This window comes from Maylandia zebra, linkage group LG20 (assembly GCF_041146795.1).
Source record: "Maylandia zebra isolate NMK-2024a linkage group LG20, Mzebra_GT3a, whole genome shotgun sequence".
NCBI lineage: Eukaryota > Metazoa > Chordata > Actinopteri > Cichliformes > Cichlidae > Maylandia > Maylandia zebra.
This window is the reverse complement of record NC_135186.1, coordinates 29,853,113-30,069,236: the sequence shown is the minus strand read 5'-3', so window position 1 is coordinate 30,069,236 and position 216,124 is coordinate 29,853,113. Positions and strand designations below refer to the sequence as shown.

At 39.5% G+C, this 216,124-nt stretch overlaps 15 protein-coding genes and 1 long non-coding RNA gene across 32 annotated transcripts; 8 read left to right on the top strand and 8 right to left on the bottom strand.

Moving 5' to 3' along the window:
- Nucleotides 1-22,328: 22,328 nt before the first annotated feature.
- csrnp2 (cysteine-serine-rich nuclear protein 2) lies at nucleotides 22,329-31,357 on the bottom strand. The gene is made up of 5 exons (XM_004560408.6): nucleotides 30,536-31,357; nucleotides 28,860-29,033; nucleotides 28,482-28,744; nucleotides 27,315-27,605; nucleotides 22,329-25,442 (listed from the first exon to the last, which is right to left on the bottom strand). The coding sequence occupies exons 2-5, from the start codon at nucleotides 29,017-29,019 to the stop codon at nucleotides 24,501-24,503; spliced, it is 1,656 nt and encodes a 551-aa protein (XP_004560465.1). The 5' UTR covers nucleotides 29,020-29,033; nucleotides 30,536-31,357; the 3' UTR covers nucleotides 22,329-24,500.
- Nucleotides 31,358-32,660: 1,303 nt separating this feature from the next.
- Nucleotides 32,661-45,860, bottom strand: tfcp2 (transcription factor CP2). Of its 2 annotated transcripts, none has more exons than XM_004560410.6 (16): nucleotides 45,484-45,860; nucleotides 44,980-45,176; nucleotides 43,886-44,037; nucleotides 43,665-43,741; nucleotides 42,875-42,980; nucleotides 42,514-42,620; nucleotides 42,086-42,238; nucleotides 41,838-41,948; nucleotides 41,239-41,327; nucleotides 41,037-41,085; nucleotides 39,437-39,530; nucleotides 39,066-39,156; nucleotides 38,833-38,945; nucleotides 37,941-38,083; nucleotides 32,962-33,013; nucleotides 32,661-32,818 (listed from the first exon to the last, which is right to left on the bottom strand). In XM_004560410.6, the coding sequence occupies exons 2-16, from the start codon at nucleotides 45,099-45,101 to the stop codon at nucleotides 32,781-32,783; spliced, it is 1,497 nt and encodes a 498-aa protein (XP_004560467.1). In that variant the 5' UTR covers nucleotides 45,102-45,176; nucleotides 45,484-45,860; the 3' UTR covers nucleotides 32,661-32,780. The 2 variants fall into 2 exon arrangements, with proteins under 2 accessions (XP_004560467.1, XP_004560468.1); XM_004560411.6 differs by having other exon boundaries at nucleotides 38,839-38,945; nucleotides 45,484-45,859.
- Nucleotides 45,861-48,122: 2,262 nt separating this feature from the next.
- pou6f1 (POU class 6 homeobox 1) lies at nucleotides 48,123-60,450 on the bottom strand. Of its 5 annotated transcripts, none has more exons than XM_076878333.1 (12): nucleotides 60,073-60,450; nucleotides 59,312-59,404; nucleotides 58,718-58,797; nucleotides 58,188-58,380; nucleotides 57,894-58,030; nucleotides 57,114-57,339; nucleotides 55,434-55,693; nucleotides 55,219-55,347; nucleotides 54,267-54,500; nucleotides 53,990-54,125; nucleotides 53,738-53,906; nucleotides 48,123-50,643 (listed from the first exon to the last, which is right to left on the bottom strand). In XM_076878333.1, exons 4-12 carry the CDS (start codon nucleotides 58,369-58,371, stop codon nucleotides 50,298-50,300), a joined length of 1,821 nt encoding a protein of 606 aa, XP_076734448.1. In that variant the 5' UTR covers nucleotides 58,372-58,380; nucleotides 58,718-58,797; nucleotides 59,312-59,404; nucleotides 60,073-60,450; the 3' UTR covers nucleotides 48,123-50,297. The 5 variants fall into 5 exon arrangements, with proteins under 5 accessions (XP_076734448.1, XP_076734445.1, XP_004560469.1 ...); XM_076878330.1 differs by lacking the exon at nucleotides 60,073-60,450 and adding an exon at nucleotides 59,703-59,909 and having other exon boundaries at nucleotides 58,718-58,762; XM_004560412.5 differs by having other exon boundaries at nucleotides 58,718-59,404.
- Nucleotides 60,451-62,394: 1,944 nt separating this feature from the next.
- Nucleotides 62,395-67,437, top strand: dazap2 (DAZ associated protein 2). Its single transcript, XM_004560415.6, has 4 exons — nucleotides 62,395-62,551; nucleotides 64,037-64,155; nucleotides 64,255-64,503; nucleotides 64,605-67,437. The coding sequence occupies exons 1-4, from the start codon at nucleotides 62,539-62,541 to the stop codon at nucleotides 64,731-64,733; spliced, it is 510 nt and encodes a 169-aa protein (XP_004560472.1). The 5' UTR covers nucleotides 62,395-62,538; the 3' UTR covers nucleotides 64,734-67,437.
- Nucleotides 67,438-68,745: 1,308 nt separating this feature from the next.
- On the bottom strand, nucleotides 68,746-73,475 carry LOC101483398 (uncharacterized). Its single transcript, XM_004560416.2, has 6 exons — nucleotides 73,205-73,475; nucleotides 72,803-72,837; nucleotides 71,784-71,843; nucleotides 71,577-71,636; nucleotides 69,674-69,721; nucleotides 68,746-69,571 (listed from the first exon to the last, which is right to left on the bottom strand). The coding sequence occupies exons 2-6, from the start codon at nucleotides 72,807-72,809 to the stop codon at nucleotides 69,399-69,401; spliced, it is 348 nt and encodes a 115-aa protein (XP_004560473.1). The 5' UTR covers nucleotides 72,810-72,837; nucleotides 73,205-73,475; the 3' UTR covers nucleotides 68,746-69,398.
- Nucleotides 73,476-75,047: 1,572 nt separating this feature from the next.
- On the bottom strand, nucleotides 75,048-81,945 carry bin2a (bridging integrator 2a). 4 transcript variants are annotated; one of them, XM_012921580.2, is made up of 13 exons: nucleotides 81,566-81,945; nucleotides 78,508-78,615; nucleotides 78,319-78,399; nucleotides 78,069-78,123; nucleotides 77,887-77,981; nucleotides 77,635-77,730; nucleotides 77,362-77,469; nucleotides 77,186-77,271; nucleotides 76,976-77,051; nucleotides 76,815-76,897; nucleotides 75,878-76,466; nucleotides 75,736-75,783; nucleotides 75,048-75,599 (listed from the first exon to the last, which is right to left on the bottom strand). In XM_012921580.2, the coding sequence occupies exons 2-13, from the start codon at nucleotides 78,589-78,591 to the stop codon at nucleotides 75,579-75,581; spliced, it is 1,422 nt and encodes a 473-aa protein (XP_012777034.2). In that variant the 5' UTR covers nucleotides 78,592-78,615; nucleotides 81,566-81,945; the 3' UTR covers nucleotides 75,048-75,578. The 4 variants fall into 4 exon arrangements, with proteins under 4 accessions (XP_012777034.2, XP_012777035.2, XP_076734085.1 ...); XM_012921581.2 differs by having other exon boundaries at nucleotides 81,617-81,945; XM_076877970.1 differs by having other exon boundaries at nucleotides 75,708-75,783; nucleotides 81,617-81,944.
- Nucleotides 80,475-83,245, top strand: si:ch211-210c8.6 (uncharacterized). The gene is made up of 5 exons (XM_004560417.6): nucleotides 80,475-80,736; nucleotides 81,834-81,939; nucleotides 82,187-82,293; nucleotides 82,516-82,688; nucleotides 82,775-83,245. The coding sequence occupies exons 1-5, from the start codon at nucleotides 80,580-80,582 to the stop codon at nucleotides 83,051-83,053; spliced, it is 822 nt and encodes a 273-aa protein (XP_004560474.2). The 5' UTR covers nucleotides 80,475-80,579; the 3' UTR covers nucleotides 83,054-83,245.
- An 887-nt stretch (nucleotides 83,246-84,132) lies between these two features.
- Nucleotides 84,133-94,532, bottom strand: racgap1 (Rac GTPase activating protein 1). Of its 2 annotated transcripts, none has more exons than XM_024806551.2 (17): nucleotides 94,097-94,532; nucleotides 93,681-93,788; nucleotides 93,372-93,574; nucleotides 93,111-93,253; nucleotides 92,800-92,869; nucleotides 91,714-91,767; nucleotides 91,543-91,620; nucleotides 91,235-91,352; nucleotides 90,742-90,884; nucleotides 90,023-90,187; nucleotides 89,817-89,912; nucleotides 88,606-88,804; nucleotides 88,151-88,256; nucleotides 86,720-86,852; nucleotides 85,537-85,672; nucleotides 85,325-85,424; nucleotides 84,133-85,065 (listed from the first exon to the last, which is right to left on the bottom strand). In XM_024806551.2, exons 2-17 carry the CDS (start codon nucleotides 93,763-93,765, stop codon nucleotides 84,990-84,992), a joined length of 1,905 nt encoding a protein of 634 aa, XP_024662319.2. In that variant the 5' UTR covers nucleotides 93,766-93,788; nucleotides 94,097-94,532; the 3' UTR covers nucleotides 84,133-84,989. The 2 variants fall into 2 exon arrangements, with proteins under 2 accessions (XP_024662319.2, XP_024662318.2); XM_024806550.2 differs by having other exon boundaries at nucleotides 84,134-85,065; nucleotides 94,105-94,530.
- Nucleotides 94,352-121,012, top strand: LOC101484534 (inactive dipeptidyl peptidase 10). Of its 3 annotated transcripts, XM_004560421.3 has the most exons (26): nucleotides 94,352-94,376; nucleotides 95,644-95,914; nucleotides 101,341-101,455; nucleotides 102,787-102,882; nucleotides 103,062-103,156; nucleotides 104,690-104,761; nucleotides 108,647-108,699; nucleotides 109,293-109,374; nucleotides 109,837-109,957; nucleotides 110,037-110,191; nucleotides 110,478-110,575; nucleotides 110,743-110,866; nucleotides 113,172-113,213; nucleotides 113,294-113,398; nucleotides 114,020-114,111; nucleotides 114,913-114,960; nucleotides 116,936-117,054; nucleotides 117,147-117,194; nucleotides 117,495-117,593; nucleotides 117,868-117,934; nucleotides 118,071-118,265; nucleotides 118,365-118,419; nucleotides 118,514-118,613; nucleotides 118,722-118,780; nucleotides 119,520-119,592; nucleotides 119,691-121,012. In XM_004560421.3, the coding sequence occupies exons 2-26, from the start codon at nucleotides 95,663-95,665 to the stop codon at nucleotides 119,906-119,908; spliced, it is 2,583 nt and encodes an 860-aa protein (XP_004560478.2). In that variant the 5' UTR covers nucleotides 94,352-94,376; nucleotides 95,644-95,662; the 3' UTR covers nucleotides 119,909-121,012. The 3 variants fall into 3 exon arrangements, 2 of the variants coding, with proteins under 2 accessions (XP_004560478.2, XP_076734084.1); XM_076877969.1 differs by lacking the exon at nucleotides 94,352-94,376 and having other exon boundaries at nucleotides 95,094-95,914; XR_013094700.1 differs by lacking the exons at nucleotides 94,352-94,376; nucleotides 119,691-121,012 and having other exon boundaries at nucleotides 95,088-95,914; nucleotides 118,715-118,780; nucleotides 119,520-119,571.
- Nucleotides 121,013-124,139: 3,127 nt separating this feature from the next.
- Nucleotides 124,140-140,872, top strand: cs (citrate synthase). The gene is made up of 11 exons (XM_014407415.4): nucleotides 124,140-124,310; nucleotides 128,185-128,235; nucleotides 128,507-128,614; nucleotides 129,322-129,387; nucleotides 131,161-131,292; nucleotides 133,125-133,313; nucleotides 133,486-133,685; nucleotides 136,589-136,718; nucleotides 137,483-137,584; nucleotides 138,551-138,760; nucleotides 138,858-140,872. Exons 1-11 carry the CDS (start codon nucleotides 124,260-124,262, stop codon nucleotides 139,026-139,028), a joined length of 1,410 nt encoding a protein of 469 aa, XP_014262901.1. The 5' UTR covers nucleotides 124,140-124,259; the 3' UTR covers nucleotides 139,029-140,872.
- Nucleotides 140,873-143,851: 2,979 nt separating this feature from the next.
- On the bottom strand, nucleotides 143,852-150,443 carry coq10a (coenzyme Q10A). 6 transcript variants are annotated; one of them, XM_004560424.4, is made up of 6 exons: nucleotides 150,287-150,443; nucleotides 149,850-150,101; nucleotides 148,162-148,311; nucleotides 147,888-148,080; nucleotides 147,620-147,721; nucleotides 143,852-146,790 (listed from the first exon to the last, which is right to left on the bottom strand). In XM_004560424.4, the coding sequence occupies exons 2-6, from the start codon at nucleotides 149,984-149,986 to the stop codon at nucleotides 146,623-146,625; spliced, it is 750 nt and encodes a 249-aa protein (XP_004560481.3). In that variant the 5' UTR covers nucleotides 149,987-150,101; nucleotides 150,287-150,443; the 3' UTR covers nucleotides 143,852-146,622. The 6 variants fall into 6 exon arrangements, with proteins under 6 accessions (XP_004560481.3, XP_023008023.3, XP_023008022.3 ...); XM_023152255.3 differs by having other exon boundaries at nucleotides 149,850-150,098; XM_023152254.3 differs by having other exon boundaries at nucleotides 143,852-146,375; nucleotides 146,612-146,790; nucleotides 149,850-150,441.
- A 1,479-nt stretch (nucleotides 150,444-151,922) lies between these two features.
- Nucleotides 151,923-173,145, top strand: ankrd52a (ankyrin repeat domain 52a). The gene is made up of 28 exons (XM_004560422.4): nucleotides 151,923-152,111; nucleotides 152,724-152,807; nucleotides 152,898-152,976; nucleotides 153,174-153,244; nucleotides 153,450-153,650; nucleotides 153,731-153,818; nucleotides 153,947-154,089; nucleotides 154,255-154,467; nucleotides 154,956-155,034; nucleotides 155,153-155,267; nucleotides 155,444-155,526; nucleotides 155,638-155,755; nucleotides 155,888-155,956; nucleotides 156,073-156,213; nucleotides 157,356-157,418; nucleotides 157,553-157,664; nucleotides 158,455-158,526; nucleotides 158,624-158,825; nucleotides 158,947-159,034; nucleotides 159,179-159,296; nucleotides 160,004-160,223; nucleotides 160,329-160,416; nucleotides 160,495-160,578; nucleotides 161,079-161,224; nucleotides 161,366-161,448; nucleotides 161,612-161,694; nucleotides 162,072-162,163; nucleotides 163,160-173,145. Exons 1-28 carry the CDS (start codon nucleotides 152,085-152,087, stop codon nucleotides 163,429-163,431), a joined length of 3,234 nt encoding a protein of 1,077 aa, XP_004560479.1. The 5' UTR covers nucleotides 151,923-152,084; the 3' UTR covers nucleotides 163,432-173,145.
- A 3,532-nt stretch (nucleotides 173,146-176,677) lies between these two features.
- Nucleotides 176,678-181,543, top strand: rnf41 (ring finger protein 41). Its single transcript, XM_004560428.3, has 7 exons — nucleotides 176,678-176,819; nucleotides 177,622-177,704; nucleotides 178,831-178,939; nucleotides 179,035-179,306; nucleotides 179,409-179,544; nucleotides 179,871-179,974; nucleotides 180,072-181,543. Exons 3-7 carry the CDS (start codon nucleotides 178,850-178,852, stop codon nucleotides 180,424-180,426), a joined length of 957 nt encoding a protein of 318 aa, XP_004560485.1. The 5' UTR covers nucleotides 176,678-176,819; nucleotides 177,622-177,704; nucleotides 178,831-178,849; the 3' UTR covers nucleotides 180,427-181,543.
- A 1,156-nt stretch (nucleotides 181,544-182,699) lies between these two features.
- LOC106675782 (uncharacterized) lies at nucleotides 182,700-185,234 on the bottom strand. The gene is made up of 3 exons (XR_013094726.1): nucleotides 185,014-185,234; nucleotides 184,280-184,597; nucleotides 182,700-184,029 (listed from the first exon to the last, which is right to left on the bottom strand). It is a non-coding gene; the product is annotated as an uncharacterized LOC106675782 (long non-coding RNA).
- Nucleotides 185,235-186,332: 1,098 nt separating this feature from the next.
- On the top strand, nucleotides 186,333-204,230 carry dgkaa (diacylglycerol kinase, alpha a). Its single transcript, XM_004560429.6, has 24 exons — nucleotides 186,333-186,596; nucleotides 193,195-193,298; nucleotides 193,636-193,712; nucleotides 194,910-195,039; nucleotides 195,222-195,296; nucleotides 195,377-195,426; nucleotides 195,516-195,590; nucleotides 195,886-196,002; nucleotides 197,551-197,668; nucleotides 197,840-197,928; nucleotides 198,043-198,162; nucleotides 198,375-198,473; nucleotides 198,714-198,800; nucleotides 198,940-199,013; nucleotides 199,107-199,181; nucleotides 199,312-199,397; nucleotides 199,486-199,575; nucleotides 199,748-199,908; nucleotides 200,000-200,064; nucleotides 200,449-200,539; nucleotides 200,666-200,852; nucleotides 202,877-202,994; nucleotides 203,172-203,232; nucleotides 203,332-204,230. The coding sequence occupies exons 2-24, from the start codon at nucleotides 193,223-193,225 to the stop codon at nucleotides 203,404-203,406; spliced, it is 2,196 nt and encodes a 731-aa protein (XP_004560486.1). The 5' UTR covers nucleotides 186,333-186,596; nucleotides 193,195-193,222; the 3' UTR covers nucleotides 203,407-204,230.
- A 1,184-nt stretch (nucleotides 204,231-205,414) lies between these two features.
- tamalin (trafficking regulator and scaffold protein tamalin) lies at nucleotides 205,415-215,438 on the top strand. Its single transcript, XM_004560430.5, has 8 exons — nucleotides 205,415-205,763; nucleotides 207,626-207,678; nucleotides 208,975-209,029; nucleotides 210,892-210,994; nucleotides 212,059-212,152; nucleotides 213,207-213,273; nucleotides 214,060-214,126; nucleotides 214,604-215,438. The coding sequence occupies exons 1-8, from the start codon at nucleotides 205,569-205,571 to the stop codon at nucleotides 215,077-215,079; spliced, it is 1,110 nt and encodes a 369-aa protein (XP_004560487.1). The 5' UTR covers nucleotides 205,415-205,568; the 3' UTR covers nucleotides 215,080-215,438.
- The last annotated feature ends 686 nt before the right edge of the window (nucleotides 215,439-216,124 follow it).

Sequence of the window (216,124 nt, the reverse complement as noted above, 5' to 3'; positions counted from 1 at the left end):
CATGGGTAAGTTCTGTTTCTCGGTTGGTTTACACAGTGCAACAAGGTCGAGGTCTCCCCCCAAAGGCAAAGAAAGAACAGACATCGTTTTCAATTAATGATTAAGTTAAAATAAATCCAAAGAAATTTCTGATGAAAGGTTAGTCTAATAGCATCAGAAAACTCACTTTTTATTCTCCTTAAATAAATCACATTTGTTCTGGTTATTTTCACTCCTTGGTATTCAATGACCCCCTGCAAAGACTATGTGACCCTCCAGGTGGGCTCATCCCCCAGTTTGAAAACCACTGTCTTAAGCTAAGGGTGTGGTGGCCCCAGCTTAGATATAAGACTGTTACTAATAAATAACAGTTATTTCTTTTGTTCTCCCTTTTAAAGTGGATCTGCAATAGAGCAGTGCACTTCAACTGTAAAAAATATATTCACAGTGAATAAAATCATTTAAGCTTTGTTAAATAGAGGGAGCTCTGTGAAGAGTGCTTTGGGATGCAAAGACTAAACTTTACATTTAAAGATGAAAAATGTTGGAGTGTGAAGTGAGAAAGAATCAGGCTTCCCAGACCTCCTAAGCAGTTTGTGTCTACCAGCTTAACACTACATTAGTTTCTAATACCACAAACACTCAAATCCCCAACCGAAATTAGGTTGTACTGTAGGTGTACTGTGGCAAAGAAGACAGTTTTGTAAAATACTCGAAGTTTCAAAATAAAGGTAATCTCCAGCTCTAATTCAGCAAACAGTCATTACCAGCTATTAATCTTTGTTCCAGAAGACACCGACCTCCATCCCACCTCCTGATCTCATTTCTCTTTGTGTCACCAACTGTGAGATGATACTGATAGGCTCCACGGGGCTGGAGAGACACCCTGACGGTAACTGTTTTGCTTTTAAGTCACAGAGTAAACACCATTTTACCACCGGGAAACAGACAGTAAATAAAGGCCACAACAGATAACTCAGTAGTTCAAACCCAGACAGGTCACGAGTGACAATGATTAAGAAGTTTAACTTCTGTTTGTTTCTTGTGTTTTTAACATTTAGTGGAATTTTGCTCAGAATAAAAAGTTTTTCTAATCAAGAAAAATGATGCCAATGATGGAGAATGTGGTTTTTGAATAGAGGGCTATATTATTGTGTAAAACCTAACAAAGACTTTGAGAGGAATAGGACACTGAAATTAGATTCTTCAGCTAATGTAAATGGTAAGCCTAAAAGCTGTCTGTCTGTTTCTCCTAAGCAGGAGAAACACAATGACACACATCTTACAGGCAGGAAATTCCTCTAGTGTAAAAGCCTGCCTGGTTTTCCTGTTTCACTGGGTTCATACTGTTCACTCTGTTACACTTCACTCGCAAACACACCTTGAATATATGCGCAGTCAGTTCCTATCAGCTTTGCTTTCCCATCTGCACTCTGTAACATTCCCCATGTTTATAATAGAAGGGTGGTGAGTGTTGCTGATATCTCCCGCTAGTATGAGACACTTCATACTGGATGACAGATTTGTCATGATGGGGTGGAAGTCCTGAGCCGGCCCGTGTTGCTGAGAAGCCCGTCTATTGTTTTCAACACAAGCTCTTAGCAACACAGTGGCTGAATCATATGATTGTTTCAGATGTTGAAATCTTTCCGGAGGCTCCTTACAAGGGAAAGTTTACCCACCCTGGTGCATTATGGTTTCCTCTTATGAGCTTTTACTGTCAATACAAACAAATTGAGACAACTTGTGTGGGTAGTAAGATAACTCAAACAGTGTCCGTTGTTTTGTTGCCTTTTTTAAAAGAGTCATAAAATGGCTGAAAATGAGCAATTTTGGTTTTTATGTGCATCTGCAAATCAGTTTAAGGAAGCAGGGTACTAAAGCGGGGAAACGACCCCACTATCAACTCCACCAGCCTTGTTCTACGATCCATAACACACACACACAAAGCCTCTCTAACCTGCCTGCATTTACAGCTCACTGCGCTTCATGGAGTGTTTAGTCTCTGTGGTCCCTCAATTGACATGTTTGCCTAAATACACAACTTTTTAAGAGGCTGCATAAAATACTTGACATCCTTTAGAGAAAGGTCACTGATTCAGAGTGTCCAGGCTGATAAAGTGAGACAAAATGCCAGCACCTGGCTATGGAGCATTGAACAAGACTGGCAAGAGAGTGAAAACGCACTTTAATACTGGTATCAGCAGTGAAGCTTAATAGTGCTTAAATACTTCAAGCTGGACTCAGGAAGCAACATTTATATGTTATTACATTAAAAAGAAGAAGACACTGACTGTTGAGGTCTCAAAACTGCAGAATTTGAATTAAAACAAAATATTGAACAAAAAAAATGTGTGCACTGCCCTTTGGACAATTTTGCATTCACGTTCAGGGTGTCATGTTTTGTTTGGATGGTCTATTTGTCTCACAGAGTAATGATATGCCCCCTGACCCCCTTCTGTGTTTTGCTATTGGGGCAGGCGCACTACAGGGCTGCCGCCAGGCCCCTGTGCGAAGGAATGCGACTGTTAAAATGTGTGGATCTGGGGGTACAGCAGGAGAGGGCACTGAATCAGTGTGAGCACTGAGAGAGCCTCAGGGTATTGTTTAACACACACACACACACACACACACACACACACACACACACACACACACACACACACACACACACACACACATAACCATTCACACATTCCCTCCGATTTGCTTCCCACACCCACTCCCTCGGCTAAATATGTTTGATAGAGCTCATATGGAAACAGACGCACCGGCTTTGCGGGAACAAAAACAAACTGCACTAGAGTAAAAATCTATCTATCTCTCTCTCTATCTCTCTCTATCTCTCTCTCTCTATATATATATATATATATATATATATATATATATATATATATATATATATATATATATATATATATATACATATATATATATATAGAGCTACGGTTTCTTCTTTTACTCACAGACAAAGAAAAAATATGCTCATTTTTTATAGCCTCATGTTACTGTTGCAATATCAGGAAAATTAAGAGCACCCACTGCCAGTTTAAGCGCGTGCATAATCGTGCTTTCAGATACTTCATTAATAGAGACATCAGAACTCTTATGCATGACACTCTAATGCAGTGACATTCAGCACTTCTTCAACTTAGTGAAGACATGTATTTTATTTCACTGATGGAAAAATTCTAAATACAACTCATGAAAATAATGAAGTTCACATCGTTTTGCTTTTAATTTGACAGATGAAGAATACACCAAGGGTGATCTTTACATTTACTATCATCATCTACACCAATATAAGGGGCAAAATATGTTCATAGTTTCCTGAATGTTTCTGGTTAATGCTTTCAGGTTGGTGCTTCCTTCCTGAAGTGTAAGCTCACATTTATCACTCTCTTTACACAGAACCATGCAGTGCAGAATCATTAAAACAACCTCCTCTGTGCTTATAGCATTTTAACTGTTGTCTTTTTGATTCATAGCAACTAATTTACAGCTCAGCAGCTCTGTGAGGCTTCACATAGACACAGCAGTGCTTGTTTAAAATTTTGGCTCAGCAGATATAAGGCTGATTAATGATTTTTTTTTCAAAGGCTACTGTGTATATACCCAAGTGCAATGTTCACTTGATTTCTTCACGAATAAAATACCCTACTAAATATGTTTTAAAATACTAAAATGGAAGCATATATGATAAGTTTATGTTTTTTGTTGATATGTGGTCATAAATCAAATTATTGGACAAGGAAAAACGGGTCTTAAATCATGAGTGATAAGAAAGTTTTCACAGGTTTCTACGCAATCCTGTGAAAAACGCACCTCTATAATAACCACCTCTATAAAAGCTGAAGTTTTGGCAGTTTGCTGGTCTGGAGCATTCAGGTTTGTGTTAACAAAAAGCCACAGTCTTCCCAACAAATTCACCCCGACGCCAGACTGCAACTCCTGTGAAATTGCAAAAAGGAGCTCCACTCAGACTAAACAGGCTTCAGTTTGCATGATAAATGTTCAAGTTCATTACAGTACAATTAGAATAGGATTGAACAAGCATGGGTTTTTTTGAAGAGGTTACCAGGAGAAAGCCTTTTCTCCCTAAAACGAACATGGCAGCACACCTAAGACTCGCAAAGCTGCATCTGAACAAGCCACAAGAATTCTAAGAATTCTGGAACAATCCTTTTGGATGGACAAGAGCAAAGTGCAGATTGTGGCCATAAAGCAGCACCGCATTTGACAAAACAAACGCCCACAAACACCTCATTCCAACTGTCAAGCATGGTGGTGAAGGGGTGATGATTCAGGCTTGTTTTGCAGCCACAAGATTGAATAAGTTGAATAAGTCTTACAAAAAATAATTACCGTTATTATTGTTGCTAAAGGTTCTTCTGAAACTTAAGTAATCACCAAACTAGTAAGAAATACTTATTTCACGGTGACACAGGAGGAAAACCTAGGGGATGATTCACATCCGTCATGTGGATAACATGAATTTCTGCTTTGAGATACTTTAGAATAGATTAGCTTTTACTCCAATATGGCCAACATTACAGTTTTGCCACTTGCCAGGGTAAAATGCCATTAATTCTACCCTATCTGTCATCTCTGTCAACTTCCTGATGTATTGTGTGTTATTTCCTGTGCAGACTTTGCTTACTGGGGCTGATGAACAACACAGTAGGTCGTAAACTATGTGGCGGCCTCAAAAGAATGTACCATATTTCAGTCGTGTCACCCTTTGGAAACCTTAAGAAGACACTACTCGGTATGGTGACTAACAAATGCCCATTAAAAATGTAGTATCCCTTGACTCCCCTTAATCTGTGCGGCTCCTCCTTATAAGTCAATGTTGATGTCAATGCTGTGCAGACCACCGAGGTGTCATGAATGCTTGTGCAGCCTTATATAGAAGCCCTCTGAGGTTTATGATCAGTGCATTATTAGTATCAGCTGGTCTGAACCAACATGAAGAGGGTATGCTGTCAGCTTGCTAATGTACAAGTCAGAGCAAGGTTATGTGCAGTGTGTCTGAAGCTCTTTAGTAATAGCTCTTACCCTTATAGGAGTAAAGGAGGCACAGGACGAGAGGTAATGGGAAACCCAATCAGCTTTTGGTGCTTCTATTGATGAGGAATTCAATGAAATATTTGGTGGAGGGGATACAAACAAACCAACCCGTGCACACAAGCAAACAGAGTAGAGTAGAGTGGAAATGAAGTGTCCTCTCTAATGAAAGGATTCAGGGTTTGTAGTAATATTATGGTTCAACTGCAGGTTTTTCCTCCAGTTGAAATCTGACTCGTCGCCAAAGTTTATGTGTTATCATTTAAACATCTCCACCTGTTCTCTGAGTTTATTTCTTCAGTGATATGATAAGCCTTTAAATAAATAAGCAGGTGTTGTAAGCAGCAGATCACCGCATTGTGAGTCAATTCAAATTCAAACAATAGCACGTATCAAAGAGCAGGAAAAACCACACAGGCAGGTATTTTATTGCTGCTGCATCCCGCTCTGGTACATTTCCATGGAAAATCTTTTTTTTTTTACAAAGGCCTGCGCTTTTAAGACCATCACTGAGACTTGATACTGAATCTGCCACAGCTTGTATGATGGGTCTTTAAAGAATCCATAATTCAAACAGCGTGCTCTGGAGTGAAAAAACAGAAAAATAACTTTTTCATTTTGCCTTTTGTTTTGCTTAGAAAATACAGGTTTATCCGTTGCATGAAGCCTGGTTCTATGTATTAGCATAATTTGTGTAAATCTTAATGATTGTTACATCCTGGCACATTTTATCAGGGAGTTTGTGTTGCATTATTAGGAGAGTGCCAGGTCGCCAGCACAGTCAAGCATTGAAGTCAAACAATTCCCAGTCTTCCTGCATTTGTCTTAAGGAATGTTGCTTGTTCGTGCCGCTAATGAATCTCCTTCACCTCAGGGGAACGGAGACTCACTTCACAGCTTACTTAACGTCACATGTTGTTTATGCAATTGTGTTGATGTCTTCATTCCTGTTACTGAATCTGAGACCGCAATGAATTCTGTCACTATAAAAGCACCCATTTTACTTTCATTTGGAATTTATGTAAAACCCTTGTTATTACATTAATTGCTTTATGGCTAAAATGCATTTTCCTGGCCACACATAACTGTGGCCTGACCAGTAATGGAATATAACGCAGCTCCGGGCTTTTAGAGAAAGACCACCTACTCTCTGCTACAGCTGTAGCTTCTGCCCTGTGGGGAAAATGACAAAACATACATTTTTAACAACAGAGCTTCAACTCTTATTTCACTTTAAATAAATTCTTTATAGTGGAACACCCAGGTAGAAAACAATTGGAAAACATTATCTTGCCATTTGCCAACCTCTCGTAAAAGTTCTCATAAAACAGGAGACGGAAGGCTTGCATCAGACAGCTGAACAAACCATTTTGTTTTATTAATTTTTTAACACTTTAACGGATTTTTTTTAACACAGCAAAACTGCAAAACTTTTTTTTTCATGACATCTAACAGGGATAAGTTGTACACCTATTGATAGCTGTTAATGTTATTTTTGGAAATACTTGGACATCCTTGTTAAGGAGTATGAGCTTTAAGGTCTCCTCTAAATGAAACAAACAATGTTCTGTAAATAGTCTTTCTCTAGTTATTGTGGTTATGGGTTCTCCAACATTTTTCCAGAGAAACATGACAAACTAAGTACAGCTGTTTTTAATAGAGCCTGATTTGAAGGGTCACGCCCATTTTTGATGAGGTAACTAGAATAAAAAGCTAATGTCTAAATATCTGTCATGATGCTCATTTATGAAATAAAACAATAATGAAAACATAAGTTGAGGTTATGTCTCCTCTACAGTTTCATTTCAGTTCATATCATTGTCCAATGAAAAATTCACTGAAAGATGACTTTTCCATTTCCAGCATCCTTCAGGAAGTCACAGCATTGTTCTAAATGCTGATTCATGTTGAACAACCTGGAGACCAAATGTCTCACTCTAAGGAGAGACTGACCATTCATGGTAATATCGAACTCACGCAAATTCTACTGAGCATAAACACCAACACCTTGTGTTTGTATAAAATGCTGATTCATTCTCTGTAATGAATTCCCTTGGGAGAGACTGTGCCGTCAATGTCTTGTGACTCAAACTCTCTTCCAAGTACAATTCTAAATAAGGCAGCAGACTTCTGTGTACCATTCATCACACAGTACTAGTACTCAGTGTTTAAGCTTATGACCTGATTTGAGTACAAGCTAAACTAAAGTGGAGCCTCTGTTCTTAGTTGCCCGATGTCTCACACATGACCAGCAGAGGAGGGTAAAAAGTCTGGTGGTCTTGATAAAACTTCTGATTCACAAAACTATGATGATGAATCACCTAATCTGAGGTCTCAGTGTCCTAAATTACCCAACTATCCCACCGTTTTCCCCTCTTTTTCCATTTCAGACAAAGTGATTTAAAAAAAACAGTATTACACCATTCTTAGTTTTTAACATTTTCTCAGCACTTGCTTATCTTCTAAAATATTTCTGGCAGCGTTTCAGTAAACTGTCAGTGAGTTCAAAGTTGATGCTGGGTGGTTATCTGTGTGTGCGCGCATGTGGTTGCAGTTAGGTGCTTTATCCATTAAGCCAAATCAATAAGATGTCAAGCGGGAGATAATTTTCTCAAAAGTGCAGCTGGCTCTGTTTTAAAGAATTATCTCAGTAAAGTGTTTTGCTGACTTTCCTCTTATCAGTCAGTAGTACTCATCTTGCGAAAGAATGGAGAAATCCCAGAAACAAATAAGGATTTAATGCTTGCATAGCTCAGCCTGACTACACGGGGCGTGTAATGGTTAAAGTTTGTTATCTCCCCAGATCTTGGGAAGTTTTGCCTACATCCCACCTTCTCCTCCTTTTTCTTCGTCGCTCTTGCTGCGCTTCCCTCTGGAGTTTTGCGGTGAAAGCCTCACTCGTCATGCACCATGTGCCTGGCTTTTATTAGGGATTTGGCACAGATCACTGTGCACATTTTGCCTAGGTAAAGGAGCTGTTATGAGGACAAAAAACTCTCTTTTACAAGAAATCCCTCTGTCTGCCTCTGTCATTTTGACTGATGCAATTATAGTGTAAAGAATGTATCAAAGCACAGCTACCCCCCACTGTCCCACCCCTGTAAGAAGGAGAAGACAACCCGGAACATTTGAGTCTTGCAGCAAAGTTGTGTGTATTAACATGTTGGTTTCCATGAGTAACAAGAAGAGCTGGATTCTCTGAGGAGCTGCTGTCATGGGCGCGTCCAGCTTTTCTGGACAGATCCACCTCCGTTCATCAGGACCTGGCAGAACCACAGTCACTAAGGAGTTGGTTTACTTTTGGAAGAAATAACTTGTTGACTATGTAATACCCCATATGAATGATAATGACCTCCGGCTGGGTGGAAGGACGGAGTAACAAGAAAGAAAAGCACTGATACGATGGGAGGATCACAGGAAATGTTGCATTGAGTGGTGAAAATAAATATCATCAGGATTCAGAATTAATTAGACGGATAAAGACCACTATAAATTGCATATATTAACTATAAACTAATTACTATAAACTGCATATATTTCACACTAGTGCTGACCATTTATAAAGTATTCCAGTTAGTTTTCTTTTTGCACTATGAACAACCTTTAACCAAGGCAACACACTGTTAACCAGTCTGGTCATGCAAATATTACAATTGACTGGTTTGGAAAAATATATTTTAGTTGCATCCAAACTGCTCTGACATCCGAGAATTAACTCCTGGAACTAAATTCAAAACCCCAGAAACAAAAAGTTGTAAAATCTGTAATCTGGTGATTTCTTCCATGAAAATGTTTTCACAAAGAACCTAGGGTTTTGAATCATTACATGCAGAATGGGTCTCTCGCCCACTTTAAGACACACTTTGAAAATGAGAAAGCAATCATTTAAAAGGCTAAAAAAAAGTACAAAAACTTCATATATATACTGTTGGTATGGAGCAAATAAACAGTCCACGTTCATAATGTTAGGAGGCATCGAAGAAAACAATTTACATTCAACAGATTTTGAAATATTCTGACATTTAGTCAGCTAGTCCAAAAATGTAAAGTCCTGATTCATTTAATCTGATTGCAGCTTTCATTAAACGTCTCTTTACTACTCCGTCTTTTTCCCCAAAATCCATTCCCTGGCTCATTAATTGTTTTTTCCGTTAACAGTCTTAAACCTAACCCATAATGAGACTACTTTCTATTACTTGTGAAACTAATATGGTTCAGAGTGTTATTTAGCCAGGAATGCAGCCCAAAAGCATATTTTTGAGCCAAAATAATTCTAAGAATTAAATATGAATCAAGTCAGCTTGTCAACAAGTTTTTTTTATGTCTTTTCCATGTGGGAATTTCTACTCATTTTTGGAATAAGACATCCATAAAGAGTTTCCGTTTTCCTTACACCACTCCTGACAGCAGTGATCAGTTTGCTTGCAAGCTAAAACAGAGCCAGTGCTTGTCTTAGGAAGCTCAGACTGGACTTTACCCTGCCTATACAATATGTTTCTGTGCTTGCTGCTAATTGCTTCCATGTCTCTCAGTTGTGGTGCAGGCCATGTAGATGATGTTAGTATGAGGTGCAGAGGGGAGTTTTTGGATAAAGACAACAGAGACCAGCTGGGTGGAGTCATTTACTGGCTGTGGGGAGCTCATTCTCTCAGCTGAGTTGCCTGCTCACTGATGACACAGTTACTGAGACTTCTATGTGTGCGCTGTATGAGTAAGGCTTTCCTTTGCTCGTAATGTGCTATTTCCACAGCAGTCATGTCAGGCGAACCTCCTGCAGCCAATTAAAACCACCACACGCCTAGCAAAAGAGAAATGAGATAAATTCAGAGCATGCAATCTATTGGAGCCTTTTAACTGTAAAAGATGAGATATTTTCATACAAAACACATTGGAAACTATTCATAAATCATTATGTTCTGAGTTAAAGAAATCTCTTTCATCCAAGGCGCTGATGGAAAACTACAGAAACTTCTAAAGATGTGATTTTTTTTTTCACTTCTCAACACATGTCAATCTAATGAAACTTCAGACCAACAGTCAATGCCAGATATTTTCTGGCAAACACTGCAATTCTATGCCCACACTATTTCCAGGTGTTTGGAGGGTCCACAACCCTATAGCAATGGAAGAGGCTGCACTCCACAAGTACCATCTGGTTCCTCTGGTCTCAGTCTTCCAGCTGCTCGCATCCCTCTGAAGATCTCAGTGAGCAGAAAACTGAGGTGATATCAGGACAAACATCTGTATATTTATATAGCAGCAAAAATGAATATGAAATGATTCACAGGCAGCAGCCTCTTTCTCACCCCACATCACAGAGGAACTGAAGGCAAGTCTAGCTGTACTCGTGAGAACAGCAGCTGATTGTTCTCCAGCCCTGGGATCCAAATCTTTATTCATCATAGTGGAATTATCTGAGGGTGGCCCACTCTTTTTTTTTTCTTCATCTTTACCGCAAAAGTTTCACATTTACATCATCTGTTAATGAAACAATTGCATGTATTGTAAAGGGCTTTCAGGCAAAAAGAGTCCTTACAAATGAAGAAGTATTGCTGTAAAAAATGAAGAATTGAATCTGTATCTTTAGTCGGTGACTCAACCATGCAAAGATCAAGTTCGGGAGACATCTGTTCTGTGGGGAGACTGCTGAGTCGGACATCGGTGATGCAACGCAAACAAGCTGTGGTTTTACACGGAGTTACATGCTGTAACTATTTCCTGAAAAGAGATTGTAATTTTGAGGGGTTTGGTTATGACTGCTAGACTGCAGCTTTTCTTCCATTCCAGTTGTCTTTAAAACATACTTGGCAAAGTCTTTAGTCATGGAAAATGTTAGAGAAAAGATCAAGTGATCTGACAGAAAGGCATTCCCACATAAGATACACATTGGTGCCAAAAAGCATCTACAATGCCTTAGTGGGAAAACAGCGAGAACTTATCACCAGTATGTGTGCACAGGTTACTTAAAAGAATAGTCACATTTTAAGAAAAACACAGATGTTTGCTATCTAACCTTGAATTGATAAGATAGATGCACTTTAATGTTTAGATGTGCTGGTAGGCAGCCTGTGTCAACTTTATTCAGGGCCAAGCTCGAGGTTTCCAAACATTATTCTAAACTTGTTGGCTGGAGATTTCCTGCAGACATCCTACAGGCATGAAAGTCATACTGATTATTTTATTTGACTCAGAAAGGGGATTGAATATGTATTTTTGAAAGTGCTGTTGCTTTGTAGGTGGTTATAAGCACATGTAAAAACTGAAAAGCAATGTGTTGTCATTGTGGTTTATAGATAAACAACAAAACCTGTCAGTGTGTGGAACAGCTGTGGGAAATGTCAGTTTGAGGTTTTCACACATCTTGTTAAGGAAACATTTTGAAGAAGTTGTAAATATAGCAGTTTCTATTGACATGTTGCTACACTGAACAAAGGATTAAGACCTATTCGTGCCCCACAGTTCATTATTTTTGCTTAAAGCTATTTAAAACATTTCCCATTATCTGAAGACATCAAGAGAAAATGCTGCAGTAAAAAAGAGCTCTTTCTTTAGAATTAGATACTTAAATGTAACTCACTACACTGAAATTTACATAAAGTGAGATAAAAATGCAGTGAAGCTTATCTCCTGCTGCAAAGTCACAGATTGAATGATGGGACTTTTATACAGGTTTCTTTATATACATATACAGTAGCTAAGGAAGTGAAGGATCAAGAAATACCCAAATGACATTTATTTAAAGTACAAATGCAACAATCTGGTGAAAGACTTAGCTTTCACAAAAAGAGTTAGACAATAGAAAACAGCTAGCCCAGCTTTGCCCATATAAAGAGAATAAAATCTAGGCCATTACTAGCAGCTCTAAAGCTCTACATTAGCTCAGCATGATAACTTGTGTTAATTATTTACCTTTAAGAATGCTTTCCCCCCTAATTTGTGCAAATCTGAACTAACCAATAGTCTCAGCTTCCTTAATAGCTGCAGATAAGCATTAAAAGTCTTTGACCCAACCATCCATAAGTTTGTGCATGATTTCTTTCATCAGATGTGGAACCTTTCTTCTTAGTGTGACTTTTTCCACTCATATCCAGTAGACTTTCTGACTCTGCAGCTCCATTTTCCCGCAACCTCCCCCACATGCATATGCATGCATGCTGGGATAAAGCAACAGGTACCCTTATTAGCACAGCTTGGGGCTATAACATGCCTCCTTCATTAACATGGGCACACCCTGCTCTAACAGTGAGTTAAAGCCAAGCGTTAACTCCAAGGGCTTCCACATTATCATATCACTTTTATCACACATCTCCACCCATGTCCTTCCCCCATCCGCCCCACCCTGTGCAGCCCCCACAATTCTTTTATCATTCTCTTAAATGTAGTCCTGTTCATTCAATTTATTTAGGAGCTACTTATTCTAAACCAACAATGATAATTCTCTGATCTTTTTCCCATAATCAACCACAACAGAAGAAAGAAGAAGAAGAAGAAGAACAGGCCTTCAGGTGATTTGACAAAGAGTGTGTTGATTCACCTGCCAGCTGCTGGTGAGGGGGTCTCCCTGCTCAGAAAGGGAGATAGTGATTAGTAAAAAGCTGAGAGACGACCTCCTCTCCCCGGGTGAGTGCTCACACTCTGCAGGAGCCTAATGAAGGGGCCTGAAGGCAAAGAAAGCCCCACAGGGTCAGAGGCTGATGTCAATGAGAAACTACCCTACCCTCTAATTCGGTGACACCCAACACAGAGTGTAGGAGCCCAGAGATTTGTGTGTGTATCTGTCCAGGGGGGTGTCGAGTGGGTGTGTGGGTTTGTGTGAATTTGATTTAGCTGAAGTGCCTCTTAAAAGGTTCACCGTAAATACACAATGCTGTGTTTGCTTGGAGTCAGAAATGTCAGAAATGGACTCCAGGACTGGAGTCACTTTTGGATCCTCTTCATCAGTTCATTCTTTTTACCATGCCAGTGCCAGCACGAGCAGCAGGTCACGTGAGACTTTCCCACTTTAAAAGGGTACTCTGAAGCCTTTAAAGAGGGAAGCACTTCAGTAGTGGAAAAACAGGGGGGAAATTTTGTTGGCTAGGGATATAAAATATTGGGTTTACCCATCACTCACTGGGATGGAAGCCATGGCGCCTGCTCAGAAAAGAGTCAGCATACAGTACAATGAGTGTATCCGCTCACATACAGTAGCCAAAACATCCAAGAGAAGTCGGTGCCCACAATGCACATTTCGCTTTGTTTCATTGTGCCAGGAAGACGTACATTGATTGCATCTATTTATATGTATTTGTTCTGTCAGCAGTTACTCTCAGTGCCTTAGTTTTGACCAGAAGGAAAAGTGGTGGCCTGTGGGAAAAGGCACTAGAGAGTGAAGTGAAGCGGATCAGGACATATTCATTAACCATGTCGCTGCTCTCCAGTTCATGTTACTATGCCTAGGATTTATAGCAGCTAGAGCTCCTTGTGTCTTTCCATACATCTTGTTCTCTCCTCCCTGGAGTTTAATCTCAGGGAAAGGCGTTTTGGGTTTCTACTGAAATATTTTATCAGCTCCCAGGATGCTGTCTGACATGGGAGTAGAGTAAATCTGTACCAAGATCACAGAAGCATCCTCTGATGTTTTTTTAGGAACGCCTCATCAGTCTCTGTTAACTCTTACAAACCCAGACAGATGAAGATCCCAGTTAATCTGATTTCTTTGTGATTCCCTTCAGGGGGACTGGTGGGAAAGCCATCACATCTCATGGAAGTGCTGAACCATAACATTTTCTCCGGGAGCAGCTGGGAGTGTGTGGTCATTAAAGAGAGAAGCAGGAGATCAAATTGACATTCAGCACTATTGTGACCTTCTTAGACTACCCTCTTGATGGTGCATCATCTTCTATCTTTGCACAGCTTTGCACAGCTCAGATGACGCAGCATGCTTGCACTGAAGTCTTTTGAATCTGAATCGTAGGTTAAATGCATTTTTTCTGCCTGTCCTGCTTCTCAGTGATTTATATGGAACATGAACTTGAATGAACATGAACTAAAAATAATCCAAAAGGAAGGTAGGACAGAGTAAACAAAACTCACTCCACATTCCAGAGCATTAGCCAGCTTAACCTCATGTTCATTTGGTTGAACTGATCTGTTATCTGTTACTGATTGCCAACATTTAAAATTTGACAGCAGTTCGCAGATGCAGAGCGGGTCTTTAAAGAGTCAAACTTTGAATGACCTCGCATTACTTTATTTAGCCCACAAGTCAAAGGGATGTCACTCAGTGTCCAGTGGAGCAGCTCTCTGATACTTCCATTCTTTCTAAGCAGCTCCCCTTTCCACTAAACCCCCCAAGATGGGCTATAAATAATCATCTGAAGTCACCCCTGATGTGTAATTAATTTCCAGGAGAAGGCCTGCAGTGGTGGAGCACTGCAGTGTTATGACAAGCCTTTCCATCAAGCCCATCACCTGTTGGACTCATACTACACTTGTTTTCCCAGCTGTAACTTGAGACCAAGTCTCTATTCCCAGCACACTCTGGGACACCAGTAAGACAGGAGGTTTATTTAAAACCAAAAAAGTACATATTTTTATATTTAGGAATGTTTTTTTTCTTTGTCCCAATTTCTTTAAAGCAGTAACAATGCAACAAAAAAGCAAGTGGTGTTCACAATTAATATCATACTAACAATCTAAAAGGTCTCTCAGTCCTGTCACTGTCGTGACAAGTCTGTGCATGTGTATTGCCAAGGACCTGAATAATTTTGGATTTATACTTCTGTATTAAATCTACACCATAGGTGTGTTGTAATTCCAAACCTTTCTGTAATTCTACGCCATAACTGATGCTGTAACCTAGACCAACCTGGAAAAGTAACTCCACATTGCATCGATGTAGCCGGTAATAACTTTAATCAGCATATCTATTTCTTTTTACTCCTATGGGCAACCTCCAGAGCTTAAAAATGAGTCTACGGATCAGAAAATGATTTGATCTCCTGTGGATTGTTTCCACTGCAAACATCTTTGAGTGTGTTTTTAATAACTTATCCAACTGGATAACCGAGTTGGGGGCGTTGTCGCACTGACTGACATGAATCCTGACAGACAGCTGAAGTTACTCTGTTAGGCCTCATCCACTATTTTGAGTCATTAAACTGGACCTGTGTCTAGACTTTTGGTGCCTTTGGGAGAATTTTAATGGATTAGCTTACTAATATATGGCTTGTTGTGTGACACAGACCATCAAAAAACTTTGTGCTTCAGTTTTGGTATTTTAAAAGTCCTTTACTTATTACTTACTAGTAATGTGTGTCTGTATGATGCACTCACATAAATTGGGAATTCAGCATCCTAACAAAGCTAAAAGTGTTAGCTGGGAAATGAGTATTCCACCCTTTCATGCATAAAGGTAATTACTGGTCCCAAAAAGCAAAATGATGTCTGGAAAAATGCTAAGTTTGAAGCATTAAATGCGGAGTCCAAAACCAGTGGGCGGATTCATGGTGGTTATGTCAATCTTTTTATGCTTTCTATGTCTCCAACTCATTCTGTGTCTGGTTTTTTTTTTTGTCAGCTAGAAAGCATAAAATGCATTGCTGATTTTCAAGTTAGATGAGCAATGTTTCCCCCAGAATGACTGCTGCCCGCTCCACCCTGTATCCATCCATCCAACTATCCATCTTCTACTTATCCAGGTGTGGGTCATGGGGGCAGCAGTCTAAGTAAAGACACCCAGACCTGCCGATCCTCAGCCACTTCCTCCAGCTCTTGACCATGACAGACAATCCTGACAGAGTCCAACACCAACCAAGAACAAATCTGACTTGCTGCACTGCAGACCAAGCTCTGGCAGGATCTGTACATGGATTAGATAGTTCACAAAAATAGACCAAAGCTCCTTTTTGTGGAATGCTGTTGAAGCTATGCTGCAAACACTGTATGTTTGAGTATGCCAGGCCTGTCCAGCACTCTCTGCCCACCACCTAATCCAACTCACCTCCAGGTGGTGATTAGTTTGCAGTTCTGCTCTTCTCATCATGTGACTGTCCAGAATGTACAACCACTGTCGCACATAGTCTGGCCCTTCACCTAGAACAAAATTGCCTTGAAAGAAGGGGTAAATTGCCCTCAGCAACATAGATCCTAGAATCACTGAGGTACAAAAATGCCTCCACTGTGATAAGGTGTTGAGTCATGGATAGGATTTTCTGTGTGATGGGGCATAAATATACACAGACATGTTTATTTGGCTGTCTTTATGAGGACAAGCTACCCAAGTCTTTAAAGCCTTTTAAGTTTAACCAACAAAACTAAGGGCCAAATCGTTATCCTAAACAATTTTAACCCGTAAAAACCAAGACTTAAAAAAACTGTTAAATACATGCATTCAGTGAGTGATTCCCTAAATCTATCCTTTTGTCATATAGGAACTTAATGAATGCCTCCAGTGATGCATTTAGGAAACACTTGTAAATTGTAGCATGTGTTGCACGTTACTCAAACAGGCACTGCATTAGTTGAATATAGCCCCTAACAGAATCCCTCCAATAAGTGTGTTGGGGGGAGAAAAAAACAAAAAACAATCATATAAAACATAATATTTCTTATCAGTTTCAAACTCAACTGCACCTGCAACCCCCTTAATGCAATATGTTTCCTGCAACCCTGCAGATTATTCCACATTGGAAATCACCCTCAGTCCTACCAACATCACTGCCCTAAACACACACACACATACACACACACACACACACACACTCCACACTGCACATACATAGCTCAGCACACACAGTATGGAAAGTCATCACTGCCCTAAACACACACACACACACACACACACACACTCCACACTGCACATACATAGCTCAGCACACACAGTATGGAAAGTCTTACCCGCAGAGGCAGCAAGGCAGCGCATTGTTTTTACAGGTAGGCCAATGAACCCCTTTGTTACAGGAAATGAGGTCATTCGATTAAAGCATCAGTGTACAATACCACTACTGAAAACTGAGCTGCTATAAAAGTCAGCACAGCCTGGCCCCTGCTGAGGATGACTATCATTGCTAGGTTTTTTATGAGAATGGGAGAAACACAAAAAATATGAAGTTGGGGCATGGTTTTAATTAAGCTAAGTGACTTGGCCGCTGTAATGGGGGTTAGACATTTGCCACAAGTGGGGACTTTTACATGATTCACTTAATTGTCCATTAGGGAATAGGGCACATGGACAGGAAGTGACTCTGTATCCTTTCCCAGATTTCTGAAAGCACAGTTATCTCCTGTTCCCACCACCTCTGTGAAACTAGGACCACCCCAGCAGATTGTGTCAAGTCCAGTCAGTTTTATTTGTTACGCCAGTAGCAAATGTAAAGGTTCAAAGGGCTTCATGTGCATAAAAATAACATACTAAAAACAGGGAAAGTCGTGTATTAAAAGAGAAAAAAGGGTAAAACAACAAATATAAAATCAGACAAAACAGAGAGAAAGAGAAGAAGAAGTTATGAATAACACTGAAATAACAGGAAGACATAAAGAAGACATGTATGTACCGAGATTACTACATGTGGCTTAATCTACCAGTTAGTACAGCTGTACAGTGCAACTAGAATCAGTTGTCATTATTAAGTAAGTACTTTAAGATTAAAGAAGTTTGGACACATATCAGCAGCAATCAACAGATGAACAGAGCCACAACAGTACTGATAGAAAATGCATGCTTAGAAAAGCGTAACTTTTTTTTTCATGCACAACACGGCATCATTTTGGGCCTCTCGTGTGTTACATTACATTTAACTCTCAGAGCGAAGCTGTAATTTTCTTTTTTTTTAAAAAAAGATTTTTCCAACATGACAAACTATTTATAACAAAAAGGACGCCTGGCTTTGTGACACATTCATATTTGCGACGTTTCATGCAATCCATCAAATTAGTGCTGATATATTTCAACGTGAAACAGCGTTATGGGCCGACTGACACTCCCATCCCCAGAGCCGCGGTGTAGATGTGGCTAAAATGTGGTTTGATGGGTCAGAACCTTATTTTAACGACATATTATCACACACAAAGACGATGTCATCATTCACCAGACATTCCCTGAAACTTGCGTTTCTCTCATTACCATCAACCACTGCGACCATTCAGCTGCCTCTCGAGACTTGAAATAAACATGAAGAGAAGTCTCAGCAAGCAAAGACACTAACCACCAAAATTGAGCACCACTTTTACCGACCAATTAACAACAGGCAATTTAAAGGCCCCTTTTTTGTTTACACAAATTGAACGCATCCTGACAGCTGCAAAGGTCAAGCCAAGAGATTCCTCTTCCTCCAGATGCCTCTGATATGAAGTCACCTCTTATTCCTCATTGGGTAAAATAGAAAACATTCAAATGAGGTTATCCATACTGGCTTTTGTTAAGAGACTTTGTAAGCATATAGATATTTATTCCACCTCGAGGGAAGCTGGGCATGCCACCAGGTGCTTAGCTAATGGGATGGTTTTTATTATAAGACTGAAAGGAAGGAAGAACATGGAACATTTAAGAAAAAACAAAGGGAAACATGCACAAGACTGAAACTACATGCTGCTATTTTTTTAACTTACTTCCACAATTTGTGGTGTTTTAGGGCTGTTGTTAGGGAAGTTGGATAGCTATGACGAACATGTCCTTGGGGACCAGCAGTCAGTGCAAGACAAACCATATTTCACACAGCTGTGTGTCCACAGCTGTTTTTCTGGTTCTGGTGAGAGTCGTTTGGCTTTCGTCGACTTGCATTGTTTTGTTTTTATCTGCTAGTTCTGTCAGTGCCATCCCATACCCAGCTTTGGGCTGCTGTGTTTTTTTTTCCAGTACGACAAAGTCAATTACCAGAAATTATTAAAACACAATCTTTTTACAAAAAGAACAACAGAATTATAAAGTAATGTATACATTTTTATTTTTGTTATTTCTAACTGCATGTCAACTGCCTTGCTAAATTTAAAAGGTGACAATACAAATGTATCATTTATTATCTTTCATTTATTGTTGTGTTGGCATCGTATCAGAAAAACAGGATTACTCTCTGGTTCCTGCAAAAGTAACATATCAGCTATCAGTACCTTTCAGCAGTACCTTTAAGTTTAAAAAAAAATAAGGTGTTTAAAAATTGAAGTTGTTGCTATATGTCCCAGGAGTTTTCAGATTCCTTGCTTTTGGGGGGATTTTGTTACCTTTAGGCAAACTTACGTTTAATAAGAGCTTAACAAAATATATAAATATATGTATAATGGTAAGTATAGAGACTGGAGTTTCTAACACATCAGCATAAAATGCGCGACAAGTTCGGGAAGATGGGGCAGCACGGTGGAACGGTGGTTAGCACTGTTGCCACACAGGAAGAAGAAGAAGGTCCTGAGTTCAATTCCACCATCAGGCCAGGGTCTTTCTGTGTGGAGTTTGCATGTTCTCCCCGTGTTTGCGTGGGTTCTCTCCGGGCGCTCCGGCTTCCTCCCACTGTCCAAAGACATGCACTTAGTGGGGATAGGTTAATTGGTTAATCCAAATTGCCAATAGGTGTGAATGTGAGTGCAAATGGTTGTCTGGCTCTGTGTGTTGGCCCTGCGACAGATTGGCGACCTGTCCAGGGTGTACCCCGCCTCTCGCCCTATGACATAAGCGGACGCGAATGGATGGAACTTCAGGAAGATATATTGTATTTTCACCAGTGGGCAAAGAGGGAAAGTTTGAGCAGCCACAGTATTGTTTTTACCTTCACTGCCCCCATTGTTTCCTTCTTCCTGCATTCAGAAGGTTATTGCGATCTTCTCTCCCGAGTGCACAGAATGAACTTTGCACAAGAGGGTCTGGATTTCCCTCTTCAGTTCAGCCAGCATGTGACGAGCGGGGCAGACTAGTGAAAATAACATGAGCCAGTTTTATGAATAGTTCCATTTAAAACGGACCGGTTTCGGTGAAGGACTAATGATGCCATAGCGCTGGCGTCACAGACGGGGGGTGGGGGGTACAGAGAGCATTCTTTCCAGGCGCTGGAGCAGCACTTTCAGACTGGGAGGCTGGAGTGAGATGGTGTGGCAATTTTCCATGTCACATACATCACTCATAACACCCAGCTGCTCTTCATGGATCTGTCCAGTCACAACAGTAAAATTAAAGCCTAGATAAAGCTGGCGATTTAGCACATATGTCAACACGCTCTGAGATGACTGTGGGAGTGATTCTCTCTGATTACAATGTTTTTTTTAACTGTTTTCTTTACGTCTTTCCACAGGCTCATGATGGACTCCATCATCATCCTGAAAGCTATCAGTTCTTCCGGCCACTGGAGAAGTTCAACAATGCAAAGCCAGAGGCCGGAAAGGCTAAACAGATGATGTATAGCTCTCAGAGCCATGGACCACTGCCACAATTGTTCCCGATGTAATATGCTTGTTGTTTTAGTCTCAATCCTGGATTCTACACATAAAAACACAAGCACACAGTGACAAGCACAAAAAGAGGGGAATTTATTTCAGATAAATTGAGCATACCACTGATTCTAGCAGACCTCAGCAAATCACTTCATATCAGTTCCAGCCCACATTAAATAAAGGCTCAGCAGGTTCTCTTTTATGCATCCAGCTATTCAAGTTGCCTGCTCACAGTTGTGGCCAAAATAATGAAAAAGAAATACAAATATTAACAGTAACTTTGTAAATCTGTCCATTTTCTGAACTGATTATTCATTCCAGGGTCACAGGGGCACCAGGCATAGGGTAAAACCGAGGTTTAACCCTGGACATGCTGCCAGTCTATTTCAGGGCCAACACACAGACAGACAAGCATTCTCGCTCACATTCACAGCAATAGCTGATTTAGAATCACGATTTAATTTAGCACTACTTATAATTACTTCATAAGTAATTATAAGTAATATCTTGCTGCAGACGTGCACATTTAATTACAGGCTATGTTTTAAAGTTTTATCACTATGGTCACATAATGTTAGTCTTGGAAGTTAGGGTTATTTTCATAGACTGGACACACCTCTTGTAGACCTGCTGTTTTCACAAGCTGAGGAGTAAACTCAACTTGAAAATGAAGTTCATGTCTAAAAATGGAGCTGTTTGATATATAATTACATTATAGCAATCTTTGAAAGACTCACACAGTCACTGTATGATTTCTGTCTGCACCAGAGTTACCAGTGACTGGCTTGCAGAGCTGTTTGCCAGATAGTGAATGTAAGTGCAGTGGCATCCTGGATCCCAGAGCAAAGACCTCAGAGCTGTACACTTGCTTACACTTGTATCCGTTAGAAGAGCTTATTATATTAGCAGCCAATGGAAAACAGAGGCGATAGCTTATCTAGCTCACATTTTCCTGCAACTAAAGATAGGAAAGGGCAAATATTTTTTGTTCCACAATTGGCTGGAACATCCACTGAACTGTAAATGTAAGAAAACGTCAAGAGGCATAGGCAGGGCAATGCTGAAATGGTCAGTTTGAATACTTAAACCCGTATCAATGACATTTAAAATAAAAAATAACAATAATAATGATTGTAAAAGAGGAAACCCGTTAACCTAGCTGGCATACTTATACATATATGTTTATATATCTGTTAAGTCGTTTAAAACTACAATTCGGAGCCATAGTTAACATGTGGCACCTTAGATTTCTTAACGGTAACTGCAGAGAATGGAAGCCGTATCACAGATACTGTACTGATTTTATGCCGCCATCTAGCGGTGACACATCATATTGCACCGTGGACACCCATAAGTCGTAACACTTAACTAAATGAGAAGAAAGGCTTTTCGTTTTCCACTTCTACTTCATTTTCAATAATACATATTACGACATATTACCTGCTATTTTCACGCATTCTTCAGTCATTTTTTTTTAAATATAACAATGGTAAAGGCAAAAAATTTAAAATAGGCACTAATAATGAAATCACTCAATTTTGCATTGCAAAACAATGAATGAACTGTGTTTCATTGAACCGTAGATTGTTTCAGTGCAAACTATTAAGAAAAATGTGATATACTTAGTTGTGTATTTCTGTTTTTACAGTCATGTCTGTGTTTTATGTGCATGCAACAAAAATTAAGTATTTAAAAAAATAAGTAAAAATGTATTTTTGTGAACTAAATTGATACATAATTGCGTGCTGATAATATCAAACCTTTCATTGTGTAATATTTTTATACTAATCGATTCTACATAATCTGTCTGAATTACTGCGATTACAAATACTCAGGAATGATAGGAGACTTATTATTCTTTATTAAAAAACACACAGAAACATTGATCCTTTTTGCAATGAGTAATTTATTGTTTTTACTTTTGTATAAAATCTTTTGTGTCCACTTTAGGCAACAGTTAGCATGAGAGTAGTTCTCACAGCTGTTAGATGAAGTCTAAACTTATCAGTCTTCTCAACAATCACACACCCCATTCACGCAGAGAAAACACAATCACATAGTGTACTGGAGTTAATTCAGTGCAGTGGTCCCAAACCTAAGTTTATTAGTAGAAAGCCGAGGACAAAAGCTCAACAATAGGCAGCTTGTAATCATCATCACTTCAAAGATGGTACTATATCAAGGCAAGTCACGCAAACACAAAGAGCCACAATAAATCTGCAGCCTCACAATAACTAGAGGAGACTGCTTTGTTAGAATCTGATGGATGAAAGCATCATTTAATTAGGTTTGAAACCACTGCTTTGGTGCAACTTGTAAGCAGATTTAGATTAAGACAATTTCAAAACAAAAAAGGCAAAGAAACACATCAGACATCTGATACACGGCAGCACATCCTGTGTTTGGCAAGCAGTTACACAAAGCAACAGCTGTAATTATAGGCAACAAAACAAAGGACTGATTTTGTGTAAGAAGAGTCGGCACGCTTACGCAGATCAGTACTAATCAGACCGAGATTAGAAAAAAAGACACTGAAAGAGCAGAAATGCGGTACGATTGCATTTACATAATCATGAGACACCTCATTCCATAATCACCACATTAATGATTTTTGCAGTGCAGTAGCTATTGCATTCCTACGAGAGGCTCTCTGGTACTTCTTACATCAATCAAGTGGAGAAACATTGTTTCTCGTGGTAATGGGGAGGAGATCCTGTAAACTGTAAATCTGTAACATCAGCACCTGTCATGAATGAAATGCGTGTCCTTGCCAGCACCTCCCAATCTCTAATACAGTACATACCCTCCTCCCTCACTCAGACGTACAAATGTAAAGTAGATGTACACACACTCGCACACATACAGACGGAACATAAAACACGCAGATTCAGGTCGATGTCAATCTGATCCATAAATTACTAGCATCACATTGTTTCATATAATAACTACTTCCAACAGCACAGGCCTCAGTTTGACTTTGACTCTTACTGCTGTTTTCTTCTTGGGAAATTTGACTTGATTCAAAATCCTCGCTTTCTTATAGAACATCAATTAAAAAAAGACTAGGAAGCGCTATTCTGGCAACTCATCATAACATGACATTATAATGTAGCAGTATGAAAAGAAATTACATTTCCTTTCATTCCCAAAGAAAACGAACTGCAACGACTTCAACTTCAAAACCAATAGTATAGTATCCACAAATGACACATTACTCGAAGAAATAATGTCATAGGCATTGCAACTACAAGTAAACTTTTTTTTTTTGTTTGACAAATCGACTGCATTTGTACGAGCAGTCCGAAGTGAGTAACAACTACAGCCAGTGCTAATTTCTGCTCTTTTTTAAAATTATTTTTCCTCCTCCTCTCAATGCGACAGAGCCACGACGTTTGCTGCCCTCATTTCGCAATGTGCATACAGATCAAAGAAACTTCATCTCTGTCCTGCACATTGCAAATGCATATACAGTACACAAAAACAAGTATTTCCAGGATTATTAGGTCTATTTTCAGGGGAAGGTTGGATCGGAGGCCTTCATTTGGCTTGATTACAGTGTGAGATTGCTGTAATGGAAAGTGAGCCGGTAAAGTATCAAAATACACCAGCTTCCTGCGCGCTGAAAAAACAATTTGTGTTTAGTGTTGACACCTTTATACATCACAAAACAAAAGGCTTATGTCAGCATTCACACACTGTATTTTCTGTTTGCTGCGCTGGAAATGAACAAAACACTACTCGCTGTACTCCTAATCGACTCCTACGCACAAGTGTTTCCGTGTTTTTTTCCATTAAGGCCGCATTCATCACCCCCAACAGAATTACCTACAATGTTGTCTTTGAACTGCATCCATATTACTTCTGGGGAGTGATCTGTATGTGCTTTCAGCATCTCTCCTCCTTTGTGTAACACTCAAGCTCATTCTTCACATATTTTATTGACACTCACTATAGGAGACCTGTAGTTATTTATGATAATAGCAGTAATACATGTAAAATGTGTAATTTACTCATCTTAGATGAAGCTATTGTGCAAATTATCTGCAGAGACGCTAGTACTAAACTTCAGGAGGCAGTGGATCTACTTCTTTCTTCATGCACGACTGCTCTTGGCACTGTTCTTCTGGGATCTTCTGCTGAGGACTCGCAGGCCTCTCCTCCACTGCTGCCAGGCATTCCTCTGAGCACAGAATAACATCGGTCAAAGGCTTGTCTTCATGCTTATCTTCCTTCAGCTCCTCTCCTCCTTCTTGTTTCCTTTCCGCAAACTCATCTTCTCTTGCATCTTGTTCCCTCACCAAAGGCTCCTCCTGTTCAGCTTCCTCTGTTCTGGGCAGCGTCTCAAAGGCTCCAGGCTCTATGGGACTGAGTTGATAGTAGAGCAGGGAAGAGGAGTCTTTGAGGAGGTCAGAGGGGCTCTCCTCCTGGTTGTCAGTGATGCACAAGACCGTAGCCCCTGTAGGGAAAGGCCCCTGCAGGAGGACCTGCTCAACACCTGGAACTTCTGCCTGCTCAGGCAGCTCCCCTCCCAAGGCACTGGGTAGGAGGCAAAGAGGCTGCTCTGTGAGCCCATCAGCACTCAGCTCTGGCTGCACTGCTTCCCCTTCAGCCTCCTCCCTCTCCCTCCTCTCCTGCTCCTCTGCGCTCTGCAGGTGCAGCACAGCTGTCTCGTTCTCCCTCTCCAGTATATCCTGCTCCGCCAGAAGATCCTGAACCTCCACGACCGACTGCACTTCGCTCTCCTCCAGCTCAGAGTCCAGGCCAGCGACTGAAGAAAGGTCCGGTGAAGTGGGACACGTGGAGGAGGGGGAAGACAGCGGGTCTGATTCAGCATACTGGTCTCCCATTCCTTGTATGAGCATCCTCCTCTTCTCCACGTCCAGCTTCATGATGGTGTGCAGGTAGTGAGTTCTGACACGTAGAGGGTTGAATTCAATACGACCTGCTACGTTGCCGCAGCCATCCCTAGAGCAGCCACACGGGAAAGACATTCGATCCACCTGAAGAATAAGGCAGAGGTAGTTTACTCTCATTTCATCTTGAAAGTAAAATGCTTAAATACTGATTAAATTTACATAAGTTATGAAAGTGTTTACGGTTGTTCAGGAGATCTAGGAAAATCTAGGAAATCATGGCAATCAAGAGATAATCTGGTTACTGTGCAACAAGTCAGGCTGAGACAGAGATGTACTTCCTCCTAACAGGTAAAAATATAAGCAAATGAGACAAAAGATTCAGGTTATTATTTATACACCAGGTGTATAAATAAATGATAACACAATGTCTGATTTACTGCTTCATTCCGATGTTTTATGAATTCTGATTTCACTGCACTGATCAATAAAAGCGTGCAGCCGGTTCTGGATCAGATAACAGCATTGTAATAGTGAGGAAAGAGATAACAGAGCAAGCAGAATAAAGCATCTGCCTCTATAAAACACATCAAGTGAGTAAATTCTCAAAACTTTAACAAAGTTGCTCAACACAGCTTGCCTATGCATTCACACTGTTTAACTTGCTGCTTAAAAATGACCAAAGAATAAAGATATTCTTATTAGAATCACTGAACTGGTTTATTTAGCTGACATATATCTGCTCCCCAATTAAACGGGACCTTCCTTTCCCCGTGTTCCATCTAACCACCAGATTTCATGAAAAGTGCTAGAAACTGGCTTTGTATTTTGTTTTTTGGTTGTTTTTTTCATGATCGTGCTAAAAAGAAGAGAAGATTTAAGAAAAAACCCCAGCTCTGATCACATCTCTTCGCCTCAGCACTCGCCTTAGCCGAGAAAAGAGAGAGAAAAAAACCCCACATAAAATCAGATGAATAGGCTTTTTTCATAGCAGACATTTTAAGCTATCGTAGGGAGAGCACCAGTGTTATTAATAATATTAACAATGGCTCTGTTATACTCAAGAGCCCCAGAACGCCATGACAATGTGACAGCGAGCCGGCACGCAGCCTTCCACGAAACCAGCACACTTAAACAGAAGCAACAAAACAGGAGTCAGTCATCATTCGTTTCTATTATTTATTTACTAATGCGCTTCCCTCCCCCTGTGAAATGTCAAAACACCTACAAGTGAGTGAAAAACAAATTGAAAGGAAAGGAGGTTGAAGTCATCTGACGCCCTGTCTTTGGCTTTTTTGTGGGGAAGTGTGCGCTGCAGGCTAACAAGTTGTCACAATCTTCTCTTCTGCTACTGCGCTACATGTTTTTTCTCTGACAGACATAGGCTGAAGTCTGCCGGCAGAGAAACAGGATGACAGGAACTAGCGTGGCCATAAATGAGGGGAGACACTGTTACGGAACAACCAAATATTTTGTATTTATTGTTATTTATTTTATCTTAGGGGAGAAACACTGAAAACCAGCATAAACTGTTTTAGTCAATTGTTGGGCATCTACATGCATCAGTGCTACTGAACTCTCCTGAGGGGATGAACACCATTCTTCAAAAAGATATTCCCTCATTTGGGGTCATAATGATGATGATGGTGGTGATGCTCTGCAACACATCTGACCAAAATGTCCCACAGGTCTTCAGCTGGGTTGAGATCTGTAGGCTGTAATGGCAACAGCGTGTAATTGAACTCAAAGGGGGCCATTGTAATCATGGAGGAGACCACTTCTCTCAGGATAGAAATGTTTCAGGATCACTCAGAGCAACTTTGGCTTGATTTGCAGTGAAACTTCCCTCTTAGCGTACAAGCAGCAAAATGTCACTCACAGTTTAATTCAAGAGTTCAATTCAAATAAAAGACAATTCAAATACTGCAAATGTGTTTTTGAAGTTTTTAGTCTCAGCAAACTGCAAAGAAGCTCTCCTCTTTCTGCAAATGCACCCAACTCGCTTTCAACAGCTCTTACCTGGCACTTAATACCAGCCTGGCTGCAGCCACAATGGCGAGGGTCACAGTACAAACGGCAGTCGCAGCCGCATTCCTCCCGAGAGAGGCGGATAGCTCGGAGCTCAGCTTTCTCACGCGCATCGATGCGGGTGATGCCGGAGGCTCGCAGGAGGGCTCGACGCCGTTTGGTGGGCAGCGGCTGAAGGAAGAAACAGTCGTCCACTTCCACGCCGTCCACGTCCTCATCCGACACATCGTCCAGAGTCAGCAGCTCCGCCTGAGCGCACTCCACCGTGCCGTTCCTTGTCAGCTGTGGACGACAGCGTGGAACTGTGAGCTGAGGTGAAAAAGGAACTGATTGCCTATTTTAAGCTCAAGTGGTAGATAAGTATCCTGAAGAGTGATACTTCAAAAACAATTATATTTGCAGCTGATTTAGCATTTTGAACAAAGGGTTTTCAAACGGAGAATGGTGAAGGAAGTACTGCGATCTTTATTTAAGAAAAGGCCTCAAAAAACTAAAACTCCTGCATAAATTAAAGGACACAAACCCAGATATGATTTAATGAAAATAAGCTATCATGAGAAAATTAGTAACTACTTGCTGTATTACATTGGTTAAGTGTTACATACACATTAGCTTGTATGTAAGCGTCATTTTACAGCTGGTCCAAACTGAACTCCTTTTAAATACTTTCTATTTTGGTAGTTTGGTTCACTGGTTCCCAGCCTGGAGGCCGGAGCCCTCCAATGGGTCACAAGATAAATCTGAGGGGATTATGACTTGATTTGTGGGGGAGGAAAGAAGAAAAAACTAAGTTTCACTAAATAAACACATATGCATCTTTTGTATCGCTCTTTAATCTGTGTGAATTTGTTTGAAACATCAGTGGCCTCAAACAGTTATTGAAGTAAAATTGTTTCAGGAGTTTAATGGGGGTAATTAGTCTTCAGCAGGACACCTAGCAACTCACAGGCATGGGAACTGTGGAAAGGGGCCCCAGCTCGACTGTTTTTGTACAGGGTCACAAAGCAGAAAGTTTTGTAAAGTCTTGAAGGACAGAGCGGAAGTACATGTACTGAGTCACTACTGCAAGTGGAGACATGCAAAGTGCCCACAGCTGGAAGATACTACTGTGCCTTGAATTTTGACCCTCTTGGGGCACGACTGATACATCTAATCTACCTTCATCTTGCGGGCATTCAGCTTCTCCTGGCGCAGGTGCTGTTGCAAAGTGTGCCGGTGACTGGTTTCCTGTTCGCGTGCAAACTCCCCCAGTGTGTAGTGTCTGATGGAGGAGTGGTGACGGGCCATACCCAGGGAGCTGCCCCCTTGGCTGGGCACGCTGGTGAAGCCCTGCCGCCGGGGGAAGTAATACACCGTCACCAAATCAAAACGTACACGTTTCCCCCCTGGTGACGGCTTGTGCTGCCTGAGGATAGAGGTGGCTAAAGCGGGGAAAAAGGGAGAAAGATTTTCAATACAGTCTTACACACCAAATACTAAATACTTGCGTTGATTAACTGTTCAGTTTCTTTCGACTTCCTTTAATGAGATTCTTACGGGTAAATGCAGTGCTAGAGGGAGGGTTGAGGCTATCACAGCTGTCAGCACTGTCACTGCTGGAGATGTCATCGTCAGAGTCCTTAGGTGTAGAGAATGGAGAGCTGTTGTCCACCTCTTCATATCTTCGTTTGAGGCTGAGGGACGAACCTGCCTCCATGGAAACTTAAGTATCTGGGGGCACAGAGGAGCACAAAAAAACATACCCGGCACCAGTAAATGTGTTTCAAAAGATGTGAACACATGACACATTGTGATTTACTACCACAGAAACAAAATGCTCGTGTTGTCACTTAGAGAATGAGCTAATTTTTTTATCAAACTGTTCCTGTGTAAGGTCAGCCCTTGACAACACAAACAGAACAAAAAGGTGACATCTGCTCGCTCCTGCCTCCTTTCATCTGTATTCCAGCTCCATCATTTCGTCTGTGTGGCTCCCATCTCACATGAAATCCGACTTTGAAATTATCAAGTCTGAAAATGTAACCATGGCAACTAGGCAAGCACAGTTTATGCAAGCAGCCTTGAAGCAAATAATGTCTGTGGCTTCACAATCTGTTTTTACCCCTAAAGAAAATCTGCTATAAACTGAGTGTAGGGGGAGGGATGGATATGGGTGAATTTGAAGGAGGGAGCTGATCACTTGCATCTGTAGGAGAGGTCAAACAAGGTGAATGAAAGCAGCTAAATACATGTCTGATGTTACACTGTGTTATGTCCTGTGCATTACACAGGCATCTGCATTCACACAGATACATTCCAAATAATTATACATCAATATTAACACCGATGATTATGTCCCATAGAGACACTATATCCATCTACCTTAAACCTACCATATTACTACCATACATCCTATAGTGTGAACCAGCTACTTCTCAAGGTAATTCATATTTTACTATGCAGCATGCTACTGCCTGCAACATATTGTAATGTCATACCAAATGGAGCAACTCCCATTCTGTAGTTTTTCATTCAGTTTTTTTTAAGTGCTTGCAGGAGAATGTTCAAACTGACACGTACATTTATAGCATAATTTATGTAATAACTACACAATTAAATTTGTCCTTCAGCTAAAAAGAGAAAAGGGATGTGCTGATACCAAAAAGCTGCTCAAATGCAGTCTAAGTGATCTTTCCTGGAACTACTTCTGAGGGGGGGAAAGTCCAAAATTATCTAATCTATGTCCTAATAATAATTATGACCATTAAAGACTAATACCTTGACCTAATTTCAACAAAATTACCCACCTTGACGGGCTGTAAGGGACAGGGCCTAACCTGTAAAGATGCAGCTGTGGTTATGACACCAAATGTGTGCCCTTTTTTAAAAACCAGAGTAACACATCTGACATTAAATGTTTATTTCAGCTTAGGAATTTAAGGCTTTTCTTTCAGGACTTAAGTTTGCCTTTGACATGTTACAGGATGTTTACCGACAGGTGTGACTTCACGGTATATTACCCGTCAGGGACACGCAGTTTAGAGGAGCTATTTGTTTAAATGTGGACATACAGACTGACTGTGTTGGGGGAGGTTAGATATTGCCAGTCTGACAAGGCAAGGCTCTCTATCTGTCTCTCTCTCTTTCCATTTCACACACACAGAGAGAGAAAAAGAGCCACACAGAGACACAATGGCAAACCGCCCGGTTAATGAAACACTAAACCCACTTACCTGGGGCAGAAACAGGGACCCTTATTCCAACCAACTCGTAGGTCGTTTCTGTTTCCAATAGGAGCTGCACATCAATCTTTCAACGCCCTATGAGACGCTCTTTTATGCCAAAACCGAGATCCCTGAACGAGTATCCAGACTGCAACCGTGGAGCCGAAGTAATCTGGATGAAAGCTTGCGTGATTGTCAATTTGCAACACTTATATTTGGCTATTTCAGGCTACTTAGGCTTCATGCTCATTGTTCTGCACACTGAAAGATGACGAAGAAAACGGGAGCTGTGCAAGACCGGCGGGTTTTATTTAAATGATGCATTCCTATCTATTTAAAGGACAGACGATAGGAAGAAGGGGCGTCATAGGGTTAGCTGCGCTTTATTCTCCAACATTTTTCGGTGCAGCATGAATAATGTAAGACCCTCAGTGTCTTGTCTTCCTGATGTAAGCCTTTAAATGGGTGTAATGGAGAAATCCGCTGACATCTGTGTTCGTTTATCCTTTTCTTCTCGCCGGGGCGGGTTCAGTCGTCTGGGCTTACTTCGCCGTCTTCTCGCAATAACGGTGCGCTCTGCTCTTTATCGTTTGGTGTCAAAATCTTGCAGGTTTTCTAGCGAGAAGACGCCTTTCTCCCCGCTTCGCCCCGGCCCCGTTTGTTACAATGTAACAATGGAGGTAGAAATTCTTCCCTGTAGCTGTATATATACTTATTGTGACATCACGGGCATGTCCTGCGCCGGGGTATGCTGGGAAATGAAGTATCTATTCAGTTTTTTTCCTGTTTCTTTGTTCATATTGTGCAGAAGCAGATGTGCAAAGCACGAAACCGTAGTGCGCTAAATTAACCTGCATTTAAGCTTAATTTGGTTAACAGTATATGACATGCTAAAGTCTAGTCAAATGTAAGTGACTAGGCATCCACATCTGTACACCAAAGGGACAGATGTGGAGCCTGTGCTAGATAGTGCCAATAAAATATCATGTCTCCTTTTTTAGGAAAGCTTCAAAACATTTAGTTTAACACTATTTCATATTTTTAAAGAAAGACAGCAAATAGCAGCCAGTACATGGTTAAGTTTTAATAATGCCAATGAGATGAGGGGCAAATACGGCTATCGAGCCATCAATTCCATTTACAAAATACTCAACATAAACCATATTATTCACATTAAGCTCTGTCCTGCCGCAAAACTTATTTATTAGCATTTGTAACATCCAAAAAAAGGAAGCAGAGTAGATGTCAGTACGTAAAAAATAATTTTTTTAAATGTCAAAAAAAAACATGATTCATTATTTTTAAATTATTTTAAAACAATGATCTATTTCAAAATTATGATGGAAATGACCAAAAAACAAACAATAAAACGCCGGTGTGCTAAACAAGCTCATAGATACAGGAAGCAGATGGAGACAATTTGCTGGTGTTACCACGGAGATCACTAACATAGACAGTGCTTATCATCTTTTAAGACGATTAAGTAACAATCACATGTGCCAGTAAGCATTCTAAACAAACTGTGACAATCTAACAGTGTTTAGTAGCCTTTTTTTCCACAGAAGTAACAGGCAGACATTGTTAGCTTTCAAAGGAACCTCGGATATTTGGAAGGGCAGCTGGATTCTAACGGTTTCCCTTAATTGTCCAGTTGTTAATTTTAATACCTGTTGTACTATGATTCAACTGAGTGGTTGTGTTTCTTGCAGACTGGCTTGGATTCGATAAGGCAACCGCGCATGAAGAGGAGGACTCATGCTGAATTGCAGGCTGAAAGTCAAGTACTGTCATCTTAACAGTCATCATTTCTTTTGTTTTTTTTAAAGAGAGAACAAACGGCTGAACTCGAAGCAAAGAGTCTTGGCACGCCAGATGGTCAGGTAACAAACAACAGCAGATGTAGTGCCATTAACCTCCTCCTTGAGATGTAACCAACAGAGGGAAATGCAACCATTTAAGTGAGCAAACGGCAGGGTAAGACTTCACTGTGGAATCAGAGTCACTCCCTCAAAAGTCAGACGATAAGGTAAAGTTAAAAGAGGGGCAACTGCTTCAGTCGCATCTTCCTCCTAGCTGCCTCACAAGGTTTTTGTTTTGGGGTTGTTGTTTGTTTGTTTTTTTTGGGGGGGGGGGGGGGGGGGGGTGCATCTCCATAAAGGAACAGCAAAAAGTACAAAGCTCTAGAGCTCTAGAGGGGCTGACTGAACCAGGACTAAACAAGAGAGAAGGACTCGACAACTCTCCTGCCTGGGATTCACTTTAAGATTATATGGTAGCCGTCACTTGTGTCATCTGAAAAAGAAAGGAATAGGAATCAAAATAAAAATAAAAAATATCAGGGAAACATACTAAGATAAACTTGCAGCAAGACTATAACGCTAAATACCGTTACACTACCACTACCACACTATCATTTTTTGCTGCCATAGTCATACCTTTCATTGTGTCCAAAACAAAACAAACTTCATCTTGGAAATTCTGAATCATCTGTTGAGAGGAGAGGAAATGATTATGCAGGTGGAAAAACAACAATATCGTTTGCAGGAAAAAGTCATAGTCTAAAAATGAATTGGGCAACTTTTAGCTTTTATAACGACACATATTTACTGTGGTATCATTTCGATCGGGTTAAGTAATGCAACATTTAGTTTTGTCCTGAGTTGGATTCATTTTTTTAACTTGTATGGATGATGAGAGAGTCGGACCGCTGTGTGAAGTCTTCCCCAGCATATCCCAAAGATTCTCACTCGGGTTAAGATGTGGATGAGTGTGAAAATGATGTGTCACGCTGCCTGAACCACTCTTTCACAATTTGAGCCTCATGAATACTGGCATTGTCATCTCAGAATATGCTGTACTATCAGAGAGATGAAAAAACAAAATCTGCTGATGAAAACAAATTTAGTCATTCAATAGATTCAGGTAGTCAGCTGACTCTGGACCTAAATCCCAAATCCACAAGCTTGTAATGTAGGCACTAGTCTTGATCGGTGCATCACTTCATCCACATGTCTTCCTACCAGGTTCATTGGCATTGAGTACTACACCATCTGAGAAACTATGACATAACAGTCTTTTCTAATTCTGTTTTACTAGTATTAAGCACAGGCGTATAGACGAGTTTGTCCTTAAAAGAGGCTCGTGCACCTCTCAAATGGCCGCATGGTATCAGCTGCAGCTGAGATCATCATCTCAAAAACAAGAGCAAGCCTCACTCCAGATCATGTCCACTGCAATCATGAATTCATGAACCGAATCATCTGTAAACTTGGGAAACTGTTTTTTTGGACTGGAAAACAAACTTTTTAATTTAATTCGAAGCTTTATTTGAACATATAGACTGAAGCCAATTTTAGTTTAGTTTAGTGGAGATAAGAGTTATAATCATTGGCTAATTGACTAATTAAAGAAATTGGCAGATTAGTCAACTACCAAAATAATCTTTAGTTGCAGCCCTACTAATTAGCATTACTACTGAGTAGTTATTTTAAGGCTACACAGCTGTTCAGTTATAACTCCTTGAGTTCTCTTTGCATTGTGGGAAAATGCTTTTACTTTCACTATTAAAACATAGCTGTCTATTCCACTGCTGTTTTTCCCCCCATTGATCTTCAAACATTCAGGATTTATTCCAACCACACTTCTTTCTCCAAGATGGTGGTTCACCACTATCCTTCCAGTTTTTAACAAAGCGTTGCACAGGTTTTAACCCACTTTTAGTAGTTTAAGCAGTATCCTTGGTTGTTTTCTTTGTTTGCCAATAACGTGATCCAACATTTCCTAACAAATTTCCATAATAACAGGATGTCTTCTAACATGGGGTAAATAACCCCATGTTGAAACTCACAAATGACTGTCGTTTGAGCCAGGCAGCATTAAAAAACAAAAAACAAAAAACTGTATAAAAGTATGAGAACAAAAACTTTAAAGAAGTTAACAAGTCGTGTTATTATCTTCTGGTTCTTTTCTACTTTTTTAAAAACATTTGCCTGTCCTGTTGATATCGATCCACTAGAGCTGGGCGATATGAGATTTTTTCATATCACGATATGTTTTTTTCATTTCAGGCGATAACGATATCTATCACGATATAAGCCAAATAACTATATTTGTAAGATTTAAATGTGCCGTTGCTCACAAGTAAAATGTGAAATAATCAGCAGCTTGTTTTTATTTAAATATTTATTTCCCATAATAAGTTCAACAGGGTAGATGTACTTAAGGAACATGAGACTTTTTCAGATAAATAAAGGCAAATATTGCAAACTACACAAAAGGCAGCCGCTAAAGCGTTTAAGTTTCAAAACAGAACAAACAAAAACAGACTAAATTGTCAATTCCACTTAGAAACAAAATATTAATTCTAAAAATAAATCTTAGTTTGTTTTACAGAAGAACAGACAAAACTAACTTTTGTCAGTATCAAATAAACTGAGAACTAAAAGGAAATTCTCAATCTCTCCTTGTAGTATAGCTGAGCTTTTCAAACAGTTTTAACAGTTACTTTAGTCTGACAACAGCCGAATGACGAATTAGCGCTTCCAGTCAGAGACTGAGGCTACGTCCACACGTACACGGGTATTTTTGAAAACGGAGATTTTCCGTTTTCGTTTTAAAAAATAATCCCGTACACACATAAAGGCAGAAATGAAGGAAAACGCTGCTATGAACATGCCAAAGCAGCAGGTGGCGCTAGATTCCTAACCGTGCAGAAATGCTGGCCAATCAGAAGTCTAGAAGCCTCGGTGGGAAAAAGTAAACAAAGCTGGGGCATAGAAGCAGACCCGAGTCGTATGTGTGGAGGGACAGTAACTGTGTGTATATGTAAGCATTTAAACACTGCAGAGTAGAATTAACAGTAACAGTATTGTAGAAATTCATTTCACCGAAACAATAACGTGGCGCACAGTGTGACGCATGCACCAGTTTATTGTATTTCCAGACTTGTTTTCGGCACAATTTACAGTGCACGCTACTCTGTTTTTTGTCAGACTTGAAATAGCCGAAATACCTTCACACTACGGAACTTCTATGGCTCTTCCGTTCGACAATCTCTCCAGCATTGGAACCGTCATCTGTTTTCTCTTCGGTCACGCTCGGTAGATTTTTCTAGTCGGCACACTCATTTCCTCCATTACGCGCTGGCTCCATTACCCAGGGCAGCTGTGGCTACAACCGTAGCTTGCCTCCACCAGTGTATGAATGTGAGAGTGAATGAATAGTGGCATTGTAAAGCGCTTTGGGTGCCTTGAAAAGCGCTATATAAATCCAATCCATTATTATTATTATTATTATTATTACCCACTGCCTGCTTCCCAAACAAACACACGTGCGGCTTGGCACTTGTGCTGTACGTAACAAGTCACGCGACGTGACGCTGCGGCTGTGATTGGTTCGGCTCTGCGCTACTTAGTTTGGATTGGCTGACCTTTTTTTTTTATTTTTATTTTATTTTAAGAGGACAAGAGCGGCGAAGTCTATCGCGATAGCTTAATTTCTCTATCGAGTAAAAGTTATATCGCGATACATATCGTTATCGTTCTATCGCCCAGCTCTACGATCCACTAATTAAGGCAGACTAAATGTGATTTGTTGCTCTCCTAATGGTGTGTGCATATATATTTTCATGCAGGAAAACTCCTGCATCCTCCTGTTCCTCTCTCCTGTGAATATAGGTACATTTTAGGGCTGAACGATTATGGAAAATAATCTAATTGCGATTTTTTTGCCCCAATATTGCGATTGCGATGCGATATGCGATTATTTTTTAAGGTCTTTGTCTTCTGTATTATTAAACAAAGACAAGCAATACATCATATAGTATGGCCAATACTATATTACATTAATTTTAAACTGTTCTTTCCTGGAAGACAGACCTCTGTTATGATGACATGAGGTGATGCATGAATTGATGACTGACATTTTTATTTAACTTCTTAACTTCTATACCACAACAGTATATTTGAACATACACAATAGTTTATTTTTAGCTTACAAACATCTGAGCATAAAGTGGTGACAAGGAACCCTGGTGTAAACATTAAAATGAAAGTCAGTACAATGTGCAGATTGCAGAAATATACATAAAAAAAATCAGTGGCTTTACCACACTCAGTTTTTCGACATCTGTGAACTACTAGACTGTCATTCAATTAAAAAATAATATTAAATAAATAAAACTAATAAATAAAAAATACACACATCTTACTGATCTCTGCAGTCAGTAACATTACACATAAAGTGCAAACATAATAGCAATTGTATAAACACACACACAAACACGCCTTTAAAATTTAAAGGCGTGAAATTGGACGGTCTAGCCTTCTGATTAGCGTCACCGCTGTCTCGATGGAGTTTAATAAACTCGGCCGTCTGCTTCTTGCTATCTAAAATATAACCAGACACTGGTGTAAATTCTCGACTGTCTCATACTTCTGTTTAATAAGTTTTCTGTTTGACGTTTAGTCAGCTGTGTGAAAACCAAGGAGGAACCCACCCGGGGGATTAATAAAGTTTTATTTTATCTAATCTAATAACTTTAATCTCAGCCAAACCGATTTACTCACGAACAAACAAAACACGGAAAAAAGCCCAACAATAACATTTTTAGGTTGTCTAAGTGACTTATATATTACGTTTAACCCGAGCAGCGAAACTCCGCGGTGATCTGAAAATGATGTGCCGGGAGTTGTGCCGTTCTCGGCCGCATCAGTAACCCTCGAGCTCCCGGCTAGCTGTCGAGCTGGTGGGTAGCAGACGCCTCTGAAAACGTCGAAGCACTTTTGCAAATATGGGATATCTTGATAAACCGAGCAGATATTTGATGTTTACACAACTACTTTCTCGCCTGAAAATATGTTAAAAGTTTATTTTGTGACCCAGAAAGATTAGTATGAGTAATTTTAAAACTTAGTAGCGGCCGCCATTGCTGGAAACTGGAGTTTGGCTGGGCCGCGCTATGAATTCTGGGATATGGTAGTAATTTGGACAGCCTTCGGCGCGTCGCTGTGACGTAATCGGTCTACAAATGCGGCCTCAGGAGGATGCAGCCCATGAATTTGGACATGTCCAGAGTATAATCGCAGCCTTTGCGGTTAGAAAATTGCACTTGATCATGTCGCGATATTATCGCAAATGCGATATATCTTTCAGCCCTAGTACATTTACATAGCTCCACTATTCTGTCTGTGCAACTGCACTATTAGCAATTAACATCAGAGTTAGCTACATGGATCCAGTGCAACATTTAATTTTACCAAATCAATCCACCCAACCCACCCCAGGCGCAAGATCTACCAGTTTTCCTGGGGAAACCCTGTGCTTGAATTCATATATAATAACAGCAAGTCTCTACTGATTCAAAAAGTGCAAATCTTCAACTCACAGTAAGATCATAAGAGGGGGATTGCCTTACCTCATCACTAACCAGCACATGGATGCCAGTAGGGCCTTGTTTAAAGATCTGATTGATCTGCCTAGGTGAGATGCTGAACAGATGAGCAATTTTCTCTGTCAGTTCTGTAACCGTGAGTTCCTCCAGGTAAATGGCGTGATATACTGCAGAGAGAGAAACAGAAAGGTTAACACAAGCTAAACAACAAAGGACGCTCACTAGATATTAGGCATACTCAATTATAGCGAAACTAAATCATAATTGTTGCTTAGCCTTCAGAAGAATAATAGTGCGGGGCTATTTCCTGGCTGGGCACCTGTGAATGGTTTAGATCCTTAATATTAGGCTACAGTCACTACAGTAGACTAGAATAACACTGGACAGACATGACCAAAAGTTTTGTCACCACGTGCAATCAACTTGTTATCAGCCTGCTTATGGAAATGGTCATTTTGAACAGACAGACCAGGTTTGAGATCACTGTGTTAGCATTCTGTCTGCATTTAAAATTTAGACAACAATTTTTTGCACATCCTTGCCAATCTTTAGAGACTCTCCAGTTAGTATGAGTCCGACAAAGATGGTTTGGAAGAAGGCCTCCTCCCACCTGGCAACATTTCCATTTGCCTTGAATTAAAGTGGTCAACAGTTGGTTGTGACAACTACTTGCAACAGTCCCAGACATAAAAAATTTTTTTAATGCAATCACTCGCCAACCACCAGTTTTTCCTGTTTACAAGGAGGTTGCAATCCTAGCTTTACTCTAGTGTGACTGAGGCCCCTCAAAATAAAAATTAAAAAAAGAGAATAAGAAAAACTTTATTAACCCCAAAGGGAAATTCATTAGATTAAAAAAAACGTTTGGACGTCAACAAAGATAATGATTAAATTAACATAAATTAAATGAACATACACTGACCAAAGAAAGCGCTGGCAGCAGCATCTCCATTTTCATGTTTCGGATGCTGTTCCCGTGCCTGCTGAGATTCCTGGCAAACATAGATGGTGAGTCTTGGACGTACCACCCTGAATTCAAAGAGAGAAACAACTAAAATGCAGATGCCTAAAAACATTCATACTCTTTTTTTTTTATAAGTTAGGTAAATTATATATCCTAAGAAGGTAGGAAAATTTAATATAACCCACCGTCCCTTAAGTGCATTGAAGAGTCTTATACCATCAGCTGGCCCACAGATCTGAATAACATCCTCCCTGGTCAGCTTCAACAGGTCTACCCCTGGTACACAAAAGCAGATCCTATTCTCAGTCTCTACAAACACACGGTTGCTTTTACATAATTCGTTTTTAAATCAACGAATTATGATTCAAATTTGTCTTGTCATCTTTTACCTGATTTTAATTCTCATGTCTCCTTCAGTAAAGCACTCTGAATAACCTCTGGATATAACAAGGTGCTACTTAAATAAATGAGTACATTTCCAGAAAATATCTTTCTAGTTTCACATTAAAGTGCAGCCTTTTATCTTATGATATGGCCAAAGAGGTAACCATATTACCTGAGAAGTTAGTGAAGAGTCGACAGAAAGGGGAGAAGCGGTTTCTATGAAGCCACTGTTGTGCATCCTGTGGTGTTGCTGTTGGTAACAAATTCTGAAAAAGAAAAAAGAATTCATCAAAATACTCTGACATAAGCAACCGTGTCAGAGACCGTGTCCAGAGATGGGCAGTAACGCGTTACTTGTAACGCGTTACTGTAATCTGATTACTTTTTTCAAGTAACGAGTAAAGTAAGGGATTACTATTGCAAAATCGGTAATTAGATTACCGTTACTTTCCCGTAGGAACGCTGCGTTACTGCGTTACTAAAACCGTGATTTTTTTTGCGAGAATGTCTCATGACAGTGACGTAAGCAAGTGCGACGTTGGTGACAGCAGCTGTGTGCAGATCAACAATGGATAATATATCGAGTGCGGGAGAGAGTATGAGCGTGCAGCGTTTAAAGTGTGGAAGTACTGACCTTACTTTGAGTTTGATTCCATAAAAAGTGACAAAAACATTAGCGTCCATCGTGCGTGGGAAGAAAACTTCTTTTTACAGCGAAAAAAACCCCTAAACTTCCGAGCAAGCACCGAGTAGCTACGACGTGATGGGAAATTCACAGAGACACTCGCGCGGATTCTTCAACTGACCGCAGCACACCTGCACCAGGGTAACCCTCCGCCTACCCTGCTCCTGCTTTACAGGTGAAAATAGAGCAAAAGGACCGCTGAGTCTTTGACTTTATTTATTTTCTGCTGTGTTTTACTTGCATCTGTTTGAAAGAGTGAGTGAAAACACAAAAAATATTTTATTTTATGTGCTGGAATGTGTAGAAAATAGGTTTAAATGTTAAACTAATTTATTCAAGTCAGAGAATGTTGCATATAATTAAATGTTTTGCTTGATGCATAAAGTTAAAAGATTAAAACTGATAAAACAAGTTTTAAAAAGAGACTTTTCCATTTGATTACATTTTGTATGATGGATTATGTAGAAAAAGTAGAATTGGGCTGAAAGATCTATCACTTTATCACCTCTTCAGGTTGTAAATTGTGTTTTTAAAAAGTAACTAAGTAACTAAGTAACTAAGTAATTAATTACTTTTGAAAATAAGTAATCAGTAAAGTAACGGGATTACTTTTTTGGGGGAGTAATCAGTAATTAGTTACTGATTACTTTTTTCAAGTAACTTGACCAACACTGACCGTGTCACCATGGTTACCCCATCAAGTCAATTTGTAAAACATAAAAAATATTAAAATTGTAAACACACATCAATGAAGATTATCAAGAGCTGCTGGATTTTACCTTAAAAGGCAGGATTTTAGAGACAGGTAAAACTCATTTCAAAAACTATTTAGATATAAGCACGATGAGCTACATCATATCTGAATCTGACATATATATGACTCAAATCAGATATATATCAAATGCTTTCTAGTTACACACTGAGTCATATTTTATACTTGCTAATGAATCTCATCCCAGGCAGAAGTTTAACACCCAGATGTCAGCTTTGCATTTGAGCTTATTAAAATGCAGTTGCTTGGTGTGGCGGGAGGTAAGCAGCCGGTAAAATAAATCCAAATAAATCCACAAACTAAAAATGAACTTACATCTGCCACCTGAACAACAGGCTCAGGCTGGTGGTTTGGTGACCCGTTTCTACAAAGGATGAAAAATTTATCAGTTAGAAAGAAGCAATAACAACAAACTCCACATTAAGAAAAACGTAGACCTCATGTGTTGCCCTTACTAAACAAATAAGGCCACTACATGGATTTCATAGTGATTTTTAAAGTAATCCAGGCAGCATACCCTTCAGCCACTGGAAAGCTGTTGTGGGTGCTATTGAAGCCAGGAGATGGGGAGTTGTTGACATATGTGACCTCAGGCCAGGGAGAGCACTATAAAAGACCCAACATTTGTGTTACTGTAGCGTCTACATACATCACCAGTATTTTTGCTGCCAGTAGATTTGATCTTAGGTTTCAATTAAACTGAATTTGAGCCAAACTCCTTAAGTGCTTAGGAAAATGGATTTAAAAGATGGATGATTCCACATCCTTTGTGTCTCGCTGTGTCTGCGTCTCTTCCGCAAGTGTCAAATCACCTGTTATTTCCTAGTAAATACTTTTTAAAATCTGAGGTTAAAATGACAAGCTCATTAGTCACTTCAAGAAAAAAAACAAACTAAGAGTTATTTCTTTTGATAACCGATTTATCACAAAAACATTCTCTGGTTATGCTTAGAAAAAATGTTTTGTTACTTTTTTTAAAATAAGTACATAATATAGTTTGACAGTAGGCTAACATCAGCAGTCTAGTTAATTAGATTAAGTTAAAATTCATTTTGATTTCCTTTAAACTACTTTTATCCAAGCAGTGATTACTGCTTTGAGCTCTTATATGCTTACCTCTGTCAGGATTGTGGTTTCATAGGAAGGCTGGTACTTTTCCTTTTCCTGTGGCGCCCTCTTCTCCATCTTCTCCCTGTCTGTCTTCTGCTTTCTGTCTGCACCTTTAGGCTAGAACACGTCAAGTGGAGGAAATAAAGATGGTGAATATGGACAGTACTACCACAGGGACCAAATACAACATTTGCACTGGGGTGCATTATAGATTTTATTTCAGATTTTCTCTTTTTCCATGTCATTCCTCTGACCTTGAAGACTTTGACCTGACAGGAGGCAGAGTGAAGATGTTCTGTGTACTCTCCATTCTCGTTCTCCTTAAACGTGTCAATCTGGATGCGGAAAGGCACGCCCTTTTCTCCGCCATGCTTCCGCATGGTGAATTCTGTGCTAATGCAGTGAACCTAAAAAGGAAAGGAATATGAAAACAAAATCTACACAAGACTGATGACCTAACTGTAATATCAACAAATCATGCCAAAAGTGTAACATTAGTAAGTGCAGACTGACATTCAGTTTACTTGTGCAATAAATGAGTAAACCAAATGTAAATAGGCTCATCTCCGTCACGCCAAAGCACTCTAAACTGCCTCATATCACTATTGTTCATTTTAATTTAATAATACAGAGAATAAGAATTAATGACACAATCATTACTATGTGTTGCCCATCAAGCTACCTGGATAAAAACTGAGGTTCGTTTTGATGGGTCCCAAAGGAACTCCACCGTGTTAAGCTGAGTGGGGTTAGCCCTGGGGTCAATTATCCCCACTGACATCGGGATATCTGCAATGGATCAAAGCAAAACAAGCAGTTATCAAAGATGCTTTTGATATACACCATCTTCTCGTTATTGCAACCATGAGTATGAATTTCCGGTTTTGGTTAACAGTTGGTATCCTGAATTTACTTTCTGCAAAAACTATTTCATTGTTAGCACACATACAGGGCTACACAGCAACCACCTTGCAAAGCACAAATTCAGTATAATAAATACCTGATCTTATTGTTAGCTTTTTAAAAATATTTTTAATGCTCACCCAGGTCGAGAATGCGATCCCCTGGCCTGTTCCAGCGCCAGCCTTCCAGCTGCTGGTGCTCTGTGTATTGAAGTCGTCGGTCATGAAACACCACACGAATTATGCTCTGAAATTCAGAGAAAGTAATTTTTACTGAAGGATTAAAGAGAACATACACTATCGTTACCCTGGTACCCCAGCACAAGGGCTTAGTTCAGCCTTGCAATAAAGCGATGTGATTAGCTTGCCTAACTACTACACAATATAAGATTCTAAGCAATTTACAAAAGGCTGGTGTGAAGGAGATTCATCCAGATGTGGTCTTTGTCCCAAAACCTTTCCCTAGTGGCCATTTCATTCCCCATAAACACTTCAGCAATAAACAATAAAACAGATCTTAGCTGTTAGACTGTTTTTAATCTCTAGGTATAGTTTTAATGCTAAGAAAATGTCTTTGAGACTTTTGAGACTACAGACAACTGGCTGAGAAGTTGGCTGAGACACACACAATCTGTATTTTACACCACTGAAGAGATGCTTCTGACACACTGAAGAAACCTTCAAAGTAAAAGTTGATTAAAATTCATATTACACTGAATATAAGAAATGTAATCACACAAAAATGAATCATCCATTAATTTCATCTAACCCTGGAGTTACTTATTCCATTCTACTCGCAGCCCCCTGGGATTTTGTGAAGCATGGCTGGATGCAAGATGAGCCATTGGCTGGAGCTTTTCCAATAATATTTATACAGGTTTACACTAGCAGCTGCTGGATTATGCAAATATATTTTTAAAGATTTTCTTACCTTCACCATTTTGCCAGTGATTTCTGGAAGTTCCCCAATTTTCCGATTGTCAAGCATTCTAATTTCATAGGATTGCCCTGCAATGACAAGTCCACATAAAAAATAAATATATATGTAGGCAGCTGAATTTTCTCTCAGCAGCTTTTGACTTTGAACTCTTAGATATCATTAAATTTGCACAAAGTTGAAAAGTACACAGCAGCTGGGATCCTGATGCTGACCTTGGTTGAGGTAGGTGAGTGTTTCATCATGCAGTTTAACGGCTGGCGAGGTAGGTGCACACAGAACATACTGAAAGGGTAGGATCTTGTTGTCACTGTCCGGTGGGAGGTTGGACTCCTCCTGTTTGAAAATGGGAAGGGCAAGTACATCGCTGCAGAGACAAAAGAAAAACAAACTCGGTAAGCCGCCAAATTCTTATCACTTCATTATGCAATACAGAACATCTTTTATTCAAACAGGGCTTCTTTCAAAGGTTTTACAGAAAACCAGTCTAAACACTTATACTTACTGATTCGATACGACCTTCAGCCTCATGATACAAAAGGTCTCCCTGTCATTACTAGACAACACTTAAAACTGGCTGGAGAATTATGGTGTTCTCTAGCTTCACAGCTCAGTAACTACAATGGAGGCAACACTACCAAATACCAAGGTATCCAGTCTACATGTCACTGTTCCTCTCCACACAAGAATTTCTGAAACAAGCCACCACTTTCAACAGTTTTAATGAGCCAGAAAAGCATACAAAAACAGATGGGGGTTGGTGCAAAGTACTTCAATCAGCAAAAAATATTTTCTTTAAACTTTTAGATGAGCTACAGCAAATGAAAAAGCACAGAAGTGTCTGCAGATAATTACACTAATGAATTCAGGATATGCTACAGAGTGATAAGATAGATCAAATGCCCCAGGGAACTATTTTCTTCAAAGACTATTAGACTCCAGCTAATATTCTCCAAGTAGTGTTTTGGCTTTTCACTTTATCTGCACATGGCATTTAATTCGCACGTCTGCCAGCATGAAGAGATTTTGCCACTCAAACTGCCCACGTAGCAGTCAGAAAATGGGAAACACTGCACATAATGGATGCACCTAATCACTCATCTTTAAATTACGCAAAATGTCCAAATGAATTTGACATGAGCAGCTGTCTGAAGACAAACTACAAGATAGCTTACATCTTTAAAAAAATAAAGAAACCAAAACACTGTTCAACACTGTTTAATCTAATAAATTACCATATGGCCCATTATAAATGTAGCACTGGCTGCATTCAGTAAAAGGCCTTACCCGTCCAAAACTCATACTGTACCTCATACTGTACGCCCCCGCACCGAGTTCCTGGCCAATGCCGGACAGACTGGCATCAAAGTCCTGGACCAGTCCGGACTCAATCACTTCATCCGTGAGAGGCAGTTTCAGAGCCCACGCCATGGTGACGGTGTGGAGATTTTAACGGAGTGCAGTTCCGGTTGAAACTCGAGGCAAACGTTATCAGTTTCTCACAGCCTTTCAAGATTTAGAAGAGAAAGTAAAAAAAAGCGTGAGTGTGGCTCTGATGTTTAAAAAACAGTGGATATTTCTGTGTTTATTAGCAGGACATTCCCCCCAAACATGTTAAAAACACGAACCAGTCAGGTGTCATTAAGGAAAGCAGCGTTCCCGTGGTTAAAGATAACGGTAGTCGTTAACACACGTTTTATGTAACTGTGTATTGCTTACACACACAAACTTGTGTCACGCTAAAATACACTTTATGTCTTTACCTTTTTTTTTATTCACATAGTAAGTAAGTCATTGGAACTGCAAAGCTTACCTTTAGGTGGGAAGTGTGACTATTTGGTAATAACTGCAAGTTTTACGCCATCATGTCACGCTCCTTCGCCCAAGCGCTAAAATAAACATGTCGAGCTAACACCTTAGCTACGTAGCCTGCCAGTTCGTTCAGCTAGCAGGATGCTAGAAATCATTAAAACGTCCCGGGATGCTAGCCCTTCTCTAGCTTATTCTGTGGTTCGGTTTATTTGTGGTTAGCATATCTATACGTAAAAAGTGGTCAAAATCGCACGAGATGTTTAAATATATGTATTATAATGTCTTGCTTTTGTTTGTTTATCTAGCTTCCTCGGGAAAGGAGCTGCCGTAATTTCCGTTCCGTCTCCTTCTTTGTATCGTCTCAGAGTGCTAGCAAACACCGTTGTGACTCATTACCGCCACCCTCCGCTGAGGTCATGGCTGAAATAACCAATGACTGTTGCTTATAACGTGTCAGTGACGACAAATAATGCTTTTCTTCTTTTACTTTTTTCGGCAGCTCCCTTTACTGGGGCATTTTCCTTAAAATAAACCATATACAACAACCAGAATAAAACATAATGTCATTTACCACACAAGACCATTCCACTCAGCTGGATTCCTAAATGACAAATATCCACAGGGCATTTCATCCATCTTTATGGTCTAAAGATTTTCCTTTCACCAAGAATCTGTTTAATTACCATAGCACTGTCATAAAAGACCTGATTTAATCCAATGGCTTGTGTAGTTTTCTTTAATTTAAAGCATACAACACACATTATCAATTGAAAAGATGCTGGCAAATTGTTATCCAACAAACCATAAATTAGAGATTTATAATTCAGGTGGAATCTTACACCAAAGTCCCACATTGTTATCCTGAACTCTGAAACAGTCCAATAAAATATGCTGTTGTGATTCCTCTTCACTGCAAATATGGCACTATAGCACGCTTTTTAGCTGTCACATAACAACTCCAAGGCAAAGTAGCTGTCACCAGAAGTTTTCTGAGAGAGATCAACCACCTCCTCCACTCATCTCTCATCTCCTTGGATATCCTTTTGTTTTTAATTTTTTTGAGCTCTGCAGGATACCCATCACCAGTTTTTGTTTCTTTTTTTTTCTCCATATTTAAAATCACTCACCAAATTAAAAATCATTTTACTTGACCAACCACACCAATAAATTCTGTCACAAAATCCCCAAGGATCCTTTTCTACTATGCGCCTCATTTCTTTTTCCATAAAGAAAGGTCTCCAACCAAGCAAGCTTTAAAACAAAAATCATTAATTAATAATTAATTAAACTAATCAACAAAATTATTTTTAAAAGCGGGAATAAAGGTGGTCACATTCAGTTTGTCAACCTGTCCAACACAGCAAGAATATGTTTATTGAGGCTGTGAACAAAACCTTCACAGAGAATTAAGCTTCTATTGTAACATGTAATCTAAACTTCCTAAATTTTGCCCTTTGTTCATAGCATCCATGTTATACCCAAAAAACTAAAATGAATACATAAACTGATAGACTGTAACATCTACTGTAACTATCCATTTTCTGTTGTTCAGTCTGTGTCACAGGGATCCAAAGAAAACCTTTTTAAAAAATTGTATATCTCTGTTGAAAAGCACATTTCATCGTTCACATTCAGCTACCTAGAAAGAATATGCACTGCTGAAAAAAATAAGGGAACGCGTCATTTTCACAGTATAACACAAATTCAGTTACATTTCAGCCATATAAGTCTGTCCAGAGAGTAAAAACCACTGTGAATCAATTTCACCAAAAGAAAGTCACAACAGGTCCTCTGGAAAAACAACAACAAACCAACTCCCCAGAAAATAAATGGTTTAACAGGTGATCTGACCAGTGTCCTCACTGATTTTGGTCTAATTTTGCTTTTTGTCAGTGTCCTGTAGGTATTGTCTTGTTTCTGCAGCCTATTCAAGTTACACAGGTAGTCCAGCTCCTTTAGGATGACACAGCCATCTGTACCACCATAGGAAAGTTTGTTGTTTCCCATCATAGTCTGAAGAGTGTGGAGGACATAGCTGGAAATGGGCCACTTCACAAGGACAGCTCAGGGCTGAATAAGCACATCAACCCAGCAGCAGGACTGGTATCTGTTCCTTTGGGTGAGGGGGAACAGGAGGAGAACTGCCAGAGCCCTACAAAATGACCTCTAGCAGGGTACTAAGATGTATTTTTCTAAGCAAACTGTCAAAAACACACTGAGTATGGCACAGAGGCCCAATATCCTTCAGTGAGAACCTGTGCTATCAGCCTAGCACCATGCAGCTTAACTGGCATTCACTCGAGAACATCAAAACTCGCAGGTCCGCCACTGGTGCCCTGTTGTGGTTATAATTTAGAGCAAATTCACACTGACCACATGTAATACACATAATAAAGGCTGGAGACACTGTACTGAATGTCATGAACTGTGGTATCAGGATGAAATCCTCAGGCCCACTGTCAGACCTTTTGCTGGTGGAGTGGGCCCCGGGCTCCTTCGGGTACAGGACAATGCTCAGCCTTCTGTGACCAGAGTGTGTGGGCAATTCTTGGAAGATGACTGGCCCACAATGTATATTAATAAAGGCACTCTTTTTCTCCTTTTTTGAGTCATGTATATCAGCAGACAACAATCAGTAAGTAATAAAGATGGGTTTATTTATTTGACAAAAAAAATTATATATATAAAAAAAAAAACACAACAGCTTCCAATTTTCTTTTTCCCTTATCCTCCAAAAACACAAAGCTTTATGTTTGTTGTTGAATCAAATTAATATAACTTTCATATTATTAATCTAATTTATCTTATTGGACAACTTATATTAATCAATATGATATATTGCCTTCCCTTTTTGATCACCAAGGAAAACAAAACCTTTGTAATATTTATTACTTTATGGTTAGGTACATGTCCACCGCAACAAAGGCCTTCATACCGTCATTCAAAAGGTAAATATTAGCTGGAACATAAAATGTATTATTCGTTTCACAAACTCATAACAGAATAATAATAGCCTTTATACTTTGCAGTATTTGACATTTTATCTGCATAAAAAGGAAGAGAATCTTAATAATAGATGTTGCTTGTCAGGTTGATGGCTGCACTGTTGCAAGTACTGCTACATTTTGCAAAGCTTCCTACTGTTCAAGCACATTAAAAAGCAAAGAGAATTCTTTCAAAATCAAAACTGAAACCTTGACGGTAGATTAACCATTCATAACCCTTCACTGTCACTAAAGTGCAAAGAATCCTTGAAACATCGGTACAGAAGGCGCCAACTGTTTTTCTTTGTTTTCTTCCAATCAGAAAGTAGCTTTATACTGCATGTGCAAAGTGTTCACAAAGCGCTTAGGCTGAATATCATAACGCACCAAACCACAAACTGCTTTCCTTCACTGAACAGTTAATTACACACTTTTTTTTTTAAATTTACTTAATCAATTTGATTGACATTAGGCTTATTAAGAGTGCCCAAAAATGCTACTAATGTTTCAAACGGCATGACACCGCTTTAAATCGACTTCATAATAGACCAATTAAGCTCCCATTTTCCAAATATACTTAATCAAACTCAAGATGAAAAATGTAACAGTCAAAGCAATGAGCAAAGAGAAAGCAAAAGACACTCAGAGTAATATGAGCACCTAAAAGCCGAATGAAAAAAAGAGTAAAGAAAAAAAAGTTTAAAAATAGGTCAGACGATCGTGAATTCACATAGAAATGTTATGAGCATTTGCACAATCAGTTAGTCACAAACAAACAAAGCGTCACGAAAAAAAAGATGTTTACACTTGTGGCACCATAGATGACTGCTATAATACTAGTTTGATAACTTAACTTGTTACCCATAGACATGGAGCAGCGTCACACACTTCACACAGGTGCAAAAAAGAAAAAAGAAAAAAAAAACTTACATCCATTAAAGACAGGATGAGCACAGATTTTAAGCTCACCTTTATGATGAGCAACTAAATATATCAAAGTTATGATTGTCCCAAAACACAATCAGGAGTCTGTAACTTTTAGGGCTTATTGGACCTAATAAATCTGATGAAATTAATGTTAATATAGTCTGTAAAGTCTTATAGAAAAAGAAGCTACTTTCAGCCTCTCCTTTACTCACAGGAGGTCACCTAAGCAAGTAGCTCCACGTGTTTGATTTGGATTTTTCATGCTGGATGCCCTCCCGATGCAACCCCAAAGAGATCTGTGTGTCCTCCTTGTGAGGACTCCGGATCTTTCTCCTGTTAGGCAAAATGTGTAAACCACTACTCTGCAGAGTCCTATGTCAGTCAGTCAACATTGCATTTATGTTCGCAGAGCTGCTCATGCAGGACAAATACTTTCTGGATATAAATTAATGCAGCTAGAAATTTCACATTATCCATTCTGACCCAAGCATATTCGTATTCAAACATCAAGCCATTGTCGCAGCGTGACATACATGTAACTAAACTCAATGTGACTTAATACATAACCACTTAACATAAGTCAGAGGGATAGCCTATAAAACCACTTGTATAAAAGTTCATGAACTGTTTTAAATATAACATGTTAATATCACTGTATAAGGTAAGAGGACCATGCAGTTTGACTTAGTATGCACCACACAAAAGTAGTGTAAACAAGTAGAACACAATTATACTTCAGTTTTAGCACTCTTTCAAAAGATCTTTGTAATTTCTTAATTTTCTCAAAAAGTTGCTATTCTTTCAGTCATATTTACAACACAATTCACTTCTGTGCTGCTGAATTACATGTTCAAATTCCCAAAAGGATAAAAGATCGGTTAGAAAATCTCCCAGAATGAGGTCACTACTGAACCTGGAAAACGTTGATCTTGCTTGTGTTTTTCAGTGTCTGTCTCCGGTTGCAGAACCATACACGCACAACCTCTCGGTCATAGTTTAGCTCTCTTGCAATCTCTGTAATCTCCTGTCCTGTTGGCAGAGCATTCTTCTCAAAGTAGGAGTTGAGTACTTCTATTGCCTGAGGTGTGAAACTAGTACGCCTCTTGCGTTTTTTGGAAGGTTCCCCACCGACAAACTCCATCAGATTTTGCTGGCCTTTCTGGTTCCAGTGCTCGGCTTCAGCCAGCCACTTTTCCAACACAGGCTTTAGTTTCTGAGCGCTTTTAGGGGTGATATCCAGCTTTTCAAACCTGCAAAAGAAAAGAAAGTTCAATCTGAACTTTTTCAGAGGGATTAGGGATGCAAGAAATGGCTCAGACATTATCTGAATGTGCATGCACAAACAAACCACTAAACTGCACATGCCCAAACTAATTAGTATCTCCAAATTAGAGGCCCTAACATGCATTGCCATTATTTCTCAGTGGGATATATATGTAAGCCTGATGATATGATACAGTAACATTTCAAAGACATTTGACTGGTTTCAAATGAAAATAAATGGAGCCATCATCATTAATTATGTATTATATCAACCCCCTGCAACCCATCTGCTGTTATTGAGAATGTTAATTTTTATCCAATACACAAATTAATTACTGTGATCATCACATCAGTAATGGGAATACGTGGTATGTTACGCAGCTCCACGGTAAACCTGGATGCATGCTTAATGAGCTGTGCATAAGTCCAATTTATGCACAAACAGACCTGTGCCGAAGCAAATGGACAGGTATAATTCAGTTACCTGTAATAATGGCTTTAAGATTTGCAGGGTGTTTGTAGGTTTGTTTTTATTCATGTCACATTGGAGCGGTTAATGTTGCTGTGTGAATGATCCCTGTCATTGATTCAGCAGTGATATAAGGTGAAATAAAGTATTTTTACAGTACTCTACAGGGGTAAAATCCAGAGGTAATATATTTGAGGACAAATTAACAAAAGACTTAAAAGCCCTGGAGACAAATTTATGTTTAGGATTGATTGATTGATTGATTGAATCTTTATTTTGAACATGTTGAAAAAGTATAAAAAAAAATAGAATTAAAAGAGACAAATGAACAAAGCAAACAAAAGGAAAACGAGCAACCACAACTCCAAATAACGTCCATGTTCAAAAAGGAGCAGGAAGAAGCATAAGCTTATTTAATCCCACCCCTTTTCCACTATCTAGTATCAATAGACTACAGAAATACCTCCTTGCAATTACATTATATGTTATGTGTAATTTTTTTTTATTTTTTTTTTTTAAATATATACACATATATGTTTCTATCTATCCATACATACGTATATACACACATACGCACATATACACATTTTCAATAACCCCATTAACACCTCAAGGATACACAGCCTACAATTATATATATATATCCATACCAACAAACCCGTGCATGCGCACACACATGAAAATATTAGACAAGAACACCCTATCAAATCTCTACCTTTTCCCTGTACCCTGTAAAAACCATATCCTTAAACCGCTTTTTAAACTGCGCCATGCTTGGACATTGCTTCATATCTTTACCTAGTCTGTTCCACAGCTTCACTCCACACACAGAGATGCAAAAACTTTTTAATGTTGTACGGATACGAGGATGTTTTAAATTTAATTCCCCCCTCAAATTGTATCCCCGTTCCCTTTTAGAAAACATTTTTAGAATATTGTCAGGAAGCAGGTTATTTATTGCTTTATATATAATTTGTGCTGTGAGAAAATGAACCAGATCTGTGAATTTTAGAATTTTTGATTTTAAGAATAGTGGATTTGTATGATCTCTGTAACCAGTTTTATGGATTATCCTTATGGCCCTTTTTTGTAATATAAAGATTGATGATAGCGAACATTTGTAAGTATTGCCCCAAACCTCTGCACAGTAATTCAAATACGGTGCAATCAGGGAACAATAGAGAATGTGGAGTGATTTGTGGTCCAGAATGTGTTTTACTTTACTCAAGATTGAGACACTTCTTGAAATTTTGTTATGTATATGATTTATATGAGACTTCCAGTTTAATTTATCATCTATAATCACACCAAGAAACTTATGTTCAAGTACTCTTTCAATTTCCACACCATCTACATGAATCTGCACTTGTGCATTTCTAAGGGAATTCCCAAATAAGATAATTTTAGTTTTACTTAGATTTAGCGATAGTTTGTTCCTGTTAAACCATTTTTTAATTTTGCACATTTCTGAAGTAATTGTATCCAGCAGCTCCTTTAGATTCCCCCCAGAACAAAAAATATTTGTGTCATCTGCAAATAATACTAATTTTAATATATCAGATGCCTTACAAATATCATTTATATAAATAATAAATAATTTTGGACCCAGTACAGAGCCTTGTGGAACACCACAAGCAATGTCCAAGCATGATGAGGAATGGACACCCAGCTTCACAAATTGTTTCCGGTCACTTAAATAATTTTTCACCCATTGCAGTACAACCCCCCTAATCCCATACCGTTCCAGTTTATTAATTAATATGTCATGATTGATTGTGTCGAATGCTTTCTTGAGATCCAGAAATACTCCAGCTGCATACTGTTTCTGATCTATAGCATTCGTAATCTCCTCAATTATGCCGACTGCAAGCCGAAAAGCCATTACTCAAACATGGCAGAAGAAAGAGTTGTAACTGACGCTGAGAACTGAATAAATGTAATGCATAATATACTGTGTACCTCTTAGCGAAGCTGGCTATTTATTGCAGACTGCAACCAGACAAATTTACTAGGTTCTTGATAACCTTGGTTGACTATATGTACAGTAGTGTTAAATCTACCCTCATTTTTTTATATTTTGTTAGTAAAATGGAAGAGAGGTCCATAAATTAATATAAACATGTGCAAACAGACAATACGGGTGTAAAAAGAAAACCAAGAAAAATGAGTGTGAGTTGTAACGTTGTAATGTCCTGTTCTATTATATCAGAATATAATAGATATATCAGACTGCAGGACTCTCCATTAATATAATTAGTTTTCCTTATTTATATAACAATAATTATAATACCAAATTATTATTACTATTGTTTTTCTTATTTAATGACTGTTGAAAAGCGCGTTGACAGATATACTTGCAACTTTCTAAACAATAAAGTGTGAGCATATATATTAAAAGAAAACTGCTTGTATGTAGTTAGAATATCAGGACTAATTTTACTAAGCGTCTTTGCTTTTCCCTTGTAGTTACATTTTCATTTCTCTTACATAAAAGACAGATGAGTGAGCTGCATAAAATGAAGGCTGCAGATGAATTACAATCACAAGAATTACAAAAAAGTAGAAGAAAAAAAGCATCTGCGTGGAGAGCAACAAAAACAGGAGGGTAATACCTGCAAATAGCAGACTGGCTGTAAGCTGGACCTTCAGTTGCAGTGAGAGCCTGCCCTACTTGTGTCTGAGTAAGCCCCAAGGACAGCCGACGGATCTTGAAATTCTTGGCAAACTCTCGAATTTCCTCCAGATTAATGCCCTCCTCTGTGCTGACTGCCTGCTGGGGTTCTACAATTCAGAAGAATCTGGTTAAAAATATCTACTTACTTAAAACAGATCAGTGGCTGGGAAGGAGAAGCAGGTGTACATACTGCTGACAAGCTGGCCCACTTTTGCTGTGTCTCCACAGGTGATGGGAACTGAGGGGGAGAGTGTGGTGGCGGTCTTTAGTACAGTTGGCTGTGGGGCAATGACAACCGGTGACTGGGTGACAGTTGTTACTGAAGCCTGGGAGGATTTTTAATAAAAATAATTGTTAGATTCAATGTGTTATAATCCAATTTTACAAAAACAAATCCCCAATATTTAAATGTTCAACAATATTTTAATTTGTCATAACCTCAAGCAGTACTTTTTGTTATTTCCTACCTGTGTGCAAGGTTTGGTAAGTGTTGGAGGAGCTGTGGTTTTAGGCAGAACTGCTGCAGAAGTTGCGACTGCAGCAGGACCATTCCCTACAGTGGCAATGATTTGTCCCTGTGTGTTAAAAAGCAGCTGTGGGGCCACAGTCTGGACCTGGAGACTCTGGAGCGGAAGCGTGGGAGTTGCAGCTCCTCCAGCCAGAGAGGCTGGATTCACTAAAAGTGGGAGTGTCCCTATGACCTAAAAACATTGTTAAAAATGAAATCCAAACAAACATTTAAATATAAACTTCTCAGCTGATTTTCACTTAAATCCGCTTTTAGGACATTCAGTATCCTGATATGCTCGTGTTTTTGCTACTGGGGAATAAGTACATCCTATTAGAGGTTCTGTCACAGAAGCCTTGTATTTTTCAATATTAAACACTACACAAGTCCGAAAGGCTGCAATAATGGTGGGAGTGAGTAATGAAACTATTTAGAGGTCAAGCAGTTTCAGTTGAAATTGTCTGATGCTCTACTGCCTTGAAATAGCACTGTGAACTAATGTAAACTGGAGGCTGGATGCAATTTTTCCATAACAGACATGCATGAAAACAATATAATTGTCTTTGGAATGATTATAGTTCACTATGCATCATTTTAAAAGTTTTGCAAAAGTGTGAGCCACATTAAGTAAGTAAACAACACTGTCTTCCAATCCCTTATTTGTCTCATTTCTCTTTTTAATGGCGTCCAATATGTGCTCTAGTCTGCGTTTTGTCTAGCTCCTACTGCAAGGACAATGGTGTTGCTGCCAGGATTGCTTTCATTTTATTAAAGGAATTTTCCTGTTAGCTGAAACAATCAAGTAGAGAGAAGAAAGGCGGGTAACAGGATGAGAACAGGACAAGGTCATTACTCAAATCTAAGCTCACTGACATAATATTATTACAGCAGCAGTATTTTATGGCACTCACCTGGCCCTGGGCATTTGTGATGATCTGACTGGTGATTCCAGCCATGCTGGACATGGCACTGTTAATGATGGGAGTGGATGTAAGGGAACTGAGGAACTGTGGTTGCGCTCCCAAGGAAGCAGCATTGATCTAGGCACAAAGATCATAACATGTTCATTGTGTATTTGAAAGATGACAAATGAAGAATGGTATGAACAGAGGAAGAGATTTCTTACAATAGCGGGGTTAATGGAGAGTCCTGCAGTCTGAAGTGCTGCCACTGACAAGTTGGACGGAGAGATGGTGTTGGTGGCAGTGGTCGTCTGGGCTGTTCCCACCTGAGCAACAGAAATCTGTGCACCGGTTACCTGCGGTGCCTGAGGTGTCACCTGCTGCATGGCTGCTTGCACCTGCTGAATGGGTGCTGACTGAGACTGGAACACCGCCTGTGCATTGGCTTGCAGCTGAGGCTGGACTGAGTTCAGGACAGTTGCAGCTGAGAAAGATATTATGCAACATTCTAATGTTCTGCAATGAAGTTTAGATAGATAGATAGTTAGATAGATAGATAGATAGATAGATAGATAGATAGATAGATAGATAGATAGATAGATAGATAGATAGATAGATAGATAGATAGATAGATAGATAGATAGATAGATAGATAGATAGATAGATAGATAGATAGATAGATAGATAGATAGATAGATAGATAGATTACCAACAGTATAACAAGTAAGTTTGTGGAATTTCTGCCCACCTATATTCCATGATTATGTGCAAGGGGTATAACTGCAAAGATTGACAACCACAGCAGCTCAGCACAAAGTTGTAGACAAGGTAAAGTTACAGTGTGCTGAAGCAAATAGTCAATAAAGGCAGCCAGCTCTTTGCTGACTCAGTAACTGAAGAACTCCAAACTTCCTCTGACATTAACATCAGCATAGAAACTGTGCACTTGGAGCATCCATGGCAGGTAGTGCAGTACTTTTTTACATATACAGTATGTTGTCAAGTCTACAGCTATACTAGCAGCTCTGTGTACTTAGTACAGTCCGATGTAGCAGCTAGTAATGGAAAGTCAAGCCAATGCAAAATTGCCTTTAAATCTGCAGTCTTTCTAGTGGTCAACAGAGGGCGACTGTGCTTGCAAAAATTAGTGTAGTTGCATAGGATTTTATGGGAAAACAGCCCTGTCATGATCTATGGCCTTGATTTAGACTTTCCTGATAAGTTTATCACCAGATACAAGTCTGTCTGAACACAGCAAGATTATCATTTTATAGATGACGTTCCAAAATAGAGTCAAAAAGGAGGATAGAGCAAAGTATGCTTAACTGTATCACTGACAAGTAGTTAACCAATGAGCATGCAGTTTCCACTGGTTTGCATCTTATCTGTATTTGTGATGACTACTTTAAAAAAAAAGCTAAGCTTGAGGAAAAGAAAACTTTCAGTTTGATACTTCACAATGACACTACTTGGGTTAATTGTTTAGTGTTTACCACACCAATTTATAATAGCTGATGGAAAATCTGACCTGAAACATCAATTACACATTTACAAGTATAATAGGAGGACATAGATGTTTATGCCGTTTAGACAGTTTACTTCATCAGATATATTAACTTAGTAATTTCGTTTTATTTCATTCAAAGAGGCTGAAATCACAGTATAGGTCATTACAGAGCATATTTCATTGAGCTGAAACTCAACAATTCCCTTTAAGCAAGCACTATTATTCTCATATCACAATCAAATGTACAAAAGGTCATAAGATTCAATAAAAAAAGCTGGTGAAGATAATGATGTCTGCATTTGTTGTTGAATTTTTTAATTGTAATCTTGTCAACACAAATGCAGACATATTGAAGATATAGGAGGTCAAATAAAAGCAGGCATTCACGTTGTTTTACCTTGAAAGCCAGCAAATGGCAGTTTGAGGAGACTTCCAGCTGGGTTAGCCGCTGTGAAACCAGGGAGAGTAGCTACATTGGTGGTAGGAAGAGTGAGAACAGCCAAACCGCCCTGGCCACCGATGGCACCTGGCATGCTGAGAGGAATGAGCAGCGGCTGACCCAGTGACCCCGTCTGTGCCATCATACCAGTCATCAGAGTGGCCAGACTTTCCTGGGTCAGCACCTAGTGAAAAAAATTCCATCAACATTTATGCCTGCGAGGTATTCAATGTGCTTTCAGTGGACTATTTTGTCTCCTTATTATTTTTAATGTTGTGTTTTTACACAGTGAAACTAAATAGTCATACTTCGGTTACTGTGTGTGGACTGAAAACTCCACTATTAAGCTTTTTTTTAAAAAAAAGCATGTTAGGGGTTTTACTTTTGACTGCTGAAATTGCTGAAAATGTTGTGCTAATAGCCTCAGGCTATGTGTTCAGCAACTTGGATTAAACTGCTCATCCTTTTTACTTTCACAGTGCACAATGGCATCGGTATACAACCTCACTAAATCACCTACAATGATTTTTTTTAATGTAATAATACTGACACTTGGCTCTCTGGTGCATTCGTTTTCTACAAGAATAATATGTAAAATGAGAAAAATCCAAATGGCTTTCCCACCCACTCTGAGCTCTTTCTACCGACCTTTAAAATCAGACAGCAAAACTACTTTGTTTCTCAGATGGTTAAATATGAATATGAGGTGCAGTGTGTGTGCATCTCAAAAAGTCAGACCTGTGGACAGCCTTGCACAGTGATGGGCATGGCGGCCTGGTGCTGGGGCAGAGACACGCTGATGGGAACAGCAGGGGTCAGAGTTTGGACCGTAGGAGCTGGAGGCTCCACAGACACCACCTGCTGCTCACCCAGCACTGCAGGAGCACAGCCAGAGTTGGTTATTAATTACATTTTAAGTTGTTGATTTTTTTTTTAAATCACACAGATGTTATTAGGAATTCACTACAAGTCTGGATATATGAGAAGTGAGTTCTCTGCTATCCAGCATTATCAAGGATGACAATGATTTACCTACACCACCCCCTGTGCTCTGGGGCACTGTGGGGCTGTCCTGGGTGCTGCTGGCATCAGGTTGCTCTCCAGCTTCAGCCACGCCCTCATCAGTTTTGCATTCGCTCTTCCCATCAGCTGCTGAAGAGGCTGAAGACGCATCGACTTCTACTTCTAGCACTCGAATGGTTTCATGGCCAGACATCACAATGACCTGCACAGCGATCAGGATTTTAATCTAAGAGGACTCAAATGCAAAGAAGGCCTCTGCTTTTCTTTGAGTTTGTATTAAAAATGTAATAAAATAGTTATGTGCAATTATTTTATGAAACAACAGGAGATAATTCTCATCTGACCTAGCACCAGAGGGGTGTAAAACAAAAATTCTGTAAATTCAGTATTTCTCCACCTTGTCAATTCCCTCTGGAAGAACTTAGCTGATGACTCATGGTATGCAATAATGACAGACCTAGTGGAGGGGCAGCAAGACAACCTGGGCTGGAGGACAAGGTGCAGAGAGACAATGCAGGAAGAGAGAGGAGGATGCATACCTGGTTGTCTTTGGCAGGGAATTTCAAAGTGCAGGATTTAAATGGCTGAAAAAAGACTTCTGCAGTCAGACAGTGAATGGCTAAGGAGAACAGAGAAGCCGAGCACATGTTAGGACAAAATGAACCAAACAAAAAAACAAAACAAAAAAAAGAGACATAAATGAAAAGAGCATGAGTACACATAAACAATGATAAGAGTATCAGCCAACAAGCAGTTCAAGCAATGCTTTCTTAAAGGTTGCCTTTGTGCTTCTGTGAAGAGCATTGCTTTTGTTTGCTGACTATGTCTAGACACAATGTTACTAGAGAGAGAAAAACCACAATTAATTATTAAGCATGGCAATTCAAAGACTGTTTCCAACACAAGCATAGGTATTATTAGTCTATAAAACACAAAAGTGCATCAGGATCTCAGTGGTCTGCTGTGTGACTGTTAATCATTCCATTATGAAGTGGCACGATGGCGCATGGAGGGTGACAGGAGCAAACAGCAGCAAACAAGTCGAAGGCAAAGTTATGTTTAGTTAAGCTCACTGCAAGAGTAGGTTGGGAAGGGGGGGGTCCACTTCTCCCTAACAAACACATGAGTGTTACCTGCTCATTGACAGTAAGTGGGGCATCTTTGGCAGGCAGATCCTGGGAGTTCATGGCTTGCTGCACCACCACAATCACTGTCTTCCTGGCATTCTGGGTTAACAAAAAAGAAGAAAAAAAGTGATTTAAAAAATGTAGAACCATTTTAGAAATTAAAATATGTATCAAGTTTCCCGGATAAGCCCACAGTGTCTGCACTTTAATGACAAACCCAGCTTAAACAGAACCAAATGCAGAGGACAGGGTTTTTTCTTTCTTTTCAATTCATTGCTATTATAGTCATTGCACGAGTAGACTATTTGAAAGGGGCCTGTAAACAGGCCATACTGTTTTGCACTTAAGCAGCAGAAAACGTGATCAAACACGCTGGTCGTGGACGTTAAGTGGTTACCCGTCCACCACGGATCACAAAAAGACTCGAGACGGTGCGTTTCCTGCTGCAATGCCCCGTTAGATATGAGGATCTGTCAAAAACTTCAGCGGGTGTTGATGGGCTCCCCACCCCCATCCTGGCCAATAAAAGTCTCGCCGCGTCGGCCACTTTTGAGGACAAGCAGCAAGCACGGAGCACAGGCGACGGAAATCATCTCGATCCGTGCCAAGAGACCGAATATTATGTATTTCCCTCTCTTTATCATAAATATATAAATTATGCTAATTACGAACATTGCATATTAACCAAAACTCATTTCCTCTCGCCATTTCGCTGCTATGCGCGAAGCGCAAGCCAGAATACGGTCCGGTTATTATATTCAACTTACCGCGTATATGCAGCTTATTTTCTGTAATCCCCGGCTCTTAAAAAGGTCCTTGTCACAGTTTGTTTCAGTCACACATAATTAAAAATTCATCTCAGCTCCCAGACAGGCGCTGTGACTGCACACAAAAGAGGTATTTGCATTGATAAGGAGGCTTGCAATGTTAGGATCTCCTGTCTCTTAATATTTAATGACGATGCCCTTTCTGCAACAGTTCAGATAATCAAAAATCCTTGAGGTGTCTCACAGAATCCTATTTGAGCTGTAAAGTCGGACAAAATTGCTACAAAATTGGCCTTTTGCACTACGTCATGAACATAATTTATGCAAGAAAAAATCTTGCATTGAAAAATGTCTGCCTCGACTTCAGAGGTGCCATGGTTCTCTTAAAGGGGAAGTAGCGCACACAAAGACGAGCAATGGAGACGCTTTCATGAAACACTGTGCCGATACGTTTCAATTTCCCAACACCGCTGTTTGTCTGTAATATCACGATATTCGCATCGTTTTTGCGTTTATGTGAACGAGAATTAAATTATTTAATATAGCAGAAATAATTATGGAGACTTGTGGGCTTTCTTCTTAAAATGACCTAGATATGTTTTTTGTGGTTGCTTTATATGTGTTTCTCACTGGATTAAAACATTTCTGACTGATGATTGTCATAGCATATTTTTTAAATTGGAAGATAATATATAACCTTTGATCATGGTGTAGACAGTCGTGCTATTTTGAATAATCCCGTGTTAATTCTGAATGTGATACATAAGGAATGAATGTGTAGTTCTGAGATCAAAGGTCATCATTTAGTTGATGAATAAATTAGTTGACTCACACAAAACTAACCATTTTAATAATGTAAATTTTTAGGTAACCCATCAGGATAAACAAATGCCGAAAATTTATATTTTTTATCGGCTTGGTTTGCCATCCCAATGATTTTCGGGAGTTTTACTGACTGAGATTAATTGTATACATACACACATACTCAGAAGGCTAATCGGGACAGAGTGGAGACACCTGGGGAAAACAAGCTAAGGGTGCAGATAATCAAGATCACTAGACAGGGGAGGAAATAAAATTTAAAATAATACCTAAAAGACAACTAAATATAAAAGTAAAACAGGATATAACTGATAAGAGTTAATTAGTAAGCAAGTTTTAGTAAACACTCTACACAAGACAGCTTGTGTAGAGTGTTTCATGTTTATGAGTTATTCATGTTCATAAACATGAACATGAATAATGTTCATGTTTATGAACATGAATAGCTGAAATGACCTTAACATAATTGATTTATTAATTTTTGTTGATTTGTTGATGTCTTTATCTGGACCAAATTGTATATGAGGATGCTGTATAGGACGTGCAAGAGTATATTAAGGACACACAAGAAAATAGCAATGATGGTGTTATAATATTGTATATTTCTGTTATATTTTACTGGCCCTAAAGTACATATGTCAAACCCAAGGTCCAGGGCCCTTTGCAAATTGTGCCCAGCAATAAATGTAGATTAACCTGCATAAATGTCTATGTCCATATATTTTCTTATTAGAAGGCAGTTTACATGTGGTACATGTGAACTTCCCAAAGATTAGATTTATTTTTATTATTGTTGTGATTGATTAAACGATATAAAAAGGAGGTAAATAGCATGAAATTCTGCTGATTTTTTTGAGGCCTTCATGCGGACCGAATTGTGTTTGATATTACTGTATGGGACATGCACCAGCATTATCCAGGATAATTTTATGGTAGGATTGATTGTATGGCAAGAGTGACTGATGGGTTCAAGGTCAGGGTAGGATTACATCAGGGATGTATCAGGAAAAATGGTTCATGTGTTTAACTACCTTGAGTCAACTATCCAAAACAATGCAGTGCAGTGCAGAGGTGAAGAAAAGAGTGCAGGTAGGGTGGAGTGGGTGGTTTGTAAGCTGCCAAGCAGGAGGAAAAGAGGAAGACCACAGCGGAGAGTCATAGATGTAGTGAAGCAGGACATTCAGAGGGTTGGTGTAACAGAGGAGGATGGCAGGGACATGGTGAGATGGGGGCAGATAAGGTGGTGTCCAGCTCGTACATCGAGTATCCCGAAGATGAAAAAGAAAAAGAAGCAACTAGGTATGCATGACCCTTGATGTGAGCCAAACTTTATCAGTGTGGGCGTTATTAAAAGTAAATTTGACGCCCTCTGCCTTAAAACCAAGACAATCATTTTTCCTTCCAGCTGGCGGCTAACCTCTGCTCCATTTTTACCAGTAGGGGGCGCGGGCGTGCACGTAAAACCGTGCGTGCAACCGCAGATAGATAGAGAACGGGTGACGTCACCACTTCCACAACAACAAGAAGCTGAAAAACAAGGAAGTGGACGATTGTGTGAAGCCGTGACCTGAACTAAGGCCGTGAGAAGATACGCAGAGCTCCGTTTAACCTGATATTCTTCAGCTTCTGAATTATAACACGACAATGAACAACAAAGGTATTTCTCCAGACCTCGTTTAGGTAATTAGTCAGCTGTTCGCTATACGACGCTGACGTGATTAACTAGAGACGAAGAGCTGCCGTTATGGCTTTCCGAAGCGGACTTCACGTTTAGCCACGTACATAACAATAACCCGACGCTTCCTGGGTAACAGTGTGGCTCCTACTCTGAACCAAGGCGGCTATATTGTTAGTAGTGAAGCTGTTTACAGTGAAATCTTACATTTACTGTCTCTCTATATTCGTATACCATTAGTGGGCAGGTCACATGTTTTCTAGGTAGCTAATATCTCTGTAGACAGGCACATTTTAAAGGCACAGCTGACGTGACTCTTTCCTTCTCTTTTGTAGGACCCATCATATAAATATAATCGTGAGGCTCATTTTAGTAATATTTGTTTTCTTTTGTTGACAATTTACGTATTATATCCTCATATATTATTTGACTATTTTATTTAAACACATTTCTTTTGTCCCCAGTTTCGTTCGTATCTGTACATTTTAACTCTTTAGCTTTTTGATGGTTATGATTGTAGTTGACTAAAAAGATGTATCGGCCATCTGTATCGAGGAAATAATATGTAATTGTGTAATTTAAGAGGAGAACGATATCGACATCGGGGGATAGGAGGATTTCTTTTTTTTTTTTCTTTGTCCGGAAAAGTTACAAAAATAACAACAACGATAAAAGCAAAATAAATGAATAAATTCCAGTCAGACAGGTTTTTATTTTCCGTGTCTGCGTTTGTATTGGCCTAGAGTTTCACAACAGACATACATAAAGTATTTTTAATTTGCCTATTATTGCCTTAGTTACAGTTTCGGTTTAAGAAGAGCAGTAAGTATGAAAAAAAAAATATCCACCAGTCACACTTGTTAAGTTAAAACTGGAGAAGTGCAGTTCTTACTTTTAAATATTATTTTGCATATCAGAATTAATTAATTCCCTATTGATTTACTAATTGATCACTTGTAGTGTCCCCCCCCCCCTTTTTTTTTTTAAATGGCGTTATTTTTTTTCTTTTCTTATAATAGTAATAATAAAACAAATTTTACTTAACATAACTTGTGTAGCCAAGAAACCCTGAATCTTATTTTTTTATATATTCATTTTTCTCCTGTGTACTGTGAGTTGTTATAATCTGCTCCCGAAGAAACAGTTTGTTGGGGGTTTGTTTTGTTTTTTGTGGTTTTCTGTGATTATGAATATGTAACTATTGGGGAAAAAAATATATTTGGGGAAATTTACATCTTACTAATAGGCTCTCAGGAGCCATCTTCAAGTTCACTGGACAATGGACATTGACCCCATAAGCAAAATTGAATGTGTTGCATTCCTCTATTGTCCACATTTAAACAAAATGACATTTTTATTACAGTAGAAAATGTATTAATACCACTAGGCACGACAGAGGAATGTTTGGTCCCTAAGAGTTTTGTTCTTTCTTAATTATTTCCTTTAATGTAAAATCTTTTATTGCAGGTTCATATCCACAGCAGGCTGTGTACCCTCAGCAGAGCACTGCACCTGTATACCCTCCTGCTATGCAAATGTCTCCTCAGGCACCTCCTTACACAGACACACCACCTGCATATTCTGAGGTAACCAATCCGTATTTAAGTCAAATGATGAGCAGAGTTAAAACTCGCACTTACATTTATAAACAAAAGAAAAATCTGTTTTGTTCTCTGTGTCTCCAGATATACCAGCCCAGATATGTGCTTCCACCTCAGGTGCCTGGTCAGGTGCCTCAGATGTCCTCTCCCTATCCTGGTGCTCAGGTGTATATGCCCATGCAGCCACATATGCCAGTTGGGCCAGTGGGCCAGAATGTCCCCATGGCTTATTATCCAATGGGAGCAGTCTACCCGCATGGTTCAACTGTGATGGTGGAGAGCGGCTATGATGCTGGTGCTCGCTTCACAGCCGGCAGCAGTGTTTCCATCCCAGTGAGTGTCCATCCCAAGAAGTCATATCCACCTTAGATGAGATGCACTTTAAAATGAGGAACTCTTTAACTGTGTTTGTGCTTGTTTCTTTCCTTTTCTAGCCCCCACCTCCTGGACACCCCCCTAATGCCGCTCAGCTGGCTGCCATGCAAGGTGCCAATGTTGTAATGACACAGCGCAAGAATAACTTCTTCCTGGGTGGATCCAGTGGAGGTTATACCATCTGGTAACAGCAGCTCCTTCATGCCTAAACCATGTCCCCATCCCAGATGATGCCCCAGTTCTTCCCCATCCCATATGCCTCCCTCTTCAGGCTGCTTGGCCATGCCACAATACTGATATCACCTAACGGAATGTAATATTTTAGAGCCCTTGTGAAAGGTACAGTACTCCACTTCTGACCTAGAGATGAAATGATAAACTCCATTGCCTGAAGAGGACAAGTGAAAATTGTAATGTTACAGAATCCATTCCATAGTTCTTCATTGGGTCTAACCTTTTTGGTCATTCCAGATCTGACCTCTTTCAGGCATCTTTATTTGTCAACAAGATCTTCTCTTCTTTGATTGAATGGTCGCAAATTACACTGAGATGTTCTTGTACTCCTGTAAAAATACTTTAATGAAATATTGAAATATCAGACCCGCATAAATATAGTTTAGCTGCTTTATGGTGAAAGTGAAACGCAGTTACAAAGTTGCAGTAAAAAAGAAAAAAAAAAACATCCACTTGTCTTTTTTTGAAACTTTTAGTGTAGTTCAATTAATAGGTGTCTAGTAGTTCCATGTAAGTACCAGTATGATTATGAGAAATTACATCTCAACTATTTAAAAAAAAAAAAAAAAAAAGGAAGAAAAAAAAAAAAGTCAGCATCCTGGATGCTTTTAGCTAGAAATGTCTTGTCTTTTGCACAGTATCCAAAATACCACGGAAAATTTGTTGCACAGTGAACTTTCTGAGAGATTGTTCTATTTAAATCACATGTAAATTAAAGAAATTAAAGCAAAAAGAATAAAAAAATCAAAAGATTTACTGCAATATGAAAGTGGTTTACTGTACCTTGTTGGGCAACTTGTAGATGAACATAGTCAAGTGCCAAAGAGCACTGGGGATAGCCCTAAATTTAAGCAAATTAACTTCAGTAAACTTAAAGGAAAGAAAAATTAAAGTAAATCCAAATAGAAAGATGGATGGGAAGGGGTGGTTGGTGTAACATTTTAGCTTTTTTGTCTCCTGTTTCTATTTCACAGTCGGATACCCAGAGTTTATACACTAAATGTTTTATTGTACAGATTTAAACTACTTTTCATTATTTCCTTTTCACGCAGTATATCTTAGATCATCAAGTATTTATTCTCCACAGAAAAATGTCACCTTTTGTGATAGCGTTCATTTCTAGGTAACATTTTCAGCAAAGTTACTGAGACTTATATTTCAGTGTTTCTTTACTTTTCCACATTTAAGTGACTTACGCAAGTAGTTAGGCTAATAAATTTGTTAGTATAACCAATGAGCTGGTTGTACCAAAGATCTGGTCTACAATGCACTTATGTTTGGTTATGACGTCATATTTGAAATGTCACAATTTAAAAGCAAACTTTTCCTTGGACAAGAATTTGTGACACTGTTGGCCATTGGAACCTTTGGTCTGATGTGACTGCAATTGTTAGTTAATGTGGGTAAACTGCATCTTTGAGTTGCTGCATACTTTTGCACCTTTGCTATGTACAAGTTAGATTAAAATACTTTTTATCTGAAATGCACTGCTAAGCAAAACGGAGGAGTTGCAGACAAGGGGCTTTTTTTTTTTTTTTTTTTTTTTTTTTAAATCAGTTTTCATGCTTTTAAGAAAGCTGTGATGTTTTGGGGATTTTTATTTTATTTTTTTTGTGTGGGTGGGTTTTTGTTTTTTAGCACTTTTCACATTTTAAAATTCATCCAGTCTAAACAATTTTGAAACTTTTGACATGTCACATTGTTCAGTTGCCTGCACGTGTATGCAAACCTTTTGCAAAGAGGCTAAATGACTGTCGGCATAATGTTTAATTTCCAGGATTTTTAAAAAGAAAAAAATTTAATGCTGTTTAAACTCGTTTCCTTAGGGTCGTTACATCTTACATAATCTGGCAAACTGAAAGAAGACTGCTAAACATAGGCAAGTTGCCTGTATGGATACCATCAGCTAATATTTGTAGACTTGTTCATTTGTGTCAAGCGTCAATGTGTCACTGGGTATCCGACATAGCATATCAAGTTTTAACAGCTGTGGCCGCCAGAAAACAAAACCTGTTTTCTTGTCAACCAACATTTAGTGTTTTCAAGTGTTATTTAAGTCAGAAGAATCATCTGTCTGGAAACCTGCATCACTCTTCTAATAAACCTCTCCTCCGCAGCTCATACATAAAGCTGCAGCACCAGATGTGACAGTCATCTCCATGTCCATTTATTTACCCGCTCATGCTGTCATTTCATACAGCTTCATTGGAAAAGGAGGCCACAGCTATCAAAACTTAGAAACTGTACAAACGTTATCTTTTTTTCCCATCTATGCTCTGATTGTTTGTAAAGCAGCATAACAGTGGCTTTGTCCCAGCAATATGAAGTACTGTAATTTACAGCTGACCAGTAGATGCTATGCCAACCACAGCCAGCAAAAGGAGCACTCTTTGTTGAAGGATTATGGACATTTATAGTTCAGGGATTCTCTTTACAATATTTTCTAAAATAGATGTATGTACTAAAGTGATGTGATGGACTTTGGTACACATTCTATCTTTTAAGATTACTAAAGGAGATGAGTGTCACTACAGTTTGCTGAGACATGTCAAAGATGGAATACTTTGAAAAAAGAACTTAGGTGCACTTAACTTTTTTATACTAAACTTAAAATTTAAAATGTAAGTTTAGAATAAAGGTTATTTTGGAAATTTGAAACATAGCGAAGTCTTCCTTTTGTGCATCAGTCACTCCATTTTCTGAATCGAAGCAGGCTAACCAGAGTATTCCAGATGTTCTTCTCCCCGCAACATTTTTCACTTCATCTTCAGAGATCCTAACACGTTCCCAGATCAGGTGAGATGTATTTTCTCTCTAGTGTATTATGGGTCTCCTACCAGCTGGACGTACCAGGAAATCCTCCAAAGCAAGGTGCCCAGGAAGCATCCAATTAGGTGTTGCGATCAACTCGCTCCTCTAGTATAAGTTTGGATGTCTGAGCTTCTGATCTTATGTCCAGGACCAGGCACCCTGCATAGGATATTTGATTCAGCCATGTGTCCACAACCTCATTCCTTCTTTTGATACCCAGAGCTAATGGCCATAGGCTCAGCTGTCCTCACCATAATGGTATGGCGTACTACCTGCATTACTGCTGATGCTGCACTGATCCACCTGTCCATCTCATGCTCCATTTTACATTACACACTAACAAGATCCCAGAATACTTAAACTCCCAAACCAAAATGAAGCAAATCCACTGCTTTCAGTTCATTGTTCTTACACATTTATGATGCATTACAACATCAGGCCAATTATTTCTGTACTGTCCTATAAGAATGGAAAATATTGCGATTCTGGTTATTGTAAATTAAGAAATACGTCTGTGAAGGTTCTAAAGTCATCCAGGTCATCGTCGGCTAAGAAGCTTAGGAAGAAAAGTGTCTGGACTTCTTTAAGTTGCTTGAAAACGTTTCACCTCTCATCCAAGAAGCTTCTTCAATTCTAGGGTCAAATGGTGGCGAGTCCCAGATTTAAGCCCTATGGGAGTGTTCCCCCAACAGGGACATGGAGCCCTGTTGATCCTCTTCCTAATCAAACGATGCAAGATGTGAAAACGGGTGTAGGTCACAATCAGCCAAGGTAAGGTTTCGGGTGAACCCGCTGTGAAACCTAGCCCCACCCTATCATGTGATTTCCTGAGGTCAAAAGGCCCAGGATGTGAGTGGGCGTTAAGGCGTCTGGGAAGGGATGTTAAAACTGGATTACAGGTGGCAGACAGTGTCGTAAACCACCCTCTCTGTTCAAAGATGGTCGCTCACAGTGGACATAGATGGCTTGTAAATTAAGGAATTTCTTTCCTGACTAAACAGCATAACAACATATTGGTTTGAGCAGGTTTTACATTACATTGGATGTAGCCAAGTGTACCTATTCAGTCTAATGTGCAGTGTGCTAGTGCATTGTCTGCAATGTCAGACTGGGGGCAGCAATGCATTAAAACATTCACACACTGTCACACGGTAATAAAACTCGTCCAAAAACAAGTTTAATTGACTTCCACATTTATCATAAATAAGGAAGTAACCAGCAACCATTTCAGGTATACAAAACACAACCAAGAACAAGAAATATTGTGTAGCTGTCCTGTTCTATTGAAAGATAACCACTTTCTTTGACCAGCTTATAATAAAAGAATTGCATAAAAAAGTATTTCTTAAAAGCAAATGAATATGAAAGTAACAGCCCATAATAGCACCAGAAATCATCTTAAACATAGTTTGAGAAAAGTACGGTAACTAACTGAAATGGCAAATAAAGAGAAATTTAAATGTGGATGATAAATATTACATTCAAGGCGCTCCTTTGATTTGACTGTTTTGCATTTACTGATCATGTAACTATGTTGTGCTTAGCTCTGCTAACCTGTGCACAACTTCAGCTTTCACCTCCTTCAGCCAATCAACATTCACCCTCACAGTGGTACTCTTTTCTTTGGTTTCACTTGCATTTTTAAAGAAAAATATCTTCAACAAGGTTTTTTTTTTCTCTGCACAGTGTGCTGCCAGTAACGGGTTTCCCTCAAAACACACACGCAAGGAAATAGTTTTCCTTCTTATCACACTTCCACAGATCATTTTCTTAAGCTCAACTAACTCGCTATAAGTCTTCCACCAGGTTCATATAAAGTATTCCTTCTTTTCGGGTGCAGGCTTGTTATTGTCCTCTTCATCAGGGTCCTCTCCTGGAGCCAGCTCCCCTGTCGTCCTGTAGTCCCCTCTGTTGTGGTACAGATACCGGCAGAGCACAAAGCTCAAAGCAGCTAGTGTCAGCAGAATGAGAATAACAACAACTGTGGGGGGGAAAGGCAGGTTTAGAAGACACTTTGAACTGCAGCAAAAAAAAAAAAAAGAAGAAGAAGAAATAAATCTCAAGATAAAGTGCAAACAGTTACCTGCAATAACTGCAGAGTCTGAACTTGTGGGAGCAACTGTTGTTAACACTGGGGGAAAGAAAATAGAACATTTAAAAAGAGTTTACCAAATACTCTGAAAATCAAATGTACAATAGTAAATACCAAAATAAATACAATTCAACAAATTAATGCTACTAAAGGAATAAAAGTACAACAGAAATACACAAAACTTGAAAAAAAGGATAAACAAATGCTTAAAGAAGTGTTATAAAAAGCTGCCACACAAAGTCTACAAAAATGTATTTTCAGAAGTGATCTAAGAAGTCAAGAGACCCCTAAAGCACCATCAAAATAAAAATAAAAATAAGCAAGTATGTAATAAGTTACATCTGCTTTCATTTCTAAGGTTTTACGAATCAGTACATGAAACACTATGTAGTCCTTACAAGATCTTTAAAAACAACCTGTGAAGAACAACACATGACATGTTACACCGTGTCAGCATTTAGCATAAACTGAGCCAAAATGCAGAAGCAGTATGTGGAAGAACTAATTATATGGCATGCGTGATTCATCGGTTTGTGGAACAAACTTTGGCAACAATAAGCAATTATTTTTTATTTCACTGTCATTATCTCACTTTTGGCACAGTGTTGCTTCAGTTCAGTGTTGGGGGTCTCTTAGGGTCCCACCATAGCGTTTCATTTGGGTCGAGGTCTGGACTTTGACTGGGCCACTGCAACACCTTGAATCTTTTCTCTTTCAGCTATTTCTTTTGTAGATTTGCTCCTGTGCTTAGGATTATTGTCCTGTCGCATGGCCCATTTTTGGCCAAACTTTAGCTGTCGGACAGATGGGCCCAGATCCTGTGGCTGTGTAACAAAACCAAATCATCACCCCCTCCACCACCGTGCTTTACAGCTGGTATGAGGTGTTTGTGCTGATATACTGTGTTTAGTTTTCACCAAACACGGTGCTCTGCATTATGGTCAAACATACTCAGCGTGGTCTTGTCTATCTAGAAGGACACCATTTCAAAATGATATGGGGTTTGTTGAGAACTTTGCAAACCTAAGCTTTGCTGCCATGTTTGTTTAGAGAAAAAAGGCTTTCTCCTGGCAAAACTTTCAAAGAAGTCATACTTGTTCAGTCTTTTTCTAATTGTACTTTCATTAACTTTAGGGTGCTAACTGGAGCTTGTAGAATCTGGTTTGTTTTCTGTAGGTTTTCTAATCATTGCACAGTATGACGGTGAATTTGGTGGGATGTCAACTCCTGAGAAGATTGGCAGCTCTCCCCACACACTTGCACACACACCTGAATGCTCCAGACAGCAAGCTACCAAAGCATACGTGTTTATATACGTGTCTAGACTTGCTGATGAGCAGTTCATTAAGCTGCATTGTCTTCATCAATTTTGGAACAGCCAGTAAAGCCATATTGGAGGACCTAAGGTCCAGAACTGGCTAATGCAGAGTAAAATCTTCTATGCATTTTGGGACCAATAACAGACATATGTTAAAAAGGATCAGTAAAATCCTAAAACCAATTCTAAAGTATACAGAGAGCCCAGGAGATTTTTTTTTCCCCTTCGGTTTTGAGAGAGTGGATTTTTATTTGAAAGAAGCAGAACTGGACAGCTTTTTTTATGTGTTGTTTAAAGGTTGGGAGGGATTCAAACTGCAATAATTTCACGCTGAAGGCATAAAATTAGCAGACAAGGAACCTAGGGCACTTTCAAAATGATTTGTACTACTGAACAGTTCGATTCTTGATTTTGAAGTATTTCGTTGAAGAAAAAAGTCACACAACAAGAGCTAAGTAGACGTGCATCACCAGGATATACTTCTACTTTGAGTAAATGTTGTCATTTGTAATGCTGTGGGTTCAGAAAGAGACAACCAGTAAAGGAAAACATAAAACAAAAAGCTTTCGAGCATACCCTGAATGGTAGTGGATTCTGTTTGTGTGGGAAGTGATTCAACAAGTGCCACATCTGGGGCTGAAAATAAATGGGGGAAGAAAAAAAAATATAAACATTATTTATTAAAATAAGAAAAACTATAACTAAAGGTCACAATATCAGAACATTTGTTGGTTGTGTCTAAGCAAAGTAAAAACAATCGTAGTGAAAGACAAATGTACTTACACACTTTATTGCTTTTATATGTGGTGGTAAAGGCTGTTGTCAAATTCTCGCTATCTGTATCTGGAAGATAAAAAAAGCATGTTAAAAATGTCACAGCGCTCTATCTTCAGCTCCCAGTCTACTGAGAGTGGCTTGTGTAACACCACAGCTGCTGGCTGAGGAGGGAATATTCACTGTTGAGACACAGTAATCTGATTATTATTAAGGGCTGGGACTGAAACAAACCTGTCCAACTCCTATTTTTCTGAATAGCTGTGATGCAATGGTATTAGTCAGAGCACGGAAAAGAGAAACACGTTACTAGTAACTGTAATATAAAAACTCAGAGCTGCAATAATCACAGATTTAACAGAAACAGCAAAAGCGCCATCGCTTTGGGCCCCTTTTTTTTTTTCTTTCCGAGCTTTGCATTGCAGCAAATTTAAATTTTGTGGTTAAAGCAAGACAAATAAAGATGTCATTTTGGGTTCTATGTTATTACAGACTTATAGGCAGCTTTAATCAATAAAAGTTTATAGTACTTGTGAGAATGGTCAGTAATAAAAACATAAAAAAGACATATATGGATTTTTATATCTTGTAAAAAAGAAAATACAAAGAAACTATTAAATGCAGCTTTACTATATAGTTATTTCAATAATATTTTCACATTTAAAGAAGACTTTTTAAATTCCCATTACACATGGTTTGTTTCATTCAACAAGTCAAAACTGAACACAAAGAATTTACAATATAGTGTAATATAAGACCAGGAAAAGGAAAGCAATCTTGTATTTACATAATAGCTGCCAACTAACTTTCACTGAAGTGATCGGTTAATCGACCAGAGTGGAAGCTCTACGATGGTTAAGTTGAAATGTTAGCCAACAAGAACTACTCGAGTAAAAGTAGATTGAAACTTTACTTCTCCAAAACGCAACAATATATCAAACTGTCAGATGACACCTGTAACAAAACAGGAAGAAAACAATAAAAGGCTATATAGTACAAAAAGAAAAGAAAAAAAAGATAGAGCTTACGATTCATGGTTGGTTATTGTTCTCACCGGTTATACCTGAAAGAAAAACACAAACTGTAAAAACAGACAACGAGCTCATGGTGATTTCCGCTCAGAGCTTTTCCAACATGTTGATGTGAATCTGTCACACATGTTTTCTCAAACCGGTCAACACCTCGTTCCTCGGCTTTGTTACCAACGCGTTTCGCAGCCCAGCTGTCTTTTTTTTTTATCACAGTCAACCATCTGACTGTTTTTTAAGGAGCCCTCAACTGAAAATGTACTTGTTTGGTACAAATCCACTTAAAGCCCGGGGCAAAAACCGACGAGTGAGTAACACACACTTCCAGAAGAAGTTTTTACACTTCTCAAACTCGAGCTGATCAATCAGGCATTGTTCATCGCAGCTGTTGAGTGAGCTTACCTGTCTGGGCGCAGCGCAGCGGAGGAGCGCGTCACAAAACCGGACAAATTCACTGAGTTTCCCCCCCTCCTGGGAGAGCTTTTATGGTGGAGAAAACTAACGCCCACTGCCTTTTTTAAGTCTGGTAATCTAACCGGCGTGCGGCTCTGGTAAGGGGTCTGAATCTGCGTCTGTTGAATACAGTTAACTAGTCACAGTTTTCCTTCCAGCACTCGTGAGTCATAAAGCACACGCGCTCAGTTTCCGCCTCCCCTCCCTTGCCTCCATGTCAAAGATCGTCTCTCATCAAGATGTATCACTTCCACCACGAACCCCTTTAATAAGGGTAAACCGATGATAATGATGACTAATTACTATGGTTTAATAATAATTACTTATGCAATGGGTTACATATGTCATTAGTTATGAATTATATACAGCATAGTTTTGTGTATGGTGTCACAGATGACAAGATATTTGGTTTAGTGTACGCGTTAACTCGTGGTATTTGAACGTAAACCACAATCCTTTGCTAACCCAACTAAAGAGTAAGTGAAAACAGAGTCAACAGTGAGTAGGAAAGGACACAAACCAGCTCTCCAGGTTTACGTGTTTGATTTGCAGCTTCAGTCGCCTCCCCACCGGCCTACTTCACACTCCTTGCAAACAAGATTTATGAGCATTACTTTCAACTTAATAGCTAGCCACGCCTGTAATGTTTATGGCTCTTTATGTTTATGGTATGTATTAATCATTTACAAAGACTTTATAAATGACACACTATGACATTATCAAGTGTTTTAACTTTGCAGACAGTGTTCTAGTACATAGCCAACAATCAGAAAATAACTAATAGTTGAAATAAATTTAACTATTTCATTATTACAATGGTATTATAAACTATTACCTGTTGAAATACATTTGGGTCATTATTATTAGTAGTAGTAGTATTAGTAGTAGTATTATTTAACATTGTTTTAATTCTTAAAGAATGCCAGAACATACATCGATTAAGTGAAGTAAAAAAAAAAATTCTTATGACAACATGTACTCTAAAAATATTTTACTAATCCTGAACATAATTTTACTTGTGACAAAGATGGCCCTGGTTAGCTGGCCCTAGTGTAGAAATCTATGTAATAAAGAATCCTAGTTATGTCTGGGGTTCTTTATTACATAGGTGTAGGTGTATCTCCTTAAAGCAATTTTATTTTACATTATGCATAAATATGGGGGGCTGAGTCATGACAGATTATTTAAATATGTGACAAAGTTCACATTGTTTGCACATACAGCAGGAACAATCTTAAGCTGAAATAGCCAGATTGAAAACCTCTGTAGATGTAGTTGCGCTTGGTAAGCGTTCTTACACGTAAGCATTCATTTGTCATGTGTAACGGTCACCAGTAAAATCCAGTAAGTAAGTTAGCAGCTGTCTAACTGAAAACAAAACTGCTTGTCGTTCCACATCAAGAAGTGAGACACACATTGGGCTCAGATGACCACAAGAAATTTCAGGAAGCTGTCCCTTCATGTTGTTTCGTTATAATAAAAGAAACATAAGCTAAAACGTGTGTATATATAATCAAACCTTTCCAATACTGTCTAATCAATTATGTTATTTCACAGATAATTTGTCATGACAGTCAAATCATTAAGCAAGCAATGTTGTATACATCTGATGAGTACTGAAGTCCAGGCTGAGTGAGCGCTCACCATTTTCCACCCCATCATCTTAAACATCTACTAGCAGAGAGACAAAATGGTGACATTACCCAGTTTTTATTGCCGTTTACACAATGTTCTTATATCCTGTGCACATATACATCGAATAACCCAAAAATTAAAAAGTCAGAAATTCAGCTTTAGTATAAACAAAATTTGAACTATGTTTATTTTTCAGAATTACAAAGTTTGTCCTCACACTGCAGGCATAATTAATAAAATCTAATCAAAAACAAATAAAAAGAAATAATAAAACAGACTAAAAGGCTAAAATGATTAAAACGCCTCCTTGTTGGTTCCACAATAAGAGTGGAATGGCATTCTCTTCACGTTTACACAGAGACAGAAACATATCATATCTGTGTAGATTAACCATTCTGTGGTCAGTATCTTTTTAGCAGTGTAAACCTATGTAGAGCTTCTGTCTTTGCTAGCATTAGTTGTATAAATCCCTCATTTTAAAATGTATTTGCTTTAATAATGCAGTGAGTGAGTTTATGAAAATATAGGTTTTCCCAAAGACACCAATACATATGTAAAGTTGATTTCCTTAAAAGATAAATAAGAAAACTAACAGCAACAGTTCGTCAGTTGTGAAATCACAGTTGAACTTGTCAGTTGCAACTGTCGCCCTGTCTTTTTTTCTTTCTTCTGCAGCTGTTGACTTCAGTCAGTTCGGCGCTGTTTGGTTCTGGCGTTCAAAGGTTGATGATAAAGTGAGCCAAATGAAGAAACGCAGACAAAGAAAGAAGAGAAATAATAATATGGCATCTTGTAGAACAAAATGAAACACACAAACCTTTTGTTTTATTATGAAAACTTTAAACCATTGTGTTTTTTGAGTTCGAGGATATCTCTTTCTCTGCAGGGACGTCCTACATAGCACACCCAAAAAAAAAAGAGAGTTATGACACAATATGCATAAAAAAAGGACAGCTGCACAACATGTGTGCTACTCGAGTGACAAACCTTCTGAGGAATGCTCAGATCCTTGGCGTCAGAATTCAAGCCAGAAGCGTCACCATTCTCCAGTCTGTTCAGTTTTGGAGTTTCAAGGGTTACCGGGCTGTCGTCCGTCTCTTCAATGTGCAGTGGGCCATTGTCTGCTGCAGACAGCTGGAGCTCCAAGCTATCTGATTCATAGGAGTTATTTTGTTCAGAGCTGCTTGCACTTGGTAGATCTTTTTTTCCATCTCCTTTATTTTCCGATTCTACGGGCGGCTTGGGCTCTTCTTCTTTCACAGCCTTTTCTCCTTCAACTTGATTGTTGTTGTCTCCCGACTTCAGCTCACTTCCTGATGCACTCTCTACAGCATCTTCCTGTGCAGAAGGGCTGTGGACCTCACTTTGGTACGACCCTACATCCAGTTCCCTGGACTCGACTAAAGACCCTCTAAGCATGCTGCCTTCTCTGGACAAGGTGCTGTGTCGAGGTTTTTCCGGGGATCTGAAACTAAACCGCTGGCTCGTTCTAGGACTGAAGCTCCTGTGAACCTCAGAAAAGCTGGCCTTCCAAGCCTTTGGAGAGATCAGACTTCGTCTTTTCAGTGAGCCATACCTGGAATATATAGTGAGAGAGAGGGAGTGAGATAGAGAAAGATCAAATCATGGAGATAAGAATGCAGTTCAGTACTGTGGAGTATTGCCAGAATATGGTGGAACAAATGAATAAATGAATGAAGCTTTATAACAACAGTGCATTTAGCCATAAAGCACAATTAAATGCTTTCTGAATCTGCAAAAGTAATAATTAAAAGAAAATGCTGCTTGTATTATTACTCTAGGAGAAGATGTGACTATGGCGGGTAATTTCCACATTTTTCTGAAACTGTAATGAGAAATTAAAAATGTTTTTCATTTGGAAATTGCCTTCAAGCTTTAAAGTTAAGAATTAAAAAACTCTCACCGGGACAATCCCTTTACAGCAAATGCTTTGTCTGGATGCTGAGCCTGCAGCTCCTTTATCACATTTTGTAGATCTTGATTGAGCTAAAATAGAAGATGGATGGTTAAAACAAAAAACTCAGGACAATCAATATTGGGTCACACATAAGGGAGCAAACATACCGTACTCATTTCCTTGTGGAAGATGTCTCGTAAATTTGACACAGCTGAGAAGACAGCTACGTAGCATCCAATACGACTAAAGGAGACAAACATTGACAAGTAATGTTTAAAAAAAGATAAATTGTTGCAAATTCAGTGAATATTTGAATAATATGCAATACTGAATAATCTTCATATTCATTCTGACAGAATAAATATATACTGTCAGACCTGTCAAAGAGAACTGGGAGCTCCTCTTTCAGATCGTTATTGATCCCCTCATAGATAACTTTGGCAGTATTCATCTCTTCTTTTGCCTGCAGAATGACAAAGCAAGTCAATTTCAATGCATGTGTTATAACAAATTAGGGTTGATTACAAAGAGATATTGATGTTATTCTAATTACCTTGCTTATCTTGACATCATCCCTCTTTTTCGCAGTCTGCAGTGCCTCTAGCTGGTGAAGGGAGGAGTCGTAGTCAACCAGCTTTCTTCCCCTCTTGGCAATTTTGTCCTACAGTTTTTACAATGGAGCAAAACAGAGTCATACATATTGTCTATGTATATGTAAGTGAATTATAGTACATGTTTGTCTTAACTTAGTTTTGTGCATTTGCTCTCAGGCTCTTTGTCTGTCTGCATATTGACTTATGTTTGCTTGCATACTTGTTTGCCTTACCCTAACATCAGGGAATTGGCTCACGTAGGACTCCATGGTGCGCACGGCCTGGTCTAATAGCTTCACCTCGTAGTCATTCCACAGGAGGTCCTCCCCCTGCATCACAAGTACAGCATAAATATTGCATTAATTATGCATAACAAGGGGAAAAAATGTGGGGTCTTGTTCCCCTGGTGATGCATGCATTTCGCTGTTTTTGCACTTGTGGAATTAAAATGTGCTGCAATAGGTCTTTTTTTTAGTACCACTGACCTCAACAATGGCTCCTAAATCTTCCTCTCCAGCCCAGTCAGATTCATAAACATCAAACAGAGACTGGGAAAGGCGTCTTGAAGCTTCACGCATGTCTGTATAAAGCAGAATCGACTATTTGAGACCTGCAGAGGGCACAAATCTACAGTTCTACAGCATCTTCAAACAAAGACTATTTTCACCTCTAACTGCATTAACGTAGACCCTCAAGTCCTTGTATATTCGGTTCCCATCAGTCTGCAAATAAAGCATAAGTATACACGTGATTATCTTGCTTACCTTTATTAACTTTTATGATGTTTGATTCACTGCTTTTACTCAATAACCCTGTGTTTGCATATACTGCAAAATGTGTTAAGACACATATGAAAAACTTTCTGCTCAAAGTCTTTTTCAACTCCCATAATAAAAACAATGCTGGGGGATGATTACCTGCTGGTCACTAAAGTTTTGGAGACAATGTTCAAAAAGGTCATCTCTGGTCTCCATTGACTTTCCCAGCCTTTGCATTACCTGCAGATAAAGCACAGAAAAAAGCTAAATCTCAAAGTAACAGCAATTAAATGGCAATAAATTTGTCTTTCTTGCCATAGGGGAAACAGGAACTTGCAGACTATGTACCTTTTCTTTGCCTCTGCTCAGCTGTCTTTGGACTTTTTTAGCAAAGTCACCAGAATTGCCTCTCGGACTTGTCTTGTCTGCCATATTTTGTCTTGTCTGTGTTTATTCCTAAGAGGAAAAAGAGAAAAAATATCACAACACTTTCCTGCAACATCACAATTACTAGGTGTACTTCTGCAGAATGTCTGGTTCAAATATATTTTGCCTGAAAGCATTGTTACCTTTGTGGCTGTTATATCACAGTATTAGTTTCAATTTGTTGCACCTTCCATACAAATTAAATGCAATTCAAGTGATTACAAGTGATGGAAACACACAAGATGGAAATCACAGGTTGGGAAATTAATGCACACCAATATAGTATTAATATAAGAGAATAAAATAGGTAAAATCAGGTTTAAAATGTGCATAACTACAGTTAATAGAATGATACAGGATACATTTAATTCCTAGCCGTATTTGTAGGCAACACACACTGATGACACTTGCATTAGTAACAAGAAATCAACAGACTAAATGTGGAACAAAGACACAATGTTTTATATTGTGTGGGACAATTAGTTAAACATTCATGCGTTGTCTTCTTTTTTTTTTTTAATCACAAAACAGCTGAAGTACTGTTATTTGGCACTTGGCAGATTACTCTTTAAAATTACTGTATGTATTCTTCCTTTTTATGGCCTTATGTACAAGTCTGATGTGCCTCTGCAATTTTTTGTTTTAACAGATCATTGACCATGTGCCTAAAACTAAATTGCAGGACCCTTGCTGCATTGGCAGGAGCCACATATAAATAAAGCTACTGTATATATGTGTGGCGGCAGGGTGTGGTTCTGGTTTTGGCTCAGCTGTGGGGGAGAGATGAAGCAGGAAGTTCAAGGTTCACTGCAGAGGAGAGGCTGACTGGGACAGCTGTTGCACATGGACTAATAAGTCTTTTCTACTTATGCAGCAGCACGCTGGCACCAACGCAGGATGGAAGCACAGACAATAGCTGGAAACCAACTGAGAAATCTAACCCTGCACATGGCAGTGCAGGGTTGTCACAATGTGCACGACTGGAAAAAAAACCCACAGTGCTAAAGTGCGAACAGTTTTTGCAAATAAACAATAGTGGCCAATACAAAGCTGAGTCTGTGTGTCAGCAGACAGAGCAACAAGTCATTAAAATAATCTCCAGATTAGCGGCATTTAAGTCACATACACATTAATGTATCACGGTTTCCAAGATATAATGTTTAAATTCTTTGTGACAGTAAATACCAATAACAGCTCAAGCTGATTTAATGTTGGTGAAAATTGTGTCAAGGTCACAAGCAACGTGAAAATGAGTAAAAACTTTTAAAATATCTTCAAACTTCACAACAATATACTAGGCCTTGGTGATATGAGTACCTAGGGTTAGTATTTTACCTTCACCTTCATTGTTAGCACTTAAGGTCAAAGTTGACCTTGAAAAATAATCTCAAGGAAATGTATTGAATATGAAAGGGCATGGAGAGAATAAAATGCACTTCGCATTTTTCCAGTCTGACACCCTGCGTCGTCACAAGTTGACATCATCGTATTGTAAAACTCAACATTTTAGTGTTTAGTGTTACCCTTCGGGGGAAGTTGTGCTCTCTGAGGACTCTTGACTTTTCTGGGCCTTTTGAAAAAATCCTGGAAACGCCCCTGATTCCACTGGGGGATTATAGAAGGCCTCAAGTGACAAAATGAATTAAATAAATGCATTTAATTCATACTAACTGCGTCATTATTAATTGAAATCAGAAATAAATAAATAACTTGTGAAATGATTTAAATAAATTAAATTGATATCTAGTTAACATTGTATATAACTAATTTATTATGTCAAATGTAATTAATTATTTATTAATGCATTGACTTAACTTGTTTGGCACTCGGAGTCTTCCATACAGGGCAGCAGCTTATGGAACTTGCTTACATCACCTCTTAGAACGACAATACCCAGAAATCCCTGCGGCAACCCACTTCCAGCAGTGTGATATTGGTGAACTTTCGCCTACACGGAGTGTTTTTATTACTTTTGGCGTAGGAGGAGTGGTCTTATGACAGAGTCGCGGATTCCCTTGCTACTCGCCGAGCTGCAGGACATGATCATGGGGAGCGTTCTGGCCAAATGTGCCATCACCGACCTGGGCATCCAGTGGGCTGGCTGGGCTCTGGCTGCGGCTTTCAAAACCGAGAAGTTTTATGACTTGGCAGGTAATCTGAAAACCCGTTTCCTAAACAGTAATTTACGACCCTGTACTGACTGCTTTTGCAGCTTTGCTTGTCTGTCAGTGAAGAACTGCAACTAAAAAGTGCTCGAACTCGACTGAAAGCGAAATACATCTAAAGGGGGAACAGTCGATATGTCTGATCCGTGTAGACTGATTTAATCTGTAAAAGCGTGTTTTGCACTTAAAGAAGACTGATCATTACAAAACCTGCATTATCTAAAACAGCTTTGTTGTGAAACAGCGCGGAAGGAGCTCCTCCTTCGGCTTAACAGGCGCATGTGTCAGCAGGGGCGTGCACAGCTATCCTGGGTTGAATCAAAAAGGGCGCTTTTTAAGGGCCCCCATTAAAAAATTTGTAATTAGTTTTAATCATGCAGTGGTTAAAAGAGAGAGAGACAGAGAGAAAGCTTAACAGCATTTCATATGGCTGTAGGGGGATATTAGTGTCATATTTAATCATTTTTGCATTTTGTTACTGCACAGCTGACAGAATTACCCAATGAGTCAGTAAGCTAGTTTACAGAAAGAACTGAATGTTATTGGATTTTGTGCAGGTTAATACAGCATCATGTAGCCCATATTATTATCAATAACACACATTACAAACTTTCTACCTGAGAAAATAACTAAGATGTACAAATTATTAAAAAATAAATGTTAGTTGCAGCCTGGTGTGACTTTGAATCTGCCTGTGATATCTATCTATTAAAAAAAAACGTAAGCTCACAATCAATAAGGAAGTATAGAAATGAACATAGTCTGCCTAAAGTTAGTTCTCAAACATTTGTCAGATATAGACTGACGTTGCTTACCTGTTCACGCCAGTGACTGAATTAGAAAAAAAGAAATCCCAAATTAATCACCTTGACACTTCTCTTTTACTCGTCTTCTTCTGGTTTTCCAACTCCGCGCTGTTCTCTTGTGTATTTGTACCCTTGAACTTTGGAACCAATTGTCTGCAGTATCCTGAGTAAAAGATTTATCGGACACACCTTAGTCTGCAACAAGTACAGCCACCAGCCGTGCCCACTTTCAAACCACCCTCACTCTACAACTCTGTCTCTCTCTACAATTTTCCAGGCTCTGGCACATTTATACTACTTGCACACCTGAGTCGTATCTGGGGAGGGGCCAGTCATACCCGGCAGAAGGTGCAGACAGGGTTGGTAACAGCATGGGGACTCAGGTAAGGCAGTCAGTATTGATGCCAAGTGCCAAACACCTCTTGACCGCTCTGCTACGCTAGAAAACTAAACAGAGATATGAGCAGGTTATATGTTTTTTTTATCAGAGTTTTGTGTAATTTTAGTCCTAGAGGGTCATTGGTGAGGTCAGTGGAACTAATGCATGTGAGACTTTAAAGCCAGGTAACTCAAGTTAATGAATAATGGCTTGGTTAATGTGAAAAGACTTTAAGTATGTTTTTTCTGCAGGCTGGGGACATTCCTCTTCATGCGAATCTTGAAGGACGGTCATGATCGCAGGTTTAACAATGTTAGAGACAGCCCTGGGACATTCTTTGTGTATTGGACTGTTCAAGGTACTTGGAAGTAATGTAAACACCTCTTTCTTGTTACCAGAGTCCTTGACCAACTGCACCCAAGTGAAGGGAGACTTTGCACAAATAAATCACTGTCTAGTTTCTGGCTCTTTATATGTATTTATTCTAGGCAAGAGCTGTTGGTTACAGTCACATTTATTTCATGGAAGTATTAAGGTTATGCTGTTTGAAAATCATACATTTTTTGCTCCATTCTTTCAGCTGTGTGGGTATTTATGACCCTCCTGCCCACCCTCATGCTGAACAGTGAGAAGCGAAATGTGCCTCTGGGAACGAGGGACTACATTGGCTGGACCATTTGGGGCCTTGGCTTTGCTACAGAAGCTATTGCTGACCAGCAGAAATGGGTTTTCAAGCGTGACCCAGATAATGCTGTAAGTGAGGATAACCCTAAACTGTATTAATGTCTCACTCACCGAGTGTTGTAACTGTACTGTCCAATTTACTTTCTCACCTCCAGGGGAAGTTCATCCAGAGTGGACTCTGGGCTTACAGTAGACATCCTAACTACTTTGGAGAAATCCTGCAGTGGTCAGGTCTCTGGCTCTCAGCCTCCTCAGCGATGCAGGGTTCCCAGTATCTCAGTGTGGTCTCCCCTCTATTCGTCTGGTTCCTGCTACGTTACGTTAGCGGTATCCCCATCTTAGAGAAGCAGGCCACGAGGAAGTGGGGATCTGACCCCGCCTTCCAGAACTATGTGAAAAATACCCCCCTTCTGTGGCCACTCCCTAAATTTTGATGTCACTTTTATAATGTTTGAACACTGAACAAGAGTTACCTCTCACAAAGAAGCTACGCACGTTCAAATCACTGAAAATGAGTGAGGTTTTTTGTAATTTACTTTTGGTGTCTGCAATTTTTAAATGTAAATTTTTCACATACACCATTTACATAAAAGTCACATTAAATATTTTGTTGGGGCTTTGATCAATATCTGAATATATACATTTTTGTTGAGTATAAAGTCACCTCTGTTTTTACATTCAATGTTTCTACTTTGAGTGCTGGTAATAATTTTGAGCTATTCAGGCGTTATTGGCATTAAGAGTGAAACATGATAATGGGCATCAAAGTGGAAATACCAGGAGGTGGTATCAGTTACAGGAGTTAGAATTTTTCTTGAGGTTTCCCGATGTTTCTCTTAAGACTTAAAATCCAAATATGGAGTCCTCACATTAGCAATATTATTGGTTGCAACAATACAAAATTCCATCCATCCATCCATTCACTTCCGCTTATCCTTTTCAGGGTCGCGGGGGGCGCTGGAGCCTATCCCAGCTGTCATAGGGCGAGAGGCAGGGTACACCTTGGACAGGTCGCCAGTCTGTCGCAGGGCTAACACACAGGGACAAACAACCGTTCACACTCACATTCACACTCACATTCACACCTAGTGGCAATTTGGATTATCCAATTAACCTATCCCCACAAGCTGCATGTCTTTGGACGGTGGGAGGAAGCCGGAGTACCCGGAGAGAACCCACGCAAACACGGGGAGAACATGCAAACTCCACACAGAAAGACCCCGGCCTGACGGTGGAATTGAACTCAGGACCTTCTTGCTGTGAGGCAACAGTGCTAACCACCGTGCCACCAATACAAAATTTAAAAAAATAAATAAATTGGCTCTTAGTACACCTAATCATCCTAACGATGTGAGCACAAGCCTCTCCAGTGGCTTTCGAGAATATGGATCACATACTCAACCAGCTTTAGCCCTCCCTTCAGGATGATCCCACATAATGATATTAAAGTAGACTAAATGGGATTGCACCCTCATTTACTGATTAATTTTCAAAATGTAAAGAAGCTACACAAAACAGTCACAGGACAGGAGACATTTTTGTAAATGTATTTTATATGAAATTCAGATAGTGTATTTTTGTTCAAACTGCGTGATTATAGTTTATCAAATAATGCCCCAGTAATTCAACAGGCTAATAGCCAATGAGATCATTGACATTTACTAAAACGATCCACACCTAGTGAAGCTTGTAGACGATGACCAAGTAGATCTGGTTGAAAGTTGAGTTCTTATTACTACAGTTTGTTATTAAACAAGAAGGAAAAAGGTATGCACACTTCTAAATTATATTCACTAAACAAAATACTGTGGGACAATTCAAATTAAAATAAAAACAAATGAAATACAAACATCAGCCACACAATCAACTACAACCTAGAATGAAATACCAAAAAAATAATAATAAAAAAATAAGTTTCTCAACTTCTGAGTGACACATGAGCTGAAAAACTATTAAAGGGAAACAATTACATTTAGAAGCGGGTCACAATAAAACTGTTCATATACAGTACATATTTTCATCTATGAGCACACTTATCTAAGAGTGAATAGACAGTGCATTTTCGTGTGTTGTCATCTGAAATGAGAATGCCACACTGGACATTTATTAGGAGCAACAGTCCTAAAGACACAAGTGTGCACAGACAGAAAAAACTAGTTGTTTTAAAAAAAAAAATCCCATTTTACAAATGTTAAAAACAAAACAAAAAAAACAAAACAATAAAAACTAACATTCAGAAACAGAATTTTTAAGAATGCAGAGGAAGACTACATTGGAGGTGTTTATAGATGCAATTAAATGTTATTCATAAAACAAACTAGTCGCTGTTATTGCAGTAAGAATAAAGGATTAAATGCAGCTGCTTTGATATTATTTGAGCAGCGGAGAAGAAAAGAACTTTCCTTGGCGAGAAAATCCCACTGCCGATTTGCTCTTTGACCCAAATCTGCAACAAACAGCATACATAAAAAAAATTTTTTTAAAAACATGATGGAATTATTAATTAGGAGCTATAGTCAATAAAACAGAGCTGATGAATGATAATGAGATATTACACAGTAGATTAAGTTATATGAAAGTCAGAAGAAGTCAGCATTTATGTAAATTAGGAGAGAAAACACTTTGTAGCTTTATCTTCTCAATTAATCATGAGATCATTGATTATAATGCCAGCAGGGCCGGGAGGACTGTGCTCATGTGATTACCTGGGTGTCAGAGAGGACTTCATGCGCTGAGACAGAGAGCTGGAGGAGGGGGTTTTATTGAGCTGGTACTCCGGAGTGGTCAGAGGTCCCAGTATGCTCACTGAAATATCACAAACAGTTAACATTTACAATCTCAGCCTCCCATGAAATGTCAGGCTGTTGAAACAACTGCGCCCACACTCATACGGCAATAACAAAAAGTTTTAACAAACCTCCAGCTCTCTCAGGGGTGGCGTAGCAGTTTGCATTTTCAATGATCAAATGCTCCAAGTTCGGCTGCTCGTGTTCTGCTGCCATCACAAACTGGGCCCAGAAATCCACCGGCAGAGCCAACAGACGCTCCACAACCTGAACAGAAAGGGATTAGTAAAAAATGGAAAAAGATCAGGGTTATTTCAGAGTATTGCCTAATCCACTTCCGCCCGTGCTACGCTAGTTAGGTTTGCCTTAAGCAAGATTGAGGGGAGTTACTAAAAAAAGAAAAGAAAAAAAAAGAAAAAATAGAAAAAAAAATAATGGTGTTATGCTCTTCTTCTGTGCAATATTACACTGTAAGATTTTTTGTGGCCTCCAGCTGTTGTGTGTGCTCAGTCTCCTAGATTTAGCCATTCCACATAATGTATATTAAATCTGTTGCCAGACACTGTCATCCTGATAAATAGCAAAATGCATCAGAATTAAGATTTTTTTTTAAAAACAAACAAACACTTTAATATGTTATAAATATTAGAAGTAAATGTTTAAGAAATGGCAGCTTTTGCTGCAAATTCTAGTGAAAGTATAATGCATTTATAATCTGTGAGATTTAAGACATCTTAAAAATTATTTATGCATTCTTTTCCAGCACTAACTATTAAACAATCTTTACATTGTGGGGGTACATCTCTATATAATAACAGCTCACAGGGATTCACAGGAAACCTGCATGTCATTTTGTGTCATTGAGATAAATTTGTGATTTCATCAACTTGGTATTTCACATTAAAGGTATTCAACCAGCAAATGTGGAAGGAGACTAACCACAAGTGTAATGAAGGGAACAGCTGCAAGAAGTCTGGCTACCCCTGGGCAAATTACACGTTTTGTTGATGCCTGCAGCGAACACATTAAAATGAGCCAATTGTGTTTGCCACAGACTTGGTTTATTATGGTCACTTTTGTCAGAGAATCAGTTATAAATAATCCAAGAGTAATTGAAAAAGATGAAGAGCTGTTCTCAGCATTTAAGATTGCTTCAGTTTAAGGCAAAGGAAACTGTGCAGTTGTAAAGTGTGTGCAACTACACCTTAAAGAGAGGCATCCGCTGCTCTTCTTTAGTTTATTTTTGCAGCAGGCGCTCAACAAGTGCACACTAGGACAGGTATGCAAGAGCTGCGTCTCATCTTCCAAGCTTACCTTAGGCTGTCGTTTGGTATCCTGTAGGATTGTCATAGGGTCAGGATTGGGAACTGCGTGTCCCACAATTGTTGGACCAAAAACTCGGGACAGGTTACTGATGTCCATCTTGGTGTCCAAACTGTCAGCAACTCTGAAAGAATTGATTAGATTCAGTACTGACCAGCTGATGTATAATCAACGACATATGAAATATATATATGAAAATAACTCCCGAGAGATTACACAGAGATTTAAAGAGGGCCTATAATGCCCATGTCCAGCTCCAAAATGTTAATTTGGTGCCTGCAGAAAGTTGTTTTGCATCATTCACTGCTTAAAATAATCATTTATAGTATACAGTCCTTGGAGCAGCCCCTCTCTGCCTTTAAGCCTTTTGACTTAGTTTAGAAAACTCAAACAGCGCTTTTGGCTCACAGGTACAATAGTACATGTGCTGATTTGAAACATTTTAAAAAATGAGCATCCACCGGTTTTTGAATAAATATAATAAAAAGTAAAAACAAGAGCATCCTTTAAAAAAAAGTTCATTTTAAGTTTAACAGCAGAAATAAATATAAAGTAAAAAGTTCAGGTTGTTTATGCAATTCTGCACTTTTTTTCCTAGACGTAGCTCGACCGATATTAGAATTAGAGAATGCATATCGATATTCTATAAAGGTGAGGTACAAAGAGACTAGAGTTAAAATGTATCTACCAAAGCACAAATACAGTCGCTTGAAAAGGAAATTTACCACAGGACTCTGAAAGCCTGTGAAATACTAAGTATACTCCATAATTCAATATCTTGTAGAATCACTTTTAGCAGCAATAACTTAGAAGTAATAACTTTTATCAGGCTCTCACACTATTGTGGAGGAATTCTGGCCAACTTCTTACAGTGCTGCTTCAGTTCATTGAGGTTTGTGGGGCATTCATTTATCCGCAGCTCTCAACGTCATGCCACACCATTTCATTTTGGTTCAAATCTGGACTTTGACTGGCCCATTGCAACACCTTGATTCTTCTTTTTCAGCCATTCAGTTTTAGATTTTTTTTGTTGTTGTTGTATTAATCAATTTGGCCCAAGCTTTAGCTGTGGGGCAGAATGCATAACATTTGACTCTGGAATAACTTTGGTATAAAGAGGAGTTTATGCTCCACTCCATGCTGGCAAGGTGTCCAAAATGAGTCTAAATCATCAGACATCACCCACAGTGCGTCATGATGTATTTGTGCTGACATAATTTGTGCTGTTTGGGTTTCACCAAATGTGATGCCGTGCATCATGGCCAAAAACTTTGGTCTCATCTGCCATAAAGACAGATGATGTTAAGATGCAACTTCGCAAACCAAAACTGCGCTGCTATGTTCTTTTTAGAGAGAATAAACTTTCTTTCTTTTACATGATGTATATATGACTTATGCGGTGAGAGAAGAGTAGGTGCAAACCTCTGAAGGTGAAGGATTACGAAAGCCAGCGTGTCTCTGTTGGGCTGTGGCAGGTCACCAATGGTTTGGTACATCAGAGCTATGCTGTTGTCGTCATCTGAAATCTCTGTGGGAAAACAAGGAAAACACATTTTTTCAGTACAGACCAAGAAATAGGGTGTTGTGACTTCTGTGGATTTATTAGCGGCTAGAAGGAAAATGCATCTGACTACAGTAGAAAACAAACACTAAAAATGCTAACAGACTTAGAGATCGATCCTTTGTTTTTGTTCCAGGCAAATTCCCACCAGAGGTTTTCATCGCTCATCAAAACAAATCACAAATGTAAAGCAAAAGCACTTATGAAACCTGTATTTAATCATGTGTTGGATAAATTGCTTAACTTTCAACACTGCAGTTATTTCAAATAGACATTGCTTTGTGCCAAAACCCTAGACTAGTAAACACACTCTTACCAGCTGCGTCCATGAAGGAACGGTTGAGGCGGAAGGTGAGAAGAGGCTCCTTAAGGTTCCTCAAAAAGTCCTTGAGGAGGCCAGTGACGGCATGGATATCATCCACCTTACTGAGCACAGGAACAGTTTTGCTACGGAGAAACTTTTCCTTCAGCTCCTTCACAGTGCGCTCAGCACCAGAAAGACGGTACAGTCCAGCCTGAGTAAGGGGAAAAACATTTTTTTTTATCTGAATTATACTGATATTGTTTCTAGGGAAAATTACTCTAGCTGTTATCTGTAACGTACTGTTTGATATGAAGGGGCACCTCTGCAGCAAGGTACTAAAATCCAGAAACAAGAGGTCTGGAATATTAAGGCCCCATCTTATCTTAGATAAGTGCCAAGTGCTTATTTATAAGGCAATGTCCAATTGTTGGGGATTTCTCTCTATTATTGTAGGGTCTTTATCTTTCAATATAAAGTGTCTTAACTCTGTTATTGCTGTGATTTAGTACTATGCGAATAAAAAAAAATCCAATATCCAAAAGACAACATCCCCAGGACATTTGCTAGCTCTGATTCCCTTAATTTTCTGCCTTCCTCTTTCACCCTTTCATAGAAATGGTTCAACTAAATATTTACTGATAAATAGCAAAGAATAGCACATTAAATCACACAGAGTAGCTACAAGCAATAATAATAATAATAATAATAATGATAATAATAATAATAATAATGCATTTAAATGAGAACAATAACAAAACAGCTTAATCAGCTTGCATCAGCAGATCTGTCAGTCAGTCAGACTTTAGCTCCATTTCAACATTAATTTTAGCAAAATTTCTGCAAATAAGAGGGTTTGATGAGTCCACAACTCATCTTGTTAAGATAAAGGATATCTAATAAGAACAGAAAAGGCAAGAAACTCGGGTAGGAAAACTCAACAATTTTCACATGAAATTGAGTTATGCACAAAAAAGGCAAGTAAGACAAGTGCTAAATAAACAACCCAGAAAGAAGAGATGGCATCAAAGTCAAACAGCAATCAGCAGATCTGGAGCCTTTCCATAGCCCAATTACAAACTTAAGCTCCCAGTAACAGATTGTAAAATCTTAGTTACAGCTCTGTCTCAGCTTAAGGGGAAGACATTAAAAATAACTACTGGGGCTTGAGGCTTTACTGTTCTTCACATTTCTGCATAATATTAGGACAGTGAAATAGCACTCACTTCATGCAGTCCCCTTTGCTCGATCTCACTGATACAGTGGACCACAATGGGAGGGATCATGGGTGATGTGTCTGGGACGTAGTCTGCGAGAACACCCTGAAAAAACAAAACAAAAACAAAGACAGGATATGGGTTAAGCAGCCAGAACTGTGATTAAATTTCAGTGGATCCACCTGCACATGAAGAGTAAAAATTGTATTACATACCTCCCCAATTTTGACTGGTGTGCCACCCAGGTTGGGGATGCATGGTAGAGGGCAGCGCTCACGACACTCGGGGTGCGAGACCACCCTGCAGTCCCTGCACTTCAGTGAAATCTTGCCAAACTTGATCCTCTTTCCGCAGGGCACACAGGATTCAGGCTTAATGACCTATAAAGACATTCCACAGGAGACTGTGAAGTTATCTACCATATATATGCAGCTAAAGAAGCAGAGACACTTTGTTTAATAGCGATACAAATGAGCAAACAACACTGTCAATATGGATGCCAACATTTTTTTTGAAGCGCAGGGCTGGGTAATTTATTTCCCATGGGGCCGCAAGAGAAACTGGGACTATTGTTGAGGGGGGTACCAATAAGCTGAACTCAATTCTGTTCAATATTAATTTTATCTTTTCACAAGCATGTTAGTGGAGGTCACCACAATAGCCCCAGTCTCTCATGTGGCCCGTTGGGGAAATTAATTGTGCACCCTTGCTATAGCAACACTAAATTAAGCCAATAAAAAAATAAATAATTTAACATATTCAATTCTTAAAATATATAAGTAAATATCCCTTTTACTTTTTCAGCTATTGCTGTATAATGGCAAAACATATTTAATTTGGAGATAAAGAGAACACTCCTTTGATCTGAAAGGAAAATGTGCATTTCTAGTTACATTCAGTCAGTGCTGTTCTTTCGCATTAATGTCATTCTTACAGTTTTGGAGACAAACTCATGAAGGCGGACGCCTCCATTGCTTTGTGGAGTACTAGGCGCAGTTTTCATCTCTAGCTCAGGGTTGGCAGGCTGCTTGAAGACATCCTCAGACTTGACAGATTCAGAGTCCCATTCCATAGCAGCTGAACAGGAGAGATAGAAAATAAATACCTGCTTGTAAAATAGCACAAACCTTCATCGTGCAGTTCTGAATCACTCCTACTGCATAATGAAGTTTTTTTTCCAACACATCCAACATTGTTTTTCCATTAAATTATGTGTTATTACTTTTGCTAAAACCCAACAGAGCCCCATGTTGTTATCTTGTTAGCCGAGTAGATGATTTTACTTACTGAAGAACAAAGTTAGCTGGATGAAACTAAGAACAATCATTTGAGCAGGCTGGAATATAACTCCAGCATAGATAAGCCATATATAAAAGCAGCGTCCACAGATATTTTAGCTGTATACTACCTCATAACAGACATCTTACCAGTCTTTCTCCTGCTGCGGGTCCAGTATGGAACAGTCTCAATGGTAGAAACCGCCTCAACAGATCCTCCATTTGCAGGAACAGTCACTGTGGTCTTTGTCACAATGGCCTCATTTCCCTGTCACAACACATAAGAACAGTCAGAATATCCAAATACAGCCAAACTACATCAGGGCACAGCAATGAGCTGCAAGACTTGGCTGCAATCTGCCATCAGCATTTGGTTGCCAAAGCTAACAAAAATGATGAATGATTAAGATCATGTATGATATATGAAAGCAATACCCAGAGCTAAATAAATAACCTACCATCTCTGAAGTTTTTCCTGTTGATCGAGACCTTTTGGAGGCAACTGGAGGACCATCAACATGATTTCTCGAGGAGCGCTAAAATCAAAACAGAACTTTAACACTCTCGTTTCCATTACATATAAAATAATGTCATCACTTCTCAAATTTGAAAGAGCAGAAGTAACACACCCTTTTTTCTCGTTTCTTGAGTCGCACTGTCCTCACAGTGGAGGAATCCCAATCCTGTCAAGATCGAGCATGTCATTAACAGATTTCAATTATTTTCATTGATACCGACAGGGACAACATCCACAACAATCTGGTATCTACAATGTATTAGTGTATGCAATTTCTCAGGAAACACTTCACCTTATATTTCAAAGTTAAATGGGAGAAGGAAGCAAATATAACACCAACAAATGAGGATCGCTAAAATATATGTGAAATAAATGTCAGCACCTCCAGTCGTAGCCAGTGGAGAGAATTCTCATGGACCTGACAATGTAATTATAAATTGGCTGACCACTATCTTGGAAATGTCCAGCAGTCCAATCTTACTGCTCAGAGATAGTATCATAAATTGAAGACACTAAATTTGAGAATGTGGCTGGCCTTGTAAAAGAAATGAAAAGAGTTTGTAGAGATACATTTCAGAAGTATTAATTAAAATGGCTGTTATATATGAGATAAGGAGAAGATTGACTGATAATTATATAATAACTATATCATATTAGACAATTCTTCCTGTGGTAACCATAGTTTTGAACATTGTGCACTGATCATAATCGATTTTTTCATGCGTGAACATCTGGCTTGATCTGGGGTCTGGAAGGACTTGATGGACTAGTCTGGACTTCCATTCATTTTCTTTTGTTGATTTTCCACAGGTGCGTGGGTAGACCCCTGGGATTAATTCAAAAAACAATCACTATCGTGTACTTAACTAGCCACTGTGTGCTTCATGTATTACCCCAGGTGACCTGTTTTGATCTGCTCTGTCTTGTGAAATCTGTTTGCTTCTTTGAAACGCAATGATAAAAATAACGTTCAAAAAACAATAAAATAGCACAGTAAAGCAGTAATACAATAAAGTACACAGTAACTGTGTGCTTTATTGTATTACCTACCCCTTGTGACCTGTTTTATTTTGCTCTGTTATGTCTGCTCCTTTGAAACAAAGTGATAAAAATAAAGTAAAAAAAAATAAAGTTTCAAAATTAAAGGTTTTTTTCCCCCATACATTCAAGTTCTAACTTGTAAAAGAGAAATACTTACAAGAGAGTCATCTGTTTTGTCATAGCTGATATCTGACAAGATGGAGCCTGATTCATCTATCGTCATCAGTCTATCAAGAGCAACAGAAAATATGCATCAGATCAGCTAATGCTGTTCTTTTACTCACATGTGTCCCACCTAACTTAATGGCTGATTCAAAACTCTAAGTAGTAATTCAGTAAAAAGGCTGAAATGTTTAGATGTACCCATGTGTAAGAGAAAGTACCTTAAAATCAAACAATCAGTAATCAGAAATAAGAGCTTTACATTAAACAGCTTGAATTTAACATAAAACATCTTGAGTTACTTACCTTCGGCTGGTATTAAGGTTGGTTGTTGCCTGACAGTTTGTGTTCAGGAAAGCCAGAGCTGAGCGCTGTTCTGCACTCAACTGGATGCTGTTACTGGATCCCTCACAGGTCAAGAGGTCCCGGATCAACTGAATTTGACGGTCCTGTATCATAGAAATCCAAGCACGACACAAAAATGAGTCAATTGAAATCACACTGTAGCCTAAATTGACACCAACAACAAAGAAGGGTTGGCAATGAGGGTCTAGTCATCCTTCCTACCAGTGTCTCACAGTCTGCCTCAGCCTTTTGTCTGCGCCGTATCTCCACGTCTACCTGGTTGCGGGCATGCTTCAGTTTGACCTCCAAGGCTCCCCTCTCAGTCTCCGTTTTTCTCAGCATCTCTTTGCATGACCCCAGTTCATGCTCAGTCTTTAGCCATTTGCGACGGCAGTCATCAAAGTTTTGTGCCATCTGAATAAAGTCTAGGGGGAAAAATGGGAGCATTAGTATAGTCTATAGGGGCCTGAAGTGCCTGTGTGAATTAACAGAAGGTAAAGACAACAGAACCTGTAGCCATGATATACTCACTGGGTTCAATGTTCTCACTGAGAAGGTCAACTTGCGTCCTCATCCTTTCATATAAGCTCTGGAGGTTCAGCACCGCAGTCTCCATGGTGTCTTACAATTTAAGGCCCTCTGAGAAGAAATACATTTTAAAGTTCAACCACACAGAATACCGTGGATTATCTAGATTTTTTGCTAGCCGCCTTTCAGTTTTGCAAGTATTTTAACCAAAACAGATAACTTGCTGTATTGGTATGCTCACGCAAATATGTGTTTGCCGTTATGTTGAACACGCTGGCTTATTTTGCTTTTCTTCTGACGCCAGGAAAGACTAAACGCTCTATTAACCGCACACTGCCTAAACAACATGGCGTTTACGATGGCTCTGAGTTTAGGTGGTGTATCTCCTCCATTTGCAAAATTCAGAAAGCAACAGTTACCTACATACCTGGAGAGGCGTTGTACAAAAAAGCCTTTCGGTGATATTTAGCCACCACACTGCTCTTTTTCCGTTTCCTTTTTTTTTTTTTAGCTGTTAGTTTTTCGAACCTTTGTCCACATCCTTCGGCAGCTACTGCCACACTGAGCGGGTTGCATTTCAAATTTCACCGCTACCCAATGAGAGATGAAGACGGCTCGGGTGTGAACGCAAAAAATAGATGCAACTTCCGTGTTTGTATTTTCAAAGTAAAACCCCCGTAACGGCCAGTCGCTTCACAGGTAAGCGAGTAGATTTGCGTCAGAATGGGTAGAACTGATCCAGTGTTAACCCTAATGATAATACATTTAATATTTAGCAATCAAATAAGCGAATAAATTTATAACAAAGAAGAAATGAGAATAAAAAGTAATACTTCCGGTCATATCTTTCAAAAATAGAGACCCGTGCTTTTTCCCAAGAGCACGTAAGTGGAAAAATAACGACTTCCGAGTTTGGACTGTTAATGCCGTTATGCTGCGGCTGTCAAAACACAGACACTCTATAAAACATATACTGCTCATGCTAGCAAGTAATATGGCCAGAATCTGCAGGGCCACGGATACACCAAAAACTATAATTACCATCCTTAACCTGTTTGTGTCCAACAGAGGTCATAATTCAGTTAAAGTTTTGTTTTTAATATAGCACCAGTTCGCGACAAGAGTCGCCTCAAGGCGCTTTATACCGTAAAGTAAAGACCCTATAGCTTTCTGGAGAAAATCCCCCAAATCAGGCAGCCCAATTTGTGCAAGCACTTTAAAGAAAAAAACAACAACTCCCTTTTAACAGGACGAACCCTTCTGCACAACCAGGATCACAGCAGGGCAGCTAAGAATTTTACACTGTATATCAAACTCTTCCGTGTCAATTTTTGATTATTGCTTTGCTTGAAATTAATTATATATTTTAATGTTTTTAGAGCATAACGTCCCAAAGGGCTTTCGCTTAGACTGTGTTTATTAATTTTTATGCATAATTTATTATTGAAATTTTTTTAAATAAACCTATAAAAATAACTATCTTCACCTTATAATATGGGTATGTTTCTATTCGACAGGAGTGCAAATAGTTTCCCTTTTTCCATAATAAATGTGTTCTGTTCGACCCCCTAAAACACACATCCTTAACTTTTAACTTTTCCAATCATACTTTTAAAGCAATACTATTCTTCTCTGGCCATATTATATTCATAATTGTGTATGAGCTAATCAAGTCATGACAGATGGGCTAAATGTGTCTATAGAAAGGTCCTTGCCTATTGTGGTTCTCCTTATATTAAAATAGGCGTTCACTGCGCTTTAATTTACTTATAGAGGCAATAGTCACGCTATTAAATTATAGCACTAACCTTTACCTGTGCTTTTACGTTAATCTGGCTTATATCACCTCCAACATGTTTTATTGTTTTATAATTACGCATTTTAAAGGGGGACTGGAAAAGCTGAACAGCTGGAGTCGCCTACGGTTGTATTTACATGCCCAACAATGTTTTATCATGATTAATAGCCTAAAAACAGATGAGTGAATGAACGAAAGGCACCCAACCAGAGAGAAACTGAGGCGGAGAGAGACGTTTAGAGGGAGTGGGTTGGTTGAGTGTGGGGAGGGGGACCACCAGCCCACCGAGGACAAACTTGCAAGAAGCAGAGGATACAGAAAAGGCTCCGCAAGACAACAGTGCAGCAGCTCGGCGAGTTTTGAGGCTACAGAGGCAGAGCAGAGCTTGCAGCGGATAACAATGATTGCAACAACTCAACAAAATATGACCACGGATCTGGTATGTGTGCATTTTCTTTTGTTTTGTCCGCACTTTTTTTTTCTTTCTTTTTAGATTCAGAGCACGTGTATGTGTGTGAGAGAAGGGGGTGTTTTGTGATGTGCAGTGAGGAATTGGTGTTTTTGCCTTTTCGCCCGTTCACACTTTTCTTCGTTAATATCCATCACCTGGACAGGCTTGACTCTGTGCACTGCGGTGCAGGCTGGGCTAACGTCCGGTCGTTGTCACTCCTACATTGTCTTTCTGTCCCATGCAGACTTTTTCAGCAAAATATCTGCACCAGAAACAATGCCCATTCCTCCAACAGTCAGACGTGAGAATTTGTTCTAAGAGACTGTCCCCTCCAGCGTGGACCTGCACAGTGATAAAGAGGCAGGCTGCGCTGTATGATTGATCAGCCCTCTGCTGCATAGATGTGTTGTCAATGAGCAAAGATTATGAGCCAATATCTTCTTTTTACACTTTAAACCCTTGCTAGTTATGGCACATACTCCATAATATCTGTAATTCTGATTCCATACAGATTCCCTATTCAAATGTAACATTCATGTATTTTCATGAGTAGACAGTTTTGCCTCTAAACAACTTGTGAGCTCACTGATATGCATTTACATGTAATGTTATTGCACAGGATGTGATCTGCAAGATTCATTTCTGCCTTTCATTCACCGATGGTGTGTAAGTGTGGTTGCATTATAAATGGTTTAATGTAAAATTGAAAATACACGTAAGTTAGGTGGCATCATTTGTAAACTCTGAATTTAACCCTTAAATTAAAAAATAAATCTTGAATTATTCAGGAATTTTTATTGGCTGCTCTTCAGCAGAGTCCATTTTTAAATCTTGGCAAGTCAAATAATGAACAGGTCAAACTGTCACTCTTCTTGGGAAAGGGTTTCAATCAAGTGGTCATTAGAACAGGGCTACCCTGAAGGTGAAAGTGTTCAAGAGACTAGATTGAGTAGTCTAATTATATCTAATTAGTACGTAGCCTATTTGTGATACAGATCACAGAGATGTCTGGCATTAAATGACACACTAATATTTAAGTCTTTTACTTACAAGCTGATGAGAGGAAGTATTAATGAAATCATAGTCTAAAAGAATCTTTTATTATAATCCTTCTGCACTTTTGTCTCTTTCAGAGGGCCACAAACGGCTGTGAGGCTTATAAATATTCCATTAGCTGCAAGTGACACAGCATCTCAGTGCAGTCTCCAATCAATATGCGAAGCAATTAATGAGACAATAATATTTGTTCATTTTCAATAAGAGGGTTTGTTGCTGCTTCACTGGGTTATAGACTCTCACCTGTCTCAAGTCAGCGAAGTTCAAATACTATTGACACTATATAAAGCCTAGTATTACAAGACTGCAATCTACAGCCTCACGAGGCACCACCTGTCTCTTGGCCTTTGGACCAGAAAAGAAAAAAGTGAAAATGACTTGTGTCGTGTGTTGGTGTGTCAAAATATTAGATAGAGAATGTACAAAGTGGATTGTGGATTCCACTTAATGTGACAATCATCAACAAAATAAAGCATATTTGTGTCAGAAAAACACAGCGCTTTGTTTGTGGTTCAGTAAATCCCTGCCATTAAGGAATGCAACTAGCAGTGACAGCAATATTTTTTATCCTTAACGCTGGTTAAGTGCCAGCATGACACTGGGAGCTCTTACACTGAACCTATTACGTGTATATCATTTGCTGGTATCCCTTTAGAGCTTGCTAAAAAATGGCATGTTCGTTTTTTTTATTTGTACTGTAACTCTATATCTCACCCGTAGCTCTCCCACATGTGTTTCTACTGATGCTGCTTATTTCCTAAGGCAGGAGCTTGGCCACTTTGAGTGGCTGGACACGCTGAGGAAAAGCTCCCTTGTACAGCAACCTTTTGTACAGTAATTTTCGTGCGTGTGATGGGGAGCATGAAAAGAAGACAGGGCAGCCTTGCAGCAGTAGAGGCTAAAGCAGCCTTTCATTTCACTAAGGCTTTTGCTGCATTGTCTGGTAATAGCCTCGAGGGCAAAAAGAACTGCCCTGTTCCATATGGTGTCCTACCACCTACTGTTTTTTTTGTGGGGGTTTTTTTGTGGGGGGGGATAAGAAACTAAAAATCATAATTCTGGTGCAGTGAGTTAGAGCACTGAAGTTCATGAAAGACAGCCTTAGATACGGATCAGTCTTGATGTCATTACTACAGCAGTTTGGTTACCATTTATTCAAACTATGCTAAAGTTAGCAGTCTGCTCTAATGATGACTTTCATTTTTAATGAAGGGAAGGGGAAATATTGACAAGATAATGCATATGTGGGTTATCTGCAGATGTCCCTTGCAACCTGTTATTGTGAATCCTTAAAATCAGGAAGCTTTTGTTTATATCGAGGGCTGTATGTGACTGCCAATACATCTCTCCCTTTTATATGTTGGTAGTTATTTCGTTGATGCCTTCTCCAATGTTTTGTGTGCAATAAACATTACTGGCCAGTATTAAGGGATGGGGTGGAGTAGGGTGGGTGCCCGGAGGTATGCAAATCTACAAGCAGAATCCCTGAACAGCCTGCATTGGTTTCTTCATTCCCCTGCATGTGATTTATTGTTGGATGCCGCAAAGACACAGAAGATGGAGTTAAGGAGGTCTCCTGAGCCTAATTTATGAATTCTGAGCGCCGCCTGGATTCTGCGCAACCCAGTTGTGGTGCATGGCTGTGCAGACTGAGTAATTGTGTTTGGCGTGACTTGCTTTTGTAGTGTGCAAACTCGATCAATACAGTTCAAATTGTCTGATTTTGTGTGCACTTCATTGAGGAAAGGGGGCCAGTTTGTTTGTGTGCAGGTAAATAAGCAATTGCTTCTATTTAGTGTAAATTCTAAGTCAGAATGGTAGAAGGCACAAAACAGGCTTAGTTTTTGTGAGGTTCTTCCACTAGGAGCTGTCATATATTGCAGGAAACAGTGTTTAAGGAAGAGTGTCTATCTAAAAGTTTTCTCAGTGGCTGTATTCCCACTGTTAATTGTTTCCCATTGGACCTTGTACACATTATTGATTCTATGATTTGGCTGAATGAAAAGCCTGTGGCTCTGCTGGCAAATGTAAGACCTCTCTCTCTCTTCAAATTCAGTTCTGCATGGTTCGCCAAAACTCCTCTCACGGGGATGCCTTCAGGATGAGTTATCCACAGAGGTATTGCCTTTGATTTGCAATCTTGCACCCTCTGGTGTTTGACTGACACCACATCCCGGATTCCACTCCAGCTCGTGTGGGATCACGCAGGCTGAATAAAAAGACTGTCTATGTGTGATTCAGTTGTGGTTTGGCTCAGCAGAAAACCCACATGGAGATATTTTTGCTTGTCCGTCAGGGTGCTGACTGAGATAAACCTGGTCTGTCATACAGCTTGTCATCTGTTCGACTGTGACAGCAGTTTGTGCTGCATTAGGTTCCCACATGCTTTGTGACCAGCAGCCAGTAGGCACTAGCAGCTTCGCCAATGTTCACTCTGGGGATTCTGCTCAGTCTGTCTGCTCTGTACCTCATTTACAAGCGTGACAAAACTCCTTATATACTGAAATCTGGGATTCTCCCTGTCTGCCTTAACAACAGCGCGACCTTAATTGGAAGTATAGCTTAATGTCTGTGCTCAGGAGAATAATAAGAGCTGTGCATCTCATTAGGCAGATGTTCCAGGTCTCATATTGCTCATATAAAGAGAGAAAGGACGTGCAAGTGTAGTGGTATCAGTTAAGTGAAGACTTTAGTTGAAAATGCCTGTTTTGACTGAAATAACAATGCAGTTTTATTTTATGCTTAATAATGACTGCATTTTACAGCATATCCACTGTTTTCTTATAGACCTTCAATTTTTTTATAGCAGTTTTTCAAACTTTTAGCCAAAATTGCTAACTGTGCAATATGATTCAGTAACTGTACTCTACCAAAGTCTTCACATACTATAGGTTTTTTATCTACCAGAAGCAGACTGGGGAGCAATTGTTAACCAAGAGGGCAGGAAAATGTGATAAAACAGTGTTAGACCAGGCAGGAGATACACAGCCTTCAACATTAATCTCCTAGCTCTGGCCTGCACAGAAAGTTCAAACATCGCTTACAAGTTGTCCCTTCAGGTGTAACTGGTTTTAATTTTGAACATGTTACGATACTGCAGCCGAGCAGATCTATTAAAGATGAGACCTTGGCAGGAGTTTTGTGCTGGCAGGCCCTGAGTGTGAAAACATGTAATGTTTTAGAAAGTGGTAAAAAATGTGTCTCAGAACTAAACTTTTGATGCAGTTGGACCCATAAAGAAACACACATGGAAATGAGTTTTTCCAGACATTTTAACTCCAGCTATGTAAGTACATCGTCAGTTTTCAGCAGTTTAATAGACTAAGTATCGGGGGCTTTAAATCAGACAGTGAAGAGAGGTAAGGGCACATGTGTGGGGGAGAGAAAGTACTAAGATATTAAAGGCTGATGTCAAGGATAGTATGACACAGAACTGGGGCATCTGGTGTCATGCAGGGAGCACGGAAGAGCAGCAATCTGTTGACCAGTGCACCCCATATGCCCTTCTTCCGCTGCCCTCCTCTTGACAGCCTGGTGGAAAGTGATCAGGACCAGCGAGGTTTTGAGGGCCAAGTCAAAGGGGTGAACAGAAATAATGAAGCCTGAGTTTTATGGCTGCTTTGTGACTGAACTTTCACACTCCAGCAGACGCGCGGCTCCAGCAGTGCCAGCAACTCATTATGAGGGGAGCAGGGCACAGCCTGGGAATCACACACAATTGTGTTTAATTGTGACTGATACTGATGCAGGCTCATTCTATCAGTTTCCCCTGATTCGGAGGGTACACGAGGACTAGAATCTAAAGTTTGAAATTTTTTTCTCTTGGTAATTGCTTGTTGTTTGTTGCTCATCATATTATCTTCTTCTTCCTTTTATTGCCTTTTTAACAACTTCATCCAGTGCTGTTGTTTAAATCCCGACACACAAAGCAGCTCTTTGGAGGTGAAGTATGAGATAGCTTTTTTTTTTTTCTATAAATGCACACAAGAACAACACATTTCTCAACAACTCTTTAACTCATCCCCCTCTGTTTTAGCTGTACCACATGGCCCATCAGTCATGTAACAGGTGAAATGAAGCAGAGATAAAAAAAAAAAAGAAAAAATTACGGCGTGGCTAAAATTGGTGCCGCAATTAAAGACATATCTCTCATATGCAGCAATTTTGTGCTGTTCTCATATGGAAAATTGGTGTAATTCAGTGAGAGCCCTACGATGCTGAAGGCTGGTCTTAGCCCCCTGAGCCTGTCGGGGAGAAATTTCTGTGACTGTGGAAATGAAGCAGCACTAATGTCCTCCTCCTCAGCTGTTCTCGCATTCATCACAGTGTTTGTGTGTTTGTGTACTCTTCAACATAAGGACCTGGGCAGTACAGATGGTCCTCCGAGGAACTGGAAGGGCATAGGGATCGCCATGGTGGTGATCCTAGCTGTTATGTCTCTGGTCATTCTCTCCGTCATCCTCCTCACACCTGGTAAGAATGTGGACAAAGAAAATGGTTAAAATAGTGGGAAAGATGTTGGGGAAAGTAAAAGTATCATAGCAGAGAGGAGATGTTTTAAGGAGCACTGAAGAACCTCTAATGCAGTGCTGATTGCATACACTCCTCATAAGTCTATAGTAGGGCAGGGAATATATGAGGCCAGCAGCCAGGCAGCTTAGCTTAGTTGCATAAAGACTGGAAACAGAGGGAACCAGCTGCCTTCTTTCCAGAAGTAACAGGATCCTGCTACCAGCACCTCTAAAGCTCACTAATTAACGCTGTCTCTCCTGTTTGTTTAATCCTGACAAAAAAACACAGTGTAAATACAACCGTTTATGGGCTTTTAATCTAGGTGACAATTTCTTGGCCCTGAGCAGTTGCCAGGCAACCAAGGACAAATTCAGGAAGCTATACAGCCAAACTAGAGAGAACATAAAAACCTCCAAAAGTGACTTCTTGGGTTCACATTTTAGATTCAGTAAAGATTAAACAAACAGGATATATTCTGTTAATTAGAGCTGCTGGTAGATTGTTATTGTCAGGCCAGGTTAGCGGTTCCCCCAAGGCTGCTCAGTGAATATAAATTCAGATCCAAGGAGTCCAAAAAAAGGAAAAGGGCGTTGTTGTAAATTGCATTTTAGTAGTGGTAGGTATTTAATAACGTGGAAAATGTTTAATGGGAAATCATAAAATGAGTTGACTCAAATGCCAAAATATTCCTTAAAGCACCGTGCTATGATTTAAAAGTCCGACTTTGTGATGGTTAATAATAGATTAGTTCACACACTCAGATACTGAATTCAATGACTGAGTGAGGTGGCTTCTTTGGGCTACTGACAGTTCTGCGTGGACAGCTCTGGAGTCTCATGAAACTCTTAATGTTCTTCTTCAAGAGAGGAGAATTATTATTAAATTTAAATAGCAACATGGCTCCATAACTGAGACTTATGTGGTAATGAGACATCTGCCCTGTGCTCATAATATGGTAATGACACGTACAAATATTAAATGCACCAATGCTCCTGTAGCTGTACTGTGCTTGATGCCATACTGAGTCCCTTTAAAGAACTGAGATGTCTGTTTTACTGCTGATAATTTTAGGCAAGCTCGCAGTGGTATTCCCCCCCCCCACATCTTTACATTATAGAAAAATATTCCACTGAGTGTTGCAAAGTAATAACAGTAACTTTGAGTATGCAAAATATGAATCCAAGATGAAGCAGGAATGTAGGCCAAGTTGCGAAAAGCCTCAGACTTTGCATTTCTGTAAACAAAGGAGAGTTTTTGATGTGCTAGTTATCGCTGTCTCTTTGCTTTTAAAGACGAGTCTCACTTGTTACTTCGCTCCCATCTCACGATGGAGGACCTCGAGAGTGAAGAATTTAAGATTCATAACCCCTGTGTGGCATGGCTGAATGGTAAGGATCCATATTCTCACTCACAAATCACTCTTCATTGATAAAGTCCTCATAACAGTCTGACGCCTCTTTAATGAGGTCACCTACGACTGAGCCACTGGTTTGCAGCAGCAGCCACTGGTTCTGTTCTTTCATTCTAATAGCACAAGACCTTCTTCTGTGAACTCAACCTTTTTTAGAGAACGAAGTTGCTCTTCGCACCAGAGAGGGACATGTCCTGTCGTTCAGCCTCACCAGCAACATAACCACAACTCTGCTGGACAACAGCTCCCTGGTGAGTAACAGGAACACTAAACTTTTAGAGAATAGATTTCAGTATACACAATTGATCATATCCACAGAGGCCTGGGCACACTGATGCTCAAATAGACAGATTAAGAGGAGTATGCTGTATTTCCCACTGCTCCACATCCCACACTTCAGACAAAAAAAGATTTGGAAGAGTGACAGCATCGTCTAATTTCCCCCCCAATCTGGCTGCTCTGTGAGCCCTCAATACGAGCCTTCAAAGAGAATTTCCCAAGCAGGGGCATCATTTTGAACGCCGCCTCTGCACGACACTGACAGACTTATGTGGGTCATTGCCGAGGAGCTTAAAGCAGGGCTGTGCTGTCAGGTTGAGAAGTCACTCCTCGGTTTTGGGATAGAGCGTTTTTTCATCTTTGCTGCTGTTTCCAATTCCAGAAAAAGATTTTTTTTTTGGTATGAAGAAGTATACAGGATTTCCTTAAATAAATGAATCGCTGAGACAGATCCACCTAAATATAGTGTCTATCCTTAAGATAAAAAATTCACATTAAATCAGTAAAACTTTATTTCCAAGAGTTTCGTACCTGTATAAGAGACAATGAAGAACGAGTGAATGAAGATTTTAATGAAAGCAAAAACATGGGAAGCAAAAGCTAGATCACCACAAGCCTTAAACACATGGCACATGTTCTCATGACACAAAACTGGCTTGTAAGAGGGATTTTTAATTAAGTCATGAATTATGGAGGAAGTCAGTAATCTGAAGAAGGAATTAGTGTGACATGGAGTTTTAGCTAGAAAATGTCCTCGAGAATTTTAAACTAAACTATAATCGTCCCACAGCTACTTGGTTTAAACTAGAATATAAAACATTAAAACTGTCGAAATGTGAAGGAGAAGAGTAGATTAATGTTTGAAGGTATGTAGCTTTTTTATAGCACTGAAGAACAAACAGTAGTTTTGGTTATTTGTGAGTTTTCTGTGTATATCTTGTTACACACTGAATAAAAGGACTGAAGAAATCTTTGTTTTAGTGAATACCACAATAGTGAAAAGAAGACTGATATTCTGTCGGCAGTGATTTATATTTGATGGTCTTTGGCTTTGTTCTGGATACATGAAAGGCTGGAGACCCCGTACACAACAGAGGAAACAAAAATTACAGGATATATGACGGTTATTAAGTTTAATGTGTGTGTGTGGCTCAGTTTATTCAATGTCACTTGGAAATACACGTTATTTCCACGTTATTTACATCATATTCTTTCCTCTGTGACTTTATGTGGCATTTGCAAGATGTGCAGAAATCACAAAATTATAAATGCATCATCGGCATCATAATAATGGGCTGCTTATGTTTCCAGTAAAGCAGCTATAGAAAGTACAAGACAGACATGATTCTTGAGGAAAAACTCGACATCAGAGAATAACAGTCACAGGCTTTATTTGAAATGATAGAAGGCAGTTAAAAGTGGAATTATCATACTAAATATTCTAAAACATTTTGGAATGAAAAAGAAGATTTTCTAATAAAGCGTTGCTGTCTTTTTTTCTGTAGGACCTGACCACTACTCAGTTCCAAGTGTCTGCAGACAAGAGGTTTGTCCTCTTGGCATATAACATTCGACCGGTAAGTTGCCTTTGAATGACAAGTGGGCTCAGACTTCCCCAGAAAGAATCATCAATCTTATCCAGAAATTATCCAGGGTCATGAATTATCCACTAGTATCAAAGACAAGCTGTTATGACTCACAGACCACCATATGTCTGACAGGCCACTAGTGACAAGCAAAACAATTGTGACATGCATCCTGATCAGAGCCTCAATGAAAAAACGAGGAGAAGAGCAAGAACAGAAGGAGTGTGAGGAGAAAAGAGCGTGTGAGTGAGCTCATTTATGCAACTGCAGCAATCTTCAGCTCCATAACACCACTTGCTCGATGACTGGGTTAACATATGAGGGGCTGAATATTTAAACTGGCTGATGGCACGACGTGCAGGGAGTTGACGAAAGCTTTGAATGTGATTGCCGTGAAGAGTTTAGCACACAAGTGCAAATGGGGGATGGGGAGATCAAGGAGATGAAGAGGTGAAGTTGGAGCTGCAGTAATGAAATCACCTCTGCCTGTTCGGGGGGGAGAATTTTAATGAGAATCTGACGAGAATCTCGATTGCAGGTGGTTTCAGATCAGCGCTGGGGTGGACAAAACACAGATCTTTTGCTCACTTTACTTTTAACACCGCATAGCTCTGTGTCTCCACCCCCCACCAGCCACCTTGCTCTCTAAATGCCCTCATGGTTAATAAATAGGTGAATCTTTCTTCAAAGGGAAGGCAAGTTGTGTAATGTGCAAGTAATCGATGAGGCAAGAAAACAGAATTAGGAGGAAATGAAGGCTCTCAGCACATTTCCCTGAGTTTTTATTAACAATCTTTAAACAGATTTTTATGCTTTCTCGGTCTCTTCTTTATTCAACCTCACAGCCTTTTCCATTTCTCTGGGTTTCCTTTAGAGACCTGCTTTTGCTCTAATCACTGCGTATCATATTTTCTCTGTGTGGGGGGAACGAATGAGCCTGTTGCTGTGTTACAGCATCATCACAAACACAGTGCATCCATTCTAACTAAATTATTGAGCGGTTAGTGGGGATTCAATCAGCTTTCACACATTTCTATAGAGAAAGGGCTCAGATCCGTGCCCAGATTGTGGGTTGCTTTGGTTGATCGTACTCTATGTCATTAGCATACTTCCTTTGATATCAGCAGGAAATGTCCTGTCTAATCTGTATGCTCAGAGTGTGCGCATACTCGAAGAAATCAGAGACAATAGGCATGGCACCTGGAATCGTTTGTTTATTTAGAAATAAATTTCTGTGTTAGCATGGCTGGCATATTGTCAGTGTGCGCGGGGGCTATTCCTCCTCCATGCTCCTCTTTTCTGTGGCTGCCTCCTTCTTTCTCCTGCTTCATCTTCCTCACTCTCACTCACTTTTTTCTGTCTATCTCTGGGGGGATTTGTGCTGACTGAAGCAGTTTGCGCCAGGCAGCGGCTTTGCCGTTCAGAAGAGCAGATAGTGGTAGGGAATGAGAGGAAAAAACACAGAAAGCAATGGGGAAAGGCAGTAACGATGGAGGAGTTTGCAAATGGGATATGCATCGCTTGACCTTAGATACAATGCCCAGTTGAAATTAGTCAGAAAGAATACCCAAAAATGTCCGAGATACTAGAAGGAGAGAGCTGTAGTAGAGAGAGAAATGTGTGTGCAGGCTATGTGTAAAGTTAAAAGGCTTCTTTGGATTTTGTACTACCTCTAGAGGCTTTAGGGGAGAGTTGTGCCCCGTAAGTGAAAATAAATGGATTTTGATAAGAGAGTATGTGCATAAGTCAGTTAGGGAATTTTTCCACACATAGGAACAAGAGAAAGCAGGTTTCCTACAGGAAAATATCTTTTCTTAAAGCTTATTTGAATTAAAGAGGTTTGCCTTAAGAGTTTCTTTTCTGTGTGTGTGAGAGCAGAAAGGCAAAAAAGAGAGGACGTACATATTTTCAAATGAGTGATGTTGAAATAGTTCAGCGGCGGTGGAGGTTACCAGGATTGATGAGCGGAGGCAAATGAACCGGTGCCTGCCAAGACGGTGTAGTTTCGGGACAAATAAAAAGCAAAGGGAGTTGGGTCTGCACTCTGCAGCAAACCCTGATGGGTGCTTGTATCAAAGGCAGCGCATTGTGGGGCTGCTAAGTAATGCATGTGAGGCAGGAACAATGTTGAGAAGGAAGGATGCTATTATCTCCGCATTGTGAGTTTTACGTTGTACAAAAGCCTCTAATAACTGTGCTCCTGCAAAGGGTGCTGTAATCTCTATACGCAGTCTTTGTCACATTATCCAGCAATATCTTCTGAGAATGTAATCATGTGTTGTGCCCATACCCCCCTATTTGGCAACATGGAGGGGGTGGGTAGTAAAAGGGAGGCTGACAGGCAGCACGATCTGGAGGATTTATGATATGTTACTGGCAACCACATTAGAATTCACTCTGCCTCTTTATGACAGATGCTCTCACTCTCTCTTTCTATTTATCACACAAACACACAATAACACAGAATCTGCCAGTGATGTTAAATCACAAGCAGAATCTTTTGGTTTCTAAACAAATCACAAATAGCTGATTTGGTATGGTGCTGACAGCAGTGCTGCCCCCTTTGGTCTTGAAGACTGATACCCCCCTTTAACGTCCTGTCGCGGCTCCTTTCACTCTATCTTCTTCCCTCACTTTCCCTTTTGTGTCCACCACTTCATGTTATCCTCTTCCTTTTCTTGCTCCTGTTTTGTGTTGTGAACAGCTCTTTTTCTGCTCCACCTAATGCATAGCCCCTCATGCGCAGCCGTTATGCTACAATCAGATTTCGATTTCATTTAGATAGCCTTAAAATTTATTTCCACTCCTTTATCCCTGCAGCTTTAGCGCTGTGTCATTCCATTCATGCATTTTCTAACAACAGACAGCACTGAAGAAGGGGGAAAAAAAAATCCAATTTCACTACTAAATGTGTTGTATAGAGGATGTGACATTTAATTTCTTTAGGGATTGGTTTTCCAGGTGGCTGGGGCCCTTAGTGGCCAGTGGGCAAATGCTGCTTCCAACTCTTTGCTTGAAAAAAGAGGTGTGCAAATCAATATTTTGCCTTGAATTCATTAGCTATTGCTTTGATCAGTTGCAGTTAAGAGACACACTTACATGCACAAATTCGTTCACACACGTGTTAATTTAATTATTCAGAGCTTCTGATGCTTTTCTAAGGTTTGCGACACAGCTGCCAGCCACTATAGAGCTCAGTGTGAAGGATATTAACCTTAACGATGCTGTTTAATGGGAATGTCTGTCTTCATTTTTTGTGCTTTTCTTTCACATGCCATGTCTTTGGTGTTGTCTCTTTTGCTCAGTCTTGAAGGTCCAACTTTCTCTTATTCACTTGAGATCTCAGTTATGATGTAATATGGATGAAATTGCTGCCAGTAGTTTAATGACTCCTGCAAATTAAGTCCATATCACTAAGACGTAAAGATGTGATTGGCTCAATAAAAAGTAGGGGAGTGTTAAAATACCATCTACTAAAAATGATTGCATATGCAAATACTTACAGCACGAAGCAATTTTCCACTTCCATTCTAGCTTAGGTGAAAGAATAATATTAAATATAACTATTATCAGTGAAATATTTATAGGCTCACTAAACCTTTACCTTTGTAATTTTGGAATAAAATTATGCTGCTCCTTTTTGCCAGGTAATAAGCCACTCGACTCAGTCTTTGCAGTGATTTCAGAAGCACTTAGATGATGCAAACATAGCTCCTTGTTGCTTATGCTTAACTGTAAAATTTTTTTGTCATAATATTTGTCTCATTTGCATTTAACCTTAATTGTACATGCTCAGGTGCATGTGTGAGCACTAAAGTATGTGTTTTCATCTATGTGCGGCACACCTTTGTGCATGATATCCTCTACCTTTTTCAGGTGTTCTCTCAGTCCTTCACTGCCTCCTATGCTATCTACAGTGTGGCTAATGGGTAGGTGGAATCATCACTGCTAATGCATGGGCTGCACTGGGCATGAGCGTTACCAATGCAAGCAGACCTGCAGATTGGAAAAAAAAAAAAACTTTCCCCAAAGCGTGTTTCATTTGAATCAGTATTTCATGTTTCTTTCAGACGTCCATTCATTTGTCAGTGTTCTTTCCAGGCTCTATAAGGTTTGTATTGTACTTCAGATTTCACTGCCTGAGAATCATATTCAGCATTATCTCTGGGAAAAAAAACTCTTTGGTAGCTGTGAGTGATCCCTTGAAATTCTAAGGAGTTATTCTGAAAAGGATTTCTGGAGGACCTGCAATATTGCCCGAGTATGCCTTGGAGAAAAATGTTTGCCTGTCCTAAGGAAATTAAAAAAAAATTGTGGCTAGAAATATAGAAAAAGAAATGTTGCACTCTTGCATGAATCAGCCCCGTTCTCTGTTTCATTTTCCCTCTCTGCATCTTGCCCCTTTGTTCTCACAGTGCAGTAGCTCCCTCAAGGGCAGGGCTTGGATGGACCTTGGATGGCTTCAAAGAGGAGAGTGTTCCCTAATGGAGGGCTTATGTTTGAGTTTTTGTGTGTGTTTCAGGGATCTGCTTGAACTCAGCCCTCCAGAGGGGCAGAAGGCAGCATTACAGTACGCTTCCTGGGGACCTCAGGGGAACCAGCTGGTAAGTGAGGGCCTTACTCATGTGTTGTCATCTGCATCAATTAAAACTGTCAGTATGGTGGAAGTGTTTATCACCCTTTAAAATCCATAATAATGCTGAATGCCTCCTCCATTTGACATAATTTTATTCATCATAACGTCAAAGGTACAATATCTTATACAATGAACTCCACCTGAAGTGGCTGTCGCACTGTAATGGGGTTTTGTGCTCATAATACATATATAATTCGTCTACCTGACCTGCAATGTAATTGGCTTTTGCTGCTATGTCAGTGCTCATCTGCAGCTTATTAACTGGCAAGTGAAGATGTATTGGCTCCCACCCGTGTGTGTGCTAGCCAATGATTCATTCATTCTTGGAGGGTGTCCGCTTCTCGAATCATGGAGCCAGCAATGAAGTCTGCAACCTTGCTGTCTTTGATAATGGATTGGCGGTGCTTTCTGTCTGTGCTGCTCATGCCAGGCCTTTGTGTTTGACGGAGATATCTACTACAAACCGAGTGTGACCAGCGAACCCCTGCGTCTTACATCCACTGACCAGGAGCAATACGTGGTGAACGGCCTCTCTGACTGGACTTATGAAGGTAAAATGTAGTTCACCTGCTGACTCTCCAGATTCATACTTTTACTTTGATATTACAATAGTTCTTTCTTCCAAAACAGAGGAGGTGCTGCTACAATATGCCGCCCACTGGTGGTCTGTGGATGGTGCCCGCCTTGCATACCTCAGCATCAACAACTCTGTTACACCTGTGATGGAAATACCTCATTTCTTAGGTGGTCTCTACCCCTCCAATGTGCTCTTCCCTTACCCTAAGGTGAAAACAGCTAAGCACTTTGCAGTCACCAAGTGTAGGCAGTTTAGAAAAATGCCACTGTTTCATCATTTGAAGTTGAGTTCGCAAAACTATAAAATAAACTATAAAGGGGAAAACAAAGGGTCTTTCTGAAGCAGCTGTGCCTCAGCCTGAACCAAAATAGCGGACTGACAAGTAGTGCAGTAGGTCTCTTGCTGTTTGCATGACTAAAAAGATTTGCTTTTATAAAGAGCATTCATTTCATATTTTTTAAGTTTATTTTATCTGGGGGGGGTTTTCTTCACAGGCTGGCTCAAGTATCCCATCAGTCAGTCTGTTTGTGGTGAATCTGTATGGTCCAGCTCACACTCTGGAAATGATGCCTCCGGACTCCCTCAGAGCCAGGTAGTACACCTTCGTAAATGCTGAAACAGAATAAGCCTTAAAGGATTCAAAGCACACCTGAAATTACTACACGTGTCCAAAGTTTTCTTGCTTGTTTTTCTTTTTCTTTCAGTTTCTTCGCACCACTTTCTAATACTTTCTTCATGTATCCTTTTTTCTTTCTTCAGAGACAACTACATATCCATGGTGACTTGGATCAGCAGCACCCGGCTCGCAGTTCGTTGGCTGAATCGTGCACAGAACCAATCTGTGCTCTGTGTTTGCGAGGCTACCACAGGGGCATGCTCAGAGGTGAGCGGTCATCACTTGTTCCACATTAGTAATCTGAGCACCTTCTGCTGCAATATACAGCTGTAATAGAATTTTTTGCTTCATTTACACAGTGTTGGGAGTTAAGATTGATTTCCTTAAGCTCCCAAATCTCCACTGACTGGATTAATATTTAAGGTCATTTGCTGCATGAGAAGAATTTTCAGTGATGTACTGCAGTATTTTAGTCCTGCTGCTCTTCTATAAATCCTCACAGATCTCACTTCAATATTCCAAAATATTATATTAAAAGGGACCTATTTTAATATTTCCTTCTTGTCATGTATACAGTACTGTGAAAAAATGTTAAGCGAGGCCTCATTTAGCTTCCAAGGCGCCAGACTCGCTTGTAACTTTTTGAAGAGGTCTTGAGCAAGAGTTCTCCAGGTTTTCAAAGTAATGTCTTTTAAAGTTTTTCTTTGGACATTGGCAGCTTTTTCCCTCATTTTCCGTTCGATCCTTGTACCTGACCGTTTTCAGAAGAATCTCTGTTTGTTTGTTAAGGCAAGTAACACAGAACGATGAATCATTCGAGCATAAAAGCGGCATTTAATTCAAGGGATGAACCACTGCTGTGTCTACACATAGCAGACAACTTAGCAAATAAACAAATTTACTTGTATCTCTGGGGACTTTCCTACTAGCAGCCTGTCCCGAGAAGCACAATTTGTTCTCATTTCCCATCTACAGAAGATGAACAGAAAGTCATGTACTTAGGAAATTGTGGGGAAAAATCCAGCAAACTCCTGACACAGGACTTAAGAGATCTATCTGGCCCTTCAGTTCATCCATCTACTGTTCACTGAAGCTTCATCAGAAATGGTCTCAGTGGAAGGGTGGCTGTCAAGAGTTTTTTTTTTAAGGAAAGGAAACAGAAAAAGAGGAAAAAGTCTGAGGTTTGTCAAGTTACAACCAGTGGATTAGATTTTGAAAATTTTGGTTCAAATCATCATCACTACAGTCTGATAGTTATAGAAGAAATGGGACTCGCTCCCAAGGTGTAATATAATGACGATTTGTCACGTCCCGTGGTGTTCCTGAGGAACGTGAAAGGTGTCCGTCCGCGTTCTCAGGCTACGCGCCGAGTTATGGATGTAATCCAGTAGAATGACACTCCGCGGTAATATACGTTCCAGCCATGTATTCCAGCCCTTACCATAACCTTATCCCTAACCTTAAACAGCACTTTAACGATGTTAGATAGTGTTTCCCAAAGCCATTTAAGTAAAACAAACGTAAATGTGTAGATTCATTCCAAGCGGTTCTCATGTTTCCTCATTTTTCCAGTCACGTAATCCAGGGACGTGTTGGGTGGCCAGAAGCGTAATATATTGACGATTTGTCACCTAGCGTAAAATGTTAAGCTTTGGGAGTGAGAACATGTTGTGGACTGATGAAGACAAATTCAAAATATTTGGTTTGTATTGTCATCAGTATGTATAGAAGGGGTCATGTGAGAGATCAAACAGTGACTGTCTGCAGCTATAAAACACAGTGAAGGCCTCGTCATGGTTTTGGGCTGCCCTTCAGCCAGGGTTGTTGGAGATCTTATCGAAAATGAATTATGAACACAGAAAAGTACAGATTTTGATCCACCATTTAATACCAGAACAAATTATGTTTTTGACATATATACTGTATTTCTATTTATGTTTGCATGTTTCAGTACATTGCTGCATCTATTTCCCATTTTCCCAGAAAAATATGAGGAATTGAGGGGTGGCTCAAGACTTTTGCATAGCCCTGGAAGCCAAATCCTGACGTACTAGAGTGCTCTAAATGCTTGGTTTCTCGAAGTTTTTTTTCTGTGTGAGCACAAAAGCCCCGCCCATACAGTTCAGACCCTGTGTTTGTGAGGGGCAAGCAATCAAAAGAAAGCTGTCTTAAAGGAAGAGGAAAGGGAGCTAGAATGACTTGTGTGTGACAGTCAGACGATGTGTTATCAGAGGTTGCGCTAAAGCACATTAACAGAATTGACTAATCCTGAAGGCTAAAGAAAAAACATTAAAGAAAAAGTAAACATTAGAGAAAAGTTGAAAGAATGTAATCCATATTTGTTCAGTGTTTACTGCCCTCTCCTCTACTATTATCTATCTCTAATACACTGAGAGCCTCGGGTAACTCTATTCAATTAAAAAGTCTAAAGAATAAAAGCTGAACCCTAACCCACAACAATTTCTATTTTTACGCTATTTTCATTTGCTTTAGTTCACTTTTGTTGGTATAAAGCACTTTATAACTCATATAACTAATGTTTTTCTACCTTATCTGAAATTAAAATTCACAGAAACACAAGATGGCCATGGACATAATGCAAAACCAGCGACAGGTATGTTGTTCTTTTGTCCTATGAAATCTGTTCACTCCTCTTCTTCTGTCTCTCTTTTGACTGTGTCCTTTCCTTGGCAGGATGTGCCACTGTTTTCAGCAGACGGCTCTGTTTTCTATACCATCCTGCCAGCAAAACAAGGTGCTCGTGGAGAGTTTCGCCACATTGCTGGTCTTGCAGCCCAGGTCAGTTTTGGGAGGTTTTTAAAATAAGCTGTTGTTAACATTTTGGGGGAGGTCACATAAACGCACTGTGATTGCTAATCTCTTCAGCATAGAAGCTAAAGTGTGTTTTTCTCACCGTCTCCTCCATTTCTTTCACAGGCAAAGCTATTTGATTGCATTTATTTCCCCCCTAATTATACAAACAATTGAGTCTTTATCCCCGGAGTGATTTTGCAGATTAATATTTTCTTGGTCCTTCGCTGTTTTTATCTTTGCAGTTTATTTCCATTTTACAGCTCATTCATCTTGAGCAGGGTAATTAAACATGTTTAATGATGCTTTATAAGAAACATAAACTATGCAGGAGAAAATTATCTTTTCAAAGTTAACACCTTTGTAGTTTTTGGGCTCATATTCTGAGGTTTCTCTCCTATATCTCTTTAACTTTAGTTCCCCAAAAAAACGTAATAATTATAAGTACTCTGCCTGCACCTCCCTCTGTGTCAGTTTCTTCGATTGAACTTCATGACCCTTTCTTCGTGTTTGTTGTCGTCTTCTGGCGCATTCTTGCTGTATCCTTCTGCCTATTTTTAGTCAGCGAAGGTGTCTACTTCTTCATCTCTGTGTCTCTGTCTAACGCAGCTTGCCATCCCCTCTGTCCCTCCTCGCTTCTTGACATCAGGGAGCTGGGACGTCACCGTGCTCTGCGCCCTAGACGAGAAGGCTGGAAAAATGTATGTGTGAGCCACAGTGTGTGGTGCTGGGGCGAATACGGCTTTATCAGTGCTCTGTTTCTTACCATGAACACACAAGTGACAGCGGGTATAGTAGAGTCGAACACTGGCCATAATTATGCTCTGTGAGCTGAGAATAAGTTCTAGATGTGTCAACCTCTGGGGAGCAGGCTCTTTTATCAGGCTAAACACACGTGATTGTAATTAAAAATAACTAAAATGCCATTTTAACATGTAGGATTGATCTCGGTTAAATACCCCAAAGGAAACAGCTTTAACTCTGACTTTGGAAGGCATTGCATCGAATCTGAAGAGCGTAAAGGATTACTTAGACTGGACCAGAGCAGATTATGGCTTAAATCTGTCTTTATCCTGCATGAGCTGATTGACTGAGGTGTGAGCATGGCAGACAAGCAAAGAAAGGCAGTTATTTTCAGTCTCAAAGCCCCCCAGGTAGCTGCTTTGTGCCTGAAGACAAGTAGTTCTGACTTACAGTGTTCTACTTACATTTGACACAAGTGTACAATCCTATGATTACATTTATACAGGAGTGGATGGTAAGCATGAGAAATACTGTACTGTGAGAAAAATCATCATTTCTAATTCTGCCTTAGAAAATAAATATGGCTGATTTTTTATTACATGCTGGAGTATGTAAATAGCTGTAAATAGATTTTTGTCATGAATTATTGATATCTGGAATAATTAGGATGAAGCAGGGGCTCTCAGATGTTATCTGCAGTGCTAGGACTATACTGTGAGTAACGTGCTATAACTATGATTTGTTTTTGTCCTCCTCAGCTATTTCCTGAGCACAGAGGAATCCAGACAGAGCAGACACCTTTACAGGTAATGTTTGATCTGAAATTGTAATTATGGTTTGTAATGGATTATGATATATAATGGTTTGAATGGGGGTAAAGGCCCAGGGACCCAAAGGGTAGGCAGACCTTGATACGGAGCCTCTGTTTAAAGTGATGTTTGAAACCATTGAAAGATGAATGAAAGATTAAAAACCACTCCAAAAACACAAAGAGTAGTTCTCAGCTCAACTACTAATTAGAGATGTACTCCAAAACCAACTAAAATTTCGCAGCCTCACTTCTGGCTGTTTTGAATAACCTGCTTTTAACATTGTTTGTTGTCTCATGCCTTGTGGTGACCTTGGCTACCATTAATCCTTTGCAAAAAAAAATATTTTCATTTAATGAAAATAAACTTATCAGTTGTCAGAATCATTTTCTTAGCTTCATTTCCTTCTCTGACTTTAAGAAGGTGGTTCCCTCATTCATTTCACACTGGCTGTATAATTCTTTATGTACGTGGCAGCTAGTCTTTGCAGTCACCTAAAAAATGCATATTTAATTAAGACGTATTATCTATATTCACCTCTCTGCATTTCCTCACAGGTGATCTTAGTATTGATGTAAAGATTTTATTGCCTGTTTGTAAAATCACTGTATGAATTAGCACCTCCTAACCTCTCTGATCTTTTAACTCCCATCAGACCTTTGTTTTACTTTTTTCTTATTATTCATTACTGTTGCTCTTTCAGCTGGAGGGCATATTGGTCAACTTCTGTTGTTTTTCAAAGTGCTTAAAAATAAGTACCTGACTCTTGACCAAAGACCTGTTTTTCTATGTCTAGGTACAGAATGTTAATTCAGGATGTCGAAAATACACCCAAAAATATAAAAGTTACTTTACAGTACTTTATATTGCTATAGCAAGTCATGTTATTGTGGAACCTTCAAGATTAAACGTTGCATTAGGAGAAATGCAGTTATTGATACATAAAATGAAACTACAAAAAGGTCACTTAAGTGTTAAAATTGCTTGTCATAGACACTGACCTGATGCAGATTTTGTGCAACATTGTGACAGTAGTCAGGGTAATTAGATATTTAGCTTATTTACATTACTTGTTCTAACAGACCTATAGTCTGCTGCTCTGTTAGCAGCTCTGTGAGGCTGTTCTTATTTGCTAACATTTGCTAATTAGAAGATAACACAAAGTGCAGCTGAGGCTGATGGAAATGTCATTAATGCTCTGGGAACTTGGCCATAAACCGTGACAGACTTAATTTTTTATTTTTGCCTCAGGATGTTGCTAAATGAGAAATTAGAGGATGACCAAAGTAATTTTAATTTATCTCAAATGCAACATAAATGTCTAAGCCAACTTTATCACAATCCGGGCAATAGCTGTCAAGATACTTTACTTAAAACCAAAGAAAGTGGTGTGATGTTTAGTGGGAATGTTAGCAGGATATCATGTGGGGGTCATTAATGTTTCTATAAAATTATCAAATAAAGCTAAGAAAGAGTAGCTGCACATTTTTGCATCAGCTGTATATGAGCCACACCAGCTGCTTGGGCCAGAGTCATTTAAGACAGATGATCTCACCTATGGTAAACCACTTGTCTGTTCCCTCATCAGCCTCCTAGCTTTCATATCTTTTTTATGAGCTTACATACCTTCGGGCTTGGGGAAATGCTTCACCATTATAGAGAAGGGAAGATGGCTTGCTTAAACTTTGTCTATGATTAATACTGTATGAAATTTGTAAGCACTGTGGTGGAGAGACATTTAGAGACTCAACACTGCCTAACAGAGCAATCTGTATAACGACTTTTACGTCTAACCTTATTGAACCCCATTTGTTTCTGAAAAGTCAACTCTGTGAACAGTCTGTCTCTTGACATTGACATTTTCCTTTATATTGCCCCAGTCATTTGTCCCACTCCTGGAGCAAATCAAACTGCTTTAGACTTTCCTGTTCTTTTGAAGTGTGATCAATAATCTCTTCTCTTTTTTTCAAAGCGTGGACTTAGATGGAGTGTTTCAGCGCCAGTGCATTACCTGTAACCTCATAGATGGATGCCGTTTCTATAAAGCCGTTTTCAGCCCCAATCAAACCCACTTTACACTCTACTGTTTGGGTAAATCACCCACGCACGTGCATATTTATACACATACAGGCTTGCATTGCTCAGACAGTTGGTTTTATAATGTCAATTTGAAAAATCCACAGGCCCGGGAATCCCTAAAGTGACGGTTCACAGTACAAAGGAACCCTCCAGTGAGTGTTAGATCTTCTTGTCTCAGTAATGGTAAAGTAATACACACATATACACATACACACCGGCTGTCTGCAGTTTCCCCAGACAGCCTACAGAGAGCAATACATTCAAGCAGAGCCTAAGTGTAAATCCATTACTGTCATGCTTGTGAACACTGCCCTCTGCTTGTGGCTCTCAGTTAGAGCCATTTATGTGAAGATGATATGGAACCAGGTGGCATGCTGCGGCTGTCTTGATGGGGGAAAAACATTAAGACAGTATTGGGGGGGGGGGGTTTGTTTGTCTTTTAATCTCCACAGGGTATGTCGTCTTGGAAGATAACAGCCGTCTGTCTAAAGCTCTGGAGGACAAACGACTCCCTGAGACTCTGTTCAGGACACTCTCAGCAGATAACCATGGTACCGCAAAGACACCGCTGCACTTATTTGTTAAACTCTGTTTGAAGAAGTATACTTAAGCAATCAGTTAATATCATTAGAAACAATGGAGCACTGGCAGAACAAGAATCTCAGCCTGGAAGGGACAACTGTAGTTAAGTATTGACCAAAGCAGTAATTCGTTTTAATTGTTTGTGAGTGATAGTAAAAATGTCCTTCGGTTGGGATGTAATTAGTAACTAAAAAAATAAATGCAGACAAATGTGTTTCTTCAAGCCCCGTTTCCTTTCTGTAGATCTGCACCTGAAGCTATCTCTGCCTCAGGGGTATGAGGCCAACCTGCACCCTCTCCTCATCATTGTGTAAGTATCATTAAACAAGCTTGATAAATGTCAGCTGCCATTTGTTTTGCAACCTGTGACCCCTAATCTTTTGATCGCTCGTCCGAGACTAACAGATTTCGCCACACTTGCTGATCTTATTCCTCTTGTTGTTCAGAGATGGCATTCCTGGCAGTCAGTCTGTAACGGAGGAGTTTGCCCTCGACTGGCCTCAGGTCTTCTCCAGCATGCACAATGTGGCCTTGGCCCGGGTGGATGGCAGGAGCGGGGTTGGCCGTGGACAGAAGACCACTGCTGTGGATCCGCGCAAACTTGGCTCAATGAGAGTCAAAGATTATCTGGCAGTTATAGAGTCAGTCCAATTATGCTAAAACAGAAGCATTTATAGATTAAATATAAAAACAAATCTTGGTAGTTGAAAAACTAAAGGTCTTTTACGTTGTTTCCGCAGGTTGTTAATGCAGCTGCCTTATATAGACGATCGCCGGATGGCCCTCTATGGAAAGGTTATGGCACTTTTCATTTTAGACATTTATTTCCTTTGGATGAAACTCATCGCAGATATAATTGATGTTAACACGTTTCATTTTCTCAATACAGGCATTTGGTGGTTATTTAACTCTCAAGATGTTGGCAGCAACAGATAAGCTCTTCCAGTGCTCAGCTGCTGTGGCACCAATAACTGACTTCAGGCTTTACAGTGAGCAGAGATCTTGTCATTAACTATTCATGTAACCGGGCTACGAAAATTGTGTCACAGCTCAGAGGCTGTTAATTTATCAGAGAAAAAATTTTCTACTGTTTGAAGGTGCTGCATTCTCGGAGAGGTACCTAGGACTTCCTGCAAAGGAGGAACATGCTTACTTGGTGAGACTCTAAAGTTAGTCTAGAACTGAGACATTCAGGTGTCTCAGTGTGTTTTGATGGGTTAAGAGATAACTTGAAGTTGATTGCAAGTTAATCACTAATAACTAAACCATTTTACCAAGTTGTTAATAACAATTTATGGTCATTTTTGAGACTTTAGTTTGCAGAGCTGTTGAATTGTACTGTGTTCCCTCACTGATTTATGAATGGTGCGAAATATTATAAATACATTGATGATAGAATTGTCCTGAACAAAAAACCACAGCCTCATGTAAGATTTCAAACTTGAATAACCACCCTTTAACTTTTTACCCTATTAAGACGACATTTAACGACCTCACCAGTAACCTTAATTATGAGTTTTGACATTTCAGTATATGATATGTATCAATAAATACATGATTTGATGACCATTAGATTCGTTTTTACTGTTTGTTTTTTTCAAAGATAGCCGTCAAGACCACCCTCACTTACTTCTCATATAGACACAGTAATTTTGCTATGTAAGCAACCCTGAAATATGACAGAAACCCAGAAACTGATTGTTCGGTTCAGAAAAGAGCTTAGGTCGTTTAAGGGTTACTTCTAGTCTACTTTCAAGGGGTAGAGAGTTAAACCAATACTAAACATTGAAACTTTTTTTTGTCAAGGAGGGATTTACTGCGGAGCCAGTGTGATAGACTGCTATTATTTCGCTTAGGTGTACCCAATATCTCATCCCCTTTTGCAATCTTTTCAGACTGCCTCCATGCTGGAGGAGGTTAACAAGCTGAAAGATGAGAACTTCCTCATTCTGCATGGAACTGCAGACGGTGAGATCATGTTCATTTTATGAAAAATGTGACAGCTATATTTTTGAGGGGTAAATTTTCCTTACATTATTTGTGGGTTTGTGTGTATTCATCCAAAGCAAGAGTACACTTCCAGCACAGCGCTGAGCTCCTGAGCCGTCTGGTAAAGGTGGAGGCCAACTACTCTCTGCAGCTGTACCCAGATGAAGGCCACATCCTGAGAGAGCCCCGCAGCATCAAACACTTCCAGCGGACAGTGGTGAACTACCTCCAGACCTGCTTGAAGCACAGGCCCCTCCTAGATTCCATAGAGGATGAAGAGGAGGAAGATAACTGAGCCCAGTGTTCCCCTTTCTTTCTTCTGAAGGGACACTCTAAGGATTGTATGCCATCTAATGCATTACCTTGAGTCGGATATCAGGCGCAAGAGCACAGGAGTGGGGACCAATCGCATCAGATCACCTCTTATAACTTCTGGAAACATTGATGTACTGTATAATGTGTTGCACAGTTCCTGCTGTTTTAATGTATGTTTGAGGCCCTATTTGTTTACAAAATTCACTTTAGAAGATGTGGACTACTAGACAGCTAATGATTCTGCTGAGAGTTTACAAAGAGTTTAAAACATGCATGTCGTAATGGCTGCATGATGTGGATTAGTTTACATTGCATTTTGGGTGTTTTGCTGATTTTAAATCTTGCCTGCAAAGGCAAAATCTGCCAACAGCCGGGAATACACGACGCACTTTAAAGGAAACTCAGTGTAAGAGATGAATCAGCCTTGCATGTTTAGTGATTTGCATAAAATGCCGTTAAAAGGCTTAAAATCACCCCATCTGAACGAGTCGAGTCTTACAAAACCAAATATTTGGGACAGCTGTGATGCAAGATGTCTGCATCACAAAAGTTAAGTTACAACACAAGCTGTCACCACTGGTCACTGAGCTATGCATACTCTGCACAGTATTTGAGGTTTCACTGTAAAATCAGTTATTTCAAGTTCTTTTTTTATGTAGTGTGTTCCCGGCTTAAATAAACTAAGATAAGGATCATTTTTAGTGTGCCAAATACATTTTGTGGACTTTATCCACTAGTTTTGTTTGCATTTTGTGATTATGAATGACTTTGAGGCTGAGCGTATTTATACTAAATGCTCCAGTTTAAGAATGAAAACAACTGTAGGCCTGTGTACTGTATTTGGAAGTGCAGTACATTTCTGTTTTGATACATTTTAACCATTTCTTGTGTATTGCACAGTTAAACTATTCCTTGAAACAAACTGTTGAGCCATTATGTCACAGTCCACAGATGCTGGGCCTGACCATCAGTCTGTCAACCATGCATGCAGTTGGTATGAAAAGAATGCCATTGATTGTAGACAACCAGCTATTCCTTTCCCCATAAATCCTTGAAAATAAAGTTTCCCATTTTACAGTGAAAATACATTTTTCTTTCTTTGCTTGTAATGAGGAAGTAAGGGCAGCGATAAAGGGGATGAAGAGTGGAAAGCAGGTTGTTCCAGATTACACACATGTGGGGGGGTATGGAAGAAGACTGGGAGAGAGGGCAGTGTGGAGTATTTCTAATGTTAGGGAGTGAGAGGATCCTGGAGGAAATGAGAATAGCTACTGGTATAGAGTTTAAAGAACATGGGTAGTGTAGTGTATTGTAAAGTAACTGCGGAGGGATAAAGCTGATGAGCTACACCATGAAGACATGAGAAGGCTAGATTTAGAAGAGAGGTGACGATTAGTGAGCAGCAGTATGGCTTCATGCAGAGAAAGAACAGTACAGATGACATGGTTGATCTCAGATTGTTGCTAGAGAAGAATAGAGGAGGTCAGAAGGAGTGCTTTTGTGAATCTGGAGTAAGTATATGACAGACAGGGACTATGGTACTGCATCTGGAAGTCAATAGTGGGAAAGAAGCATTTGAGGGTGGTGAAGAACACATGAAGACAGCGAGACAGTGGTGAGGTATGTAGCAGGAGTGATAGATAGTTTAAGGTGGGGTGGGGTGGGATTACTTCAAGGATTGGCTTTTTGTTTGCAGTGGTGTTGGATAGGTTGACAGATGAGGTCAGGAAGGATGAAGTGGGAAGGATGGAAGCAGGAAGGGTGTTTGAATTATGATGTTCAAAGACGACACTGTGATCTGTCTTGAGAGTAGTGAGCAGGTGGAAGAGAGCCTGGAGAGGTGGAGGTATGCCCTGAAGAGAAGAAGAATGAAAGCCAGTATAAACATGACAGTATAGGTGTGCATGAATGGGAGGGTAACAGATTGAAATTTAAAGATGCAAAGAGCAGGAAGTGAAGCTAGATGAGTTTAAATAACTTGGGTCAACCACCCAGAACAACAGACTGTGCATGAGATGGGTGAAGAGAAGTGCAGGCAGGATGGAGCAGTTGGAGATGAGTGTCGGGATGATTTGTGACAGAAGAATAGCAGCAAGAGTAAACAGGACAGCTCAGGTAAAGTAGTTCGGAGACAAATTTGAGAGGCAAGGTTGAGATTATTTTTTATACACCTGTAGTGAGGAATGCTGGGTACAGTGGATAAAGGATGTTGAAGATGGAGCTCCCAGGAAGGAGGAAATGAAGAATACCACAGAGGAGACTCATGGGTAAAAGGAGGACATAGCACAATGCTAGGGTTGGGGTAGCTATAGGTAGATGTGGGAACCTTTAAAGGAGGCAGTCAAATGAGAAAAATCACACTATGTTGCTGTTGTCCTTTTATCTGAATACCACTTATTAACATTGTGAAGACTTAAATGTTAAAGTCAAAAAGTCAAAGTCAAAGTCAACTTTATTTGTCAATTCTGCCACATGTACAGGACATACAGAGAATAGAAATTTCGTTACTCTCAAACCCTAGATGAAATAGCAATGAACATTTAAATATAAGAGAGTGATTAAAAAATGCAAATAAAATAATTAAAAAGTAAAAATTTAAATAAATACAATACAAATTAACAAGAAAGCTATACAATATACAATATACAGTATTCAGGTAAGGGTAAATGACATTGAGTGTAAACCAGGCAGAGTAGTGCAAATAGGCAAATAGTGCAAATGGAGATTTAGTAATGTACAGTAAGAGATAGTATAACAACAAAGTCTTATGAGGTGGTGGCAGTCCAATGCTCCACAAAGTGACTGGTAACTGGTGCAGGCCAGTGAGTGAGTCAGAGTGTGTGTGTGTGTGTGTGACAGAGTTCAGTGAGACCATGGAGGAGAAGAGGGGAGAGGGGGCAGAATCGGGAGGGAGTTAAGCTTCCTGACAGCCTGATGGATGAAGCTGTCCTTCAGTCTGCTGGTCCTGGCCTGGAGACTCCGCAGTCTCCTCCCTGACGGCAGCAGCTTGAAGAAGCTTTGCATTGGGTGTGTGGGATCAGCCGCTATGCAAAGGGCTTTTTTAGTGAGTCGGGTGCTGTAAATGTCCTGGAGGGAGGGGAGAGAGACACCAATGATCCTCTCTGCAGCTCTCACTATGCGTTGGAGGGTTCTATGACAGGACGCATTGCAGGCTCCAAACCACACAGTGATGCAGCTCGACAGGATGCTCTCGATGGTGCCTCTGTAGAAAGTGTACATGATGGGGGCTGGTGCTCCTGCTCTTCTTAGTTTGCGGAGAAAGAAGAGACGCTGCTGTGATTTCTTGGCCAGTGCTGTGGTGTTGTACGTCCAGGAGAGATCCTCTGTGATGTGCACACCCAAGAACTTGGTGCTGCTCACTCTGTCCACAGACAGTCAATGGTCAGAGGAGCATGTTGGGTGTGCATTCTCCTGAAGTCCACAACAATCTCCTTCGTCTTCTCCACATTCAGAGAGAGATTGTTGTCAACACACCACGTGGCCAGGCGTCTCACCTCACTTCTGTAGTCGGTCTCATCCCTGTTGCTAATGAGACCCACCACCGTTGTGTCGTCCGCAAACTTGATGAAGAGGTTGGAGCTATATGATGGAGTGCAGTCATGGGTCAGCAGAGTGAAGAGGAGGGGGCTCAGCACACATCCCTGCGGGGCCCCCGTGTTTAAAATGATGGTGCTGGATGTATTACTGCCGACCCGTACTGCTTGAGGTCTTCCGGTGAGGAAATCCAACAGCCAGTGGCACAGTGAGGTGTTGAGCCCCAGCTGGACCAGTTTTTGAGTGAGCTGTTGGGGGATTATAGTGTTGAATGCTGAACTGAAATCTATGAACAGCATTCGAACATATGAGTCTTTTTTGTCCAGGTGTATGAGTGCATGGCAAACATAAGTATATGTTACTGTAGCCTCACAAAAAAGCTCTTTAACTGCATCTGAACAATAGGAAGGATAAAGATCATTTTAGAAGAAAAATCCTTCAATTTGTTCGATTTGTCAGATTAAGCTAAATAATTGCGCGGTTTTATAATGTCAGTGTTTGTGAACAGAGCCTGATATTCAGCCCTCGTCACAGGTTGAAGGAGAATCTCTATCCAATGAAAATAACCTCAACGGTATGTAAACCAATCAGATGCCTTTACGTAAGTGCGCCGATCCAGCCCATTGTCCAATCAACGCTGTTTGTAAATGCGGGCCTGAATCCCTCTTCAACCTTCTGCTTTCTGGAGGGGCACCTTCAACCAGGTCCGCGGTGCACTGGCAGCGGCTGTCTTAGTTGTAAAGAATAACTGGAAATAAGACTTTTAGACAGACACAATGTCGTTCCTCACTGTCACCAGGCTAGCGCCCAAACTACTTAATTCAAAGGTAAGAGAAACAGAATGAGCCTCGATGCCGCTTTCTTGGTTAAATCTGTGGACGTTTCCTTTAAGCTAACGTCGGGTTTGGTAGCTAACAGGCTAGCTTAGCCCTGTCAACCACATTGTGAAATGCAATTGGCCGAGTTTTTTGCAATTTGCTTAAACACTGACAAGAACTTTAATCATAGTAATGTATGGACCCTGTTTTTCGTAGATATTATTCAGAGACAGAAGCCGTGTTCTGTTTGACAGCTCGTATCTTGTTAGCTAACGGTAGCGCATGAATCATTGCACTCATGTTGGCCTTGTAGTGTCATAACTGTGGTATGTTTGTCCAACCAGCACAGAGCAGACTCTTAACTTTACGCTACGAGTTTCTACTATTTGTAGTATAGCGTAATAACATTAAATTGTACTTTCTTTTAAATTCACGTTAAACTCTGTGTTTATTCACCATCGCAGTTGATTTTCATATTAAGATTTTAACCAACCATATAATGCTTATGTTTAAAATACAGCTGAATAGCCGGTATAAATCATTTTTCATAAATCAATTTTTATGTAATCAGGTTAGGTCCACTGAAAAGACCTCTTAAAAATAAGAGCTATGAAGAGGCAGTCAGCAGACAATTACAGCGGAAAAAAGCTGCAAAAATCATATAATAAAACTTTATGATATCTAAAGGTAGAGATCATACTACTTACAAGGTAGAAGGGTGCATACCTTTGGAACATCTGGGGTTAAGAGGTGAAGTATTTATTATGTTGTGTGGTTAATAATATAATAGTTATGGGATGGTTTGAAAGCTTTACAAATGAATACCATAAGATAGCTTTTAATTCATGACGGGAAGGAAGTTCATTCAACCTTTTCAAAAAGAGCAGTGATGAGTATAAAATGTTGTATATTAGACGTGGTTTAACTGCAGAAGTATTTATAGGTACACCCCACAATCTTGAAGATGTCCATGGTCAAGGACAGGCATGAAGGTTGACTACAGTGGAGGAAGTCAGGGTTCTTTAATTATAAACAGTTTTATTTTCCCTTAAGTGAAAGTGTTTTGTAAGGGCATATAGCCATTTTTATTTTCTGCCTTTAAAACTCAGATTTGGCTGCTTGGAAAATGTTAAAGGTAGATGAAGCATAGTCATACTCTGAGCTAGGACAATTAGGTATTCATTAAAATAATTACATTGACAACTAGAGATCCCCTGTGGTGTTCTGTTTCTAATGGTAAAATTGCATGATTGATGATATAATTCCATCAGCAGCAGTCTGGGTTTTGTCTGTGAGGTTGGATATTAACCAGTTAAATGTGGCTTTATCTTGACATGGAGACAGAAGTAAGATTTATGGTTTATGAAATGGGCAGGGCACATTTAATATCTTATGTTTTTATAAATATCCAACATATCCAGTTGCATTTGGAAGAGCATATTGCTGTAATGTCCATTGAAAAAATGTGATTATTTGAACAGATAAATGACTTTGTTTTAATTAAATCATTTAAAATATGCTTTGGCCAGCCTGTCAATCTTAAAGTACCCTTCCAGTGACCTTAGTCTACTGCTTTACTCCAGTGACCTCTCAGTATGAACTACTTGGTTGCCATATCAAGTCAAGTCTCCTACTACTGAAATAATAGAGATAATTTTTCAGTCATGGCGACTAAGTAGTGTCTCTCTTTCTTTGAAATCTCTATCATATGTGGGGACCTCACCTATGTCACAGTTACCTTTCTCTCTTATCATTTGTAATCTTTGCTCTGGAGATTTATTAGTAAGCTGTAGTTGCATAAGAACGTATGTGTCTGAACTATGAAAGTCATGTGATTTTTAGTAACACAATGAAGTCTTATAAAGGAGAGTCTCATGATTTATTTTTTTCTTGCTTCAGATCATTTCATCTTTTGAAAAAGGGGATTGTTTTAAGTACCTCTAGATTTAAATGTCATTAAAATGTGTATTCCTTATACCAAGATGTCTGTTTTGATTTGTTTGTCCATAGAGAGGGTGGCTTTGTTGCTAATCACTCAAGTATCATGTGTTTCTTCTAAACACAGCCTCCGGAGGGGTTGCCTTTTTGTGTGGAGTACTTGCCATAGTTGCTCTTTAACCCTGGCTGATGGACAGTTGGGAGTGAGTGAGTTTAACTGGTGCTCTATATTTAAGACACTGAGCTGTTACATAATCTCCCCGATGCTCAGCTGGGTAAACTGTGTGTGTAGTGACGCACCCTACCTTTTTGTTTCGCTGAGCTTTGATGGTCCTGATTATTCAAAACGGTTGTGGTTATAAGGAGTAACTGTCTCCTGCCCATTGATAATCTACTGATATGTTTAAATGAACACACAGGAGTCGCATTTCACTAGTGAGCAAGACAGCCAGCTGAACTTCTCAATACTATCAATGAGTTTCCATTAAGAGTACTTTCATAAAAACTTTTTTTTTAATTCATGCCTTGACATGAAAGGAAGGAGGCATCTTTTCCTAGTTTGTGAGTAATTAGGTTGCTTCACTCTGGATTTGCCCCTTGGATACATGTAATGGCTGGTTTACATTTTACCAACAGTTAGATCTGAAAGAATAAGACTAGATGTACTTTTCCTGGCTTTACAGGACCAGTCTGATTGTTTTACACCAGCATTAACATTGTGAAAAAAACAAACTAGAAATGACACACGAGCGTGAATAATTTGTTTGTATTATAATGAGATTGTGGTGTGAGGTTTTTAGAAAAAGTGCACACTGTGCTGTTTGAAAGAGGTGGGGTAATATTTGTGACTTGGAACATCTCCACAGTATTGGCAGATAACACAAAGCCCCAGTTTGTGATCCGATTTTTTTTTTTTTTTTTTTTTTTTGGCCAGGTTGTCAGACTTTGAATGCACCTGAAACCTTCAGGTGCAGAATGCCCTGAAATGGCTGTCACTAGTGGCCTTTGTTGCAGGCCATGTACTGTGAACTACCCAGTTATAAGTGTTGTTGTTTTTTTAACTCTAAATTTTGGGCAAGTTTGAGTGGCAGTTATAAAACGATGAGGATGAAAATGGAGAAACTACTCTGAATAACTGCTTAGTTTAGTGAAAGCTATGTGTTATGCTACAAGGTACACTTTAATAGGTAAAATGCTAGAAAGAACCTGTAATTATATGTATTAGGCATGCACCAGTACAGAAAACAAACATTGTTACTGAAAATATGGTGCTCTACACTGTTATCGTCATATTAAAAAAATAAGATGGCATTTACCAACATCAGTAGCCGATATGTATTTGGTACCATGTAATGGTTAGTGTTCAGAAATTGTTTGATGAAGAGCAGGAATGGAAATGGGCTTGTGCTTGTAACAATCAGTGTAATATTGGTGTAGCACCAGTCTTGCACAAGGATACATTAACATTTGGAGGAGCCTCTAACCGAACCACTGACCTTCCAATTAGTAGCGCTACCTCCTGAGTGACAGCCATGCTAGTGCTGTGGACAAAACAAGCATACGGTATTATATAAATATAATACTGTTTGCTTGTAGTGTAATGTTTTTTTCTGGACCACAATAAGAACAGTTGTTACTGTGGGAAAGAGAAAAAAATTATTATAGAAAATGTTTTTTTTTTCCTGTGTAAAAGTTTCTGTACACTTGGTAAGAACACGGTGATTCGTTTAACATGTATATTGCTTACTACAGAGAAAGAGTTGGAGCCATTTCACTCACAGACTGATTGCAGTATTATCCTTAGAAATGTTTTGTAGCTTTTAAGGTCCTCCAAGGTTGTTTCATTTTAAATACAAGCAGTAGGTAGTCTAGAAATTCTGTTATTACTATAATGTTGTTTTGTTGTACTAACAATCCAAATTGTATTTCCTAATATGTTCTGCAGAATGCCTCTTTCCTATTTGTGGCTGCCAGAAATGCCAGCGCATCAACAACAGTAAGTGCATTTAATTTACTCCACTGTTTTCTGCTTGTTTTATATAGCTGTTCTGTAGTTTTACTGTTTGTGTTAACAACCTTTGGAAGAGACACTGGTTCTTACTCTGTGGTCTCTGTGAAGATATTGACATTTGTGGAGCAATAAATCATTTTTTTTCCTGAAATGTTTGCATAAAGTTTGTTTAACCACAGGTCACAAGGGAATGTAGTCTATTTTAAGGCTGAATGTTTATTCAAGGGCATTAAAGAGTAAACATCGTCTTTTACAGAATCTGAAGGATGTCCTCTCAGACCTCATTCCTAAAGAACAGACCAGGATCAAGAACTTCAAACAACAGTATGGGAAAACCAACATAGGGCAGATTACTGTAGACATGGTAAGTGGCGGAGATTTTTGCACACGTTTAGTGAGCTGAATAAAATAAGACCCTCACACAAGCGAGTCACTGAGCTGGATTCCTCAGATCGATTATATTAATTCAGGGAGGGCTTTACCTTGATGCAGATCAGCTGCTCATAATCCATGTAGGCCTGCCTGGTCTTGTTTACTGTGCCAGGTATCACTGTTCGGTCATCTCCCTCAAAGGTCACAAATTGTGCTGCTTCCTGCCAACAGGGATATTTGAGCTGACTCACTCAAACCTCCACTGTAAACTGGCACTTGCACTTTCTCTCTCACACGCACACACACACACACACCACTGCAACAAATCTATCCTCTTCCATCTATCAAACACTGCATCTAACTTGTTACATTGTAGATTTAAGTTGAGCTTCATGTGTCACGGCAATAATGCATTCAGTGTCTATTAACTTATTATCCTGTGTGCAGAATTACAAACCTGAATAGTATTTAGGATGTTTCTTCCTGCCTTTATAAAGACATTTGGTGGACACTGATAGCAAAAGCAAAGAGGTGAGCTTCTGAAATGGTCTACTGATAAAAATAAGCAGTAGATAAAATGTTTTAAAGTCCAGTATAGCGTAACTTTGTTACTACAAACACACACGGCTGTTTAAATATATTATTGGCAAGACAATTTTCTGAATGTCATTCCATGTTTTTGTTTGTTTTCATCCATAGGTCTATGGGGGTATGAGGGGAATGAAGGGTCTGGTGTATGAAACCTCTGTGTTGGATCCTGAGGAGGTCAGTATCAGAGCTACAGAGAATACACTGATATATTATTGCAGATCTATTAGTGCCTGCGTTTGTTGGTACATTTGTATTTTAAAAAAAAAAGAAGGGGGGGGGGGGTTTGCAAGACAGAGGTGCCACACTAGGTTTGAGGTTGTTTAGAAACAGAACGAGTCAGTACTGCAAAGTAGTGCAGGTCAATATGGCCAAAAATATTTAGCCCGTTATATATTTGAAAATTTGCGATAACCATACAACTGACGTTATAACTGATGCAAGACAAAATATTTTACAACTCCATACCTCAAAACCCTGCATAACTTTATTTTCACTTAAAAAAGCAGCTGTTTTTTATGTGCATTAAAGCCATGTACAAATTTAACAGTGCAAACGCAAATTCCTTGCTGACAGTTTAACCAAAAGGCATTTCCAGTGGAAATGGGCCAACGTATCCTCAGCATAACCATGCATAATATCCACAAAAGTTAAAAGAGGTGCTTTGCAACATGAAACTGCAGTGTGCCAAATAAATAAGTCAAATGCGTACTTTTCAGACCATAAGGTGCACGGGATTGATTATAAGGCAGATTAAGCGAAACAAAACAGTCAGATAGCCTTGAGTTTAAAATCCGCTTCATACGCATAAGTGCCACACACACAATACGGTAAAATTATGTTGAAGCACTGTACGTATTACTCCACGAGGCTCCTGACTACGGTACTCTTAATGTTCCGACAATCCATCAAGCGGTGCGGCTTTTTAGTACGACTGGTAAGCTTCAACATTTTTTTGACAGTTTTCTGAGCGCTGTGTACCGCATAAAATTGGTTTGAGGTCAGTACGCACAACCAGAATTCATACAAAAGGCACACCGGATTGTAAGGTGCATTGTCAATTTTTGAGGAAATTAAAGGCTTTTAAGAGCACCGTATAGTCTGAAAAATACAGTAATAAGGACGGCCCGCTTACATGTTCTACAAAACACTTTGCTTTGGTGGCTATCTGACGGACAAAAATCAAACCAGTTCCACATCACTGAAGTTGAACCATTTTTATAAACCAATTCTGGTTCATCTGTTTCATTCAACGATCTGCTTTCGCCCTTCTCATTCTCTGTCGCCGCCACGCTTTTTCCACCATGTGTGTATGAAAATAAAGGCACTGCGCATGCGCGTTTTACCCATATTCTGTCGCGATATTTAATTTTCTTATCATTGCCCAACATTACTGTGAACAGTATATTGTATATTATAGCTTGAAATTCAGGTTAATCTATATTAGAGATTAATGGTTGCTCTCTGCTCACGTTCAACATCGATGACAAAAGCGCAGAGTGCATAGTGTAAGTTCTCATAGCAGTGACCACTTGCTGCTCTGTGCGGAGAGTTCTTGGAAGTAATGTAGAAAAGGCAGCAGCCAGAAAGCTGCACTGGCATGACATGATATCTTAAATTTAAATCAGTTAAGGTTTTTGAACAAACATGTTATCAGTCAGACTCTAAACACAAAAAGCACAAGGTATTATTATGGTAAGCTTTTTTTCTGTTATTTTACTCTTAGCTGCATGCGCATTAGCATTCCCTGTAGGCACTTGAGTTGATTGCTTTCTGGCCAAAGCTGAGGCACTCTGAGGCATTCATTGGTAGAGATGCAGCTTATATTAGCAGCTTGCCAGCACTCAATTGATTGTGCATTTGATGATAACAGGAATATGTAGCTAATTATCACAAATAACATTTACTTCAACATCTTCTCTCCCCTCTCATCTCTACTTTGATAATCAGGGCATCCGCTTCAGGGGCTACAGTATTCCAGAGTGTCAGAAGCTGCTGCCTAAAGCTCCAGGAGGTGAGGAGCCACTGCCCGAGGGTCTTTTCTGGCTGCTGGTCACAGGACAGGTCCCAACCGAGGAGCAGGTGAGTCGATGCAAGAAGTTATTGTCGTAAAATGTTGTTGCCTACTGGAGTTTCAGTGAGCAACTATCTGTCATGGTATGTCAGATGCTGTCAAATCTCTTCAGAATGCTTCATCAAAACTGAATATTCTTGCAGTGCAGTAAATAAGGTGACTTTGGCACCTGGATCAGTTAAGGTACCAAATACGTGAATCATGACATTTTCTTTTGCATCATGGAAAGGTGAATAACAAGATGCTTGGCGTGTGTTCAGTTCAAGTGTATTTATGTAATGACAGATACAAATGTACAAAGGCTCAAGGCACATTAAATTTTAACCTTGGTTCTTCTCAAAGTGCAAACTGCCATCCTTGTTAAAAAATAAATAAATTCCGTGGCCTTGTCAAGGAAAAAATTTATATAGTAATCTTTAACTCAGAAATGTCTTAATTTCATTCGTTTCTAGTTATCCTCTACATTTAATTTTTCTTTAAGTTCACAATAAAAACAGTAGTTTAAAAGCTAACTCAGTGAAAAACTGACAAATACACACAAACAACCAACTGAAGTGATATATTACACTAAATGTCTTGATGTGAGCATTTCTCTTGTGCAGCCTTTAAAAATATATTTGCGCTGAGTAACCAAAATTTTGAGAATCACTTAAGGCTCAAAAAAAAAAAACAACCCACCCTTGAGCAAGAACCTGTTTGCAGTGGGGAGTAAAAAAACAGGCTCTGTGTGTGTGGCAGTCTGCCTTGATTGGTTGGGTTGAGGAAAGCGAAGATGAGCATTTTACAAACCAAATGACACAACAATAATAACCTCTGGGCAGGTTGGTAGGGCCAGTCACTGTTGATGAAATGCATGCAGTTTTAAACTCAAAGATTTGCAATTTTTGCAGAAAAAGGTACAGGGACAGAGAGGACAGAACAAAATGCACAAACTACAAGAAAGAAAATAGAAGCAAATGACATACAATACTATAATAAATAAATGCCTGCAGAGTGAAATACAGAACAGCACAAGACAGGTGCTCTGTGAGTTTAGAGGTCTCAGCAACATAGGCCTATGTAGCAGCAAGAGTCAGAATCAACTAAGCCAGCTCTAATTGTATCCATCAATCCATCCATCAATTTGCTTCCACTTTTCCTTTTCAAGTTTGCGGGTGGCGCTGGAGCCTATGCCAGCTGTCATAGGGCGAGAGGTGGGGTACACCCTGGACAAGTCGCCAGTCTGTCACAGGGCTAACACACAGAGACAGACAACCATTCGCGCTCACATTCACTCCCGCATTCACACCTATAGGCAATTTGGATTAATCAATTAACCTATCCCCCTAATTGTAATCATCAGTATTTAGTTTTTTGTACAGCGTCTGCCGCTGAAATATAAAAGCTACTTATGTTAATTTAAAAGCTCTGAGAAGCACAAGTAAGGCTGAGTGAAGTTTTCTATATGGAGCTGTGAGAATTTTAGAAAGTAGATACAAGAATAAGCTTGATTTTTACATAACCAAAGTCAATATCTAAGAAAAACTGTTTCTGAAATTTGGCGTGTATAAACTAGAGGTTGTATCTTGTTTTTACAACTGAGAAACAAGACACAATCTATAGGGATTTTATTGCTGCCAACTATCTCCTTACAGAATGATATGAGGACAACCTATGCTCCTTTCAAATGCTTGCAACTTTCAAGCGCACCTCTCTATCTGTTCTTCCTGCGTCTCATATCTGCTCAAATCAGCCAAGGAGGAAATGTTTATTCTCAACACACATTTGTCTCCTTATTGATCGAAGAGTTTTCTGAGATTTCTGCCTCATCTATTTATTTTGTGTCCATCTTTCTTTCCAGGTGAACTGGGTGTCCAAAGAGTGGGCAAAGAGAGCAGCACTTCCCTCTCATGTTGTCACCATGTTGGATAATTTCCCCACAAATCTGCACCCCATGTCCCAGTTCAGCGCTGCCATTACAGCTCTGAACAGTGAGAGCAGCTTTGCACGGGCCTACTCTGAGGGAGTCCACAAGTCCAAGTACTGGGAGGTGAGTTTACACCCATACCTTTTTTTTTTTTTTTTGAAAAATATGGACTAATAGAATTTTTTTTTTTTGCTCAAGAGACTGAATCACTTTAGACACAAGAACGCTTTCAGTTTGGTTTCATGTGGTCTTTTCTTGTTGTGTAATTTATCTTTTTTTTTTTTTTTTTTTAAAGTTTATCTATGAAGATTCTATGGACTTGATTGCCAAGCTCCCCTGCATTGCTGCCAAGATCTACCGTAACCTGTACCGTGAAGGCAGCAGTATCGGAGCTATCGACTCCAACCTCGACTGGTCCCACAACTTCACCAACATGCTGGGCTACAGTGATCCTCAGTTCACTGAGCTTATGAGGCTCTACCTCACTATCCACAGGTGCAACTTAAGATGCCTTTTTACATAAAACAAGTTGGATTTAATCTTATTTTTTTTCTAGTAACACTTGAATCAAAGTCTTGCCTTTTTAATCTAAGAATTAGAGATGTTAAGTGAGATGTCGAAAAGATGAGAATGAAACTCGCAAACCTATCTGGAGTTAGACAGCATGACATTATGTCACTACTTGGTTTGATTGATTAATGATGAGGATGATAGGTTTGTTTTTTTTTTTTGTTTTTTTTCATCATCTGACCATCAAAACTAACCAAACTATTACAAACAGAAGCAGTAGTTCTCAGGTATAACACAGCCTGAGGTAACTACCTACAGGTTTCCTAAAGTGACCTTAAATTTATTTAGCATGACCTTTTTCTTTTTTTTTCTCAAGCTTAGTTGAATTAGTTGCTTAATCCAGGTGGAAGGAACTGCAAATGTAATGACTGTTTCTCCAATTTTAATATGGACAGAAGCAAAAACTCTTCCCAGACTTTTTGGTTGATGTAGGTCAGTTAAGTAAGATGGGAGCCGACTGAGAATAGTATTGTAAATAGGAATATATATATATATAGTAGTAGGGCTGCACGATTAATCGTTAGAAAATCGCGATCTCGATTCATACTTATGTGCGATCTCATTTCCAAATGACAACAATTTAAAAAAGAAAAAGAAAAAAAAAGATGACGATTGTACCACATTTTGATCCATCCGGGATGTAATCTGCATGAAAACAAGCGCTCACTCTTCCTGCTCAACAAATGACAAGGGCGGAGCCTTATACCACGTGATACAGAAGCTGTGCCGTGTGATGCTAAAATTGGCAGGGAAAAAACAACGGAGAGCACGTCAGGGATGACGAAAGTGACAGGAGAAAATCCGTCCCGGTCAACCACCCAAACATCAATAACGGGAACCTTATACAGCGCTTCCCTATACGCGTCAAACTCCCGCAGGCACAAAGAAATTACAGAGGCTATCACTTATCACCTGACCAAAGATATGGCTCCCATCAACACTGTGCAAAACGAGGGATTTAGGAAAATGATCAACATCCTAGACAAACGCTACACAGTGCCGTCCCGCAACTATTTTTCTATTGTTGCACTACCTGCTCTATACACGGTGTCGAGCAACGGTGGAGACGGAATTTCAAGCAGTACAACATTTTGCGACAACAACAAAACGTGAGACATTTGTTGTTTTTATGTTTATTTATTGTTTTTATGTTCAGTCTCAACTGTTACAAAGTTGATGTGCAGTTAATAAGTGCAATAAATATTTATATTGGAAAAGAAAATCGTGAGAGAATCGTGATCTCAATTCTAAGCAAAAAAATCGTGATTCTCATTTTATGCAAAATCGTGCAGCCCTATGTAGTAGTGTAGTCTACAACACAGTGTTGGGTGTGATGTGTTACTAAGTAACGCGTTACTGTAATTAAATTACTTTTCCACTGAAAAAGTAGAGTAACTGATTACTGTTCATTTTTAGGTATTTTAATTACAGTTACTTACAATGTACTTGCGTTACATTGTAGAATAATTAAACTCGCTGAATATCATTATTTCATTTCAATAATTTATCTTCTAAACGTAGAAGTAAACTCTGCCGCTTTAACATCGCTGTAGTGCAGGTGCACGTCATTTCGCGCCAGTTTGCTGCATAGTCGTATTCTAAAGCGGAAGATGTCGGACTGGACTGAAGCGTGTGGCTGTTTTATGAAACGGAAATATTCCCGTCTCTTAACTTTTCTGAAACAAGCAGACAAGAACATTACAGTAATATGTAAGCTATGTCCTGGGGAGAAAAAAAACTCAGCTGTTGTTAATAGCATGAGTAATCTACTGACACGAGAGCATAGACGAACACTTCTGAGTGATCCTTGTTCATCATCCATGGATAACACCGCGGCAACTCCTGCTAATCAGGCAAAACTTGATTTTACTTCAGCAGCGTAGAAATTGTCTGAAGGTGAGCTTAAAAAATGATTGCAGGCTACATTGTGGAAGAGATGCTACCGCTGCGTACTGTAGAGTCTCCGTCTTTCAAAAAATGTATTTATTATTTAAAGAGTTTAATTTCTATTGTTTGTCCACTCAAGGTTTATATGGTTTTTAAAAAGTATTTAGTTATATTACTTACTGAGTAACTAAGTTACTTTTCTGACACAGTAATTAGATAAGTATTTTAAATACAATATTGATTAAGTAATTAGTAATTAATTACTTTTTAAAGTAACTTAACACTGCTACAACATGACAAAACAGACCATCCAACCTGAGTGTGCAATGATGTGCAAAGGCTTTAAGGTTTGAGTGCTGAGGTAATGAATCTCAGTGCTCCTGAATAAACAGAATCCACTGTTGCTAAGGTGCATGTATATAAATAAAATCGCTATTATCAGACAGACAGAAGTTAGAGCAGCGAGGCTTTTTCTTGCCTCAAAAGAAATGCTGGGTTGAAAAAAAAGAAAGGAAAAAAAAAAAAAAGAAATTTAACCAAGAAAGTAGCATCTTCAGTTATTTATGTGGAGAAATTCCTGCTTTTTACTGTGACAGCAGTCCTCTTATCCTGAATTTGATGCAATATACAATAAAAATAGATATTGGTTTACACAGTCTGCAGTTTGTTTAGCAGTCAAACATGCCATGTAGGATATGTGCACTGAAAAAAAACAGACAAACTCTAGGAGCAAATTCAATTTATCTCCCACACAGATGGTTCTGCTCAGATAAAAAGGATTGACAACTCTCCAGCCTCCCCAGTGTTACTATTTGCCATTGTGATGAAGTGTAGCAGATGCCGGTGTAGACTTAAATGGCACACTCTAGAAACCTTACTGTTAGAATTATAATTTTAATGTGTTCATTACTATGTGTTTTTGTGTGTTTGTAAAATTGTAGTGATCATGAAGGAGGCAATGTCAGTGCTCACACTAGCCACCTAGTGGGGAGTGCCCTGTCTGACCCCTACCTGTCCTTCAGCGCTGCCATGAATGGTTTGGCCGGTCCTCTCCATGGCCTGGCCAATCAGGTTAGTAATGCACAGATCATCATTTTCATTCTGTTTTCACACTGAGAGATTTGATAGAAACAACTTGGCGATCCCAAGTTAATCCCCCATTCATCTTTTTATAAAGAAAGCATTTTCATTAGGAAACAACCTTGTCACCTTTGTGTCAACATGGCAACATAATCATTGAGGACTTGGCTGTTTTTTGGTCAGTGCAGTAGACAAACACTAAAGGTGAAAATGACAAAGAACCAAGAGTTCAGAGTCAAACTGCTGTGGTGCTCAATTATAAATATTATTTTAGAGTTCAATAACGTTCACAAAGCACTGCTTGATTACCAGCACCCGAGGGAAGGTCTACCCTCCTTTTATTAGCTAGCAATTTGTCAAAGCTGCTTCTACCTCCTCCAATAAATTTTGGCATCTGTTTAATTACTATCCATCCATTTTCTTAAGTGCTTATCCAATTATAGTGTCAGGGGGGCTGGAGCCTATCCCTGCTTCATTTATTTATTAGCTACTTAACTAGTTAAATACAGTCATATGATATGACCAACTATTATGAGCAGTTGTACAGTAACCTATGATTTTTGGATTAAAATGTTCATAATGATTTTTTTTCTTTCAATTTGCACTTTGCTCACATATTTGACATATTGACACTTAAAATGAGTTTTGGTTTGATTTCAAACACAGTGCCAACAAAAATACAGCAGAAAATTCACTTAGCTTATGAATGTGTGTTTTGTTTTGTCTTGTTTTGTGGGTTTTTGCTGCACCTACAGGAGGTACTGGTGTGGCTGACTGCTCTGCAGAAGGAGTTGGGAGGAGAGGTGTCTGATGAGAGGATGAGGGATTATATCTGGAACACACTCAAGTCTGGAAGGGTAAATAAGCACCACATCCGCAAACAAACAACTCTAGTTATTATTATGACTTCATTTTCCACTCTCACTCATTTTCAGAATAACACTTCTGGTGATGTCAGGGGTCCAGTTGTTTCTACCAGAAGTTACAGCTAGATTTAGGAACCTTTGGAGGAGCTCAAACCAGATTCTTTATTAAAAGAAAAAATTAACACTTTAAAAAGTCCCTAGTGGGCTTTTGTTGTTTTCTAAAAGAGTAGAAACTTTGGGCATGAGGCTTTCTGCATTGAACATTTCTAATTGGTTCTAATCTCCCTAAAAGTGTGTGAAATCTGTTAGGACCCCATTGTCAAAGCAGTAACTCGAAAGCAACATCAACACAACAAGTTGCTTATTGTTGTTGCAGTGTTGTCACTTTATATGGCATCATTGTTTTTTTATAGTCTTCCTTCACCTACAGGACTAAGAGGAGTAGTTGATTTAATGTTGGCACAAAGAAAGTTGTGTAATTACAACAGTTTTTTTTTTTTTTTTTTTTTTTTTGTTTCCAAAACCAAGAAATTGCTATTATTACAATTTTTATAATTTACTATATTTTACACCTGATTTACTCTGACCTTCATCTAAACCTTCATATTCTAGTTTGATTTACCGATTAACTAAATTCTGTTTTTGTCTTTCATAATAGGTTAAAATTGTTAATGTATACCATAAAGAATTTGTAAAATAATAGTATTTTAGCACAGATAGAACGGTGTTGATGTCACCTAACAGCAAGTGGTTTTACATGTAAGTTCTGTACCTGGTTGGTTTCTTCTGGTTTTGTTCCCCAAAACATGCATGCTAGGGTAATTAGTGATTGTAAATTGACCTTATGGGTGTGTTTAAGTTCTTAATGCGTTTCTGAAGGTCTCGTGAGTACTTAGTTGTCAGAGAGACTAGAAGAGTGCACTGTCAGGTTAAAAATGTTGGGTTTCTTGGCTGTAGGTGGTTCCAGGTTATGGCCATGCTGTCCTAAGGAAGACTGATCCACGTTATACCTGCCAGCGTGAGTTTGCCCTGAAGCATCTGCCCAGTGACCCCATGTTCAAGATGGTTGCCCAGCTTTACAAGATTGTACCCAATGTGCTCCTGGAGCAGGGTAAGGCCAAGAACCCCTGGCCCAATGTAGATGCTCACAGTGGAGTGCTGCTGCAGGTAAGACCTGGGATTATAATCATGCATTTGTTATCTAACTGAAATAATCACAGATGCTGAAGTAACTGACTGCTTTCCTGTTTGTGTGTATGTTCAGTACTATCAAATGACTGAAATGAACTACTACACTGTGCTCTTCGGTGTGTCCCGTGCTCTCGGCGTGCTGGCCCAGCTGGTGTGGAGTAGAGCCCTGGGCTTCCCCCTGGAGCGCCCGAAGTCCATGAGCACAGATGGACTGATGTCTCTGGTTGGAGCAAAGTCAGGCTGAAGCACCAACCTGGAAGTAGCTGTGGGTTAGTGTTAAGGGTGGGAGGAGGTGGAAACATCAAAAAGCAGACATAAGTTGACCCCTTGTCATTTCCAACCCCAGGGATTTAGAGGATTCAAAGAGACAGTAGGTGTTTAATGCCATTTCACAAAAAAAGGGCCTTTTTAAATTGTCATAGCATTAGTCTTCAAGTGTGTTTAGTTAATCACTGACAGGCTTTCCAATCATGTCTCTCTATCTAAAACATGAGCAGAACAAACTTTATATATGGCCACGGTAGGCTCAAACTACCTACCACTTTTAGGTCTGCTAGCATTGCTAAGATTTCCCCTGAGCGGTGCTTCTCATTGGACACTGGGTCTAAACTAAGAATAGGTAGTGGCATTCAAAGGGAATTGTGCACTTCCTTTGTATTTAAGCTTCTACGTTTAAAAATCTGACTAAATCTTTTTGGCCACTACAGTGATGTGTTGTAGAGGATACTTCCAAGCAAAATACAGTTTTGTCACACAGCTCTAATTTTATTTTTTCGTCTATGCAAAGTTGTCATCCCACCCAGTTGATCGATGCGTTTCACTCCCACTTATGAACACTCCAGTGTAACGGGAAAAAAAGGTCCTCACTAGTAAAAATCCTAGAAAGCCGTTTAAGAAAAAATATTTGTTTAAAGACACTGCCCCTTTAAATCTCTGGTCTCCCCTTTTTTTCTCTCTCTCTAACTTGTAGTTTTTTCTTTTTTCTAGATGACCTGTAATACCTCTATGATCAAAATAACAGTCTTTATTAAAATTTGTTTCCTTGGTCTTATTTTCCTCAAAATAATTTCCTATTTTTTTAATGGGTTTCTTATATTACGAATCGCTGAGAATCAGGACTAATGAAGGTAACTGATACAGATTTGAGCAAAGGGTGTTGTAACTGGCAACCTGTAGGAAATCCTTAAGAGCAAGCTTGAATAAAAACAGGATGGGAGGGGGGGCTTTGTAGAGTTTTGTTTTGTTTTTAAGTCTTCTTTTATTTGACTGTATGTTCATGTCTTTATCCCAGCAGCAGAGCACTTCAAATGACAATTGTAAAGTTATGATGTATTTGATTGGATTTCCTAAATTGTAACAGTAGAAAATCTCCCCCCTTTTTTTTTTTTCTTTTGGTGTTAAATGATGTATAAAAATATATTTGGGTTTGAATTTTGTTGTGGTTTTATTTATACTCTGTGTACATAGGTATATATATGTATAGCATTAATGTATGAGCTGTAAGCATTCACTTGCTGCTTATAACCACAATGAGCACCACAGTTTACCAGCAGTGTAGTCGTGCCCACTATATGTCCAGTTTCGCTGGTCACTGTGAATTTCTGACAATGAACAAAAAAAAACAAAACAACTGCAGCTATCTTCTGTATATAGAGTTTATTCCCAAGCTCTGTTTCCTCAGCTGGTGCTGTATTTCAGGTATTTCACTTGAATGTGTCAAGCTTGCTCTTAAGTTCTGGGTTTCTCAACACTCCATTTTTGTCTAGTTAGAGTTCTTGCGTATTTCCTCCTAAGAATACTCTTTAACGTGTTCGCTCCGATACTTGATTCTCTCTGCTCTGCTCTTCTGGCTTTTTCGGGCACGTGTTTTGTGTTTTATTGTAGCGTTCTTCCATTTGGCAGGTTGTTCAACAGATGTGGTTATTTTGATCGTAGAGGAGCTTAAGGGTTGTAACTGGGGGGAATCATTAGAGAAACACTTGGGGGCGGGGGGACAGGGCTGGATGGGTCAAATGGGCAAGAAAAGCTTGAAACAACTATTGGAAAACCTTAGAAATAAATGAAAATTAAAGGTTTTTATTAACACTTGTTTGGTCTCATTTTCTTCATAAGTGCTTGAAAAAGAAATTGTGATGAAATTCCAGGTCCAGTTGCATGTAACCTTTGAAATTACCAGGATTTCTGAAGTGATTACCCAAATGGTCTATACCCTCCTTGTAATACACAAACACAGTCTCACAAAACGCTGTCTTTTAGCCATTGCTAACAGTTGTTAAGCTTTCACGATTTAAAAAGGACTGAAATAATAGTTAACAATCATTATTAATGGCTGTGGAAAAAAATTTTTTTAACAATTAAATTTGCACTTGTTAGATACCGTATTATACACTTACTGGACACTGTTAGTTACACCCTGCTAGTACCAGGTTAGACTCTTGTTTTCATTACTGCCTTATTTCATCATGGCATTTAGCAAGATAGTGGAAATTTCTTTTGTCCATATTTACATGATAGCATTACACAGTTGCTTCTGATCTGTTGGCTGTACATCTATAATGTGAATGTCTTTGACGTTTAAACGATACTCAGTTGGTACAGTTGGAATCTAAACTGGGCTGAGGAAAATATCACTCATAAGGTTCCAGCAACAGCCTGAACGGTTGATACAAGCCAGTGTGGAAGCATGCTTTCAGGCTGTTTATACCAACAGCAATGGAAATTCATCAACCCAACATTCAGTCTACTGTTTTCCAGTTATGGTGAGCCTCAGTTTTCTATTATCTGACCGGAGTGGCACCCAGTGTGCTCTTCTGCTGCTGGATTCTATCGGATCCAAGATTTGTCAAGTGTCTGTGAAGGTTCTCAGTCATCCAGGTCATCGTAGTCTAAGGAGCTTGCAAAGACAAAACTCCTAAACACTAACTTAACAAGGTAGTGTATGCTCTACAGTGCAGCGAGGAATGCTCAGACCTCTACATCGGAGAGACCAAACAGACACTTCATAAAAGCATGGCACAACATAGAAGAGCCACCTCCACAGGACATCGGCATCTAAAGGAGGATGCCAGTGTTCCCATTTTGGACAGAGCAGAAGGATGGTGTGAAAGAACCCATCTATGTCAACTGAACAGAGGCGGTGGTTCACCACACCAACTGTCTGCCATCTATATTTTTATATTGACATCCTTTGTTGTGTTCCTACCTTTTAAGTTTCTTGGTTAGGTTAAACTACCGTAAGGTGTTAACTGATGCCTTAATGCCCACTCACATCCTGGGCAATTTGACCTCAATAAATCACATGATAGGGTGGGGATGGGTTTCACAATGGATTCACCTGAAACCTTGGCTGACTGTGAGACACACCCGTTTTCAGACCTTGGACCTTGTGATTAGGTAGAGGATCAATAGAGGGTCCATGACCCTCTTGCGGACACTCCCATAGGGCTTAAAATCTGGGACTCTCCACCAATTGCGCTTAGAACTGAAGAAGCTTCTCGGATGAAAGGTGAAACATCTTCAAGACAAAACTTAAAGAAAAGAAGTCCAGACGCTTTTGTTTCCAAGCTCCTTAGACATTTCATTTTGTTCCCCATTCAGATGCTTGACTGGAGCATCACAAGTTCATCTTGACCATGCCATGCATGCCTAAATGAATTGAGTTGTTGCCATGCGATCGGCTGATTAGATATTTGGGTTAAAGAGCAGTTGAACAAGTGTACCTAAAATTCAGGAGCAAATGTAATAAACAGTGAATATAACAGGACCAAAACTGCATTCTCCAGCTTCAGTCTGGTGATTTACACCCTTACCTACCTACTTATTATCTATTTAAACAAGTATTAGACTTTACACTTGCATCCAAATAATTTTTGAAAATGCTTTACACAGTAAATATTAGCAGTTTACTAAGATGTATAAACATAATTTGCATTTTTATAATAACCAGATAATGATCTTCAAACCAATGAATTCATTAGTAAACCTTATGTCCATTTGTTAACAGCAGTTAATTTCCCTTATTGTGGACTTTGTGTGTCGCTGTAATGCTCCTGATTCAAAGACCATTCACACTGAGCAATCTTTACTGAGAACATCACTTCTTGTCAGTTCACACACTTTGAATGCCTTTATTTATAGGAAGGGCACCTCTTCAACTCACACTTCCAAAATGAGATCCTTAGCTGGAACACTTGACCTCAAAACTCACTTCTCCTTTTGGAGAAGCTGTTCCACAGAGGTTTACCTTTTTCCATCTCACACTGTGTGGTTATTCAGTGTGGACCATAAAATATGAAAAGCATAAATGTTTAAAGATGTTGAACTTGTCAGCTGTTGTGACTTTAGATAAAAAAAATATATTTTATGAGTGATTAGTGCTACTTGATAACTTCAAAGGGATTACAGACTTTTTTTTTTCTTGCAATGGTGTGTGGCATTTCAAAATGATTTATGACAGTGACAGGTGAGGTCAGTTAGGTAAATTCTCGTCATGTTTGTAACATGAGGATGATGGCACAATGTAAAAAAAAAATGTATTTACACTGTAAACTTTGAGTAATTTTCTCTTTCCGATGAGACATACAGCTCTAGGCAAGAGCGTAAAGAAGTGTTTGAATTCAAAAACCAGATACAAAACCTGCTCATTTAAGAATATCATGATCATCAATGATTCCTGTTGTAATGCTCCAATTTCAATTAGTCTTTATCCCATACTGTGATCATGAGAAGAAGATGGTCCAAATGCCCACCTCTCCTATGTGCTGTTATTAATAACTGGCCCAAATACCATCACCCCACTCTGGTTTCTTGCTGGTCAGCTGAGCTGTGCCACTCTTTCCACTCCACTTGTGCAACAAAGGCAACCAGTGCTAAGGGACATCAACTCAATGCCATCCTCTGGAACACAAGCTCAGTCTAAAAACGGTACCTGGTGTCATCTAAATGCATTACAACGCAGCTGCTGCAAGTGAAGGACACAATGCTCAAGCACTAATGCAGGTATACCTTCAGGAGTCGGTTTTGTTTTTGTTTTATCAATCACCTTTAAAAAAAAGCACATACGCAAAATGTGACAGCTCCTTTTTATTTAAATACAAATTTAAAATACACCGATATTTACATAGATACATTTTCTGCTTGCAAAAAAAAGCAACTGAAATCCAAAACAGTGAAAATAATTTTGATTGAAGCAACAAGTGACTGATATTTATTTATATCTCCTTTTATACATACAAGGCTGCCCGTATTAAGACCAGTGGTCATTAATACGCCTGCAGCATGAATATTGATGTGGAAATGTACAGAGGGGTCGAAGGGTTACAATAATTTCAAGTGAACCCTTTATGCTCATCTGGACTGTACTAGAGTAGCTTTTGCATGAGTCACAGTTCATTTATCAGTTCATCTTATACTACAGCTTGGTGCAGCCCCTCAGTTCATCCACTGTCTGAAATAACCTGTTTTAGTTCCTCCACCTTTCTGATTGGGCAGCCTTTACAAACAGGAGGTTAGAACAGCAGGTGGGCGGGGCTTCTGAGCTCATAACCCAAGCAGTGTGCCTGAGATAACCACTGTCACTGACATCATATAGTGCAGACAGTAGAAAAACCTGCCTGGAACCTGAGCGTTTGGCTCACAGGCATTACTTGTGCATACGCTGACCTCATTATGTTCAATTTTTGGCATATTTAATACGAGCATTCACTATTATAAGAATCTATATGTATATGTCAGAAAATCAGGAAAAGCATAATAGGCTAATTCGGAAAATATTTCTGTTTACACTGCCCCTTTTTTTCCAATAAGGATTGGCACTTACAATGAAAAACAAACTCTCTGTAATACACTTAAAGACAAAAAAAAAAACTTGAGTAAAGATGAATTCTAATGTGATGCAACGTTAAAAACACGACACAAAATTTTCATTAACATTATTTATAATTATGTTAGTCCACTTTGAGTCTGGCAATGGTAGGACCATCTTAAATAAAACTACAGTTAATGCAATACTTTTGTTAAACTAAGAAAAAAAAAAAAAAAAGACGCTGGAACTACACTTCAATCATATCTTGATTGTGTACTATCAAAATTTGAAAAGAAGCAAAGGCCAAATTGCAACATAATACACAAAAGTGGTATTCAATGATTTTACCTCAAACCATTTTTAAATGTATTTATTTATTTTTTTAAATAGTAACAGTGATTCTCAGACTGAATACGCCTGTATTGGGTTTTGATGACTCATTTTTCCTCAATTCCCAAATCACTTTACTAACCAAAAATAAAACAACATACTTCAGTTTCACAAAAATACGAAAAAACCTTTTAGGTTTACTGGACCATTTGGACAAAATGAAACATTTTTCACAGAGAAGGTCACACTAAATTACTTCTTTAGCAACTTACGAGTCACCTTTAAAATGTAGCAAAATACAATCAGTTACCTTTAATAGCCCTTTATCACAGAATACTGTGAAGGGGCTGCTTGATTTTAAATTTAAGTCAAGTCCTGACAATGCAACACATAAATGCTACAAATATATTTGCCTTTGTTACTTATATCCATGCATCAAAATGTGTGTAAAGATAAGTCGAAATGTCAACAAATAAGCATGAAACTCATTGATAAATAAGTAATGTTTTATTCTACAGCCCACCGCTACAATTTATAGATAGATGACTCGAGTGTTTCATCCTCCGGATCACCTTCAAACAATCTAAACACAAAACAGCCCACTAAGCAAGGACACACCTACATTTTTTAAACTATAACCTAAACTGACTCCTAACAGTTAGAATCCACATAACATGGCAATGTTTATTTTTGATCCAATTACAATATAAGCCACATTCAAATCACAAGAAGCCATCTTTAATTTCCAATTCTTCTTTTGTTTTTAATCGATCATAAAGATAATTTTTGAGTGTAACATTGTACTCTTCTTACATTCTTTGTGATACCTTTTACAGTACTGCAGATTTTTCAGTTTCAACAGGGGTTCTTGGTTGTGCTAATTCTTATTTCCCCACCTTTACTGACTGATACTAGTGCTGGGCTGTAAAACAAGGCAGTATTAAAACTACTATGCTAATTTTTCTTTTTTAACGTTCTAAAGCCCAATCCTCACAGCATCCAAGTTAAAGTGACATTTCTCAAATCCTAGCATACTGAGGCCACAGCTAATTTTCCTCCTTTGCACTTCATACTAACCTACAATAATGCTCTTATAGCATGGCACTGTCAATATGAACCCCTATAAAACTGGTTGAAAAGTGCTGCTGAATAAATTAAAGAACTAAAAGCAATATTATTTTGCAGCAATACCAGTACTTTATTTCAAACTATATATTACTATTTCCATTTGAAATGAAGTCAATGCTAAGTGTAAAAGCAAAGAATGTGCTTTCCCAATATATTAGAGCTGAAGTTCACTTGATAGTAGTAACCTCAAGTTACAGTGAGACAACTGCTTCGGCAAAAGGGACTGTGTCTTATAGAAAAACCGAAGTTTAAGTTTAAAGTAATAACTGAGTGTCCAGCACAATGTAACAATGCTGCGATGACTTACTGTTCTTTCTGCTAAACAAGGATCTGGAGGTAGACAGAAAATGGACAAACGTAACACAATGAGAAGGGATGTGAGCAAAAATTTACTAAGGCAGGAATTACAACATTATGTTTGCAAGCGTTAGATGCGCTACACCTTTGGTAGCCGCTATAACATCTATGAAGCAGTGGAGATTTGATGTAGTGGCCTGCTAAGCCACATCATGCAAGTTTATTGAGGGAATAAAGAGGGTACGGTTTAAGGCCAGATGAAGACGTACAGTTGCTGAGATCACGTCTGATGCACCTCATGAAACATCAGCTCTCGTGGGATGCGAGTCTCTGGGCCGTAAAGCTTGCCGGCTCGCCGCTCGAATGCAGCAACATTCTGCTTTACCACTTCATCGAAGAACATGGTGGCTAACTGTGAGTGCAGCAAAGAGCGGAACTCGAAGGATATCTGTTAAACACACAGAAACATAATAATTTAGTTTAAAGAAATACGGCAAATATATATAGTGGGCATGATAGGTTAAAGCTAAGCTCATTTGTGTTCTTGCAAAGATATCAGATGAGATTGGAACACAGTTAGCTTAGCATAAAGAGTGAAAAAAGTGGAACGAAGCCAGTCTGATGGTTTAAAACAAAAAACAAAAACACAACAAAAAAAAACAAACAAACACCTGACTGAAAGGTTTCCTGCAGAAATAGATCTTGTTCTGGTGGCATTTCCTTTAACTTGCAGTTAAAGAGGGTGGAGCTGGAGTCTGACCACAGGACAACAAACCCTTTAGAGAGAGTGAAACGATAGTGGCCACTGCTAGTCTTCAGCCAAAATGAACAAATTAGACAGGAAAGGGGCAGGAGCTGCTGATAAGAAGCAACTGACCTTTTAAAATAAGAAGTTGGAGACTGCCAACCAAACAGTAAATCATCTCTTGAATAGATATAAAGAAAAAGTGCGATATAATTGGGTAGCTGCTGTTAAACCTAGGAGGCTGACACAAGTAAATCAAATGTTTGGGAAACACTTCCACGGGTGGTCTCTCTTCCTTCATCTTGTTCACTGTAGATGAAGGAAAAACCACACGTAACCACTCATAAAACCACAAAGTGTAATTTTTACATTTGTGCTTTTTCACAGCATAAAAAAAACCCATTAACTAATGAGCATGAATACAGACTTTAATGATATCAGTCTTCTGATGTATCATCTATCCCATGTGGTGTTTAGTACACACAAGCAGTTAAAGTGAGCTACAGGCTAAAGTGAGGCACAGGCTACTTACAGAAAAGTCTACGGTGCAGGTACGAGGGTAACCGGGAATGCCAGGACTAAAGCGCCATATCGTCTCCAGGTGATTGAAGAGCTTTCCATCTGTACACACTGCCTACAAATAACAAAAACAAAGACAATAATTAAAAGTTGTAAAACACAGAAATTGTGTTTCAGTCATATCGTTTCTATATAAACAAATTCTAGCAACAGATGGAGCATTAAAAATCACATATCACAATTCAAAAAGATTGGGATAATATTTCTCTACCATTACTTACTTTGACTAGATGAGGTCTAACATTAGTGATCATAGATGTGTATCTTTCCACTACTGGAGGAAATCCCACTTCAAGCTGGGCTTTGGAGTGACCTGCTCTTTTCATGATGGTCTGGGACTTCTTACACCAAGGCACAAAGTGCTTGTACTCGTCAACGTTGGCCACAACATCATACATTTCCTGCATAGAATACCTGTAACAGGAATATCCTTTTAATTAATTTTTTGTATTAATGATCAAATTTATGATTATAAAAAGGCTCATCAATACTTACCCAAGTATTCTACGTTCAGAGTACTCCTTCCTTTTGTTGGTGAGGCTGATGAAGCTTCTGCTTTGGGAAACCGCTGTCATTGTGTCACAATCTTGAAGGCAAAGCACCCTGGGACTTCTTGTCATCAAAATGCCACATGACGACAAGTGTCTGGAAAGGTAATTAGAATCTGTGTTGAAGTGATGTGCCATAAGCCCCTATCTAGAAAGAGTGCAGTCTGCAACAAAATAGGTCCACTGCTTTCCAGTTTCAACAGTCAGTGAGTGCATGGATGGACCAGAGAGTTATGAAAGGTCAGTGTTGAGAGCATGCCGGTATTTTCCACGTCTGGTCTTTTTTTGTGAATAGCAAAAAGCTGTAAGGTGACACCTACCTGCTCTGGTTGAACAAATTAGCTTTGTGCTTTCTGGAAGGTAGCCTGTAGGATAGGGGTGAGCAACATTTTTTCCTCATACTGAGAGTCAAGGATCAAACTAAATAAGCAAATTAAAATATTGCTGTATCAAATTATGACACAAAACATTAGATCCTTGTGAATAAAATATTCCACTTAAACGAAGCACCAGTTTTCAAGTTTTTATATAACTTTACCATAAGACATCATAGGTTATGAGAGAATTTGTTTGCCATTTGTTGGAATCAAGTTAAACAGCAGTGAAGCAGTGATTTCTTTTATTCTTTCATCTAAAGACCCATTAACACAACGTTTACCTCGATCAAGGTCAACCTGATCAAATGGGTTGTGATCAGGGTGATCAGACTATTTATTTATGAGTGACTTATGTATGTATATATATGTATATATTATACTATTCTTAGTTAGTGTATTGTCTGTCTTGTCTTAATGTTGGTTTAAAATGGAGCACTGTAACAAAAAATAATTTCCCCCAGGGATCAATAAAGTATTCTGATTCTGATTCTGATCACTAGTTAATGCAAGTGATTATGTGTGTGTGTGCTTCCCAAAACATGAAAACATTCATTCATTAAGTCAATGCATCATACTATTCACTGCTACCACAAACAGGCTGTTTTGGAAACTGTTCTCCACATTTTGGAAACATGTTATCCATTATGGATAAGCCCCCCCAATTTTTTACACCATTCTTCAGCTCTTACTTTCAGCAGTTTACTTATGGAATAAAATAACTGTGGGTATTCTGTAATGTTTATATTTCATGCATGAAAGAACAAAGTTGAGTGGTTTATAGTTGTGATTTTACAGTTATGTGAAGTCAATACAACAGTGCAAACGTAGTTAATATCCTTCTTTATCAAGTTAGCTTCTTGTAATTTGTTTTCACCAGCAACATGGCACAATTATAACGATTAACTTGCTTGTTTTCATTTATGTTTATGTATGTATTCTACAAAAACATTAAAGAAGACTGGACTGCAGAACCCATGTCGAAGGCAGTTGTTAACAGCTGCCTTTACCTGGTGAGACAGTTCTAGTTATTGGTAGTTCTGTTACACTAATCAGCAGTTGCTTCTCAAATGGAGGCTGGTCACACTTTAAAGATAAGAAACCAGAATTATGGAGCTTGATAACATTATCTAGTGACCTTCTCGTTATATATCGTCCGCCCTCAGTGGCGGCAGAGCGTCAGTTCCTCTGTACTGAATGACCAGCTCGGTGCTGTTAACCATAATAATAACAGCCTCCAGTAACTCCCCGACGGGCTCACCTGATGTTTTGTCGCAGGCATCCTCTTTGCACCGCCGTGCGACACAAGCGAGGGGATCCCACAGTGGCGATCTGGAGAAAGTCACTGAACGTCCGAACACCCATGGGTAATCTCCGGGCACCGGTCGAGGCTGCCATCAAGTCAGCCTCTCCGCTTCAAGAGAGGGAGATCCTGGGTCTGTCGAGCTAGCCCGGGGTCTGCTTTAAGACCGAGGGCACAGAGATTCAAGGGTCCAGTCCAACCTGCACGCTGCTTCGGTGCGGGTATATTAATGAACAAGTAGCGTTAGCACAGCCGCTTTCCGAACTGCGAGCGTAACTATCGTTAGTTACGGCAGTCAGCTGCTAACGTTAGCTAGCAAGATTTCCAACAGCCCAACCAATCACGACGTATGGTTACGTTCCGCTGTTTTTTTTTTTTTTTTACGTAATACTCACATTACTCCACGCGTCGAGTTCCAAACTTCAAACAAAGTTAAATTATTTACGTCACTTTCTGGCTATAAATATTGCCAAACTGCTGCCAGCTGCGAACGACCTTCTGCTGCTAAATAAAACGCCGGTGGGACAAATTGTTCCTTTCTTCTGTCATCGATTCTGCCCAATAGCTCTGAGAAGAAATGCCGCCCCCTACTCTACAGGAGGTTAACGGCGGGGAAAAAATATTTTTATTTTGTTTTATTTTACTTAACTTACGAAAGCACTTTTATATTAGTATAACAATATATATATATATATATATATATATATATATATATATATATATATATATCCTGAACAAAATGCCGTGAGACTGTATAAACAGGGTTCAAGTGTTTGTTTGTTGTGTGTGGTAGGAGTGGCAGATAGGATGAAAGTGGGGGTGGGGTTCTGAGATCTTTCTTTTTTGCATTGGTGATGGACAGGTTGACAGATGAGGTCAGGGAGGAATCTCCAGTCTTCCGTGGAATATGTTGTTTGTGGAAGACATCTGTAGTGTGAGTAGGAAGCGGATGGAGAGTAGCACTGGAGAGAATGAAAGTCAGTAGAAGACAGAACACAGTGTGTGAATGCGATAGAGACAGTAACAGTGAAGCTGCAAGGAACAGAGGCAGTGAAGGCGAGAACGATAACAGAGGGGAGATAGATCACGTTTAAAAACAAAGGTCCTCAAGCTAAATAAAAAATAACAGTCAATAATTTCTAGGCTTATTTTACTGTTTACCATTGTAGCCTGGACGAATATCCAGCAAATCTGGATATTTAACTTGATCTTAATTATTACACCCAAGGCCTACATTACTTTTTTTCATCTGTGATTTTTCACTTCAGTTTCACTCTCACACATGGAAATGGAGATGTCGTACTTTTTATTGGCTCTTGTTTTACAAAAAGTAGAACTCCCTTTAACTGAAATGGAGATTTGCATGGATATGGCTCTGCAGTGACAGCCAAAAGCCAGTTAGCGGGCAGAACAATATGATGGAATTAATGTTTTAAGTTATAGTGATAGAAAAGGGAATACATGACTAATCAATGCGATAAAGTGTTATTGTATTTAAACTGTAACCACCACAGATGGTGTTTTGGGGGGTTTTCTTCAACCGTTGAATAAAAAATCCCCCAAATCCCCCAAAATAGAACACTTTTACCATCCATAATTCAAAATTTGGGGATAATATCTCAAAATGTCAGGTTATTTATTTATCATAAAGAGTTGGCTACTATTTCAAAATAACTCACAATTGAGAAATTTACTTTAAATTTTGAGTTCTTAAGTCAAAAGTTTGAAATAACCTGAAATTAGTGGAACTTTTTTGTTTTTCAGTGGTTGTATTTTTTTTTTTCTTTTGTCATGCAGAGCTAAGTCGAAATTTCGACTTACTGAGTAAGTTAACCGAAATTTTAACTTGTAGGTTCCAAGTTTAAAAACATTTTTTTTCGGTGGCAGAATCAAGTTTCCATGCCACAGACGTCACACCGCCGGACTGTTTTACCGTTCTTTTGCCGCACGGTGTCGCCATTTTATCCGAGGAGACGAAAACAGACCGCCACGCCTGTAGGCGGACCCGCACAGTCGTAGCCAGTATCAGCAGACCAGACACTGGATACAGACAACAACAGTGACAGACCGAGACCGTATTTCTGTTTGCAATCAGCTATGGGTGTAGTCTAAGAAGAGGACACAGTAGCGCACCACAATATACCTCGAAGTTTTATCCTCATGAAGGAGCTCCGTCCTGGCTGAGTTTGGGAGATGGGAGTACTCAATATTGCAGACCAGGTACGCTGGAAGAAAGCGCTCCGAATTTGTGCTGTGGCGCAGTCTATTTGCTGGGAGAGACTCTGCTCTTGTGCGCAACATACTACGTCTTCTCCGCCGAACGGCTTGCTTTCATTATTAGCTCGCGGCGGGTGCATGCATATTTAGCCGGATATTCGCATGGTAATGGTATTATTTGAAAAGATTAGCAATCTTCGTCTTTTAAATGTTAATCTGTGAGGGGTTTTTTTGTTTTACTTTTTAATTTTTTTGATGGTGTAGTTTAGGCCCTGGTCTGGGTCAGGGCCAGCTCTGTTGCAGAATTAGCTAACAGAAGCCATTTGGCTAGCTGACGTAAGTAAAAATGGCCTATAGGCCTCAGCCAAAGGCTTGGTGTATCTGCTGGAAGCAAACAAGAAACCCATTCAGTTACACACAGTAAAAATATTCAGTGAAACATTTAATGTCACGGGAGTACATTTAACCTCTCCACTGCGCAGTTGACGGCTTTAACGATGGTTTAACCTCCTCAGATGAGACGTAGATGATGTGTGATGGTCGTATAAGAGTCAGCACGTAATTTTTTTGCAACGTTATTTGCAACGTAATTTGACTGATGTTCCTGTATTGCAGCCTCCTCTGGTCCAGGCCATCTTCAGTCGCAATGCTGAAGAAGTTCAACTATTATTGCACAAAAAGGAGGATGTCAATGCACTGGTATGAAGCAGATTCAGTTACCATGATCATGATTTTGAAGGACGTTACCCCCAAAAAAATACCTTTTAATTTTTTCCCCCCGCATATCAGGACCAAGAGCGTCGTACGCCACTTCATGCTGCTGCCTGTGTGGGAGACGTCCATATAATGGACCTCCTCATTGAATCAGGTGACTGAATTGCGTCCATCTATCTGTGCATTAACTATTGGTCACCTCTGTTAGCAAGTAATCCTAACACCTGATCATTGTTCCACAAAAATAAGCTTGCTCATTCTTGGTTCACTCGACCTCTGTATCACCTGAAATATAATTAAAATCTACTATGTAATATAGTATGTAATAGTGTTTCTGTTTCTGTATCACAGGTGCCAGTGTAAATGCTAAAGACCATATATGGTTGACCCCCTTGCACAGGGCAGCTGCTTCCAGGAATGACGTAAGCAATGTATTTCCTTTTTTTCGTTTAAGACTGATGATTTCCCAGTCAGATGACCTCATCATCTAAGTCTTTTATGTATTAATTTACAGAGATTATAATTCTTATTTAGACTTACACACTCATGAACTGCACTAAATTAAATGTGGGAAGCTGCAGATGTGATATGCACCTTAAGCTGTGGTGATTGCTTCCCTCTTCCCAGAGGGCAGTGGGTCTGCTGCTGAGGCGCGGAGCTGACGCAAATGCACGTGACAAGTTCTGGCAGACGCCTCTGCATGTGGCTGCTGCCAACCGTGCCTCGCGCTGCGCAGAGGCCCTGCTGACCCAGCTGAGCAACGTGAACATGGCAGATCGCAGTGGCAGGACTGCCCTGCACCATGCGGCGCAGAGTGGTTTCCAGGAGGTGAGGCTTAAGTGATTTGCTTTGTTTTTGAAGGACATAGTGTTTTCTTTGCAATAAAGTTCCTTCAATTTGTCTTGCAGATGGTTAAGCTGCTGCTGAACAAAGGGTCCAACCTGAGTGCCATCGATAAGAAGGAGAGACAGCCTATCCACTGTGCTGCTTACCTGGGTAAGCAAGTTTTACTTTTCTTGCCAAATAGCACTTACAGGAATGATGACAAGTGCCGGCCTGGGCTTTTAATCTGTTGAAATAAGTAGAACTTGTAATGAATTGTGTCTTTCTTGTATTATCCACAGGGCATCTAGAGGTTGTGAAGTTACTGGTGTCGCGCAGTGCTGACAAGAGCTGCAAGGACAAACAGGGCTACACACCTCTCCATGCTGCTGCTGCAAGTGGTCACATTGAAATTGTAAAGTACCTGCTTAGGATGGGGGCAGATGTGAGTAACTATGCAAGAAATATTTACCTTTAGAAAAGCCAAAGTAGTCTTCCCTCATGTCTGGTTTATAAATTGTGAGCGTCTGAGAGCAGCTCAGGGTGCACTTTATTTATTTTTCAGGCTTTTGGCACATTCTGATGTCGTTTTGTTCTGTTTTATTGTCAGATTGATGAGCCCAATGGCTTTGGAAACACTGCGCTTCATGTGGCTTGCTACATGGGGCAAGAAGCTGTGGCTACAGAGCTGGTGAACCATGGAGCTAATGTTAACCAACCCAACAAGTGTGGCTACACCCCTCTGCACCTGGCTGCCGTCTCCACCAACGGTGCCCTCTGTCTGGAGTTGCTGGTCAACAATGGGGCAGATGTCAACCAGCAGGTAGCTGTTTTGGTTCTTCTTCTTGTTTACTTTATTTCACTGCTTCTGAAAGTAGTGAAACTCCACATTTTTATTTAGGGCAGCTTTGCAAGAGTCAGAGTTGGAATAGTTGTAGATGGGTTGATTAGATTATTCGATCCTTTGGCCATTCTGACAACATATACAAATATTAAGAAAAAAAAGAACCAAACGAAATCCAGGTCCCAAGGTTTCATTTACCATTTATGATTTCTCAGTTTCTAGTTTACAGTGCCTTAATAAGAATATTACTGCACATTTTTGTTGAAGAAAATTATCAAACGAAAATCTATAGGTGCCTTTATCCTAGTGCCAGAGTGCACCGGCCCAGGTTTAAGTCTGGGCTGTCTTCCCTCTTTCTCTCTTGCTCTCTACTTTTCTGTCTATCTTCACTGCTCCACTATCTAAAAAGGCAAAAATGCCCCCCATGCATAAGATCTACCCTGAAATGTGATTGTTACCCCCTGCAGAGCAAAGAAGGGAAGAGCCCCCTGCACATGGCAGCCATTCACGGACGCTTTACACGCTCTCAGATCCTCATCCAAAATGGTAACACAGAGTGTCCGGTCTCATATTTATTTTTATTTTATTATAAGATCATGTCACTGTCTCTTTCTCTTCTGTTAATGGGTCTTTGATTTACTCCCTGTACTCTGATTTCCGTCAGGTGGGGAAATTGATTGTGTGGATAAGTATGGCAATACCCCTCTCCACGTTGCTGCTAAGTACGGCCATGAACTGCTGATCAGCACTCTGATGACCAACGGAGCAGACACGGCCAGGTATCAGACAACTTTAAGTGGTGTTGCTGATGTAGTAATGTTACTGTGAGGTTATAGAAATGGTTTAAAGCATAGCCCAATATGAGGGTGCATTAAAGTTTATGTTTCACGATGTAAGACGCTTGGTTGTAAGTAGATGCATTTGTACCATCGACTGTTTTGTTTCTTCTTTGCAGACGTGGGATCCATGGAATGTTCCCCTTGCACTTAGCTGTGCTGTACGGGTTTTCAGACTGTTGTCGCAAGTTACTCTCCTCAGGTTTGTTTAATAAATGTGTGCACTCTTCTTTACACTAATCCCTTACCATCTGTGTCTGTGTATTACTTTGAGATAGTTGTTACCTCCAGCTGTTTGCTCATTGCCCCACAGGTCAGCTGTATAGTATAGTTTCATCTATGAGTAAAGAGCATGTACTATCAGCTGGGTTTGACATAAACACCCCTGACAACTTTGGGAGGACCTGTCTACACGCTGCTGCCTCTGGAGGGTGAGATGCAGAATCTGGTTTAACACTAAAATATTAAAATGAGCAGAAATGTTGCACATGCATTACATTAAATTGTTTACTTCCATTTCATTTATTCTCATGATCTTTTTTTTTTTTTTGTTTTTTTTCCAGAAATGTTGAATGTCTGAACTTGCTTTTAAGTAGCGGTACCGACTTGAATAAGAGGGACATAATGGGAAGGTGAGTCCTGCTCATCTTGTTCAGGTGTCATCTGGTTTTAAACAGCATCTGAGTATCATGTCCTGCATACTCAACACAGGTTAGAATTCAAAGTGAGGACTTTTTTCTGTCTGCAGGACACCGTTGCACTATGCGGCTGCTAATGGGAGGTACCAGTGCACTGTGACCCTGGTGAGCGCTGGCGCTGAGGTCAACGAGCCTGACCAGACAGGCTGTACTCCCCTGCACTATTCTGCTGCCTCTCAAGCCTTCAGCAGGTTAGACACTTGTTAATCTCCTTCTCTCTGTTTTCTGTTTGAAAAGACCGAGTCAATACAAGCTACCAAATTCAGCCCAAGTCAAAAAGTCAACTGTTATTTTAGAAAAATGGCTGGCTGATTTTAAAAACTTGTAATATAGATACGTTATTTTGCCTCTCATCCAAAAGCAGGGGTCTCAAACTTAAATGAGCTGTAGGCTACTGCTGGCACTGTCATCTCATGTGAGGGCCACTTTACTAACTACCAAATAAACAAATTGGTACTCTCTTTCTGGCCTTACACATGGCAGCACTTCTGCTATAATTTTGTTCGTATTTAACAAAATAAAAGCACAGGCCGAAGTGTACACGTTAGTTTTTGACTGCTAGTGAAAATTTTTTCTTTACAAATAACTTTTTCACTGGACTAAACACAGCCAATCCCTCAACATGTTTGTACATTCTGCTCATATTGCCTTCATATTAAATATTTTTTTTTGCTTTTTAAAGAACTTATTTTAACATTGCACTTAACAACAAACAAATCCTCCCTAACAAAAAAAAGTAACTTCAAGGGCCAAACTGCATTATGTTTTTTCACGTGGGCCACAAGTTTGAGACCCCAGTCCAAGAAGCTTCTTCAGTTCTCAAACATGTGATGGTTGTTTTAGGTATTTGGGTGTTCTAAAACAGCAGCTCACACTTTGATGCAAGGTGTGAGATGGGGTTGAAATGCCTGGGAAGGCATCTCAAAACTGAATCATCAGTGGCTGATAAGTGGTGTCATAATCCACCACCTCTAAACGATGGTTGTTCACAGTGGATGTGGTCCCTCGTTTACTCCTCTTTCAAACCGGCTGTCTTCACGGTCCTGCACCCTTTAAATGCAGGTGTACACTTGTTGAGGTGGATCTGGTATTTTGTGCCATGTGTTTGTGGAAGAATTATTTTGTTTCTCCATGTTAAGGTCTGAGCACTACTCACAGCAGACACTACGTTTTCCTCTGTATCGGATAAACTGTTCTCGCCAGCCTATACAGACAAATATGACTCTATATATGACCCATATGAACCATCAAGTTTGAGAAGTTAAGTTTTAACCACGTCACAGCATAATTTAGGAAAGTTTGACTAAATGGAAGCATTTCTCGTTTGTTTCAGAGTTGATCGTCATTTTTCTGGGAGCCATCAGAATGATGAGGATGAGGCAAAGGAGTCATACTTGTAAGTTCTGGTTTTGTTTTTTGTTTTTTTGGGGTTTTTGTTTTTTTTGTCTTTTCATCACCTGACCATAACCGGTTAATTGTAGGCAAATTACATGTCTTCTTTATGTCTTTTTTTTCTTCTTCTAATAACAGCTGCTTGGAGCATCTTTTGGACAATGGTGCTGATCCATCAATGGTGAATTCAAAGGGTTACAGTGCTGTTCACTATGCAGCTTACCATGGCAACAAACAGAATCTGGAGCTGGTGAGTTTCCTGTTTTGAACTCACCAAATAACTTGGCCCATAGATTAATCAGTCATCTCACACGTTTTGCATCAGGTTGGGGATTAGTTCATGAGGCTAATGACAATTTATGTAACATTTTCTTTTACTAGTTTCTGTTGGGTCTAAACTCAGACCCCGCTGTATCTAAGACTTATTCCCATGAAAGAAAAGCAAGGCAACAACGTTCGATTTCTTGCGCAAGGGAGGCCTCTCGTCTGTGACCAGCACGTTGAAATGACCACACTGGTGGCCTCCTCTCGCCGCCTTTTATTGACAAACTTCAAACAATAGTTTACAAAACACCTCCCCTTGCAACCCCCCTTTGGTTACAAAGACAAGGCACTGTATGTAAATGTATACACTGAGTGTGTGTGTGTGTGTGTGTTATGTGAGAATGTGTGTGTGTGTGTGTGTGTTGGTCAAAGGGTCATAAAACCTAAAAGCAGGAACAACATCCTTGGTCATAAAGAGGGTAGTCTTCCCCCACACCCAATGTATGGTTTACCAAAGATAACACAGTGAAACCATACAAAGGGTAGGAAGCTCTACCAAACATCAAACAGATCTTCAAGTTAGGATGTATCTACAATAAAACCTCCCCCAGCACAGAGTGGCTGGAGAGGTGGTCAGGATCAAAGGAATGGCTTTGATCCTACTGCTTAAACTAAGACTGTACAAATTTAAGAAACACAATGGCAACATTCAACAATTAGACTTAACAGTTTCTTTCCTAAATTACACAACATCAATTCTTCTGCCTTGCTTTCAGCTCTTGGAGATGTCCTTTAATGCACTAGGAGACATAGAGAGCAGCATTCCAGTCAGTCCACTGCATCTTGCTGTAAGTGTTGCACTCACTTGCAGTCACTTCTGCTCATCTTCAGCTTCATAATCTTAACTAAATGCAAAATTGTGACTACCTTCCTCTGCTCGTTCAGGCTGATAAGGGCCACTGGCAGGCTTTGCGTGTGCTCACGGAGACAGCAGCATATGTGGACATGCAGGACGCTGCAGGCCGTTCTGTACTCTACTTGGCTGCACAGAAAGGCTACGCACGCTGTGTGGAGGTGCTATTGGCCCAGGGGGCTTCCTGTCTCCTCAATGACAACCGCCTCATGTGGACTCCAATTCATGTTTCAGGTATCTGAGCTGGAAGATTTCTTGATACAGCAATGTTTGTGATTCTTTCCCACAAGTCGATTTTGTGTTTCGTTTTTGTTTTTACCTTGTAATTGTTCTTTTGTATCTTATTACATTCCAGCTGTGAATGGACACTCTGACTGCCTGCGCATGATGATTGATTATGGGGAGGAGGGAGATCTCACTAACATGGCAGACAAATTTGGCCAGTGAGTTGTTTTATATTTTTATTTTTATTTTATTTTTATTTATTTTTTCATTCAGCTTCAAAAAACTTTTAATGCTTAAAGCTAACTTGACGAGTGAACATCCAGTGCTAAAGTGTATTTTTTGTTGCTTTTGTCCCCATCCAGGACCCCTCTGATGCTGGCTGTTCTCGGAGGACACACTGACTGTGTCCACTTCCTGCTAGAGAAGGGTGCCCTGCCAGATGCCAAGGACAAGAGAGGCAGCACAGCTTTGCACAGAGGGGTAGGTCAAAGAAACAACAGTTAACCTAGCATGCATGTCTTTGGACTGTGACAGAAAGCTGGAATACTCCTAAATGCCATCTCTGTTTGAAATATAGTAATTTAAATGTTGCCATTAAACTTGGAAGTTGTTATTAACAAACAAAAACAACATTGTAACTATAAAGCTGGTTTTTAACATGTGCCCCTGTTTGAAAATTCTAATGACAATGACAATGCCAGGTGCATCTTTCTGGTCCTGTTTCAGCTCTTTGATGGATTTTCTCCCTATTTTTTTTTTTTTTTCTTTTTTCCAGTTGTAAAATTGTCATCAAATGTTTTATAAACTGGACACTACTCAGATGCACAAAGTTTTCACCTGTTAGTCCTATGCAAATGCATGTTGCTGCAAAAATACCCAAATGCATGTTAGATTGTGTTGTCTTTGGCATTTTTTTTTAATTTTTTTTTTTAAAGAAAAAACAAAAAACAAAACTTGGTCACGTACAAGCACTGAACTAAAAATGAATGGAAAAAGCAGCCAGTATCCAAACAAAACTTTGAAAGACCTTTGGAAAGCCTGGAGAACTATACTATCGTTCAAGACCACTTTAGAAAAAGTCTGGCTCCTTGGAAGTAAAATGTAAAGGGGAAAAAAAAAAGTAATATTCTGAATTCAGTTTTTGACATTGAAGTTTAGCTCATTCCCCATTGTTTTTCGTTGCACAGGCTGTGTTGGGTCATGATGAGTGTGTGACAGCCCTGCTGGAGCACAAAGCTTCTGCTTTATGTCGGGACACCAAGGGTAGGACACCGCTGCACTATGCTGCATCCAGAGGCCACACAAAGATCCTGGCCAGTCTGGTGCAGGCCGCCATGGAAACAGACCCACAAGATAAATTGCTGGACAACAAACAATACACCCCATTACACTGGGCTGCTTACAAAGGTTTGCTCAGTTTAATGCCTAATCCCCAAACATTAATGTTACACATAATCACTGTCACATCTGTTGTCTCTAATGTTAAATGTGTGTTTGTGTGTTTGTTCTCAGGGCATGAAGACTGTTTGGAGGTTTTACTTGAATATAAAACATTTATCCATGAAGAGGGAAACCCTTTCACCCCCCTGCACTGTGCTCTGTGAGTATCTTGGTCTGGAAAAACGAATTACCTTTAGATAACATTAACTTTTCATTAACATGGTTTTCTTGCTGATAGGATGAATGGCCACTGCGGTGCTGCAGAAAGACTGCTGGAAACCTCTGGGGTCCACATGATTAACACCAGAGATGCCAAAGGAAGGTGAGGCTGCAGAATGAAAAGTACTTTATCAGGTTTTTAGGAATAAATTTGTTCAATTTAGAAAAAAAAAACAAAAACCTGGGACTTTTAGACTGTGCAAAAGATGACCAATGTGGAGCAATTGTGGTTACCAAATTGTGGTTATTGTTGGGGTTTCCTGCTTGTAGGGGTACCTTACAGTACAAAGCACCTTGAGGCAATTGTTGTTGTGATTTAGTGTGATTTTGGCTATAAACAAAAATATAGGGATAGGATGTGGAGTTAAATGTTACATAGTTTATAAATGGGCAAACATTTTCCCACATTCTCGACTGGGAGATCTTGGTGGAATATCCGAAACAGATCTTTAATAAAGGGGGCATAAAAGACAATTTAAAAAGACGTACAGCAGCCTGGTCCTGTTTGACCGCAAAGAGCTTGACAGGAAAGTTGGCTCGTAAGCACAGACATTTAACAGGGTTTTGTTTGTTTTGGGGTTTTTTTGTTTCCTGTCTCTATAGGACCCCACTGCATGCTGCTGCATTTGCTGAGGATGTCGCAGGACTTCAGCTTGTGCTTCGTCATGGAGCAGACATCAATGCAGTGGACAAAAGTGGACGCTCTGCTCTGATGGTAGCAGCTGACAAGGGACACAGCGGCACCGTGGGTAAGTACTACAACTGTTACTTATGTGGGATTTAGTTTTTGTTGCAGAATGTGAAACATTTCTATAACAATAAAAAAAAGAAAAAGGCAAATTAGTGCAACAAAAAAACAAAAACAAATTTTGTGTCTTGGTGTTGTCCAGCCATCCTCCTTCACCGGGCCAAGGCTGACCTGACACTGCTGGACGAGAATAGGAACACTGCCCTGCACTTGGCCTGCAGCAAGGTACACGTTAGTTTTTCACAAGATCCTCAGATCACAGGAATTCTCTAAGGAATATCTTTCTGTTGACATTTTATTATTATTATTATTATTATTATTATTATTATTATTGTTTTTATTTATTTATTTATTTATTTATTTAATGGTCATTTGTTTTATTCCTCAGGCTCATGAGATGTGCGCCCTGCTGATTTTGGGCGAGATCCACAGTCCCACTCTGATAAATGCCACCAACAGTGCTCTGCAAATGTGAGAACTTGGCAACATTTTAAACCAACAATAGATTTTTTTGTATATGTGGAATTAGACTGACACCCACAACATGCTGCATAGTCCATGTTTTTTCAAACGTGATTTTTTTTTTTCTCCCTTTCAACTGTAAAGTGTTAATATATTACATTTTTCATGCAGGAATCTACTTAATTTAGATTAATTAATTTGTAGAATTTATCCCCTGTATTGTTAAGATATTTTGCCATGTTGCAGTAACAGATGTACAGGAATTTAATTACTATCACTAGGATCTACATCTGAGCATTGGATTTAGGATGGATCTTTTATTGAATATCATGACTTGCATTTATTTATTTATTTATTTTCCCACACACTACCTTGTTTGTCCACAGGCCCCTCCATCTTGCAGCACGCAATGGCCTGGCTACGGTGGTGCAGGCACTGCTGAGTAGAGGAGCCACGGTGCTGGCTGTGGATGAGGAAGGTGAGCAACACTGAAATTGAGATTTTTCAGTTTGTTTCGTTTTTCTATAGATAAGAACACAAAAGGCAGTCCATTTTTAATCAGTTCATTTATTTTGTTAATCTTGTTACTGTTTGAGGGAAGTAATGTTGAAAGCAGATTTTAATAGGTCTGGTAAACAAACATGCATTGGCCACCAAACACTGCTACCATTATATCCAAGTGTTCTTTTTGTTTTTAGCTCTATATTATTACTGAAACTTGTGATCTTTATTAATGGCACATGGGTTAAATATGCAGGCAGTGGAATGATATTAAAGCCATTACTTATTGGATTTTGGCCCTTTATGTGCAGGTAGCCAGCGGTGAAAGAAAAAGATCTATTACCTTAATAACCTAATGTGCAAAATGTCTCTTTCTTCAGATGTAAAACATTTCATTGTGTTCACTAACTAACACAGACTTTGCATACATGTGGCTGTGCAGGTAGTGAGCAGTGGCCTTTCAGTGCTCTGAGGGTCATTGTCCAAAGGCAGCTGCTTTTGCACTGGGTGTGCCTGTGATCTAATTTGTAGAGGGTTTTTTCTGAAGTGCTTATTATTGCTTAGTTACAAAAGCTTCCTTCTTCAGTGCTGGATGACAGTGACAGACAGGATCATTGTAGACGATGTTGATGCAAGTCTCACCCCTTGATTTTGATTGGCCACTGAGATGGAAGCAACAATGTATGAGGCGAGTGTTCAGAAGTTGAGCTATACTGAATATTAAAGTGGTTTACCGATGCCTGTGGACAACAAACCATATACTGGAAGTGAGTCAGTAATAAGAGCTTTAAGAGGGGGAGCTGAGGCAAACTAAGCAATTAGAATTAAGAAAATGTAGTATTTCTCTGAAATTGTACCACTGAGTTACTTTTTAATTGTTTAAATGTTTCATTAGTTAATTATCGGTAGTTCCAATATTGATTAGAAAATCTCTGACACATGATGCTCTAATGTGCATTTTGATGTGGAACAGGACACACCCCAGCTCTGGCCTGTGCTCCCAACAAGGACGTGGCTGACTGCCTGGCTCTGATCCTCTCTACCATGAAGCCTTTCCCCCAGCGGGACCCTTCCTCCTGCTCCTGCTCCTCTCCTACAGTCTCCCCCTCCCCGGGTCTCAACTTGTTGAAGCACTGCGGCATCACTGCCGCCTGCGCCCCGCTGCCCAGCAACGGCCTCCACAACGGCTACGTCAAAGACCGTCACGGTGCACCAGTTGGCCTCGACGGGTGTCTGTCTGAGTGAGGCCACACGGCCCTCTCAGTCAGCTGCTATCACCATCATCACCACCAGGGGGCGACTCCCTTTAAAATGGCCCAGAGGACCAGGAGAGCACCCACCCACATGTCTGTTTTCTGTGTATGTATGTGTTTGTGTGTCTGTGTGTGCGTGAGTGTTTGGTCTTCTCTTGAGGTGCAGTCAAACCTAATATGCAATTAGATCCCATTCCTCCATCTCCTAATAGTGCTTAATATGTAGAGGCACATTGCTCTACAAGGTCACTCAGATAAAGTGTGGCATTCAAAATAAACACTAGCAATCTGGCCATCTCTAAATCATTTAACCCTTTAAAATCATGTTGACATAGTTATATAACCAACATTTAAGAGCATGTCTTTATCCTCGACTGTATTTCGCTTCATATCACTCACTATAAAGAAAGTCATATCATGTTAAATCAGTTGCAGTGACCTTGTAGAGGAACATACAGCCTTCCCAAATTAATGATCAAAGAGTTTCTTTGTTTTTTATGGTAATTACTTTCTTTTTTTTCTTTTTAATTTTGTTTTTAAATTGTCCGTTAGCCTAGATTTTTATGAAGGAACCACACAAGGGAAAAATCTAAATTTAGCTTCAGAGTGCAATGCTTGTGTACTACAGTACAATCTGCAAATTTGGAAAAGGGTCACAAAGATGTTAATTCCATAGTGTACTTTAAATGTACGGCCTAGAATTGTTTGGCATTTTAAGATAATTTGGTAATGCTGCTGAATACATTGGCATGCTCTCCTTCCAAAGGAGAGCCATGCTCGGGTCAGCATCGTAACATCGATCTGTTCTTAATGCTGGCTGACTTTTTTTTAAAGATGCTAAATAAGTGTTTGTTAAGCTAGAATGTTTCTAAGCATATAAGTTATGACCAAAGTTGATCAACACTACTATGGCTATAAATTATTTATTTGAGATGAACTGTACTGTATAGAGAAAGACAATAGATCTCGATATACCTCGTCAACTCGTTTAGCAGCTGCTTCATCTTCACCCAGGGTCCGTAGGCCTAATGTTCTCTTTTTGTAGGACTAGAGAACTACTGTAGGATAGTGACTGACTGAGGCCTTGTTTATTCTAGATGAAGGCTTTACTAGTAATATCTGCCAACAACACCTCATCAAAGCATCATATATCTGAGCACATAAGTGAACAAGCCATTTCAATTTATTTCCCATCTCTTTAACAGTGTTTTTAAGGAAAAGATTTTAGAATCTGAATGACCTGATTGTTGAAAAGAGTGATCAATTTTGGGTTTTGGCGCTAATGATGTTTTTGCTCTTTGTGTTTCTGAAGTTGAACTGGCCATCAGCATTGCGGTTTTAACAAGCTCTCTCTAAAGGAGTATTTCTCGGAGCTGATGAACTAGTCTTAAGCATCTAATAGCTTATAGGTCAACCGGTAAACGCTGATCAATTAGAACAGATTAAGGAGTATTGTCTGCTATTTTTATTGGGCAGTTTTCAAGCAATATTTTCTTTTGGCCTTCTTTTGTTTGGCGTTATTGAATAGACAATCACTGTCACAAGGGCTTTTGTTTCCCTGGAATGTGTTTTGATTTTTCTTTTTTTCTCGGGGGTTAGTTTTTTTTTTTTTTTTTAATATTTCATGGAAAAATAACCTAAAGACTAAACGAATGGCTCTGTGTGCCGGGCATTTTACTGTCAGTGTCAACACAAATGCACTGGATTGCCTTTATGGCATCTCATGAAATGCCTTTTTGACCCATGCCTTCCGTACGTAACACATCATTTCAGTTGGATTGCTTAATGGCAGAGAATGACGAGCCCTGAGACCAATCATGTCTCCACCAATTTGATTGGAACAGCATTAAACCACAGTATCTAGTGGGAATAAAACTGCCCGGCTTATCTTTGTGTCCCGGCATTATCAAAGACCAGGGAGTTTGAAATCCCTAATAGAATCAAATAGGGCTAAGAGGAAAAAGAGGGATCTTTGCTTAGGCCAATACCTGTTATTTAGATTTCAGGAATAGCAGAAATCCAAATATGTGCTTTTTTTGTGTTCATTTTTTTTGTCTCTTCACCCCATTTTCTGGTACTAAGCATACTAAAGATGATTGTACCGGACCACTAGAGCTGTTTGTGACTTTTAGATGTTGTACCTATGCTATTTTGTTGTTGTTTTTATTTTTAAAAACCATCGGCTGGTGGTTAAATTACACTGAGTCAGATTGTTTTCATTGGCGCGATAACTTCATATCCACAGGTAATGAAGTGGCACAATTGCACACGTTAGTTGACTGGATGAGAGATGAGGACCTAGGCTAGGCTATGTTGTTAAATACATCTTACAAAAACACTTTCGTATAATTGTATTTAACTTGGTTTTCTAAAACTGACAATAGTACACGTTAGGGCAGTGATTTCTGAGTTCATGATTCATAGTTTGCATTTAATACAACCTCTATAACTGACTGAAATGACGCGAAACTAATTGGTGAACCCCGGCCTTCGTTCTCTTGATTAGTTTATAGTTTTCTCGAGAACCAATATAATATTACTGGGGATAGGTACATACTTTGTAATCTCAGGATCTGTGCTGAAACAACAGGCAGAATTTATTAATCCAATCAGATCTCTGCAGGATTATTATGTCTACACTTTTCTTCTTGATGGGATGTTCCATAATTTAATTCCTTTTTAACCCCAATCCCACAGCACTTAATTAGATAGTCAAGCACGCACTTTAGTACATTCAGGTTCTAAGTGTGCAAAATAGAGCAGATGTAATGTATGTACTTATGTTTACATGCATGTGTAATGCTGCTGAAAACAGGAAAGAAGGGTTGTAAAAAGACAAGCAAAGGCTGCAATGAAATTGTACTCCAACAATGCATTATTTAAAATAGGGAAAAAAAGAAAGGAAAAAAAAAAAAAGGTGTATTTTTGGGGACAGTGTCCACTGCCCGCTCACTTGAGTTATCGGTTTCTGGGTGCATGGCCCAGCAGCGTGATATGGTTACATTACCCAGCCTACTGCTGACGATAGACTCTGGTCTAAGTCACTTAAAGTCAGTCCAATGATTTTTAAACACCTCAGGCAGGCTCCTCAAAAACTGCATACTCTTTCTGCCATCAGTAGGTGCTGTCAGGCCAGCCTGTCCAGGCAGGGGTGTCCTTTTTTAAAAATTTTTTTTGCTTGCCTCTTGTGATGTCCATATCTGACTAGTAAATGGAGCCATTGCCCCTTGCAACTATACAAGTCGTAACTGAATCCTTTTGTTTTATTACAGTGTTCTTATACATGCTTTTTTTTTCATTATTATTATAATTATTATTTGTGTGTACCAGTAATAACTGAATGATTGTGCACGGAGCTAGATCACGATTTTGATATAGCAACGATTAAACAAATGGAGCATATACAATATATCTGGAGTCAGAAACGGAAAGCAATGAAAGGTCCACTTGTAGCAATAGCGCACGTGCGTGTGTAATAGTGTGCAGCACAAATATTGCACTGCCATCCATTTAGGCCAGTTTAGTAAATCAAAGCATAAATGCCAATGGAAGATTTAAATGCGGGTTAGATGTCATAATCTTTGGTCACAAAAAAAAAGGCCTGATTGCCAAAATGTGTTAAGGGGGGAAACCCCTCTTAGTAAAGCAGCAATGGATTTATGCATTCAAGCAGTTTACAGTCTGACCATCAAATCTGAGCCATGAATTTTCTGACTGAAATGAATGTAGGGTCAGTTTAGAGCAGGACAAATTGCTTTCTCCCGACTTTAAACTGTTGCTCTTCATTTGTCTTGCATAGATATGATTATACAGGTAGCATGTAGTAAAATGATTCTCTGCATATTATACTGTGTGTGTAGTAGTCTTCCTGCATCGAAAGTCTGGATATTTCTTTTGGCATCATCATTGGTGTATAGGCTTACTGTTGTGAAATATCACTTTTCTTTCTCTATACATATTGTGTGGAGTGTAGCCTACAAGGTAAACGGAGGACAGGAGTTCAGATGAATTCAACATTCATATTCATCCATTCCATTGAGATTGCCTTACAGTACAGTAAAACAAGAGGGACAAGGTGGTCTTCAGTAGATACGATCACACGTTAAATAGCCTATATTTGACAAAAAAAATGCACCTAAGCTACACCCATTTAGTGCCATAGAAACCTTGATTTGCCTTTAGACATTAATCACATTTACTCAGTCCGTAACATATTCAGACATAGGCAGGAGTATTATAAATTTTGTGTTTGGAGCTGCATGCTTTTCACCAGTTATATTAGTCAAAAGAAAAGCTATAAATATTTGCATGGGATATTCATACTTGAAACCAAGTATTCTGTTTGGAAAAAAAAAAAAAATTGGTGTTGCTAGAAGTCTATTTTATAATTGGACATTTTTTGAAGAATATACTTAGTCCCTTTGGTATTGGCAAAGCAGTCCCTAGGTTTTGTGGTAAATAAGGTGGTTTGTAAAGTGTGTTACAAGGAGAAAAAAACAATTTTTGATGTCCAAAACTGCATGGTATAAATACAGAATAGAATTGATTTGCCTCAATGGATGTCTTGGTTCTTACTTGAAGTAAATTGCAAATTTCAATTCAACCCTCTGATCCACTGTTGAGCCTTTTGCCTTAAAAGCTATAAAAGAAAATGATACCTGGCAGTACCTGTTTAGTTGTCACCTTCAGAGTTATGCTGCTAGGTTGGATTGCTGAAAAAGAAAATTGGCTTCTTTTTTTTTTTCTTCCTTCTTTTGTTTGGTCTTACAAAAATCTCTGGGTGTCAAGAAGCACACAAATAAATTGAGGTAGCACATAGCTCAAGGTTGCCATGGTGCAGAGATTGCTCGGAGTGGTTGGGATCTCGCCATATTTTCCACTGTGAATGAATTCAGAGTTCACTCGTAAACAATCGACTTTGGCTTATGTAATATCTAGAGCCAAACGACCGGGGTGGGGGGTGGGGGGAGAGCAGTGGTGTACCTCAGAAATATTCAGACAGAAAAGAAATTCTTGCTTGTACAGCTATGCTAACAAAGAGTTCAGATCTTTCGATCCATTTCGTTGTGAGTTGTGTAATTCTGCTTAAACCAGCCTAAATCAGATGTATCTACGCGGAAGTGTTTGATTAGTGTCAGTAGATGTCTCATGTTTCCTACCTTGCGAAGGGGCAGCCAACTGCACTTTGTACTTTTTATTGGACCTGCAGTTTTACCTCATCAGTGATCTTTTGTGTGACAATGCTGACATTTATCCTCTGTGATTTTGGGGGGGCGGGGGCGTTCTTTCTTTTTTTTCCTTCCTGATGCCAGTTGTGAAGATTTCTCTTGTAGTGTGAGTGACTTTTCAACATATGCATGTCGAACCTAAACATGCACAAGCCCTTTTATTCTTCTTTTTTTCCTTTTTGAATTGAAAACTGAACTGAAAAGCTTAGTTAACCCTGTTGCGACATGTTTCTATTCATTACGATCAACCAATGACTCTGTTATCTGACGCAAGTCATGTGGAGCGAAGGGTAGAGTCTAAGTTAAGGTGGGAAATGAAGGTAGCTATAAAACTTTACCTCTGTAAGTCAGAACAATACAAGTTTTACATTATGACTAATGCTCGTTTGACCACCTTCCCTGCCTGAACACTTGGTCATTAATTTCCCCCACCAATAAGACCTGTGTAATATCGAACACAGTGTTGGCATGGTGCCTTTTATTTGTTACTACCGAAAGGTACGGTCTTCCATTTGTATTTCCCAGAAGCCTTATATTGGGAAAGAGAAATTACACTGAACATACATGACTACAGTAGATGGGCTCATACTCCCACTGAGCATTATTACTTCAATCTAGTGTGATCCAAGTTAAAACAACGAAAACAAACAAAACACTCTAAAGAACTCCTACAGTTTTAGTCTGGATTTCACTATTTGCTCCCTTCGGGAGGCTGAATAACTTGCACAGTACTGATGCGATTTAGGGCACATCAAACATCAGATGGATGAGGATCAATAGTACGAAAGCACAAATCCAAAGAAGGCACCTCGGGGCTCAGCTGGCTCTCTCAACAATAAGAAGCGAAGGAGCCTATAGACCAAATTGAGGCAAAGAAGTGAGGAAAAACATCTAACTCTAGTGCAGGAAACATGAGGTTTGATTGTCAGTAACACATTAACTGTAGAAAGACCATTGCCTGGAATTTCAGAGCTTTCTTCTGATTGTTCTTCTCAACTCTTGGGTATTCGTTGACGGTTAGTAACTTCACAGTGCAGATTGTGAAACGATGCGGTACCTGAATTCAACATCAGACATAGGTAAACTGTTTGTTGTGACTGTGTTGCGATTTGATTGTGGAGATTGTTTTTTGTCTTTTATTTTTAGGCTAGACTGACTACAAGTAGGGTTGCAGTAGTAGCTGTGTGCAGTGTTAATAACAGTGTGATCATATTATAGGAGTGACGTAACATTTGTTGTCTTACTTCGACATTAAGGCATGGATCATCTTCTCTCAAGCTGACCTCGTTTGAAATGGAAGATAAAAGTGCAATAACCTTTTGTTTATCATTGCTTCCTCAGTTGGGAAAAATATTTAATATGCCCTTTTTTTTGTTAACACCAAAAGTCACTCATCTGTAGCAAATGAAGGATTTCAAGTGGTCCTCTTGTTTGTGATCAGAGAGGTGGCATTTGATTGTGGAGTGTGTGATATTCCATTCTTAAAACTGTGATCGACATACATCTTTAACAGCTGCCTGCTCAGACAAAGGACCCTGCACAAGTTGATAAATTTGAGTAGGAGCATTTTTTCTTCTTCTTTCTTATGGATGGACTTTGATGGTATTGTAGTTTGGACTTCTGGTTTAATAGCCGGTGTAGACATGTTCATTTGCATGTGTAGATGTGTATATGCATCCTTTCTTCCTCCTTGAATGAAATGTTTTCTCAAAAAAAACACAAAAAATATATTTAGACCTGCTGTCGGCGATGTATGCGGATAAATGGAAATATGAAATGCCTTATATTTGTTTTCAATGTTAAGCATTAAGGGTTCTTACGTGTCCCTCCCTTTTCAGTGTGTAGCCTAAAGCTTGTACAGTTAAGAAACTCATGAGATTTATATCTACTGTATAGCCTGTGTGTTTTCAGAATTTGTTACTTGGAGGTCCTGTGATTGTGGTTTTAGAGAAACATTCCCCTTGAAAGTGCCGTTTGTTTTCACCAGCAAAAGATGTGTCTTTGGGGGGAAACATTTATTTACACGAAGGAAAACAAATGTTCGAAACACTTTCCAGTGTTTACCGTCGAACTGAATGACACAACGCATTCGTGCAGTTGAACCAAGGCAGCAATCTTCTGACGGAGCACCTTATCGACATGCTCCTTCTGTGAGCCCATAATAGAAGTAGTCTCTCACCAAGCTTGATTACTCTAAAGCAGAGCCATATCAAAGAATTTGCCCATTAGGAGCCCCCTTGAATGTGTTATTAGGAATAGCTTACTGTAGGAAAGGATGTATACTGCATGTTCTGTGACATTTTAGTAGTGGTTGTCCCTCTTTCTTTTTTGTTTCTCCGTGTTTTTATGTTTAGTCTGCTTCACTGTAGATGTTGCCACCTCGTTGCAACTCACGAGCTATTAACAATCCTCTCACAACTGGACTTAAAGCAGGCGTTGATCTGCTGCTGATGCAGCCTTAAGTCATTGCGAGTTTTAAAAAGGAAACGCTAGATTAATGGGTTGCCTGTTTTGTGTTTTTTTTTTTTTTTTTTTTTTTTTTTTTTTTTTTGAGTGGCTTATTATGGGGTAATGACAAAGGAGCTCTTATCATGAGTGGAAGGACTTTGAATCAGGTCATGTGATGAATTACAATCAAAGAGTTTCACAGTGCACCTTCATAGAAAGTTAAACAAAAAAAAAAAGTTGGCTTGTCCACCCAACATTCCAAAGTTGATTTAATTTTCCACAGTCCTGTCCCTCTGATTGAGAATTTTTATTTTTTTTCTCTTTGCTGGTGAATGAAGTGGGCGTGTGTGTCAACGACAGGGTTCCCTATTTAGCCTAACGCTGATTACCTCATTTACAAATCTGCAAATACACTATTCTACTGTGTGTAAAGGAGTCAATGCCATCACCAGCAGCGCGGTCTCGAGACCTGTGATGACAACAGGACCAATGAAGTTGAAATTAGTCAATTTTGAAATATGACCAGTCTGGGAATATAGGGTTAAGACACGATTCAGACATTTTTTTTTCTTCTTCTTTTTTTGTGTAAAGATGAATGAGCCTCTTAAGATTTCTTTAACTAGTACATCACCACAGCTGCTACCCCAGTCAATGCAGGAGCTGTCAGAAAGCTGCAGATACACTTTTGTTTTTTTTAAATAGCCAAGTCAATATTCAAAGTTAAAATCAAACACTTGTTAAAACACAGCTCGTCAAACTCCAACTGGACTAGCAGCTGTTGGCACTAGCATGGTTCAGGAAGCCTGGTGTGTCACAATTGTTTAAGTGAACGATTGCGTTAGCGTCACTTGCTGTTTTTTCAGTAGCATTTCTCCTACCTCCTTGTTTTGCAGCCTTGAGTATTGTTCGTCTCTCCACCTGTTCTGACTTACAAAAAAAAAAAAAGTTTATTCACAGTGCGGGAATACAGATTTATCATAAGCAATGGTAGTTATACATAAAGTGTGCTTGGTTGTGCTGTATGTGTACTTGTCTATTTGACGTTTGGAAAAAAAAATATTTATGAGAAGCATTTATATGACAAAATACCACTGGAATGTGAAGCCAGACAACGTTATGATGCAGATTATGATGATAGTCTATCCCCTTTAACATTCAGTGGCGAATGGTCAGAGGAATCATCTTTTTAAGAAAATGAATAACCATTGGCTTTATATTTTAACAGCATTTATTTCTTTGGTTTCCTCTTATACATATACTTTCCCTATCTAGCCCTATGCTATACAATATTTCAACGTTTACAGCTTCCTTTTGGGTCAGCCATTTATTTATTTATTTTCATTATTTTTATTTTTTCTCCCCCCTACAGTTGTAATGATATCACAGGTTGTCACAGGGATGATAGTAAGGTGTATTTGTAAATGTGGATGAGTTTGAGCCCCTCGAGCCGTATGCCTTTGAATCCATCTGTCCACTCTGTACCAAATTCTGCTACACAGGCGTCTTGTTTCCGCACTGCCCCAACATTTTACATCCAGTTTTGACTACAAAGGGGTACGGGACAAAGGTGAAAGGTTTGAGGTTTTTCAGACCAGGCCCCACCATCCCACCACCCTCACACCCACCCAACAGCTCACCCATGCCTACTCTAAAACAGGACCAGCCCAACTCCCCCACCCTTCCCCTCTCACCCACCGTCTCACCTTTAACCTCAAGCCATTCATTTTTCTGTTTTTGTTTTATTTTAATTTTTTTCGACAATGCAATCCTGAAAGCACTTTGCCTTGTTATTCCTTTGTGTGAACATGTGAATGATAATTTGTTACAGAAATGTTAAATATGTAAAAGATCATTCACTGTTTTGGAAAAACCTGCATCTGTCTTTCTGACGTTAAAAGGAAAAAAAAAAACAATTTAGTGACATTAAACCTGAATCTATTTTATAAAATGTTTGCTGCAGCCAATTGGTCTCGTCATTCAGTATTGTGGCTTAGGGTTGTTTGTGTTCAATAAAGTGCTATTGCTAAATATTTCTTGAGTCTGGAGTTATTTATGTTTTTCGTGTGTTGTGTTTTCTGCAGTGTCTTTCAAACTAGGAACCCAAGAAAAAAAACATATAGCTGAGAAGACATTTTAAACCTTTTAATGTGTGTGTATGTGAGAATCTACTTGAGGCTTGAGGTTTCTCAACTCAAATGAGGAACTGACAAAGCAAAGAACTTGACTGTTTTTACCACCACTGTTAGCTCGCATTTTATAGTAGTATGATGGGAGTGTATTGGACTTTGACCTTTGTGTGTTACTCATAAGGAATTTATATACTTCTTAAAGTGTTTGTTTTTGTGCAAAATACAGTAACAAGCGACATTAAAATATTGATCTGCTGGAGTTTATACGAGATTGAACCACTAGTTTCATAAGAAACTAATGTAATAAAATGACTGACTTGCATGCAAAAGTAATGTGAATATTGCTGTAACTAGCTCTAAGTTTCCTCACATATTTATAAGAGTACCAGTGCAGTTCAATGACACAGTGTCAGTGTTGGAGGAGCATGCACTCACACTGTTATAGACTGAGTCATTCATTTCAGTGTGCGCCCTGTTCTGCTAAACCAGATCCACCCACTCTGCATAAAGTGCATTTTCTGTCTGGATATTTCTACCTATTTTTTTTTCCCCCTTCCTGTTTACCTTCTGTCCTAAATATAACATCATGTTCTTTCACGGCTGAGAAAGAATCGTGTCATATTTGTGTGGCTGTGCTGTGGAACGGAGCAACCCTCCGTTTCTTTATGCTTTGCTAGGAAAATGGCAAATGGTTTCAGCAATTCAGTTACATGCACAGACATATCTTGAAATTTGGTATATTAGGCAGTTTGCACAACTCCAACAAGATTGAAAATCAATATTTGGTATTCCTAAAGGACGCCTGAACTCTCTTAGACACATTTTAGTCTTTAAGTAGTCTTCAGGAATAGTTCTATAAGCATCTTGAAAGAGATTCAAAGTTCTTCTTTGGATGTTGGCTAATTTGTGTTCTGTTCCCTGTCAAAGTCACCCCCACACTGTTGACGTCTAGGCTCTGGGAAGGTGAGTCCATGACGGATCGTGATCCATTGTGTGTGTATGTTTTTTTTGTTTGTTAGTCCGGGTATTCTTTAACTTAGTATGCTTTTTGTGGTCATTTTGATGGTTATAAATTAAGCCATTCATTGTTTAATTCTCTCCTGACCACCTCCAAACATTGAGACAAAAACGTAAAATCTGGATTCATCATCCTCACACTAAACAGGTCATCACAGATGGATCCCCCTCACTGGGACTGGTCCTGCAAGAGGTTTTTTTTTCCTGGTAAAGGGAGTTTTTCCTTCCTGCTATCACCAGCTGCTTGGTCACAGGGAGTTGGGGTGACTGTTGGGGTTTTCTCTTTATTATTGCCAAGTGTATACCTTACAATATAAAACACCTTAAGGCGACTGTTAATGAACTGTAAATACAATTTAATTTAACTAAACTGAATCACACATTGCAACTCATTGTCAGTCATTTGGCATACCTCAGCATTTTCTGTTTTCATATTTTAAGAATGTCTTCTTGACTGCCACTCTTCCACTGAGACCATTTCTAATGATGCATTACTCAGGTCCTGTGTCAAGTCTTTGCTGGCTGTTTTCCTGTTTGTTACGATGAGGCCGCCTACAGGGAGGAGGTGGATCGTCTGGCTGAGTGGTGCGACAGAAACAACCTGCTGCTTAACACCGAGAAGACCAAGGAGCTCATCGTGGACTACAGGAGGAATGCTGACCCACATCCACCCATCCACATTAAGGGGACGGCTGTGGAGCGTGTGAGCAGCTTCAAGTTCCTGGGAATCCACATCTCCGAGGATCTCACCTGGACGACCAACTGCTCCAAGCTGGTCAAGAAGGCTCACCAGCGCCTCTTCTTCTTGAGGACTCTGAGGAAGAACCACCTGTCCTCAGACATCCTGGTGAACTTCTATCGCTGCACCATCGAGAGCATCCTGACCAACTGTATAACAGTCTGGTACGGGAACTGCTCTGCCTCGGACCGGAAGGCGTTGCAGAGGGTCGTGAAAACTGCCCAGCGCATCGCCGGAGCACCACTTCCTGCCATAAAAGACATCTACAGGAAGCGGTGTCTGAAAAGGGCTGGGAAAATCATCAAAGACCCCAGTCACCCATCACATGGACTCTTCACCCTCCTGCCCTCTGGGAGGCGCCACAGGAGCCTCCGGACTAAGACCACCAGGTACCGGAACAGCTTCTTCCCCACAGCTGTCAGACTCCTGAACTCTGCCTCCTGACATCTGACCCACGTTAAACTCATGGACTGAACATACACACACCCACAATGGACAACTGTACCCTCAAACACAATAATAACATGGACTGAACCACCACTCACAACCACTAGCACTTTATATAGCCTCTGTAGAAACTATCTACACCCTCACTTATCTTAACTGCACTACTGTATAGCTCTGTGTAAATAATCATTCTGTACATTCGATAATTTTTAATCCTACAACTGTTTACAACTTGCATAGTTCCCATTTCTGTATAGCTGTATATCCCAGATTCTGTAAAGTTATTTATTTCATATTCTGTATAGTTTTTCATATTTATATCCTGTTCATATCCTGTACATAGCTTGTACTCACTACAGCCTGTACATACTTATAGTTATAGAATATTCACAACATACTTCATACCGTGTACATTATAACATACCATAATAGACCCATTTCTGTAATATACTCACATATCTATATTATTGCTAATATATATTGTAATATATCTATATCACTAAAGCACTTCTGGATGGATGCAAACTGCATTTCGTTGCCCTGTACCTGTGCATGTGCAATGACAATAAAGTTGAATTCTATTCTATTCTATTCTGTTACATGTTTTTATCTGAATATGGTGGCCTATTACCCACCATATTCAGATAAAAACATTTTTGTCTCTGAAACTACTTACAGCATTGCCTGAACTCTATTAGACAAGCTTTTTGGTACTTGAATGAATCATTCAAGCATTAAATTAAATTAAATTTGTCTGATTTTAAATTGCATCTTTAGGTACTTTGTTATTAGCAGCCTGTTGGAAGACAAAAGAAGTGGAAGGCCTACAAAAAACTGTGTCTGAATGTTATGATAGACTGAAAATGAATGAAAAAAGCAACCAATGTCCCAAGAAAATCTTTGAAAAATCATCCAGGAAACCTAAAGACGTATTGTTGAAGAGAACTTTAAAAATACAAGAAGATCAAAATACAAGATTTTGCTTCCTGGAAGCAAATTATAAAGACATGAGAGGTGGCTCAAGTCTGTTTCAGATTACTGTATGTATTTGTGCCATATTTGTCTTTACAAATGAAACCATCACGGAAAAAATTAACTGGTAGTTCTAGTCAGATTTGAGTAAACGTGTATTATAATGTGGTCTGTAGATGAATGAAGATAGAAAGATGGATGGAGAGAAAAAAAAGTTAAAGGACCAATCAAACGAACGTTGTAGCGGTACGTCATGACGTCGCCGCTCGCTTGCGTCTCAACGACGCTGAAGTGTAGGATGTAGCACAGGACGTGGCTATCAAGCTTCTAGCTACACTGGGACGTCTGAAAAACCCCCCCACAGAATTCGTCATAAAGAACTGGTTTAATACACGCGTAGGTAAGTATATCTGTTAGTTATGGTATTTTCTTCTAGCGTGTGCAATTGTAAGCGGACATTTCTCTGTGTAATACGCCTAGACTGAGCTCTGTCTGGTTAGCTTGATGCTAATATCCAGGGAAAACCAACGGTACCGTATTTGCTAAAAGGGATGGTTAGTGGAATAGCGATAGCTACATGTAATTCGTGACTAGAGAGGGGTTCTTATATCCAAGCATTGAGGTGCTTTTTGTGTGCTGACCCCAGTTGCTTTAATTATAAACCCCAAATAACTGGAGCAAAGTACAGCGTTGTCAACGAAATATCTTCCATATAGCTAACGTTAGCGATGCTAATGTTTGCAGGGCATGTTGAGAGCAACTGGAGAAATGGGGGGTCTGTAAATCGCCTACATGTGCCGCTTTCAGTCAAATTGGGTCATCAGCCAGTCAGCTGGAATGACAGGATGTTCTCATTAGGTGCCATAGGTGATAGTAGGGTTTAATTTACACAACGTTAGGTCAAGGGCATCGATACAGGGCTGTGTGCTCAATGTCTTGAGTCATTGTTCCTTTAAAACATTTTTTTGGTTAAAGCAGAAAACGATGTTCATAAGGATAAAACAGGTGTGAGATGCTGTTAGGTAAAGAATATAGATTATTGCAAGAAAATTTGAAAACGACTGAGCTCACGTCTTTTTTAATATATCTCCAGATAAATTGCGTCGATCTTGGATTTTGTCCCATGCAAGAACTGTAATGAATCTAACAATCACTGTGAATATTATAATTTTTCTTTTTCTTTTTTTTTTAAACTCTTTTAGCAAGGAGGCCATTTTACCAGATGTGACGTATCAGCAAAACATCAGGACCTGAATGGAAACATTTGAGGCCTTTTGTGCGTGAGGTAGGCTTAAAATATTTGAACGTGTGAAGGATTTAGGCAGATTATTTGGCTTTGCTTGGCAAGTAATTTGTCAACATGTCTTGGTAAACTTGCCCTTGTTCTTTGAATCTGAACTGCTTTTGATTCTTTATGTAAACTCAGACTGAGCTGATGGTGTTGAGCACAGTTGTATTATGAAGCAGGTTCAACATATCCAGGGGTTTTGTTTTTTTTGTTTGTTTGTTTTGTTTGTTTTTTTTGCATTAGCTGGCTTTACCAAACCTAAAACTTTATTTTAAAAAAACGAAGATTTTTATTCATTCTCACACTTGCATAAAAAAAGGGAATTTGATGCACATGACTGCTTCTCAGCATGAAATTGCCAGATTGTGTGATAGAGATCTATGAAGAACATGCATACCTCAAATGGCAATTGTTGCTGCTAGACATTGTCAATAGATCAAAGCTAAATTGATTTTATTGGTTAAATATACTCTGTGACTGATATACAGCAAATTGACTGATTAATTTCTAATCTGCTGTATTTTCAGCAGTCTACTACGAATTATGACAACTGAATACATGTACATTTATATGACATGTGGTCCACAGTATGCACTGTAATGGCTTAATTTATTTTTATTAGTGTTGTTCAGCTGGTGCTATATATAAAATGGTTTCCTTCAGCAGAGAATCTGTAGCACACTTGGATCATGCTGTCTTTAAGAGTACCAATTAAATTGTGGCAGTTGCTCACAATTGTAAACCAGAACTCTGAACACACCTGCTCTGGACCAGGTTAAGAGTTTAACATGAGTTACCATGAGTTACCATGGTGACCACTTTTGTGACACTGAAAACTCTTGAGTTTTAAGCTTGACATACGCTGCTGACCTATTAGTCTCGCTTTGTGGTACACCCCTCAAGGCTAGTTGAGTACCATCTGCTGTTTTTCTTGTCACTAAAAGTGTTTTTTTTAAATCACTTTGGGGTCATTATCATGCACCCAAATAAATTTAGGATTAGTCAGTGCCTCTCTGTTGCATAAGAATTAAAAATACTTAGTCTTTGTACAGATTAGTATCATCTGTCTACAGTTGTCTCTAAGAAGTTAATATGGCTAAAAACCTTTTTGTGTGTTGTTCAGGAGGTGTGGGTAATGTACCATGGGGTACGACGTTACGAGGTTTCAAGGGGAGGTGGATGAAGACCTGTTGTGTCCAATATGTAGTGGAGTGTTAGAAGAACCAGTGCAGGCAAGTCTTTGATCAAAATACCCCCCACCTTTTAATTCTATCTGTATTTCTGACATTACATTTGTTTTATATGCATATGCATTTTTCCACCTCAGGCTCCACACTGTGAGCATGCTTTCTGCAATGCCTGTATAACGCAGTGGTTTGCCCAGCAGCAGATTTGTCCTGTTGACCGCACAGTAGTGACGCTGGCTCACCTCCGTCCTGTGCCCCGCATTATGCGCAACATGTTGTCCAAACTTCAGATCAGCTGTGATAATGCGAGCTTTGGCTGCACAGCCACACTGCGGTTGGACCAGCTGCAGTCACATCTCAAGGACTGTGAGCACAACCCCAAAAGGCCTGTCAACTGTGAGGAGGGATGTGGGTAAGTGGATTCCATAGAATAAATCCTTACAAGCCTCCTTTGTATTTTATAGTATTAAATTTTCTTTTCTTTCTTAATATTCTGTTTTTCTCACTCTTGCAGGCTTGAAATGCCCAAAGATGAGCTGCCCAATCATAACTGTATTAAACACTTGCGGAGCGTTGTCCAGCAGCAGCAAACTAAAATTTCAGAGCTGGAAAAAACTGTAGCCGAACATAAACACCAGCTGGGGGAACAAGTAAGAGTATTTTGCCTACACAATAGTATATTTTTGACAAAATATTCAGTCTAGTCTTGATAAAATATTAACAGTTGTCTGTCTGTATGATATTTGGCAGAAATAATTCGAGTGCCATGTCTTTGTGGTATAAGACACAGATGCATGCCTATTATATGTGTTTGATGGACGTGCAATAACAATGGTCTCCTCATTCTTATTGCACTTTTTTTTTTTTTTGGTGTGGATGTGAATCTATTTGGGTTTTTTAAATGGACAGTTACAGATTTTGTACTTGAGGCAGTTTTGAGAGGTTTTTCATTCACTGTATTGCTTTTCATTTCCAGAAACGAGACATTCAGCTGCTAAAAGCCTACATGAGAGCAATTCGCAGTGCAAACCCAAACTTGCAAAACCTTGAGGAGAGCATCGAGTACAATGAGATACTTGAGTAAGTGAAGCTTTCCTTTCCTCTCCCAATATTTGATCTGAAATAAATTCAGTTCCTAATTTTCTTTTTTTTCTTTTTTTTTTTTTTAAATCTTCAGGTGGGTAAACTCCATGCAGCCTGCTAGAGTGACACGCTGGGGTGGCATGATCTCCACTCCTGATGCTGTCCTCCAAGCAGTCATCAAGCGATCCCTCATAGACAGCGGCTGTCCTCTCTCGATTGTAAACGACCTGATCGAAAACGCCCACGAGCGTAATTGGCCGCAGGGACTGGCCACTCTCGAGACGCGGCAGATGAACAGGCGCTACTATGAGAACTACGTTGCCAAGCGTATCCCTGGCAAGCAGGCAGTGGTGGTGATGGCCTGTGAGAATCAGCATATGGGGGAGGATATGATCCTGGAACCCGGCCTGGTTATGATCTTTGCGCACGGAGTCGAGGAGATCTTATAACTGTGCAGCTAGCTGAACTGATCCAGCGACGAATAGGGACGTTTTGCTTTGGGGGTTTGCTGTGATGAGTATGATTTCTCTCTTTGGAGTGAAACCTTTTGAATAAATCTGGCTTATTTAAAGTAAACTCTTAGGCTTACTCCTAAGCTTGATACCTATGCCTTAAAGTAAGGACAAATGCTTATTGAACCTGGCAAATATAAACTTAAACTGACTGATATCTAAGATAAAAGGTGAGATGTGATGTTTACAAGGTTTATATTTAGTGCATTATATGATCTGATTGTTCTGCTCCATGTCCTGATAGAGTAATAAGCCCAAACCCCAGTTTAATGTGCTCTGTTGTATAAATGCTTGTAAATAGAAATACTATATTGAATTATAAATGTTATACTCCTCACTGTAATTAGATTTTTCTGTTTTTGTTAATCTCAGTTCTCTTTAGTCAGCTTCTCTTACTGTCTACAGGGACGTGCTTGCTTTAGTATTTAGTTTCCTGTGAATATTCCCAGAGACATTGTGCTTCTCAGTTTAGATTGTTCAGACCTTCCGTGCCATTTGTTTTATTTATTGTGTTGCCTTTCACACAATTATGCTTGAAGATGTTATCATGTGACATTTGGAGCTCTGCCTTTATCGGTGCATTTGAAGTTCACTGCAGAAAGAAATTGATTTTGTGTTCTATCTGTTTGTTGCCTCAGTTGTACATATAGTCTGTATGTTGGGTCTAGTGAAAGTTTTAAAGTTTGGGATATGACTATGTATAATGAGCTTTGAAAAAGTGTTGTGGCTCATTTCTGATTTAAATATAGACATTTACATCATGGACATCTTTTTCATTATTCACAGTTGGCTAACATTGTTGCTGAAATGCCACTAAAACCAGACACAGCTTGGAGATTGTACCAGTATTTGTAAAGTCACTTTTAAGGCTTTCAAGAGGAGAAATGCTTCGCCATTAGTCACTCATTGCTGTAGTAAGACGAGCAAAAAAAGCTGTTGTTATAGAAACCCACACAAGTGGATAATTCCCTTTACTATTTTCCTTGTTATTGTTTTTGTTATGTGTCTGTTATGTACCATGTTGTACAGACAAGGTAATAAAATGTAAAATCTGGGTGGATTTTTGTCATTGGAAAAGCCTGAGTTTTTATTTGGCTTCCTAATTAGGAAAAAATGCAGTTCCTTATTTTACCACAACATGTCATCAGAGAACTGCTGGGAAGTACACTTCATAATTCACTTCAGCTGACTGCTTTATATAAAGATTTAAAACTGCTGCAGCCTGTAAGAAGTCACAATATGGAGTGTGAGGTGGTGCTGTCCCAGTTTACGAAAAAAGAGGAAAGTTTAACCACAAAACTAAAGACGGGGGGAAAAGTCTGACTACTCTGACCTGACTCACTCTCCTTTTCTAACCCAGACACCCACATGTTTTCCATGTCTGTTATCCTCTCCTGCCAGCCTCGTCCTCATTGTGCAGCTTAATCCCTCACCATTGTGCTCAGTGGAATGTGAAATCATGTGCTTTACCAAATATTGTGGTTCTTGTTAAAGTCCACACATAATTATGTCATGTGGTTGGTTGAGGACTGGTATGCTGCAGTACCGCACTGGCCAGAATATTACAATACACCTCAGAATATGTGTAAATGTATAATAAAGTACTTAAGCCTTTCCACAAGAAGCATAATTTAAATAAACAGAACTTGGTTTAATGGAGACGCAGAGGAAGCATTCACCTCATTTAAGAAAATTTAAAGTGTGGCTGCATTATACTGCAGCTATATATGTGTTTGTTAGGAAATAAACAGGCAGTGCAACTGTTTGAATTTCTCTGTTATATTAATGGGCTGGGTCATTCCTACTATTCGGTGCCATTTCAGTGTGATCACTCTTCATCAAAAAATACAAAATTTTGAATTATTTTAACATTTCATCTAAAAGAGGGATTTTCAACCTATAAGAAAAATGTATTGGTCCAGCTAAGGATATTATATTATAATATTTTTTAAAATCAAAGTCTTTACCATGACGTGCCAAATGTCCACCCTGTTACAGGACATTCAATTTTCTATTAATAACTGTTTTGAATGCACAGTTATAGTAATATTTACATTTTCTAAAAGCTACAATGTCCCTTTTTAAAATCTGCAAGGAAATTTCAAGGAAGTATTTTAAACAAGCATTATATTGAAAGAAGACAGGTTCAGTTTTAAGACACAGTGTAATTTCAAAAGATTGTTTTTAGATTCAAAGGGAATATTAAAAAAAATTGGCTCCATTTTTAAGTAACTTAATTTTGCTGATTCATTCCCTCCCAATAACCAAAGAGACATGCATTATGTTTGTTGATTTGATTTAATTAACAAAAGAAACACACAGGTAACAGGGTGGACAGAGGAGAAACAGGGTGGACAGGAGGTAACAGGGTGGACATAACATCAGTGACAAAAAATACCACCTTAAAGAAACTTCAAAAATCTACATGTAGCAGACATTCATCGTTTCTCAGATTTTCTCTCAGTTGTCTGTAGGCTCTATACTGCCATCGGATATTAAAGACGTGCCGCCTAAATCTGAGTAGTCCGTCATGAAATTCCCCTGCAAGTGCATCCTCTGTTGTCATGACAGTTGTCTTCACTGTAATTGTTGACTTTTTACCAGATACCTCTCCATCATTTAATTTTTCATTCTCTTCTAGAGACCACTTGGTAAAGGCTATCTCTGTGTTGTTAGGAGGTCTCAAGAGTGTGTGTGTTGTACTGAAACAGTCTTTGCACTCACCATATGCACAGACTTTGGATTTAGCATCACACATTGTTGCATCTACCATCTCTTCAATGTGTTTTGTTGCTGACAGACCTTGGACATACAGGGCATTGGCCATGAACTGTAAGTTCTCATGTGTCCTGCACTGACAGGTTTCACGATCAGCTTCTGTGGGCACCACAACCCAAAATGGTCTTAAGGTGCAGAAACAAGAATATGAGACCTGATGCTCAGTTTCTGAAAGAAACTTATGGTGCAGATTCTTCAGTGAATCAGTTAGCAAACGTTTCTGTTTTTTTATTTTCTTTTGAGTTAGTTTGCTTTCGTCCTGTTGTCATCCGACTGACGTCATCTCTTAAGAAGAAGGCCTTTATTTTCTGCTTGCAATCAACTGGTAATCTATTGCTTTCCTTTCTTTCAAAGGTTATGAGCCCTCCATCTTATCTTTGACCACGCTTTTTTGAAAAGCCTAGAGCTGTCTGTGCAGCCCTCTGTAGCCTGTATTTCTTTATAATTTTTCCTATTGTCGTTTTTGCAATAATTTGCCTCTCTCGTTCCTTTTTGGTGTTTTTGTATTTATTCCTGATTTCCTCAATGATTGATTCCTGCAGTAATAGTCTTTTCCTAATTGTGTTGCTAACTGTTTCATGACGCAGCAGTGCATCCACTTTAGAACGTGGGGATTTTTTTCCCCCACCCAAACGCTGGCACCTCTTCTTGTATTTTTCTTTTTTTCTCTTTTCCTTTTCCAACAAGGCCTTTAGCTCTTTAATTTCATTCTTGAGTCTCCTTCTTCCCTGTCTAATATTCCTTCGTCCAACAATGTATTGCCTACAACACAGGAAATATTGTCACAATTATTATATATATATGTTTAGATAAATGTTTAGATACAGTATAAGATAGACGTTGGATATTATATGTTTATAATGTATTAGGCAGGTAGACTCTCACACACACACACACACACACACACTCACCCTCTCTCTCTCTCTCTTTTTAGGGCAAAATCACGTTTTATCATTCAAATACAAAATCTACCTAATCAGCAAAGCATTGAACTGTCAACTCTTCTTCTAACCTTGAGGGTCCTGGTTGCGGGGCATTTTCTGGCTCTAGGGAATATTCTGGACTTAGGGGAGGAGTATTCATAGCCTCAAATTCTGTCCTGCCTTTGGCACTAGCCCTCTGCTTTCTTTTCCTTTCTCGCCACTGCTTTCTCTGTGCTCTCTTCTGTCGTTCACTGAGATCTGCCACTTTCTTTTTTTTCCCCTTCCTCTCTGTCCTTTCTCCACTTCTCTTTCTCTTTATTGAGATATATCTGTCTTCTCTCAGGGTCAGCATCACGACGTGCTCGGTAGCGCCGCTGCTTCTCCGCAGCAGACATTGGTGCCATTCCCTGAAAAATGTATACTATTCAAAATCTTCTAAAAGTATATATATACAGGTTAATAATAATTACCAATACACACTTGTATAAATAACCCTAAACACTAAACTTCTATCATCTTACGTCCCCCCTGTTACCATGTGTCCCCCCTGTTACAGTGCATAGCAATAACAGGGGTGACGGTATCAGGGGGGAGATTTTATGCTAAACTTAGCCATTACTACTAGTATGATGAACAACAAGCTAGTACATGGTGACCACTAAGAACCATTTTTAACATGTTTATTAGCCATATTATAAAAATTACAAAAAAAAAATTGTTTCCACTATTAATAAGCGTAACAGGTTGGACGTGTTATGCTTTGCCACATTACAAAATCTTGCTAAAACATTGAAAAAAGGGTTGATTAAAGAGTGGTACTTACTCGTCTTCTTCTTGAAAGTTTTCCCTCCAAAATATGTTACATCCGGGAGTGTCATGTGACTAAAAGAATAATCAGGTGATGTGTTCTATGGAATTCTTATCAGAGTAACAGGGGTGACAGTTGATTCAGGGACACAACATTTTTTAAAGATTTTAAGTATTAAACATGCATTAATAATAAAAAAGAACATTTGATGAGGAACATTAGAAATAAGCCAATCCAGAAATGATGAAAAATCTAGATTTCTTTTTTTTTTTTTAAGTTATATTTGTAACTGAAGTCGAGCAAGCATGACTGGGGACATAGTACTTTAGTGACTTGTGCTAAAATAAAAGTAATTTACTTTTAATGTATTTATCCTGTGTATATATCAATGTGTTCTATGGTAGAGGGGGGTTAAACATACAAGAAAATGGTTTAGAAATAAGCATTAGACAAGTTTTACACTAAATATACCATATTATGTCATTAGGACTCAAATGGCACCGAATAGTAAGAATGACCCGGCTACTGCGTGAGCAACTCATTCACATACTGTGCGATAACACCAGAAGCTGTACGGCGTTCACCCATAACAGACATCTTGCATGGTAAGTTCAATTTTTCATTTTATCTGTAACGTATCCGTCGTTAGTGGTGTACAAATGTAATGAAGTAAAAAGGAACAAAAAACAAAACTTTTATTATTTAATAACAAAATACTCGTTTCTAATTGGATGAAGTTAACGTAAAACTCGCCAGCAATAGTATAGTCCCGGATTTTGTTCACGTTCGATATCAATACGCACTGTTTGTTAAAGATATGAGTTCATAGCCGCAGTATTTACAGTATTTCACTGTTTACTCACTATTTGATTAAAAGCATACATCGGATAGCAGCGTAGCCTCTATAAGGCTTATAACCACGCAAATACAATTAATATTTATCGTTATTGGTCACTATCTATAAACAAATTCTATCAACACCAAGGTGGCTCGAGGTCTGTAGTCTAAGTAGCCATAAGTTTAGTATTTATTTATCTATTTTTTGTTAATGTTGTTACAAGCAATTTGAAGGGGTTAGACGGTGATATTGTTTTATTGTAACCACGGTGGCTTTTTTTGTTCTGCGCCTTAACATGTGACGTCAGCTTCATCACTTTAAAAAGGCTCACGATGGACAGCAACACCAAAAACAACAACAGCGCTGCAAATGATAAAACTGTTGAAAGCATTACGGTACAGCTTTTAGCGTATACTTCCTGAAAGATGCAGAGTGATAACTGCGCTTTTACAGCTGCATAATTTAAATGAAGCATTACTTTCTAACTTTGCAGATGGACGCACGGGACCGGAATAACGGGTGTGTATTGGCTAGCAAAGGAGGGCGCAGATCAGCTGAGGCGGTGCTTCGCCGGAGGGATCCTCAGTCGCTGCTCTGCGCAGTAGTTCACCGCTTCCACTCGGCAGACCTCGCCGCCTCCGTTTAAAGTTAACGACCACTTTGCTTCGCGTCTGAGAGCAGGATTTTGGTTTTGATTTTTTCTTCTGCACAGCGTCGAGACGGACTGTGTAAAGGCAACCAACACAGTGGCGGCGGAAAGGTAAATGACAAAAAAACAAAACCTTGCACCGTTCGCATTGATCGAAGTTTTAGCAAACCTCTATACGTCTTTCGGCTGCAGATGAGCCCCAGTCAAATAAGAGAGAGTAAAATTTCGTCTTGGTTTTGCGCTGCTATTAAGAATTGAATGAAAAGATCCGAGCAGATTCATGAGGATATCGATGAATTTCAGCTTGGTGCTTTTTTGCTGCTAATAACAGAGTAATTCACTCAGCAGATCAGCCTTTTAAAAATCCCCACAAACATGCAAAATTTCAGTTCCCTTTGCCAATAAGTTTGGTACCTTTGTCAGCCTATTTCATGTGTCAGAGTAGGAAATGGTAAGCATGTAGACTGCTAAACACCTGAAGATACTTCATGTAAAACACTTACTGTTTTCTGTTTGTCCAAGCATGTCAGCAGCATACTCGACAAACAGGTTATTGGGTGATTACACTGCCTGATAGGACTTTATCTGAGTAACCCCCATCTGAGATTACAGGTGTTGCAGGGTATGGTGCTACACCAGTGGGAAAAAACAATAAGTACACCCCATAAGGGCTTTTGTATGAGTTTTCGTCACTACTGGGAAGGCAAAATCCTTCCTGGTGTGAAGTAGGTGATGGGGCACGTTGGTGAATAGCACTATTGCATTGTTTACTCAAACCTCTCCTTTCACTGGCATATGTCTGCAAAACACGAGTCCCCATGTTAAGTGGAAAAAGAAAGCATACAGGACAGTCTAGATATCAGGTTTGTGCCCCCCATCACCACTCTTTTTGTCCCAAACTCTCCAGTTTTGCAAGCGCTTTACATCCAAGTGATTTAATTTACAGAGCAGTTTTTCCTTTGTCATCTTGTGAGCAGGTTATTTTTAACGCTGAATAGGCTCCGAGGTGCTCATTTGTTTGCGGCTGCAAGAGGGTTTTTAGGAACAGACAATCAATAGTGTAGTCAGGTCAATTGTGCCATTCACGTTTGCATCACAGGCTAGAGGATGTAAATTAAGTAGAATTCAGCCCATTCTGTGACTTTCGGTTTAACTTGCACATTTTTAATGTTCCAGCTATAGTTTTGCAGGATATGAGAAAGGATGAGCTTCCCTTCCTTTATTATATTAGCAAACCAGCCTAAAATGAATGAGCTACTACCTGTGAATATGGCATGAAGTGTCCTACATCAGTAATTTTCAGTAACACACTATGGTAGCATGCTGCGACTTGTAACGCTGATCCTTTCCAGTGAAGAAAATTCCTCAAAGTACAGGTTTTTTCCCAGTTCATAATTGGTCTTTAGTTGGCGGTAACTACACAAGTAAGCATGATCAGATCACATAAGTTAAAAGCAAAGATTAGGTATCTTATTTGACAGAAGTCCAGTTATTTCCACATTAGTGCTGACCATTTTGAAATAAAAATATGTATTATGCAAGAATTAATAAAGCCTCAATCAACAAAACTGGTTTTTCTGGCTCTGACTGAACCATTTAAAAATGTTCAATGCAGGAAATCCCGAATCTGTATATTATAGCTCTTTCGGATGGAAAAGACTAAATTACTGGTATGATAGTGGAAAATACCGCTGAACAGCACTTGAGATCATTTTAAAAGAAATGTAACATTTGTTTCATTTTTAGTTGTGGAGAGATCTGTGGGTGAACCAGACGAGACTCCCTGATAAGTGCAAACAGTCACACCATAAAAGCAATGTGGCCCTTATATGACAGCATGCACTCTCACTAGTCTGGGCAGGTTTGAGGGTTTTTTTTCTGAAGGCAGTATGGTGTTCTACGGGGCTGTCTCCACACACACAAACACGCACACACAGCTATTATATAAGTCACATTCAAGTCTGAACTCAGAGTGATGGGCTGCTTTCACTTTGAAGCTTGTGAGCATGTAAAGCCCTGCCTACATTTCCAAGAAATGTGTGATTCATGCTGTAGTGAATAGCTTTTGTTGTTTTTTTGTTCAGTCTTTTTTTGTCTTGATTTACAAGCCATGTTTATTATGTTCACATTATCCAGTATTCCTCCTAACTGGAGCCTGCAGTTTGCATTCTTCAAATATCACCAAACAGTGGTAGACAAGGGAAAGCCCTGTTTAACAGAGCATGCTCAATTCTGACTGTGGAATTGTTTTGGCCCAGCTTTGTGCGCTCTATCTATCTATCTATCTATCTATCTATCTATCTATCTATCTATCTATCTATCCTGATCGATGAAAGTTATAATGAAGTTTTACTGAAGATGACCCCCCCCCCCCCCAAAAAAAAAACGACAACACAAAAAACAAAACAAAACAGAAGTAGAAGCACTACATAAATGTGCAGAAGTACCATTTTTCCACCACCACCAGTTAGTGGTTTGTAACTTCAGGCTTAACCTGCAAACTGACCCCTTAAGCAAACAGTCCATTTATAGTTAGGGGAGTGTTTCCCTCTTCATGCAATGAGTCACAGTAGCATCTGCATGTAGAACGCAATTTGGAGCGTGTCCTCTAGTTTTGAAGGCCAACCAAGACCTGTGGTGTGGGAGGAGGCACCGATGAAGGGGGAAGACTCACAGTTATGACTGGGCTCCCCTTCCCTCTAATGGATACCCCCCCCCTTTCTGCCTCTGGATCCTCCTACCTGTTAGTCACCCATGGCAGCACTTTGACAGAGAGCAGCTGATGTAGGGAAACACTTTCCATAGCAACCAAACATGTCTGTCCTTCCACTTGTGTTAACCCGATGCATTCGGCACACGGTTCAATGAGCAGACTCGTTGTAGATTCGAGAGAAAAACAAATGGCCAACATTGTATGTTGACTTCTCTTTCTTCAAAGAACCTACGCAGTGTTTTCCAACCGCAGAATGACGGAGTCAGTGACTTACACCCTGCAAGTGTTGCAAAACAGCAGATTTCCTTGACACAAGGCGTAGGCGTTATGACAGCTTGCACAAACATTAGCCTGCGTGGAAAAAGGTCATCCCCAAGTATACCTTCAAGTGCCTGTTGTAAACATGGTGGTTTTAGGGTCGTTGACAGTTTTAAATGAAGACTTTAAGAGCTCATAATTAAACCCTTGCCATATGTTAAGGAAAATGTAAATGGAACTGTCGCTTTAATCCTCCAGTTTTATTTTTGTAGTTTTTTTTGTTGTTGTTGGGGGGTTTTTTTGTCCGTGTGGTGAAAGCAGTTGCTTTGGTGTTTTTTCTTTTGGGCAAGTGGTCAGAAGTTAAAGCCGCTGTCAGGCCTGAGACAGGTGGTTTTTTTCAGAAGTTTATTTGGGAAGTCGATGTTTCTGTCACGAGTCGTTGCTAACCACTTTAACGTTTAAATTGTTCTTCAGTGCTATTTGAAGAACCACTACTGCGCCAGTAGCTTCTGTGCACGGCTGCTCAGAATAGGTTGCATCATTTATTCTGTACTGATTATATGGAGCAACATTTTGTTTAAACAGTTATACCTCAAACTGTCTGTCTGTCGAGCAAATCAAAGTAAATCACGTAGAAGAACTGTACTCTTTTTAGGCCAAATATGAATTTACATAGCCAAGACTCTACCACATAAACTTTATATAAAGGAACACAAACAGTTCCTTCATAAGGTATCTGCCATTTAATGTTATCAGTGGGACCTTATTGACCTGACTTAGTCACATGGTCTGTATTCGGTCTTACCGAGCTTCAGGCATTTGTGAAACCTCCTGAAATATGTATGCCCACTTTAGTAAGCTCATTTAGTCAAGGCCATAATTTTTCAAAGAAATCCATCCCATGCTTTTGAGTGTAAACAACTGGCTCGTGTGCATTACACTCTTCATCCGTCCTCTGAGAACATAGAATGCTTCTTCCTGTCCTGACTGGTCCCGATTTCCCACTCTGCATTGTGCATGCAAATCATTATCTAATCAGGAAGTGTGGAATCAGATTACTCAGATAGGCTCAAGATCTAGTGGAACCAGACAATAATGATGATGATGGTGATGATGATGACCATGATGCTCTGGGAAGGAGAGAAAATAGGCACGACGCTGTTCATGACATCATGAACAAAAAACACCTAAAACGTATCGAAAATGAGGTGTCTTTTTATCTGCAAATAAAAACTCACTCGTAAGCTTGTTTTTAGTTTATTTCTGGGGCAGTTTTTAAAGAGATGGAGACAGGAGAACATTTATAGAATAAAGAGGTTCAGGCTGTAATCTGGTGATCAGTAGCAGATGGCTTCTCATGATTCCTCCATGTGTCACTTTGCTGTCGATAAAAACCTGGCCCACCTGATCGGCTGCATAAACAAAGTGCTAGGCAACAGCTCTGACCTTTTGAGGGAATTAAGTGAGGACAGCCTGAACCTTTCGGAGCCCAAAGAGAGAGCAAATGGATTCAAAGGGAGTGGGTGTTATTTCAGATTATTTCATTTCATTTTCTCAGGACGTTCTTTAAGTACTCTGATTTTCCTGTTTGGTGCAGGCAGCCTTCACTAATGCCTAAACAGACTGCACATAGATGTGTGAAAACACCTGTAGACAGCTGTGTGAACGGCACATTTACAGTTCGTCAGCCCGGACGGAACACCACCATGAATTTTTTTTATTCTGTTATTCATAAGACTGGATTTGCAGCGTGTGCATGAAACTCGTCTTTAATAAGAAACAAACAAAAATGATTTTTCTTGTAATAATTTTATTAATGAACACATTTTTAAGCATGAAATCACCATCATTTCTAGTGGGTGCTTTAAAGTTTGTTCATAATCAGATTAGTGTTCTCAGTTTTTCAAACCTGAATCTATTTTGTTGTTGTTTGCCTTCGAAGTCTTATTTTGCATTCCAGTTTCCATTTCTAAACAGTAATAAAATCAATTAGGAGACGATTCAAACTTTCACATAGTGTACTTGTACTCTTAGAGAGTGTTATATAAACGGTATTTAATGGTTTTAAGTACCCATTACCGCTGCACAAGAATGCGGAAGAAGAACGGATCGATTTATAAAAAGTCTTCCCTGCATTGCCTCATCATGGTAATATAATTCAGACAAAACCTAATGTAGCTCGCTGTGATTTATAGCACAGAATGACAAATACAAAATATTCTGTCATGTGGAGTATTCACGGGTTAAACCAGTGCTGGTGTAATCCTTTTGAGAAAAGCCAAGTAAATTTAGCAAAAGGATGACAGGATAATAATAGATGAGAAAATGTGTAAAAGAAAGAATTCGTGACAAGTTCAGAGGAGCCATAAAATCTTTGAACAGCCTGAGTCTTGTCAGTTTTACAGCAATATTTAACACTGTACCTACGTATCCTCTCCTTTATTTAATACAGCAAGGGTTCTGTTTGATTATTAATTCAATATTTCATTTCTAGATGGGAGAAAAATGGCACGTTTTTTGCCTTAACATTAAAGAAATGGATACTAAATCAGAAAAGCACGTGTGCTATTTCTTGGTGCCAGACGTGATGGAGAGATTTCCTGGCTCGCCTAATTGTAGAACATTGATCACGAGTATGTTAGGTATACTAGAAATTTGCTATTGATTTTATCCGTGCATTTCCTTAGGAACCATTTTTATCCACACACATCTAAAATAACATTAAACAGGATGTCAGGATGCCACTTTGCTCCCTTCCATTAACCAGTTTCTCCTCTTTCTTTAATTAGTTATGAGCTGTATGCTTTCCTGTCATTATAGAATTCATCCCCCATCATGTGGAGTCGTTAAAAGTAACATACAAATCTTCATCCGCACTTCACGCTTCCTTGCTTCTGAACGACTTGCCGGGCCAGTTTTTATTGAACTTACAAGCTCTTTTTCTGTGTCAGATTCAAATTCACGCTGTCTTTCAGCCTTCTGTGACATTTAAGTCTCTTCCTTTTGTTTAACGGGGAGGCCCCTTGACGAGCCAGTTTGGTTTTTGCAACCTCTCCACAAGGTTTTATTGTTTATCTGTGCATTTTAACACACCAGTGCATCTTCTTGTCCTAAATGAAACCAAAATACTCCCTGTAGCTGGTACTTTGCAAAACTAATGTGGGCCAGTGAGTACATGGAAAAAGACTTTGGGTGCAAAAAATCCCTAGACACAAGGCATCATGGGAAAATTTAGCCTCAAATTATTTTTGAAAGCCTTTCGGCCCAGTTTCCATTGGCTAGTCGCATACTCTGATGGTGTGAGATCTAAAACAAACAGTGTAAAAGCACAAGTGCTTAAAGTTTGCTGTGTTTGTCAGTGAAGTTGCATTTTAGTGCATCATACGAGGAAAAATGTTATCATGTTGAGGAAAAACTGTGGGCGTATGCACCTGGACCACAGTGACAATATTGCGTTCTGATTTAAAAACGCCCTGTTGTGGTTGTTTTCTGATTAAAGACATTTTAATGTGTGCACAGTTCTGTGTACTCTTGCTTCTGCTTCAAAGAAAGTTTGGATGTTAAGAGCGATTCTCCCTGTCTATAATCATGGATTTTTACAGAGCGAGATGAGAGATGCTATCTTTTGCTTGCAGCCACGCTTTTATGTTTTACAAAGAGGCAGGCTAGCGTGCACCCACCTTCTCTTTTCTCTCCGTCTACATCTCACTGTTTCTCTCGCTGCCTGCTTGTTCACAGGCAGGCAGTTTGTGCAGAAGCAGGCACCATGTCCTCCCCCACAAACCCAGAGGTGAAGGAACTGAACCCTGTCGACTTTATCCAGCTACAACAGTACATTGAATGTGAGTACAGACAGGCGGGCAGGCAGGCAGCTTTCTCAGCGCTTAACACCCCCCCCTCCACTTCCACTTCCACCCACACACACTCATTTACACTCGCTCATGGTTTCTCATATCTAGAGGAGGTAGCAGTCTACCACATTCTCTTTTTCTGCAAATTGAGCATGCATATATATATATATATATATATATTGTTGTACTCCAGATAAATCTATATTTATGGTGTAATCATATACACAGATGACATTTAGAAGTGTGGATTAAAAACGTTTGCACACAAAGTCGAATGGACGAAGTATGCGTGCGTATCCCTGTGTGACCTGCGTGTCTTTGCTTCCAGACAACAACTTGAAGGTGAAAGATGTGCTGAGGGAATTCTATGCAGATGGCAGTCTGGCCCGGCACAGGCATGGAGAGGTGAGGGGACAGAGTGTCCTGCTGTTCACAGTCAAATCCATCCCTCCAAAACTAATTCACAGAGATGCCATCTAAAAGCTTCATAGCTCAACAGAATAATAGGTCTGAGAGTAGCTGTTCGCTGTAAAATGAGAATAAGATTTACGTGTATTGGGCAGTTATTAATTATCCTTCGCTGATGAATTAGATTTCAACCTGCAGTATCGATCAGGCTGACTAAGCTGTCCATGAGAAATATCGTCAGCGTATTCAAGCGAGACTGCAAATGTAAATTACCTCCTTAGATTTGCCCACGCAGCAAGGCCTTGTTTAACAGTGTGCTGGCTTTCCTCATGCAGTGTAAGCTCAGATGTGATTGAACAGCAAAAAAAAGACTGCTCAAATCAATGGCTGATGCTGACTAGTAATTTGTGAAGACAGCAAATACAATAATTTCTTAAGTATTTATTACAGCAGTGAAAGTTTATTTGCCACTTTGAGTTTAATTAGAAGAATGAAATGTTGTTTTTCATAATGGGAGAGAACACAGTTGCGTCCATAAAGTTACAAGTTAATTGCTGTCAAAATACAAATACGGCTACAAGACTACATTTAAATGATTTGTTGGAAATGTTGTTGTGTTTTGGTGCTGCAGCTCCGTTAGTCTCTCTCCCTTGTTTTTTTTTTCTTTGTGTGATCCGGCTGCCTTGCATTTATGTTATTTATTACTCGGGCAGCTCTGCAGGGTAAAAAGTATGGAAACGCATAAGCAACAAGAAATGGGTTTGTAGTTCACCATTATCAGGGGACTACAGCTTGTTAGCCCTGCAGCATAATATCATGTGAGAAACACAGATGCCATGCCAGACAGATGGACTGAAATCTTCAAGCAGGAGCTTATTTTTTTGTTTTATGTCATTGTCACATGACACCCTGTAGACACTTTGTTTTGGTACATTTTTCAATTATTGATTAAATCTATTTGAGAAGCTTTTGAGGCTTCTGAGATCTTGCCAATCCCTATTTGAGCTTAGAACAGCTGATAAAGCGACACTTGTAAAATATAAGTTTTTCACACAGTTGTTCATAGTATTATCTTTTTTTATTTTCAGAAGTAACAAGCATATTATATACAAATAAGCTTCAACCCATTCATTTCGTGCTTCACTAGACCGCTGTAAACAGAACATGCTTCTCCCATTCATGTTTTTTTCCCAGTGCATCAATGAAGAAGGCTTTCGTCTGTTTCTCAAGACATATTTAGAAGTGGAGGACTTCCCTGTGGATCTCTGCCAGAGACTCTTCCGCTCCTTTCAAAACTCTGAACCCGGCCAAGAAGACAGTACCAGTGAGATTATACATACGCACCGTGCATACAAACAGCTTACCGCCTTTTCAGCCGACCCTTTTTGCCTCATGGCCGATTTGGCATGCGTGCAGTTATCACCACATCCCTGCATCGTACTGTTTGTATACATATGGTAACTAGAGAATTCACAGCCTCCTCTCTCTCCTCAATCTCTCCTGTAGAGGAAGTCTTCCTTAAAGATGTCTCATGTTACTTCTCTCTACTTGAAGATGGCCAGCCCAGGGACAAACTGGAGTGTGAGTTTTTGTTTTCTTTTGTGCCCAAAATAGTAATGACTCATCTAGCAGCTCCACTTTCATTTCCATTCTTTCTTTAGTTGCTTTCAGGCTTTATGACAGAGATGGGAATGGAGTTTTGGACAGCTCTGTAAGTTGTTGAGAAAATCTTTTAAAGTATATTTAAAACATCTTCAAAACAGCCGCAACACTAAAACAAGCCTGCTACATTTTGAACAGGAAGTGGATCGGATTATTGCACAGATGATGCACGCTGCAGAATATCTCGACTGGGATGTGTCAGAGCTCAAGCCGGTAAGTCCCAGAATATAAATGTAATGCAAATGTTCTGCATGCACTGCACTTAGGTAACGTATAGTAAATGTATGTGAAGACAGATTTATTTGCACAAGACATCCATAACAGTGTCGGGTACACACTATATGGCACTTCTTGTTACTCATTTGCCAGAGGTTCATAAAGTGATAAGCTTCTCTGCATATACAATTTACAGATTCCAGCTCGACTAGTTTCAGAAACCACATGGCCCTTTAAGTAATAGAAACGTGTGTGCTGATTGGATAATAACAACTGAATGTGATTTCATCAGGTTCTGAAGGACATGATGACAGCAATTGATGCTGACAGCAGCGGCACAGTTTCTCTGGATGAGTGGGTACAAGGAGGCATGAACAACGTTCCCTTGCTGGTCTTGCTGGGTCTAAAGGTGCTTTTAAAAGGAGCGTGTGTTGGCTCCAAAGTCCAAGCTCAAATATATTTCTTTTTTATAGCAGATATCTCACAAAGTGGTAACTACTCTTGTAAATTCCTGGCCTCGCATGCCTCGCCTCTGTCCTTCGCCTCCTCCTCCTTTTCCCTAAAGCCCTTTTTGCCAACTCACTGTTACAGGGTGTGGTAATCTCATTCCTTCCATGCTCTGCACCATCAGAATGCCTTTGTGTTTTCCGTTTATTCTGCACAATATGAATGCTGGAATGATATAGCAGTGCTTAGCGCTAAGGCCGTGTATATACAACTAAGGAAATAATTAAAGGAAAGCACCCTAAGATTAAAAGAAAACAAATGACAAAAAGGGTTTCCCTTTGTTGGTATGTGCCAATCCATGTAATTAAAGAAACATTTTCATATGCTTGCACCTCCCCTTCCACTCAGAGCTAGACTCTCAGCTTTTCAGCACTTAAAAACTTAAACCCAAAGAGCTCAAGCATATTTGTTTGTTATTTTTGTAATTTTATTTTTGGGACTACAAACCAAGCAGAAACATCTTTGGGTCTAATGGAATTTCTCTTGCGAGACTTTTCTCACGTGTCACTCTGACCTTTTCCTAAAATGTTTTAATCCCAAACAGAGTAACAGTTTCCCACCACCATCTGTACAATTTGTATACAAGTCTGGTATATTTAATTTTATTATAAATACTTAAGGAGTTACACATGCTTGCATTGACCGGTTGTGTTAATCTGAGGCTAGTATTCACAAGAGTTAAACAGAACTCTCCATTGACAATTCAGTTTTTCATTTCATCCCTTTAAAATGAATCCATTTATTATTGGCCCTATACTTTAAAGGGGTTTGATGAGATCCGCTTTGTGTTATCGGTGTTTAATGTGTTGCCAACAATATAGAGCTACGCACAGTCTGTTTGACAGTTAGCTGCAGCGACCTAAACCCACAAACTAGATTGTGTGTTTGGCCTCTGCAACAATGCCAGGGACTTCCCCTCCAGCTATTTCTAGCCACCAGTGGACATTTGAAGCCTAGGGTGCATGAATTCAGCCCCCTCACAGTTCCTGTATGCTGATTCGCAATTCTGTCTACTGATCCTCTTGCAGCAAGTGAAAGGGTGATACATCCTGTCATTTAAAAAAAATGTTTCATTATCTAATCTGGATAAGAACGCTGACCACTCAGTAAACAGATTGAAACAATTTTATAATCTTCTGTTAAGCGAGATTATAGATAGTTTTGATTTGAATGTCCATGAAGTTGTGCGTTGTGTGATGATACGTAGAGTCACCGCCATACTACATAATGAGCCATCTCATTAAGTTTAATAATGAATGGGTGCAAAAGATGAAAATCATGCCTTGTTGTGGAACTAATATCTAAGAATTGGAAGAGAGAACAGCTTCTGTTCTTGCAAACATATATTTTTCTGTTCAAAAATCATATTCACAAAATAAAAGATCATAAACTGTTTTATTCTTCCCTTTCTTGCACTGACTTCTTCATTGACTGTTGTTTCAACAAATAGATGACCCAGAAAGACGGCCAACACCTGTGGAGGATGAAAAATTTTAACAAGCCTGTTTACTGCAACGTGTGTCACAGCATGCTGCTGGGTTTGAGGAAGCAGGGACTGTGTTGCACCTGTGAGTACAAGAACTAACCAGAAGAGGGCGCAAGGAAGTGTCTAATTTGAAAATTGCATAATTTTTTTTTTGGGATTAATCAATGCTCATCTGCCTCCTTGACATTTACCACAGTAATTTATATGTATTTACAAATTATGTGACAGCTGGTTTGTGTGTCGTTTTGTGCAGCCTGCAAATACACAGTCCACGGTCGCTGTGCAAACAAGAACCCGGCCCCTTGCGCCAGGACATACGTGAAGTCAAAGAAAGAAATAGGGGTATGCTGATGTCTCCATGACAACCTTTACAGTCACATGCACGGTCTAAATTTGATTTCATGCTATGTCTGAGTGCTCTTACATGGACAATTTAAAATCCATCTCACTTTTCAGGTTTCAACACACGACTGGGTGAGTGGGAACTGTGACTCTAGGAAGTGTGACAAATGCCAGAAGAAGATCAAGAGCTTACAAGGCCTAACAGGCAAACACTGTGTGTGGTGCCACACGATGGTGAGCAAACATATCAGTGCATGACTCACTGAGGAATAAATTTGAGTAAATTATTTTCTAATCAAGGAGGAGATTTGATTTAGTTGCATTCTGGAATTGTTGTGCGCATTTGTATCTATTGAATCCAGGAAGCCTCCTTTCTATACAGTTTTTTTTATTGTATGCTCTAAATCTGCACTGTATTTCTGAGTAATTTTATTTGTATTCTACAGCGTCATGATCAATGTGTGGACCAAGAGTCAACACCGTGTACGTGTGGGCTGCTCAGAGACCATATTCTTCCTCCATGGGCCATATATCCTGTTATAAAGGTACACAACTATCCTCAGGCACATCTCAAGCAAATGCACAGCTCAGAGAGTACGCAAACAGTGCCTCTCTCACACCAACGCAAAGCATAACATCGGCCAGAGGCTGTTTTTTTCATTGGTAAATCATTCTCACCTGTGTGGCATTTTGTTAGGTACACAGTGTAGATATTTTTTATCCAAGGAACGCTATGATATTTTTAATGATTTATTTACTCTCTGTCTTTATTGTTCTCCCTAAAGGAGAGACCAAATAATGTAAAAAATGGCTGCTCTGGGTCAGGAGATGACAGCGAGCTCAATACCACTCCTGACGGACAAGTGCTTCAGGTATTATTCATGCAAGCAAAAGCTTTTCATTAAAGCTGAATAACAAGAGCTCAAAAATGTACACCATGCTATTAGTGTGGGGTTTGCTTTTTATATTCCTTTAGTATAATACCTGTAACATTTGTTTATTAATCATCAGATCTGCCCTGTGCTGAACGCCCATCCTCTTCTAGTGTTCGTCAACCCTAAAAGTGGTGGTAAGCAGGGAGAAAGGTGAGCTCGGAAAAGAATATTTTACTGGAAAAAGAGATTTCAAATCCATGAACATTGTGCAACTTGGTTTTCTTTATGTTTTCTTTATTTCAGAGTGCTGCGCAAATTTCAGTTTTTACTGAATCCACGACAAGTATACAACCTTTCAAATGGTGGCCCTGGACCAGGGTAAGTAAAGTGATACAAGAGTTTTTGTTCAAATTGATTTTAATATTAGATTATTTCTTACCACATTATCCTGAGTACTTACTTAAACCTCCATAACTTCCCCCCAAAATATCTTTCACATTTCTTTCAGTTTGAGTTTCTTCAGAAATCTTAAGGAGTACAGGATCTTGGTGTGCGGTGGAGACGGCACAGTTGGGTGGATTCTCGATGCAATAGGTGAGATTGTTGGCATAAACTTCACAACATCACATGTGAAATTGATTGTTACACGCTTTGTATTTCCTTCCCTTTTTTTTGTATTCAGACAAAGGCAATCTGCTGGTGCGGCCACCTGTTGCTGTACTTCCTCTTGGCACAGGAAATGACCTTGCTCGATGCCTTCGCTGGGGAGGAGGTGAGAAACGAAGAGATGAAGTGTTCCCTTATGTAAATAAGATAATACTTGCACGTCACTATTTTCACGTTATGGCGCCACTGTCTATGTGTGCTTTCAGACAGTGGTTGCACTAATTAAATGGGCTTCAGCAAGTTCTCAAAATTACAGTTCTCTTGTCTTCATCTTTAAGGGTATGATGGTGAAGATCTGAACCGTATTCTTAAAGACATTGAGGGGAGCTCCCAGGTGCTGATGGATCGCTGGAGCGTGCAGGTTATCACTGATGAGAATCAAGAGGAGGGTGACCCAGTGCCATATGAAATAATCAACAACTACTTCTCTATTGGAGTTGTGAGTTTCTCATAAATGTGTAATACAAGAGGAAGTGTTTTATTTTCGGTTTAGTAGGTCGTATAATTGCTATATTGTTTTGTGTTTGCAGGATGCCTCCATTGCCCACCGGTTTCACACAATGAGGGAAAAACATCCTCAGAAATTCAACAGCAGGTTTGCATATTTGTTTGAATATTATGTGTCTCTAGGGCACATTGTCAGGAACAGTAAACAAAGCGAATGCATTCCTGCTTATAGCAATACAACAGTGTTTCATAGCTTAACAGATGCACAGTTTAAAAACACAACAGAGCTAAAAGACAGCAAATTTTCTCTTCGCAACATGACTTCTATATTTCCTGTTTGCCTTTGCAATTACTGATTTTTTTAAAGCAGTAAAAGGCACGAATGCTCGAGGTGACAGCAGATGTCTGTGGCACCAAGTGTTGCTGCTTGACTCCTACTCTTTCTAAAGCGCTGCGTGCACTAAAAGGAGAAAATGTTCTGTGAAAGTGAAGTATCACATAAACCTAAAGGAGACGCTTTTTCTAACGGCAGAATGAAGAACAAGCTGTGGTATTTTGAATTTGCCACTTCAGAAACCATCTCTGCTTCCTGCAAAAAACTGAGCGAAAACTTAACAATCGAGGTGAGAGCGCAGCACACAAGTTTGCAGTTTGCTACTTTGAAATAAGTAGCCTCGATACAAAACAGCAATCAGAGACAGCGCACTGATATTTCACTCTAACGCTGCGGTGCGCTGTACTGTCTCCAGTGTTGCGGTACTCCCCTGGATCTCAGTGCTGTGTCTCTTGAGGGTGTTGCTATCCTGAACATTCCTAGCATGCATGGTGGGTCCAACCTGTGGGGTGAGACCAAAAAAGTGGACACTAAGGGACTGACGGCGCAGGAAGAGCCGGAGGTGATCGTCAATCCAGAAATCCTGAAAGTGACTTCCCAAGGTATTTTGCAGTTGACCTGTATTATTCAGATGTCTGATCTAACAGCAGTGGTCCTGAGAGAACACAATGAAATTAATGAAATTATAATTAGCAGCAAGTATAAAGTTTACCTAAATTCATCCTCACCACAAGCCTCATCTCCTGACCTGAAGTCACGGCTCTAATACACAGAAACGTGCAATAATATGTTTATTTCTTTCTGATATTGTAACGATTTCTTGTCAGCAAATTAGACATGCAACAACTGACAACCAGCAACATCGAAAACTAAACAACGTCAGACGGATATAAGCTAACATTATGTTTGCTTTAGTGTCCTAAAGATTACATTTTCCCTTTGTTAAATTCCTTCCTTCAACATATGGAAGTTTATTCACTATGTGAATGTTATCAGCAGCATTTACTGATAGAAAAGTTCAGCTTCTCCTCAAACTCACATCAGCATCAGCGTCATCGGACAGAAGTAAGGTTCACTGACTCATCGACTCACCATAGACACATTAGACTTTTCACAAAGTTTAACCTGTCACCAACTCCTTTATGAGTCTTTTTACGAGCCACCAGCAGTGTGTTCATTAAGTACTTATCTCTCTTCATCCATTCTGTTGGTATATATCCAGAGTATATAAACTTACTTCCTAGAGGAATTTCACCATTAAGAATGTGTTGCGGGCACCATATCTCTCTCTTTGATAGTTTTAAATAACCAGACAATCCCAAAATACACGGTAGTCATTTGCATTTTAATTTCCAAATTTTCTCCAAAAGACAGGGGGTTAGTGCTCTAGTCTAGTTAGTGCTCTAGCAACAGTACTAGAGGGTGTAATAAAAAATAAAAATCGATTTATTCCAACCAAACTTCCTCTGTTTCTAAATTACACAAATTATAATAACAGTCCAATGAAACTGGAACCCATATGATGATGTTTGCTCTAACTTTGAATGTGGAGTTACTGATTTTTCCGGCCACTTGAGGGCAGCATAACCCTGTGTACGTGAATTTGACCCCTTTAAGGTCATCTATGCTGTACTATACTGTACTTCTGTCCATCTCCATATATTTATTCTTGGATTCTACTACAAACATATTTACTACATAATTCACAGTTAAAGATAATCCCTATTTATCCTATTTATTTGTAGCAGCCCCTCTTCTCTCTTTGAAAGCGATAGTCCATTTTATGTTCAATATAGGTATTTGTTGTGCCTGAAAATGAACAAATAAATGAAATGAAATGAATGAAGTGTTTAACTTTTTTTTGACTTGCCAAAATATTAACACTTAAATGCATGGTTTTAGTGCATACATACAAATAAGTACCTGGTGCTATTTGTGTAATCTGGTTATTGAACTTTATGATACCGAGCCACCAGAATAGCAAGCCAAAATTTCAATGCATCTGTATTCTTATCTGCAAAAAAAAATGTTTATGTGTTATCTTCTTTTGATTGTACTGTAATGTCCCTCCATCATCTTATCAGAAGATTTCAGCATTCATTTGAAGTAGGCCCAATTTCTTACAGAAGGGATGCTAAGTTTCCACGTGCTTCTTCAGTGCTTGAATGACACCATGCTAACATTAGCCAACTTCCCAGAAACGATGACGCATACAGGCTGAAAGCTGTTGACATCTCAGCTGAAATCTTAAGAAGCAGAAACCAGCTTCTGCAAAAATGTTGGTTTTTTTTCTTTTTCTTGAGGTTCTCTGCACTGGTGGTTAGTTATGGTTTGCTTCTCAAACCCGTTTCCTCCTAACTATTCATCTCTATGCTGTCAGCCAAGACCTGAGTCCAACCATCCTGCCACTGTATGCACAGAGAAACTTGTGCACGTAAACTGCAGTTGTTTGCAGGTGCATGATGATTATACATTATGTATGATTATTGATATGCATTGGTGTGCTTCAAACCGCTGTTGTTATCGATCTCCACTCTGATGCACATTAAATATGAGAAGTGGCATCTGCCTCAGGCCCAATCTTGTCTTCCTTCACTGGACTGATTAGCCTCTGCTTTCTTGTCAGACCTCAGTGATCGGCGATTAGAGGTGGTCGGCCTTGAAGGAGCGATGGAGATGGGCCAGATTTACACTGGACTCAAGAGCGCGGTGCGGCTCGCGAAAACGTCTCAGATCACCATCAGGTGAGGGGGGAAAAAAGGCACATGGACATGTTCAGACATGACAAGGCTGGGCTCTCAGCTTCAACAGTGGGTCATAGTTAGGGATCATCATTAGTTAATTTACATAAGAAGATACATTTACATTTTAATGACACATGACCATCCTGATGCATTCTGTTTATCCCTCTCTACACGTAGGACAAAGAAAGCATTACCAATGCAGATAGATGGAGAACCGTGGATGCAACCTCCCTGCACGGTAAACACTGCACAGGCACAGAAACACAGTGGCTGCTTAATGTAATGAAGTCACATGCCTGAAATGCCTGATTTTATATATATTTTTTTTAATTTACAGATTCAAATCACACACAAGAATCAAGCCTGTATGTTGATGGGTCCTCCAGCCAAACCATCTGGCTTTTTCAAATGAAACAGACTGACGACATGCAAGTGTTTGCTGTAAATAGACAACTGACTCTTTTTCTTTGTAACATAAAATCAGTTTGGATGTGTATGCTGTAGAAAAACTGCATTGTGACAGTCAAAGTTAGGATAACTATTTCAAAAGTTCTGCATTACTGTAACACAAACTAAGCATGGCATGATACAAATACAAATGTTATGGTACGCATTGTGGCAAAAATGACTCTGACCAAATTTTCTCAGTGTTTTCTATCAATACTCAACACTTGCTGTGTGAGTGCTAAGTGGAAGTGCTGCTCTGTAGAAACTTAAAGCAAGCTGAATATCATGCGAAGAGTAGAGTATTCAGCTCCATGTGCCTTTATTAGCTGTTCTCTTCATTATGGCTTAGGTAGACGAACATACAGGCATGCACTTTGAGCATAGACCATGTAGTATTGCTGTTTCGTTGTTGTTTTAAAGAAAGTCAGAAATATGTTTGTGTGAATTTGGAACCAAGACAGAAGAAAAGACAAAGCTATATTTCAGTGATGTTGAAGATACTTGAAAGTGTTTTTGGGAATAGCAAAGAGGCTGCATGTTGATTCACTGCCTGCTGTTCCCGTGTGTGTGTTTGTGTGCATCAGTATGAGTGTGAGGGCATAAAGCTGAGATATGTTGATTTTAATTTGTAATTTGTGATGAGTTCAATTCGAACTTATTGGTTAAGATATGTTTAAACATGTTTATTTTTATTTAAATGCTTTATAAATCATATCATTCCAGTATATCAGAAGGATGTTGATGTAATAAGTGACTGTGTAAAGATTTTAATAAATCACCTGGACTTCAGTTTTTGTTTTGTACTTCTTACAATTCGATAATTTTTACATACCACAAGGGGGCATTGCTAACTTTTTTAGTCCTGGGTCATCCTCTCATCAAAGTCTCTCTCTGGGAAAGACTTTTGACTTTTTTTTTTTATCTTAGAGATTAATCTGTTTAGTGTCACGGATCAATAATCTGTTCAGATTTCCCCCTGCTGAATTTTAACAAGTAATAAAAACACTAAATTTGCAACTAAAGGTTGGTTTGAAAGCAACAAATGTTGCTGTCACAGCAGTGTGAGCACTAACAACACAATGACACACTTGTGGAAACTCTGTCAATGGCTGGTGGTCACAAAGGTTTACACAACTGTAATGCAAACAGTCGGCCACACAGAACATTATGTAAGACCCCAGGTTTCTAATGAAATTTACACACGATTATTTCTGCAAGGCACATTTGCTTTTTTGCAGCTTCTCCCTCATTTGAAATAACCCAAATTGATGAATGAGCAAATAATCAAAGCAGTTTTTCAATGTTATTAAAGAAAAATAAGCAGAATCGTTTTTTTAACTTTTAACAAAAGGATAGAAAATCATCAGTCAACTTATTATATTGGACTGATTCATAATGCATGGGCTGGTAATAAACATAAATGAAAACCTTCCTGCGTCACCTTATCAGAGGATTTAAATCTATCCAAATGGTCCTGCTGCCTGGGTTCAGATCCAGCACTCATTTGCAGCAGGCTTAATCTCTTTTGGCAAAGACTCATTAAGATTTCTAAAGACAGAAGGAAGCTGAAGTGGGTGATCCAACATTCAAACTGCTACCAATTAGTATGAGAAGCTGAGGTATTTGGCTGATAATTTTGTCTGATACTTCTAAAAATCAGAAGTATCGTTTTGTCCTATCAGTTGTCCCTATAGTGAAAATATTTAGAAAATATTAGCAAATAAGCGGAAACTCCGTCTTCTTTTCTGGAATTTTTGGATTACATTTTTACCTACTGGTTGATTTTCTTTCGACTTTCTTTCTTTCTTTCAGCTAAGAAACTAACGGCATTTATTTATTTTGTCTTGATAAACACTGTTTGCTGTTGTTTCAATACGAATCAGAAAAGATCCGAGGTGCACATGAAGGCACCGCGGAGGAGGCAAGTCTCTGTTGCTATTGGCACTCATTTGTGTTCCTCAAAACAGTCCCCGCCTCCAAACTATTCAAAGGAAACAAGAGAAATTGTAGTTAGCTCCACGCTGAAGCTCCAAATTCGATCAGCATCTCCCTCGGCAGGTTTCAGACTCTGTGGGAGGACACCAAGAAAGTTATTTTTACTTTTTTCAGTTTTCATTTTCAACAACAATGACGTTCAGGAGGCTGAAGAAGGTGAACTCCAATGGACCGGACAGCGGTCCCGCATCTCAAGACGACATTTATTTCCCTTCGTCAAAGTCGGACAGCTGCAGGACTATGGACACACCGAGCAACTCCTCGGAGGTTTACAACTACAAGACCCTGGCTTACTCGGGGGGGACGCTGCCCAGAAACTACAAAAAGGTATTGCTACTGTTCCTTTTAAAAGTTTATTAGCTGAATGTACCTGCAAAAGTTTATTTTTTTGGCAGGTAAACTAATAAATTAAAGTTTTTATTAAATTTATTTAGTGCTTTTTTTAACTTACAAGGCAAAAACCATTTACACAGTAATTTCTGTATGTTTCCTATTAGTCCTTTTATTATTTAAGCATTTATTTATTGTAAGTTATTGTATCCAGTGAGTGGCTGGTCGGCGCCACACAGGACATCTTATAGCAGCCCATCTAGGGGCAAGGGTGCCCACCCAGACTCTGAATCTTATGTTGCATGAAACAGACTTCGCCCATGTTCTTTATGCCTTAACATCTTTATTTAGATGAAAGTGATCTCTAAGATTAAACACATGACTCATGACTGATAAGAGTTTTAGTTGAGAACAGGTAGATTGTTACAAAAGCAAATTTGCATTTGATGATTCATAGAAAGTTTGTCACTGTTGTCATTTTAACAGTAAGTTGCATCAGAGCTACAGGATGCGCTACAGAGTCCGGAGGGACGTGCTTATTTGTTTAAAACTTACAGCAGTTAGTCACAGCATGCAGATCACCTGCCCGGATCTTTCGCTTCGGGCTGTTTGTCTTCTTCCTTCCCTGAGCTGTTTTGCAGTTAGGGACAGCCGTTGACTTTGGGGCAGGTAGGTGGGGGTGGGTCAGCATGAGGATCAGTGTGATCATTGTTATTCACATCACCTGCCGTGGTTTGAATGTTGTGGCTGATTGTGATCTGATTGGTTATAAATTGGCCCTGAGTCTTCTTATTTCAGGGGAAATGATTTTAACCCGTGGCCTACATATTAGTCTGGATTTTAGGAACGGTTTCTGACAGCCCTCATCCTTTAGTCCATGTTGCGTAATGCTTAATGTTTATACTGTAAATTTGTTTGGCTACTGCATCAGTCGCTTTTATTTTCCTCTCATGAAGCTGATTTCAGTGAATTCTGTTGCTCAACTTGCTTTGGAGTTTCTGCCCAAAGAGCACATCAGAGTTGGAAAAACTCCTTTCACAGTGCCCTGTTGTGACTGAGGCATAGTTAAACCCACACACATACGCTAGTGCGCCGGGTTACAACACAGCATTGTGTACACTCTGGGATGGAGATCCTGCTTGAGCCACCCCTGTTGGTCTCTCTGGGTATTTGGGAATAAATGCACTCATTGAGACTCCTCTGGGTCAATTCTGTAAGTGTTGGGACATAAAGAAAGCAACATTTTACTACCCAGAGAGACTGTAGCACAAAGCAGCCTTTCATTGGAGCAGGATTTGAAAATGATTGAGCTGGAACAGAGGTGGATTGATTCAAGTGATTTTAGTGGAGCCTTCTGGACAGATACCTGCCTTATTTACACAGTTAGGTGGGGCGGGGACCTGAACTGCTCCTGCTGGTGAGTTGGCTTTTCTCTCAATGCTGTTATTGTGCTCACCTCTGTGTCTTATTTGCTTCTTTTAATAGACTGAACTTGGTGTAAACAGCGCTGCAGTTTTTAGATTGGTTGACAGTTTGTGCCTGAAGGCAGCCAATTTGCTGTTATGCTTGTAGGTATGCGTGCAACTTGTTTTGATGTAATGAGTAAACAGAGCAGCAGTCACGCATTTCTGGTTTTGTCAACAATATCTCCATGCTGGTATGTAGGTTAAGTAGCTTAACAATACCAAAACACTCTTGGCTCATTATTCGAGACGACTGGATGGACTGGCCACTGATCGCTGAAGTGCTCAGTAGGTGTGCCTAGGAAATGCCCGGAGGGGGGGAAATCCTCATGAGTAAACTTGAAGCTACGCAGGTGTGTGACATGCTTCACATCTTGTTTCGTTTTCTCCTTGCAGGGTGGCGGCTTACAGAAGTGGAAACCCCTTACGCAGACGCCAGAACCACAAAGGTACAACATCCCTCATCTTTCTCTGATATTTTTTTTGGACTTTTTAAATTTTTCCCTCTCACTGTGCCTTCACATGAATTTTTTCACGATGGCATCTTCCTCAGAAAAATGATTCAGGGCGAGCAGCCTCATATCGGAGTGACTGGCAGTTGTTCAAACAGGGGGAACACTGATTAAAGCCATTGTTAAGGGAGGTTATAAATATTCATTGAGCCTCACTCCAACAGACCGCTGTACTGTTACTGTACGTCTGCATGTGACGTCCACATGCTCCTGCATACAGAGGAAGTCCTGTGCAGCCAGTGGAGGAGTTTTGTTATGCAGTTTAGTTAAGGATGCAGAGAAACACAGACATTAACCTCTCACTGACTTTCACTCATCCTTCCTCTTGAATTTTGTGTTTGACGTACATAAAAGGCTGTTTTATGGATGCGTCAGAATAAACATCATTAAGCTATGTTCGAACGAGCTCTAAAACCATAAGCCATACTTTTATTATTGGACTGTGCTAGAATAGATTTGCACCATCGTTTATCTCATTCTGGGCAGCCTACTCCATGGTCCCTGTGACAGAAAGGTGATATAAGCCTCTAAAGGATATCCCCGCTCTTTAACATCCTACAGTGTCACACCCTGACCTTATCATTTCAAACTGACCATGTCTAATGTAAGCACACACCATTGCATAAATTACAGAAACTAAAGCAACTACACAGACTCTGCTGGCTTTGAAGACTACGAGTTTAGAGATAAAACTAAAAAGCCGTGATTGTGGTTCATGTAACCCCCATCAAATTTAAAAAAGGAAAGGACATTTATGCCTCTGCTGTGTTGGAAACAGTGAAAACTTCTCCTTAACTATATCCTAGTGTTCAAGGCGACATCTATAAATGTCCTATTTTGTCCAAATCGTAGTATAAAACCCATTCATCCGCCCATTGTCGTAACTAAATGTCCCATTCAGGGTCGTGGAGTTGCTGGAGTTGATTCCAGCTATAATTGGGTACACCCTTGACAAACCCCCCCTTGTTTACCCATCGTTTATTGAGATTGTTTGTACCGGTTAACCTTCTTATTTTTCTTGATTCTACAACTGAATCAGAAGGTGAATACCTCCTTTAAGACTAAAAAGAATTAGGCATCAACTGTTAGACCGACATGACTCTTACACGATCACTTGGTCTTTGCACTGCTACCTTTAAAAACGTAAAAGAAGCAGCGTTGGCTGCAGCAAACCCAGAGGAGAGTTTGTCCAGTTAACAGTGACAAAATGTTCCTTTTATCATTTTATTTTAGGAAGGTGGTGGTCCTGGAGAAAAAAGAAGAGGAGGCATTTGGTTTTGAGATTCAGGTAAGTTTGGGAGTGATATTTGGGGGGTTGGAGTGGATTTCTGAACTTCTCGAGTGCCACTTTCACGATCCGCCACTATCTCTGTCCACACATGATAAAACCTAAGTGACAGAAGCTTGTACATCCTGTTCTGTGTAGGAAAGGTCACACATCAGTCAATACATCAATAAACCCGTTGATGTTAATCCCATGACTGTGGAGATGCTTTTATTTGTACTTTTTCTCCCAGCATCTGTATTTTGAGCAGTGTGGTTTATTCACATGCCTTCCATGTAATACCTGCCCCGCTCTGCCCTGCTCAGCAGACAGAAACTTTTCACTTCTGACCTCAGTTTGTCTCTGATCTCACTCGTGTGCCCTGAAGCTCCCTACCTCACAATATCGGCTCTGTTGCTCAGACCTCATTCTTTAAATAGTTTGCTAAATGATTAAAGCGTGCGAGTACATCTTCACATTATCGTGCTTTGGCGGTCTTTTTAGACTTCTTGGACTGAAGTACTTCTTTGAGGAAGCGATATAACTATATTGTTCTATTTCTGGATTTTTGCTGCACGTTCCCACCCTTCCTGACCAGAAGGAAGTGAGATCATGAGGACAAGTTTGATGCTACACAGAGAAAGAGACAGAGAAAGACAAATTTTTGTTTTGTTTTGTTTTTTTTTTCTCTCGCCGTCTGCTCTGTTAATACTGGGAGTCGAGGATCGAGCACATCAATGTGATATTTGCATTTGAAACAATATTTGCATGGTTGCGTGAGAAGGAAACGAGCAGCAGGATCAGGCTGATTTGAATAGGATACAATCTGTCAGGCTGAATTCGGGAGCAGATAGCCTTTTATAACTTGAATTTTATTTTATGGGATACTTCGTTTTCTTTTTTTCTCTCAGCTGGAAGTTGGTTCTCTTTGTAAGGTAGAAGCTCCTTCAGCAGCAGCATGCTGACTAACAGTTTTGCTGCTAGGGGAAGTCTATGTTCTGCAGTGGTCTGACCTTCTGTAGAGGAGCTGTGGTGACAGAAACTAGGAAGAGCATGCAAATATGTATGGAAGTTACAAAAACGGTTGCCAGAACAACAAAATATTTGGCCTTTGAGTTTAAGTAATGCTCACGTCATGTGGTTAGGTTAAAGTAGCAAATACAACCCAATATCCTGGAGTCAGATTGAAGTTTTCAAAAGTAAATACTACTTGTTATAGGGGACATTTATTACCCCTGAGTAAATGGTAAATGGCCTGCATTTGTATAGCGCTTTTCTAGTCCCTAAGGACCCCAAAGCGCTTCACACTACATTCAGTCATTCACCCATTAGTTTACAGCAATTTCTTGTTGATTTTCCTTTCCCCCCCCCCCCCCCCCCCCCCCACCACCACCAATCTTGTCACTTTTCTCTTGCAGCAGTTAATAAAACCCAACAACTGGTTATGAAATTGGTCATGTGATGATAGAACAGTAAGAGTAATTACAACTGTAATTTGTCTTTTTGTGTTTTATTATCTTTATAGCTGTAGCTTTCCAAATTATTGTTACAGTACTTCCTTTTGACATTTAGTGGTGTATAGTAGTTGATTTGTGAACTGTGATGAGCGGGGCATTAAAATAACTTCAGTGTGGCGCATCAACCGGGCATGTTTCATCAGACGAGGGGAAGAAAACCTCATTTGCTTCTTTGCGTCACATCTCCGCGTGTTCAGTGATATCTTCTTTCCTGCATTGTCTGTCATGACTTCCTCTGCCGGTTATTCAGTGGCTTTTCAGCGTTGCCACATTCATTTACAACACGTATAAGACGGCACCTAGGCTGGGAAAGTTTTTTGTGTGTGTGTGAGTTCCTTTTATTCAGTGTGATTTTTCTGTCTCCTTCAGACTTACGGTCTTCACCATCAGGACCAAAACTCTGTAGAGATGTGTACGTTTGTGTGTAAGGTCCACAATGACAGCCCGGCTCAGCAAGCAGGACTTAAAGTTGGTAAGCAAACTTCCTCCTTCTGTATGTTTTCCTCTTTTTATCTGAGCTGTATTTAAGCCTAAAATAACCTGGAGAAAAACTTGAAATAGACTCGAGGGGAAGCGAGCGTGACACGAGGCTTCGGTTCAGGTCGTTGTTTGCCAGCTGACGCTTGTGTAACGTGCGTCAACATAAGCACTCGTGAGTTTCTGTTGGTTGTTTAGGGAAGCACAAAGAAGACTGTATCCCTACTCATTTTTCCCAGTCAACAAACAAGCTGGTGATCGACTACTCACCAATGTGGCAAATGACACAAAAGCAAATTAACTTTGAAGGAAGTGATATTTTTTTTAATGTCTGGCTTCCTTCTTAAAAAAACAAAATAAAATGAATTTTAAAAAATGAGAAAAAGTCAAAATTACAAACAGCTAATGTGTTATAACTAATTAATTAAACCAGGAAGTGCATTCATATTTTGTGTTTTTGAGAGACTGGGGAAAGACAAGAAAATATTTTATCAAGTGAATTGTGATTGGTCAGTCACAAGCTGTCCACACCCAGTGTTATGTTTCCATTATGTCAAAAAAAGAGGGAAGGAGATTATGTGCTGCTGCTCTTACCGCCTATTTTCTTCAACCTGCGTCTGTCACTTTAGTTTCACTTCCTAAATTCCTTGCATACTCGCTCCATTGTCCCCCCCACTCTCAGTCTTGCTGTGAACACAATGACTTCATCGCAGTGGGGATTTTTTTTTTTTTTTTTTTTGAAAGGTCAAAGTAGGCTAAAATCTCACAAAAGATGCTGTCACACGAGTATCCACGCCGCATCTTTTCCTGCTTTGATGAAACTGAAGTAGAACTTTGTGACATACGCGACTTTACAGCTACCCAGATGTAAACGGTTTAATGGCAAATAAACGCTTTTCTGCGGTCCTGTGACGAGCCATATGCCACGAAGACGCGAACTAGTCCTCCCACATTTGTCTCGCACATGTGTTGAGGTTTCCTTCAGAAGTGTGCCTCATCTGGCTGCTTCGTGAGGCGCGGCTGGCTAACATACACGTTTGTATATTTGTGTTTGTGCAGGGGATACCATCGCAAGTGTGAACGAAGCCACCGTGGAGGGGTTTCGACACAAGGAAATCGTTCAGCTCATCAGAGCCAGTGGGAACTCGCTCAGGTACACAGACTCACAAAACCCAACAACAGTGGCTTCAAAACACTTTCCTCTGAATTTGTTAATAAGTATGCTCAGTTCATCGCGGTGGCTAAACGGTTGATAGAGCTGACAGGATGCTCACTTCATGGTTCACCTCTCTAACTCTAACAAAAGTGAATGTGTTTCACATGGGAACAGAAACCAAATAAGTTTGAAAGGTAACAGAGGGCCAAATCAGGAAAGATGAGAATAATTTCTCATAAAAATGCCGTTTTGGTTTTGAGATTAACGTCAGAGAGGCGGTACATCCTGAATTCTGTTAAGGTAACATGAAAGATGTTAGTTACAGTTTTTCATTAACAATGCAGATGGTAAACATTTGCACTGCCATAACTTGGCAGTTTGCTTTTATTGTCACTTGCATATAGGAAAACAATCAGAAGGTGCTATTTCTGTTTTTGGAGTCCAGGAAAAACGTGAAAAATAATTGAGGTTAACTTTAAAAATCCTTCCGTATTGTACTCGTTTAACTCTCTTAGAATAATTTGTGTGCCTCAGCTTTATTATCTGGCACATCGCCGTTTAGAGTCCTTATCTGTCGGTGTGCTGAGTGGGTGTTTTTAATTTGAACCACACAGTCTTCTTCAACCCCCTTCTCTGCTTGTAAAAGATTAAAAGAAAGTTAGCATGGTGTAAGATTCTCTGAGCTGATGCAGAAGAAGTGAGGCGAACCGCATCAGAGCGCCAGTGTAGACACACTTTACAGACTGACATCATCAAATTATACTTACAGTTCAAGTCAGTAAAAGCTGTTAGAGTGAAAACGAGCTCTGTATGTTCTCTCGCTCATGTTATTTGAACAGATTTGCGGCACTTAAGTGGAAACTGTGTTTCTTGTTCTCCCCCCTTGCTTGTAAACCAAACCCGTTCCTGTTACTAACTTTATGAAAAGAGCCTTTCATATGGTCAAGTTTTATTTATTTATTTTTTAAATCGCTGTTTTCTGCCCTTGTAGTTTTTATGCGCTTCCTGCTACGCCTGTTAACTCTACTGCCTTCTGGTTTTTTGTTTAAAGGCTGGAGACGGTTTACAGTGACTCAATTCGAAAAGCTGAACTAGAGGCCCGGCTGCAGTATCTAAAGGTGAGTTGTTCACTGTTTGTCAGTGGTGAGTCAGAACGGATGAGCGTCCAGCAGCCTCTCACACATGCGCACCCGCTTAAACATTAAGTTACACGCTGGATATAGACACCACACCTCCCTCCCTCCACACCTGTCCCTCCAGCAGCACCGCCACCTGTTACATTAGCAGTTTGTGCAGCAGGCCCACTGATGGCTGCACACATTCTTGACTCGAGCTGCCTGTGAAGTGGCCTTAAGTGAGCGAGCTTTCCCCCAAGATTACAGCAGCTGTCCTTTTTCTAATCCTCAGCGACACAGCTGCCTGAGAGAATAAACCAACATTTTAAAACCTGCTGCTGAACACGACACGTTTGACGCACAAGATGAAGTAAATGTTAATGTGTAAATAAATGTGACGTGGTTGTTGACTCATTTATGAAAAGATAAAAAAAAAAAAAAAAGTGAAATGAGTGAAGGCCGCTTATGCAACGATGACAAGTCTAAACTTCAGTTAACAGTCTATGACATGTAGATTTACCATCTTCAACTCCGTTTTAGTCTGTAGCTTCTAATTCTAGCCACGTGGCATGTTGGTTACCTGCTCAAGCACTGATCTAAACTGGCACCGTATTTTTAATATTATTATTATTTTATTTTTTTGTTTAGTACACCTGTGGTGTGGGCTCAGATGATTTAGCTTTATTGCTTTTAAAGGTTGCACATGAGGGTGGTGGATTTCCTGTCTGTATGTTGTGTTGTTTTGTTTTCCTCTTGTAATCAATTCCAATATCTTGTGTTGTCTTTTAGCAAACGCTTCATGAGAAATGGGATGAATATCGCTCACTGATGGTGCAGGAGCAGCGCCTTGTTCATGGTAGGTGATTTTTTTTTTGGCCTTGTGCAGCTCAACTTGTACATGCATACAGAGTCTGCATTATTCTATTCTACTTAGTACTTTTTCCACATCCAGACAAGATTCCAAAATGTAGTCAAATTCCAGGTCACACTAAATCCCAAATGTAAAAAAACAAACCATAAATTAATTAAAAACAAGTTCATGTATATGTATCCAGAACATTTTATGTCATCCTGATAACAAACTGTACCAATCACATTACCTCCTTCTTGAGGGGGAGAGAATCAGGATGTGTATGACTGCTGCTTTGCAGGAAGTCCTGATTACATAGTAGAAAACAAACAGCTCGTTGCTATAGTCGGGTGGTCGCTTGTGCAAAATGAGGCAAACAAGACTCACAGAAAATTAAAGCAGTGTTTTTTTTCATTTATTATTCATGTTTTCTTTACAATTGGTCAGTTTCCCATGTCCTCACGCTGCCCTTCTTCACCGCAGGTATAGTAATGAGTGACGCCGCCTTGTATGAGTCCCTGGAGTCAGCCGGTGTGTATGGCAGCCTCGGCGCTCCTAGCCCTGCGCTTCAGAGAGCCCTGCACTGCACAGGCAGCACCAGCAGCAGCGCCAGCTTTCTCAGCACGGCCACCGAGGATGACCCTCTCTACCAAACCTGCATATATCAGGCGGATGGCAGCGTGGACTCTGACAGTGCAGAAAAAAAGAAAGAACAGTTACCGAAGCTGCAGCGCCTCCGGCCGACCAGCGAGTTCTTTTCAACGCCCAAGACGCAGCTGACCCGCAGCGCCAGCACTCGCAGCTACGTCAAAGGATCTTCGTCGTCGTCGTCCGTTCCGGGGGAGAAGCCGGGAGCCACGCTGCAGAGGAAGCCCAAACAGAAAAGCTTCCGCAGACGCCTCCTCAAATTCATCCCCGGCTTAAACCGACCACTGGAGGAGGAGGAGAGCAAACTGTGAGCGGCAAACTGTTCACAGACAGCAGAACTAAAGACTTAAAGTAATAATTACTGCCAAACTAAAGTGCCAAAGAAAACAGCAAGCAGCCCCAAAGAGTGAAGAATTTAAGACCAAAGTGTATTGGTTCTGTAGTTGCACCTCTTCCTGTTTAAATGGGTAGACCAATGGACATTTAGCTACATTCGGTAGCATTCAGTGTTTTATGGCTGTACATAAGTTGTTGTTGTTTTTTTTTTTTTTTTTGTTTGTTCTAAGTTATTTATTTATTTTTGCATGTTCAGAATGAAGGATGTCCCAGTTTGTACTGCATGCACAAGTTTAATTTTGACAGCTGAATAAAACACCGATGATCATTGTGACTGCGTTGCAGAACATTTTGTAAGAAAAAACTTTGATAATGACTTCAGATGACTCAGGCTGATCATATTTTGTCTTCTCTACTCGAGGTCACGGTTCCCAAAAATAAAACTTGTGGCTGATGATTATATGCGTATTATTTTGTGCAGAACTTGCTTGAAAAGCTATTTTCCTCCCCAAGCCACAACTGTTTGTGGGAATTGTAGCTGCCAAGCTTAAATTAGTGCCAAGACCCCGAGTGTACACACAATCTGTAATTTCCCCTGGTGGAGATGTGCTCTGCTCCATGTGATGCTTTTAAATATAGTAAGCTTTTATAATTTCACAACTCTTCCACCGTTTAAGAATCTTATCAGCCGAGTTCTGGAGGTTAGCGTGCGGCTTGGGATGCTTTAGGCTTTTTTTGTGGTGTGAGATATCCAGAATGGAAGCTGTTGTATCTGCTCTGACACAGTTTATTGTTGTGAGAATAGTGAGGAATGTGCAGAGAAAGGCATGACCCAGAATTCCAAACACAACCGCTTTCTTTCAGCTCCTGCAGGCGAATGCTGATTCCTACTCTTCCACACTACCATATTCCCATGGCGGCTTCAGTTGTCCAAAGGCTCGCTGGGTGTTGGGGTGTGTGAGCGTTTGTTGGGCGGGGGTCGCTTGGAGTCTTTTCATTCCTGGCTCCCAGCTGACCCAT

What these genes read in the sequence shown, in the direction of transcription:
- csrnp2 (XM_004560408.6), bottom strand. Translation starts at nt 29,019, where the DNA reads ATGGAGGCAGGTTCGTCCCTCAGCCTCAAACGAAGATATGAAGAGGTG. An exon ending in TGAATGCCCGCAAGATGAAG is followed by an intron (nt 27,606 to 28,481) that starts GTAGATTAGATG and finishes TGTCGTCCACAG; the next exon opens with CTGACAAGGAACGGCACGGT. An exon ending in AGGCTGGTATTAAGTGCCAG is followed by an intron (nt 25,443 to 27,314) that starts GTAAGAGCTGTT and finishes CTTATTCTTCAG; the next exon opens with GTGGATCGAATGTCTTTCCC.
- tfcp2 (XM_004560410.6), bottom strand. Translation starts at nt 45,101, where the DNA reads ATGGCGTGGGCTCTGAAACTGCCTCTCACGGATGAAGTGATTGAGTCC. An exon ending in GGATCGCATTCTCGACCTGG is followed by an intron (nt 42,621 to 42,874) that starts GTGAGCATTAAA and finishes GATCCATTGCAG; the next exon opens with ATATCCCGATGTCAGTGGGG. An exon ending in CAGCGCTTTCTTTGGTCAGT is followed by an intron (nt 38,084 to 38,832) that starts GTATGTTCATTT and finishes CTCTCTCTGCAG; the next exon opens with TATATCACGCCATTTACCTG.
- pou6f1 (XM_076878330.1), bottom strand. Translation starts at nt 59,819, where the DNA reads ATGGGGGTGGGGAGCCCATCAACACCCGCTGAAGTTTTTGACAGATCC. An exon ending in CTGTGCAAGGCTGTCCACAG is followed by an intron (nt 57,340 to 57,893) that starts GTCTGACTTTTT and finishes TTTTTTCACTAG; the next exon opens with GTGCTGACCCAGGAAAGTCT. An exon ending in TCTCCATTAACCCCGCTATT is followed by an intron (nt 55,348 to 55,433) that starts GTAAGAAATCTC and finishes CTTTGTGCCTAG; the next exon opens with ATCAATGCTGCTTCCTTGGG.
- dazap2 (XM_004560415.6), top strand. An exon ending in CACCACCTGCATATTCTGAG is followed by an intron (nt 64,156 to 64,254) that starts GTAACCAATCCG and finishes CTGTGTCTCCAG; the next exon opens with ATATACCAGCCCAGATATGT. An exon ending in GCAGCAGTGTTTCCATCCCA is followed by an intron (nt 64,504 to 64,604) that starts GTGAGTGTCCAT and finishes TTCCTTTTCTAG; the next exon opens with CCCCCACCTCCTGGACACCC.
- LOC101483398 (XM_004560416.2), bottom strand. An exon ending in ATATAAAAGCAATAAAGTGT is followed by an intron (nt 71,637 to 71,783) that starts GTAAGTACATTT and finishes ATTTATTTTCAG; the next exon opens with CCCCAGATGTGGCACTTGTT. An exon ending in AGACTCTGCAGTTATTGCAG is followed by an intron (nt 69,572 to 69,673) that starts GTAACTGTTTGC and finishes TCCCCCCCACAG; the next exon opens with TTGTTGTTATTCTCATTCTG.
- bin2a (XM_012921580.2), bottom strand. Translation starts at nt 78,591, where the DNA reads ATGGCAGACAAGACAAGTCCGAGAGGCAATTCTGGTGACTTTGCTAAA. An exon ending in TGAGCAGAGGCAAAGAAAAG is followed by an intron (nt 78,400 to 78,507) that starts GTACATAGTCTG and finishes CTTTATCTGCAG; the next exon opens with GTAATGCAAAGGCTGGGAAA. An exon ending in AAAACTTTAGTGACCAGCAG is followed by an intron (nt 78,124 to 78,318) that starts GTAATCATCCCC and finishes CTTTATTTGCAG; the next exon opens with ACTGATGGGAACCGAATATA.
- si:ch211-210c8.6 (XM_004560417.6), top strand. Translation starts at nt 80,580, where the DNA reads ATGACAGAGTCGCGGATTCCCTTGCTACTCGCCGAGCTGCAGGACATG. An exon ending in GAAGTTTTATGACTTGGCAG is followed by an intron (nt 80,737 to 81,833) that starts GTAATCTGAAAA and finishes ACAATTTTCCAG; the next exon opens with GCTCTGGCACATTTATACTA. An exon ending in GTAACAGCATGGGGACTCAG is followed by an intron (nt 81,940 to 82,186) that starts GTAAGGCAGTCA and finishes TTTTTTCTGCAG; the next exon opens with GCTGGGGACATTCCTCTTCA.
- racgap1 (XM_024806551.2), bottom strand. Translation starts at nt 93,765, where the DNA reads ATGGAGACTGCGGTGCTGAACCTCCAGAGCTTATATGAAAGGATGAGG. An exon ending in ATACCAAACGACAGCCTAAG is followed by an intron (nt 85,673 to 86,719) that starts GTAAGCTTGGAA and finishes CTTTCTGTTCAG; the next exon opens with GTTGTGGAGCGTCTGTTGGC. An exon ending in AAGTCCTCTCTGACACCCAG is followed by an intron (nt 85,066 to 85,324) that starts GTAATCACATGA and finishes TGTTTGTTGCAG; the next exon opens with ATTTGGGTCAAAGAGCAAAT.
- LOC101484534 (XM_004560421.3), top strand. Translation starts at nt 95,663, where the DNA reads ATGAACGAAAGGCACCCAACCAGAGAGAAACTGAGGCGGAGAGAGACG. An exon ending in CAGAGCAGACACCTTTACAG is followed by an intron (nt 114,961 to 116,935) that starts GTAATGTTTGAT and finishes TTTTTTTCAAAG; the next exon opens with CGTGGACTTAGATGGAGTGT. An exon ending in AGGAGGAACATGCTTACTTG is followed by an intron (nt 118,781 to 119,519) that starts GTGAGACTCTAA and finishes CAATCTTTTCAG; the next exon opens with ACTGCCTCCATGCTGGAGGA.
- cs (XM_014407415.4), top strand. Translation starts at nt 124,260, where the DNA reads ATGTCGTTCCTCACTGTCACCAGGCTAGCGCCCAAACTACTTAATTCA. An exon ending in ATGCCAGCGCATCAACAACA is followed by an intron (nt 128,236 to 128,506) that starts GTAAGTGCATTT and finishes CGTCTTTTACAG; the next exon opens with AATCTGAAGGATGTCCTCTC. An exon ending in ACAGTGGAGTGCTGCTGCAG is followed by an intron (nt 138,761 to 138,857) that starts GTAAGACCTGGG and finishes GTGTATGTTCAG; the next exon opens with TACTATCAAATGACTGAAAT.
- coq10a (XM_004560424.4), bottom strand. Translation starts at nt 149,986, where the DNA reads ATGGCAGCCTCGACCGGTGCCCGGAGATTACCCATGGGTGTTCGGACG. An exon ending in TTAGACCTCATCTAGTCAAA is followed by an intron (nt 147,722 to 147,887) that starts GTAAGTAATGGT and finishes TGTTATTTGTAG; the next exon opens with GCAGTGTGTACAGATGGAAA. An exon ending in CCTGCACCGTAGACTTTTCT is followed by an intron (nt 146,791 to 147,619) that starts GTAAGTAGCCTG and finishes TGTGTTTAACAG; the next exon opens with ATATCCTTCGAGTTCCGCTC.
- ankrd52a (XM_004560422.4), top strand. Translation starts at nt 152,085, where the DNA reads ATGGGAGTACTCAATATTGCAGACCAG. An exon ending in GGACCTCCTCATTGAATCAG is followed by an intron (nt 152,977 to 153,173) that starts GTGACTGAATTG and finishes TCTGTATCACAG; the next exon opens with GTGCCAGTGTAAATGCTAAA. An exon ending in ATGGCAGACAAATTTGGCCA is followed by an intron (nt 159,035 to 159,178) that starts GTGAGTTGTTTT and finishes GTCCCCATCCAG; the next exon opens with GACCCCTCTGATGCTGGCTG.
- rnf41 (XM_004560428.3), top strand. Translation starts at nt 178,850, where the DNA reads ATGGGGTACGACGTTACGAGGTTTCAAGGGGAGGTGGATGAAGACCTG. An exon ending in TGTTAGAAGAACCAGTGCAG is followed by an intron (nt 178,940 to 179,034) that starts GCAAGTCTTTGA and finishes TTTCCACCTCAG; the next exon opens with GCTCCACACTGTGAGCATGC. An exon ending in AACACCAGCTGGGGGAACAA is followed by an intron (nt 179,545 to 179,870) that starts GTAAGAGTATTT and finishes TTTCATTTCCAG; the next exon opens with AAACGAGACATTCAGCTGCT.
- dgkaa (XM_004560429.6), top strand. Translation starts at nt 193,223, where the DNA reads ATGTCCTCCCCCACAAACCCAGAGGTGAAGGAACTGAACCCTGTCGAC. An exon ending in GCCCAGGGACAAACTGGAGT is followed by an intron (nt 195,297 to 195,376) that starts GTGAGTTTTTGT and finishes TTCTTTCTTTAG; the next exon opens with TTGCTTTCAGGCTTTATGAC. An exon ending in GCGAAAACTTAACAATCGAG is followed by an intron (nt 200,540 to 200,665) that starts GTGAGAGCGCAG and finishes TACTGTCTCCAG; the next exon opens with TGTTGCGGTACTCCCCTGGA.
- tamalin (XM_004560430.5), top strand. Translation starts at nt 205,569, where the DNA reads ATGACGTTCAGGAGGCTGAAGAAGGTGAACTCCAATGGACCGGACAGC. An exon ending in CATTTGGTTTTGAGATTCAG is followed by an intron (nt 209,030 to 210,891) that starts GTAAGTTTGGGA and finishes TGTCTCCTTCAG; the next exon opens with ACTTACGGTCTTCACCATCA. An exon ending in CCCGGCTGCAGTATCTAAAG is followed by an intron (nt 213,274 to 214,059) that starts GTGAGTTGTTCA and finishes GTTGTCTTTTAG; the next exon opens with CAAACGCTTCATGAGAAATG.